The sequence below is a fragment of the Cololabis saira genome, chromosome 21 (genome assembly GCF_033807715.1).
Source record: "Cololabis saira isolate AMF1-May2022 chromosome 21, fColSai1.1, whole genome shotgun sequence".
In the NCBI taxonomy this organism is placed as follows: Eukaryota; Metazoa; Chordata; class Actinopteri; order Beloniformes; family Belonidae; genus Cololabis; species Cololabis saira.
In genome coordinates, this window is record NC_084607.1 from 34,690,556 (window position 1) to 34,929,332 (window position 238,777).

General features: G+C 42.8%; 4 protein-coding genes across 4 annotated transcripts; all 4 read right to left on the reverse strand.

Moving 5' to 3' along the window:
- Positions 1 to 24,580: 24,580 nt before the first annotated feature.
- Positions 24,581 to 38,984, reverse strand: scaf1 (SR-related CTD-associated factor 1). The gene is made up of 6 exons (XM_061711426.1): positions 38,814 to 38,984; positions 31,390 to 34,825; positions 29,089 to 29,171; positions 27,004 to 27,288; positions 26,784 to 26,912; positions 24,581 to 25,490 (listed from the first exon to the last, which is right to left on the reverse strand). The coding sequence occupies exons 2-6, from the start codon at positions 34,757 to 34,759 to the stop codon at positions 25,353 to 25,355; spliced, it is 4,005 nt and encodes a 1,334-aa protein (XP_061567410.1). The 5' UTR covers positions 34,760 to 34,825; positions 38,814 to 38,984; the 3' UTR covers positions 24,581 to 25,352.
- Positions 38,985 to 42,894: 3,910 nt separating this feature from the next.
- On the reverse strand, positions 42,895 to 103,384 carry abcc1 (ATP binding cassette subfamily C member 1 (ABCC1 blood group)). Its single transcript, XM_061712493.1, has 31 exons — positions 103,266 to 103,384; positions 96,054 to 96,230; positions 94,758 to 94,886; positions 92,966 to 93,103; positions 92,737 to 92,862; positions 91,474 to 91,535; positions 86,376 to 86,507; positions 83,407 to 83,634; positions 80,978 to 81,155; positions 79,506 to 79,667; positions 76,664 to 76,756; positions 76,372 to 76,575; positions 75,217 to 75,363; positions 71,069 to 71,156; positions 70,912 to 70,981; positions 67,103 to 67,229; positions 65,892 to 66,068; positions 64,490 to 64,657; positions 63,449 to 63,623; positions 62,285 to 62,345; positions 61,458 to 61,584; positions 61,141 to 61,348; positions 58,583 to 58,893; positions 57,604 to 57,803; positions 57,347 to 57,473; positions 53,015 to 53,116; positions 49,988 to 50,134; positions 49,737 to 49,895; positions 48,342 to 48,508; positions 47,464 to 47,658; positions 42,895 to 45,410 (listed from the first exon to the last, which is right to left on the reverse strand). The coding sequence occupies exons 1-31, from the start codon at positions 103,311 to 103,313 to the stop codon at positions 45,302 to 45,304; spliced, it is 4,542 nt and encodes a 1,513-aa protein (XP_061568477.1). The 5' UTR covers positions 103,314 to 103,384; the 3' UTR covers positions 42,895 to 45,301.
- Positions 103,385 to 111,363: 7,979 nt separating this feature from the next.
- On the reverse strand, positions 111,364 to 125,740 carry LOC133422807 (clumping factor A). The gene is made up of 6 exons (XM_061712909.1): positions 124,753 to 125,740; positions 117,385 to 117,446; positions 117,192 to 117,260; positions 112,822 to 112,873; positions 111,778 to 111,814; positions 111,364 to 111,698 (listed from the first exon to the last, which is right to left on the reverse strand). Exons 1-6 carry the CDS (start codon positions 125,291 to 125,293, stop codon positions 111,662 to 111,664), a joined length of 798 nt encoding a protein of 265 aa, XP_061568893.1. The 5' UTR covers positions 125,294 to 125,740; the 3' UTR covers positions 111,364 to 111,661.
- Positions 125,741 to 134,567: 8,827 nt separating this feature from the next.
- On the reverse strand, positions 134,568 to 200,605 carry trpm4a (transient receptor potential cation channel, subfamily M, member 4a). Its single transcript, XM_061712867.1, has 28 exons — positions 200,440 to 200,605; positions 184,390 to 184,451; positions 179,644 to 179,821; positions 178,211 to 178,391; positions 173,851 to 174,020; positions 173,584 to 173,761; positions 170,174 to 170,238; positions 169,010 to 169,249; positions 162,038 to 162,140; positions 161,251 to 161,369; positions 159,704 to 160,006; positions 157,590 to 157,691; positions 154,399 to 154,527; positions 150,252 to 150,381; positions 149,122 to 149,267; positions 146,753 to 146,865; positions 145,618 to 145,725; positions 145,485 to 145,531; positions 145,157 to 145,389; positions 143,223 to 143,338; positions 142,935 to 143,067; positions 142,467 to 142,641; positions 142,177 to 142,342; positions 141,143 to 141,324; positions 139,883 to 140,015; positions 137,113 to 137,185; positions 135,831 to 135,924; positions 134,568 to 135,706 (listed from the first exon to the last, which is right to left on the reverse strand). Exons 1-28 carry the CDS (start codon positions 200,506 to 200,508, stop codon positions 135,681 to 135,683), a joined length of 3,774 nt encoding a protein of 1,257 aa, XP_061568851.1. The 5' UTR covers positions 200,509 to 200,605; the 3' UTR covers positions 134,568 to 135,680.
- Positions 200,606 to 238,777: the final 38,172 nt, after the last annotated feature.

Sequence of the window (238,777 nt, forward strand, 5' to 3'; positions counted from 1 at the left end):
AAATCTACTCAAGTAAAAGTAAAAAGTATAGTGACTCAAAACTACTCCTAAAAGTACAACATTTCCCAAAACTGTGTGATTATGTTGCATATTGAAATAGAAAAATGTTTATTTAGCATGTAACTTGTTTTCAGCGGTCGTTTGCAGGATGGATAGTGAAGAGGTAATGTATCTATTTTTGGCTAAACAATATAATATGACGATGTTGAAAATCACTAATTTCCACTTGGTTTTATTAGTGAAGTCACCCCCGCCCCCTGTCCTGTTTCAGCCAGATAATGCGTCCCAAACTACAAACGCTCTGGTTTTGTTCTACTGCACCTTTTTCCTGTCACGTTTTTTAGAGGGACTTTAAAGGGACTTAGCTCTCTAGTTATATTTCTATTATTCACTCTCAATTTTCAGCTTTGATCAGGACTCTTGAGCAGACATTATCAATGTACGACTTCATTAGCGTCCTCTGTTACTTTGCCATCTAATTTGATTCTTAAATCAAATTCCAGAGCAACTACCACCTACGTTCCAACGAATTTATTTACTAAATGTGCCTAAAGTTAACTCAGAACTTGGTAAGCACTGCTTTAAGTACGCTGCACCTGTTGCCTGGAATGCACTGCAAAAAACTCTAAAGCTAAAGGAGCTCATCAATGTTGGAGCTCTGAAAACTTGTGTTAGAGAAATTGGAGCAGCTTCATATCGTACTAGTTTCTGTTTTGAATGTGAATCCAGAGCCTTAGCCCTGTTGCTTCCTCCTTGAAATGTATTTTATCCGTGTGTTGTGATTTCTATGCCTTGTAATTGTTGTTTTGTTGTGTGACTTGTGTGTCTGCAATTGTAATTTCTTTTATGCTGCTGTCTTGGCCAGGCTTCCCTTGAAAAAGAGGTCATTGTGTCTGAACGGGACCGACCTGGTTAAATAAAGGCAAAATAAAAATAAAAAAACTCTCACTCAGTCATTTATTGTGCTCAAGCTTGTCTCACAGCTCTTTACAGTGCTTGTTTCTTTTTTTCTTTTTTACAGGTGTTTCAAGTTACAAGCCTGTGCATATAACTGTCTCCATAGTTTAGAAGAAAACTGACATTATAGATTGATATGATTTGCCAGTTGTAAAAACCCTAAGTGTGCAAGTGAGGGTAGGAGGTCATAAAGACCAGATGTTCTTGTACAAACAAATAAAACAGCTGATCAGTTATAGTCGGGGTGCACCAGATTCTAATGAAGGTTTATAATCAGCATCTCATCAAGGTCTGGAATAGTCCATTAATGACACAGCCATATCTATCAGGGTGTATTGAAGCAGGGAAACATGTCAAACCTGCAGGAAACTGGCCCCCGAGGACCCACTATATGCAGCCCTGGTTATGGTTCATGATTTGTGGTTTATATCTTGATCAACACTGCCCTCTTTTGTTTCAAAACTGATTTCAAAGATATCTGTATCTTCATCTGTAATATGTACATAATACTAATCTCATTTTTGAGTAGAATTATTCAGCTTTCCCACCTTTTTCTGCACCTAATTTCACATTATGTTTTATATAGTGTCATGGAAGTGGGTTGCACAAAACTGCCATTTTAAAACATGCACACTCCACAGATTAGCAGGATGCTGTTGTCAATTACATGGCAAACCAGCTGCTTGGACAAGGGTTTAAAATGGATTGAGCTGTTAAATATGAAGCTGTAGTACTTTACCAATGTGGTATTGTAATGAAGACATCTCACGGCAGTCATTTTATTAAAACCAGAACATTGTGAAAGTTTTTTTTCATTTTTCAAAGAATAGAATATATCTCATTTAAAGTCCTTGTGAAATAACAGGTGCTGCAATTTGTATTTCTTTCAGTGCAATCCTATACAAAAAGTACATTTTAAACCACACATATATAGATTTGGACTTCTCAAACTTTCTCTGACGATTGTAGTTACCTTAACGGACCACTAGGTGGTGATATAATAGAAGTTATGTTTTACACTTATGTTTACCTATTTGTGGACTTTACAACTCTCACCCTATTATGGCATGAAGCACAAATACTGAGTTTTATATGTATTTACTTATCGTGTTCCTCTAATGTTCCATATATTTCATTTGTTTTTGGCACCCATAGTTGTTGCAATTCAGTGTTTTTGTAAAAACCTTTTTCTCAGACCATAAACACGTTTTTCAAATGTGGATGATCTTAACATATGAAATAATTGACATTTACTCATTTACACTCATTCAGTATAGTAAATAATGGACAATAGATTAGAGCACAAACAAAAACATCAAAGGACATAAAACACAAATATATAGAAATAAAATCAACTAGACAGCAAAGTATAAAACCATTAGTAAAAGCACAATTAATCATAAACAGAAGGCCAGTTTATTCTTGTTTAAAAGCTATTACATGTATTGAAAGTTCCATCCATCCATCCATCCATCCATTGTCCACCGCATTATCCGAGTCCGGGTCGCGGGGGCAGCAGTCGGAGCAGGGATCCCCAGACTTCCCTCTCCCCGGACACTTCCTCCAGCTCTTCCGGGGGGACTCCAAGGCGTTCCCAGGCCAGCCGAGTGACGTAGTCACTCCAGCGTGTCCTGGGTCTTCCTCGGGGCCTCCTCCCGGTGGGACATGCCCGGAACACCTCACGAGGGAGGCGTCCAGGGGGCATCCTATACAGGTGCCCGAGCCACCTCAGCTGGCTCCTCTCGATGTGGAGGAGCAGCGGCTCTACTCCGAGCTCCTCCCGGGTGACAGAGCTCCTCACCCTATCTCTAAGGGAGCGCCCCGCCACCCTGCGGAGGAAACTCATTTCGGCCGCTTGTATCTGGGATCCCGTTCTTTCGGTCATGACCCAGAGTTCATGACCATAGGTGAGGGTGGGAACGTAGATCGACCGGTAAATCGAGAGCTTTGCCTTTCGGCTCAGCTCCTTCTTCACCACGACGGACCGATACAATGACCGCATTACTGCAGCCGCCGCACCGATCCGCCTGTCGATCTCGCGCTCCGTTCTCCCCTCACTCGTGAACAAGACCCCAAGATACTTAAACTCCTCCACCTGAGGCAGGAACTCTCCCCCGACCTGGAGGGTGCAAGCCACCTTTTTCCGGTCGAGAACCATGGCCTCAGACTTAGAGGTGCTGATTCTCATCCCAGCTGCTTCACACTCGGCTGCAAACCGCCCCAGTGCATGCTGAAGGTCCTGGCTCGAGGGAGCCAACAAGACCACATCATCTGCAAAAAGCAGAGATGAAATCAAGTGGCTCCCGAACCGTACCCCCTCCGGCACTTGGCTGCGCCTAGAAATTCTGTCCATAAAAATAATGAACAGAACCGGTGACAAAGGGGCAGCCCTGCCGGAGTCCAACACGCACCGGGAACAGGTCTGACTTACTGCCGGCAATGCGAACCAGACTCCTGCTCCGGTCATACAGGGACCGTACAGCCCTCAGCAGAGGGCCTCCGACCCCATACTCTCGGAGCACCCCCCACAGGATGCCACGTGGGACACGGTCGAAAGCCTTCTCCAAGTCCACAAAACACATGTGGACTGGTTGGGCAAACTCCCATGCGCCCTCGAGCACCCTGCGGAGGGTGTAGAGCTGGTCCAGCGTTCCACGGCCAGGGCGAAAACCGCATTGTTCCTGTATTGAAAGTTATACTTTAAAATTCCCCATCAGGGTACTTGAACAGGTATCTAATCCATCACAGGGAAAAAGAAACCACGAATGCTCACTCATAAAGACAGTTTAGAATGATCAATCAATGTTTTGGAGGTTGGGAGGAAGCCGGAGCACCCGGAGAGAACCCAAGCAGACACGGTGAGACCACCGCACATATGTGCTGCCCTGACTTTTTTACACCTCATTTTGTGGAGCATGCATGTGTTCCATCCATCCATCCATCGTCCGCCGCTTATCCGTTCCCGGGTCGCGGGGGCAGCAGCCTCAGCAGGGATGCCCAGACTTCCTTCACCCCAGACACTTCCTCCAGCTCTTCCTCCAGACACTTCCTTCAGCTCTTCCGAGGGGAGTCCGAGGCGTTCCCAGGCCAGCCAAGAGACATAGTCTCTCCAGCGTGTCCTGGGTCTGCCCCGGGGCCTCCTCCCGGTGGGACAGGCCTGGAACACCTCCCTAGGGAGGCGTCCAGGAGGATCCGGTACAGATGCCCAAGCCACCTCAGCTGACTCCTCTCAATGTGAAGGAGCAGCGGCTCGACTCCGAGCTCCTCCCGGGTGACCGAACTCCTCACCCTATCTCTAAGGGAGCGTCCAGCCACCCTGCGGAGGAAACTCATCTCGGCCGCTTGTATCCGCGATCTCGTCCTTTCGGTCACTACCCAAAGTTCATGACCATAGGTGAGGGTAGGAGCGTAGATTGACCGGTAAATCGAGAGCTTCGCCTTTCGACTCAGCTCCCTCTTCACCACGACGGTCCGGTACATCGACCGCATAACTGCGGACGCTGCACCGATCCGTCTGTCAATCTCCCGCTCCATCGTTCCCTCACTCGTGAACAAGACCCCGAGATACTTGAACTCCTCCACCTGAGGCAGGACTTCTCCACCCACCCGGAGAAGGTATGCCACCCTTTCCCGGTGGAGAACCATGGCCTCGGATTTGGAGGTGCTGATTCTCATCCCTGCCGCGTCGCACTTGGCCGCAAACCGCCCCAGCACATGCTGAAGGTCCCGGTCTGATGAAGCCAACAGGACAACATCATCTGCGAAAAGCAGAGACGAAATCCTGAGGTTCCCAAACCGGAACCCCTCCGGCCCCTGGGTGCGCCTAGAAATTCTGTCCATAAAAATGATGAACAGGACCGGTGACAAAGGGCAGCCCTGCCGGAGTCCAACATGCACCGGGAACAAGTCTGATCTACTGCCGGCAATGCGAACCAGACTCCTGCTCCAATCATACAGAGACCGGACAGCCCTTAATAGAGGGCCCCGGACTCCATACTCACCGAGCACCCCCCACAGAATGGCACGAGGGACACGGTCAAATGCCTTCTCCAGATCCACAAAGCACATGTAGACTGGTTGGGCAAATTCCCATTCCCAAGGCATGTCAGTCGGGTTGAGGAGATCCTCGAAGTATTCCTTCCACCGTCCGACGATGTCCCCAGTCGAGGTCAACAGCTCCCCACCCACACCGTAAATGGTGCCGGCAGAGTACTGCTTCCCCGTTCTGAGGCGCCGAACGGTCCTCCAGAATTTCTTCGAGGCCGACCGAAAGTCTTCCTCCATGGCCTCCCCGAACTCCTCCCAGACCCGGGTTTTTGCCTCCAGGACTGCCCGAGCCGCGTCTCGCTTGGCCTGCCGATACCTATCTACTGCGTCAGGAGTCCCACCGGTCAACATAGCCCGGTAGGACTCCTTCTTCAGTCTGACGGCATCCTGTACTTCCGGTGTCCACCACCGGGTTCTAGGATTGCCGCCACGACAGGCACCGGAGACCTTGCGACCACAACTTCGAGCCGCCGCGTCGACAATGGAGGCAGAGAACATGGTCCACTCGGACTCGATGTTCCCCCGCCCCCCCCGGGATCCGAGAGAAGCTCTCCCAGAGGTGGGAGTTGAAGCATGCATGTGTTGCTTCTGGAAAAATATTAAAGCAACTCATCCTTGTGGCAACTGTTGCTCACGGAGTTGAAACTCTTCATTGAAGGTTGTTTCTCCTGCTGGATGGGGCTTGAAGCCTTTAACTTTACCAAGAGTTGATTTCCCAGTGAGCTGATTTGCAAGTTCCCCCTGTTGATCTTCTGTCACAAGTCTCAGTTTTGATGGTCTTTCTTCATATCTGTCCGTGAAAGCAACTTTGTTATGTTTTTTGGTCTCTTTTCACAGATCTTATTGGACTCAGATGCTTTGTTTTTGACCACAAATATTTGATACTTGTTCTCACTTTTTCCAGGAGTCCAGGAGTTTCCGTTTCATTAATGGGGTTGACTTTACATTTTCTGTTTTTGAAAGAAAATGTTTTTGAGCTTCCATGCTGGTCTTTTGTCAGACCTTTTGATACAGATGTGACTTCCTCTTTCTTCAAGCTGGTTTCATCTGTTTCATTTTCCACCGTCAATGTTCCGGAGGCAGCCCGTTGCTCTTTGAATGTTTTTGGTGCTGATTTTAATTCCTTTTTTCTGACTCTGTATTTAGATGTTTTGTTTGCAGGAGCCGGTTTTTCAGACATATCAGGAGCTCTGATGTTGTTGTCTTTCCTCTGATCTTTTCGTCTGACACTCGTGTCATTGTGGTCTTTTGTCAGACCTTTTGATACAGATGTGACTTCCTCTTTCCTCAAGCTGGTTTCATCTGTTTCATTTTCCACCGTCAATGTTCCGGAGGCAGCCCGTTGTTCTTTGAACGTTTTTGGTGCTGATTTTAATTCCTTTTTTCTGACTCTGTATTTAGATGTTTTGTTTGCAGGGACCTGTTTTTCAGACATATCATTGTGGTCATTGTGGTCTTTTGTCAGACCTTTTGATACAGATGTGACTTCCTCTTTTTTCAAGCCGGTTTCATCTGTTTCATTTTCCACCGTCAATGTTCCGGAGGCAGCCCGTTGCTCTTTGAAAGTTTTTGGTGCATATTTTAATTCCTTTTTTCTGACTCTGGTTTCAGATGTTTTGTTTGCAGGAGCCTGTTTTTCAGACATATCAGGAGCTCTGATGTTGTTTTCTTTCCTCTGATCTTTTCGTCTGACACTCTTGTCATTGCTGGCTTTTCTGTTCAAGCTGGCTGCTGCTGCTTGTTCGGAGTTACTGCCTCCAGAAGTTCCCGTGTTCTTCACATTCTCCACCTCTTCACGTTTAGCAATCCATTTTTGCTCGTCAGGGGGGCACACCGTCATTAATGTTTTTGACGAGATGACATAATCCCCATAAGTGGGAAGGTGATTCATGGTTATAAAATCGTTATTGAGAGCCTCACTTGGGGTAATCCGTTTATTGGGTTCCACTGTTAACATCTGCTTAAGCAGGTTAATAAATGCTCCAGTGTCCTCATAATCAGCAGGGTTTGTTACTGTTGGATTCATCAGCAGCAGACCATCCAGAGAACAAAACTGAGATGAAACGCCACAATGTTGCTTAACCTCCAGTCCATTTTCCCATGAGTATAGGTCTGGGGGTTTCAGCCACCACACATGACGGGGAGACATCCGGACCAGGTCAAAAAAGCAATCCGTATTGAATGCAGCATCCAGGAAATCATTATCAGGTTTACCAATCAGCTGCATCATCATCCTTACGGCCTCATATTCACTGTGCATAGGAATCAAGTTATCTCCGAGGAACAAGAATGCCAGGACACAGCCGAGGGTCCACATATCCACGGCTTCATCCAGGGTGGGATAGTGAAAAAGGACTTCTGGGGCTCGGTAAGACAAATTCTGGATAATGCCACTTTTCCACAAATTGGGGGCCTCGGTGGCAAGACCAAAATCTATTAGTTTTACCTTAAAGGGCTGTGAACCATGGCTTACCAGCATTATGTTATCTGGTTTGATATCTGCATGAACCATGTTGATGCTTTTCAACGCTTTCAAAGCCGTCAGCATCTGCTGAGCAATTGGTCGTATTTCACTAATGTGAAGAGGTGAAAAATGTCTTTGGCGCATAAATTCAAACAAACTTACATCCAACATCTCGAAGACCAGACAAAAGTGGTTCTTGTACATGAAATGTTCATTAAACTTCACTAAATTGTTCCTGTCAGGGTCCAGCCTTCTGACTTTTTCCAATGCCTCTGCTTCTTGTCTGCCCGATTCGATATACCGGTAATCATTTCTCACCACTTTTAAAGCTACAAGCTGGTTTGTAGTTTGGTTTCTGGCCTTTGCCACTCTTCCATAAGTCCCCTTACCCAGGAAAGCTTCCATGGTGTAACTGCAAGAGCGACCAGGAAGAATTTCATTGAGGTGGACGTTAAAACGAGCATCTGCTGAAGAATTCTCGTTGTTCGACATTGTTGAGTAAACTTTCACGATCAACAAACACAAACTATCTCGGAGATGTCCCACAGTCAACAGTTAAGAGCTTTGTGACTGACGGTTACACTCAGAGACGGTTTATATACGATATCAGCACACGTCACAAATGCGTAGTCTGCCTTTGAGCGCGACGTCATAGGGTTGCTATGGCAACTACCCGGAATTCTGTCCGTTTATGTCGATAATTTTTTAAATAAAAATATAAACTAATGAATAAAAAGTAAAAAATTAAGGAAAAGAACATTTTGTGTTCGTGCACATTCATTTTCAACCACTTTGCCACGGACTTAAAAATAAGTAACTAACTAATGAAATCACGTGACTCCGCAGCGCTCCTTAAGTCACGTGACGTGACGTAATGCGAACGAGTCGAACGAGTAAGCAAAGCAAATTAAATGCATCAATCTATTCAAGTAAAAGTAAAAAGTATAGTGATTCAAAACTACTCCTAAAAGTACAACATTTCCCAAAACTTACTCCAGTAAATGTAACGGAGTAAATGTAACTCCCCACCATTTTACTCATAGACACACATATATACATATATACATATATATACATATACATATACATATACATATATATATATATATATATATATATATATATATATATATATATATATATACATATATACACATATATATATATATATATATATATATATATATATACACATATATACACATATATACATATATACATATATATATATATATATATATATATATATATATATATATATATATATATATATATATATATATATATATATATATATATATATAATGATTTAATGAGGTTTAATGAATTCAACACCATAAAACTTGTGATACATACCACTGATTTTGGTCATATTGCTTGTGATGTGTTCATGGTCATCTAGACTATATATGACAAGACAGTAATTATTATAAAAATCATATTATGGGCTGATTTAATGAGGTTTAATGAAAACAATCGGTGTTATGTATCACAAGTTTTATGGGTGTTGAATTCATTAAACCTCATTAAATCAGCCCATATATATGATTTTTTAATAATTACTGTTTTGTGATATATAGTCTAGATGACCATGAACACATCACAAGTGGTTTGACCAAAATCAGTGGTATGTATCACAAGTTTTATGGGTGTTGAATTCATAATATCCAATATCAAACCAATTCAACCGCGGTGTACCATTTAATCCTGTGTGGTCCAGTCTGAGTCTTGTTATGACTATTTCCTCCCTTCTGTTCCTTTCTGTGTAATTCTTTGTTATGATAGACTTTTGTATTTTGTGTTATCCCTGTCCTTTCTGATCTTCCTCCCACCTTTTCTGGCATATTTCCATTCCTTTCTTCTTTATTACTGCTTTACCTTCTCCTTTTCCTAGTGGAACTGGTAATGTTATTTTCTTTTGCAGTGCCATTTTTGCTAATTTATCAGCACCCTCCTTACCTGTTACTCCCTCATGTGCTGGTACCCAACAGAACTGTACGTCTATGCCACATCTGTGTAATCTTAATAAACTATGATAAATATCAAGGAGTAAGTCTTCTCTGAAAGTTGTTGTTGATTGTATGCTTTCTAATACAGCTATTGAGTCTGTGCATACCAGCACCTTATCAGCACCTCTTCCATCCACTGTAACCCAATAAAGACGGCCACCATTTCTGCTGTACACAGGACTGTCTCTGAAAATTAGAATATTGTGATAAAGTTCTTTATTTTCTGTAATGCAATTAAAAAAACTAAAATGTCATACATTCTGGATTCATTACAAATCAACTGAAATATTGCAAGCCTTTTATTATTTTAATATTGCTGATTATGGCTTACAGTTTAAGATTAAGATTCCCAGAATATTCTAATTTTTTGAGATAGGATATTTGAGTTTTCTTAAGCTGTAAGCCATGATCAGCAATATTAAAATAATAAAAGGCTTGCAATATTTCAGTTGATTTGTAATGAATCCAGAATGAATGACATTTTTGTTTTTGTAATTGCATTACAGAAAATCACAATATTCTAATTTTCTGAGACAGTCCTGTATACGGATAGTTGATTAGATCATCTTTTGGAGATATTAACATCAAACTCAGGGATATACACACCTGTTCCCACATCATCCTTTTGATTTTTTGACCCATCTGTGTATATTTTCAGGTAGTTGTGATAACTATTTTTCAAGTATACGTAGCCGTAAACCCAAACCACGTGGTGTCTACATTTACGGACAACAAACACGACGTGGTTGTCATGACTGCCGTCTACTGGGATGGGCTGTGGTCCAGGGTAGAGATGGGTCCAGAGTACAGATGCTAAATGAAGAAATGCATAGAAAAGAACATGTACGCCGTCAACCAGTTTGGTTCCTCCAAGACAGTTTTATGGTTTATATAGTGAGGTAGCATTCCCCTCCTGAAAGGGGAGTGCTTTGCTTGTTTCAAAAGCACTAGCAACTCATACTCTGACAACCGAACCCTGCAACTTTATATCACGGTGGCATGCCTTAAAATGTCTAATTTAGTAAATCTTTCAGATTTACAGGGTTCTGCAGGGACATGCAGAGACCTTTGGAGGGACAGGTGCTGAAATTTAAAAAGGGACACACGGAACACAACTTTAACACTTTGTTACATTTGTTACTTTGTTACATTACAATACAAAACTCTGTTGTGTTTTGTATTGTAATACCTGCTCTGAACTTCTTAAACCTTACCTACGACAAATACCCAGCATTATAATAACAAACTGAAACTAATACTGAAACTAATGGAAAAATACAAAACTAGAATAAGTCTGGAAACCCACTAATCAAAACTAGAGAAACTACAACATACATATACATACACCATGAATAACTGGTACATGTGCTTTGTTATCCAGCTGGTGATGATCCCGTCTTTAGCACCTCACTCTGCTCCTCTTCCCTCTCTCTCCACCTCCTCTCCATACGAGGCATGTCTGCACAATTAAATATCCTGATAAATAAAATATAAATCCGATGCACATGAAACATGCGCCGGCGTTTTGTTTTGTATTGTAACATTAAATTCTATTATCAGCCTAGTGTCTTTTAAGCAGAGGTGGGTAGAGGAGCCAAAAATTGTACTCAATTAAAAGTACTGTTACTTCAGAATAATATGACTCAAGTAAAAGTAAAAAGTAGTCATCCAAATAACGACTTGAGTAAAAGTAAAAAAGTACTTGGTGAAAAAACTACTCAAGTACTGAGTAAGTGTTGAGAAACGTCTGATTTATTTTTTTAACACAACCATTCAAACAGACAAAAGTACAAAAATAATCATCTTCAGGCAAATTAAATCAATAAAATAATAAAATTAAAATAAAAAATAAAAGTACTTTAATAAATAATAAGATAAATAAAACAGAATAAAAAAATAAATTAAGCACAAGTAGCACAAAATTTCCAGCCTTTGTACTTTTCTTTTTTAACCAGGCAGAACTAGAACAAACATGAACTCATAGAAACTCTGTGTGTGTTTGAGTCTGTGTAAATGTGACAAAACATGCAAAAACAAACATTTTTCCCAAAGAATCACTCAGTGATGTCATGAGATTGACGAGTACGTGGATAAAAGGGATAAAAGAAAAGTAACAGCTCAACGTAGCCTAATGTAGCGGAGTAAGAGGAACAGTTTCTTCTTCACAAATCTACTCAAGTAAAAGTACAAAGTATAGTGATTCAAAACTACTCCTAAAAGTACAACATTTCCCAAAACTGTGTGATTATGTTGCATATTGAAATAGAAAATGTTTTATTTAGCATGTAACTTGTTTTCAGCGGTCGTTTGCAGGATGGATAGTGAAGAGGTAATGTATCTATTTTTGGCTAAACAATATAATATGACGATGTTGAAAATCACTCATTTCCACTTGGTTTTATTAGTGAAGTCACCCCCGCCCCCCGTCCTGTTTCAGCCAGATAATGCCCCCAAACTACAAACGCTCTGGTTTTGTTCTACTGCACCTTTTTCCTGTCACGTTTTTTAGAGGGACTTTAAAGGGACTTAGCTCTCTAGTTATATTTCTATTATTCACTCTCAATTTTCAGCTTTGATCAGGACTCTTGAGCAGACATTAAAGCAGACTAAAGCTAAAGGAGCTCATCAATGTTGGAGCTCTAAAAACTTGTGTTAGAGAAATTGGAGCAGCTTCATATTGTACTAGTTTCTGTTTTTAATGTGAATCCAGAGCCTTATCCCTGTTGCCTCCTCCTTGAAATGTATTTTATCTGTGTGTTGTGATTTCTATGCCTTGTAATTGTTGTTTTTGTTGTGTGACTTGTGTGTCTGCAATTGTAATTTCTTTTATGCTGCTGTCTTGGCCAGGCTTCCCTTGAAAAAGAGGTCATTGTGTCTCAACGGGACCGACCTGGTTAAATAAAGGCAAAATAAAAATAAAAAAACTCTCACTCAGTCATTTATTGTGCTCAAGCTTGTCTCACAGCTCTTTACAGTGCTTGTTTCTTTTTTTTTTTTTTTTTACAGATGTTTCAAGTTACAAGCCTGCGCATATAACTGCCTCCACAGTTTAGAAGAAAACTGACATTATAGATTGATATGATTTGCCAGTTGTAAAAACCCTAAGTGTGCAACTGAGGGTAGGAGGTCATAAAGACCAGATGTTCTTGTACAAACAGATAAAACAGCTGATCAGTTATAGTCGGGGTGCACCAGATTCTAATGAAGGTTTATAATCAGCATCTCATCAAGGTCTGGAATAGTCCGTTAATGACACAGCCATATCTATCAGGGTGTATTGAAGCAGGGAAACATGTCAAACCTGCAGGAAACTGGCCCCCGAGGACCCACTATATGCAGCCCTGGTTATGGTTCATGATTTGTGGTTTATATCTGATCAACACTGCCCTCTTTTGTTTCAAAACTGATTTCAAAGATATCTGTATCTTCATCTGTAATATGTACATAATACTAATCTCATTTTTGAGTAGAATTATTCAGCTTTCCCACCTTTTTCTCCACCTAATTTTACATTATGTTTTATATAGTGTCATGGAAGTGGGTTGCACAAAACTGCCATTTTAAAACATGCACACTCCACAGATTAGCAGGATGCTGTTGTCAATGAAATGGTAAACCAGCTGCTTGGACAAGGGTTTAAAAATGGATTGAGGTGTTAAATATGAAGCTGTAGTACTTTACCAATGTGGTATTGTAATGGAGACATCTCACGGCAGTCATTTTATTAAAACCAGAACATTGTGAAAGTTTTTTTTCATTTTTCAAAGAATAGAATATATCTCATTTAAAGTCCTTGTGAAATAACAGGTGCTGCAATTTGTATTTCTTTCAGTGCAATCCTATACAAAAAGTACATTTTATACCACACATATATAGATTTGGACTTCTCAAACGCGCTCTGACGATTGTAGTTACCTTAACGGACCACTAGGTGGTGATATAATAGAAGTTATGTTTTACACTTATGTTTACCTATTTGTGGACTTTACAACTCTCACCCTGATATGGCATGAAGCACAAATACTTAGTTTTATATGTATTTACTTATCGTGTTCCTCTAATGTTCCATATATTTCCTTTGTTTTGGCACCCATAGTTGTTGCAATTCAGTGTTTTTGTAAAAACCTTTTTCTCAGACCATAAACACGTTTTTCAAATGTGGATGATCTTAACATATGAAATAATTGACATTTACTCATTTACACTCATTCAGTATAGTAAATAATGGACAATAGATTAGAGCACAAACAAAACAATCAAAGGACATAAAACACAAATATTTAGAAATAAAATCAACTAGACAGCAAAGTATAAAACCATTAGTAAAAGCACAATTAATCATAAACAGAAGGCCAGTTTATTCTTGTTTAAAAGCTATTACATGTATTGAAAGTTCCATCCATCCATCCATCCATCCATTGTCCACCGCATTATCCGAGTCCGGGTCGCGGGGGCAGCAGTCGGAGCAGGGATCCCCAGACTTCCCTCTCCCCAGACACTTCCTCCAGCTCTTCCGGGGGGACTCCAAGGCGTTCCCAGGCCAGCCGAGTGACGTAGTCACTCCAGCGTGTCCTGGGTCTTCCTCGGGGCCTCCTCCCGGTGGGACATGCCCGGAACACCTCACGAGGGAGGCGTCCAGGGGGCATCCTATACAGGTGCCCGAGCCACCTCAGCTGGCTCCTCTCGATGTGGAGGAGCAGCGGCTCTACTCCGAGCTCCTCCCAGGTGACCGAACTCCTCACCCTATCTCTAAGGGAGCGCCCCGCCACCCTGCGGAGGAAACTCATTTCGGCCGCTTGTATCTGGGATCCCGTTCTTTCGGTCATGACCCAGAGTTCATGACCATAGGTGAGGGTGGGAACGTAGATCGACCGGTAAATCGAGAGCTTTGCCTTTCGGCTCAGCTCCTTCTTCACCACGACGGACCGATACAATGACCGCATTACTGCGGCCGCCGCACCGATCCGCCTGTCGATCTCGCGCTCCGTTCTCCCCTCACTCGTGAACAAGACCCCAAGATACTTAAACTCCTCCACCTGAGGCAGGAACTCTCCCCCGACCTGGAGGGTGCAAGCCACCTTTTTCCGGTCGAGAACCATGGCCTCAGACTTAGAGGTGCTGATTCTCATCCCAGCTGCTTCACACTCGGCTGCAAACCGCCCCAGTGCTTGCTGAAGGTCCTGGCTCGAGGGAGCCAACAAGACCACATCATCTGCAAAAAGCAGAGATGAAATCAAGTGGCTCCCGAACCGTACCCCCTCCGGCACTTGGCTGCGCCTAGAAATTCTGTCCATAAAAATAATGAACAGGGGCCTCATTTAAAATGGACTGCGTAGGAGTCATACTAAAAGTGCACGTACGCTCAAAAGCCGAAAATGCCGGGCGCAAAAAAAAATCCGGATCAATAAAACCATGTGCACGCAGACTTCCACGCAGTCCAGCTGGAAGGTTGCGTAGCTGAATCCGCTTCATATCCCGCCCCTTTACACGCCCAGAAATGCATATGGATGAGCCTGCTGAGCATGCGCAGTGGCTTTCTGCAGCCTGTTTGGCGCAGATCCATGGTTTGGCGTCATAATGAATGAGAAGTAGCAGCCACCGTGACACTGACTTTCACGGAGACCTAGATGTTGTAGATGATGTGGAGGACAGGAAAACCACATTATTTGGTGGTCACAGTAAAAGTTAGAATAAGTATATAAATAGTATACAATAAAATAAAGCGAGTGAGTGGCAGCACGCCGTTGCTGCGCTAAACGCCGTGAGTTCCCCGGCGCAACAGGGGGACACACGTCCCCCCGTCTTTTCAAAATCATGTTTTTTTTCCCCTTACTTTTTAAAGTTTAAAAACTAACGGTAGGCTCAGCCTTAAATTGCAAATTAAAAAAAACGGCCCCGCAGCCCCGCTCCCCCTCCTCCTCCCTCCCCCCAGAGCTGCTCAGGGCTGATTTATGGTTCTGCGTTCCTTTAACGCAGAGCCTACGGCGTAGGTGCGCGTCGCCGCGTACCCTACGCCGTAGGCTCTGCGTCGTTTTAACGCGGGACCCTAATTTAGGCACCATACACCTGCACATAAAGGTTTCACGCGCGCGTAAAACTCATATATATGAAAAAAAATCTGAGTGAGGGACACGATCAGCGCTATATTATTTTATTTTATTATTTTATTATTTTAAGCCTGACATATGTTGTGATGTGTGATGACATTATTAAGAGTATGACATGAATCTGGCTTCATTTCACCACCTCAAACCTTGCCTCGCCAGGTCCCCGTGTCTTAAGTAAATTCTTACGGGAGGGTGAGGGTTGCCGTAAAGATAAGCAGATTTTTCGGTTAGTTTTTTCTTTTTAGATCCGAGGATTTGCGTAGAAGGTGGCTTCCGCAACTTTCAGGCGCTTTTTCTGCGCAAGCAAGCTTTATAGATGAGGCCCCAGAACCGGTGACAAAGGGCAGCCCTGCCGGAGTCCAACACGCACCGGGAACAGGTCTGACTTACTGCCGGCAATGCCAACCAGACTCCTGCTCCGGTCATACAGGGACCGTACAGCCCTCAGCAGAGGGCCTCCGACCCCATACTCTCGGAGCACCCCCCCAAAGTATGCCACGTGGGACACGGTCGAAAGCCTTCTCCAAGTCCACAAAACACATGTGGACTGGTTGGGCAAACTCCCATGCGCCCTCGAGCACCCTGCGGAGGGTGTAGAGCTGGTCCAGCGTTCCACGGCCAGGGCGAAAACCGCATTGTTCCTGTATTGAAAGTTATACTTTAAAATTCCCCATCAGGGTACTTGAACAGGTATCTAATCCATCACAGGAAAAAAGAAACCACGAATGCTCACTCATAAAGACAGTTTAGAATGATCAATCAATGTTTTGGAGGTTGGGAGGAAGCCGGAGCACCCGGAGAGAACCCAAGCAGACACGGTGAGACCACCGCATCAATGTGCTGCCCTGACTTTTTTACACCTCATTTTGTGGAGCATGCACGTGTTCCATCCATCCATCCATCGTCCGCCGCTTATCCGTTCCCGGGTCGCGGGGGCAGCAGCCTCAGCAGGGATGCCCAGACTTCCTTCACCCCAGACACTTCCTCCAGCTCTTCCTCCAGCTCTTCCTCCATCTCTTCCTCTAGACACTTCCTCCAGCTCTTCCGAGGGGAGTCCGAGGCGTTCCCAGGCCAGCCGAGAGACATAGTCTCTCCAAGGTGTCCTGGGTCTGCCCCGGGGTCTCCTCCCGGTGGGACAGGCCTGGAACACCTCCCTAGGGAGGCGTCCAGGAGGATCCGGTACAGATGCCCAAGCCACCTCAGCTGACTCCTCTCAATGTGAAGGAGCAGCGGCTCGACTCCGAGCTCCTCCCGGGTGACCGAACTCCTCACCCTATCTCTAAGGGAGCGTCCAGCCACCCTGCGGAGGAAACTCATCTCGGCCGCTTGTATCCGCGATCTCGTCCTTTCGGTCACTACCCAAAGTTCATGACCATAGGTGAGGGTAGGTGCGTAGATTGACCGGTAAATCGAGAGCTTCGCCTTTCGACTCAGCTCCCTCTTCACCACGACGGTCCGGTACATCGACCGCATAACTGCGGACGCTGCACCGATCCGTCTGTCAATCTCCCGCTCCATCGTTCCCTCACTCGTGAACAAGACCCCGAGATACTTGAACTCCTCCACCTGAGGCAGGACTTCTCCACCCACCCGGAGAAGGTATGCCACCCTTTCCCGGTGGAGAACCATGGCCTCAGATTTGGAGGTGCTGATTCTCATCCCTGCCGCGTCGCACTTGGCCGCAAACCGCCCCAGCACATGCTGAAGGTCCCGGTCTGATGAAGCCAACAGGACAACATCATCTGCGAAAAGCAGAGACGAAATCCTGAGGTTCCCAAACCGGAACCCCTCTGGCCCCTGGCTGCGCCTAGAAATTCTGTCCATAAAAATTATGAACAGGACCGGTGACAAAGGGCAGCCCTGCCGGAGTCCAACATGCACCGGGAACAAGTCTGATCTACTGCCGGCAATGCGAACCAGACTCCTGCTCCGATCATACAGAGACCGGACAGCCCTTAATAGAGGGCCCCGGACTCCATACTCACCGAGCACCCCCCACAGAATGGCACGAGGGACACGGTCAAATGCCTTCTCCAGATCCACAAAGCACATGTAGACTGGTTGGGCAAATTCCCATTCCCAAGGCATGTCAGTCGGGTTGAGGAGATCCTCGAAGTATTCCTTCCACCGTCCGACGATGTCCCCAGTCGAGGTCAACAGCTCCCCACCCACACCGTAAATGGTGCCGGCAGAGTACTGCTTCCCCCTTCTGAGGCGCCGAACGGTCCTCCAGAATTTCTTCGAGGCCGACCGAAAGTCTTCCTCCATGGCCTCCCCGAACTCCTCCCAGACCCGGGTTTTTGCCTCCAGGACCGCCCGAGCCGCGGCTCGCTTGGCCTGCCGGTACCTATCTACTGCGTCAGGAGTCCCACCGGTCAACATAGCCCGGTAGGACTCCTTCTTCAGTCTGACGGCATCCTGTACTTCCGGTGTCCACCACCGGGTTCTAGGATTGCCGCCACGACAGGCACCGGAGACCTTGCGACCACAACTTCGAGCCGCCGCGTTGACAATGGAGGCAGAGAACATGGTCCACTCGGACTCGATGTCCCCCGCCTCCCCCGGGATCTGAGAGAAGCTCTCCCGGAGGTGGGAGTTGAAGCATGCATGTGTTGCTTCTGGAAAAATATTAAAGCAACTCATCCTTGTGGCAACTGTTGCTCACGGAGTTGAAACTCTTCATTGAAGGTTGTTTCTCCTGCTGGATGGGGCTTGAAGCCTTTAACTTACCAAGAGTTGATTTCCCAGTGAGCTGATTTGAGAGTTCCCCCTGTTGATCTTCTGTCACAAGTCTCAGTTTTGATGGTCTTTCTTCATATCTGTCCGTGAAAGCAACTTTGTTATGTTTTTTGGTCTCTTTTCACAGATCTTATTGGACTCAAATGCTTTGTTTTTGACCACAAATATTTGAGACTTGTTCTCACTTTTTCCAGGAGTCCAGGTGTTTCCGTTTCATTAATGGGGTTGACTTTACATTTTCTGTTTCTGAAAGAAAATGTTTTTGAGCTTCCATGCTGGTCTTTTGTCAGACCTTTTGATACAGATGTGACTTCCTCTTTCTTCAAGCTGGTTTCATCTGTTTCATTTTCCACCGTCAATGTTCCGGAGGTAGCCCGTTGCTCTTTGAAAGTTTTTGGTGCTGATTTTAATTCCTTTTTTCTGACTCTGTATTTAGATGTTTTGTTTGCAGGAGCCGGTTTTTCAGACATATCAGGAGCTCTGATGTTGTTGTCTTTCCTCTGATCTTTTCGTCTGACACTCGTGTCATTGTGGTCTTTTGTCAGACCTTTTGATACAGATGTGACTTCCTCTTTCCTCAAGCCGGTTTCATCTGTTTCATTTTCCACCGTCAATGTTCCGGAGACAGCCCGTTGTTCTTTGAACGTTTTTGGTGCATATTTTAATTCCTTTTTTCTGACTCTGGTTTCAGATGTTTTGTTTGCAGGGACCTGTTTTTCAGACATATCATTGTGGTCATTGTGGTCTTTTGTCAGACCTTTTGATACAGATGTGACTTCCTCTTTCCTCAAGCCGGTTTCATCTGTTTCATTTTCCACCGTCAATGTTCCGGAGACAGCCCGTTGCTCTTTGAAAGTTTTTGGTGCATATTTTAATTCCTTTTTTCTGACTCTGTATTTAGATGTTTTGTTTGCAGGGGCCTGTTTTTCAGACATATCAGGAGGTCTGATGTTGTTGTCTTTCCTCTGATCTTTTCGTCTGACACTTGTGTCATTGCTGGCTTTTCTGTTCAAGCTGGCTGCTGCTGCTTGTTCGGAGTTACTGCCTCCAGAAGTTCCCGTGTTCTTCACATTCTGCACCTCTTCACGTTTAGCAATCCATTTTTGCTCGTCAGGGGGGCACACCGTCATTAATGTTTTTGACGAGATCACATAACCCCCATGAGTGGGAAGGTGATTCATGGTTACAAAATCGTGATTGAGAGCCTCGCGTGGGGTAATCCGTTTATTGGGTTCCACTGTTAACATCTGCTTAAGCAGGTTAATAAATGCTCCAGTGTCCATATAATCAGCAGGGTTTGTTATTGTTGGATTCATCAGCAGCAGACCATCCAGAGAACAAAACTGAGATGAAACGCCACAATGTTGCTTAACCTCCACTCCATTTTCCCATGAGTATAGGTCTGGGGGTTTCAGCCACCACACATGACGGGGAGACATCCGGACCAGGTCAAAAAAGCAATCCGTATTGAATGCAGCATCCAGGAAATCATTATCAGGTTTACCAATCAGCTGCATCATCATCCTTACGGCCTCATATTCACTGTGCATAGGAATCAAGTTATCTCCGAGGAACAAGAATGCCAGGACACAGCCGAGGGTCCACATATCCACGGCTTCATCCAGGGTGGGATAGTGAAAAAGGACTTCTGGGGCTCTGTAAGACAAATTCTGGATAATGCCACTTTTCCACAAATTGGGGGCCTCGGTGGCAAGACCAAAATCTATTAGTTTTACCTTAAAGGGCTGTGAACCATGGCTTACCAGCATTATGTTATCTGGTTTGATATCTGCATGAACCATGTTGATGCTTTTTAGAGCTTTCAAAGCCGTCAGCATCTGCTGAGCAATTGGTCGTATTTCACTAATGTGAAGAGGTGAGAAATGTCTTTGGCGCATAAATTCAAACAAACTTACATCCAACATCTCGAAGACCAGACAAAAGTGGTTCTTGTACATGAAATGTTCATTAAACTTCACTAAATTGTTCCTGTCAGGGTCCAGCCTTCTGACTTTTTCCAATGCCTCTGCTTCTTGTCTGCCCGATTGGATATACCGGTAATCATTTCTCACCACTTTTAAAGCTACAAGCTTGTTTGTAGTTTGGTTTCTGGCCATTGCCACTCTTCCATAAGTCCCCTTACCCAGGAAAGCTTCCATGGTGTAACTGCAAGAGCGACCAGGAAGAATTTCATCGAGGTGGACGTTAAAACGAGCATCTGCTGAAGAATTCTCGTTGTTCATCATTGCTGAGTAAACTTTCACGATCAACAAACACAAACTATCTCGGAGATGTCCCACAGTCAACAGTTAAGAGCTTTGTGACTGACGGTTACACTCAGAGACGGTTTATATACAATATCAGCACACGTCACAAATGCGTAGTCTGCCTTTGAGCGCGACGTCATAGGGTTGCTATGGCAACTACCCGGAATTCTGTCCGTTTATGTCGATAATTTTTTTAATAAAAATATAAACTAATGAATAAAAAGTTAAAAATGAAGGAAAAGAACATTTTTTCATTTTCAACCACTATGCCACGGACTTGCTTAAAAATAACTAAGTAACTAACTAATGAAATCACGTGACTCCGCAGCGCTCCTTAAGTCACGTGACGTGACGTAATGCGAACGAGTCGAACGAGTACGCAAAGCAAATTAAATGCATCAATCTATTCAAGTAAAAGTAAAAAGTATAGTGATTCAAAACTACTCCTAAAAGTACAACATTTCCCAAAACTTACTTTAGTAAATGTAACGGCGTAAATGTAACTCCCCACCTCTGCTTTTAAGAAATGAGCCTTTCTGGTGGTTTCACCCCCCTCTTTCTCCCTCTGTTCCCGGGATCCCCCTCAAGTTACACTCACGTCCTGCCTCTCACACTTTTTCCTGTAGCCTTTCTCTTTCTATTTCATATCTGTTACAATACATTAGAATATGTTCACTGTTTTCCTTTACTCCACAGTTCTCACACTTATCACTGTCCCTTTTTCCCATTACATGCAAAGTGCCATTTACCGCGGTTGAATTGGTTTGATATTGGATATTGGATATTATGAATTCAACACCCATAAAACTTGTGATACATAACACTGATTTTGGTCAAACCACTTGTGATGTGTGATGTGTGATGTGTTCATGGTCATCTAGACTACATATCACAAAACAGTAATTATCCAAAAATCATATATATGGGCTGATTTAAAAATCATATATATGGGCTGATTTAATGTGGTTTAATGAATTCAACAACCATAAAACTTGTGATACATACCACTGATTTTGGTCATATTGCTTGTGATGTGTTCATGGTCATCTAGACTATATATGACAAGACAGTAATTATTATAAAATCATATTATGGGCTGATTTAATGAGGTTTAATGAAAACAATCGGTGTTATGTATCACAAGTTTTATGGGTGTTGAATTCATTAAACCTCATTAAATCAGCCCATAATATGATTTTATAATAATTACTGTCTTGTCATATATAGTCTAGATGACCATGAACACATCACAAGCAATATGACCAAAATCAGTGGTATGTATCACAAGTTTTATGGGTGTTGAATTCATAATATCCAATATCAAACCAATTCAACCGCGGTGTACCATTTAATCCTGTGTGGTCCAGTCTGAGTCTTGTTATGACTATTTCCTCCCTTCTGTTCCTTTCTGTGTAATTCTTTGTTATGATAGACTTTTGTATTTTGTGACATCCCTGTCCTTTCTGATCTTCCTCCCACCTTTTCTGCCATATTTCCATTCCTTTCTTCTTTATTACTGCTTTACCTTCTCCTTTTCCTAGTGGAACTGGTAATGTTATTTTCTTTTGCAGTGCCATTTTTGCTAATTTATCAGCACCCTCCTTACCTGTTACTCCCTCATGTGCTGGTACCAAACAGAACTGTACGTCTATGCCACATCTGTGTAATCTTAATAAACTATGATAAATATCAAGGAGTAAGTCTTCTCTGAAAGTTGTTGTTGATTGTATGCTTTCTAATACCGCTATTGAGTCTGTGCATACCAGCACCTTATCAGGAATAACCTCTTCCACCCACTGTAACCCAATAAAGACTGACACCATTTCTGCTGTGTACAGGACTGTCTCTGAAAATTAGAATATTGTGATAAAGTTCTTTATTTTCTGTAATGCAATTAAAAAAACAAAAATGTCATACATTCTGGATTCATTACAAATCAACTGAAATATTGCAAGCCTTTTATTATTTTAATATTGCTGATTATGGTTTACAGCTTAAGATTAAGATTCCCAGAATATTCAAATTTTTTGAGATAGGATATTTGAGTTTTCTTAAGCTGTAAGCCATGATCAGAAATATTAAAATAATAAAAGGCTTGCAATATTTCAGTTGATTTGTAATGAATCCAGAATGTATGACATTTTTGTTTTTGTAATTGCATTACAGAAAATCACAATATTCTAATTTTCTGAGACAGTCCTGTATACGGATAGTTGATTAGATCATCTTTTGGAGATATTAACATCAAACTCAGGGATATACACACCTGTTCCCACATCATCCTTTTGATTTTTTGACCCATATGTGTATATTTTCAGGTAGTTGTGATAACTATTTTTCAAGTATACGTAGCCGTAAACCCAAACCACGTGGTGTTCTACATTTACGGACAACAAACACGACGTGGTTGTCATGACTGCCGTCTACTGGGATGGGCTGTGGTCCAGGGTAGAGATGGGTCCACAGTACAGGTGCTAAATGAAGAAATGCATAGAAAAGAACATGTACGCCGTCAACCAGTTTGGTTCCTCCAAGACAGTTTTATGGTTTATATAGTGAGGTAGCATTCCCCTCCTGAAAGGGGAGTGCTTTGCTTGTTTCAAAAGCACTAGCAACTCATACTCTGACAACCGAACCCTGCAACTTTATATCACGGTGGCATGCCTTAAAATGTCTAATTTAGTAAATGTTTCAGATTTACAGGGTTCTGCAGGGACATGCAGAGACCTTTGGAGGGACAGGTGCTGAAATTTAAAAAGGGACACACGGAACACGACTTTAACACTTTGTTACATTTGTTACTTTGTTACATTACAATACAAAACTCTGTTGTGTTTTGTATTGTAATACCTGCTCTGAACTTCTTAAACCTTACCTACGACAAATACCCAGCATTATAATAACAAACTGAAACTAATACTGAAACTAATGGAAAAATACAAAACTAGAATAAGTCTGGAAACCCACTAATCAAAACTAGAGAAACTACAACATACATATACATACAACATGAATAACTGGTACATGTGCTTTGTTATCCAGCTGGTGATGGATCCACTGTCTTTAGCACCTCACTCTGCTCCTCTTCCCTCTCTCTCCACCTCCTCTCCATACGAGGCATGTCTGCACAATTAAATATCCTGATAAATAAAATATAAATCCGATGCACATGAAACATGCGCCGGCGTTTTGTTTTGTATTGTAACAAAGTAACAAATTTATTGTCAGAAAGTGTTAAAGTCGTGTTCCATGTGTCCTTTTAAATTTCAGCACCTGTCCCTCCAAAGGTCTCTGCACGTCCCTGCTAATTACTAACAGCAACATACAGCACATGTCGTGCAGTTGCAAAGCATTGTTGTTGTTGTAGTAAGGCAAAGTGAAATTGGTCAAGTGCCTTTCAACAACAACAACAACAACACACACACACCCACACACACACATGTGATGTGCACATAATTCTACTGCTGCAAACCAGACCGGTGAGTGAAAATATCTCCTCAGTTGAAGTGTCAATCTCCTGCAGAGCTGCAAAGTGCAGGGCAGGTCACGTGATGAGGGAGGTGCATGTTCATCATATCATTTTATTTAGCTGAATTAGTATTAATTGTTAGATGATATTGGAATGAATGGCACGATAGGTCCACACTTGAAAATGGAAATATTATTTTTAAAGGCCTTTGACAGAATGGCACTTTCGGCATCTGAGCATGGGGTTCTGTGACAAAAATCCACTAAACTTCACATTATGCGGAATTTGCTACAATCTCGAAATTAGGGTAAAAGTTTTTTGACTCCAATTTCAAGATGCACGCCCCGCAGAGGAGAGGGGTTACAAGTCTGGTCACGTTGCTGTGAACAGAGCTGGAATGATGGAAAGCTCCTTTGTACTGCATTTCTGTGGCATTTTCTCTACATTTCATTACAACTGTTAGAATTTGTGGCATGCCTTCTTTAACAGAGTGGAAAGTCTCACATTTACTTAAGAGTGCAATTAACTAAAAAAAGCCAAAATCAGGTCTTGCGTCCCTCGGTTCTCCTTTGCTGCTCAGTGTCAGGAAGGTACGTCATCAAAAACATGCAATGAAACAGAGACCAGACTCAATAAAAGAAGAGCACCGTTGTCTCCAGTGACTTTCAAGCAACATTTATATTTTGAGGTTCATTTATAAAGAGATCTGGTAACTTTCCCATCCTCAGAGACACATGCACAGAATACACAGACAGAATAAGAAAACCCAAGAGGATAAAATGTAGTTGAACCGTGATTCAGATGTCCCGGTCCGACAGCTCCAGCTCCAGACCTGGTAGTGTGTGTTGTCCTTCAGCATTGTCCTGCACATTTCTGTGTGCTTGATTTGGAGTCAGATGTCCCGTCAGCTGAGAGCTGACGTAGGAGGAGTGGAACCCGCAAACGCGTCCAGACCAATGCGTTTGAGGCCGGGGTTAGCACCACCGTTGTGAGACATTTAGAGGACATGATCAACAAAAACTAAAAACTAAAACTCCACAACGGTGGTGTTTATTGCAGGGGTTGTATGTGGGACTGACGTCTGCTCCACTCTCAACGCTGGACTCACGACTAGGTTTCTAGGAGAGATGTATTTACAGTTTACAGACAGAGGAAACACTTCTCACTGGCAACACCTACAGACCAAGTGGACGCTTGTTTCCGTGGAACACTTCCTGTTTCAGAGGAGGGCCGGGGTGTGGAGCCCCGTCGGGCCGCAGGGGGGCGGGGGGGTAGGAAAAAGTCCCCTCAGGTTTAGGAGTACAGCGGTCCCGGCTCCTCTTCATCCATTTTGCGGCCGTGCTTCCGGAAGTACTTGTAGCGTTGAACGTAGAGCTTGACCAGGTTGCTGACCTTGACGGGGTTGATCTCTCCGGTGCGGCTGTGGCAGATCTGAGGCAGAGAGGGAGGGGTTAGTGCTCCACCGCGGGGGTTTAACATCTTTATTATACCGTAGTCTAATTTACCCATATCTTTCTTACTGTAATATACAGGACTGTTTCAGAAAATTAGAATATTGTGATAAAGTTCTTTATTTTCTGTAATGCAATTAAAAAAACAAAAATGTCATACATTCTGGATTCATTACAAATCAACTGAAATATTGCAAGCCTTTTATTATTTTAATATTGCTGATTATGGCTTACAGTTTAAGATTAAGATTCCCAGAATATTCTAATTTTTTGAGATAGGATATTTGAGTTTTCTTAAGCTGTAAGCCATGATCAGCAATATTAAAATAATAAAAGGCTTGCAATATTTCAGTTGATTTGTAATGAATCCAGAATGTATGACATTTTTGTTTTTGTAATTGCATTACAGAAAATCACAATATTCTAATTTTCTGAGACGGTCCTGTATAGTCTGGGCCAGTACTTTTCCCACAACATTACATAAAATGTTGGTTTGTCAGAAACGTTTTGTCAGGATAGAAACTTGTTCAGATTCATACAGACCTTTGTTTCAGAAACTGTATATTCTCAACATTTATAACATACATATTTATCAGACATGTTTTTATTTATAAGGTCTTAAAAGGAGGAAAGAATTCCTGCTCACCTCAAAGACTATTTCACTACAAACTCTCAGGTCCAGACTTATGCAACCCGTCGAGCGTTAGATCTGCATCCTCCAACATGTGTTAACACCAGGGCTAAATATGCAATACGGTACCGGGGGGTCAAACTATGGAATAAATGTTCCCATTTAGCAAAAAAATGCTTCTCTGTACAAGGTTTTAAAGGATGTCTGAAACACCACTTAACTTTTGTTTTGTAAATGAAACTGCTCTGGCATAAGTAATGGATGTGCTGACACATTTTATCGTCTTGTGTAATCTCCTTGAAATTATTTTTTGTTTGTGTTCATTTGGTTTGTTATTTAGTCGTTTATTTCTTAATTATTAAATTGTACTCTTTATAGTTATTCATATATCAGATCATTTTTCTTTTGTGTAAATTCTTTGTAATTTTCATTTATTTCTATCTATAGATTTCTAATTGCTCATTTTTATATTTAGTATGATAGTAAATTTTATGTTAACTATAGGTAGAGGCACCTGATAAGCTCTTTGAGTTTTCGCCTCTTCCTGCACTTTAATTTGTAAAGTTGTTACTTTTATTTGTGTAATTTTTAACTGTGCAAATAAATAAATCTAAAAGTCTTAATCAAGCGCCGTGCACTGACCTTGTGAACGGCTTTCCTGAGGATGTCTTTGTACTCGTCCTTGTTGATGTCCTTCCGCTGATAGTAGGGTTTGATGGCGAGCTTCACTTCCTCCACCGCTCGCTCCTGCGTGTGCAGCTTCTTCAGATACTGAACACATCAGGGAAACGTTAAAACCACAACCAGAACTGTTACATTGGTAGGAATAAACAGCACATGGCAGTACTGGCTGGTTTCCTACTTTGTCGGAGTCCTTGTTGTCGTTGTCCCATCCAAAGTCCCCGGAGCTCCCGGACAGCGGGCCGGCGTGAGGCGGGGTCTGGGCACAGCCCAGGGAGGGGTGCAGGTGTGACGGGGGAGTCTTTGTGCAGCCCACCATCGGGAGAGAGCTGTGCAGGATGAACTGGGCGGGGCTGAGGCCGGGGGGTGGAGGCAGAGAGGGAGGGGGAGGGATCTGTGAGGAAGAGGAGGAGGAGGAGGGAGGGCCGTGCTGCTGGGACTGGCTCTGGTTGGCCTGGGACAGGATCTGGGGACAGACAGGACGCAGGGGGTGACAGGTTAGTCTGGTCTGGGGGTTTAGTTTAACGCTGTCGTTAGGGCTGCAGCTAGCGAATATTTTAGTAATCCAGTATTCTACTGAAAATTCCATTGATTAAACGGATAAAACATATTTTTGTCTATTTTATTTTATTTAAATATCTTTTTATTTCACAAAAGAAAGGCAATCAGATACATCCTTAATGACGGTAGGTCTTACAATTTTCTTTTGTGCACGCATGCCTACTCCCTACTCCCGCCTACCCCCCCCAAAAAAAGCACAAAAACATACACAAGAAATAAATAAAAATAAACTGGGGAAAAAAAAGAAGAAAAAAAAGAGTAAATAAAAATATGGAAAATGACATCAGTAAGTAACAATAGGGGCATCAAAACTCAAATACCTACAGATACATAAAGTAAATGACAGCAATAAAACAGCAATCAGCGTACAATGATGTTCTCTAAACCAGAGAGTAATGGGAACCAAAATTCTTGAAAAAGATGGCCACGATTTTTCCAAGGTTAGTTTTTCTAATGGTAGAAATGCTGTGAGTTGATCTACAAAAGTCTTTTTTTTTTTTTTTTTTACCTTGTCTGCACACATATTAATGATTGATACCATGACGGTAGAAACCAAAAGTATATATATGTGCATTATTACTATATTTAATATATATACATATATATACGCATCTACAAAAGTCTTAAAAGATGGCGGGGAACCGTTCTTCCAAAATAAAAGTATACATTTCTTTGCAAAGTAAGTGATCAAAATTAATATCCTGCATTTTTTGTTATCTAGTTGTAAATTATATGTGTCATTTAATAAATATAAACTACTGCTTAAATTTTATTTTGTTTAGTTAAAGAGCAATTATAAATATACATAAATGTTAGATGTTAATTGACATTACTAAGACTAAATTATATACTACAGTAGGTTCATGGCTGTGCATTTAAAAACCCTGAACTTACACCAGTCGGCCAAATTCACTGATTCACTCAAAAAACTAAGGATCTTACAGAGAAATGTTCTTATTTCCAACCTAAAAATGCCATTACACTTAACTTAAAAGGTTAGGTGTTTTTCCCACGTGTTTCAATTGAACTTTCATTTGTGTCAAGCACATTTTAAGTTCTAGTTAAGTTTTAAGTTAGTCTTTATAAGATTTTGAGTTTTGGCAGTGTTCAAAATAAAATTATGAGCACATTTTCTTTTAGTTAAAACTGTAGTGGGAACAGATGTTTAGAGGAACCTATGTATGTACCGGGTTAGAGGGGGAACATATAGGAGAACGGACGAAGAATATAGAGTGGATTACAAATAAAAGTTAAGCACTGAGCTACATGTGTCTCCTGCCTGAGCATGATGTTACAAAAACCAAACATATCCGCCTCTTTCTTCTTCTTTTACGTGCGGCGTCAGCGCGTTGTGCAGCATTAAACGTAGTCCGGGTAAATATCTGCTTTGAGCTGCAAAATGAAACGATTCCTCGAGGCAGAGAAAATTTCTCCATCATTTTTTGTAATCGAATTACTCAAATTATTCGAGGAATGGTTTCGGCCCTAGTTGTCGTGTTGCTCTGCAGCTCAGCGGAGGAAAACCTCCGACCACAGAATCTGCTGCTCGGACGGGCTCGGCCGGGCTCAGTGAGACTCGGCCGGGCTCGGCCGGGCTCTGCGGGGCTCGGCGGGGCTCAGTGAGACTCGGCCGGGCTCGGCCGGGCTCTGCGGGGCTCGGCGGGGCTCGGCCAGGCTCGGCGGGGCTCGGCCGGGCGGGACTCACCTGGCTCGTTGCCTGGATGAACTCCTGGGCCTTGGCTCTGCTGGCGATGTTGGCCTCCTCCATTTTGAAAAGCAGAGCCGTCACTGAGAGGAGGAAGGAGTGAGAGCAGGAGGTCAGAGGGCACCTGGGCAGGTGTGAGCGTTCATGGACTGACTGCAGGGTTGTGCACGACTCCTGTACGCGTGTCCAGTTCCACCTGATGGATGGTGATATCTGAAGCGAGTGTGTGACTCTGCCCCCTATAAACCAGCTGCTCTGAACGGATCTGTAAAGACGTGGCTGGAAACGGCGCCATTGTACTGTAACTGTGGGATTTTGACCAAAGAATGACTCAGGCATTCAACTACTACCACAGGAAACTGGGCGTCACGTTTCCTCTAAGAGTACGTTCAGGAAAAGAATCCAGCCACGTTGTTCACACTTGCTTTTTTTTTTTTTTAATACATCAAAAGCCACAGAATGACTTTACTTACGTTTGCCTTCTCTTTGAACTACTGACAAAACAGTTTGTCCTTTTTTCCTGCACACATAAATACAGGACTGTCTCAGAAAATTAGAATATTGTGATTTTCTGTAATGCAATTACAAAAACAAAAATGTCATACATTCTGGATTCATTACAAATCAACTGAAATATTGCAAGCCTTTTATTATTTTAATATTGCTGATCATGGCTTACAGCTTAAGAAAACTCAAATATCCTATCTCAAAAAATTAGAATATTCTGGGAATCTTAATCTTAAACTGTAAGCCATGATCAGCAATATTAAAATAATAAAAGGCTTGCAATATTTCAGTTGATTTGTAATGAATCCAGAATGTATGACATTTTTGTTTTTGTAATTGCATTACAGAAAATCACAATATTCTAATTTTCTGAGACAGTCCTGTATACTGATAGTTGATTAGATAATCTTTTAGAGATATTAACATCAAACTCAGGGATATACACACCTGTTCCCACATAATCCTTTTGATTTTTTGACCCATCTGTGTATATTTTCAGGTAGTTGTGATAACTATTTTTCAAGTATACGTAGCCGTAAACCCAAACCACGTGGTCTTCTGCATTTACGGACAACAAACACGATGTGGTTGTCATGACTACCGTCTACTGGGATGGGCTGTGGTCCAGGGTCCAATTAGAATATTCTGGGAATCTTAATCTTAAACTGTAAGCCATAATCAGCTATATTAAAATAATAAAAGGCTTGCAATATTTCAGTTGATTTGTAATGAATCCAGAATGTATGACATTTTTTTTTTTTTAAATTGCATTACAGAAAATAAAAGGACTTTATCACAATATTCTAATTTTCTGAGACAGTCCTGTAAATAAGGTCTAATGTCAGGAATCGTCCGGCTCAAATTGGGAGAGTTGAGGAGATTCAGGGATCTGTCTGGGTTTAGGACGTCCCACAATCAACCCCTCTGGGTGGAAACAGATATTAGAACATTTCTTGCCTGCAAATAATCAAAGCTAAAGGTGGTCCGACAGTTTGTCAGAGTGTCACTTTTCTGATGGTCAGTGTGGACGCAGCTCATTTAACCCGACACTAACGGGGATGACTCCATTCCCCCCGAAATAATGAAGATTAGCAGGAACAAGTAAAAGGATTTTGAGGGACATGTTGCCAAATCAAGTGTGACTGCTGAACGGACACTAACCAGACTCTAATAAACACATCTGCTGCTGTAATCCACGGTGGCCGAGACCCGCCATTGCTGAAAATAAAAGTAACGCTGCAAACAGAAACAAACGCAGCTGCAAATTAAAGAAACAACGGAAATAAAAAAGCCACAACGGAAGTGAATTATCGGGGACTATTTTTGCTGATGCACCGGTGTTTTTATGTGAGAGGAGAAGAAGAAGACGAAGAGAACGTAAGTGAAAAGGAAGAAATAAGAAGAGCGAGGAATAAGAAGAACAACGAACGAGAAAATAAGTGAAAAGGTTAGTGTTCAACGTCGCTACGTGTAATTTTTTTTTCGTCTTCTTCTCCTCTCACGTAAAAAACACAGATGCATCGGCAAAAATAGTCCCCGGTAATTCACTTCCGTGTGGCTTTTTTATTTGCGTTGTTTTTTTATTTTATTTGCAGCTGCGTTTCTTTTAATTGCAGCGGCATTTCTTTTTATTTGCAGCTGCGTTTCTTTTTATTTGCAGCATTACTTTTATTTTCAGCAATGGCGGGTATTGGCCACCGTAGTAATCCCTTTAGTTGCGTCAAATCTGTAAATAAAGTGCAGGGAAGTGAATGTTTCTGAGGATGGTGAGCGGCAGTGGAGAGAGGGACTTACGAGCGAGAACACCTCCAGTAGTGCAGTCCACTCCGGTCTGCAGACTCCAGGGGAGGGCGGACACAGCTGGGGGGGGAGGAGGGGGAGGGAGGGGCTTGCTAACGGATGAAGAGGACACAGAGGAGGAGGAGGGGTCAGACAGAGACAGAGGGAGAGACAGGGAGGCGAGGCCGCAGCCAGCCGACGAGGACGGAGACGGAGGCGAGGCCGCCGACTTGGGGGCGTCGTCCGGAGACGGGTGCTTGGCGGTGGGCGTAGACGAGGCGTTGCCCACGCCCGCTCCCTGCGGGGTGGAGAGGCTGGAGGGGCTGGAGCCCGGGGGGGTGGGGCTGCTCGGGGCCGGACCCTCCTCTGCTAGGAAGGACGGGTCCGGGGTCTTACAGCTGCTGTCCACCGTCTGGGAGTCCGGCGAGGAGTCCCGGGTGTCCCGGAAGGGCGGGTTGGGGGGTGGAGGCGTGTGAGGGGGGGAGGAGGAGGGGGGAGGCACGCTGGTGGAGGAGGAGCTGGAGGAGGAGGAGGAGGGGGCAGGACCAGCCTGGCCGGTGTGGGGACTCCCGGACTTGTTTCCCTCCCCGGCAGCGCCCGGGACGCTGAAGGAGTCCCCGCCCCAAATTTCGGGCGTGGCCTGTGATTGGCTGCCGTCTCCCGCCGTCAATCCGGCGGGCCCGCCCTTCTCCTTCGTCTTCTTGGCCAGGCGGCGGCGGCGCTTGGTGGCCAGGGACGACGTGGGGGAGGAGGCGGAGGAGGAGGTGGAGGTGATGGAGCTGGGTTTGGTTTTCTTGGACTTGTGTGTGGGGGGGGCGGCCAGGGCCGGCTGGGGGGCGGCCAGGCCGCTGCGCTTGCCCACGCCGCCCAGCGACAGCGGCTCCGAGCAGGGCTTCAGGAAGGGGGACCTGCTCTCGTTGTCTCTGCAGAAGACCACGGCGATGGAGCCGCCCACCACCGGGCCCCCGCCGCCCCCTCCGGAACCCCCCGGGCCCAGGAGGTCCATGCCCAGTTTCCCCGAGCCCACGGCGGCTCCGGTGGTGCTGCTCACGCCGTCACGCACCAGCACCGACACCTTGGACTGGAGCTTGCCCTTCCGCCCGCCGCCGCCGCCGTCCTTCTTGGACTTTCCGGAGCGGCCCGGGTCCTTCCTGCCGCCCTTGTCCCGGTCCTTGTCCTTGCCCACCTTCCGGGCCCGCTTCCCCGACGGCAGACCGGGGGAGACGCAGGCGGAGCCGGAGCTGACGGTCAGCGAGGACAGGCACTTGCTGGGCGTCCGGCCGGAGGAGGACTCGGACTTCTTGAGCGTGCGGGACTTCTTCTTGGAGTGGGGTTTCCCCGTCTTGGGGCTGGTCTTGGCTTTGGGGCTGCCGGCCGTCGGTTCCGGAGCCAGAGCTTTAGGGGGCGTGTCTTCCAGAGAGGGGTAGTCCGAGTCCAGGGCTTCCCCGTCCAGAGACAGCATGTCCAGGTCCAGCTTGTCGGAGTAGCGGTCCGAGCCGTAGCCGTGGTACCGGGGCGGCGAGGGCGACTGCGAGCGGCTGGGGCAGCTGGCCCGGTCCTCCGCGTCTCCGATCGAACGCCATTTTCTCTTCTTCCTCTTGTGGGCGTCGTCGCTGAGCTGGGCGGTGCGGCAGGGCGAGGAGGGGTTGTGTCTGGGGGAGCCGGGGACGGTGGTGGTGGTGGTGGTGGTCGTGACCGTGATGGTGCGCTTGATGGCGAAGAGGTCCGAGCCGTTCAGGTCCTGGATGGACGGGGGCACGACGGGACGCCCGTCCCGCCGGCGCTCCCTGGCGCCGTGCCGCTCCCTGGTGCCGTCCCTCTTCTCCCGGCTCCTCTTGGACCTCTTGGAGGTGCCGCCCTCCCTGCTGCTGGAGCTCTGCTTGCCCTTGCCCTCCCTCTCCCTCTCCCGCTCCCTCTCCCTCTTCCTGGAGCTGGAGTCTCTCCCCCTCTCCTCTCTTCTGTGACTGCTGCTGTGTTTGGGCTCTCGTTCGCTGTCCCGGCCTTTATCCCGGTCCCTGCCTCTCTCCCTGTCCCTGTCCCTGTCCCGGTCCCGGTCTCTGTGTCGGTCCTCTGACAGGCTGGAGAACGAGCGCCGAGAGTGCCCTCCTTTCCTGGCCGAGGGGCCGCTCTGCGAGGCCTCGGGGCTGCTGTGCAGCTTCTTCTTCCTCTTCCGACTGCTGCTCCTGCTGCTCCGTCTGGCCTTGACCTCCTTCCCAGCTTTGTGTCCTCGCTCCTTGTCTTTGCTCCTCTCTTGATCCCCCTCTTTGCCCTTTCTCCTCTTTTTTCTCCTCGCCTCCTTCTCCCCGGCCTTCCCTTCCTTGCTTTTCTGTCCATCGCGGTCCACGGAGCACAAGTGGTTCTTGCCGGCGGGCTCTGCCGGAGGGGTACGAGGGGAGGACGAGGGGGAGGCTTGCAGAAGGGAGGGCCGGAGCTGTGGCTGAGGAGACAGGGAGGAAGGAGGAGGAAAAGAGAGGTATTTCTCCTTCCTTTTGCTGACCAGCTTCCGCCTCAGATCCTCCACCCCGACCACCGGTTCGTCCTCCAGCTCCCTGTCGTCCTCCCAGGTTCCCTCCGTGCACACGGACACGAAGCCGTCCCCGTCCAGCACCCGCAGGATCCGCTCCGGCTTGGAGCTGAAGAAGGAGATGTTGGGAGAGCCGAGGGGCTGGACCTCCTCGGGAGGAGGTCTCTTACTGCCCCCGTCTCTGTCGGCAGCTCCCACGATCTCCCCCTCCTCGATCTCAGAGTTGTCAGAGTCCATCCTCTCAGCTTTGCTGCCCTCCACTCTCCTCCTGAGAGGGAGTTTCACCGGCAGACTGGTCAGCAGCTCCGTTGAATCGGGAGGCTCTTCTTCTTTCTCTTCGTCATCGTCCACCTCTGCGTTTCTCTTCCCCGGACTCCCTTTGTCGGTCCCTTCGTCCACGTCCGACGCCGGGGAACCGGTCGGATCAAAAGGATCATATTTCTCCCCGTCCTCGTCCTCCCCGCCAACCCTGCGGTCCCTGTCTCCGTCAGTGGGACTGAATGGATCGTACATCTCCCTCATCCTGTCATCTTCGTCACAATCACCACTGGACTGCATGGAGGCGTGAGGGTAGACGTCCAAGTAGGGGTTATGGGATGCGGGTGAGGTGAGAGACTGTGTTGCTACGGAAGCAGAAGTGGAGGACACCTGGGCCACCTCCCTCCGGCCTGTTACATGGTTTTGGTGAGCGGCGGAGTTGCAGAGAGAGGAGGACGTGGAGCGGGGAGAAGACGGAGCCGAGGACGAGGAGGACAGACAGGGGGAGCGCTGAGGCGGGCTCCTGGCGGGCTCGTCAAATCCACTGGGGGAAGAGGAGGCGGCCGGCCTCCGTTTGAAGCCTGATGCTGTCGTCAAGTCCATGAGCTAGGAACCGTGCTGGGGCAGAGGAGGTTGGGGGGCCACACAGGAAGAAGACCAGGGACCAATCTGGCAGGAAACAAACACACACACACACACCTCAAACCTTTGTAGCATTCACAACACATATTTCATGTGGTGTGAGACTTTGGAACAGTCTGGATATCCAACACAAGCAATGCCAAAATATAACACTATGTTAAATCAACTTCGGTCTTGAAATGTTTGTGTAATTGTTGTTCCTCATTTAGTAAGTAATGTATGTATTGTCCATTACCTTCTGGTACTGTAGTACTACCATCACTGACGTGTATGTATGTACTATATGTAGGCCTGTGTTGAAAAAAATCGATTCTCCGATTTTAAATCGATTCTCATATTAATTCCTAAAAATCGATTCATATGTCTAAAGATCGATTTAAAAAAAAGAAAAAACATTTTTTTTTTTTTCATCATTACATTACAACTTTTGGTACTTTTTTGTTTATGCCCAAAAAAGGAATATTTTGTTGGACACGAGAATAACTGGTGCCATGTTTTTGCCTTTAAATATGTTTAAAGATATGAAAACATTACAGTTTTCAGTTATAATTGCATACATTGTCTGTATTTCTTTGCTTTATATACTGTCTTGGGGTTACATTTGCATAAATGTTAAAAACCAAATTCTCATAAATGGGGAAAAAATAAAAGCGATTTCTTTCGTCCTCTGTTTCCTCCCTGGATGTGTTTGATAATTCTGACCCACGATGTTTCTGTTTCAGTTCTATCAGCATTCTGGGAGCTGATTGGTCCTTACAGCATCATTAGCTGCCAATACTTGCTGTTGAATCTCAATATAATACTAGTATTAATATGTTGCAGAACTAGACAGTCATATAATTCATGCAACAGCTGAAAAAACAGTTTTATTAACAGTAACCCAAATCAATATCGGATCGAATCGGATCGTGATAATCGATTCTGAATCTTAAGAATCGGAATCGAATCGATTCTTGATATTTGAATCAATCCCCAGCCCTAACTATATGTCCATGTCCATTATGTCCATTACCTTCTGATATTGTTGTCTTTACCATTGCTGGTATTTATTATGAATATAAGTTAACGGTGTATTATAAATATAAGTTAACGGTTAACTGTCACCCGTGGTGACAATATATATTGTTCCTGGATTTTCACACATTGTGGTTGTAAAATACATCTACATTTCATGGCCACAATGTGTGTAAATTTAGGTGAGGTGAACTGTAGAATAATTTTATTATAATTTGATATAGGTCTTTTGTTCATTGTTTTGGTTTAAATGTTCAGACAGGAGGAAGACTTAAAAACAATCTTTCAAGTTGTTAATGAGAAACGGGTGGGATTACATACGTTTTCTTCTTCCCACTCCCTTTTGAGTGTTAACAAGTTAATTTGTATTTTTAACCTGCACCTGATAAACCTGATAAAGGTATTTGTTTAATTTTCTGTTGCACGCAGGTCACTTATGTTATGTTGTATTGCTTGAAATAAATATGAATTGAATGTACATATATTGATGTTTTTAAGCTAACTTAATGAGAGTCTATGAACAGGTTTTACAAGGTTTGTGTAGTGATTAGAAATCTATTGGCTAGTTGTGGCATGACGGAGGCACGTCAGCACCAGCGCTCGCCGAGCGCTATCGTTGGGATACGGGCAACGAGAGGCTCGAAACGTACGAATCGCTGAGAAATGCACTGATCACAAGCATCAGCACTAGGAGTGTAACGATACACTAATCTCACGATACTGACGATACACGATATTGAGGTCACGATAACGATAGGATATTATAGCAGTATTTTTTTAACAACTTTGAATGAGGAACATATGACTGGAAAAAATTGTCTTTTATTTGAAAGAAACAAAATACAAAACAATACTGTACGTTTGCCCTATTGTTACAGTTTGTAATGCTTTATAACTGTTTAAGTTTTAAAGAGAAAGCCAGGCCAACCATTTTCCACAAACTGAACTAAAAGTAAATGTCAGGTTTGCATTATGATCTTCAGTTTCATACAAGTACAAATATTTTGACACAAACTGAACAGTTTCTCTCATGTATGATTTGACTTTTTTCTTTTCCAGAAATTTAACAACTAAAATTAAATAAGTAAATAAATGAATAAATACATACAATTTTACATCATAAAAAAGATTGATTCATGCTCACATTATAAGTGTAAGAGGAGATTTATTTTTGTTAAGAAGGTTATTTTGGTAATTGAGGGTTCATTATTTTATAAATCTATTCTTTATATTGTGATGTAAATCAGGGACTATAATGACACTAGTCAGTTTATCTGTAGTGATTAGTCTGTTTTAGATTGGGCGGAGTGATACGCCACAGTACGGCACTAGGTGCTGTGTTGATGTTCTAAAATCCTACACTGTTGAGGGACATTAAAGTACACTGGAACTCAGCAGAAGTTGTCCCCGTGTTTATCCTACTCACGACCCATCCTGCATCCATGACAACCGCGTGGCTTTGTAAAGGGAAGGGCCACGAGGCTGACGGTGCGCATCTACAGTCCAGACCAGGGGTGTGCAATCCTGGTCCTCAAGGGCCGGTGTCCCTGCAGGTTTTAGAGGTTTCCCTGCTTCATTGCACCGTGATACAAGTGACTGTGTCGTAAACAGAATTGTGCAGCCCTGGATGACAAGCTGATGATGATGATTAAGTAGAATCAGGTGTGTTAAAGCAGGGAAACATCTAAAACATGCAGGACACCGGCCCTCGAGGACCAGGACTGCCCACCCCAATAAGCTCATACTGTGCAATATTCTTCACTCATTTATGTACAATATTCTTTCACTCATTCATGTGCATTATTCTCTCATTCATTCATTTTCATAGTGTACCATTAAATATATTTATGTTTCCTGTTTCTTATTTTGTTTTTTTACACAGTCTTTGTTAACATAGTCTTTGCATGTGTGCACTTTTACGGAGCTACTGCCTAATCTCATTGTACCAGTATAATCGTAATAAAGGCTTTCTATTCTATTTCTGTGTAAATGAAAATCAATAAAAAGAACTATGAAAGAAAGAAAGGAGAAGAAATGTAATCACGAGTGGCAGTGTCAGCTTTACGTTCCTAGTCATTCTGCTTTGTTATATATATATATGTAAAACGGTCCAAATCATCCCCCCTGTAAAACTGCCATCCCCCCTTTCCATCCCTTATGTCATTTCATCAATGAATGTGGTTTTACTGCTATTTCAACATTTAGAGTCATCACCAGAAAAATAACTTATTTGACAATTTCCACCTGTTTCAAGTAAATTTTCACTTGAAATAAGTAGAAAAAATCTGCCATTGGGACAAGATTTATCTTCTCATTACAAGCAAAAAAATCTTGTTCCACTGGCAGATTTTTCTACTTATTTCAAATGAAAATCTACTTGAAACAGGTAAAAATTGTTGTTTTTTTCCAGTGATGAGTCTTGTTTTAAGTGTAATGAGATTTTTTTACTAAAATTAGACATTTTAACTAGAAATAAGACAAATATTCTTGTTAAGATGTTGAGTTTTTGCAGTGATCCATTTTACTTATCCTGTGAAGGACAGAGTCATATTGATAAGTTCAGAAAAATGTTTTTTATTGTTGTGTTTTGATGTATTTGATGTAAGCCCAGTGGATATTTAAAGCTTACAGAAGGCTGCATTTAACTGCTGCTATGTCATTCCTGCTGTATTTCTGCAGATGTTTTGGTCACTGCTATTATTTGTAATATATTATATTATTTGTAATCAGCACAAATTATCTGTTCCCATATGATAAAATCCACCATCCCCCCTGATTCTTTTTTACAACTCGAGTACTGTGTATATATATATACACAGATATATATATGTATTGCGCTGTTCCGTCCCCTAAACAGCCGTCTCCGGCTCAGGTAAGGTGTTATTTAGGTGTTATTTAAGTGTTATTTAAGTGACACATTTCCATCAAAGGTTTGTCAGGTATTGAGCTAACCTAGCCGCCTAGCTCCGGCAGTCAGGAGAGCTGTGTGAAAATTATTTACCTTCAGCGCGGCAATCCTCGGTCCGAGATCACACCCTCGGGCCTGCATTTACTTGTTTATATGTTTTAAATTCCAAACCCAATCATTTAAACGAAGCATCAGTTGCTTTTTGTCGTTTTAAAAGCGCAGCAACAGTCCTATCCCATTAATCGCCGCCATCTTCCTTCCCCTGGAACCGGACGACAGAGAATCATGGGAAATGTAGTTTTGTGTGCAGCTCAGCGAGTCCTGCAGGTCCTGCACACATGACTGAGGAAATGATGCACCGACAACCTCCAATTTCCATATCCAATAATCTAGGCACTCTCTCTCATAAAATCACATGTATTCGGTGTGTTTTTTACACGACACATCCTGTTTAATTGGGTAAATAAACTACGGAAGAGTATTAGGGCCATGCAGGAGAAAAAACATTTAAGAGGGGAAGATTTTTCATTATTATGCACTTCGACAAAAAAGTCGAAATGTCGAGAATAATTTGAAATACAATTTCAAGAATTTTTTCTCAACATCTCAACTTTATTCACGAAATTTTGACTTTTTTCTCAACATTTCGACTTTTTTCTTGAAATGTATTTATTTATTTATTTTTATTTAGCAATATAAGACAAATTGAACAATAAATGAAAAAACATTGAAATAACATGCAAGGAAAGGAAGAAGCCTGGTGGCTTATATAGAATCCTTTTCCATTAGTTTTTTTTTAATATCAAGATTTTATTAGCTTTCAACATCATCATAAACCAAGACACACACACACACACACACACACACACACACACACACACACACACACACACACACACACACACACACACACACACACACACACACACACACACACACAATTAGGGGGGGAAAGCATTAACACAAATAATAAAAAAAAAAGAAAGAAACAGGAACAGAAAGAAAAGTAAATATATAAATGAATACAAAAAAGGGAGGGGGTACAGTACAGTGATGTAATACGCGTTCTTTGATTGTACATGGCATTTAAGATGCTTCTATTACACAACACAGCAGGAGCAAGGTAGGAGAGGTTGTCAAGTTTACGAGATCAAATTGGTGTAATGCTTGTTTTTGTCCATAAATGTCCACACAACGTCCCAATGTCCTCGAATGCCTTTGTCAAAGTCTAAGAGCAGATTGGTGGCACGTTCCATGCTTAAAATATCCAAGTAGTCTTTAAGCCATTCAGATAGATGAGGGTCTGTGCAGCCTCCAGTTCACGAGGATGATTCTCTTTGCAGAGAGAACCGAGGTTCATAAGATAATGTGTAGAATTAGATTGAATATGTTTAGGTATCTGTCCAAGAAGGCATACCATAGGACAGATAGGTTCCTGAACCTCAAGCATGTCAGTTAGGACCTTTATTATGCCAGAATGCCTTGACAGCAGGGCAGTCCCATAGGAGATGGAACAAGGATCCATGCCCCCCACAGTTATGCCAACATTGATTTGACAGCTCTTTATTTATCTTGGATGGATTGGAGGATGGGGTCATATAGGCTCTGTATAATATCTTGAATTGTATGATCCTGTATGGGACACACCTGCATGAGACAATGCCGTTCCTCCATATATTACAGCTCCCCCCGGGTTTGACCTGTTTGACCTGCTGCCTTCAGGAAGACGCTACAGAGTCATCAGGTCAAAAACAGCTTTTTCCCTAAAGCCATAACCGCCCTGAAATTAATGTGAATGTCTTCATGTGCAATTACTGTTTTTACCGTGCAATACTTGTTCCCGGCCTATCTGTGCAATATTCCACCACATGTAATTATCTGTAGATATGATCTCAGATCTTGATTTGACTATTTAAACATGCACCTTAACCTTTTTAACCTTTTTATATTATTTTATATATAATATATTGATTCAACACTGTTTGCACTGGAAAGGTGATGCTGCTTTTAATCTCACTGTACCCATGCATAGTGACAATAAACTATTCTATTCTATTCCATGACTCCACTGTTGTAGAGGCAGTGATGCACCAGGATCATTCTCCCATGCCTGTTGGGTGGGTATAAATGGATTAGGTGAGGAGAGGAGCAAAAGTTTATAAATGCTTAAAGGAGCAGGAGGCAGGATTTATGAAAAAAATGCATATACGTTTTAAGTTTTCTAGTAATAATGTCAGATGAAGCGTTCCAAACCAAAAAGAATGAGCCCTCTAGTGTATCTCTCCGTTGCCTTGAACAGGCTGTTGCTGCAAAATGTGCTACAATTCCAGACCGGAATTTCCCGCGCTGTCCTGTGGATGTGACGTCACATGACGCTGCATGAGCGTTCTCGGCGGCGCACGAGTAAACATTGGATACGCGCTTGAGTCATGGAGGCAGCTTCAACTTGAATTGGGACTGAAAACAGATGCTGACATGGCTCATTTCCTACTGACCAGGTAAGATAACATTGTAAGTCATATTTAGAGCTTGATTTGAAAATCACATGAGATTACACACGCGCTCCCGTGCCGGCTTCGCTGTTGGCTGCAGGAACCCCGACGGTCGTCGTGGCGCTAATGAGTCTCATTTCTTATTCTTGCCTCATGCTCCTTTAAAGTTGTGCCTATTTTTGTAATGGCTGACATTAAATTGTTATCTAGTTTTGTTTTGTATGCAGGGGTAGAGTTACCAATAATTGATTTGATGATAAGCCAGGAATTATGTTTCTGGTAGACCAAATTCCACTTTCACGTCAGAGAAGGAGCGGATACCTGCAATAGGAGGGAGTTTACAGGCGACACCAACAGATCATCAGGTTCAACACCGTAGGTGAGAACGAGATCCAGGGTGTGATTAAAACAGTGCGTCGGTTTGTCCACTTTTTGTGAGATATCCATCGATTCTAGGAGAGAATTGAAAGCTAATTTAAGATTATCACTTTCAACATCCATATGAATATTAAAATCACCCACTATGATGAATTTATCTGTACTGATCAATAATCCAGAAAGGAAATTTGAAAATTCAGACAGAAACTCTAGATAAGTACCAGCAGGGGGCCGGTACACTACCACTAACAAAACTGGTACCAGCATGGGGCCGGTACACTACCACTAACAAAACTGGTACCAGCAGGGGGCCGGTACACTACCACTAACACAACTGGCTTCTCTGATTTCCAGCTCGGGAGTTTCAGACTAAGCGTGAGGCTTTCGAACATATTATAATTGCATTTAGGTTTAGATTTTTCATTATAAATGGTTCCTGACAAGTCTCTTATTACTCTGTAATAGTGATTCCCCGGACAGCAGCACTCATGTCCAGCGTGTGATGGTTCATCCCCGATGCTGCAGAGTCCAGAGACGTCCCCGCTTCCTCTCCAGGGTATCATTTGTGAACGGAGCTCTTTATTGCAGTGCTTGACAAAAGCTTCCACAATTGTGTGCAAAGAGATAAAAGTAAAAGTAAATGTAAGAATAATAAATGCCTTTCTTATTTTCATCGGTGGACTGCAAAAACTCAAAATCTTACCAGGAATATTTGTCTTATTTCTAGTTAAAATGTCTCATTTTTAGTCAAAGAAATCTCATTACGCTTAAAACATAATTCGTCAAATAACTTATTTGACAATTTTCACCTGTTTGAAGTAAATTTTCACTTGAAATAAGTAGAAAAAAAATCTGCCAGTGGAACAAGATTTATCTTCTCATTAGAAGCAAAAAAATACTTGTTCCACTGGCAGATTTTTCTACTTATTTTAAGTGAAATCTACTTGAAACAAGTGAAAATTGTCAAATAACAAGTTATTTTTCTGGTATTGACACTTGTTTTAAGTGTAATGAGATTTGTTTGACTAAAAATGAGACATTTTAACTAGAAGTAAGACCAATATTCTTGTTAAGATTTGGAGTTTTTGCCACCGGTTCACTCCCAGACGGCACGGACCGTCTGCTGCGGAAACATTTAAAAGCAAAAACCAAAAGGGAAAACGTCCCAGACTCAGCTGGAAGACCAAACGTGTCAGCTGGTTTCTGCCGTTTAATAAAAGCTGACATCTCCATGACTTATGCCACCTGAAACGTGAAATAAAACCATTCTTCAATTGAGTCAAACTTTATATTTAAACATAAATTCTTTTTATTTCAAAACTTTTAACACAAATAACTGCATATACATATAAAGCATCAAGTATTCACGTCGTACTTTCAATTATGCATAACTACCATGCCTTTTGCATGACTTTTTTTTTTGCATGCCTTGTGCATGAGTTTTCAAAGCGGTGAAACAACGTTTTTCACACCAAACTGTAACAGAACTGTGAAAGCTTGTAGTTCTGAAGATGAAGAACAGCAGCTTCCGTCAGCTTTCCTACGTGGCCTAAATGTCCTAAAGCTCTGGCTCCAGACGTCCTGCAGCCCCGTCCCAACACCGGAGCCTCTCTGCCCGCTGGACACACATCACGGTTACATGGAAAGCCTTTTTTTCCTTTTCAAGAAAATAGTAAATCCACTCCATGTAGCGGCATCACGCCTGACCCAGTGGTGGGGTTTACTATGCTGGCAAAAGGAAACCTTCATTTTCTTGTGAGATCATTCGGCCCCGCTGGCGGTGAACTTCCTCCCCCAGCGGGCGAGGCCGTAACGTTCTGGGGGGACTTTAAACTTTAAAGGTAAAAAGCATTTTTTTGCCTTTTCTCCTGTAAATCATCTCCTGCTGCATTAATAAAAGAGCGCCGTACCCACCGTCCTGACCGCGGGGGAAACCCCTCCACCGTAACATTCAGATATTGCACAAGTGTTGGAATAAGACGGATTTGTTGCACTTCAAACGAATGAACTAAAATGCCTCCAGAGCTCCTGAGATTTTGAACAGAAAACATTGCATTTCCAACGATGAATAACTGTAGGTGCACTAAAACCTTTGGGCCACGCTTTAAGCTATCTTTAAGGAGTTTTTTTTGTGCACAACCCAATAAAGATGTTAAAACTATATTTGGTTTTCAACAGAAAAGGTTTTGAAAACATATTTTCTAGTTTTTTTCCTGTACAAAAGCTTTCCAATTAGCACTCGACTGTTCCCCGCACTTCAGAATTCGGGTGAAAAAACAAACAAAAGAGAAGTCTGGATTGATTTCCTGAGCTGTAACTCAGGAAACGTCCGTCCCCTCAAACGTACTGGAGTACCAGAGTCAGACCCCACATGGAGTACAACGACAAAGAACAGAATCAAAGTAACTTACTACCGTCAGTTTGTAACTTGTTGTCATGTGAGCAGCCATTTGGGAGGCAAATCATTCAGATACAAAAACACACATTAAAAAGAAGATCAGAACCTCCAAACAACCATTTTCTTATAAAAGTGGAGAGCGCTCCCTCACAGAAGCAGACGTATCAGAACAGTGTTGTCTCAAATCCTTAAAACACCCGCCGCAAACTAAAGTATGACCTTACAGAAACACGTGGACTCAAAGCTGCTGCCCAAAGAACAAAGAGAATAAAATAAGAACAAAAACAGTGCTGAGTAAAGAGAGAGGAGGGAAATCTGCCATGGAGATTCACCCACAGGATTGTGCGTTTGCAGTTTGGTTGAGATCTGTGTGTGTTTGGTTGTGTTTGGTTGTTAGTTGTGTGTTTGATTGTGTGTGGTGTGATGTGTGTGTGTTGGTTGTGATGCGTGTGAGGTGTGTGTTGGTTGTGTGGTGTGTGTGTGTGTGTGTTGGTTGTGTGGTGTGTGTGTGTGTGAGGTGTGTGTTGCTCATCAGCTGAGCCTGCCGTCTCCCTCTCCTCCTGATTCCTCAGAGTGGTAACGTAGTGACAGAACACGAGCCTCCTCTTCCTGCTGGAGTTGACATTCAGGCCGGAGCTTCCTCCTGCTCACCCTCTCAGGCCGACCTCTGACCTCTGACTGACCTCTGACCTCTGCTTTAACACAAGCATACGGACTTTGACATTCTTTCATGAAGAGACAAACACACTAGACATCAGTGTGATATCAGCCGCCTGCAGGCTGCAGACTGGACTGATGCTGCTAGTGAGGACAGAAACAGCAGTCAACAGCATGTATAGCTGTAAACTCTCAGCTGCAGCTGCGTGGCAGTAGATGAGTGATGTTCCTTGCTGAGGACACCAACAGCACAGATCTAGTGCAGTCTAGAGATGGATGCAGACGTCTCCTGAAGTCACGGCTGATGCTCTAAAACAGCATTTGAAAGCGTATGAAGGCAGCATTTGGCACAAGTGATTATGTAGTTTCCAGTGTGGATCTCTGCAGCAGCTGCAGGTCTTAGTCTGAACACGCTGCTCCACGTCAGGGGCAGCAGGGGAAAGATCTGGGGACAGGAGGACGGAGGACGGAGGACGGAGGAGGCTGGTGGAGCAGCTCAAACTAACCCCTCTGCTCCCGCTGCTGCGTTTAAACACCTGAATCCTAACAAGCTTGTCTCCTCTCCCTCCTGCTGGTGAAGCCAGAGCCTCCGGCAGCAGCCAGGAGGGCTGGGAGGCTCAGAGGAACGGCTGGAACACCCGGAGACGCCTCCTGCTTCAGACCAGCCCGGCGTCCCTGGCCATCCTGTAGAAGGCTCCTCTCTTGGCGACGAGGGCCGAGGGAGAATCGAACTCCGCCATCTCCCCTTTGTCCAACACCAGAACCCTGAAAGGAGACACAGCACTGGTTGGTTTTCTGGAAGTTTCACAGTTGCCTCAGCAAGACCTGGAAAGCACCGCAGTGATCACTGGTTCCTTGTTCCTTCCTCCAATAATCGCCACAGTTACATGATGTTTTTTAATTCGGAATTAATTACCGTATTTTCTGGACTATAAGCCGCTACTTTTTTCATAGGTTTTCAACCATGCAGCTTATACAAAGGTTTCTATTCTGTGGATTTTTCTTCCACTGCTCGTGGCGCTCTAACCGGAATTAGAATCAAAACTAAGACAAAATAAATCCAGCAAAGTTGCTGCCGTGTTAAAAGACACTGTTAAGAAAGATCTATTTAGGTACAAAAGGAAATATCTAATCTAACAACATAAATATCCGTGGCTTGCCTATCTTTTTTTTTTTTTTTTTTTTTAAATAGAGCGCATTCGGCTTGTATATCTTTTTTTAATTATTTCTTTAAAAATAGAGCAGGTGGGGCTTATAGTCCAGAAAATACGGTATTCCGAATTAAATAATTCAGAATTAAACTGTTTTCCTTCAAGTTTACATGGAAATAGCAATTCTGAATTGAGGTTTACATGGAAATAGGGTTGCAAAATTCCGGGAATTTTCAAAGTTGGAAACTTTCCATGGGAATTAACGGGAATATATAGGAATTAACGGGAATTAACAGGAATAAATAAGAAATTTACAGAATTGAAGGTTGGCCCTTAACAGGGAACTTGTAGTTGGGGGAAATATATTGTAGCATAGTCTTGGCTAAAACAACCAGATTTAATGCAAGTACACTCCTCAATCACATGCACACAGCACATTGCTTACTGCAGGGCTATTGAGGCCACGCCCCCTACAGGCACTGTGCATTCCTCCGTCACATGCACACAGTTTACTGCAGGGCTATTGAGGCCACACCCCCTACATGCACTGTGCATTCCTCCATCACATGCACACAGCTTACTGCAGGGCTATTGAGGCCACACCCCCTACATCAGGGGTAGGCAATTCCGGTCCTCGAGGGCCGGTGTCCTGCATGTTTTAGATGTTTCCCTGCTTTAACACACCTGATTCTAATTAATCATCGTCATCAGCTTGTCATCCAGGGCTGCACAATTCTGTTAATGACACAGGTACTTTTATCACGGTGTGCTGAAGCAGGGTAACATCTAAGACATGCAGGACACCGGCCCTCGAGGACCGGAATTGCCTACCCCTGCCCTACATGCACTGTGCATTCCTCCATCACATGCACACAGCTTACTGCAGGGCTATTGAGGCCACACCCCCTACATGCACTGTGCATTCCTCCATCACATGCACAGGTGATTTCTTGAAGCCTGGAGGCCACACATTTGAGCTCAAAGCACAAGACTATTGAAGCCACACATTTGAGCCCACGGACTATATAAAGTCAAGTAAGTTTTGATAATATTATGGGGTAAATATATTTGATCTATAATGGTATTAATGTTTAACTTGCATTACTTTTTGATTGCGTGGGGGAGTGGGGTGAGTTAGTATTTACTCAACATTTATGTTTTTGTTCATTAAAATAATTGTTCATACAAGAATAAAAACTAAAGTTCTACTCAAATAAATCTGTTGAAATGTCATGTTTTTGTATTATCTTGCATGGATATCTGCTTATGACAAAATAAATATTTACATTTATGTTTGGATATGATACAGTTTGTTTAAATTACCCCCAATTTCCAGTTAATTCCCATAAATTCCCAATAATTCCCATAAATTCCCATAATTCCCATGGAAAGTTTCCAATTTGGAATATTTCCAAAATTCCCCAGCTTAACTTCCCATGGAAAGTTTCCGGAAATTTACCGGAAATTTTCCACCCCTTTGCAACCCTACATGGAAAACACGTTTGCTCGGCTTTATCCAATTCCTCTCCTGGGGGGTCTGGTCTGGGGCTTTTCCTGGTGCTCCAGATTCAGAAGGCTGGACTACTGTCATTGAGCAGAAGCTTTTATCCAAGGTGACTAACATATGAGAGAACACAAGCACAACACCACACAGGAGGGTCCAGTACCTGGTGTAGTCCATGATGGTGTTCAGCCGGTGGGCGATGGTCAGCACCGTGCAGTCCTCAAACTGGGAGCGGATGGTGGACTGGATCAGGTTGTCCGTCTCCATGTCCACGGCAGCCGTGGCCTCGTCCAGGACCAGGACCTTGGTCTTCCTCAGGAGAGCTCTGGCCAGACACAGCAGCTGGCGCTGACCCACGCTGGGGGCAGAACACACATCAGAACACACATCAGAACACACATCAGTACCGGAGAGGACGGGGGGGAAAGTAGGCACTATCAAATATGGACCAACCAGATGAAGGGGGGGCGCGCTTTTTGGCGTCTATCGTCACCACGGAAACGCTTTTGACTGAGAAAAGTAATGTGCGTCGTCGCAGGATGGAGACGCACATTTTGATGTATAACACACCTGGGTGCACGTTACGGTTCGGGCCGTATTAACTGCCAAAGGAAAGGCATAAATTGTGCCAAAATTACACGATTAATTCAAAATGGCCGACTTCCTGTTCGGTTTCGGCTATGGAGCCAAGAGACTTTTCTTTAAGTTGCGACATGATACAGGTGTGTACTGATTTTCGTGCATGTACGTCAAACCGTATCGTGGGGCTTGAGGCGCAAAGTTTTCCGGGGGGCGCTGTTGAGCCGTTAGGCCACGCCCATTAATGCAAACCATGAAATATAACATTTTTCGCCAGGCCTGGCTTGGTGAAAAATTTTGTGTTTTTAGGGGCACGTTTATGGGGAAAAAAGGCCCTCATTTCGTCGGAAAAATCAAAACGAGAATTCCTACAGATACAATAGGGCCTTCGAGCCCTAATAATCCCATTGGTAAAGTGCAGTCTCAGTAAAGTGAAATGGTTGTTGGTGTTTTGCGTGGTACCTGAGGTTCTCTCCTCCTTCACTGCACTCGTGGCTGAGTTTGTGGGGCAGGCCGGACACGAAGCTCTTGAGATGGGAGAACTCCAGAGCCTTCCACACTTCCTCATCCGAGTAGGACTCAAACGGATCCAGGTTCATCCTCAGAGAGCCCGAGAACAGCACCGGGTCCTGGGGGACGGGGAGAGAGCGGTGTCAGTGTGGGACAAACACGTGAAATCTTTGAAGCCTGTATCTCTGACCATCCTGCCATATTAGTGTCTGTTATGACTCCATGTTCTCATGTCAAACCATGTGCTCCAGTGCAGCACGCTGGCCAGCTCGCACCACCCCTCTCAGTACTCTGGAAGGAATCTAATGGTGCTTTTCCACTAATTCCTACTCAGCTCGACTCCACTCTCCTCGGTTTGGTTCTTTCCCACCAGGGGTCTATCGTGCCGAGTAGATACTTTTCTGTAACTATTCTGCCGAGGTTCTAAGCGGCTGAGTCGGCTGTATCTGACATCATCACACTACAGGCCACCGATTGGTCGGGGGGTTGGAGTCAGACGTCTGAGTCAGGAGGAGGAAATCAGAGAAAGAGCGACTCACGGTTTCTTAATTTTATTCGACCAGCAATAATAATAATAATAATAATGACTTGGATTTATATAGCTCCCTTCTAGGCACCCAGAGCGCTTTACAGAAATCATTATTCATTCATACACATCCTCTCTGCTGGTGGTAGCTACATTTGTAGCCACAGCTGGGGCAGACTGATGGAAGCGTGGCTGCCATATCGCACCAAACGGCCCCTCCGACACCACCAAACAATGAAGGAATGTTTTGTTGGACACGAGAATAACTAGTGCCATGTTTTTGTCTTTAAATATGTTTAAAGGTATGAAAACATTAAAGTTTTCAGTTATAATTGCATACATTGTCTATATTTCATTATTTAATATACTGTCTTGGGGTTACATTTGAATAAAATGCTAAAAACCAAATTCTCAAAAATTAAAAACCAAAATAGACCGAAAATGGAAAAAATAAAAACGGAATGTGGGAAAAAAAAAAAACGATTTCCTCCGTCTCTGTTTCCTCCCTGGATCTGTTTGATAATTCTACACGATGTTTCTGAAAGCAGTTCTATCAGCATTCTGGGAGCTGATTGGTCCTTACAGCATCATTAGCTGCAATACTTGCTGTTGAATCTCAATATAACACTAGTATTCATATGTTGCAGAACTACAGTCATATTATTCATGCAACAGCTCAAAAAATTGTTTTAATAACATTAACCCAAATCAATATCGGAATCGATTCGGATCAAATCATGATAATCGATTCCGATTCTTAAGAATCGGAATCAAATCGATTCTTGACATTTGAAAGGATCCCAGCCCTGGTGTGCACTGACCTGTGGTATGATGGTGATTCTGGAGCGCAGCTCATGCAGGCCCAGCTTAGCGATGTCCACGCCGTCGATGAAGATGTTTCCCTCGGCCGCCTCGATGATCCGGAACAGTCCCAGCGTTAGGGACGACTTCCCGGCCCCGGTGCGGCCCACGATCCCCACCTGGAAGGAAGCAGAGGGACGTGCACGGTTACAAACCCCCGCCGGAGCTGCTCTCCCTCCCCGGCGGTGCCCGCGGGGCTCGGCCAGCACACCTTCTCTCCCCCGCTGATGCGGATGTTGATGTTCCGGATGGCCAGGTCCAGGTCGTGACGGTAGCGCAGGCCGAAGTTCTGGATGTGTATGCAGCCCTCGGTGGGCCAGCCGGGGGGGACGCTGGCGGGCTCCAGGGTCCACTCTGCCTGCAGGGGAGAGGAGACCAGTCAACGCCCCGCTAGAGGGCTACATGGGGATCAGGACCCAACACAGATCTGGTGGGAGCGGGGGGTTAGAACTTTGCTGCCGGCGGCTAAAAAAAAACACTGCGTGATCGGGAAGTATTCTAGCCTCAAGATGGAAAACAATGATGTGGAAAAGAACCTCAAACAAGGTCTTTACAAAACAAAGACAAAGCAAGTCAGATATTTGGAGAAACTGCGTTTAGTGTCTGTGGAGCATCTTGGAAGAGACGAGCGATTGGAACTTCAGTCGGTCAGCAACATTCTCTTCCTCCACAGCAATGTAATGGCCAAGTGATTCATTTGTTAAATTAATTTGTTAACTTTGTTTATTTTATGTTATTTATTAGTATTATTTGAGCCACTCACAGCTACTCTCGTTGCTATAACCTCAATCACATAATTGATGCGGCGCAAAAGGTGAAATAGCTTGTGCAATGATGAACATGATGGATCTGCATCTAATTTTCGGTAACACTGCAAAAACTCAAAATCTTAAGAATATTTGTCTTATTTCTAGTTAAAATGTCTCATTTTTAGTAAAAATAAATCTCATTACACTTAAAACAAGACTCATCACTGGAAAACAACAACAACAACAATTTTCACCTGTTTCAAGTACATTTTGACTTAAAATAAGTAGAAAAATCTGATGAAGATTTTTTTGTTTGTAATGAGAAGATAAATCTTGTCCCACTGGCAGATTTTTCTACTTATTTCAAGTGAAAATTTACTTGAAACAGGTGAAATAAGTTATTTATCTGGTAATGACTCTTGTTTTAAGTGTAATGAGATTTTTTGACTAAAAACGAGACATTTTAACTAGAAATAAGACAAATATTCCTGGTAAGATTTTGAGTTTTTGCAGTGCAGGTGACCTATGAACTGTCAATCATCCATCAAGCTCTACAATGATCATGTTAACATTGAATCAGATGGATTTGTCCAGGACATTTCTCTTGCAGGACGGGAGAAGACACTTAATCAATGTATCTCTACTATTGTGCTGCATGAATTCTCAGAGTTTTGCGGGAGCGGGCGGGAGTGGAACACACACGTTGCAAGTGGTAATGGTCAGAAATTCAGCAAGAGGGGGATGAAGAGAACAGTCCTGCTATAGCAGGGCTCTACGCCCCACCACCCCAGCAGTGCTCACACTATTATTCTATCCTCGTCATGAGACACAGTTACGGCAGGAAGTCCCTTCAAACTTTATGCTGACAGATTGACGTTTCTACACCGTTTGAACTAAGAAGGTGGTATTGCTTTAGTAAAAGATCAGAACATGGAGTTTAAAAAGGTGCAGCATTCAGCATGTCCACCTGGTGTCATGTTCCCCTCACTGGCACCAGGAAGTGGTGGTTGTTTAATCCACACAGCCGTGCTTTTTACAGCATTTTCTTTTCAACCACAAAGTCTTCATTCATTTATACGTTTACACCATTGGCCTTCATAAATGTCCAACTGTGGCTCATGTTCTCTGTTTTTCTCTTATTTTTGACTTCTTACAAGCTTCTGCTGGACCACTTGCCCTGAAACTCATCTCCTCTTTATTTATTCTCCTACAAGAGCTGCAGCTCTTGCTTTCCTTGAAAGCTCCTGTTTAGAGATGGCGGTTGCTGGTGTGGCTGCTGTGGTGCTTGAGGGGTTTCTGGTTCTTCACACACGAAGGGACGTTTGCTGAGTGACAAGCCTTTACAAGCGGGGGAACCGGACCGAGCATTAGAGAGCACATCTAGAACGAGGAGACGAGCTGCAGTTGGACAGCAGAAGGAAAGCTGAGAGCCCGGAAGACGAGAGTTAAACCATGTCTTCCCTCGACCATGTCATGGAAGATCACTGGTAAAGGACATGGATGAATCTGGAATGCTGACAAGGACACGGCAGGAATCTCAGGAATGCAGCGCTACGTTTCCCTGGAACATGGATGCAGGAGTGTATTCCTGCTTCCAGCTCCTCTCAACCAGGACTAGTTATATGTGGCTCCGCAGGTTAGAAACATGCAGTGTGACTTCTCCATGCAAGGAGAATGATTGCACTACATTGGAAAAACGTTGAGCCACCATCACTTGGACTATGGAAGAAGGAGCTGATGACGGGTCTTGGACTGGAGAGGTTGACTTATATAGTCAAGGGTAAACAGAAAGAATTTAGAGATGTTTGGGACTCATTTATGTCTTTCTTGACCAACGAAATGGATAACACTGATAACAGAACAAAACTTACACTGGCGATTTGAATCTACGATCCTGCCTTTTTAATTTTACAGCACTTTATTAGTTTGATGTCTGTAGTTTGTGTGATTGTTTGAGGGGATATATATATATATGTACAGGACTGCCTCAGAAAATTAGAATATTGTGATAAAGTTCTTTATTTTCTGTAATGCAATTAAAAAAACAAAAATGTCATACATTCTGGATTCATTACAAATCAACTGAAATATTGCAAGCCTTTTATTATTTTAATATTGCTGATTATGTTTTACAGTTTAAGATTCCCAAAATATTCTAATTTTTAGAGATATGATATTTGAGTTTTCTTAAGCTGTAAACCATGATCAGCAATATTAAAATAATAAAAGGCTTTCAATATTTCAGTTGATTTGTAATGAATCCAGAATGTATGACATTTTTGTTTTTGTAATTGCATTACAGAAAATCACAATGTTCTAATTTTCTGAGACAGTCCTGTATATATATGTGGAAAATGTTTGTAAATTTGACATAAGTTTTGATATGCTTGTTGAACTTCAATAAAAACATTGTTAAAAAAAAAAAAAACTAGATTAGATTATACATGAACTATTATGTGACTTTGTTGTACAACAGTGTTTGTGCATACCTCTTTCTCCACGTCGGCGTACTCCTTCACCTTCTCCACGGCCACTATGTTGGTCTCCACATCGGAGGACATCCTCACCAGCCACGTCAGCGAGGCGGTGAGCTGGACGCGGGGAAGGGAGGTTCAGATCAAACACGGCAAACACACCCAGCCCTCCTAAAACACTGGATTAATACGGTCTGGCTCTCCCTTCAGACCAAAACCCTGGAGTGAAAGGAATCCACATGAGACTGCAACACCAACACTAGTCAAAACCAGTAAAGGATCTTTTGATGCTGGTTGGAGACATGTTTAGTTTTGTGTGTGTTGACTACGGAAAATAAAACTATGGAAAGTAAAAGCTAAATGACGGAGAACGAGCAGAATGAGCATTTTAAAGTATTAAATGCAGCAGGACCAGCAGGGTGGAGCAGTTCCTAACCCATACTAGACTAATGGAGCTTTTCCACTAGTACCCACTCCACTCGCACCCACTCGGTTTGGCGCTTTTCCACTAGGGGTTTAACGTGCCAAGTAGATACTTTTCTGTAACTAGTGGGGCTGTATCTGATGTCATCACACTACAGGACACTGATTGGTCGGTCACAGCAACCCGCCTACCTCTGATCTAGGTATTGAAAAGAAAACGAGGGCGAGGTGAGTGGAGTCGGGCTGAGTAGGTACTAGTGGAAAAGCTCCACAGGTAAACAGAGTGTGGCCTCCGGCAGAAGGGCCCCCCTTATGATCCAGGTCCTGGTCCAGGTTTCTTCCCTCCTGTCTGTGTACAACGGTTTTTCTCAATACATGAATCAAAATATCATTTGCGTGATGTTTGTAAATTTGTTGTAGAAAAAGTTACAAAAGAGACTAAGGGCCAATCCCAATTCTTCTTCACTCGCACTTCTTTTCTTCCCTAACCCCTAAAAAAGAAGGGGGAGATTTTAGGGCACTTGAGATCTAGGGCACTTGGCCCAGGTGCCTGTCCCAATTCCCCCCCTACCCCTCGTTTTCATCCCTAACCTGATCAGGAAGCTGAGAGCCAAAAGCTGTTTTAATTTCAGCTGTAGCGCTGTTAATATGCCACTTTATTAAGTTTTAATATTTTTTCAGGTATAAAGGTAACCTTAAGATCCGCAACCGGGGCTCAGTTTATCCAAATAACTCCTGTTAAGAAATTTGACCCGATGTTTTCGGAGATGAGAAGAGCCGCCGCCCCCGGGGAGCAACCTCAGCTCACAGCCCGAGAAGAGACGTGTCCGCCGGGTCAAGCTGCTCCGTCAGCCCCGGGAGAGAAACTCTCTCTGGGACGCTGCTCTGTTGAGAATTACGCTGGCTGAAATAAATCATTTAGGAAGATGTTGGTTTAATAGATGAAATCTAACAGTTGTAGCTACGCCTGTTAAGAAATTTGCTCCGAAATTTAGAGATTTCTGTCTGCCGGCTCCGGAGTTTGGCTCCGCGTTAAATAGACGCAGAGCCTACGGCGTAGGGTACGGCGTACGGTGCGCGTCGCCGCGTACATCGACGCAGACCTTACGGCGTAGGTTACGTAACCTCCGCCGTAGGCTCTGCGTTGGTGTAACGCGGACCATAAATCCCTTTATTCTGGCGTGATGATCGGCAACTTTATCTGAAAGTGTGTAAATTACCCAGATAACAGCTGGACTACTTTGTGGTTTCTGAAGACTATTATATCAGAAACATCCAAAACAAATCTGACGAGTCACAGGATTATTTCTCTCTATTTCTCTGAGACGAGTCTGCCTGTTTGCCTTCGGTCGGCGAGTCAAATCGACGCAGAGCCTACGGCAAAAGCATTCTGGGAAAATTTTCATACCCCCTCACTCGCCAAGTGAGCATCTGAAATCCCTCGATTTGAAGGGGCTATTCTCAGCCCCTAGCCCTCGTTATGCCCCCTCCCCCTTGGTGAAAAGAGGAATTGGGACACCACTACCTTCACGGGAACGCGCAAAAGTTAGGGTTAGGGAAGAAAAGGAGGGCGAGGGGGAGTATTGGGACGCAGCCTAAAAGGAGATTTATATCTGTTGTGGGAGTTAAATTATGGAATGACGCTAACCTAGATTTACAAATGTGCAGCTCATTTTCAGTTTACAAAAAAAAGATTTGTAGAGCGATCTTTGAAAGCTACAAATGTTAATGTTTATTTGTTTTTGTTTGTTGCTGTTCTCTGATATTTATATATATCTAAAAAAAATGTCTTTACTATTATATATGTAGACCTTATTGGTCCTTCTTTTCTGGTTTAGTTTTGCTATTGTTTGTTTGTATGTAGGACAGGCATTAATATAAGCACTTTGCTTCTGCCTGTGCCTTTTCACTCACTATTTTTCGATAATGTTTGTGTTTAATGTTTGTAGTGTGATGTGACTGAATAAAGAATTTCAATCAATCAATCAATCCTCAAGCCTGATTTAAGGTTCTGCGTTAAACCAAGGCAGAGCCTACTCCGTTGCCGTGACGCCGTCATGAACCCTTCGGACTTCTCCGTCACTCCATTTCTCCGTGGTGCAAACCCCCCCCAGAGCGCTAGTTGATACTTTGTTTAGCTTCTGGCTTTTCTGGTCACAGTGAATCAAAGAGATAAGGACAACTATTGTGCAAAAAACTAAAACAACACAAAAAAAAAAAATCACACACACAGGAAGAAAAGAGCACTGAAAGTTCACTACTGCTTCACGAACCAGAACCGGAAATGCGTTGCTACCAAGCAAACCAATCACAGCCCTCTCGGTCTGCGTTGGGTCTGCGTCGTCTCGACGCGTAGTTACATTTTTTGGGAGGTGCAGGTCAGTGACGGCGTAGGCTACGGAGAGACTCCAGAATTCAGCCTTAAAGGAGAGTTTTCCTTGCCACTGTTTGGCTTAAGGTTTTTCTCCCACTAGGGGAGTTTTTACCTGCCATTGTTTATGTTATATTTATGTAATAATTGCTGGGGGGTCATGTTCTGGTCTCTGGAAACATCCTGGATACAACGTCTGTTGTAATAGACGCTATAGAAATACAATTGAATTGAACCAGACAGCAGAAGGCTTCACAGGTACCCCTTTTACACCAAGCTGGTTCCAGGGCTGGTGCTAGTGCTGGTGCTAGAGCTGGTTCGCGGTTGGTTCTAAGTAAGAACCGTTTGCTTTTACACAGCTGGTGCTGGCCAGGAGCTGGCCAGAGAGCCACGTCATCACGTCACCACTCCCCCTCGTTTTCATCCTCACCCTGATCAGGAAGCTGAGAGCCAAAAGCTGTTTTAATTTCATCTGTAGCACTGTTAATATGGCACTTTATTAAGTTTTAATATTTTTTCAGGTAAAGTAACCCTTTAAGATCCCCAACCTGGGCTCAGTTTATCCAAATAACGCCTGTTAAGAAATTTGCTCTGAAAATTTCGGAATTTCTGGCTGACTGCGGTCTCCGGAGCTGATTTATGGTTCCGCGTTAAATCGACGCAGAGCCTACGGCGTAGGGTACGGCGTACGGCGCCCGTCGCCGCGTAACCTACGCCGTAGGCTCTGCGTCGATCGTCACACCATATGAGGAAGCCGACAGTTAAAAGCTGTTTTAATTCCTGCTGTAGCGCTGTTAATATGGCACTTTATTAAGTTTTAATATTTTTTTCAGGTAAAGTAACCCTTTAAGATCCCCAACCTGGGCTCAGTTTATCCAAATAAGGCCTGTTAACAAATTTGACTCGAAAGCCAGCAGCCCCGGGGGACAGCAGCTCCTCTCCTCAGGAGCTCCGCCGTAGGCTCTGCGTTGGTGTAACGCGGCGGAACCAGAACGGCGGGCTGGGAGGCGTCCCCGCGGGCCGGGAATTTTTATGAAATAAATGGTTGGAGCTGCCGCTGCATCGGAGGGCTCCGCAGCCTCGCGTCCAAGCGTCCCGGGGCTGGAACGCTCCCCCGCGGGCTCGGACGCGAGGCTGCGCCGCTGCATCGGCGGCACGGAGCCCGCAGACGTTACTGTTGGTGGATTGTACCGTAGACCACTGCTGCTTCTGTTTTACATCCATTATTAAATAAATGGATGTAATAATAAAAGAGTCTACTAACTTAACCACCGTCTTCAACGCTACGTTGTTTAAAAACGGCGCTCTTCCGGGTTTACTCTGCTCTGGTTGTTCAGTAACACCGTCCCCAGCCCCGCCCCCAGCCCCCAGCCCCCAGCGTAACTGGTTCTTTGAGCTGGCCCAGCAGCTCAAAGGGGCTGGCGTAGCACCCGTTTTGAGAGCCAGGAGCCGGCGCTTAGGCTGTGTAAAACCAAAGAACTGGTGCTAACTCTGGCTCTAGCCCAGAACCAGCCCTGGAACCAGCTTGGTGTAAAAGGGGTAAGGGAGTTTACCTGCAGGGCGTAGGAGATGGCCAGCCCCATGATGCCGGGGCTCAGGCTATCTCTCGCTATGACAGCAAACAAAGCAGCACTGGACACAATGCAGTTCCCTACAAACTCCAGGCGGATCGCCAACCACCTGCACAGACATTCATGGGGACAATCAGGACCAAAAGTGAGAGACATGTTGATCTAAAGAGAAAGCAGAGAAAGGGGATGCTGGATGTTGAGGAAGACAGAGTCAGACTGGCCGGCAGGGCCTCCCTGACCTGTTGGCCACGATGCTGGGGTAGTAGGCCTTCTGGTTGTGGTCCACCCTCTGGTCACTCTCTCGGATGAAGCGCTCCTGCTCCCCGAACGCTCGGATGACCGACGTGCCCAGCAGCGTCTCACTGAAGTGGGTGTAGATGGGAGAGCGGCTAACGGACTCCAGACGCTTCAGCTGGCGGGAAGATGCCACGTAAAACCTCTGGACAGACAAAAGAAGAACGAGAACCAGTCAGGAGTTAAACCAGCCAAACGCAGCAGGCGAGGCACGGGGAAATGCTCCCTCTCCATCTATGACGGGGGTCGGCAACCCGCGGCTCTAGAGCAGCATGCTGCTCTTTAGCGCCGCCCTGGTGGCTCCTGGAGCTTTTTCAAAAATGTTTGACCTTTTTTTTTTCTTCCTTTTTTTCTTCTTTTTTTCCCCTTTTTTCTATTTTTTTCTTCCTTTTTTCTTATTTTTTTCCTTTTTTTATCTTTTTCTTCCTTTTTCCTTTCCTTTTTATTCTCGATATTTCAACTTTTTTCTCAAAATTTTGACTTTTTCCTCGACATTTCGACTTTTTCTCAACATTTCGACTTTTTCTCAACATTTCGACTTTTTCTTCGAGATTGTACTTCAACATTAATCTCGACATTTCAACTTTTTTCCTCTTTTCTCGACATTTCGACTTTTTTAATCAACATTTCAACTTTCTTCTCGACATTTCGACTTTTTCCTCGAGATTGTACTTCAACATTAATCTCGACATTTCACCTCTTTTCTCGACATTTCGACTTTTTTCTCAAAGTGCATAATGAAAATCTTCTTCCCCCAGTTATAACTAATATAGAAACATGCAGCATGTGTTATACAAGACTTTTAATTTTTTGCGGCTCCGGACATATTTGTTGTTTGTGTTTTTGGTCCAATATGGCTCTTTCAACATTTTGGGTTGCCTACTCCTGATCTATGACAACAATGTTCCCCCCGTTTTGACTTACCTGCACAAAGAAGTACAGCAGGCCGAGGAAGGGGATGATGATGGCCACCAGCGGTGTAGCGATCAGGATGATGACACACGAGCCCACCACGTTGAACATGGATCCCAGGAACATCTTAATGATGCTGGGGATCATCGTATCGATGGTGTCCAACTCCTTGGCGAAGCGGTTGACCAGATTGCCGCTGGGCGTTCGCTCGAAGAAGGACATGGGCGAGCGGAGGATGTCAAACAGCAGGGACTGGTGCAGGTAGCGGGAGGCCAGGATCCCCCCGATGGACATGGACAGGGAGTAGCAGAACACCGCCACACCTAAAGAGCAGCAGCGCAGGTTAGGAGGGTTTGTATCTAACTTCCTGTCAGGTGACCTATGAACTGTCAATCATCCATCAAACTCTACAATGATCATGTTAACATTAAATCAGATAGATTTGTCCAGGACATTTCTCTTGCGGGACGGGAGAAGACACAAAAGCAATGCATCTCTATTATTGTGCAGCATGAATTCTCAGAGTGTTGCAGATGCAAGTGGGAGTGGAACACTGCAAAAACTCAAAATCTTACCAGGAATATTTGTCTTATTTCTAGTTAAAAATGTCTCAATTTTAGTCAAAAAATCTCATTACACTTAAAACAAGAGTCATTACCAGAAAAATAACTTATTTGACAATTTTCACTTGTTTCAAGTACATTTTCACTTGAAATAATTAGAAAAATCTGCCAGTGGGACAAGATTTATCTTCTCATTACAAGCAAAAAAATTATTTTTGTTTAGGTATAGAGGTGTCAAAATCTGGAATAGTTGGTACCAGATTGCAAACAATTGTAGGTCCCTATCCATCTTCAAAAGTCGCTCAAGAGAAGATTTAATTCAACAGTGTAGCCAAGAAAGCTCTTGCTTTTCCCACTGTTAATGTTTCTTTTGTACTTCATATTCTGTGTTGCCACTTGTTCAGCATAATATTCATATTTTAAATAAATTAGGAAAATCCTCTCGCAGAGTGATGCAGAAAAACTAGTTCATGCGTTTGTATCTTCTAGACTAGATTACTGTAATGTGTTATTAGCAGGATGTCCAAGTAATTTGCTGAATAGGCTCCAGCTGATCCAGAATGCAGCAGCATGAGTGCTGACAGGAATTAGCAGGAGAGACCACGTCTCTCCAGTGTTAGCGTCGCTCCATTGGCTACCCGTAAAATTCAGAATTCAATTTAAAATTTTATTACTTGCATATAAAGCCCAAAACGGCTTAGCTCCGCATTAATTACAATATTTGATAGTGCCTTATGTTCCTGGCAGAGCTCTCCGCTCCCAGGGTGCAGGTTTACTCGTAGTTCCTAGAGTATCTAAATGTAGATTTGGAGGGCGGGCGTTCTGCTATCAGGCACCATTACTTTGGAACCAACTTCCAATCTGGGTTAAGGATGGCTGACACCACCTCCACCTTTAAAACTAAACTTAAAACCTTTCTGTTTAGTAAAGCCTATAGTTAGTGTTTAGTAAACCTCTAGCTGGTGTTGGCAAATCTCTAGGTAGTGTAAACTCTAGTGTGTTAGAGTCAGTAGTCATAGTTGCAGCTATAGAACAAGACTATAATAGTTAGTCTCAAATATAGCTTCGCGGTAGATATGCTGCTATAGGCCTATGCTGCAGGGGGGCATCGACATGATCCACTGGGCGGTGACTCTCACCCTTCTTCTCCTCTCCTCTTCCCTTCCTCTCTTCTCCATTACCATTTTTATTTATTATAAATATCTCATAGCTATCATTTTTGTCCATCATTCCTGTAGTTTCTTGTGCTGGCCCCCTTTTTTCTCTTTTGTGTATGTTTGCAGGCCGGAGCCTCAGGAGCTGCGTTCTGGCCTGTGTTCCCGGCCCTCCCCCCCATCCCCGGTCATCCCGTTGCTGCTTCCACCTGCCTACGTGGATGTCTGCTGTTGCTGCTTCCGCCTGCCTGCACCCCGCCCCCCCCCCCCCTCTGGTCATCCCGCTGCTGCTTCCACCTGCCTGCTGTGCTGTTGCCGTCCCTGACTCCACCAGTCTGGCCCTTGGCAGGAGGGTCCCCCCTTATGATCCTGGTCCTGCTCAAGGTTTCTTCCCTCCTAAAGGGGAGTTTTTCTTGCCACTGTTTGGCTTAAGGCTTTTCTCCCACTAGGGGAGTTTTTACCTGCCATTGTTTATATAATAATTGCTCGGGGGTTTATGTTTATGTTCATGTTCATGTTCTGGATCTCTGGAAAGCGTCTAGAGACAACATCTGTTGTATTAGACGCTATATAAATAAAATTGAATTGAATTGAATATTTTCATTATCATGTCTTTATAGGTCAACAGTCATTTTTTATTTTCATTCATGTTCTGCATGCAATTTTTATGATGAATTATTTTTTTTATTTTATGATTTTGTATCCTCATAACTATATTGTTAAATGTTATTAGGTGGGGGCTCCTCATAAGCCTACTGGCTTGCTCGCTCCTCCCTGCAGTTTCTTTAAACTGCACTTATTTGTGTTATTTTTATTGTATGTGCTAAATAAAAGTAAACTAAGTGTTCCTCACCTTGGGACAGGCCCAGCCCCCCGTACACACCCAGCCTCATCAGCCGGTTGGGCTGAGTGCCGTTGACCACGGGGTCGTCGGTCCACAGGCTCAGCCAGTAGTTGGAGTACAGGGACAGCAGGTGGTGCAACAGGAACAGCAGCAGGCTGATGCAGGACAGAGTCACCCCGATGGCCTTCAGGTACGTGAAGAACACGGACAGCTTGACCTGAGGGAGTAGAGGGACACGGCTGGAGTTAAACTCTGGGGAGGAGAATCAGCACTGGTCGCGTGACCGTGAGATCCCCCGGGGCTCGGCGTGTCCGACACCCACGTACCCGTCCTGTTTTGGCCTTGTCAGCTTCAGTCAGCTTCCCAGCCTGAGGGCCCTTGGACTTCTTGCTCTGCTCCTTGCCGTCGTTGCCCAGCGGGGGCGGTGTGGAGACGCTGTTGACACCCTGACCGCTGCACAAAGAGGGACAAACACACCTGGAAACGTCAGTCAACGATAACGGGACAAAATCCTCTCTGATGTGTAGATTTGGTGGAAAATCTGATTTATTCCACATGTGTTTCAGTGTCTCATCATGTGACACATGACCCCCCTGCTGTTTCTGTGAGGAGCCGGAGGAGGGAGACGCCTGCTCTCCGGAGGACAAATAACCAAATACCAGGTGGACTTAAACAGGCTTCAGGTGGATTTAAATAAAGGCAGACCAGGCCACCCCTACTCATCAGCATGGCATGGTGTCAGTGTGCCACACCCCCATGTGGCCTGAAGCGGTACTGCTACAGTGTCATAAAATAACTTTCAATCATATATTCTAACTAGTGCTGATTAATCTAATTAATTAATTGCATTTTAATCTCCTATCTGGTAAAGGTCCCCAAATAAAGAATTAGAATTCTAGGACATTGCAAAATTGCAGTGCACGACTAATCAATTGAATACACTAAGAAGAGAAGATTTGAAATCCACATTTTTATTGGTGAAGTGCGTTTCATAAATGAAATTCAGTTCAGTTGGTCGTGCATCTGTGCACGTTGGCCTGGGGGAGTGGTTTTAATACGGTTTGGTTATGACACCATTCCTCCTTGATCGTCTTCCATGATTGAAATTGGCCTGTAATCAGCAGCAACCCACTTTGCCGTAGTCCTTACTCACCCAGCTAGCGCAGGAATGGCTCCGTTCTCTACCGCCTTGGTTCCGCTCTGGGGAGGAGACTCTGAAAGCAAACAGGAGGAAACAGTTAGGTTCCATTATGATCCAACATTACCTGATACAAAATGGGAACCGCAAATCCACGTTTCGGTGCCTGGAATCTAGTAGTTTCTGTGAGTTGCAGCGATCCATTTGTCTCTCTTAAGCTTATTTTTCAGCAGTCTGTAAAACGATAACTCTGATTTCTTGCTAAATCTATGAGTACAGTCGATCGCACAACAGCTGTTCCCCATTTTAGATGTTTTCAAGTTGCTAAAACTGAAGTTTACGCTGACACTCAGTCTTACTGACACTCAGTCTTTCTGTCACTCAGTTATGGAGGTAATTATTCAATCAAAAAGATATTGCTTCAATCAAAAAATATATTTTTAATTAAAAAGAAATTCACTTCAATCAAAGAAAATGATTTCAATCAAAGAAAAAAAGTGTTTGAATGTAAAGAAATATTTGAGATGCATTTGAACACTGTTTTTCTTTGATTGGAAATGTTTTCTTTGATAGAAGTGAAGTTTTTGTTGTTTGAAGCAACTTTTTTGATTGAAGTAGTGTTTTTTTGTGTTTGGGCCATATTATTATGGGTAGGACACTTGTGTGTCTTTATCATTTCCTCAAAAAAGAGGTTGCTTCAAAAAGAAAAAAACATTTTCAATGAAAAAAAAAAATCACTTCAATAAAAAAAAACTTTTTTAATCAAAGAAAAAAGTGTTTGAATTGCAAAAAAATATTTGAGACCCAAAACATTGCAGTGTTTTTTTTTTTTTGATTGAAGTGAAAAAAGTTTTGAAGTCTTTTTTTTGATTGAATCATTTTGACACAAACATCCCGCAGTGGGCGGAGCTTCCCCATTGGTCAGACATGTTTGAGTGAAGTGAATTTTTTTTTTTTTATTGAAAATATATCTTTTGACTGAAGCAATCTTTTTTTTGATTGAATAATTAAGACACAAAACTACCTCCATACTCAGTGGGCGTAACCCGCTGTGGAGTTGCATCTGTGACGTCATGCACATCCCCTCTATTTATCTTCCTACTGGTGAGCATCTTCCTTGAACATGTTTCAGGTTCCACCTGAGCAGCAACAGTGAGCAGGATGAAAGGCGTTTCTCACCGCTGGACTCGCTCTGCTCCACGGCGGCGTAGGTTCGCAGGAACTCGGCGAAGGCTCCCTCTCTGGCCATGAGCTGCTGGTAGGATCCCACCTCCGTCACCTCTCCCTCCACCAGGACCAGCACCAGGTCCACGTGGGGCAGGTAGCTCAGCCCGTGGGTCACCAGCACACGGGTCTGTAACATCAACACACCATGAACACGACAAGATCCATGGACCGGCTTCGGAATTATGAAAATGGAGCTGCAGATCACACATTAGTTTAAGGTTTTTCCAAAAGCTGATCTATTTTACTCAGAAGTACTAAAACCATAAAGTGAAGCAGATTAACTAATGTCGCTTTTCCACTAGTACCTACTCAGCCCGACTCGCCTCAGTTAAGTTCTTTCCCACTCTTTTCTACTTTTTCTGTAACTATTCTGCAGAGGTTCTAAGCTGCTGAGTCGGCTGTATCTGACATCATCACACTACAGACCACCGATTGGTCGCAGGGTTGGAGTCAGACGTCTGAGTCAGGAGGAGGAAATCAGAGAAAGAGACTCTGACGGTGATTCAACTCTGAGGTGCAGATGTTCATAAACCTGGTGGCTGAAAAGAGAATTAAAAAGTGACATTGCAAAAATTCAAAATCTTAAGAAGAATATTTGTCTTATTTCTAGTTAAAATGACTAATTTTTAGTAAAAAAAAATGTCATCACACTTGAAACAAGACTCATTACTGGAAAAAACAACAATTTTCACCTGTTTCAAGTAGATTTTCACTTAAAATAAGTAGAAAATCTGCCAGTGCAACAAGATTTTTTTGCTTGTAATGAGAAGATAAAACTTTTTTGCTTTTGCTTATTTTTCTGGTAATGACTCTTGTTTTAAGTGTAATGAGATTTTTTGACTAAAAATGAGACATTTTAACTAGAAATAAGACAAATATTCTTGTTAAGATTTTTGCAGTGTGGTCCCTCTGGTCTCCTGCTGTATGGTGACGGCGGGTTCTCCCCACATCCCCCCCTGTGTGGTGCTGGTTGGAGCTGCAGACGTCCCTCACCTTGTCCTTCAGCAGTCCCTGGGGGCCGATGACGTGGTCGAAGATGTGCTTCCCCACGTGAGCGTCCACGGCGGACAGCGGGTCGTCCAGCAGGTACACGGACCGGTCGCAGTACACGGCTCTGGCCAGGCTCACCCTCTGCTTCTGCCCTCCGGACAGATTCACTCCCTGCACAGAGGACGGCGCGGAGCAGACGCCGTTTAACGTCCTACAGTCTGACTGAAGCAGCAGAGCTCACACAGCTGCCATATCTCCCAGCATCTCAACCCCCTTCTTGCATTTCCAAGGACAACATCCCATGATGACCCATGATTACATGATTACAAGGTTTTCTCAACTAAAGCCAATTTACAGTTTGCATTGATGTCACTTCCCCAGTGGACCAGCCCCCTTACTCACACTGTGTGGTAAAAACAGCTGCAGCTAGTGGAGAAGACGGGATAACAGCTGATTATCAGCTTAAATTAAAGGCAGTTGGACTTGACAGTGACCCGTACAGTTACCAAGAACCAGTGGTCCATGGACATTAATATTTGGTACAGTTACCAAGAACCAGTGGTCCATGGACATTAATATTTGGTACAGTTACCAAGAACCAGTGGTCCATGGACATTAATATTTGGCCACAAATCCAGTTTCCTGATATTTATATGTACTTAATTTCTACGCCGGGGAAATACACGAAGCAAAGCTTGAAGGCTTACAAAAGTCTTGACGCTTGGTCCGACTTCAAGGCAGGATTTGTTGTAGAAATTAAAGTGATGAGGACAATGAACTTTATGATTTGACCGTTTAACGTTAGCTACCTAAAAATCCAACATTATACAAAATGGGAATCGCAAATCCACATTTCGGTGTCTGGAATCCAGTTGTTTCTGAATTGCAGTGATCCATTTGTCTCTCTTGAACTTATTTTTCGTCAGTCTGTAAAACAATAACTCTGATTCCTTGCACAACAGCTCTTTCCCATTTTAGATGTTTTCCAGTTGCTCAAACTGAAAGTTTACTCTGACACTCAGTCTTTTCTGACACTCGGTCTTTTCTGACACTCAGTCTTTTCTGACACTCGGTCTTTTCTGACACTCGGTCTTTTCTGACACTCGGTCTTTTCTGACACTCGGTCTTTTCTGACACTCGGTCTTTTCTGACACTCGGTCTTTTCTGACACTCAGTGTGTGTAACCTGCTGTGAAGTCATTTCATGCACATTCCCTCTCTAACATTTCTGAAGATCAAGACTTCCCCTACACTTCTCTTCTGTACGTCACCCCGCGTATGTCACTACAGCTTCTACAGCTTCTACAGCTTCTACAGCTTCTACAGCTTCTACAGCTTCTACAGCTTCTACAGCTTCTACAGCTTCCCCTCCACTGATGAAAACAGTGAGCGGCTGTCGGGGATACCTTCTCTCCGATCTCGGTCTCGTCCCCGGCAGGAAGGATCTCCAGGTCGGGCTGCAGGGCACACGCCTCCACCACCTGCTGGTACCACGCCTCGTTCCTCTGCTGGCCAAACATGATGTTGTTCTTCAGAGTGGAGTTCTGGATCCAGGCCTGCTGGGGGACGTAGGCCACCGAACCCTGAAACCAAGAAGATGGCATGTTACTGACACCTGCACCAGTATCACAGAGCAGCCTCTGCCACAATACCCACACCCAACATCTTTAACTTCTCCTGCCTCGCCTCATGTTCTTTTGTTTGGTGCCAGAAGGAGCATCTTACGTCAGTGGATTTCTGACAAACCTCGTAAACTTTCACAACGGCAACAAAGTATAATGGAGCTCATCCCTCTGGAAGCCACGACCTACTGGCTTAAGGACAAACTTAAATGTTTTATAACATTTGGGACCCATTCTCAAACTACATTGGAACAGAGAGGCCTCTATGGATTTATCTGGACATGTATTCCTAGAGAAACCAAGTGGAATATTGTAACACTCACTGCATGGATATTTGGTCATGTACCCAACTGTTCAACCCTTGTGCTGTCTTTGGGTCAAAATGACCCAATTCTACTATCATCCTTTCCTCCTGCCATGCCCTCTCCTTCCTTTTTTACCCTCCTTTACTCCTTTTTCTTCCTAACTCCCTTTCGTCATTCGTTCCTTTATTACCTTCTTTGCTTTTCCTTCTTTCTTTCCTTATTTTCTCATTCCTTCCTTCTTCCCTCCCTTCTTTCCTTCCTTCCTTTCTCCCTTCCGCCATCTTTTCTCCCTTCCTTACTCCCTTTCCTCCTTTCTTCCTCACTTCCTTCTTTCCTTCCTTCCATCTTTTCTCCCTTCCTTACTCCTTTTCCTACTTCCTTCCTTCCATCTTTTCTCCCTTCCTTCATTCCTTCTTTTCTCCCTTCACCCTCCCTTGACCCAAAGACAGCACAAGGGTTAACAGTCTTCTCCCCCCCCCCTGTATATATATTTACTCATTTTGCTTCATCATCGTGTGTGAATTCCTGCTCAGTGTGTTCTGTGTAGAATATGGTGTTCTTATATTTCCGTATGTCATGTTTGTTTACTTTAAAACCAAAATGAATAAAAAAATAAATAAAAATGAAAACGTCTCGTGCTTCAGCTCTGGAATGTGAGTGAAACACTTGGGAGGGAAGAGATTCACCCACCTTCACAGCTACACTTCCTTCCAGCTTGTCCATCTCTCCCAGGAGAGCTGAGAGCAGCGAGGACTTTCCTGAGCCAACGTGCCCCACCACCGCCACCAGAGAGCCTTCTGGGAAACACACATTCAGCCTATGGGAAAAAAGGGAATACTACTTTATTTTTCAATTTTCAGACATAATAGAAAAACAAAAAAAACAGGTATACAACAATACAAGAAAACCAGGGGGGGAGACACTACTGTCTTATGTAATAATGCTATTTTGTCCATCTTGCTAAGTACATCTCTGTTTAAAGTCGTAGGCTGTGGCTAATTTGTTCCAATGACTGCGTTTCCATGCATCAATAACCCTTTTCTCAGAATCAGAATCAGAAAAGGGTTTATTGCCAAGTTTTCACACGAGGAATTTGTTTTGGGGATTGGTGCAACACAATACAAATATAAAAACAAATATATAAGAGATAAAATAAAAATTAAATGTATAAACAATAAAAAGTATAAACAGTAGAATAGAATGTAGACCGGAAATGTACAAAATTAGGTTTTAAAGTGCCGGGTGAGTCTGTACAAAAACTTCTAACCGGAATATTAGCAATAACCCGGTTTTGCACGGCCATGTAAACACCAATAACCCCTTTGAATAACCAGAATTTGCTCATATTCCGGTTTTTAAAAACCTGAATATGATCCCTGGGTTACTCTTTTTAAAACCTGAATATTGGGTCATGTAAACGCCAAACAGAATATCCCCATCAAACAGAACATGAATTTGTTTTCTGCACATGTTCTTTTCGCAAGGAATCCTGGGGCCTCATGTACTAAGAGTGCGTGGATTTCAACGTGAATCCGTGCGTGGAATTAACAAAACCGCAAAAATTCATATGTACAAAGCTGTGCGTACGCCCAAATCCACGCAGGTTTCTCTGTACATCCCAATCAGGGTGGATTTGAGCGCACATGCGGGAGCACAACACTCCGCCCCGTCTCCTCCCTCAAATATATGTTTGAATATGATATGAAGATAATTATCCATTAAAAACCGCTCATCCTAACAAGAAATGTGCAAAAACAGAAACAAATAAAAAAAAAACATCGGCTCTGAGCTGGAATAAATCATTCATTTTGGAGCATTTCTTCCGATTTCAGCTGGTGTGGGACTCCAGTCCTCGAGGGCCGGTGTCCCTGCAGGTTTTAGATGTTTCCCTGCTTCATTGCACCATACAAGTGACTGTGTCATCAACAGAACTATCCAGACTTTGATGACAAGCTGGTGATGATCATAGAATCAGGTGTGTTAAAGCAGTGAAACATCTAAAACATGCAGGACACCGGCCCTCCTGGGATTCAGTTTGACACCTACATTATGGTGTTCTTTGCTTTGCGTTGCGTTCCGTGAAGAGTTTTGGTTTTATTATGATTGTACGGGTTTGTGAATGTTTATGGGCAGCGTTAGTGCATCATTACACTCTGCTTTTCTTGTTTGTATTTTAAGAACCGACACCAGAATTTTTGGTGGATGAAAAACGGCTCCTCGTTCTGCTTTATTGTCATGCATATTATATACTGACGGATTAAGACCAATGTAGCCTACATGTTTATTGAGTCTTACACATTATGGATGTCCGCGATCACCTCTCTCATAAGTATAACAATGTGAACAAAATACATTTATATTTAAAACATGAAGCATTACGATCTGATTCCTCCGCTGCAGAAATAAAGACAATTTGTGCCGACGGGATTATCGAGGTGCAAACGTGAGAAATAAAGAGCAAAGTTGCTGTAACTCGGAGGGTTTCATCCGCAGGAGGAGAGACAGGTGTCGTGCCAAAAAGTGATTGCCTCCCAGAATCTGATTTCTCCCCTGAAAATGGGTCTTTTTACCTGCCAAAAATTTATTGAAGGCCAAATACAGTTAATGAAAGGTTGTTTCTGCCTAAATATGACTTGATCTCATTCTTGAGCTTCATAATCTGAAACTGAAACGTTGTAGCGCTCTCGCTCAACGGGCTGCTGTGCGCGCTCCCGCGGCCACAAATCAGAAGAAATCAGATTCTGGCAGACAATCACTTTTTGGCACAACACCGGTTTTTGCTTCAAAATTAATTTTAATGTATTTCTGTCCAGACACAGTTATGGGATGTTTTAGGATCTGGCTTTAATCTCCAGCAGTCCTCCCATACGGTCGTCATGACGACAGACAGATGTCCGACCTGCAGCTCCAACTGAAGCATCATGTTGGTCTGAACCGGAGCAGCTGGTCCAGTTCAGGACAGAGATCCAGAAGATCCTCTTGGTACCTGAACCAGCTGATGGTCCAGTCTTAGTCCTGGACCAGCAGATCATTCTGGTCCCTGAAGACTCGCTCCTGATCCTGCATCAGCAGGTTCCTCTAACGGAGCCAAAGCTCCATCAGGATTTGCAGGTTCCATCGTTGAGCTCCTTTAGTTGTTTGTTCAGATCATGTGGTTGATTGTGAGATTGTTGCAGCTCCACTCTTGTTTAATTTATCTGGTGATGTGGGGACTGTCATGTTCACGTGGTCGTAAACTTATTGTTGACGTTAAGTTTCCTCATATTCTGCACTTCACTGCATCACCAGTGAGAGTCGCCAACGGACAAAACCTCAGAAAAGTGCGTACAAAAGCCTTAATGTGTGAGTGACGGACCGCAGCTTTCTACGTTCACGTCATTCTTTGTACATCCGACCGTGAGCGTTGAAAGTGGCGTACGCACGTTTTTTGTGCGCCGCACTCTTAGTACATAAGGCCCCTGGTCTTTTGAGTCCAGGAAGTTCTTATAAACACGGAGAAACAAGACCAGGAGGAGACTAATCACTTCATAAATGTAATGAAGGATATGAACATTTCTGCATTTGTAGACGCTAGAAAGTACCGGGATAGAAGATTTACAAGAAGGTGAGAGAAAAGTTGCGCAAAGCAGGATTTGTAGGAACACCAGACCAGATCAAGCTCCGCTGGAAGACGCTGGAAAAGACGTACTACAGGGACAAGAAACAAAAAGACTTCTACTGGGCTGTTTATTATCCACCGTGCTGCTGTTATTGTTGTTGTTTTGCATTTGGATACAGGAAGAAGAAGCAGAAATGACGGGAATTGCGTCATCACGTTCTCACGTTCGTGCGTCGCTGGTTTGATCCAGATATCCTGAATGATTAAGTACCATGTAAACAGGGATAACCCTGTTTGCTCACGCATGGAAACACATTATTCCCAATGTTTCAGTAACCGGAATATTGACCTTAACCTGAATTTTGACTTCATGTAAACGTAGTCAACCTCCTTTGCCAGTTTCTTCAGTTTCTTTAAGTCTCTGGTTGTGATGCTGCTCCCTCAATGACAGGCCTATAGAGATATTCAGGATCCAGCTGCAGGTTCTGAAGGACCTCAGCTTCCTGAAGACCTAAAGTCTGCTCCGTCCTTCCTTCTTCCCTCCTAAAGGGAAGTTTTCCTTGCATCTGTTTGGTTTTAGGTTTTCTCCCACTAGGGGATTTTTACCTGCCATTGTTTATGTAACAGTTGTTCGGGGGTTCATGTTCTGGTTTCTGGAAAGCACCTTAAGGTAACTTGTATTGTCATAGACGCTGTATAAATAAAATTGAATTGAATATCTGTCCATTTTTGTTGCAAGTCTCAGACGTTCACAGAAACTGTGTTTGCACCAAATCATGGTTACAATCACCTGAGACAGTTTCAGTCCCAGCTGGTTTTGTTATGTGCAACAGACCAGACCAGCAAAAACGGATACATAACCTCAAATGAAATGAAGCTTCATAAGACGGAGGGCACACACCTCTTCAGAGTTGGAGATTCAGACTTGGACCAGCTGAAGACGCCGTCCACGATGGAGATGCTGTGTGTTGCTAGAAACAGAGAAGGGGAAGACATGAGATCCCAGTGTGATGAACGCGTCCATCAAGGCGACAGGAAGCAGAGATGGGAGAACTGACAGCCTGCTACTGCTTTATGGTCCACGCTGTCCTCCTGCAGCTCCTCGTGGGACAGGAAGACCCGCAGCCTCTTCATGGAAACACTGGCCTGGAGGAGAGGAGGAGGAGAGGAGATCAGGACAGGAGGAGATCAGGAGAGGAGGACTGACGCTACTGGAGTCGCTTTCACTTGGATTGGCTATTTTAACAAATTAAATGAAGCCGACTAGGGAAAAAAACTAGAAATACCTGGAAATACCTTGATCTATTTCTCTACAATGCTTTAATAAAGGTATAGACACAAATGAGCTTAAATTCAATGAACTGGTGGACTTCAAAACTGCACAGATTATGTTCAAAATCAACAAGAACATGCTGCCAGACTGTATCCAAAACATGTTTCATTTAAGACAAAGCCATTCCAACCTCAGAGGGGACAGAGATACAGGAAATCAACAATCAGAACCAACACCAAACTGAGATGCTACAGTGGTGGATGTTTGGAATAAGTTGGAGAGGGATTTGAAATTATGTAGAACCTTAACCTTATTTAAAAAAAACATTGAAAAGAAGGATGATTTCTCTATATCAAATTAATGAGTGGTGATGCTGCTATGTTGATTTGGTTATTCATTTAATTGGTGATTTGATTTAATTATTTGAGGATGAAGGAAACATGGAGACTGCACCTTTTATTTCTCTTTCTTATTTCTTGAGGAATCTTTGTTATCCCCATGGAGGAAATGTTTTTACTGGCAGTCTTATCTCTTACTTCTTGCTTTTATTTCATTACTTTAAATAATATTTTTGAGGGTAGGAAATGAATAAGCTTTGCTTTAGCCTACACCTTCTTCGGTCTAGATGTTATTTGTGTATTGGAAACTTTTTTGTAATGTTTTCTTTGAACAGTGAATTTGTTTCCTTGTTGTCATTTTTATCCTTTTTTTTTTTGTGATGTCACGACCGAAATAAACTAAAAAATAAAGCTTTTAATAAAAAGACCTGCAACTACACTAACAGAGAAAAACATCCACAACATTTCTCCTGCTGTCCTGATGGATGCACTAGCCTTTAAATAAAAGTTGTTGTCAACTGAGAGCGAGGACAACCTGAACGAGATGCGTCTTCAAACTGGACCTAAACTGCAGGAATGTTTAGGAGGAGCTCTGTTTCAGAGCAGAGTCTGAAGCAGGCCCGTACTTCCAGCTCTCCGTCTCATTAGTGCTGATCTTTGCTGGAAATCTTGATTCATTCTAGGCACCAGCTTACTCAGGAACTAAAGTAGGTTACCGGAGCAACGGATTACAGTCTTGTTTGACCTTCATTCTCTGCCTGGCTCTAAAATACGTCCTTGTTTTTCTCCACGGCTCAAAATATCCTCAAGCCGTTCACAGAGTTCCTGGTGGACGATGAACATTCTTTATGAGTGAGCTGAAGAATCTGCCATTGATCAACCCTGGACTCGTTCATACAGGACAGATGAACCCTGAAGACTGCTGTCAGTCTGCAGGCCACGGGGTGTCACGCTGGACTAGGGCTGAACCTTTCAGAAATAGAAATAAGGAACGCCCTGATTTCAGCAGCGCAGACGCCAAAAAAAGGGACATCCCCAAAACGTCTAAACTGCATAGTGTTTATCTTATATGAAAAGACAAAATGCTTTGATTCAAAGTTGAAAGTGCTTTAATAGCATTGAACTTGCATGACTGTACAGACAGCCAGCCATACCAGCAACTGAAATATCCTCCTATGTCCACATCAGCCAAGATGTAGAATAAGCTACAGGCAAAGGTCGGAACGTTAGAATATGGTGTAAAAGTTAATTTATTTCAATAATTCAACTTAAAAAGGTGAAACAAATATATTATTTCTCACTACATTCCAAATGAGATATTTCAAGCCTTTATTTGTTATAATTTTGATGATTGAATTGTTTATTGATTTCATTTTTTGGAGATTTTTTATTTTGGGTTTTTTATAAAATGTGAGTCATAATCATCAAAATTATAACAAATAAAGGCTTGAAATATCTCATTTGGAATGTAGTGAGAAATAATATATTTGTTTCACCTTAAGTTGAATTTACTGAAACAAATGAAGTTTTGCAATATATTCAAATTTTCCAACCTTCACCTGTATATTATTACATCAATAAATAAGAGCATTATATGTGTCTGTATTGGTTCAATACGGAACGCAACTTTTAAATTCCCAATTACGTAACATGTCCGTATTTCAAGGGACGGGTGCCAACCTTACGCTGGAGCTACATTTCAATACCTAGCTGCAGGGGTGTAGCACCAAATTCTGGGCCCTGTACACTCTCAATGTCAGTGGGCCCCTATCCATGCCCGCGAGGCGCGTGAGAGAAAAAAAAGGGGAGGGGGTGTATTTATACAATCTACTACAATCAACTACAATCAGATCAGATTATATTGATGAGTGGTTCTGAATTGATGCATTTGGCCTACTTGTGCTCAAATACCTAAAACATTAGGGTACATCTGGCTGCAATAAGTTGCAGAGGCAAAAATGTTTTAAGCCATTTTTCAGCCAGATTGAGAAGAATAGCTAATTGTTTTTCTATGTTCTCACCACCCAGACCTATCTCTTTCTCTCTCTATTTATCTATCTGTGGCAAAAATCAGAATCACAATCATTTTTGATTGATAGTGAGATCACAGTTATTTAACATGATTATTCATTGGCTTTGGTAATATCATGAATTTATTGAACATTGACAAGCTTTTAAGCACAGCACTGCACGGCAATGCTAAGGCTTTTTACCAGACAAAAATAATAAATTGCGTTATTGCTCAATTAATATATTACTAGTGTGCACTTGAGCCTACAGTGATATTGGTATGTTATTTACATGTTGATATATGCAGCAGCAATATTGCTAGATGGATCATTCATTAAATCTCAGCACAGAGTTTCATTTTATTTTCTGTAATGCAAAAATGTCATACATTCTGGATTCATTACAAATCAACTGAAATATTGCAAGCCTTTTATTATTTTAATATTGCTGATCATGGCTTACAGCTTAAGAAAACTCAAATATCCTATCTCAAAAAATTAGAATATTCTGGGAATCTTAATCTTAAACTGTACGCCATAATCAGCAATATTAAAATAATAAAAGGCTTGCAATATTTCAGTTGATTTGTAATGAATCCAGAATGTATGACATTTTTGTTTTTTTAAATTGCATTACAGAAAATAAAGGACTTTATCACAATATTCAAATTTTCTGAGACAGTCTTGTAAACTTGCTGGCGTGGTTGTGTTTGAACCACTTCTGAATATCCATCGTTACTTTGTGTTAATGGAGCAGCAGAGCAGCGTCTTGCAGATCAGTGACGTCCGGCTGATTTATGGTTCCGCGTTGCACCAACGCAGATCTTACGGCGTAGGATACGCGGCGACGCGAACGTACGTTGCGCGTCACCGCCGTCGATTTAACGCGGAACCATAAATGAGCCTTAACGCGCACGCATTTCTCAGTTTTCTTTTCGTCTTTATAACTGAGCATGCAAACACATAAACTGAGGGTGCAAAGCTTATGCACCCTCGTAGAACCGGGCCTGTATAAGCAGCAGCTGTCTGGAGTGGACTATGTTAACTTTAATTGGACTTTGCATGACAAGCTAACTTGGTTCACCTTTGGGAAAGAAAGCAGTCAGCAGCTGCCTCCCCTCGTTCTGCCATCTTTCTTTTTGTTTCCTCTATTTCTTTTTCTGATAGCCCGATTTATGTTTTTTGGGCAGCATGATGTCCTGCACACAGGTCTCTGATCTGGGCGCACTGTCTGACCCATACCTGTTGCCGGTCGCTGTTGGGCGGACTAAACCATTTTGCATAGGGGGGGCCCAGAATGTCTAATATGTTGGGAGAACTGTGACATTAAGTTCATTCTCTCATTTGATGTTATCAATATATTTGAAATAAATTATGACACCAATTAATTGGAGGGCCCAATTCATTCGAAATAAAAACATCACAAAAAAAAAAAAAAAAAATCCGGATTTTCATGGGCCCCTCTCTCTACTCGGGCCCTGGGTAGTCAGGTCCACTTTTCCCCCCACTACCACGCCCATGCCTAGCTGGAGGTTTCCCAGAGCATCTGAACCAGACCTGTAGCAGAGAAGTGAACGGACACCCACCTGCACCATGCTGCTGATGACCATGGGCAGCATGTTGAGAGGAAAGCGCAGGATGTTGAAGAGTGCCAGGGACACGAAGGCCTTCTGGGCGTCCAGCACGTTGTGCTCGTCAATCAGCACGTAGACGGAGAAGGTCGACAGAGCCACCTGGACAGGGATTGGACAGATTCATTACCCAGATATACCTGGTGGACCGGTAGCTCATAAACGCTGCTGATGGTTCTGGTCTGGTCCTGCAGATTCCAGAAGCACAACAGAGCCCCACCAATCCAACTGGTTACGTTCTAACTGGCGTCAGAACCCAGAGCAGTGTTCTGAAACTGCTCTCTGCTTTTTATCACCACACCTCCACCACACTGCAAAAACTCTAAATCTTACCAGCAATATTTGTCTTATTTCTAGTTAAAATGTCTCATTTTTAGTCAAAAAAAATCTCATTACACTTAAAACAAGACTCATCACTGGAAAAAACAACAATTTTCACCCGTTTCAAGTAGATTTTCACTTGAAATAAGTAGAAAAATCTGCCCGTGGAACAAGATTTTTTTACTTGTAATGAGAAGATAAATGTTGTCCCACTGGCAGATTTTTCTACTTATTTCAAGTGAAAATTTACTTGAAACAGGTGAAAATTGTCTGTTTTAAGTGTAATGAGATTTTTTGACAAAAAATGAGACATTTTAACTAGAAATAAGACGAATATTCCTGGTAAGATTTTGGGTTTTTGGAGTGCATAACCAGAGATGTTTCCTATCACTTTAACGGGATTCCAAGGTTACGACTGAGAAAGGGCTTGGTGCTCTGGAGCGGGTATGACAACTGGAAAGCCGTATGAGCAGGGGTCTTCAAACAGAGAGTAGATGCCGGGGTAGACAGCGGCCAGACCTTCTCCTGCACTTAAACACAACACGCTTTCCACAGCAGACGAGGCGCCGCGCCGGCGGACAGATGACATGTTAATATTAAATCAGATAGATTTGTCTGGGACATTTCTCTTGCAGGACGGGAGAAGACACAAAATCAATGCATCACTATTATTGTGCTGCATGAATTCTCGTTGCGGGTGGTAATGGTCAGAAATGCAGCGGCAGCTGGATGAAGAAGCAGCAGGAATGTACTACAGACCCAACGAGGCGATGGCGTCTCTCGACTCACCAGGAAGGGGGCGCAGACCCAGGTGAAGGTGGACATGGCCCCCAGGTAGGCAGCCTTCTTCAGCACCTGCAGCTCGCTCTCTCGGATCTCAGACACCTTGTTCTTGAAGGCCAGCTCCCAGGCGTACAGCTTCAGAACCTTGATGCCATTCAGCATCTCGTTCATCAGCTTTATGCGACTGTCCTTACTCTTCATCTGCGCCACCTGTTTCCAGAAACACGACAGAGTTGTGTGTTAACGTGGGCTGGAGAGAGGAAGCTGGGGATCTGTGTGTTGGAGGGTGGAGTGGCACCTGGTAGGTTTTGGTTTTCATGGCGATGACGGCGTTGACGGGGACCAGCAGGATCATGACAGCCACTCCAGCCAGCACGGACGGACCCAGGTTCTGCAGAAACACACACAGCCCTCCCAGTTTAGCTCTGCCAGTGATGGAGGCAACGCCTGAAGAAGTGACTGGGGAAATCCATTTTCCCCATTCTAAATCGATTCTCATATTAATTATGTCTAAAGATCGATTTTGTTTCATCATTACATTACAACTTTTGGTATTTTTTTTGTTTATGCCCAAAAAAAGGAATGTTTTGTTGGACACAAGAATAACTACTGCCATGTTTTTGCCTTTAAATATGTTTAAAGGTATGAAAACATTAAAGTTGACGTTTAACTATGATCCCCCAGCCTCAATTAAAACCCAAATATAATTGGAAATGGGACACTGAGTCCATTAAATACTTGGGTGTTTCGTTACCTAGAGATTTAACAAGATTATATAGCATCAACTACGACATACTTAATTCAAAAATGAAAACCGATTTACAAAGATGGAATGTTATTCCCTTTTTAAGTTTAAGCTCCCGGATAGAATCAATCAGGATGAACATTCTACCAAGGATGTTGTACCTTTTTCAGTGTCTGCCAGTTAAAATACCAGCTAAGCAGTTTCTAGAATGGGACAGACTAATAGCGAAATATCTGTGGCAAGGGAAAAGGGCCAGAATCAAATTTAAAACGCTGCAATTAAGAAAAGAAAAGGGGGGAATGGGTCTTCCCTGCTTGCAGGATTACTATCATGCAGCCCAACTTAGACCTTTAATCTGTCTTTGCTCACCAACATACACGGCAGCCTGGAAGGAAATAGAAGGAACGATGATAAAGGGAATCCCAATAACAGCTTTACTAAGTGACAACAAACTCTGAAGAGAGCTGGACATTCCAGAAGACTCTTTAACAAGCACCATCCTCATGTCCTGGAAGGAAATAGTTCAAATCTGCAGATCACAAAACACATCTAAAATAATGAGGTGGTGTGCCTATGATACAGACTTTGCGCCAAATAAAACCAACAGTAGATTTAAAACATGGATTACAAAAGACCTAACTACCTATTATTCATTTGTCCATAAGGGGGCATTTCAAAGTGTTAAACCCTTCAAAAGGATCACGGTCTGGGAAGAGAGGATTTCTTTAGATACCTACAAGTGAGACACTACTTTGACAAGAACATTAAAGAGGGGTTAGGAATCGACGAATCAGGGTTCGTGGGGGTCTTTTTATCATTAACTAAGTCTGAATCAAGTAATAAAATTATCTCCAAATTATATAAGACCATACAACTTTCCAAACAAGATGATACAGATTATATAAAAAGCAAATGGGAAAAGGAAATAGGGGTAATAATCACACAGGAAAGCTGGGAAAGAATATGCCAACTACAATGGATCTCAACTGGGTCAAATACTTGGAGGGAGTTCTGTTGGAAAAGTATTACCAGATTTTTTATCACACCCATTCAAAAACGATATCAGGGCAGCGGGGATGCCTGTTGGAGACTATGTGGGTCTCAGGGAGCTAACCACTTCCATATTTTTTGGGACTGCCAAGTTATAAGACCTTTTTGGAAGGAGATACAGATGCATGTGGAAAATATATTTAATGTGACCATGCCTTTGAATTGTGAAACGTTATTTTTGGGAGACATAATGTTCGAAACGTGGAATGGAAAAGACAAAAAACTGCTGACTATACTGTTGGCAGCCAGTAAGAAATGGTTAAAAGTAGAACCCCCCACTATCGACGACTGGATTGGGATCATCTACGAGATCTATGTTATGGAGAAGATCTCTTCCTCCCTCAAGGTTGAGAAAGAAAACTTTTATAGGATCTGGTCCAAATGGACTGAGTATGTGAAACCAATCACATCTGACTTCATGTGAACTATTTTTTTTATGTGATGTAATGATTGTAAACATGGGTGCGCTCCCTGGTTTTTTCTTATTTTTTATCTTTCTGTTAGTGTTTCCAATTACTGTTCATAAAAAATGCCTGGAGGACAGTAGGGACAGAATCATTTAAGTTTAAAGATTGAATGCGTGTAAGATGGAATACTGCTGTTCTAAATAAAAAGAGAATTAAAAAAAAAAAGAAAACATTAAAGTTTTCAGTTATAATTGCATAAACTGTCTATATTTCATTATTTTATATACTGTTTTGGGGTTACATTTGCATAAAATGCTAAAAACCAAATTCTCAAAAAAAAAAACCCGAAATAGACCAAAAATGGTAAAAATAAAAACGGAATGTGTGAAAAAATAAAACTGATTTTATCCGTCTCTGTTTTCTCCCTGGATCTGTTTGGTAATTCTGACCCATGATGTTTCTGAAAGCAGTTCTATCAGCATTCTGGGAGCTGATTGGTCCTTACAGCATCATTAGCTGCAATACTTGCTGTTGAATCTCAATATAATACTAGTATTAATATGTTGCAGAACTACAGTCATATAATTCATGCAACAGCTCAAAAAACTGTTTTAATAACACTAACCCAAATCAATATTGAATCGAATCAAATCCTGATAATCGATTCTGAATCTTAAGAATTGGTAGGAATCGATCCCTACTGTTCACATTCATTCCTAGAATATCCATTAACCCCAGCAGATACCTTTCTGTGGCCCCTTAGAGGCTGTAACAAGGAAAATGGGGGTTTTAATTGTAGCTTCTCCAAAATTCTCCAACTGAACTTCCTACGGAGGCTTTTACCAAGTTTCCAGAACATTTTCCACCTTTCTGCAAGTCTAATACTTTCTGAATGTGATCAGTTTGAGATTGCGTGGAGCAGCTTCCTGTGGGCCTACCTGCCACAGGAAGTAGAGGGCCAGGACCACCTGCAGGGGGGCCGACCAGACCATGTTGATGTAGGTGATGAGGTCCATGAAGCGCTGGGCGTCCACGGACATCAGGTTGACGATCTCGCCCACTGTGGACGTGCGGCGCGCTTCACTGCTTATGACCAACGCCTGAGAAAACCCGGGAGAGAAGTACAGTCACACCAGACCGCATAAATAACACTCTGACATTAAATCAGCAATCTGTCAGAATCAGAATCATGTTTATTTGGCCAAGTCAGGTCAAACAAGACATGGAATTTGACTCGGTTATTTTCGCTCACTCTACAGTAAATAGGCAATAGAGGGTTTGCATTGACGTCACTGACGGCACCTTACTGGGACTGAGTGGCAAAAATCGCTGCAACTAGTGGAGAAGACGGGATAACAGCTGATTATGGGCTTAAATTAAAGGCAGTTGGACTTTACAGTGACCCGTACAGTTACCCCAAGAACCAGTGGTCCATGGACATTAATATTTGGTACAGTTACCAAGAACCAGTGGTCCATGGACATTAATATTTGGTACAGTTACCAAGAACCAGTGGTCCATGGACATTAATATTTGGTACAGTTACCAAGAACCAGTGGTCCATGGACATTAATATTTGGTACAGTTACCAAGAACCAGTGGTCCATGGAGATTAATATTTGGTACAGTTACCAAGAACCAGTGGTCCATGGACATTAATATTTGGCCACCAATCCAGTTTCCTGATATTTATATGTACTTAATTTCTACGCCGGGGAAATACACGAAGCAAAGCTTGAAGGCTTACATAAGTCTTGACGCTTGGTCCGACTTCAAGGCAGGATTTGTTGTAGAAATTAAAGTGATGAGGACACCGAACTTTATGATTTGACCGTTTAACGTTAGCTACCCAAAAGTCCAACATTACCTGATACAAAATGGGAACCACAAATCCACATTTCGGTGCCTGGAATCCAGTTGTTTCTGTGAATTGCAGCGATCCATTTGTCTCTCTTAAGCTTATTTTCCAGCCGTCTGTCAAACGATAACTCTGATTTCTTGCTAAATCTATGAGTACAGTCGATCGCATAACAGCTCTTTCCCATTTTAGATGTTTTTGAGTTGCTCAAACTGAAAGTTTATGCTGACACTCAGTCTTTCTGACACTCAGTCTTTCTGCCACTAACTCTTACTGACACTCAGTGGGCGTAACCCGCTGTGAAGTCGCATTTGTGACGTCATGCACATTCCCTAGACAAATAACAGCTCTTATTAACATATATACAATTTTTTGTGAAAAGTGAAAGGTGCAGCAGTATGAGGTAGACGTGATTATTGAATCATGTCCACTTCTTCCAGAGTGAAAACCAAAGAAAGAGGAAATATAAACTAATGTCTGCTTGCTCAGTTCTCACTCTGCGGTTTTCCGTCTTTACTTTGTTTGGATAACTGAAGTGGAGAAGACCCGTACCTTCCTGTAGACGGCTCCAATGATGGCGGTGCGCAGACGCATGCCCGACACGAAGCACACGTGGAAGTACCTCTGCAGGATCAGCGACTGCACGCAGTTGCACAGGAAGAGCAGGGTGGTGTAGAAGAAGCCCTGCCAGAAGGGGGCGCCGGTGTCGTTGACGAAGCGGATGAGCAGTCTGCAGGGAGTCAAACACACAGTTTACCTTCCTGCTTCCACACATAGACATATAAACGTAGACGCCCCATCGAGCGATGAGCCGTACGTCAACGTCGCTGCCATATTGGATGTTCAAGACTGCGCTGTAAACTAATACAAGTGAATGGACTTATTTTAATAAAGCGCCTTTCTACAAAGAAATGTACGTTTTACGTCTCATTTATTCATTCACACGCGCACTAATATACTTGGGAAACGTTAGGCACCAAATATAATATGTTTAATTTTCTCAAGTGACAAAAATAAGAACTTTATTGATCCCACATAGGAGTAATTCATGTTATATCAGCTATAGAGAACAAGGTAGTGCTGAAAAACAATATATATCCCCCTCACAAAAATAAGGAAAATAGAGAAACATATTTTCTCATCAACAAAGCATATTTTACATAAACATATTTAAAAATGTTCAAGTAACAAAAAAACATATTTGAACCATTTTTCAGATTTTTTTCAGTTATTTTATTGTATGAAAAATGGTTCAAATGTTATTTAATTGTCTGAAAAATGGTTCAATTATGTTATTTTGTTATTTGAAAAATTTTAAATTTGTTTTGTTGATGAAAAAATGTCTCTATTTTTCTTATTTTTGTGAGGGGGGATATATATTGTTTTTCGGCACTAACTTGTTATACTTGTATAGCTGATATAACATGAATTACTCCTATGTGGCATCAATAAAGTTCTTATTTTTGCTATCTGAGAAAATTAAATATATTATATTTGGTGCCTAACTGTTTCCCAAGTATATTAGTGCGTGTGTGAATGAATAAATGAGACGTAAAACGTACATTTCTTTGTAGAAAGTCACTTTATGACAATAAGTCCATTTACTTGTATTAGTTTACAGCGCAGTCTTGCCACATCCAATATGGCGGCGACGTTGACGTATCGCAGCAGCGGGCAAAACCATTCGATGGGGCGTCTACGTATATAATGTCTATGCTTCCACAGGGGGCTTGGACAAGAATTATGTTCTGTTCTCCGTCACGTCACAAAGAAACGGCTGACAAGGAGCGGCTGCCGTCCTCCAGCTTTGATTGACACATTAGCCAGTAGGGATGGGAATCCAGAACCGGTTCTTGTTCAGAACCGGTTCCCAGTGTTTCAATCCCTTAGAATCGTTTGGAAATTTTGCAAACGATTCCCTTTTCGATTCCAGTGGGAACAAACGACGTCATTACGCACGTTGCATAAGCCAACAGTCAATAGTAAACACAGCACCGAAGTGATCAAACGCTCGACAGTCTGGTAATATTTCAGTAAAAAAGACGACAACAAGACAACTTGCAATACTTGCCAGGTGAATAGTCCATCAAAGGGAAGAAATACTACCAACATGCAAAAACATTAGTGCACACAATATGCAATAACAATCAATGAATGTCGTGTTTTCGATCCGCTTTTTTTTTTATAAATAAGAAAGCCAAGTCTAATGGCGCTTTTCCACTAGCACCTACTCAGCCCGACTCGCCTCAGGACGGCTCGTCGCAGCTCCACCCGCTTTGTCCTCATTTGTTTTTCCACAGCCAGGTGAGAAGTGGGCGGGTTGGGGTGAAGCTGCTGTGACGTACTCGATTGCGCATTTGTTCATGTCGGCGCTGATGAGAAGTCAGCTGGAGCCGCGAGCGGCTGAGAGTAAAACAGAGCTCCTGGTAGATCTGGTCGTTCCTTATCGCCCGTCTACCTCCCTTTTTTAATTCTCTCGTCAGCCCCCAGGCTTATGAACATCTGCACCTCAGAGTTGGATCACCAAACAGACGTTTGGTGATCCAACGTTATAATAAAATCGCCGCGAGCTAGCAGTCATTCTAGCGCTGACTCCCGTTTCCTGATTCAAACGTCTGACGGCCCCGCCCCCCGACCAATCAGTGGCGTGGAGGGTGATGACGTCAGAAATAGTGCCGGCTCAGCCCGGTTAGAGCCTCGGCAGAATGGTTACAGAAAAAGTATCTGCTTGGCACGGCTCCACCCGCCTCAGCCCGTACATACTACATACCTGTCTTCCAATTCATTGCATTTTTAGCCTAGTTATTTTTGTGGTACAAGTATCGTATCGGTACTCGGTATCGGCAAGTACACAAATTAAAATACTCATACTCGGTGTGAAGAAAAAAAAAACGGTATCTGGGCATTCCTAGTTTCAAACCATTCAGCTACAATTCTTCAGATGGGGTTCATATAAAAAAAAAAAAAAAGACTTTATTTACCGCAGGATCTCGGGCCCAACAAACATGAGGATGTCCTGGATCATCTTGTAGAGACAGGAGGCCAGGAAGTATGGCCCGAAGGTCAGGCACAGCGCCCACAGCAGCGACGCCTCTCGGCTCTTCTTTGGGTTTTTTACGATCAGGATTTCAGACTCGTCCACTGGCCGGGTCTCTTTGGCGTCACCGTGGTGGGCCCGTTTGGGGGAGTACATGGTTTTCTGTTCTGTGCTGGGAAGAGAAAAGGGGAAAGAAACAGAATAGTTTGATGAAATATTTTAGCTAGATAGTGGGGTGGTGGTCCGGTTTTGTGCCTCACATCACCGCCTAGTGGTCAGAGGTGGCATTGCTTCCTGGAGTGACATTTGCAGAAACTAAACTCAAAACAAACGTCCATTTGGAAAGTCCTCCTAAACATTCCTCGTCCCAAAACTGGAACTTAACCCAGCTTCTTTTTTCCCCTTTGACATTCCTTTTTTTTGTTTTAATATTTTTATTAGGGGGTAAGGCACAGTAGAACAGGAATAAAAAAAAAGATATACAGTCTACCTCCCAGGATGTTTTTTTTTTCAGAACAGAACATTAGATAATTCAACGAAAATAATGATAAATAAATGAAAATTATTTTAAGTAATATTTAAGTATTAAAGCTACACAGTATAAATTAAAAAATAGATGAATAAAAAGGCGAAAAAGTAAACCGAAAAAAAAAAAAAACCCCAAAGCAAAAAAAAAAAAAACCTAAAAAAGGAAAAATAAATAGATAAAAAGGAGGAAGAAAGAGATAAAAAAGGGGGAAGAATTTCTTGACATTCCTGCCTGAAAATGAAAACAGCAGCTACAAAGTGAATTTAAACTAAAGATAACACATGTCAGATTAGAGTAAAAGCTAAGTATAAATATTACCAGGCCATAACAAATGAAGGCAGAATGCCACCAAAATAAAGAAAAAGGACTTCATTTTTTCCTCACTCTGACAAAAGCTTCCACCTTTAGAGGTCATGAAATTCTGAAATTCCTCAGATCATTTCTGTTTAGATTTAGTTATGTTTTAATTGTAAGGATTGTATTTTATTGTTTTATGTGTGCCATGTTGGACCCCAGGAAGAATAGTCTTCACTGCAGTGAGGACTAATGGGGATCCGGAATAAATAAATAAATGAAATCCCAGAAATGCCTTTTATAAACCATTTGCCATTAATTGGACCCTGATTTGGTTTCCCTTGTGAGCAACAGAGTTTTTAGAGACGTTTTAAGGAGGCCCTTTTACCCAGACTGTAACAGAAATGTGGTGCGTGTGTATCAGCCTGCAGCACACAGCCCTCTTCATTATCTGATCCCGACCTAAAGACCGTTAGGATACTAGGAGGCGGCCAGCTTTACGTACATCTTTAAGTACAGTGCCTTGCAAAAGTATTTGGCCCCCTTGAACTTTGTGACCTTTTGCCACATTTCAGGCTTCAAAACATAAAGATATAAAACTGTAATTTTTTGTGAAGAATCAACAAGTGGGACACAATCATGAAGTGGAAGGACATTTATTGGATATTTCAAACTCTGTCCAGAAGTTCAGTGAGGATCTCTGAATGATCCTGAAATGTGGCAAAAGGTCACAAAGTTCAAGGGGGCCAAATACTTTCGCAAGGCCCTGTAACTTGTTTTTCGTAACGGCAGCCGCACCCAGCCATGTGTGTCTTTCCTTCACTCGGTTCATGCTGCGTGTTCTCCATCATGGTTTGTAGGATTTAAAAAACATTGTGTAGAAAGTCATTTTGTTATCATTAATTAAGTTAATTATTAATGATACAGTACTGCTGTAACCAAAGAGGCGTCCTGAAGAAAAAACAGAACATCTGTAGGGTTATTTTACACTTCTTTTAGTTATTTTAGGTGGATTTTTGAAAAATTGATGATAAAGAATCACGCATCAATTTTAGGCCTGCGTTGAGAAAAAAATAAATAAATAAATACATTTTCCGATTCTAAATGGATTCTCATATTAATTCCTAAAAATCGATTCGTATGTTTAAAGATTTTTTTTCATCATTACGTTTTCGCCCGGTGAACTCTAATCCCAGTAGTATCCCACGTCATTTAATTCACACATGTGCTGTTGCAATTTCTTTCTTTTTTTGCACTTTAAATGGATATTGAAAGGTCTGTTTGAGTTATTTATTTCTTAGTTATTTATTTCATACAAATAACTTTTATATTTTTTTGTTTTTGCCCAAAAAAGGAATGTTTTGTTGGACACAAGCATAACTAGTGCCATGTTTTTGCCTTTAAATATGTTTAAAAGGATGAAAACATTAAAGTTTTCAGTTATAATTGCATAAATTCTTTATATCATTGCTTTATATACTGTCTAGGGGTTAAATTTGCATAAAATGCTGAAAAAACAAATTCTCAAAAATTAAAAACCAAAACACACAGAAAATGGAAAAAATAAAATCTGAATGTGGGAAAAAATAAAAACGATTTCATCCGTCTCCGTTTCCTCCCTGGATCTGTTTGGTAATTCTGACCCACGATGTTTCTGAAAGCAGTTCTATCAGCATTCTGGGAGCTAATTGGTCCTTACAGCATCATTAGCTGCCAATACTTGCTGAATCTCAATATAATACTAGTATTAATATGTTGCAGAACTACAGTCATATCATTCATGCAACAGCTCAAAAAACTGTTTTAATAACACTAACCCAAATCAATATCGGATTGAATCAAATCTTGATAATCGATTCTGAATCTTAAGAATCGAAATCGAATCGATTTGTGACATTAGAATCGATCCCAAGCCCTAATCAATTTACTCTCGATAATCATACTGATTCTACTTATTACTGTGCTTTATGGCTAGTATTTTACACGTCAGTGTTGCAGTGATGATTCTCTCCGCTGGTTTACACGGACCTAACGACCCCCGTCCCAACATGAACCCAGCAGCAGCAGCGTCTCCTCCTGCGTCTACTGACCTCTTGACCTTGTGGCACTCGGAGCTCCAGCGGCGCACCAGCTGGGGGACCACTCTGTGGGAGCAGTCCTCGGCGTTCAGGGACCACAGGTCCGTCTCCTCCAGGGGACGCTTGTACCCCGTCACCATCATCCTGGGAGAGATGAGGATTCAGAGGGATCTGAGACACGAGCGACACGGCCGGTAATTCAGAGCTCTCTGCTCACGTTAGATATGGTTCCCCTCAAACTAGCACAGGACCGACAAGTAGAAAAAAATAAAGAAACCTCATAACCCCCATAATACTGGATTCTCGTCAGTTGTGTGAAGTAAGACCTGGAAAGAGGCATTGTGGCATAGAATTGTCAAATTGGTTTAATTCACCATACGAATTGTTACAGATTACTTTTGTAATACTGTATTTGACCTGGTCTTCGTACGTTTTGACCGTATAGAAACGTAATTCTTGCCATTGTAAGAATGAAACGTGTACCCGCTGTACTCTACTGCCCTTACTTTTTAACAACTTTTTTTGCTTTTTATTATTAGGGCCGGAGCACTTACAGTGCGAAGGCCCTATTGTATCTGTAGGAATTCTTTTCCTTGTTTTTGACGAAATGAGGGCCTTTTAGCCCCCCTAAACGTGCCACAAAAGTCACCAAATTTTGCACGCAAGCCTGGTGAAAAATGTGATATTTCATGGTTTGCATTAATGGGCGTGGCAAAATGGCTCAACAGCGCCCCCTAGAAAACTTTGTGCCTCAAGCCCCACAATACGGTTTGACGTACATCCAAGAAAATCAGTACACACCTGTATCATGTCACAACTTAAAGAAAAGTCTCTTGGCGCCATGGCCGAAACCCAACAGGAAGTCGGCCATTTTGAATTAATCGTGTAGTTTTGGCGCAATTTATGCCATTTCTTCGGCCGATTCTTCGCCCGAACCGAAATGTGCAGCCAGGTGTGTTATACATCAAAATGTGCGTCTCCATCCTGCGACGACGCACATTACTTTTCCAGTCAAAAGCGTTACCGTGGCGACGCTAGACGCCAAAAAGCGCGACCCCCCTTCACCTGATTGGTCCATATTTGATAGTTCCTACTTTCTGCCATAACTTTTGAATGCTTTGACATAAAGACTCGTGGGTGGTGTCATCGGACTCAGTTTTGAGTCTTTGACCATAATTGGTGCAAATTAACCCCGCCCCTTCTTCTAATTGGTCAATACTTGGTAGTCCCTTTTCTCTGTCATAACTTTTTTTTTTTTTTTTTTTTTTTTTTTTTTTTATAGGAAACAACATACAATGAAAACATGGAAATCTGTAGTCAAACACACGCATTATACATTGTCTCCTTTTTTTTTTTTTTTTTAAAACACACAAAACCTAACTAAGGAACAGAGTCTCTGTAGCGTTAAATAATAAATAAATAAACAGATGAGCAAGAAATGATCAAAGGAGGAAAGTAATGTATGAGCAAAAATGCATACAAAAAACAAATGCAGTGGTGAATGTAGATGCCCATAAGTGATATCCCATTAACTGGAAATAAATAAAACATAAAAAAAACAAATTAAGGAGATGAAAAGAAAATTAAGGGAGGGGGGGGTCAGTCGGTGGGTAGAGTCTTCAACGCGGTAAAGTGGTCTATGAAAGATGGCCATTTGCGAACGAATTTAGCTGCGTTGCCTTTTAAAGAGTATCTCACCTTCTCGAATTTAAGAAAAAACATAACATCACTAAGCCAAATAGAAATAGACAGGGACTTGGGGGATTTCCATAGAAGTAAGATACGACGTCTTGCTAAAAGGGATGTGAAAGCCAATACTTCTGACTGTGTGGGGCTGATATGTGAGGAGTCAACAGTGAGTCCGAATATTGCTAAGAGAGGGGCCATAACAACTTTTTTACCTAGAACTTTAGACATGATCACAGAATAATCACTCCAAAATTTCTGTAACCTAGGACAGGAGAAAAACATATGACTTAAATTGCATGGAGAACCCTGGCATCTGTCGCATAGGTCTGCAACATTCGGATATATTTCCGATAATCGGGATTTTGATAGGTGGGCTCTATGCAGCACCTTGAATTGAATAAGTTCAAATCTAGCGCAAGGCGTGCTAGATCGTATGCTACGGATAGCTTTATCCCACAGCTCCCCTGTGAAGTCAAGGCCCAACTCTCGTCCCCAACCCTCCCGAGCTTTATCTACAGAATGATCATCAAATGTCATACACAGTGCATATATCTTAGATATCAGAGATTTTTGACTGAGTTTCATTGTTAGAAGATCATCCCACGGTTGGTTAGCAGGAAGGGAAGGGAAGCATGGAAACAGAGCAGAGGCGCAGTGTCGAAGCTGGAAGTAGCGAAACAAATGGGAGGCAGGCAAATTGAACTTTGACCTCAGATCTGAAAATGTGGAAAAGATACCATCCTTATATAGATCCCTGAAGTGCTTAATGCCCCGGTTGTACCAAATCATAAAAGTGGTGTCTATTAGTGATGGAGGGAACAGATGATTCTTAGTAACAGGTGTATAGATGGATGGAGAAGCAAATTTAAAGTGGCGCCTAAACTGTGACCAAATCTTAAGGGAGGAAAGCACCACAGGGCTATTTGTAAACTTAGAGGGATTCAATGGTAAAGAGGAGGAGAGTAGGGCCGTTACAGAGGATGAAGAGAGTGACTGAGCCTCCAATCTGCACCATAATAACTCAGGAGACTGAAGCCAATAAATTAGTTTGTGAATATGCGCTGACCAATAGTAAAGCATAAAGTTTGGTAGTGCTAGACCCCCATTAAATTTAAATTTTTGGAGAAGCGAATACCTCACTCTGGGTGTCTTACCGGCCCATAAAAAGTTGGAAACAATTTGGTCAAGTGATTTAAAAAAAGATTTTGGTAGAAATAAAGGAGTGCATTGGAACAAAAAAAGAAATTTAGGCAATACAGTCATTTTCACTGTGTTAATTCTTCCTATCAGCGACAGTGGTAGGGAGTTCCACCTCTGTAAGTCCGCCTTCACTTGAGTTACCAGTGAGGAAAAATTAGCGGTGAAAAGAGAGGGCAGAGTGCGGGTCACATTAATCCCTAAGTATCTAAAGCCCGACGGGCTGAGTTTAAAGGGGATATCATATTGTTTGAGTTGTAAAGCAGAGGAGTTTATGGGGAAGCATTCACACTTGTGAAGATTGACCTTATAGCCGGAGAAGGATCCATAATTCTTCAACAGAGATAATATTGGTGCGATGCTGGTTAAAGGGTCAGATACATATAAAAGGAGGTCGTCTGCATAAAGTGACAATTTAAGTTCCACATTGGACCTAGAGACTCCGCGAGTTCTTAAAGCAATTGAAAGTGGTTCGACGGATAGAGCGAATAGCAAAGGGGAGAGAGGGCAGCCCTGTCTCGTGCCACGTGATAATGTAAAATAAGTGGAGTAGTTGTCATTGGTGTGAATGCTGGCCTGAGGGGAAGTGTAAAGAAGTCTAATCCACGATATAAACCTGTGTCCAAATCCGAATTTATGAAGTGTTGCAAAAAGATAGTTAAATTCGACATGATCAAAAGCTTTCTCAGCATCAATTGCGATAACAACTTCAGGGAGTGGAGAAGAATCTTTAGAGAGAATCACATTAAGAAGTGTACGAACATTATAGAAGAGCTGGCGTCCCTTGATGAAACCATTCTGCTCCTCAGATATGATGCTAGGAAGGATCTTATCAAGACGAATTGCTAGTGCTTTGGCTAAAATTTTGACATCTACATTCAGTAAGGACAAGGGCCTATAAGAAGTGCATGATTCAGGGTCCTTGTCCTTCTTCAAAAGGAGGGCAATAGACGCCTGCATTAAAGAGGGAGGCAATGAGCCATGATCAAGGGACTCATTGTACATTGAAAGTAAAAGGGGGGCTAATTTGTCTTTGAATTTTTTGAAAAACTCAGCTCCGAACCCATCGGGACCAGGGGCCTTGTTGCTTTGCGTAGCTTCAATGGCGGCGGCAATTTCTTGCAAGCTGAAAGGAGCATCGAGGCCATTAGCCACATCCAAATTAATAGTAGGGACAGTGATATTATCAAGAAAGGAGGTCATTTCTGCTGTGTCAAGTGGAGATTCTGACTCATAGAGAGAGGAGTAATATGATTTAAAAATTGTGTTGATGGCGATTGGATCGGTGGTAAGTGTGCCATTAGAATCTCTAATGCTGGGAATCAGTCTCGACGTTGCTTGCCTTTTTAATTGGTGAGCCAATAACCTGCTTGGTTTATCGCCGTGTTCATAATAGTTGGCATGAGCGCGTAATAGGAGCCGTTCAGAATCAGCTGTCGCTATAAGATCGAATTTTGACTGCAAATCAAGCCGTTGTTTCAGTAAACTCGGACTCGGGTTAACTGAGTTTAGTCTGTCTGTGTCCTGAATTTTAGATGTGAGCTCCTGTAATTTAGCCCTGCGGATTTTACTGGCGTATGCTGAATAAGAGATAATCTGTCCTCGCAAATATGCTTTGAGTGATTCCCATACTAGCGATTCTCTGTCATAACTTTTGAACGGGTTGTGATAAAGACATGTGGGTGGTGTCATCAGACTCGGTATTGAGTACTTGACCGTCATTGGCCTGAACGGGACCCATGAGGGCCCGTTCATCGCTGCTTGCAGCTTTAATTTTACCCTCTTTTCTTATCATTTTATTTCATTCTATTTTAATTACTGTTTAATTGTGTCTTGCCACTTTTAATGTTGATGTAAAGCACTTTGAATTATCTTGTGTTGATTTGTGCTCTACAAATAAACTTCCCTTGCCATTAAATTCAAACCCGGATGCGGTGGGCGCTGCAGGAAAGGGGGAACCCCACCATGATTATACTCAGGTCCCCGTAGGGAAGCATTCACATAGGACAGAAGGTGTCTTTGGTCCAGTTTTTGGTTTTTAAGTGTCACTTGTTTTGAGTTAAGAAAATCAAATGGGGGACCAGTCCAGTGGTCGGACGTTAAAACACAACCTCAGCAAAAAATACTAAGGGAGGATTACCAGCGTCTTGATTTGGAAACCACTCCTAGCTTTCATGACATTGTTGATGACACAATGTTTGCAGATGGGACAGTGAGGACTCACCTGGTGACCCACCAGAAGGTGATCCTGGAGAGGAAGGAGACTCCGGGCTCGGGACAGGGGTTCTGCACACAAACACCCCAGTTAGGGCTCAGAGATGACCTGCTGCACGGCTGAGGCCCACAGCCAGCAGCAATGAGCCAGACAACACACACAAACAGGAAACGGTTGCCGCTGTAGCTTCTAACCGCCAGATAAAAGAGGATCTGGAGTTTACGGTCACGATAACGGCGGGCTAGCTGGAGCTGCCGCGGCAAGAGCGTCACGCCGCACAAGTGACCAGCTACCAGGGATGATTGAACGCCTCCACTTCTGATTGGACATTAATGGCACTTTTCCACTAGTACCAGCTCGGCTCTACTCATCTCAACTCGGCCGAGTTTCTTTTCCATTACAATTCAGCATCTGGAGCAGAAGTAGGAGGTTGGAGAAGCTGCTGTGACGTATTTGATTGTGTATCTAAAGGAAGAAGACAACAACACTAAAGATGTAGAACCTGGAAGAGATGATAGATCTGCTGCTGGATCTGTGGCTTGTGTTTGATATCAAGTTAAAAAATGAGACTAAGAGAAGCTTCAAGTGCCAACGCTTTTTTTTTGTTTTGCTGCTGAAAAGTCAGCTGGAGCCGTGAGCAGCTATGAAGAGACGGAGCTCCTGGTAGATCTGGTCATTCCTTATCACCGTCTAGATCCTTTTTAATTCTCTCCTCAGCACCAGGTTTATGAACATCTGCAACATCTTTACAACTTTAAAGACCGAATCTGAAACTGCTGTTCTGAAAATATTATTTTCATCCTTTGTTTTACAGCCATCAGAGTCTCTTTCTCTGATTTCCTCCTCCTGACTCAGACGTCTGACTCCAACCCCCCGACCAATCGGTGGTCTGTAGTGTGATGATGTCAGGTACAGCCGACTCAGCAGCTTAGAACCTCTGCAGAATAGTTACAGAAAAGTATCTACTCGGCACGTTAGACCCCTGGTGGAGAAGAACCAAACCGAGGCGAGTCGGGCTGAGTAGGTACTAGTGGAAAAGCGCCATAACTTGGCCAAGATTCATCACGGTTTTAGGTTTTTGAAGGGCGGTTGTGTCGCCATGGTGACCAGCTGCCAGGCTTTAAAAGCCTCGTCTCATGGATAGTTGAAAAGAAGTTAAACTCCCTCTCTTTTTCTACTCTGGTCCTGAGAGGGAGAGCAGACTGGTCTGGCTGCAGCGCCGTCTCCTGGCTCGGCTTTGGTTTTACAGCCGATCGTCACCGTGAGTCTTACCGAGTCTTTGACGGCCTGAGAGAAGAGCGGCGGCTGGTCGCTGAGGCAGGACAGGAACAGAGCCACCAGCAGCAGAGCGTAGTACACGTAGAAGGTGCTGTACCTCCACACAGACACCGTCTCCGGCTGCAACACAGAGAAGAAGAAGGAGGGGGAGGGATTTTAAAAGGTCATAAATGGGTTGGATTTTGCACATTGTCCTGGCTCCGTGTGTCCAGCCTGGTCTGACCTGGTCCAGGGCCTGGAGGATCTTGGATCTGAAGGTGACGGAGGCGCACACAAGCGCCAGCAGCCAGTGGATCAGCATGACCCCGGACGACTGGACGCCCTTCATCCGCTCGTACTGGATCATCATGGTGGCCAGCAGCTGCAGCAGAGGGAGCAGAGGGTACATCAGAACCCAGCCGCTCACTCAGCTGCTCCTCCAGTACACTTTTAAATCCCATCACAACCAACCAAAAACTGGATCCATTTCTAATAATAATAATTAAATCTGCAAGCAGAGATGAACGGGCCCTCACACCCTTGTGCACGTTCAGGCTGCAGTGGAAGCTTGTATGACTTGATGTAGATTCTTCAGGCCTGGACATTTAGCAGATGAAACCACCCACGACTCTTTATATCAAACCATTCAAGAGTTATGGCAGAAAGTAGGAACTATCAGATATTGACCAGTCAGAAGAAGGGGCGGGGCTAATTTGCAACAATTTTGTTCAAGGATTCAAAACTGAATCCGATGACACCACCCACGTGTCTTTATGTCAAACCATTCAAAAGTTATGGCAGAAAGTAGGAACTATAAATATGGACCAATCAGATGAAGGGGCGGCACGCATTTTGGCGTCAATCGTCGCCACGGTAACGCTTTTGACTGAGAAAAGTAATGCGCGTCGTTGCAGGATGCACATTTTGATGTATAACACACACTGGGGTGCATGTTACGGTTCGGGCGAAGAAGCGGCATAGATTAATTCAAAATGGCCGACTTCCTGTTAGGTTACGGTCATGGTGCCAAGAGACTTTTCTTTAAGTTGCGACATGATACAGGTGTGTACCGATTTTCGTGCATGTACGTCAAACCGTATTGTGGGCTTGAGGCACAAAGTTTTCTAGGGGGCGCTGTTGAGCCGTTAGGCCACGCCCATTAATGCAAACCATTAAATATCACATGTTTCACCAGGCCTGGCTTGGTGCAAAATTTGGTGACTTTTGAAAAAAGGCCCCCATTTCGTCTGAAGAAAAACGAAAATAAAAACATCTCCTACAGATACAACAGGGCCTTTGCACTGTAAGTGATCGGGCCCTAATAATCAATTTTATTTATAGAGCGCTTTTAAAAGATCTCAAAGGCACTTCACAGACAAAGATAAAATGTCGAGATCAAGAAAATTAAAAACCACAGGATGAAAAAGATGAGATAAAAGATAAGATAAAGAATTAAAAAAAAAAAAAAAAAAATCACACATTAAAAGCTGTTGTGAAGAGGTGAGTTTTGAGATGCGATTTGAAGGTGGGTAAGTCTGTGCAGTTGTGGATGTGAGTGGGGAGAGAGTTCCAGAGGGGGGGGGCAGCCATTTCTTTTTTTTCTCCCTCATTGCCTGCATATATATTCATGGTTAATACCATGTTGGTAAGAACCTAAGGCGCATATATATATATATATATATATATATATATATATATATATATATATATATATATATATATGTATACATACATACATATACACATATATATACATATATGGGGTGAGATCCGCTTCTAGTCCAAGACGCTAAAAACCCAAGGAAACGCACAACAAGCACACGGGCCCTGGAAATCTGCAAGAGAAAAAACAAACAGGAGAACAGGCAGAGACACAAGCAGCAACCATCCCGGGTCCCGGGACCCAATCCCGGCTAAGCTACCGCGACTATCTGACCCCCCAAACCTGCGGAGCGAGCATGCAGGTGAGGGGCAGCTATTTGTAACAGCTGCAGGCGTGCAGCTGGAGGCCTGAGCAGAAGGAGAGCTCTCCTCACCATGGTGAGGCCCAGCAGCGTCGGGCTGACCAGGTGGACGGGAGCCGTGGAGCCGCCGGCACCACTCCGTTCCCAGAAGGTGTAGAACACATCCAGCCAGCAGACGACCCACAGCAGAGCACCGACGGCCTGGAGAGAGAAGGAGAGAGTCCTAGAGCTTTTACAGACAACTTGCAAGAGGAAGGACATGAGATAAGAGCTTGAGCGGACTTTTGGAAGACTATGTTTGGGACGGTTTACGTTTCTGACACGGCCAAGTCCTATTGTAGGCAAGGCAAGTTTATTTGGGCCCAATTCAACACAAGGTAATTCAAAGTGCTTTACATCAACATTAAAAGCAGTAAGAAACAATTTAACAGTAAATAACAAATAAAATGAAATAAAATGATAAGAAAAGGGGTAAAATCATAAAAAAACACAAGTTGTTAAAAAGTAAGGGTAGTAGAGTACAGCAGGTAAGTATTTAATTTAGGAGTACGCTTCAGTAAACAGCAATGTTTTTAGGCCTGATGTAGCAGGGCGAGTGCTACGGGGGCCCGACCGACAGGATAGAGAGGACAAGGAGTTTTGTGCAGAACCCTTTATTTAATCCACACACCGCCACTCGTGCACAAGCACCACGACCAGCAGCAGCAGCTTCCCAGCAGCAGCTCCTCCGCCTCAGCAGCCTCTCTGTCTCTCCCTTATAAGGCTGGCATGGTGGAGAGGCTGACGGGCCACACCTGTGTCCCGTCAGCCTGAGTAGCTGCAGCTCCTCCACCTGCCACACCTGATTTAAAAGGAGCTGACAGTTGCGGTTGCTACTACTACTTTGATTAGTTTTATGAAAGTGTATGATAATGTTTTTTGTTTTGGTCTTTTTGAATTTTTCTTTCTTCTTGCAAAGTTAGAAAATATAAAGTTGGAATTTCTGATTTTTGTTGAACAAAATCTGTACATTTACATAATAAGTCATTTATCACTAATGTGAACACTTATAAAGTCGGGGTTTTTCCTTACAAATTCAGAATTCTTGAAGTTGGAATTTCAATTTTTTTTTCTTGCTAATTTTGCAAGTTTATAAATTATAAGTTTTGTAAATTCTGACCTTATAAAAAGGTCAAAAGTTTGTCTTTTATGTGAATTTTAAAGCTTAAAAAGTGCAAATTTTACAATTTTTTCCCTCACCAATCTCATGGAACCGTCTACAGAGTTGAAAAGCTGATGTAAATATTCACATTTTTGACTTCACTATTCACTTTTCTCCAGTCAAATCAGAGAAACGGTGACAGAAAAAACCAAAACATTGAAACTCACGGTTTTGGCTTTGTTGAGGTGGCTCATGCAGATGTAGCCGCGGTCGTGGCGGCGGAGGTAGATGAGGTAGACGGGGGCACAGATCCAGAGGTAGAGGCACGGCACCCACACCAGCACCGTGTTTTGGAAACAGGGGGTGAGGTCCGGATTATAAGTGTGCCACGTACGGTTCCAGTCCTGACACGAGAAGGGAAGCAAGAGCAGATCAGACTGGACGAATAAAAGCTCTGATGGATCCGGAAATCAAGAAATATTCAATATTTAGCATCACAAATATCAGCATCCTTCATGAAATCAATCAAAGCAGCTAACTTTTTCAGGGAAACAACTGCAATGATGGCGTTTATAGTTAAATCTGGTTCATAAAGAACAAATATCCTTCACGTCACGTTCCAGACTGTTTCAGAGCATTTACCTGGACCTTGAGCTTCCTTCAGGACTGAGATCTGGACTAGGTCTGGGGATCAATTTAAATGTCAAGAATCGATTTGATTCCGATTCTTAAGATACAGAATGTATTATCAGGATTTGAGTCGATCTGATTTGATCTGATATTGATTTGAGTTAGTGTTATTAAAACTGTTTTTTGAGCTGTTGCATGAATTATATGACTGCAGTTATGCAACACATTAATACTAGTATTATATTGATATTCAACAGCAAGTATTGCAGCTAATGATGCTGTAAGGACCAATCAGCTCCCAGAATGCTGATAGAACTACTTTCAGAAACATCATGGGGCAGAATTACCAAACAGATCCAGGGCGTTAAACAGAGGCTGTATGAAATCGGTTTAATTTTTTCACACATTCAGTTTTTAGTTTTTCCATTTTCTTGTTTTTTTTCGGGTTTTTAATTTTTGAGAATTTGGTTTTTAGCATTTTATGCTAATTTAACCCCAAGACAGTATATAAAGCAATGAAATATAGAGAATTTCTGCAATTATAACTGAAAACTTTAATGTTTTCATACTTTTAAACATATATAAAAGGCAAAAAGATGGCACCAGTTATTCTCGTGTCCAACAAAACATTTCGTTTTTGGGCAAAAACTAAAAAATACCAAAAGTTAGTTATATGAAATAAATAACTCAAATATGCCTTTCAAGATCCATTTAAAGTGCAAAAAAAGAAAGAAATTGCAACAGCTCAACAGCGCATGCGTGAATTAAATGATGTGACTACTGGGATTAAAGTTCACCAGGGTCAAATGTAATAATGAAAAAAAAAAAAAAAAAAAGAAAAAAAAAATCGATTTTTAGACATACAAATCAATTTTTAGGAATTAATATGAGAATCGATTTAGAATCGGAAAATCGGGCATGGTGGCGCAGCAGGTAGTGCAGCCGTCTCACAGCAAGAAGGTCCTGGGTTCGATTCCCGCCGGGGACGCTGTGGGTGCTGAAGTGCGTGTTAGTTCCCCCATGACTTCAGTGCCCACACCATGGGTGGGGTTGGAGAAAGGATCTTTCTGTGTGGAGTTTGTATGTTCTCCCCGTGTTCTCCAGGGTAGCTAATGGGAGCTACCCTCACAAAAACATGCACACAGTCCTGGGCTACACATGCCCCCTCTGGCCAACCGGGGCGCCAGATGGGGTGGGGAGGATCCGGCCGGAATAACGTGATCCTTCCACACGCTACGTCCGGCCGGAGAAACCCCACCCTGTCTGGCCTGCTCACTCCTCAGGTTAAGGAGGAGACCTGAGCTCAGTGCCAACCCCTCCCGGGGTTGGTAGAGGATGGCAATGCACAGGACTGTTAGGTAGGAGCACTGGGTGATAAAAAAAAGGGAAAAAACCGGGATTAAATAAAAATATTAAAAAAAAAAAAAAAAAAGAATCGGAAAATCGATTTTTTCAACCCAGGCCTAATCTGGACAGAGATGTTCACTCCGGGACTTAGGTTTGGGGGTTTAGGGTGACCTCAGATTTAGGTCGTGGACTTGTTGGACGACCCGCCAGCTACCGGGAACTAGACTGGCAGCAGCATTTTTAAGAGATGTTCCAGTACCAGTTTTTTCTTTCCAAAACCTGGGCTTTGCCTACGGCCGGATCCCAGCGTTATTTCTGTTTTTCTAAATAGCAAATTAAACTTTTTTTTAAGAACCAACATTAGATTCAAATGATGTCTATTCCATAAAGAGCAGTCAAAAGTTGCATCCTGAGAAACTACCACGGTCCCGATGTTCAACTACGCAGTGAAATCCAACATTTCCGATGAGCAGCCAGGGCTGATCCTGCAGGACCCAGAGTTCTGCAGGTTGCTCATCGTTGGGTTCAGTATGGAAACTGCAGCCTTGACAAAGGAGCACATGACCTTCTCTGGGAGGATTTTCCAGCCTACGATGAAACGGTAGATACTAATCACCTGAGAATAAACGCTCAAGTGCTGCTGCTCCAGGAGGCTGAAAACCAGAACTTCCAGGTTCGTATAGGGGTCAATGACGTGACGCCTATATTTTCTGAAAAATCACTCTAAATGTATTTAAATCAATCTTCTGCCCCATCTAGCATGATTTCCCAAGTGTCTTGTAGTGTGTAAGATTGCAACACATTTGTCTTTATATTTCCATCATAATATACAAACAAAGTTTGACTGATGTCCATTTTATGAAATATCATGTGGCACGACCATTAAAAAAACAACCATTTTTGTATAATACTGAAAACAAAAAAAAGATGTCAAGATGTTAAGGAAATTAATTTTAATATGAATCACGGTTGCACCACATTACTTTTTTTTTAAGGCTAGTGCTTATTCATCTTAACAAAAAAACTCTGAAATCACTTAATTTAAAATTTTAACATTAATTTATGTGTACACAACATTCTTAATGTTTGAACTACTGCAATTATAGATATTCTTTTTTTTATTATTTTAAAATTGACCTGTTGAAAATCCTTATTCGTCATTGACCCATAGACAAACTTCCTGTTCCAGCTTTTAGAGCAACAAAGAAATGGAATTCTGTTTGAAAAATGACACGATAGACGTAAATACTCAACGATACAGAAACCCTTATTTTTGACAGTATCTTCAAGTATTCACTATACTGGCATCAGAACATCCCTAAAAATGTTTTTTTTTTTTAATATTGCTCTGAATTACAACATAATCTTAGGATGCTTTCACACCTGACCTGTTTGGAGCAGTTGTTCCCAAACAGGGAGATCGGTTCGTTTGGTATATGTGAACACAGCAATCGCGCTCGGATGCGGGACAAAACAAGTGAGCCGAGATCCTAGGAGAGGTGGTCTCGGCTCGCTTCCATTCCAGACCTGGGGCGGTTCGTTTGCAGTGAGAACAGAATCCACACAGCAACCGACACAACTCACTCATAACTGTTATGTTGTCTTTGTTTTTCCCGGGGTACGGAAAAGGAAACTCCTTCCGCGTTCATTTCTGACAAATCAGAGAGCAACTGGTTCGTGCATGGCATTTGTTAACAGCTTTGAACCGCTACAGACGGTGGCGTTGTGAACATAAACGAAACAACTGTATCGATTTAGCCCCTGAATCGGAACAAAACAAACGGACCACAAGTCTACAAGCACCCTTAATTTCAATTATCTCTTTCAGCTCAACAAGGCGCTTTGTTCTTGAAGCTGAAATAAGCCCCACATCCTCACCACCACCACATCATCATCATCATCATCATCATCATCATCACCACCACAGGGAACTGTGCTCTTTGAGGTTGGAGGTTGTGACCAAAGAGCTCAAGTTTGGAACAGACTTCCAAAATTCATCCCCATGTTTCAAGTTGAGCCAAAAATTAAGGAATGTTTTTCTGTGTAAGGTTTTATAAGTAATACAATCACTGGTCAATAATTTGGGGAAGGTTGCATTGATCCTTGGAGCTAATAAGCTGGACCCAAACTGTACTTTCAGTACGACACAGCTCCCTCTCCGAGCAGACCGGGCCAGTAGAGTAAACCTGCAATGGCGTCGTTTGGCCGCTAGGGGGAGAAGACACAACAGACAATTATGCAAGGATTCATGATTAGGTTTGTTTGGAACGTGGTTCTGTTATGAAACTACGAGGCTGAGCTCGTTAAACCTCTCTCATAACAGAACAGTCGTCTGCTGAAGACCAACCGCAGCAGCTCAGATAAATGTGGACCCCCACACCTGCTCGGGTACCAGAGACCCCCCCCCCCACGCCTGCTCAGGTACCAGAGACCCCCACACCCGCTCGGGTACCAGGGACCCCCACACCCGCTCGGGTACCAGAGACCCCCCCCCCCCCACGCCCGCTGGGGTACCAGGGACCCCCACACCTGCTCAGGTACTGAGACCCCCACACCTGCTCGGGTACCAGGGACCCCCACGCCCGCTGGGGTACCAGGGACCCCCACGCCCGCTGGGGTACCAGGGACCCCCACGCCCGCTGGGGTACCAGGGACCCCCACGCCCGCTCGGGTACCAGAGACCCCCACACCCGCTCGGGTACCAGAGACCCCCACACCCGCTCGGGTACCAGAGACCCCCACACCCGCTCGGGTACCAGAGACCCCCACACCCGCTCGGGTACCAGAGACCCCCACACCCGCTCGGGTACCAGAGACCCCCACACCTGCTCAGGTACCAGAGACCCCCACACCCGCTCGGGTACCAGAGACCCCCACACCTGCTCAGGTACCAGAGACCCCCACACCCGCTCAGGTACCAGAGACCCCCACACCTGCTCAGGTACCAGGGACCCCCACACCTGCTCAGGTACCAGAGACCCCCACACCTGCTCAGGTACTGAGACCCCCACACCTGCTCAGGTACTGAGACCCCCACACCTGCTCAGGTACCAGGGACCCCCACACCTGCTCAGGTACCAGGGACCCCCACACCCGCTGGGGTACCAGAGACCCCCACACCTGCTCAGGTACCAGAGACCCCCACACCCGCTCAGGTACCAGGGACCCCCACACCTGCTCAGGTACCAGGGACCCCCACACCCGCTGGGGTACCAGAGACCCCCACACCTGCTCAGGTACCAGAGACCCCCACACCTGCTCAGGTACCAGAGACCCCCACACCCGCTCAGGTACCAGAGACCCCCACACCTGCTCAGGTACCAGAGACCCCCACACCCGCTCGGGTACCAGAGACCCCCACACCTGCTCAGGTACCAGAGACCCCCACACCCGCTCAGGTACCAGAGACCCCCACACCCGCTCGGGTACCAGAGACCCCCACACCTGCTCAGGTACCAGAGACCCCCACACCTGCTCAGGTACTGAGACCCCCACACCTGCTCAGGTACCAGGGACCCCCACACCTGCTCAGGTACCAGGGACCCCCACACCCGCTGGGGTACCAGAGACCCCCACACCTGCTCAGGTACCAGGGACCCCCACACCCGCTGGGGTACCAGAGACCCCCACACCTGCTCAGGTACCAGAGACCCCCACACCCGCTCAGGTACCAGGGACCCCCACACCCGCTCAGGTACCAGAGACCCCCACACCCGCTGGGGTACCAGAGACCCCCACACCTGCTCAGGTACCAGGGACCCCCACACCCGCTCGGGTACCTGAGACCCCCACACCCGCTGGGGTACCAGAGACCCCCACACCCGCTCAGGTACCAGAGACCCCCACACCTGCTGGGGTACCAGAGACCCCCACACCCGCTCAGGTACCAGAGACCCCCACACCCGCTCAGGTACCAGAGACCCCCACACCTGCTCAGGTACCAGAGACCCCCACACCTGCTCAGGTACCAGGGAGCAGTACTGGAGATGAGGGGGGGTGAGGGTGGATGGCATCCACCCCCCTGAAATAAAAATGGTCCAAATCATCCCCCCTGTAAAACTGCCATCCCTCCTTTCCATCCCTTATGTCATTTCATCAATGAATGTGGTTTTACTGCTATTTCAACATTTAGAGTCATCACCAGAAAAATAACTTATTTGACAATTTTCACCTGTTTCAAGTAAATTTTCACTTGAAATAAGTAGAAAAATCTGCCAGTGGAACAAGATTTATCTTCTCATTACAAGCAATAAAATCTTGTTCCACTGGCAGATTTTTCTACTTATTTTAAGTGAAAATCTACTTGAAACAGGTGGAAATTGTTGTTTTTTCCAGTGATGAGTCTTGTTTTAAGTGTAATGAGATTTTTTTACTAAAATGAGGCATTTTAACTAGAAATAAGACAAATATTCTTGTTAAGATTGTGAGTTTTTGCAGTGATCCATTTTACTTATCCTGTGAAGGACAGAGTCATATTGATAAGTTCAGAAAAGTGTTTTTTATTGTTGTGTTTTGATGTATTTGATGTAAGCCCAGTGGATATTTAAAGCTTACAGAAGGCTGCATTTAACTGCTGCTATGTCATTCCTGCAGTATTTCTGCAGGTGTTTTGGTCACTGCTATTATTTGTAATATATTATATTATTTGTAATCAGCACAAATTATTTTTCCCCATTTGATAAAATCCATCATCCCCCCTGATTTTTTTTTTTTACAACTCGAGTACTGCTTATAGGCAACTAGTCATCATATCTCCTGCTCTCTGAAACACATGTTAATGCTCAATAGTACACATATATGCTTCTTTAATACATTTGCATTATACTAAGATGCATTCATTTCAATGGCTTTTGTCCTTAATGGCTTTTTTCCCCTCTTACATTACTTTTACTTTTATACTTTAAGTAGTTTTGAAACCAGTACTTTTATACTTTTACTTGAGTAAAAAACTGAGTTGATACCTGAGTAATGAATGTGAATACTTTTGACACCTCTGCAAAAGACTGAATGTGGTGATAGATTTATAGTTACAAAGGTGGAGTTGAATTGGTATTTTTTCTATCGTCATTTTTATCGTTATCGGGATAAATGCCAGAAATTATCGTGATTTTTTAGTCCATACCGCCCATCCCTACCCGGCCCCCCCACACCTGTCCAGGTGAGCCTCTCCTCCTCCAGTACCAGTGTTGTTGTTAACAGCATCACATGTTCTCCAGAACACTTGTATAACTCCTGCTCGAGTCAACAACGTTCTGCTCTGTCAGTTAAACTAAACACACTCTAACTGAGCGGTACCGGCAGAACCCCCGGACCGGTTCCACACCACCTCCCTGCTCTGGACCGGTCTGGTACCGCCCTGGTACCGGATTACAGCCCGGGACCGGCCGGTACCGGCGCTCAGAGGTGCCGGTACCGGCTTCTAACAGCACTTTTAACGTCCAGGAAACAGCGACCCGACTCACCCAGAACGGGTCGGAACCGTCCGGACTGCAGAACTTGTCCAGCTCCATTCCCGCCCGGAACCCCCCAGGTCTCGGTTCGGAGCTTTACAGCTTTGTGATGTTTGGTAACACAAGGTTGGGGTTCTTCTTCTACGGAGGAGGAGCGGGGCGGGGAGCCGGCAGAGAGGAGGAAGGACGCCCCCTGCCGGACGGATATATATATACATTTATACTGGACTGTCTCAGAATATTAGAATGTTGTGATAAAGTTCTTTATTTTCTGTATTGCAATTAAAAACACTAAAATGTCATAAATTCTGGATTCATTACAAATCAACCGAAATATTGCAAGCCTTTTATTATTTTAATATTGCTGATTATGGTTTACAGTTTAATATTAAGATTCCCAGAATATTCAATTTTTTTTAGATAGGATATTATATAATATATATATATATATATATATATATATATATATATATATATATATATATATATATATATGAGAGAGAGAGAGAGATATATATTTTTCTTTCTTTCTTTCTTTCTTTCTTTCTTTCTTTCTTTCTTTCTTTCTTTCTTTCTTTCTTTCTTTCTTTCTGTCTTTTATTGAAATAAACACAAAGTCTGCAGAATCAAATTCCTCTTTTGTTTGCACAAACCTGGCAAATACATTTTATTCAGACTGTGATTCAGATTATTTTCTAAAAGATTTGGTCTTTACCTGATTTTGCAAAACACCAACATTGACCTCAAATGCAATATTCCCATAAATAATAGTGTAAATTATTTGAGCAACGTAATAAATAAAGATAAAACTCAGAGCGAACCTCGGAGATGTAGCAAAAATTTATATTTTAATCTCAGTTTTAGAAAAAGCAAAGACAATAATTCAACTTTTAGCTCTTGTGAGACTCTTGTGAGACTGCTTTCAAATGAACTATCAACACATGCTGCTTTTTTTAAACAAGTGCAGATCAAAGCATGTGCAAAACTACTGACAAAATCCTGTGGTTTCCAGAAGGATCCCACACGCTCATCTTGGTGAAGGTGGCCTCTGTATTCTGGATTTCACCACTTTAAGTAACACTTTCAAGTCAGCTGGATTAGGGATTACCTCAAATGTCTGACCTGATTACGGGACATTATTCCCCGTCACGTCCTCCCCGCTGCAGGTGACCTACAGAGGAGAAGACGCGGCTGGAGTAATGTTGTGCAGATATAATACTGAAAAACATACCCCTTCATAGCTTCCACAAACAAACAGCTCTTCTGTTGTCTTATGTGTTAAATAAAACAACGAACAAAGCTAAATTAACTAACAATAAACCCAACAAGCAAAATTCAGCAATAATAATCCAGCAATGATATAATTCTCACAAGTCAATTATTTAATAGTTTCAACTATATTCATCATGAATTCAAGAATCTTGAATTTTATTCTCATTTAAGGTATTTTCTTGTTTATAACAACATAAACGCAGAAGCACATTTATAAATGAATAGATAATAATGCAGGAACCACACAGGTCCAGCACTGCAAAAACTCAAAATCTTACCAGGAATATTTGTTTTATTTCTAGTTAAAATGTCTCATTTTTAGTCAAAAAATCTCATTACACTTAAAACAAGAGTCATTACCAGAAAAATAACTTGTTATTTGACAATTTTCAACTGTTTCAAGTTAATTCTCACTTGAAATAAGTAGAAAAATCTGCCAGTGGAACAAGATTTATCTTCTCATTACAAGCAAAAAAATCTGGCAGATTTTTCTACTCATTTTAAGTGAAAATCTACTTGAAACAGGTGAAAATTGTTCTTTTTTCCAGTGATGAGTCTTGTTTTAAGTGTAATGGGATTTAGTTTTGACTAAAAATGAGACATTCTAACTAGAAATAATAAAAATATTCTTGTTAAGATTTTGAGTTTTTGCAGTGAGGGAACTCAAATAAGTCAAGCGTTCTCCACTGAAAACGTGTCAGAGGTCGACGTCCTCGTCGGAGAGCCAGCAGCGACTTCCCCTCAGCTGACACTGGGACTTTTGAAACATTTTCCATGCTGTTCTGACTGGAGGATGTCTGTTTTTGATGTTTGCACTTCTTTCTTCTTTTTTAAAATAGGTCATGATCAGAAAAATATTTCCAGACCAGATGAATTGAAAGGAGGGGTGGGGGGTGTAGTAAGTTTCCTCTGTGGGGGGGCTAGTCCCACTATCGGAGCAGAAGCTCAGCCATTCATCAGACTTGGAGCAGTGCTGCTTCTCCACATCCACAGGAGCCAGTTGAGGGGGTTTGGGTATTGTCGCGACCAGGCTTATACACAGGACGCAGATGCAGGGTATCAGAGTCTTTAAAGGGGACCTATTATGAAAAACTGGTTTTTTCTTGCTTTAACATATATAAAGTGGTCTCCCCTTTTCCCAGGGTCTTTCCCTGACCCTGCACCCCAACCTGGGACTTGATAATTGGGCCGGAGCTTCGGGAGCTGCATGCTGGCCTGCGGTCCCCACCCCTGGTCATCCCGCTGCTGCTTCCACCTGCCTGCTGTGCTGCTGCCGTCCCTGACCCACCAGTCTGGCCCTCGGCAGGAGGGTCCCCCCTTATGAGCCTGGACCTGCTCAAGGATTCTTCAGTTTTTACCTGCCATTGTTTATGTAATAACTGCTCGGGGGTCATGTTCTGGGTATGGGTCTCTGGAAAGCGTCTAGAGACAACTTTTGTTGTATTAGACGCTATATAAATAAAATTGAATTGAATTGAATTGAATCCCCTCAGCCTGCCAACTCAGAGAAAGAGGAAAGCAACCAAATTCTGCAGTGTCTGTACAGCCGCCCGGATGAACCGTCCAGTGTGATGTGGATCTACGAGCTGTTCAGATTTGTGCATTTTCGTTACGTAACCAAAATGCAAACCACGCCCACAACTATAAAACCGTGTAATTGCATGCGAGCGTCCGACTATCGTAGCACTGCGTGACATCGGACGCTCTCTGTCCATCTCCCTCCAGCAGCTGCTACTTTATTAAGGTTTTTGTAGTGAAATGAGGAGGAATCATAGAGATAACTTCTCGTTTCAACTAACTGGATCAGCCGTTCCTCATCCGTGACCGTTTCCTACAGCGCTTTCAACCGGCTTTCAACGCGAGCGGCAGGAAACGGCCAGCTCAAAACGTCGCACTGCGTCGCTGCGGCCAGTTAGGACACTCCAATAGAAAATAAAGCAATGGAATTGATTTTGTCGCTGGCGCTCGCTCGCATCGCATGCAGTTAGGACACGGTGTTAGGACACGGTAACTCCGCCGGCCGGAGCTTCCACCATTTTTTCGTAGCGGTGTATCGCGTCATTGTGTCAGGCAGCCAATCAGCACAGAAACTCATTATCATAGCCCCGCCCACTCAGAATCCTGCATAGAGAATGAGGTTGGAGAATGGGAAGATAAAGACATGGCTCAGAGGCTGAATTTCTAATTTATTTAGCAAAAACAATCAAAAGCTTGTTTTTGTTTGTTTTACATTCAAGGCCTGTTTAAAATAGGGATTAGATGCCATGATAGGTCCCCTTTAATAGAAATTCTGGTTTAATCCCAAGGCTGAGAAAAAAGCAGGCTATGAAATATTATCTATGACGTGCTTCTTCACATGCTTCAAGAAGCAGGGTTAATAAATACCAAAACTCAAAATCAATCCACATGGAGGAAACAAAAGGCTATGCAAAAATGAACTAGAAAAACTGTGAAGACGGCTGGGGTGAAGCACATGAACCAAGACGAACACACTGGCACAAGCCCAGGGGAGATGCAGACTATTTGAACACATGAGGGTGATGAGGAGCAGATGAACACAATCGGGAATCAGGGAAGACAATCAGACCGGTGACACATGAGGAAGGGCAAGTGACCTGAAACGAGAAGAGGGTTATTTCTTTCAAAATAAAACAGGAAATGACAAGACAAAAAAGGCCCAGGACAATTCAATTCAATTTTATGTGTATAGCGTTTAATACAACAGATGTTATCTCTAGACGCTTTCCAGAGACCCAGAACATGAACATGAACATAAACATAAACCCCCGAGCAATTATTACATAAACAATGGCAGGTAAAAACTCCCCTAGTGGGAGAAAAACCTTAAGCCAAACAGTGGCAAGGAAAAACTCCCCTTTAGGAGGGAAGAAACCTGGACCAGGACCAGGATCATAAGGGGGGACCCTCCTGCCGAAGGCCAGACTGGGGGGTCGGGGACATCAGCAGCACAGCAGGCATGTGGAAGCAGCAGCGGGATGACCAGAGGGGGGACCCCAGGCAGGTGGAAGCAGCAACGAGATGACCAGGGGTGGGGGGGGACCGCAGGCAGGTGGAAGCAGCAGCGGGATGACCGGGGGTGGTGGGGGTGACCGCAGGCCAGCACGCAGCTCCCGAAGCTCCGGCCTGCAAACATGCACAAAAGAGAAAAAAGGGGGCCTGCAGAAGAAACTACAGGAACGATGGACAAAAATGATGGCTATGAGATACTTATATATATAATAAATGCAAAAATGGAAGAGGAGAGGAGAAGAAGGGTGAGAGGCACCGCCCAGTGGATCATGCCGGTGCCCCCCTGCAGCAAAGGCCTATAGCAGCATATCTACCGCGAAGCTATATTTGAGACTAACTATTATAGTTTTGTTCTATAGCTGCAACTATGACTACTGACTCTAACACACTAGAGTTTACACTAACTAGAGATTTACCAACACCAGCTAGAGGTCTACTAAACACTAACTAGAGGTTTTACTAAACAGAAAGGTTTTAAGTTTAGTTTTAAAGGTGGAGGTGGTGTCAGCCTCCTTAACCCAGATTGGAAGTTGGTTGACAAGACAACCCCATGACATCTCCTGGACTCCGGGAAGCGATTTGGGCATCTCCAACCTGACAGACCCAGGACAATCTGGAGATGTCGTCTCTAGCCCGGCCGGGAATGGCTCTATATCTGCTGCAAGAGCTAACAGGGCAGGCTGGGGAGGTGGATGTATGCTCCTGAACTCAGGAAGATCATGGATGGATGGGATTTATCTCATAGGTGTATTGGGGTAAAAGTGGAAAGTATCAAAACACTGTGAATAGATAAATACAAGTAGTAGGTGTATGAGTAGGTTAATTTGATTACATACCTTCCAAAAACTTGGGATCATTTTACATCTTTCGTGCAGCTGATGACTTACAGGTCAGCCTCGTGACAGAAAGTCACTAATAGAGGCGTTTATGTGTGTTAGGGTTCCACCCAAAGCAGAATACCTCGTCTGATCTTCTGAGGATTTCTTTCTCATTTTGTAGTCATGCGTGTGCCCTCAAACGGATTTTGCCTGAAGTCATTTTTGGCTGAAATTCCTTTACAGTCTACTGGCTTGATAAGATGTGGGGGTGGGGGTGGGGGCGACCTCTTTGCCTTCAAAAAGCACTTCAAAGCTCACTGTTTGAGATACCTGTTGGGCATTCAACCTCCTCTGTGCGTCAGATACAAGGGAGGCCGTTGGTGGTTCTTCTTCTTTAACTCTCTGTCATTAGCCCCTTTCACACAGCCAGTTCGAGGCGGGAACGTTGCGCCTTTAAGCCGCCTCGCTGTTCTGTGTGAAAGTCACGGAGGCGGAATGGGGGGGCCAAGTGGCCCCACCAATAAGCCGGCAGCGGAGCTAGTCACAGAGCCGAAACGGGGTCTGTGTGAATGACACAGCCGGCATGCCGGCATGCCACTAGACGCTGACGCTGTCGTCACGCCTCTGATTGCGGAACGCCGGCATGCTGTGTGAATTTACAGACGGGAGCGGCGTTATGCCGGCGTTGTATGGTTCTGTGTGAACCAACAAAGGCGGCGTATTGGCAGGACTTCTTTACACCAATATTGCGGAATCTCTGTGTGAAAGGGGCTACTGAAACCTTAGAAGATATTGATTTGATTACCGCAGACATCAGCTCATCAAACAGACTGAACACAGACCCTAGAGTCCATGACTTCATGGCTATAGAAACAAAAAATGTTTGCATGTTTGAGATTAGAACGTGAACACTTATTTAAAGTCACTCTGCGTAGTATTACCACCTCTGACCACTAGGGGGTGCACAGATCTGCTGGGTGGACAAAAGAGCCACTGTAGCACTCTATAATGTAATAATTTCTTGAAAATGTAATTACACCTGAAAATGTAATCAAATTTGCACTTAACTCAATCGAAAATGTAATAAAATCCAATAATGTATTAACTTCACCAATAATGTAATAAAATATCATGACGGATATTGTACTAACATTTTTTACCAATAATGTAATACCTTATTACATTATTGGGAATTTATTACCTTTTCAGGTGGGTCTTTTTTTTTTCTTCCAAAACTGATAATGTAATACTTGACAAATAATGTAATATATATGTTCATTTTCAGTCCAGAGTTCTACATTTTGTGTTTTAAGTATCTAAGAATGTTATATACACTGGATTTGAAACACCAGAATGACTATTGGGTTAAATTGCAGACTTTGAGTTCCATGTAATAAATTCCCAATAATGTAATAAGGTATTACATTATTGGTAAAAATGTTATTACAATATCAGTCAGGATATTTTATTACATTATTAGTGAAGTTATTACATTACAGGGTGCTACAGGCACTGATAATACAGTGCTAATGAGCGGGGACGATGTGGCACATCCTGTAATACCGTTCATCCCACTAGAGGGGCACTTGCTGCGTCCGTGTGTCAGAGGTGGGACTGCTCCGTAGACTGGCTGTGAGGTTTTAGTAAAGATCACATTTATTTATCACATCATATCTGACTCTTGGGTATTTTTTCTCCCGTTTCTCCCGTGTCACAGCTCGGCTGGATTACTGTGGTTTCCTTCATACTTAGGTTCTTGGTTTCTCCGCTGTTCGCCTTCAAATCGTTTGTACATCTTTGCTGGCTCCAAAACAATGAATTATTTGCTGTTGCATGTTAGACCGGCTTCTTCTGTGCAGGCTTTTAAATGATTTATTCAAATGCTTCCCTTCTCCTCGGGTTTTGACACTTTATGAGTGTTTGGAGTTTTGCTTTATTTTTTGTTTTATTTCATTTTTGTTGCATCTAATTTAATATATAGATAGATATATGTTTACTGTCCCCGTGGGGAGATTTGTTTGCAGCAAAAGACACACATGGCAATTTGACAAGCATAGCATAAAAACAGGGACACAGAACAGTAACAGACACGGTGCTTCCACATGTACATGGTATTGCCCAGCCAGCTGGGGTGCTATTTCCTAGAAATATTTAAAAGTTTAATGGCTTGGGGTATAAAGGACTTGTTTGACCTGTTTTTAGTGAACAAGGCCTTTTCCTTATTTGTTACCCGGTCTCTGTATCTGCTTTGGAGGCTGGGTAGGGTGGTTGTTGTTACTGTCCTCCTAACAGACCTCTGTTGTGCCTCAGAGGCATTCCCAAACCAGCAGATGATGCAGAAAGTTTCAATAAAAAGCATAACATGTGGACCATTTTGCCATTAACATTAAAAGACAACAGTTTCTTCAAAAAGTAGTCTTTGTTGGGCCTTAGTGCACAGGCAGTCAGACCAATTGTCCCATTTAAGTTTGTGATCAAACCCAAGGTACTTGTATTCGGTCACAGACTGGATCACCTCTCCGTTGATAAAAGTGGGCTGAAATGAATTTTGCTTCCTGAAATCGATGGTCATTTCCTTTGTCTTTAAGGTGTTGAGGACAAGGTTTGCCCTCTCACACCATTTAAGAAAATGGTGAAGAACTGGCCCATGCTCCTCCTCTCCATCATGCAGAAGGCTCACTAATGCAGTATCATCCGCGTATTTAATAAAGTGCCTGTTGGAAAAAGTGCTTGTGCAGAGTTTGTGTACAGAATAAATAACATTGGGGATAAAACACAACCTTGAGGGGAACCTGTAGAAATGGTCATTTCTGAAGTCTGAAGTCTTTCTTTATTAAATGAAAAAGGTCCATGTGAAGTCACAAAGTCACACTTGAGTTAAACACCTGTTAGGATTGGGTTTTCTACTTGTGACTTAGAAACCAGGTCATGTGATTGGACGGTCCATCTGACTGTATGTGAACTATACTGGATCCAACCTGCAGAGAGTATTTATCTTAAATAAAATGTTTTATTCAAGTTTTTGAGCATTTGAAACCAAGGACACAGATGACTGAAAATGCCCCTTCCTTTTTTTTTTTATTTAACACGATCCGGTAGATAACTTTCATTATATTTTCCTTTAAACGTAACACGTGTACACAAATATATTAAAGTTTATCTTAACAATTTCTATTCAGCCATTGTTGAGCAAATGTGAAAGCTTCTCAAGGAAAACGACAAAGAAAAAGGACAACTCAGAAGGTGAAATATGCGAGACGGCCACATGGTGGCGACATTTGCTTTTCTTCAGTTGGCCTCGTCGTCGAACACGTCGGCCACAGTCCTGCAGATGGAGAGATGGAACACTCAGGCCAAAGTTCACAAGCCTTCAGCAGAACACAGAGGAGAGAAGGAACACTTACTTGTAGATTGATCCGGTTACCTCATCAACGAATCCTCCTGCAGACACATGAAAGAGAGGAAGCCGAGTGAGTGACACCTCAGTCACCAGAGGAGAACCCATCACCTAATATCCACTGGGCTTACATCAAATACATCAAAACACAACAATAAAAAACACTTTTCTGAACTTATCAATATGACTCTGTCCTTCACAGGATAAGTAAAATGGATCACTGCAAAAACTCAAAATCTTAACAAGAATATTTGTCTTATTTCTAGTAAAAATGTCTCATTTTATTAAAAAAAAACACATAACATTACACTTAAAACAAGACTCGTCACTGGAAAAAACAACAATTTTCACCTGTTTCAAGTAGATTTTCACTTATAATAAGTAGAAAAATCTGCCAGTGGAACAAGATTTTTTTGCTTAATAAGAAGATAAATCTTGTCTCACTGGCAGATTTTTCTACTTATTTCAAGTTAAAATTTACTTGAAACAGGTGAAAATTGTCGAATAAGTTATTTTTCTGGTGATGACTCTAAATGTTGAAATAGCAGTAAAACCACATTCATTGATGAAATGACATAAGGGATGGAAAGGAGGAATGGCAGTTTTACAGGGGGGTGATTTGGACCGTTTTTATTTCAGGAGGGATGCCATCCCCCCCTCATCCCCCCTCAACTCTAGTACTGAGTCAAATCAAAGTTTGATTCTGTCTGTGAAGGTTCTCAGGACTTCGGGTCATGTTAGCGTCCAAAAACCCTCTTCTTCAAGGCAACCGGACAGTGGAATAAACAATCCTGCAGTCCAGTTGCCTTGATGAAGAGGGTTTTTGGACGTTGATTGAATCCTGCTTTTTTCAGTCGCAGCATTGCAAGATGATGATTATATTGACGAGTTTGGTCCGGGAGAGGAGATTCTCCAGTCAGGTTCACAAACATTTCTATGTTTCTATATTGCCTTCCGTTTGAAGCAGATTTATTTTAATAGAGTTAAGATGACTTCCCTCGATGCTGTCGAGGCGCGTTTTTCCGCCGTGGGCAGCTCTACGTTTACTTACCAGGCTTGCAAATAGTTTCACAAAGAGGACACACATGGCAGAACGTGCACATCTGTGAACAAAAAAGACAAAAGTGAATGTGTGCCTTTCATCAAGGTCGTAAGAGATGTAGAAAAAAACACAAATGAGCCGATCAGACACCTCCACATATATGTTAATCCATCCTGCATCTAGGTTGTGAAGATTAGACAGTTTTTCCTCCCACTTCATGATTCTGTGCCTCCCCACACTGGAATTTCGTGTCATGGATAAATTATGTTCAGAGTATGTTCAAATACTGTAGACGGATGTTTGTTTTTCCAGCGGGTCCAGTTCATTTGCGTGTGCCGTGAACCCATCAATCCCACTCAAACTCGGCCCAAAGAAACTGACAGTAATAGTGGCGAGCATCGAAAGTTCCTCTCCAGGAATTCAAATATGTGGAATGGGATTTAAAGAATTTAAAGAATAGCAAGGACAACAAGCAGTCTGTGCTCATTTTTCACGTAACAGTACCCTGGTGTATTAACGTGTGTGACACGGCTGCATGCGCTGCGATTGAACACAATAGCCTACTGTCTGAAATGTAACAGTCCGAGTTTATCGTGGAACTGTGGTCAAAGTTGTCATTTCAGTGTCAGAACGAGCTCAGGCTCAGGTGATTAGTATCCTGCACACTGCAAACCAGAACTGACTGGACTAGATGCTGCGCTGCACAAAGCGCCAACCAACTCCTCTGGAACTAAAGCCTGATTTAAGGTTCTAAGGTTCTCAACCCAGAATGCCGTGACACCGTCGGACTTCTCCGTCACTCCATTTCTCCGCGGTGCAGTACCCCCCCAGAGCGCTAGTTGATACTTTGTTTAGATTCCGGCTTTTCCGGTCACAGTGAATCAAAGAGATAAGGACAACTATTGTGCTAAAAACCAAAACAACCCAAAAAAAAAAATCACACACACAGGAAGAAAAGAGTGCTGAAAGTTCACTACTGCTTCACGAACCGGAACTGGAAATGCGTTGCTACCAAGCAAACCAATCACAGCCCTCTCGGTCTGCGTTGGGTCTGCGTTGGGTCTGCGTCACCTCGACGCGTGGTTCCATTTTTTGGGAGGTGCACGTCAGGCTACGGCGTAGGCTACGGAGAGACTCCCGCGTAGCCGCGTACCCTACGGCGTAGGCTCTACGTAGGTTTAACACAGAACCATATTTCAGCCTTAAGAGTGGTTGCAGTTCCTCGACTGGCCGCTGGAGGCTTCAGAAGTGGCTCACACTCCACTGACCTCCAGGTTCAAATATTCAACTTTAGAGCAGAAATAAACGTTATTACAGCCAGGATCAAAGAAATTTGTCTCAATCGTTTGATTTCCCACCCATGACAACCACGCCAGGAGAGTTTACATAAAGCATTACTTTTATTTCTAATATGATGTATTGACAGTGGGCTAAGCCAATGGCTAGCCGCTATCACTTCCTCATCCGTAATCAGCATGCTGCCGTCATGCTGCCGCGCTTAGCGAAGCAACCAGCCGTTCGTATTAATCCAGCGTCGGCTAAACTCATTTCACTATGGAGAACACGTCAGGCGGTATAATCTGCTTTAAATGTCCGCCGGTACCTTTGGCGATATTTCGGTGGGGATCCATTGAAGGATCTGGCACCCAAAGCTAACACTGATTGATGACGCAGTTGTCATGTGCCTGTCAGCTTCCTGAGCAACATGACTACACCCCGTAACAAGGAAAATGGATTTAAAAACCATTTTTCTGAAACCAATGAGTCATGTGACCCAGCCATTGTTTTATACAGTTTATTGATAGCAACAGCAGTCCGGACCTCTAGCTAAGCTGGACTTTACTTTATTTGATGCTTTTATTCTTTATTTGAGACTTTTATCCCATTTTATTGCTTTGATTGTTTGGATGTTGGTTTCACCCATGTTTTATATCTATTAACTTATTTTATTCAACATTTTATGTCTTTTTGAGCTGTTTTGTCTTTTATCAATGATATTTTTATTTATTCTTCTGTACAGCACTTTGGTCTGCTGTGGTTGTTTCAAAAGTGCTTAACAAATAAGATTGGTTGGAGTGACGCTCCTCTTCCTTGTATAACTTCTTATACCTTTTACATCTGGCCCGTACATGGGGAGGGGGCTCTTTTGCGGTTTAAAAGGGTTCAAGGTTATTGTCTTTGTGATAAAAGACTACAAAAAAACGTATCTTATCTTATCTTATCTTATCTTATCTTATCTTATCTTATCTTATCTTATCTTATCTTATCTCACCAGCTTGCCTCTCCTGATTGCCTTTTCATGTGTTAGGAGACGTTTCAATGACCACCCCTCAGCCCCTCAGCTGTTACTTCAAGACCATTCAGTTCAAACCTTAAGACAAAACCTTACACATTGGGCCCGATTTACTAAAGGTTTGCGTGCGTAAAAACCTGTGCAAACTTGACAGCACCCGCAAACCAATGTGCGAGCTGATCTACTAACAGCGTGCAAAGACGACTGCGTCTCTGAAATGCGCAAAATTGCACACGCAATTCAGTTAGTACTTTTGCCCTGATGAATAATCAATATGGGGCGTACCCGGCAGAAATCCTAAATACTGGGAGGGGAAGATGCAAATATGTCCATTTACCACGCGCAATGAGATTTACCAAGCCTGGAAGTAGTTGCGCGTATTGTGATTGCGTCTGTATTTAATACGTTTGAAAGGAAGGTGCTAATCTGCTGCTGCTGTTATTGTGGCAAGGAGGCGACATCCAAAATCAAAGAATACGCAGAGAGAGAGTCTTTATTCTGCTGCATGCTATTTTAAAAATGGTTGCACAAGTTTTATTAAAGGCCACTTTTTCTTTAGTTCTCCGCCTTATATCTTGCCACCTTCTTTTAATGTGCCCCCCTCCACTCGCCCACAAGCAGGCCAAGCCTTTGTGCCAAAACTTTGTATTTTATTGATTACTTATCTTATTGAACGTGAAATCATCCTTCGTAAATTACATTTAATTAAAACCCGTGCTTATTAATCACGAAACACTGGTTAAACATCATGACCAAATCCGCTCCGACCCGCTGTGTCAGGATCAGCACAGAGACTGCAGCTTCGCCTGAATTATGCTTCTGCGTTAAATCGACGGCCATATGATGGTCCCGTCTGTCACACATTTACTGTCAGTGTTTGCTATATAATATATAATATTTGCAATATACTGTGGACATCTGAATAAAAACTTAACTCATAAATAGATTGAATCAAAGCGCTCTCCAGCTCTGTGTCTGATTGTCTTTTTCTCCTCAGATCATGCCGAGCACCGCCGGGTCACGCAAACCCGACCAATTCAATATTAAAATCAAATTCAGTCCTGTGGCCCGTTTTTCTATTTCGTATTTTTGATCTGTGCCTAAAATTGAAATATGAAAAACCAGACGTTTTTCCGTTTTTTGTGTTACCAACTGCATTTATTATCGCAGGTTTTCTCCGATATTGCGTTTCTTTTGGTAATGTTTAAATTTCTTTGCTGTAGTTCATGAATGTGTTTATTTGGCTCTTCCACTAATATCTCTAACTCCAACTCGTCAAATTTCATTTTGCGCTTGTGACTTGTGACTTGTGACTTGTGACTGTGCATTCCATCCAGACTCTCCATGGCGCAGATCTGCGCTCGCAAACCTTAAGACGCGCAACACCTCATTTAAATACTGCTGTTTGCACCTGTTATCAATTGCGCACGCAATCTTAGTTGATCACCCGCAAACCACACGCAAACAGCACGCGCAAACTTTTTCAGTGCAGACGCAATTTAGTACTCTTTATTTAGGATCTTAGTAAATCGGGCCCATTGACCGTTTGGGACAGCCGGGTTGGGCGGAGTCTCCTTCTGCCAACCCTCCTTGGTGTAGACGTCCCCAAAACAGCTACAAAAGACTCTTCAGAGACGGTGACATCATTATCTATTAACTTAGTTAGTGCAGTTGTCTTTATTCCGTCAGTGGATGCAGGTCATCTCTAGCACCTGAATTTAAAAGGCCGAGTGCCAGTGGGAGCAGACATGTTGAGGAGCTGGGGCTGACTGAAACGAGCTACTCGCAACATTTCCAATTCATTCAAACGTATTTATAAGATATTTTGGCCTGCTGACAGTGTTACATAAAAGGTCTGAACAACACAAGAGTTATTAAAGTTCAGCCCGAAGGGACGTCTACAGCGTTGTTTTCCTCGAATTTTCAGGCAATCCACCTGACAATTGTGCAAATATTTCAGTCTGAAGTGAAAAGGCTGGAGACTCAGAGGAACAGCTGTTGTCACCACAGTAAACATTCAGATCCTCCTTGGCTGTGACGTTTGAGGGCAGCGCGGACTTAGCACAGCTGACGGGCGTTTCCTCACCTTGCAGTCGTCGCAGTGTTTGGACTTGTCTCCCTCCTCACAAGGACACTTGTCGCAGCTGTCGCAGTGCTGCAACAAAACACACACATCATGATGCTGACATTATTTTGCCTTTCTTACATGATTTTTTAAGGAAGTAAACTTTCCAACGCTTTGACAATATTTAATTTCACAAATCAGGTTTTAGACGTACCTCACAGAATTCACAGAAAGCGCACAGAGAGCCTTGGTGGTAAGCAGCTTCATCATGGTGATCTTCATAAAACAGAAGTAAATGTTTGACTCCAAACTAAAACACATAAATACTGATCTAAACGTGCAGCAAAATGTTAATTGCAGCATTCAGATCACGTCAGCATGAAGTGTTAGTTGCTATTAGCTACAGCTATTATTAAATGAAGTGGGCCAATGAGACAAAATAAAAAAAAGGAGGACATGGTGAGTCCCAGCAGTACAGCGCTGGAATTAGCCACATTGCTGGAGTTTTTGGGGTCCTGTCCGGGACTCCGCTTTTCTCACACAGCCCAGAAACGTGGAGGGTAACTGGTTAGATTGTCTGGAGGACTGACGATGGATGGTTGATTTCTTTGAAAGGGATGAAGTCAAATAGACCTGATGGGGATTAGTATTCAGAACTTAAAGTAGGTTTAAACAGGGAAAGGTTTAGGATGCTAAGGTTTAGTACTTGTGGCTGTGTTTACTGTGCATGATGGGCCCAGAGGAGGAACTTTGATTGTTCTGAGCTTCTACACCACCATCTCAACCTTCTACAAAGCCTCTACACTGCCCAACGCTTGCAGTTGTCTCAGATGATTTAGATTTGGATGAGCTAAGTCCCGGACACGACGTCAAGAACGGTATGTGGAAATGGTACGATGTTCTTGAGTTGTAGGCTACAGCCCGATGAGGGTGGATGCAGGAATGTGTCATTAACATGCGCTGAGGGTAAACAGATAAACTGTGAAAAAAGTTAAAAGTTCTCAAGTAATTGTACTGGGTCACATTAATACAGACAGAGTCGTAGGATGTGTGACGGTCATCAAACCACTCTTCTTTGGACGTATGATGACATTTATTACTACGATTCTGTCACAACATCCATCCTATGTCTGCGACCCATTCACACACATGCATTCACTGGATCCAGTATGTGGTACTTTGTCTCTACAAACCTGCTGGGGGGCTATGCCAGCGCTGGACTAAGAAAGCTTCAAAACATTAGCAGGGCTGGGGGTTAAACCAACAACCCCCCGGTTGAAGGTCACTTTCCAAGAGTTTGCAGCTGACTCTGGCTTTGGGCTGATGGGTAGAGGTTGGACTGCTGGGCAACACGTAACCCAGTTAAGAATAAATCATCTTACACGCACCTAGTAGCGTATTAACGTTAGCCGGGCTCTGCAATGTGTTTCTCATAGACACCACAGCACTTCTATCATGAAAGCATAAATGCACCCTGTCACACCGGGGTGAGGTTGTCTTGTCTTGGGTTGGTTTTGTCCTGTCATTTCCTGTTTTATTTTGAAAAGTAATTCTCCTCTCGTTTCAGGTCTCTTGCCCTTCCTCATGTGGCTCAGTCTGGTTGTCCTAAGCATAGACATATATAAAGGCTAGATGACTCGTCCGCGCTGCTGCCAATGGAGAGCGACGTCGTTACACGGCGGCCATCTTGCCACAGGAGAGCTCGCTCAGAATAACATTGTGTTCAATGGAGCATGTACTGCTTAAACAACCTTAACTTGCTCAATTCTCAACAGATTTTCAAACAGTTTGGTTTGTCATGAACGTCAGAGATGTAGTTATGACACTGCATACTTGTGAATAATTATAAACATTGAAAAACGTACTTTTATATGAAAATAACCAGAAACAGATAGCCATGACATGGTTTTCATAAATTTTAATCAATATTTCTATAGTATTCTTAGTAATATTTATAATTACATTATAACATATATATATTATTACCATATAACATATATGTATATATATATATATATATATATATATATATATATATATATATATATATATATATATATATATATATACATATTATTACCATATAACATGTATTCATATGACATAACATATTAATATATTATTACATTATGATGTATTTATTGGATATAATATCATACACCATCATACGTCATGACATTACATATGTATATATATATATATATATATATATATATATATATATATATATATATATATACACCTCTATCTATTAAGTGTAATGAGATTTTTTTACTAAAATGAGACATTTTAACTAGAAATAAGACAAATATTCTTGTTAAGATTGTGAGTTTTTGCAGTGATCCATTGTACTTATCCTGTGAAGGACAGAGTCATATTGATAAGTTCAGAAAAGTGTTTTTTATTGTTGTGTTTTGATGTATTTGATGTAAGCCCAGTGGATATTTAAAGCTTACAGAAGGCTGCATTTAACTGCTGCTATGTCATTCCTGCAGTATTTCTGCAGCTGTTTTGGTCAGTGCTATTATTTGTAATTTATTATATTATTTGTAATCAGCACAAATTATCTGTCCCCATATGATAAAATCCACCATCCCCCCTGATTTTATTTTTTACAACTTGAGTACTGGTGGTCACCCTTGATAACTTGGGCAGGCAACGTTAGTTAGTGGTGATACACAACTATTGTATATGCTGCATAATTAGGTCGTTTTTCGCAACGAAGAGATACAATTTCAACATGTCCAAGCATCCCGAATCATACCCACGTTAATGACGTTTATGATGAACCAATCCGTTTGTAAATCCGTCAAGATTTCAGCAAGTTATGAGTATTTTTGTCTGTACAGACCACTCACCCTCCAACAGCAACTATAGCGCACGCATGCGCACCAGAGAGTCTCCTGTGGCAAGATGGCCGCGGGTGAACAACGCTGGAGACTCCGCCGTGAGTCATCTAGCCTTTATATATGTCTATGGTCCTAAGTGTTTCCACCTGTCTCCTATTTCCCTCCATGAGTTTAAATAGTCTGTGTTCCCCTTGTCTTGTGCCAGAGTGTCTTCGTCCTTGTCCTGCACCAGAGCCTTGGTCCATGTCCACAGCCGTAGTAATCGCCATAGTAAGCGCCATAGTAATCGCTATAGTAAGCGCCATAGTAATCGCTATAGTAAGCGCCATAGTAATCGCTATAGTAAGCGCCATAGTAATCGCTATAGTAAGCGCCATAGTAAGCGCCATAGTAAGCCGTTTGTTCCTTGTGACAAGTGATTTTTTTGGTTTGTAAATTTTCTACCATAGCTTAGACTCATAGCCCTTTATTTCCTTGTCAAAGACTGATTTTTTTCATTAAAACATTTTTTTTTTTTTTTGTTAATTCTTATCATAGCTTAGATTCATAGCCCTCTGTTTATTCCTTGTTAAAGAATGATACACTGCAAAAACTCAAAAATCTTAACAAGAATATTTGTCTTATTTCTAGTTAAAATGTCTCAGTTTTAGTAAAAAAAAATCTCATTACACTTAAAACAAGACTCATCACTGGAAAAAAACAACAATGTTCAATTCAATTCAATTCAATTCAATTTTATTTATATAGCGTCTAATACAACAGAGTTGTCTCTAGACGCTTTAGATCTTTCATCAAGATTTTTTTGTTTGTAATGAGAAGATAAATCTTGTCCCACTGGCAGATTTTTTTCTACTTATTTCAAGTGAAAATTTACTTGAAACAGGTGAAAATTGTCAAATAACAAGTTATTTTTCTGGTAATGACTCTTGTTTTAAGTGTAATGAGATTTTTTGACTAAAATGAGACATTTTAACTAGAAATAAGACAAATATTCCTGGTAATATTTTGAGTTTTTGCAGTGTATATTTTTTTATTTAACTTATATCCTAGCTTAGATTCATAGTTCTTGTTTTTTTCCTCTTTAAGAGTGATTAGTGTTTGTAGCCAAATTATTTTATATAGGCAGGTTTTTTCCTCCATATGGAGCGTTTTGTTTCTTTAGTTATTTTTCCCTCCTCTTGGAGTGTTTTTTGTTCTCTCTATAGTCAGAGTATAGTGTCTGGTTTTGTTTATAGCCATTTGTTTGTCACTGGGTCCGAGGTCTCCGGTGAATCCGGTGAATCCGGTGAACCACTGCTGTGCTCTGAGTCGCCTTCGTTCCAGCCGGAGCACCATCGTGCACACGGCCAGTCCAGGGTTTCAACACACTTTCCCATTCATTTTATTGGGAAAGGGCATTGAAACTTTTGACTGGTAGTGTATGTGTATGCCAGGTGTAGCTGATGACTGTTTCTATATACGTAGGTGGAGATATATTCCTATACACAAGCTACACCTGCTTCATAGTCTGGGAGGCTGCCGGACTCTGTCCCAGATTCTGGACAGATCTCCAGCTCACACACACACTAACAACCACACACACTCATCACTGATTAGCTTGACATGCATGTTTTTTTGGCTTATGGGAGGAAACTTTAGGGCCTTGAGAAACCCATGCACATACGGACAGAAAATGGAAACTCAGAAAGACTCAAACCACTGGGATTTATGGTGACAATCCCAAATAAATCTGCTATGGGATACAGACTGGAATCTGGAGCGCTTATATGTGTGTGCACCATACGGTCTGCTTGTTGTTTTTTTTTTTTCATTTTGTGGCTCTAATAGTGTTTATTGAAATGATCTTGACTGGAACTTTGGGGCGGAGAGAGCCCTGACCAAAGCCCTGACCAAAGCCCTGACCAAAGCCCTGACCAAAGCCCTGACCAAAGCCCTGACCTGAAGGAAATCAGAGGATCTTTGTGCGTTTTTTTACCTACAGTAGGTTGTTGCAGGAAACCTGCGTTCGTGGTAATGAAAGCAAACAAATATGCTCTAGGGCAAGAAAATAAACTGTGATTATGTAATTTAACGTTTGTTCTCTCTGCCTTCTTTTCTTTTATATACCTGTGTATTATGTCCATGTATGCAGAGCCGTCTGGGAGATTTGCGAGGCCCTGTGTGAAATGGCCGGGGGGGGCCCTCGAAATTTTTGGGTTTTTCGAAAAACCCAAAAACCCAACATTTTTTGGGGGTTTTTCGGGTCGGATCGGGTGTCTATATGCGCAATTTTAACTCTCCAATTAGCAAAATACTGGATACCTTCCCCTGCCTCATCATTTGGCTTGCCTCGACGCGGGGCCCCACGGCTGCTTGAGACCCGGTCGGATTGGTGATTTTTCTAACAAATTTATCAAACGAGCCTTTCAGAGAGGCATTAAACTCTTCCATTTTCTTTAGTTTTTTTTCTTTTTTCATCCCCTGATGGAAATTTCCTGAATCTGTCTCGTTCTCTCGACATTGACAGTTTGTTCCAACTCCACCCGTCTGGATCAGAGCAGCTTGTGTCTGCGCTTGGTCTGATCAGTTGTATTGAACAACAGACACGCGCATCATTGCACATATATTTATTGATATGCACAGACTAGTACACATTTAGGTCTGTAATGGAACGTGACTGTTTATATTTATAAGGGAAAAAAGGAAAAAAAAAACGAAAAAAAAAAAAAATCTTTTTTTTTTTTCAAAAACGGCCCCTATCTATCTATCTATCTATATATATATATATATATATATATATATATATTGGTAAAGTAACAGGAAAAGTAGCGTTAAAGGGGTAAATACACATTTACCTCATAATTTGAGAAGTTTTACGTTAGTGCATTCAATTACTTAATTCAATTAATGATAATATCTTCACCGTCTCATCATCGCCAATATACTTTACCAAAACAACAAATAACTGACAAAATAAGATGTAAGCTTCTTATTTTAGAGAAAATAAACGAGTTTCAATAGTTTCACTGGTATTTTCACAAGTCGACTTAGTTCTTTATATAAATTCTTTCTATATATGGCTGTTTTTAAAGGCTAACATTTACATTGCATTAATCAAGACTCTTGAATAAAACGGATACTCACTGGTCCAGGCGTCCGGCGTCTGCAGCCCGGGTCCTCACACAGGTCACATGACCAAGCACATGTGCACATGGCTCAGCTCATGCTCTGCATGCAGTCCTAACTCAACGCCTCTGCCGGCCGTAACAGATTTGCATTTAAGCAGTTTGTGATCATTTGATTTATTTAATGAATGAAAGTAAGGTTAAAGATACATGGACAGTCATAGTTTCCACACGATTGTTCACAAATCCCAGTTTTGTCAGACAAGAGAAAAAGCAGACAACCATCTCATCTCTTGACAGGTTGATTAAAAAAAAAAAAGAGACATTTCTCTCTTTTCCCAAACACTCTTTCCCTGAAGCGTTGAAAAATCATCAGCAAATCCACTGAGGTAACATTTCATAACAAATAAGATAAAACTGAGTTTAACAAAGAAGCTAAATATATGTAATAATTTAAATCAGTGTCAAATAAACACTGAATGGCAAGGGGTTCAAGCAAATAGTTCAGAAAAAATGTTCCTTATGAATTAAAGTTACAGAAATGTCATTAACAGCCATTATAATCTAATATTTAAGAACATCAGCCTTTTAGAAAATGAAATGAGGTATGATAATACAGCGTTTATAGATACATGGTTAAGAGCTAGCGTGTTGGGTGTTGAGCAGTCTTACAAGTACACACACCACAGCTGAAAAATCACTTCAGTACGTTACACGCCCCCTCAGCAGTCAGGGGCAGAAATGCCCCACAGAGAAAGAAAGAGATCGAGAGATATGGAGAAAGAGAGAAACCTCAAATCTGATGGTAATTAAAGCTTTTCAAATGAGTGAATTTCGGCGGTGGCCCTCCTGCACCTCCCCTCACGCTCTAGACTCCCTCTGTCTGTTTCTCCACCTCCCTCCCATCCCCCAATTCACTCCCAATATCACTGTCTCTCTTTCTTTCTCTGCGGGTTCACATGAAGACACAAATTCATGTCAGTCTGATCCAGAACAAATAAGAAAGGCAGATCCTAGTGGAGGAACTGTATTTTCAAACGAAACACAAATCAAAAGATCTCAGACTAGTGTGACCCCAGTGACTGAATTCCAAGTCAGGCTTGGCTTGCGTGAGATTGGTTTTTGGTTCTTTCTCTCTCTCAAATCAATGCTTCTGCAGTCCCCAAGTTCATATTTAGTGCACTGTACGAAGGACTTCGGACAGTTGGACTTCAGATGGGCCAGTTCAATTTCCCCAGAGTGCTCATAACTCTAGTTAAGCAGGGAGAAGAGCAGAGTGTCAGAGACAGACAGGGAAACAGACAGCTGAAAGGAGTGGAGGAGGGACTGTGACTACCAATGGGCTCTGAGACATCGATAAAGAGATGACAAGGTTGTAGGAATGCTAATGAAAGGGGGGGTGGCTAACAGTAGGATTAGCTCCTCCCCTTTGGCACACTGCCCTGCCATCTATCTGATCAGCCATGACTGACCCTTGAACTCCTGAAGAGTGTGAGGAGCCGAATAAAGAGCCAAAAAACTGTGGATGGTCATGGAAACTCAAAGGTCAGTGATGGCTGATGTGCTGCAGATGCATAAGCACGTAGGGCCGATTATGGGATGTGAGCAAGAGCATCTAAAGTGACTGACCTTCGTGATCATCATCGTCGTCGTCATCATCGTCGTCATCATCATCATCGTCATCATCGTCGTCGTCATCATCATCATCTTCATCACTATCATCATCATCATCGTCGTCATCATCATCGTCATGGTCATCATCTTCATCACTATCATCATCATCGTCGTCATCGTCATCATCATCATCGTCATCATCATCGTCATCATCATCATCGTCGTCATCGTCATCATCTTCATCACTATCATCATCATCATCGTCGTCATCATCATCGTCGTCGTCGTCGTCGTCATCATCATCATCATCATCTTCATCACTATCATCATCATCATCGTCGTCATCATCATCGTCATGGTCATCATCTTCATCACTATCATCATCATCGTCGTCGTCGTCATCATCATCGTCATGGTCATGGTGGTGATCGGCCATCAGGCCGTCCTCGTGGCGGAAGGGCAGGTCCTGGGCCTTGGCGGCGGGCGCCAGCGGGGTGTGGAAGGAGCACAGCAGAGCCAGCAGCACTGCCAGGATCAAACTTCTCAACGACGCCATGTTTGCAGCCTAAACTCAGCCAACTGATCAGGGAAAATCACCTGGAATCACTGCAGGAGTCCAGAACGGCAGCTCTCAGCTGCTATACCCCCAATGCACTCGCACACCTCAACAATGCGGAACCCACTCAGAGGAACGAGGTGCTCAGACAGACCACTACGAGGGAACGGCCAGCATCCGATAGTCAAGTCCTGTGTTGCAGGAGATATTCCAAGATGAGATCTAGATACTTGCTCCCCAAGTCCTTGAAAGAATTATCCTCAGAGAAGCTGCTTGTCCCGTGGCCTTGAGTCTCGGGCCACTTCAAGACGGGGCGTCTAATAGTCCAGAGCAGCACTTTTTACGATCAGGGAAGGCTGTGGTAACAAGCTGAGAGGCGAGTTGGTAGTAACCAGTCAATGCTGAAAGCACAGACAGGACTAATGTGAGAGCGACGGAAAAAGAGTGGCACCGACCTATGGGGTAAGCTGAGAAGGAGGGGGGCAATTGGGCTGACTGACAGGGGCAAATGCTGGTGGGAAGGCGTGCACTATCCATAAGTTAGGTTACCAGGAGAAAAGGGGCATAGTTGGAGGGGGTATAAGGAGCATGTTAAGGAAAGTCACTTTCCCTTTGTCATCAAATGTTAAAGTTTTACTTTAAGGAGCCGTGCTGCAGGGCAGGCAAAGATAAGCAGAATATGAGGGAGAGCATGGTTAGTTCCCGTCAGGCCCAGCAGCATAAAGGAAATGTTGCGTTATACCGTAAAGACAAAAATTTGGTATGATAATAGATATTATAATTGAAAAGTACTATTATAATCACCTTATTCAGGTGAAGGAAGTGTGGATGGATGAATATATTTGTTTTCTTTTACCTCCATTTCCACTGATTGGTTAAGAGTGCTCCATTTTGGGACATCAACAGTTTGGTCTTTCTGGAGGTAAAACATCATTGTACTTGATGACATCACAGATCAGCCAGCAGGATAACACATGTTCAAAAGCCTCCACAGTTTTTATTGAACATAGAATAAAGACTGAGCTTCAATATGATTCAGAAGAAACCATGCATGCCCCTGACAAAGCTGTTACTTCATATGACGTGTTTTTTTAAGGGTTTTGTGCTCTTCTATTTGAGCTGTTGTGTAACCCCCCCCCCCAAAAAAAACTTTTCATACAGCTCTATCTTCATAGTTTGACTGCAAGATTGAAGGTAAATTAGCTATATTTTTGTATTTTGTATAAAAACAAATATGAAATGTACATTCCGTTGCATAAGTAGAAAGTTAGACGTAATTTTTTTAACTCTTTTCTCCTTCTTCATTACTTCTGCTTGATGCCAAATGCATCCTGGGATAATCAGGTCTCAGGTTTACAAAAGTCTCTTCTGAATGCATCCTTGAAAAGATGGGCATCGGAACAATACGGGGATTTTGACCAAACTGGTCTAGATGTAGACTGTTGCTTGGAACAGAACTTTGGCTGCGACTGATGACGTTTCATGAGGACACAAGAACACGAAGTACAGACGTCACGTGTTTATTACGTCATTCCTCCTTGGCTCCTACACGAATGAGTCTTGGGCTGCGGTTTGAGGCTGTAGGTAAAGAATTTAGAGGGTCTCAGAACAGATGACGCATGAGGAGAGGTTTGCTTGGTCTTACTGGGTTGCTTACTTGCTTGACCATTTGAAAAACTGCGTGGGACTTCAATTCAATTCAATTCAATTTTATTTATATAGCGTCCAATACAACAGATGTTGTCTCTAGATGCTTTCCAGAGACCCAGAACTTGAACATAAACCCCCGGGCAATTATTACATTAGGCTTTACTAAACAGAAAGGTTTTAAGTTTAGGTTTAAAGGTGGAGGTGGTGTCAGCCTCCTTACCCCAGATTGGAAGTTGGTTCCATAGTAACGGTTCCTGATAGCAGAACGCCCGCCCTCCAAATCTACATTTGGATACTCTAGGAACTACGAGTAAACCTGCACTCCGAGAACGGAGAGCTCTGCCAGGAACATAAGGCACTATCAGGTCCTGCAAATAATGCAGAGCAAAGCCGTTTTGGGCTTTATATGCAAGTAATAACATTTTAAATTGGATTCTGAATTTTACAGGTAGCCAATGGAGCGACGCTAACACTGGAGAGACGTGGTCTCTCCTGCTGACTTTGTGGTCCTATTTAAAAAACAGGGACTATTTTGTGTCTTTAGGTAACTACAAATCAGAGCTAACAAAAAATAACATGTGGAGTTCTTCAGGATCAGTTCTGTTGTTCCCATTCGCTCAAATTATGAAAAAAGTTAAAGAAAATGTTACCATAACTATGCAGATGACACACAAATCTATACAACCATCTCACCAGGAGACTATAATCCAGTTCAAACGCTGATCAAATGCATTGATCAAATGAATGAGTGGATGCACCAAATGCCTCCAGGTCTTAGATCTTTAAACCAGCTTCCTGTCTGTCCCAGAACTCGAACCAAAACACATCTCTGATCTGGTCCATGATGAACCAATCAGAACCCTCGGTTCGTCAGGGCCACGCCTACTTTCTGCACTCAGAGTTAAATCCAAAACGGTAAGGCAGCTTTCAGCTTTTATGCTTCTCACCTGTGGAAAAAACTACCAGAATGCATTTTTATTTACTGCTGTATTTCAGTAATCTCCCACAATGCACTGTAATTTTGATTTCTTGTATTTCCTCTTCTTTTTTAACTTGTCCATCTATCTTTATGTTTTTGTTCTGCTTCTCCATTCTTGCTTTTCCATGCACTTATTATTGTTTTATGTAAAGCACTTTGAATTTTCTTGTACATGCATGTGCTGTAAAAATAAAGGTGCCTTGCCTAGTTACTAAAAGACACATTTTATTTGACAACATTAATCTGTTATATATGTATTTAAGCAGAAAGGTACAGAAGCGTACACCATCACGATGAAACGTGAAAATATATTGTATAAACAATATCTTTTTCAAGTTTGTTCAATATGTTATCACATAATTACAATACTGTTTTTCATTTCTGAACAATATGATATCAGGTTATTACAGTATATATGTTTATCAAGTCATAACGACAACCTTTTCACGTTCTTACAATGTAAATATAATATTGTAAGAATGTATTCTTTTTTGGTGTAACGTGGTAAATATGTAAATTGTCATAACGTAAGGATATATTATTCAAATATGAAAGATATATTGTAATAAAGTGATAACATATTATACAAATATAAAAAAATATATTGTGAGAACATTAACATTTCACATTATAACGTTATATGGCTTTAATTTTCTCTTAAAGATGGTGGCAGTTCTACGCTTCCGTGAAAAGGGGAGACGGTGGCATGAAGAAAAAGGTCTGTAAACCGTGCAGCTTACTCCTTATTTCTCACATGATCTCTTGGTTTTGGGTAAACTCCTAAAGTGCTTCTAAAACTAAACTGTAAACTCTAGCTGTGAATGTTCTGTCCATTCTTTGAGGATTTTTCCTGGAAAGTCTTTGCAGGAAGCATCCAAAGTTAACGGTTGATTTGGCCATTTTAATCACTTTTGTATGCAAATATGTGCAAAATGTGTGGGGTTGCAATTGTGCAGCAGTGTCGCTAAACCACGCTGTCAACATGTGCTGCCATAAAGACCACATCTTGACAATAGAGACAATGAAAAACCACATCCTGTCGATGTTGTAAAGATAAATCCTGGCTTCTTGGCTGTCCTAATGTGTCGTCATGTGTCCTTTACAACCATGTAGCGTTGCACAGATGTGTTTGAATGTGAACGGCGCAAAACACAAAACAACCAAAACTCTTCACGGGTTGGTTCCTAGACCAACTCTGACGTTACTGTTTACAACATGCAGCCCTCATTACCCATCAACAGTGTTGGGACTAACGCGTTATTTAGTCAGGTGTTACAGTAACGCCGTTAGTTTTGGCGGTAACTAATACTCTAACGCATTAATTTTTAAATTCAGTAACGCACACACACGCGGAGACCGGAGGAAACGTAATGGGCGAGTGTGTGTGCATTCAGAAACATGACCGCTCATGGCGAACCAAGAGAACAAGGAGAGTTTCGCAACGTGGAGATATTGTTATTATTTCAGTTTTGTCGAGCAGCACAATGACAAAAACATTTCTGTGGAGTTTAACCGAGGGACGTCTGTAAGCAGGTCCAACTGGACAAAACAATTGCACGGTGTGTGGTAGAAAACATGCTGCCTATTTCTACAGTGGAGTCACCCGCTTTCAGGCAGCTAGATAGCATGATAGCATGCTAATTAGCATGATAGCATGCCCAGGCGGCAAATGGGACGGAAAACCTTTTCGAAATACAAAGATGGAAAATGAGCTAAAGAAGACATGTATTGGACTACATGTCGACCACCGACATGTAGTCCAGTACTTTCGCACTTTTATTCTGAATAATAGCCTATATTCAGCTTGTTAACAGTTTTGTGTTATTTATTTCAGAGGTCATTTATAAAGAAAAAAAGGCTTTTGTTAGGCTATGATGTTTTAGAAAATCCTGCGTTTGTTGGCTGACTTACTGTAAATAAATTGCCATTTAAAAATAGCTTTGTGTTTTGTGTCAGATTTGTTCGTACAGACCATAATGCTTAGCAGATTTCAGTGATGTGAATGCAAATGAATTGAAACTGTCAAGTTGATCAACAGTTTGTATTATTCTCCATACTGTACCATGCTGAAATGAAGGTTAGAGGGGCATTAATGGGAGCATTTAACATTTTTTTTAAAAGTTACTTTTCATAGTAACTCATTACTTTTTGGTCTAAGTAACTGAGTTACTAACTGAGTTACTTTTTAATGAAGTAACGGTAACTAGTTACTATTTTTCAGTAACTAGCACAACACTGCCCATCACCCTACAGTCAGCTTCGCTGTTGTTCCTGAACATCCGAGCGTGATTTTGTTTTAATATTTTTATTAGGGGGGTAAGGCACAGTAGAACAGGAATAAAGAAAAGATATACAGTCTACCTCCTAGGATGTTTTTTTTTTGATTCAAGAACAGAACATTAGACAATTCACAATTCATGAAAATAATGACAAATAAATGAAAATTATTTTAAGTAATATTTAAGTATTAAAGCTACACAGTATAAATTTAAAAAAAGATGGAGAAAAAGGGGAGATAAAAAACTGAAAAAAAAACCCCCAAAGCAAAAAAAACAAAGGAAAAGTAAATAAATAGATAAAAAGGAGGAAGAAAGAGAATCCGAGAGTGATTTGCACAAAAGTTCAAATGCAGCCTGATTCCTCGAGCCCCAGGCCTGACGCACTCTATGATCTGATGGGATTCCTGCCATCTCCACATCCATGGGCCCAAGGGATGAATCTATCTGGCTTTAACGACACCAGGACCTTTTGCTGCCCTCAGGACAAACATTTTAGTGCTACAAATAGCTAAATCGTAATTTTGTTGTGTATTAGGTCATAAGAGTTAACGCACATTTCGACATATAAACCTGGGAAACGTAGCTCATCATTTATCCCAATAAGCTGGGCATTTTTTATGCATTTCTAAACGTATTGACTGAGGTTTGCATGCATGCAGGATGTTAATTGTGCTGAATGAGCCAAAGCATATATGTTACCAGTCTTGTGGGCCAAGCATAGACACTGATCCGTCGCCCAGCTACTTATCTTTCCCTCCCCCTGCATGCTATCCCCAAAATAGAGGGATTTGTTCAGGGAGGAGTTGAAAACTGCTCTATTTAAAACCACACACTGTCAGAGTCAGTGTAATGTGAGCCTCCCTGGCTCCGACTGCTGGGCCGGGGCCGTATCCCCCACCCTCACTTAATTCTCACCTCCTCATGGCGACAGGACATCCGAAGCGGCTGCTCGACCAAACTCAAATTAATAAATATTATCTGGGTATTATCTAATTATTATCTATACTTTTCTGCATTGTTGCGATACCTGCGACATCTTCCACTGGCCCTTTAACTTGCAAACTTGTAAAAGAAGACAAATAATTGCCTCTTAAATCATTTGCACGCAGAAATGAATAAATATAATAATAAAAAAAACTAGCTTTAAAAAAAAAAGAAATAAAGAAAAAAAAAGTGGCTGCAGTTATTGATTTTACATTTTTGTTTCCAAAGTTACGCGTGTAAATAGGCCGCCGATTTGGTCCTATCCTTGTTTGCAGAAGGCCGTCCATGTTGAATGATTCATGATAAAAAGACAGGATTTGAATACATGAATATGTATGGTGCAATTATGGCATCGCATGCATCAGTCATGATTTACGGCTTTATTTAGCGCTGGATCTGAGCTTCAACAGTACAGGGCCCAGAACACGTTTGCGCTGGAGTTTCTGACGGTGACACACCAGCAGCAATTAGAAACAGCTGAGTTGGAGCGAGCAAAGGACAAAATGAGAGAGGAGATCAGATCGAGAGGAAGACTGCAAAGTGGTTGAAAGTGGAGAAGAGCTCAGACATGCCAACGACATTTCTTCTCTCAGTTTGGACCATGAGCCTGCACACATTGACCCATGAGACTTGTTTAGTTGACAACCTCTTCTGTCTGAAGGCTGTTGGAGAGAAAACGTGTCACTTTTCATCAGTTTGGCCTCACGACTCACGAGCATCTGCAAACCCTGTTTCCTGTCTTAAACTGGATGCTTAGAGCAAGAAACGATGGAGATCCATGTAGCACCCTATAATGTAATCATTTCCTGAAAATGTAATAAAATTTGCACTTAACTCCATCGAAAATGTAATAAAACCCAATAATGTAATAACTTCACCAATAATGTAATAAAATATCCTGACTGATATTGTAATAACATTTTTACAGATAATCTAATACCTTATTATATTATTGGGAATTTATTACATTTATAGGTGGGTCTTTTTTTTCTTCAAAACTGATAATGTAATACTTGACAGATAATGTAATGTTTTCTGGAATAATATATGTTCATTTTCAGTGCAGAGTTCTACATTTTGTGTTTTAAGAATCTAAGAATGTTAAATACGCTGGATTTGAAACACCAGAATGACTATTGGGTTAAATTGCAGACTTTGAGTACCATGTAATAAATTCCCAATAATGTAATAAGGTATTAGATTATTGGTAACAATGTTATTACAATATCAGTCAGGATATTTTATTACATTATTGGTGAAATTATTATATTATTGGATTTTATTACATTTTCGATTGAGTTAAGTGCAAATTTTATTACATTTTCAGGAAATTATTACATTATAGGAAATGATTACATTATAGGGTGCTACAATCCCTGCAGACAAAAGTCAATGATCTGGGTGAGAAGAAAACAGGAAAAATAGAAGAGATGTTGGAAAGGGGGTTGTTAGGTAAAGGGACGAAAGCAAGTGCACTCGGTCGGCCCATTCATCACGCACATCTGAAACTCTCCTGCAGGATTCATTTTCCTCTCGGAGTTGATTGCAGTTGCCAAATTCATCCCAAGCTGCTTCCATGTAAGGGCCGTCTAAAGTGGGAAATCACTTTCCAAGATACAGTTACCCAAGGCCACTGGGGTGTGTGTGTGTGTGCTTTTCCTAATACACATGTGTGTGTGGACTCGGATGTGTGTGTGTGTGTGTGTGTGTGTGTGTGTGTGTGTGTGTGGGATTAATTCAAAGCGTTAATTAATGAACACAAATGATGGTTTGAACTGAACGTGCACGACAACATGGCCACAAGCAAAAACCAGTCTCCCCGAGTGCAGGAGGGGAAACGTTGGTGGTCTTTTCCAGCTGCAGGTCCTGCACTGCAAAAACTCAAAGTCTTACCAGGAATATTTGTCTTATTTCTAGTTAAAATGTCTCATTTTTAGTCAAAAAATCTCATTACACTTAAAACAAGAGTCATCACCAAAAAAATTGACTTGTTATTTGACAATTTTTACCTGTTTCAAGTAAATTTTCACTTGAAATAAGTAGAAAAATCTGCCAGTGGGACAAGATTTATCTTCTCATTACAAGCAAAAAAATCTTGTTCTACTGGCAGATTTTTCTACTTATTTCAAGTGAAAATCTACTTGAAACAGGTGAAAAATTGTTGTTTTTTTTTCAGTGATGAGTCTTGTTTTAAGTGTAATAAGATTTTTTTGACTAAAAATGAGACATTTTAACTAGAAATAAGAGAAATATTCTTGTTAAGATTTTGAGTTTTTGCAGTGTGTACAGCAGCTCTCACTGCTGAACCCATTCAGAACCTGGCGGTTCTAGCACGCTGAAGTCCAGAACCTCGCCGCAGCTTCTGTGAATGGACTTGTGCTTTCACGGACTCTCCACGTCTGCATGAGAGTCTGAAACAAACCGACTGTCTCCTGAACTGTGTCTCTGTCCGGCCTGCAGGCTGCCAGTCTCTCGCTCTGGAGTTTTTTCTTCTGCTTAAAATTGAGAAGAGCTGAATAAACATTTCTGACTAAAAGATTGACCTCTTGCACTCAGATGAATATATTTTGTAATTTACTTTATGTGCAAAGTTTTCTCAATTTGAAATGGGTCTGAGTCAGGACTTCAACCAGGTCCTTCCAAGTCTTGATTATTTTATTTTTCAATTACTGTGATGTTATTTGCTGCAGATTTGTATCGTACCATCTTAGATCCTTTAATGAATAAGAGTGTACAAAAATCATCAGCCCTTAATGACCCGATCATCCGCAGACGTGCAGACCTTCACACAAGCAGGTTTGTGGCAGTTTGTTAGTCTGCAGCATTCAGGTGTGTGTTAACACAATACCAGTAGGTAAAGACATACAGGACTGTCTCAGGAAATTAGAATATTGTGATAAAGTTCTTTATTTTCTGTAATGTAATAAAAAAAACAAAAATGTCATACATTCTGGATTAATTACAAATCAACTGAAATATTGCAAGCCTTTATTTATTTTTTAATATTGCTGATTATGGTTTAGTTTAAGATTAAGATTCCCAGAATATTGTAATTTTTTGAGATAGGATATTTGAGTTTTCTTAAGCTGTAAGCCATGATCAGCAATATTAAAATAATAAAAGGCTTGCAATATTTCAGTTGATTTGTAATGAATCCAGAATGTATGACATTTTTGTTTTTGTAATTGCATTACAGAAAATAAAGAACTTTATCACAATATTCTAATTTTCTGAGACAGTCCTGTAAGCAATGGATGTAGAAAAATAATTTGTTGGCACACATGGATCTGGAAAAATGTTAAAAAACCATTTCTAAACAATGTGGAGTTCAATTTTCTACAGGGAGAAAGATTATTGACAAGTTTAAAACATTCATGACATTTATTAATCTTTAAAAGGAGTCCCTGAAAAGCTACTCCAAGCACCGGCCGTCTGTGGACTGTTTAGATAATACAAAAAAAAAGAGCTAATAATTTCTTTCTATCAAAAAACAGGGTCACTCATAGGGGGTACTTAGGATTGTCCACATGTTTTTTTTTAAACATTTGATTTGAATGTTTCTTAAATAAATGAATGATACATGCAAACGTCCTGAGTCCTGAGTAATTTCTGTTGCCCTGCAGGAGATAGAATGTCATTTCCAATGAGCTTGCTTTCATACCAATTAAACGGCGGGTGTACTAATGTCGCTGACGTGTGGCTCGCCGTTTGTTTCAGCTCTGCTGCGTGTGGAAATCAGCACCTTAACCACTGAAGCAGCTTGAGGTGATTAAAGGTGTAGTCGTCATCTGGGGTCAAGTAGGAGGTTGCAGGTTGTAGATCCATTTCCATCAGTCTGTCCACACCCTCAAACCTGAAATAGCCGCACCGCTATAGACGCAGGCGGTGACCCCCAAACTGGGAGAGAGTGGCTCCAAGCAGATTCCCAGTAAAGCATCTGTTACTTCAGCTGTGCACAGACATTGATTAGTGAAGCCCTAAAGGATGCAGCCTGCACGCTGGAGACGGCAACATCATTTTATTTTATTACAGCAGAGAAGTTACCGCGGCTCGTCGAGCAACATTGACGGGTTACACTTCTGTCTGATGCTCAACTTCCTCTGGTGGAGGTTAACAATAAAAAAAGGCTTAAAAAAAAGCACTAAAAGGGAAAGAAGTAGATGCTGGCCTTACTGAAACAGAGATAAAAATATAATTCTTTTCATATTTGACATAAAAGTAAAACAAATGAAATGTCAGAACAGCAGACAAAGTGCTTTGTTGCTCGGTCGCCCTGAGTGAAGTGTGTTTGTGTGCAGTTTTAACTCATTATCTCAATATATCAAGACACGTTGTGTTCAGTCCAGAACCCTGGCTTGTTATTGATCACATTTACAGGTGCAGACCCGGGTTAGATGATGTTCTGGGTCCAGGTGGGGTTGCAGGATCTCAGTGCCCTGAAATAACAGAAAACATGTTCTGTTTGTGCTTTTTCCAGGTTGATCCTGGACTTGAATCAGGTTGGAGACAGGGGAGAAAGATCTGGAAGAAAAGAAAAAAAAAGATCATTATGATCTCCAAAATAGAGAGTGATTTGAGATGCTGCAGCCGTCCCATCCCAGTTATCAGTGATCGGGCCTGGACGTGGTCGTGGAGCGACCGGTACCTTTGATGAGCGGAGCGGGCCGGACGGTCTTGATGGCGTCACTCTGAGACAGAGCCTCCGTCAGCCAGGAGAGGGCGCTGCAGCAATACTCCAGCTGGGGGGGAGACGGGGGAGACGGGTGAGTGGACAGATGCAGACAGCTGCAGGGAAACCACACACACACACACACACACACACACACACACACACACACACACACACACACACACACACACACACACACACACACACACACACACACACACACACACACACACACACACAGGGAAAATACCTTTCCCCACTTACAATCGTGTACATAAATTTGTACCACCCATTAATCCTGCAGGTCATTTTCTTTTATTTATCTCCTGGACTGAATTTAATTCACCTACTCGCCATCTGTTTGTCCACTATGGTATTCTTCAACTTAAATAATATAATTACTTCTATAATGCTTGTACAATATATCAGGTTGGTCTAAGGTTTGAATCCCAGATTAACTCAACTCATCCCAATCTATCAAACTAGACATAATCACCTTATTATAGGGAAAAAACGTAAACTTGTGGGAACAAGTTTGAGTGTTGTGTGTCGGGGAAACAGATCTGGAACGAGTTGAATGATGAGCCTTAAAAAGTCACAGTCCATATCCATATTTAAACGCCAGTTAATTAAACAATTGTTAAGCTCATATATATAAATGTACACTTTGGGATCACAATATGTTTCATGTTAAGTGTTTGTAATGTGATATGTTGTATGTAAGTGGTAGTCTAGTACAATGTGCATGTTGTATTGTTTTGTGTGTATTAAAGGAGCTTGAGGCAGGATTGAGGCAGGATTTATGAAAAAAAATTGTATACGTTTTAAGTTTTCTAGTAATAATGTCAGATGAAGCGTTCCAAACCAAAAAGAATGAGTCCTCTAGTGTATCTCTCCTTTGCCTTGAACAGGCTGTTGCTGCAAAATGTGCTACAATTCTGGGCCCGAATTTCCGGCGCTGGGCTGTGGATGTGACGTCACATGACGCTGCATGCACGTTCTCCCCGTTCTCCCGTGCCGGCTTCACTGTTGGCTGCAGTACCCCCAACGGCCGTCATGGTGAAGGGTGGCGCTAGAGAGTCTCATTTCTTAAAAGGAGCCTCAAGCTCGTTTAAGTACAAGTGCATGTATGTATTCCTGTCTACTGTATTTATGTTCATTGGCTCCTACCATAAGCTTTTGATTCTCCAGGAGAACAATTCACATGTGTGAGTGTGAATAAATCAAATAAAAAAATGGCCACATGTAGGACTCTGACCTGCGTCTCCAGCAGCTGCAGGCGTCGGTCGTGGTCTCGGATCTCCCCCATCTGCTTCAGAACGCTGTCCACCCTGCAGGAGGAAACGCCGGTACCGTCTCAGTCTCAGAGCTTCCATGTCACACAGAACCATCATGTTCACAGACACAGCCACCGGGCCTCCGGGGGTTCAAGTCGCTGTTCCCTTTCCACGTCTGTATTTCTGTCCAGAGCTGTCCTAGGAGCAGCAGTTCTGGTTCTGGTTGGTTCTGGATCCTCTACTGAAGCTACTGACTGACCCTTTCCGTCTGAATCCTGGGGAGACTGTTTGAGTTTTGGTGCTGCAGTGGGATTTCCCACTGACCCGACAACAGCCATCAGCAGAGACAGCAGCGCCACAGTGCACGTTACACTGCAAAAACTCAAAATCTTACCAGGAATATTGGTCTTGTTTCTAGTTAAAATGTCTCATTTTTTTGTCAAAAAATCTCATTACACTTAAAACAAGACTCATTACCAGAAAAATAACTTGTTATTTGACAATTTTCACCTGTTTCAAGTAGATTTTCACTTGAAATAAGTAGAAAAATCTGCCAGTGGGACAAGATTTATCTTCTCATTACAAACAAAAAAATCTTGTTCCACTGGCAGATTTTTCTACTTATTTTAAGTGAAAATCTACTTGAAACCGGTGAAAATTGTCAGATAACAAATTATTTTTCTGGTAATGACTCTTGTTTTAAGTGTAATGAGATTTGTTGAGACATGAGACATTTTAACTAGAAATAAGACTATTCTCTGCTCTGTTTCGAGGGTTTTCCCCTGGGTGATTGTCTTCTCACCGACTGGGCCGGGGTTCTACCCGGTTCTGCTCCTTCACACCCGCTACATTTCAAACCAGCATATTTACTTGACAACTTTGGGACAGTAAACAATGGCAAGGAAACCTGCTCCGTGGTGGCCCACACGGCTCTGGGCCCGGTGGCCCACGCGGCTCCGGGCCCGGTGGCCCACACGGCTCTGGACCCGGTGGCCAACAGCCACATCCAGAGCGGGCTTGACGGGGCGATGTGTCCCGGGCCGCCCTACCATGAAGGCCCCACCCACAGTCAGTACGTTTACATGCAGCACTTCAATCGGTTTTCTGATCGTATAAGCAGTACTGGAGTTGAGGAGGTATGAGGGGGGATGGCATCCCCCCCCTGAAATAAAAATGGTCCAAATCATCCCCCTGTAAAACTTCCATCCCCCCTTTCCATCCCTTATGTCATTTCATCAATGAATGTGGTTTTACTGCTATTTCAACATTTAGAGTCATCACCAGAAAAATAACACCAGAAAAATAACTTATTTGACAATTTTCACCTGTTTCAAGTAAATTTTCACTTGAAATAAGTAGAAAAATCTGCCAGTGGAACAAGATGTATCTTCTTATTACAAGCAAACATCGGATATTGTAGTCTGAGCAGCTGGAGAATTTCCTCTGGGGCATTCACCCGGAGGTGAAAGGAGACGGCGCGTGTTAAATAGTTGTTTAAACACCTTTAAAAAGATTGCGAAAGAGATGGCAGAATCTTCATCAGGAACCGGAGCAGATCAAAATAAAGCGGGAAAATATATTGAAGGCGTAACATTGGCGCCAAACAAAACAACCGTCAACCGGAAGTGGCTCTTTGTTGAAATGGTTAGCATGGTTACCATGGTTACAGCGCCACATAGCGTCACGGAGTCAGCCATGCTCTGGACATTTATCTGATTCTCTGAACAGCATGTAAACTCAGACAAGTGATTGGGTCTCCTGGATGTTTATCTGATACCATCAGAAATCCTATTTCTTTGCTGCGTGTAAACTGATTGAGGTGGTACTGAACCGGACTGAGACCGGGGCCAGTCAAAAATTGTGACTGTGTTTCCATGCATCAATAACCCTTTTAAAACCCGAATATTGGCAATAACCCAAATTTGCACGGCCATGTAAACACCAATAACCCCTTTGAATAACCCGAATTTGCTCATATTCAGGTTTTTAAAAACCCAAATATGAGCCCTGGGTTACTCTTTTTAAAACCTGAATATTGGGTCATGTAAACGCCAAACGGAATATCCCCATCAAACGGAACAGGAATTTGTTTTCTGCGCATGTTCTGTTCACAAGGAATCCTGGTCTTTTGAGTCCAGGAAGTTCTTATAAACACGGAGAAACACAAGACCAGGAGGAGACTAATCACTTCATAAATGTAATGAAGGATATGAACATTTCTGCATTTGTAGACGGTAGAAAGTACCGGGATAGAAGATTTACAAGAAGGTGAGAGAAAAGTTGCACGAAGCAGCATTTGTTTTGAATTTGGATACAGGAAGAAGAAGCAGAAATGACGGTAATTGCGTCATGACGTTCTCCACACGTCGCTGGTTTGATCCAGATATCACAAATGATTAATTACCATGTAAACGGAATATTTTGAATGTTTCAGTAACCGGAATATTAGCAATAACCTGAATTTTGACTGCATGTAAATGTAGTCTGTGTAATGGAAAAGTGTTGTGTTGAAGTGAGACTCTCTGCCCGCGTAACCACCTCCATATGGCCTCGGCACTGTTGCCAGGCGCCAGACGCAACATCCCTGATGATTTATGATGACTTCTCTCTGCCACACCTTCCACTTCCAGCAGCTTTTGAGTCGTTGTTTATTTCAGTTCAGCAACGACAGAATGAGTGTTAAGTTCTCTGTTTTCCAGCCGGTGGGGCTGACAGATCATAGACCTTTTCAGAAAAGCAGAGGCAACTTACTTCACAGATGTACGTTTGAGTCGCTCACTGTCGCTTTCCCTCTGCCGTTTGTTCTGAGCTGAGAGCAGGTTTTCCTTCTGGATGGCCTCCCACGTGTTGAGCCGGCTGGCCTTCCTGCCGCGCAGCTCCAGAGCTGCAGACAGAACATGGTAAATGATGCCACATCACTGGAGAGGCTCTACAGCAGGGGTATCAACTAGATTAGGCAGGGGGCCGCACTGCGTTCCCTCACAAAGCACGCAGGTGGAAAATTTGGGGGTTTCCAAAATGTATTTTGCACTCAAAGACGAAGATTTTTGTATATATACAGGACTGTCTCAGAAAATTTGAATATTGTGATTTTCTGTAATGCAATTACAAAAACAAAAAATGTCATACATTCTGGATTCATTACAAATTAACTGAAATATTGCAAGCCTTTTATTATTTTAATATTGCTGATCATGGCTTACAGCTTAAGAAAACTCAAATATCCTATCTCAAAAAATTAGAATATTCTGGAAATCTTAATCTTAAACTGTAAACCATAATCAGCAATATTAAAATAATAAAAGGCTTGCAATATTTCAGTTGATTTGTAATGAATCCAGAATGTATAACATTTTTGTTTTTTTAATTGCATTACAGAAAATAAAGAACTTTATCACAATATTCTAATTTTCTGAGACAGTCCTGTAATACATTTGTGCACAGGAATGAGCAGGAGAATATATCTGTCTAGTTTATGTATGAATTATGTATTAATCGTCTCCATATTTAGTCATTGTGAATGTTAAATATAATATTCAGATAAAGAAATATTATTTTAAATGCAAGTTCATTTTGAAACCATGCATTGTTTCCTAGAAGCCTAATGAAGTAAACAAGTCCTCTATAAACGGAGGTTAATAACAAATAATGTGACAAACATTATCACTGGCAAAAAATCTGAATTAGTAAAAAACATCTGTAACAGAGATTAACATGTACAAACACTGAATGAATCATTAACCAACTGAAAAAGCTACCAAGCATCTGAAACTTTTATTAATTAACAAAATGCGATATGTAAACCATGTTAGTTTCGCTTACTTCCACTGCCGCTGGCCGGAAGTGACATGAAATGCGACGATATATAAAACAATTTAATATATATTAAAAACATTAATAACTAGGTATGAAATATGACCAGGGGCCATAAAAGCTCCTGGCGGGCCGCAAGTGGCCCGCGGGCCGCCAGTTGAATATCCCTGCTCTACAAGGGCTTTACAGGAGACTCACCGAAGTGCTGGCTCTTCACAGAGGGAATGCGACGGATGTATCTCTTGATGAAGAGGTTGAGGTGTGAGATGATGATGAAGGGCGGCGCCAGGCAGGGCCTGGAGTGGTACTCCACGATCAGGTTGTACCGCTGGAACTTCCAGTACGTGTCACTGTGCTCCTGGACTTTAGAGAAGGTGTAGCTGCAGAGGAAACAACACAACAGGGTAAAAGTCCTTCCACGACCGAGACCTGGGGTGCAGGCAGTACTGGAGTTGTAAAAAAGAATCAGGGGGGATGGTGGATTTTATCATATGGGGACAGATAATTTGTGCTGATTACAAATAATATAATATATTACAAATAATAGCAGTGACCAAAACACCTGCAGAAATACTGCAGGAATGACATAGCAGCAGTTAAATGCAGCCTTCTGTAAGCTTTAAATATCCACTGGGCTTACATCAAATACATCAAAACACAACAATAAAAAACACTTTTCTGAACTTATCAATATGACTCTGTCCTTCACAGGATAAGTAAAATGGATCACTGCAAAAACTCACAATCTTAACAAGAATATTTGTCTTATTTCTAGTTAAAATGTCTCATTTTAGTAAAAAAATCTCATTACACTTAAAACAAGACTCATCACTGGAAAAAACAACAATTTTCACCTGTTTCAAGTAGATTTTCACTTAAAATAAGTAGAAAAATCTGCCAGTGGAACAAGATTTTTTTGCTTGTATTAAGAAGATAAATCTTGTTCCACTGGCAGATTTTTCTACTTATTTCAAGTGAAAATTTACTTGAAACAGGTGAAAATTGTCAAATAAGTTATTTTTCTGGTGTTATTTTTCTGGTGATGACTCTAAATGTTGAAATAGCAGTAAAACCACATTCATTGATGAAATGACATAAGGGATGGAAAGGGGGGGTGGCAGTTTTACAGGGGGGATGATTTGGACCATTTTTATTTTGGGGGGGGATGCCATACCCCCTTATCCCCCCTCAACTTGAGTATTGGGTGCAGGTAAGGGTGAAGAGCAGCGCACCTGAACATGGCGATGAGCAGGTTGACCAGTACGATGTTGGTGAACAGCAGGTAGATCACCAGCAGGATGACGACCAGCCAGTTAGCGTAGGAGTTCAGACACGGTTCCGCCCCGGCCTCTATCTCCGTAGTGTTGTACGTGCAGTTGATGTTCTCCATTTTATCAACTAGAGGGACCACATTGAAGACATGTTCAAACAACCTGATATCAGGGTCCAGTTGTCTGAGTTACTGATTAAAGCTGACCTGACTGTACACTGGTTTTGGAGAGGTGGGGGGGGGGATACTCACCGTCCATCTCATGAATGGGGATTTGCCCAAAAATGTGCAGGTACGGTCTGTAGAAGACTCTGCGGAAGATCCAGTTAGGACGGGAGTCGTAGGAGTAGAGCAGCGCCTGGTTGGCCACTCCGTAGGCCATGAGCCAGACGGCCAGGAAGAAGAGGAAGAAGAAGACGTCCTTCACCTGAGGGCAGGAACCACGGATGAGCGACGGATGATGCTGGAGGTTTGACCATGTTTGGGGCTTGCATTTGGGGTTAACTCCCACATGTAACCACAAGGGGGCTCCACTTTCCTGGAGGATCAGCTTAGCGCAGCTCTCTTTTGTAGTTAAAATTTGTCAAATGCGCAAATGCATCAACTCTGATGTGAGGCAAAAATGATTATGTTCTGACATTCTTAAGTGACTGACGCTTCTGTGTCACACTGCATTTCATTTTCTTGCATCTGCTTGTCTTGTGAGCTCTGTGTCTTTACCATTTTGCCGACAATGATGATCTTGGGCCCAAGTTGTTTGTGGACAGCAAAGATGTGGATCAGACGGAGAGTAAAGACCATAAAATCGATGGCCATCACAGCTCGACCAAAGTTATACGATGAGGGAAACATTCTGGAGAAGAAAAGCAGACAGTGTTGAGCCGATGTTCCCATGTCATACCGGGTGTGTACTGCTCATATAGGGTGTGTACTGCTCATATATATATGTATATATATATATATATATATATATATAAATATATATATATATATATGGTGTGTACTCACCTGCAGCACAGAGCCAAAATGAAGAGGAGAATGGCCGTGAGGTCACACTTGTTCCAGATATCCTGGATGTAGTTTTTCATCCTCTGGAGCAAAAATAAACTGCCCACAAAGAAGGTCTGTGAACACAGGGAGGGTGGAAGGAGATCGCAAAGAAACATGACTCTCAGGTTATTTGTTAAAAGACACCATCTCTTCACAATAATGTGATACCAGAAGGATGTAAAAGCTTACATAGACATAAAGGCCCACCACATGTTCCAAAAATGAAGATGCTAGGTGAATTTATAGCTTGTAAGTAAGTGAATGAAAAAAATAATGATGTTATTTCAAACAGATGATTTCAACAGGACATTGTTATGATCAATTGGTTTCAAATCAGTAGCCCTGAAAAAGTCTTTAAGGAGCCATGGTGGAGAGAAGATCTCCACTTCCCAAAACCAAAGTTACTCAGAGAAATATTGGTAGGGATTTTCACATTTGTCTACTGAGCAGAATGTCATTAAACATTTCCGGGAATCTGGAAGAAATTCAGTTGGTAAAGAACAAGGAGGCAGATCTTAGATGATCTCTGATCCCTCAGAACTATCATTTATGAACAATTGATATAATCACATGGACAATGGTTACCATGGAAACGTGTGTCATCACTACAATACAGACGTATATTCACTAATCACTTTACTGAGAAAAAAGTTAAAAAAAATCACATTGTCCAAAGGAGGCATCTCTGAATTCTGAGGCATCTGGGATGGCCCATCACCATGGAAACATGGACTGTACTAACTGAGGAGTACCACAAGGCTCTGTATGGGAGCTTCTGCTTCTTCAATTCCTAATGCTCCCATTCAGGGTCATCTTTTGTTAATTAAAGCAAAGTAAGTCTACATGCAGTGGGATAGATGTTTCCAGTCCACATTGCAGATGTTTTGATGGTTTATGTTCTGGGGTTGTATCAGTGTCCTAAGCTCATTTCCACTTCCGTCATGGCAGCATTAACGTAGAAAAACACAGTGAGACTTCAGAGAAGCATCCGCTGCCTTTAAGACCTCATCTGGTCCTACAGATGTCCATGCTTCATTCAGCAAGACAATGCCAAACTACGTTCTGGCCACATTACAAAGACATGAAGAGCAACAAAGTCCAGAAAAAAAGCCCCGTCAGATCACGCTTCCACATAGATAAATGTTGATGTGTATGTGGAAGCGTGATCTGACGGGGTATTTTCATCTGTCAAATCATCCTACCTGCATTTATCTACAGTATGTTGAAGCGTGATTTGACAGGTTTTTTTCTTCCGCCGAAGCGTCGTACACATAGATCTATGTGGAAACACATTCTGACTTCCTGCTGTTAATTCGTCTATTTGCATGAAAAAGCCTTTGAAAAAAAAGAAACGAAGATAAAAGAAACAGGGATCGTATGGTAGTATTTTCTGCTGAGGTAGGACAACTCGGCAGAACACCGGCTCGACACGTTTCATTCATCCTGACGCACAGCAGAAACAGGCTGCAGGAAGCCGCTGCACATGCTCAGCAGGCTCATTTATATGTAAGTACAGTCATAAAGTAGTTTCCATTGCCCATTCTTGGTAAAAAGTGGGCGTGTAGAGGGCGGGGTATGAGGCAAATTCACCTGCACAACCTCCCAGCTGGACTGTGATTTATAAAGAGAACATTGCGTGCAGATGTGCGTGCACACGGTTTTATAAATCAGGATTTTTTTTGGCGCACACCATTTTCGGCTTTTGGGCACACGTGCACTTTTAGTATGAATCCTACGCACTCTTTTAGAAATGAGGCCCCAGGTCTGGGACCAGTCTGCTGGCAGTCTTGGCTTGTTCAGTAGAGAAGGTTGGAAAACAAATATATGCATCATAGGTTTTAGGAAACGGTTGTTTCAGTCAGTAAACCACGTGTGCACGAGCAACAACCAACCTGCCGAATCTCCTCAAGGACTAAGGTGAAAACCCAAAAGTACAGCACAAACTCCAGAGAGGTGGGGCCGTCGGGGGGCGGGGGCTTGAAGTCCACCAGCAGAACATAGGCAAACAGGCACAGGAAGAGGAAGTACATCAGCACATTGCCCAGGAAGGAGGTGACGGGGGCAAACCAGAATTGTCGCCACCGTGACACGATAAACGGTCTCTTGGAGTTGGGCTGCGAAGAGCCTGGATTAGAACAGAGAGAAAGAAGGGAATGAGTCAACCATGATTTTTCTGGTCTATGCTGAAGGCTTAAAATGTAAACGTTGTTCTGAACAAACCTTCAATGCTTTCCTTCAGAGCCCTCAGCTCCTCTGCGTCCTCCTCACTCCAATCACAAACACAGAATCACAATGTTTTGTTAAAAGTAAGAAGAGAAAAAACTAAATCTGACTGATGTATGCATGCTTTTACTTTTGGACAATGTCAGCGAGGGAGAAGACCGTGGCATCATTCCCGTCCATGCTGTCACTGTCTCTGCCTTGGAAGACGGACAAAGTATTGACCTCCTCCTCTGTGTCCCTGTAACATCCACAGCATGACAGGCTCTCGTTTAGCAAACCAATTCAATTCAACTTTATTTATATAGCATCTATTACAACAAAAGTTGTCTCTAGGATCTTTCCAGAGATCCAGAACATGAACCCCGAGCAATTATTACATAAACATAACATAAACAATGGCAGGTAAAAACTCCCCTAGTGGGAAAAAAACCTTAACGGGGACCTATTATGGCATCTATTACCTATTTTAAACAGGCCTTGAATGTCTTAAAAACAAGCTTTTGATTGTTTTTGCTAAATAAATGAGAAATCCAGCCTCTAAACCATGTCTTTATCTTCCCATTCTCTAACCCACAGGTGTCAAAGTGAATCCCAGAAGGGTCAGTGTCCTGCATGTTTTAGATGTTTCTCTGCTTTAACACACCTGATTCTAATGAATCATCGTCACCAGCTTGTCATCAAAGTCTGGATAGTTCTGTTGATGACACAGTCACTTGTATCATGGTGCAATGAAGCAGGAAAATATCTAAAACCTGCAGGGACACCAGCCCTCGAGGACTGGAGTCTGAGGCTCTGTGCTGATTGGCTGCCTGAATGACGCGATACACCGCTACGAAAAAATGGAGGAAGCTCCGGCCGGCGGAGTTAGTTGTGGGCGATGTAAATCGCTCCTGTCGTGACGTAACGACGGGAGCAGAATCTTATTGTCTATTGGAAATAGACAATAAGATCTTATTCTCTATTGGAAAAAGTCAGAATTTCGTGAAAAAAGTCAAAATATCGAGAAAAAAGTCAAAATGTCGAGATTAAAAAGGAAAGGAAAAAGGAAGAAAAAAGGAGAAAAAAGTTAAAAAAGACAAAAAAGAAAAAAAGGAAAAAAGGAAAAAAGAAGAGAAAAAAAGGAAAAGAAGAAAAAAAGAAAAAAAAAAGGTCAAACATTTTTTAAAAAGCTCCAGGGAGCCACTAGGGCAGCGCTAAAGAGCCGCACACGGGCGGGTTGCCGAGCCCTGGTTTAGTTGCTCCCGGTACCTGGGCAAAACACTGACCTGAAGCTGATGAGGTGTGTGTAGAGAAGAGGAGGCAGGAAGAAGGTGAGAGCCAGCTTCCAGACCTTGGTGCTCCTCTCCATGTCCCCCCACCAGATCTGAGACAGCAGAGCCTGCAGGGAGCAGCATAGACGTTACAGGACATCATGCATCATCCGCATCAATATCAGCTGCTAGTGGCAATCCTGCTCAAACTTCAGACAATTGTTGTTCAGGACTAGGAGTGTAACGATACACTAATCTCACCATACGATACGATACACGATATTGAGGTCACGATAACGATACGATATTATAGCAGTATTTTTTTATCAACCTTGAATGAGGAACATATGACTGGAAAAATGGTCTTTTATTTAAGAGACACAAAATACAAAACAATGCTGTGCGTTTGCCCTATTGTTACAGTTTGAAATGCTTTATAACTGTTTAAGTTTTAAAGAGAAAGCCAGGACAACCATTTTCCTCAAACTGAACTAAAAGTAAATGTCAGGTTTGCATTATGCATCTTCAGTTTCATACAAGTACAAATATTTAGCCACAAACTGAATAGTTTCTCTCATGTATGATTTGACTTTTTTCTTTTCCAGAAATTTAACAATTAAAAATTAAGTAAATAAATAAATAAATAAATAAATAAAAGTAAATAAATACATACAATTTTACATCATAAAACAGATTGATTCATGCTCACCTTATAAGTGTAAGAGATTTATTTTTGTTAAGAAGTTTATTTTGGTAATTCAGGGTTCATTATTTTATAAATATATTCTTTATATTCTGATGTAAATCAGGGACTATAATGACACTAGTCAGTTTATCTGTAGTGATTAGTCTGTTTTAGATTGGGCGGAGTGATACGCCACAGTACGGCACTAGGTGCTGTGTTGATGTTCTAAAATCCTACACTGTTGAGGGACATTAAACTACACTGGAACTCAGCAGAAGTTTCCCCGTGTTTATTCTACTCACCACCCCAAAAAGGTTTAATTTAATAAGGTAAGGCTTAACTCTACACCAGCCTTACATCAGTAAAAGTTCAGAGCTCAAAACCCTGCAAGAGTCCCGTGATCGGGACCAAAACGGTACTAGTTTCTTCTGAGCGGAGGAAAATTTTGGTCCGCGGGTTGAGGCGCGGTCGTCACCAATACGCTGCGCGTTACTAGTCAACACAATATATTAATATTAATAATCCAATATCACGATACAGTTTGTCACCTCCACGACACGTATCGTGACGTTTTTGTATCGCAAAATTTCGTGGTACAATATATTGTTATACCCCTATTCACCTCGGTTACCAATCCAGGGCCCACTGCCCTGCATGTTTTAGATTAATACTAGTCCATGCATTTATTACTTCCAGATGTACTGTAATACCTTATCAATGGTACGTCCCAGAAATGCGTAGCCCTGCGATGCGTAGTATAAGGGTCAATGACGAATAAGGATTTTCAACAGGTCAATTTTAAAATAATAAAAAAAAAGAATATCTATTGCAGTAGTTCAAACATTAAGATTGTTGTGTACACATAAATTCATATTAAAATTTTAAATTAAGTGATTTCAGAGTTTTTTGTCAAGATGAATTGGCACTAGCCTTAAAAAAAGTCACATGGTACAACCATGATTCATATTAAAATAAATGAATTTCCTTAACATCTTAACATCTTTTTTTTTTACAAGTTTTCAGTATTATACAAAAATGGTTGTTTTTTTAATGGTCGCGCCACATGATATTTCATAAAATGATCATCAGTCAAACTTTGTTTGTATATTATGATGGAAATATAAATACAAATGTGTTGCATTCTTACACACTACAAGACACTTCTGAAATCATGCCAGATAGGGCAGAAGATTCATTTAAATACATTTACCCTTTAATTGCCCTTCAAGGGATTAATAAAGTTGTCTTGAATCTTGAATTTAGAGTGATTCCAAAAAAAGTTTTCAAAACAAGAGTCCTGGTGGGACGGTCGCACCACATGACATTTTGACGTTTAAAACAACAACAAAATCCCAAATTTCTAGTATTTTTTGTAAAATTCAAGTGAGTCCATATGTGGGACAGGTAGGTCATATATCTGGTATTTTTTTTATCCATTTAAACCTTTTTTGAATTGAAAAAAAATCAGTTTTTCAGGAAATATAGGTGTCACGTCATTGACCCACATTCACAGAGAACCACTCGGGAGACTGCAGTGTTTGTCAAGGATGTAATCCGGACATGTTACTGTGAAGGAGCATCTCTGCATCACTGTGAGCTCCCATCAACATCCTAACGATGAGCGTTAACGTCTTACCGCCACCGTTCATGGCTGTCTCTGCACATTTCTGTCCCAACATTTGTTCAAAGCAGCATTTACCTGAACGCCGTCGTGGCTGAAGAAGAGGCGGGCGTCGGCCGCCGTGGCCATCTGCATACACGTGGCTCCTCCCCACACGGGAGACTTCCTGATGAGCAGCGTGAAGGAGCGGCTCTCGCTGTTCTGGTAACACTCCCCGAACACATCTGGACCAGCAGGACAGGACACACGGTGGAACACTCATTCACCTTCATTAGTCAACCGTATTCATCTGTAACACTGTATTTGAGCCGGTCTTTGTACGTTTTGACCATATAGAAAGGTAATCCTTGCCATTGTAAGAATGAGATGTACATGCTGTACTCTACTGCCCTTACTTTTTAACAACTTGTGCTTTTTATTATTTTATTTAGTTATTTTATTTCACTTTATTTGTTATTTACTGTTTAATTGTGTCTTGCCACTTTTAATGTTGATGTAAAGCACTTTGAATTACCTTGTGTTGAATTGTGTTATACCAGAGGTCGGCAACCCAAAATGTTTTAGAGCCATATTGGACCAAAAACACAAACAACAAATATGTCTGGAGCCGCAAAAAATGAAAAGTCTTGTATCAGCCTTAGAATTAAGACAACACATGCTGCATGAATTTATATTAGTTATAACTGGGGGAAGATTTCTTTTTCATTATGCACTTCGAGAAAAAAGTCGAAATGTTCATAAAAAAGTCGGAAGGTTGAGAAAAGTCGAAATGTCGAGATTAATGTTGAAGTACAATCTTGAAAAAAAAGTCGAAATGTTGAGAAAAAAGTCGTAATGTTGAGAAAATAGTCAAAATTTCGAGAAAAAAGTTGAAAAAAAAGTCGAAATGTCGAGATTAAACAGGAAAGGAAAAAGGAAGAAAAAAGATTAAAAAAAGGGAAAAAAGAGAAAAGATATAAAAAGGAAAAAAAGAAGAAAAGAGGAAAAAAAGAAAAAAAAGGTCAAACATGTTTGAAAAAGCTCCAGGAGCCACTAGGGCGGCGCTAAAGAGCTGCATGCGGCTCTAGAGCCGCGGGTTGCCGACCCCCGTGCTATACAAATAAACTTGCTTTGCCTTGCCTTAATGCAGTCCTGACTGTTTCTCTGTTAATGGAACCAGACCTTCCCCCTCATACCCAGGCGCCCCCCCAGCTTGCGGTGGAACTCACCTTGTGCCAGGTTCTCAAACTTCTGCGCTAGTTCTTTCATGGCCAGTTTGCTCTCCGTCTCACTTTCCAGCTTTGAGAGCTCTCTCAGAATCTTACATCCTCCCAGCGCGCTCAGCACCGACTCTCCTGCCTGGGGGGAAACACCGGCCATTACACTCCTCACAAATGAAAGCATTTCTACTGGCGCATCAGTTAAGTGTAAGCTTTATAATCAGTGTGGTTTGCTGATAGTGCCGATGGAAAAAACTCAAAATCTTAACAAGAATATTTGTCTTATTTCTAGTTAAAATGACTAATTTTTAGTCAAAAAAGTCTCAGTACACCTAAAACAAGACTCATCACTGGAAAAAACAACAATTTTAACCTGTAGTAAATTTTCACTTGAAATAAGTAGAAAAATCTGCCAGTGGAACAATATTTTTTTGCTTGTAATGAGAAGATAAATCTTTTCCCACTGGCAGATTTTTCTACTTATTTCAAGTGAAAATTTACTTGAAACAGGTGAAAATTGTCAAATAACAAGTTATTTTGAGTGTAATCAGATTTTTTGACTAAAAATGAGACATTTTAACTAGAAATAAGACAAAATAGATCCCAGATATTTCACTCATTATTTTTCGTTAATTTTGACCCATTTTGGCATTTCAGGTCTGCTTATTCCCTCATTTAACAAGGGTTGTGACGGCGGACCACTGGGGTCTGTTTATTCTATCCTGTTCTATTCTATTCTATCCTGTTATAATCTATTCTATCCTATTTTATCCTATTCTATCCTATCCTATTCTACTCTATTCTATCCTATTTTATCATATTCTATCCTATCCTATCCTATTCTATTCTATTCTATCCTATTCTATTCTATTCTATCCTATCCTATTCTATTCTATCCTATTCTATTCTATTCTATCCTATCCTATCCTATTCTATTCTATTCTATTCTATTCTATTCTATTCTATTCTATCCTATCCTATTCTATTCTATCCTATTCTATTCTATTCTATCCTATCCTATTCTATTCTATTCTATTCTATTCTATTCTATTCTATCCTATCCTATTCTATTCTATTCTATTCTATTCTATCCTATTTTATTCTATTCTATTCTATTCTATCCTATTCTATTCTATTCTATTCTATTCTATTCTATCCTATCCTATTCTATTCGTTTTGCGCTTTCGCACTAGGGCTGAGACGGGTAGAGCCGCTCCAAGTCGATACTTTTTTCTGTAACCATTTCAGTGAGGTTCTGAAAGCGGGCTGAGCAGGGACTATTTCTGAGGTCACCACCCTCCGTGCCTCTGATTGGTCGGGGGGCGGGCCATCAGACGTTTGAATCAGGAAGCCGGAGTCAGCGCGAGGGGACCGTTTTATAATAGATCCATGGAGGCGACTCGCGGCTCGCGGCGATTTTATTATAAAGCGCAAAACCTCTGTTTGGTGATCCAACTCTGAGGTGCAGATGTTCATAAACCTGGTGGCTGTCGATAAAAAATTAAAAAAGGGATGTAGACGGGCTGTTTTACTCTCAGCCGCTCCCGGCTCCAGCTGATTTCTGATCAGCGCCGACATGAACAAAGCGGTTGCGCAATCGAGTACGTCACAGCAGCTTCACCCCAACCCGCCCACTTCTCCCTTGGCAGTGCGAAAACACACGTGTGGAACCGTGCCGTGCCGCGCCGAGCAGAGCCGGGCTGATCCGATACTAGTGCAAAAGTGCCATAATTCTACATGACAAAGGTAACCACTGAAACCTTTGTCAAGACTGCAGCACGGATCACTTTCCCGTGAAGAAAGCAGCGCTACCCTGACCCTACCCTGACCCTGTCCGGAGTCGTGTCAGTGTTTCAGCTCCAGGGATCTGGGATGATCCATCACGCAGCGGAAAAGTGTGTTGCGGTCAGATCAGTATCGCAGGTCTTTCTGAAGAAATAGGCATTGTGTGCTTGAGGCGGAAGGAAAAAGATCATTCAGATCGTTATCAGCAACAAGTCCAGAGTCCCGGCTCTGGTCTGTGTTGTATTAAACTTCCATGTATGTGGGGGAAACAAATGGATCAGCTCCTTCCCATTCTGTTGATGCAGAACATTTACAGTACTGGGCTGACCCGTCTGCACACTGCAAAAACTCAAAATCTTAACAAGAATATTGGCCTAATTTTAGTTAAAAAGTCTCATTTTAGTAAAAAAATCTCATTACACTTAAAGCGACACTACGTAACTTTTCCACCTTAATATCATATTTCCAGAGTCATTGTGATGGTACATCAACTTCCAACAGGTTTAATGACACCTCTGTCATGGTCTGAGGGAGTCTGTATCACCTTCACTGGCACTATGTAACTTTGAGGAGCATGGTAGGAACCCTGCCACACTAAAAAACTACAAATCGTTACGACTTTGACTGCTTTACGGCATACGTCACTTCCCCCTCCTTCCCGATTCGCAGTCGAGACGAAAATGGGCGGGGCTTGGAGCTCAGAGCTCCGCAGAACCTGTTGCTGCGTTGCGGCTGCAGCAGCTCCACACAACAGACGTGGGGAAAAGACCCTAATGGTTTAACTTTTCAACGGTTTCCTGCTCGGAGGCAGAACCACGCAGGCCAAGTATCTGATATAACAAAGTAAAAGAGTGAAAGAGCCGTCGGCTCGCTTTGGATCGCGGCTGTAACGACCAAACACACAGTAAAGCATGATTTATGGTTCTGCGTTAAATCGACGCAGACCCACGGCGTAGGGTACGTGGCGACGCGCAACGTACGGTGCGTGTCGCCGCGTACCCTACGCCGTAGGCTCTGCGTCGATTTAACGCAGAACCATAAACAGCCTTAAACCACAAACACTCACACAGACGGGCGTCGGATCAAAACACGGGTTTTATTCCCCACTTCTCCAGCTAAACGCAGTTGCTGGCCAGCTCTCTGCGGAGCAATTAACCCCAATCTTCAGATAAAACTAGTTTGTTGAGGAAAAAATATTAACTCTATTTGTAGCTGCAGAGGAAAAAAATAATCTCACGAGGAAAACAAAAATATTGCTCACGCCTCTTCAACATAATATAGCAGTCAAAAAAAAAGAAAAAAAAAGTAAGAGGGATACAAAACATGTACTGTATGTTTTACTATTATACAAATTTATTGAAACACATGGCTCTTCAGGGATTCAGGGATCTCTTAGGGATTTCATATGGATCCAGACCGTTAATAATCATTATTTTCTCTATATACTGCTCCCTGGCTTCCTTGTTTAAGGTATCCCGGTAAATTCCAGTTCCTTTCCAGCAGTTTAACATCTTTTTTTTTGCGTTCCTTCTGTTCACTTGGTGAAACAGAAAAGCGGCCCGTCTTCTCTCATCAAAACAAATGCAGCGACGGGACAGGAGTTTTCCGGCAGTACGCGCTGGTGCTCATGGGAAACGTAGTGTTCTTTCTGGTAAAACACTACCGATTTTGTCCACAAGATGCCGCCAAACTCAGAAAAGCTGAAAGTTACGTTGTGCTGCTTTAAAACAATCACTGGAAAAAACAAATTTTCACCTGTTTCAGGTAGATTTTCACTTAAAATAAGTAGAAAAATCTGCCAGTGGAACAAAATATTTTTGCTTGTAATAAGAAGATAAATCTTGTTCCACATGCAGATTTTTCTACTTATTTCAAGTGAAAATTTACTTGAAACAGGTGAAAATTGTCAAATAAGTTATTTTTCTGGTAAGAAGAAAGCCAGAACTCTTTACTCTTGTTTTAAGTGTAATGAGATTTTTTTTACTAAAAATGAGACATTTTAACTAGAAATAAGACAAATTTTCCTGGTAAGATTTTGAGTTTTTGCAGTTCAGTCCAGATCCTCCACAACCGAGAACGCTAAAGATGTTTTTAAAGGAAAAAAACAACATTTGACCTGTTTTGAGAAGGAATGGTAACATTACAGGGTAGGAAACGCTTTACTGTAACGACGTCTTGGAATATGTTGCAGGTCTGAAATGCAGAAATGGATGTTTATTAAAAGATGAAACGAAAAGGCCAAGAAAACAAACCCTGAAGTGTCTTGGGCTCGTCTGGGTTTTCGATATCAGCCGAGCTTATTTGGGGTTTAACGACACCAAAAAAGATCTGGTTCTCATTAGTGATGTAGAAAGCGTCCCCCGGGCCTCACCATCTCCCAGAAGTAAACAGCCATCTCAGTGCGGTTCTGCAGGACGGCCCAGATGAAGAGCGACGCCCAGGGCGACAGGCAGCGCTGGTTCCGGTATTTACACTCCCCCAACAGCAACCTATTCACTTGCTTTGGTTAAGAAAAGAAGAAGAAAGAAGAAACATCAGCGGATCAGACAATTTTCACATCTCTCAGTGCCAACAGCCCTTCTCCTTTTTACAGTACATCATGTACGTTCTGAAGGGAAAAAATAATTCTATAATATGTTTTATATATGTTCTTTTGGGCTTTTTCTTCTACTCAACAAAGAAATGAGTAAAGTGTTCTGGCATCTTTGGATTAAGAACTTTGTTAGCATTTTAAAAACATTCCCTTTGGGGTTGACTGTACAAACATCCTGTTGTTGCATGGTTCCCCTCACGAGCGTTGCTCTGATAGATCTGTGGTGGACTGGAGCTGGGGTCCTCCACCGTAGCCTGAGATCTGTGCTCTTCTGGAGAGAGATCTGGTGCAGCTACTTACTCCTGCCATCATTGGCACCACTGTGGCCTCCACCTTCCACATCATTTATTTTCCCTTTCTTTCCTTCAAACATTCCCAGATTCTCATGTTCCTTCTTGATGTTGCTGTTTCTGGGGATTTCTACGTCTACCACGACTGCTCTCTCTGGAGTTTGTGGAAAACCACTATGTCTGTTGGTCAGCCATCATGTCCCATCCTCCCTATGGAGGAGGGACATGCCTGGAACTCCTCCCTATGGAGGAGGGACATGCCTGGAACTCCTCCCTATGGAGGGGGGACATGCCTGGAACTCCTCCCTATGGAGGAGGGACATGCCTGGAACTTCTCCCTAGGGAGGAGGGACATGCCTGGAACACCTCCCTAGGGAGGAGGGACATGCCTGGAACTTCTCCCTAGGGAGGAGGGACATGCCTGGAACTTCTCCCTAGGGAGGAGGGACATGCCTGGAACACCTCCCTAGGGAGGAGGGACATGCCTGGAACACCTCCCTAGGGAGGATCCAGGAGGATCCGGTACAGATGTCCAAGCCACCTCAGCGGACTCCTCTCAATGTGAAGGAGCAGCGGCTCGACTCCGAGCTCCTCCCGGGTGACTGAACTCCTCACCCTATCTCTAAGGGAGCGTCCAGCCACCCTGCGGAGGAAACTCATCTCTAAGGGAGCGTCCAGCCACCCTGCGGAGGAAACTCATCTCTAAGGGAGCGTCCAGCCACCCTGCGGAGGAAACTCATCTCTAAGGGAGCGTCCAGCCACCCTGCAGAGGAAACTCATCTCGGCCGCTTGTATCCGCGATCTTGTGCTTTCGGTCACTACCCAAAGTTCATGACCATAGGTGAGGGTAGGTGCGTAGATTGACCGGTAAAGCGAGAGCTTTTCCTTTCGACTCAGCTCCTTCTTCACCACGACGGTCCGGTACACCGATGTCATAACTGCGGACGCTGCACCGATCCGTCTGTCAATCTCACGCTCCATCGTTCCCTCACTCGTTAACAAGACCCCGAGATACCGATAGTTGAACCTCGGATTCAGGAGGAACAATGTGGTTTTCGTCCCGGTCGTGGAACACTGGACCAGCTCTACACCCTCCGCAGGGTGCTCGAGGGTTCATGGGAATTTGCCCAACCAGTCTACATGTGCTTTGTGGATCTGGAGAAGGCATTTGACCGTGTCCCTCGTGCCATTCTGTGGGGGGTCAGTGAGTATGGAGTCCAGGGCCCTCTATTAAGGGCTGTCCGGTCTCTGTATGATCGGAGCAGGAGTCTGGTTCTCATTGCCGGCAGTAAGTCAGACTTGTTCCCAGTGCATGTTGGACTCCGGCAGGGCTGCCCTTTGTCACCGGTCCTGTTCATAATTTTTATGGACAGGATCTCTAGGTGTAGCCAGGGGCCGGAGGGGATCCGGTTTGGGAACCTCAGGATTTCATCTCTGCTTTTTGTGGATGTTGTCCTGTTGGCTTCATCGGACCGGGACCTTCAGCATGTGCTGGGGCGGTTTGAGGCCGAGTGCGACGCGGCAGGGATGAGAATCAGCACCTCCAAATCCGAGGCCATGGTTCTCCACCGGGAAAGGGTGGCGTGCCTTCTGGGTGGAGAAGTCCTGCCCCAGGTGGAGGAGTTCAAGTATCTCGGGTATCTTCCATCTTGACATTGGGAATTCTGTCCCGTGCTCAATACAGAGGTTCCTGGTCACTCTGTAGCATGGGTGTAACTTCGGTTTGAAAAGTGTGTGGAGGTTCATCTGTCTCACAAACATCTTTGAATGAATAAACTTGATAAAGTTGCAAGAAGAAGAAGAAATCCAGAAATTCTGATAATGAACATGCAAATGTGCTGGACTCAAAAATTCTGACTTATATAAATATATATATGTATATTTAAATATATATATATATATATATATATATATATATATATATATATATATATATATATATATATATATATATATATATATATATATATATATATATATATATATATATATATATATATATAAACAAATATAACGAAAAGAAAACCCAAAAAACAGAGAAACTTTGACTTATAATCTCCTGAAAAAGATTTCGTAATTCTATTATAAAAAGTTTTAAAACTCGCCAGACAAACTGAAATCTGTACAAACTCACATATTTGTAAGAAAAAAAGAAAAAATATTTGCAAAACTTACATTATCACATCTGAAATAAGAACTTCACGATTTTTAAAATTTGATGAAAAAACTCTGTTTCTCACTTTGATAACTTGCAACTTTGCGAGGTTAAAAAAACCTGACTTTATAAAGTTGTGAAGTTTTGTCTAATCAGGTTTGTTTCACCACACAGATGTTGTATATCTGAGTAAAGTACCTGGACTCAGGGACCGGATCTTTGCAGTTTTATTTAGCCACAAGGGAGAACTGTAAATACTTTGAGGAGACACTGCCGTAGATGATGCAGCCATCTTTTAAACACTTTTATTTGTGTCTATGCACGACTGCCGTGTGCTCAGAGCTGCTGAAGTCTTAACATACTGTGGCGGGAAAACTGTGCCGTTACCATTTTTTCTCCACCTGAAAAAGTCTGATCGTCTTCTTTTCATAACATAACGTTTTCCAACTACAGAAGCTACAACAACGGTTGAAACAGCTCTAGCCAGGGACCTGCAAACAGACAGATGTGTGCACTTCTCTGACCTTCAGCGCTCTTCTGGTGCCGGTTTTGTGGCTGAGGCCCAGAGGTCCGTAGTAGAACGGTTTGCACACATCACCTAAGAGATCCCACAGCAGTCGGGATACCTGCAGGATAATGATAAAGACATTTTATTTGAAGAACATGGGAAGAAAGTCATGTTCTACAAATGTAAATAAATGACAAGTTAATGCATCATGATTTTATTAAGGGAGCTAGATGATCGGGTCCAATAAGGTCTCTACAAAACATTTGCCATAGATAAAGAAATAAGTCCCTTGAATCCTTCAACTAAGCATTTAAAGTAAAGCGGAATAACTGAATTCATTCATAAATAATAATGTGAGACGTTACAAAAGTGAAAGCTTCGGCTGGTTTGCAAAGCTTTACTGTTTTCTAAAGTAAAAACCCAAGTACAACCCCTGAACCAATCAAATATTTCCCTTCACACTCTGCAATTACGACTTTATTCTTGTAATATTACGACTTTATTCTCGTAATATTACGACTTTATTCTCATAATATTATGACTTTATTCTCATAATTTCCAATCTGGGAAGATGAATTCAGTAATTTCTCTTAGTTTTGCCCTGTAGCACCCGATAATGTAATAACCCCTGAAAATGTAATAAAATTTGCACTTACAGTAACTCAATCGAAAATGTAATAAAAGCCAATAATGTAATAACTTCACCAATAATGTAATAAAATATCCTGACTGATATTGTAATAAAATTTTTATTGATAATGTAATATCTTATTACATTATTGGGAATTTATTGCATGGTACTTAAAGTCTGCAATTTAACCCAATAGTCATTCTGGTGTTTCAAATCCAGCGTATATAACTTTCTTAGATACTTAAAACACAAAATGTAGAACTCTGGACTGAAAATGAACATATATATTAAATTATTTGTCAAGTATTACATTATCAGTTTTGGAAAAAAAAAAAAAAAAAAAAGACCCACCTGAAAATGTAATACATTTCCAATAATGTATGGTATAATAAGGTATTACATTATCGGTAAAGATGTTCTTACAATATCAGTCAGGATATTTTATTACATTACATTTTCAGGAAATAATTACATTATAGGGTGCTACAATCCCTAATACTCTGTCGTAGCAATCCCATTAAACTCTACAAAGACCTTGGCCGATGTTGCGGGCAGGTGCCTGTGGGTAGTACTCGAGTTGTGAAAAAACAATCAGGGGGATGGTGGATTTTATCATATGGGGACAGATAATTTGTGCTGATTACAAATAATATAATATATTACAAATAATAGCAGTGACCAAAACAGCTGCAGAAATACTGCAGGAATGACATAGCAGCAGTTAAATGCAGCCTTCTGTAAGCTTTAAATATCCACTGGGCTTACATCAAATACATCAAAACACAACAATAAAAAACACTTTTCTGAACTTATCAATATGACTCTGTCCTTCACAGGATAAGTAACATGGATCACTGCAAAAACTCACAATCTTAACAAGAATATTTGTCTTATTTCTAGTTAAAATGTCTCATTTTAGTAAAAAAATCTCATTACACTTAAAACAAGACTCATCACTGGAAAAAACAACAATTTTCACCTGTTTCAAGTAGATTTTCACTTAAAATAAGTAGAAAAATCTGCCAGTAGAACAAGATTTTTTTGATTTTAATAAGAAGATAAATCCCACTGGCAGATTTTTCTACTTATTTCAAGTGAAAATTTACTTGAAACAGGTGAAAATTGTCAAATAAGTTATTTTTCTGTTGTTATTTTTCTGGTGATGACTCTAAATGTTGAAATAGCAGTAAAACCACATTCGATGAAATGACATAAGGGATGGAAAGGGGGGATGGCAGTTTTACAGGGGGGATGATTTGGACCGTTTTTATTTCAGGGGGGGTGATTTGGACCGTTTTTATTTCAGGGGGGATGCCATCCCCCCTCATCCCCCCTCATCCCCCCTCATCCCCCACTCATCCCCTCTCATCCCCCCTCATCCCCCCTCATCCCCCCTCAACTCCAGTACTGGCTGTGGGTTAGTGTTGGGTCCAGCTCAGCTCATCACCTCCACCCCCACAGCTCTGCTCTCTAACGGCAGGTTAGAGCAGGCCCCTCACCTCGTACAGGCTCAGCTCCTTGGCTGACACCGGCGTGGCCATGGCCTCCTGCATGAGCTTGGGAGACGCTGGCCCTGCTCCCTCCAGGCCGGGCTGGGACCCGGCCAGGTCCTGCCGCTCACTCAGAAGCCTCTGCAGGAGCACGTAGGCCAGCTCGCTGTCCGACAGCGAGCGGTACAAGCCTTCCAAGCGGCTGTACGTCAGATAGTCGAGGACGTTGAGGCCGTTCTCGCAGAAGAGTCGCACAAACTGGGGCTTGTCATTGATCAAGGCGTCTGTCATGGAGTCCTCCAGGTCTTCAAACTGGAATGGAAATCACTTGGTCAGGACTGCGTTGCTGCTGTACAAGCTGCAGAGGTGGGTAGTAACCAGTTACATTTACTCCATTTACTTGAGTAAGTTTTGGGAAATGTACTTTTAGGAGTAGTTTTGAATCAATATACTTTTTACTTTTACTTGAGTAGATTTGTGAAGAAGAAACTGTTCCTCTTACTCCGCTACATTAGGCTACGTTGAGCTGTTACTTTGCTTTTATCCCTTTTATCCACGTACGCGTCAATCTCATGACATCACTGGGTGATTCTTTGGGAAAAATGTTTGTTTTTGCATGTTTTGTCACATTTACACAGACTCAAACACACACAGAGTTTCTATGAGTTCATGTTTGTTCTAGTTCTGCTGGTTAAAAAAGAAAAGTACAAAGGTTTGAAATTTTGTGCTACTTGTGCTTAATTTATTTTTTTATTCTGTTATTATTTTATTTATTTTATTATTTATTAAAGTACTTGCATTTACTTTAAGATTATTTTAATTTAAAGGAGCTTGAGGCTCCTTTTAAGAAATGAGACTCTAGCGCCACCCTTCGCCACGACGGCCGTTGGGGGTACTGCAGCCAACAGTGAAGCCGGCACGGGAGAACGGGGAGAACGTGCATGCAGCGTCATGTGACGTCACATCCACAGGACAGCGCGGGAAATTTGGTCCTGAATTGCAGCACATTTTGCAGCACACAGCCTGTTCAAGGCAAAGGAGAGATACACTAGAGGAATCATTCTTTTGGGTTTGGAACGCTTCATCTGACATTATTACTAGAAAACTTAAAATGTATACAAATTTTTTTCATAAATTCTCTCTCAATCTGGCCTCAAGCTCCTTTTAAGCTATTTTTCATTTTTTATTCATTTCAATGAATTTTATTATTTTATTGATTTAATTTGCCTGAAGATGATTATTTTGTACATTTGTCTGTTTGAATGGTTGTGTTAAAAAAATAAATCAGACGTTACTCAACAGTTACTCAGAGTCGTTTTTTCACCAAATACTTTTTTACTTTTACATAAGTAATTATTTGGATGACTACTTTTTACTTGTACTTGAGTCATATTATTCTGAAGTAACAGTACTTTTACTTGAGTACATTTTTTGGCTACTCTACCCAGCTCTGACCAGCTGCTTTTACATGATGTTGCCATTGTGACAAATACATTTGATGATGAGGATGAAGAAGATAAGTACATGAAGATTCAGTCTTTAGACCATTAACGTACCCTCCACTGTATGTCTCCGTTGAAGAGCTCACTCTTAGCGATGTCCACTCGGTTCCAGGCCACGGCCAGTTTCAGCTCTTCAGTGTACTCACTGGCTTTACTGGAAATACGTTTACTCGCTTCAGACACACAAACACATTTCATCAACATACGTGTATGAAACAATGACAATATACGATTGAATGCCCTATGTTGGTTTATATGTGAAAGAAACTGATGCCACAGAAAAGAATTCTGCACACAATGACAAATGAAAGCTGGGTGGGGGGTAAAATTACAGCCAAAAGCTCTGAGTTTATAGATTTGAAGCTACTTTATGCACTTTTCACCACACGGGAGCCTACAGATCTTCACAGAGCAGCTTGAAACTCACAGGTTTGTAAGAACCAAACTCTCAAATTCTCAATTCACAAACCTGCGAATTTGCTGGCAAAAAAATGGAAAATCTGATTATATAAATTCACAAAAAACAACAAAACTGCTCTCTACAACAAAAGGTATTTGTGAAAATTGACTCAGAAATTTAAACTTTCTTAATGTGTAAATTTGCAAAAAGAGATTTGATTCTAAAATAAAATGTGTGAGAATGAATAAACTCCAAAAAATGTGCTAATTTGGAAAAAAAAAAACCGAACAAAGTCTGACCATAACCATCCAAATTAGCTGGACTCTATGAAGATATTATGACTTCACAGACACTACATTTTGCGAAAAAAAAAAGAGAGAAATTTTGACTTTATATCACTGATCTGAACGGCGGGAAAAGACCAACAAACGTTTTTCTGACCTCTAACAAGTGCTTTGAGCAGAACTGTGTCAAAGTCATCGGAGCCCTCGTGCTCCTCGTGGAAAACAGTGATGAGGTCTCTGTTCTGATAAATACTCAGAGCCTGGAAGAGAAAAGAAAAGAGAGGACCAACGTTAGTACACCGTCTTCAAAGCTTATACTTTTTTGTGTAAAAACACAGCTATAATCCTCTGACTGTAGTGGACCCTGGTATCAGGCAACTACAGACCCCGTCCACACGTAGCCGGGTATTTTTAAAACCGAATATTTCCCCCCTCCGTTTATAAAATAATTTGCATCCACATTACATCGTTTTAAAAAAAAAAACCTTCCACACATAACCGAAGATCTGCGTTTTCGACCACATTCATAAGCATTCTAACCTGTAGATCATCTGCGGCTCCCGGGGAAGCTGCGCCTCCGCGGCGGGTCTCCTACGCCGTAGGGTACGCCGTAGGGTACGGCGTACGGTGCGCGTCGCCGCGTACCCTACGGCGTAGGCTCTGCGTCGGTGTAACGCAGTAAACGGTGGTCAAGAGCAGAGACCATTTATTTAATAAATAGCTTGGAGAACAGGTGCTGGATCATCTGTATTTCTGTAGTAAACAAAGGTTGCACGTCAAAGTTGATTTGTTGTTGTTTTGGCGCATAATGTGACGTTTCGAAAACGCAAAACTCCGGTTGTCTCTGTCTACACGCATCTACATAAACGGACTTTTCAAAAATCTTCACTTTGCCCGGAGTTTTTTTAAACATTCGTTTATTTGCGTTTTCGTGTGGATGACAGCTCCAAACCTAGGAAAATATCTTCGGTTTAGCAGATACCCGGCAACGTGTGTACGGGGTCACAGACTCAGATGAACAACATGTAACTCTTTTTCCCATCCATCCATCCATCCATCCATCCATCCATCCATCCATCCATCCATCCATCCATCCATCCATCCATCCATCCATCCATCCATTATCTATACCCGCTTTATCCTTTGCAGGGTCATGGGGGTCTGCTGGAGCCTATCCCAGCTCATTTCAGGGGAGAGGCAGGGATTACACCCTGGACAGGTCACCAGTCCATCACAGGGCACTTTTTTTTCCCACTTAGCCATTATTTGTTTAGCAAGCATCACTGAAGGAATTCACGTGGGCAGTACTAACTCCCCCTCATGATTACATTACCATAACAGAGGTAGCGTCTTCTTGTCTGACTTCATCAGAGTCTCGTCTGCCTCTGCTGAAATGCTGTTCTGGACTTTAAGACCAAACATCTCCACCTCGGTCTCATCCGTCCAGAGGACGTTGTGAGACATGCAGATGCAACTTTGCAAAGCTAAGCCATCCTGCAATGTCAGATCTACTTGAAACAGGTGAAAATTGTTGTTTTTTCCAGTGCTGAGTCTTGTTTTAAGGGAAACTATTTTTGACTAAGAATGAGACATTTTAACTAGAAATAAGACCAATATTCTTGTTAAGATTTTGAGTTTTTGCAGTGAATGGGAATAATTCAATTCAATTCAATTCAATTTTATTTATATAGCGTCTAATACAACAGAGTTGTCTCTAGACGCTTTACAGAGACCCATACCCAGAACTTGACCCCCGAGCAGTTATTACATAAACAATGGCAGGTAAAAACTCCCCTAGTGGGAGAAAAACCTTAAGCCAAACAGTGGCAAGGAAAAACTCCCCTTTAGGAGGGAAGAAACCTTGAGCAGGACCAGGCTCATCAGGGGGGACCCTCCTGCCGAGGGCCAGACTGGTGGGTCAGGGACGGCAACAGCACAGCAGGCAGGTGGAAGCAGCAACGGGATGACCGGGGGTGGGGACCGCAGGCCAGCACACAGCTCCCGAAGCTCCGGCCCAATCAGCAAGTCCCAGGTTGGGGTGCAGGGTCAGGAAAAGACTTGTGCTCCGTAATGCAAGCTACAAGCCACCCATGGCCACCTGCAGGACAAAAGAGAGAAAAGGGAGGAGAAGGGAGGGGCAGCAACGGGATGACCAGGGGTGGGGACCGCAGGCCAGCACGCAGCTCCCGAAGCTCCGGCCCAATCAGCAAGTCCCAGGTTGGGGTGCAGGGTCGGGGAAAGACTTGTGCTCCGTAATGCAAGCTACAAGCCACCCACGACCACCTGCAGGTTCCGGTGTCCAGCAAAGGATGCTGCAACATGGACAAAAGAGAGAAAAGGGAGGAGAAGGGGGGGGCCAGCACAAGAAACCACAGGAGCGACTCTGACACACTAAAGTTTACACTACCTAGAGATTTACCAACACCAGCTAGAGGTTTACTAAACACTAACTATAGGCTTTACTAAACAGAAATGTTTTAAGTTTAGTTTTAAAGGTGGAGGTGGTGTCAGCCCCCTTAACCCAGATTGGAAGTTGGTTCCATAGTAGTGGCGCCTGATAGCAGAACGCCCGCCCTCCAAATCTACATTTAGATACTCTAGGAACTACAAGTAAACCTGCACTCTGAGAACGGAGAGCTCTGACAGGAACATAAGGCACTATCAGGTCTTGCAAATAATGCGGAGCTAAGCCGTTTTGGGCTTTATACGCAAGTAATACAATTTTAAATTGGATTCTGAATTTTACGGGTAACCAATGGAGCGACGCTAACACTGGAGAGACGTGGTCTCTCCTGCTAATTCCTGTCAGTACTCGTGCTGCTGCATTTTGGATCAGCTGGAGCCTATTCAGCAAATTACTTGGACATCCTGCTAACAACACATTACAGTAATCTAGTCTAGAAGATACAAACGCATGAACTAGTTTTTCTGCATCACTCTGTGAGAGGATTTTCCTAATCTTTGCAATATTACGGAGATGGAAAAAGGCTATTTTACAAACCTGATTGACATATGGTTTAAACGACAAATCCTGATCGAAAATAACACCAAGATTTCTCACAGTTGCACTGGAAGCCATCGCAACACCATCTAATCCCTTCCTAAGATGCTCTGGACCAAGAATGATAACCTCTGTTTTATCTGAATTTAGAAGCAGGAAATTTCTGGACATCCAGTCCTTGATGTCCCTAAGACATGCCTGAAGTTTAACTAACGGTTCTGTTTCATCCGGCTTCATAGACAAATAGAGCTGCGTATCATCAGCATAACAATGAAAGTGTATGCCGTGATTCTGGATTATACTTCCCAACGGCTGCATGTATAAACTGAACAAGATTGGCCCTAGCACTGAACCCTGCGGAACACCATAACAGACCCTTGACTGTTCTGAAGAAACCTCATGTACATGAACAAACTGGAACCTGTCAGATAGGTATGATTTAAACCAACGTAGAGCTGTCCCTTTAATCCCAACAACATGCTCTAACCTGTGCAGTAAAATGCCATGATCTATAGTGTCAAAAGCAGCACTGAGGTCCAGTAAAACCAATATGGACACTAATCCCTTATCTGAGGCCATAAGGAGGTCATTCGTGACTCGAACCAGTGCTGTCTCTGTGCTATGATGCATTCTGAACCCTGACTGAAAGACTTCAAACAGATCATTTCTATACAAATAGTCACATAACTGGCTTGAAACCGCCTTTTCCAGAATTTTAGACACAAATGGAAGGTTGGAAATTGGTCTATAATTAGCTAAGGTGTCTGGGTCAAGAGAAGGTTTTTTAAGTAAAGGTTTAATTACTGCGACTTTGAAAACCTGTGGTACATATCCTAAATTTAGGGATAAGTTAATTTGGTCCAGTATTGTCGTACCAATAAGAGAAAAAATATGTTTGAATAGACGAGTCGGGATGGGGTCTAACATACATGTGGTTGACTTAGCTCTATTAACGAGTGAAGTCAGCTCAGGGAGGTCTATAGGATCAAAACAGTCTAGAGACAAGTCAGAGCCTAGGGAAGTCGCTAAAGCTGAAGAAACACCTACAACCGGCTGGTTGATTTCTTCTCTAATTCTCGCGATTTTACTGTTGAAGAAGCCCATAAAGTCCTCACTACTGAGAGCTGCAGGAATGCACGGCTCAACAGAGTTGTGACTCTTTGTCAGCCTGGCTACAGTGCTGAACAGAAAACGTGGGTTACTTTTGTTATCCTCTATCAACGTTGAATAATAAGCTGTTCTGGCTTTGCGAATGGCTTTTTTATATACTATTAGAATATCTTTCCATTCACGATGAGAGTCTACAGACCTACAAGAGTACCACTTCCTTTCCATTTTACGCACGTTTTGTTTCAACATGCGAATATCTGAATTGTACCAGGGAGTTAAGCTCCTGTGGCTAGAAACCCTCCTTTTCAAAGGAGCAACTTCATCTAAAGCTGAATGCAACAAATCAGCAGTGTTACTAGCAAGGAAATCAACATCTGCAGAGGTAGAACCCAGGTCACTGGCCTCGACTACATCACTATTTCGCACTGTCGTAAGATAAGCAATGGCCTCCCTAAATTTAACAATAACTTCATCAGACAAACATCTGCTAAAATAATACCTCCTATTTTGCACTTCAACATCAACAAAATTAAATTCAAACGTTATTAAGTAATGGTCGGATAAAAGGGAGTTTACAGGTGACACCAGCAGACCATCAGTTTCAACACCGTAGGTGAGAACGAGATCGAGAGTATGATTAAAACAGTGCGTCGGTTTATTCACTTTTTGTGAGATACCCATTGATTCTAGAAGAGAATCGAAGGCTAATTTAATCTTCCTCACTGTCGGATGCTGACTTCCAAATAGTTTGGAGATACCGTTCCAGATCGATGTGCAGCAACAGAGACTTCTCTAAGAGCTTTTATTGGGTTTTAATCACCTGCTGATGATTAGCAGCAGGAAGGGGTACTTTGGATTGCTCATATGTTTTGGCTTCATTTTTGCTCAAATAAAAAACTGAACAACAATGACTGCGTTTACATGCAGTCAATAAACCTTTTAAAACCCAAATATTGGCAATAACCCTAATTTGCATGAGCAAATTCCGGTTATTCAAAGGGGTTATTGGTGTTTACATACCAATAACCCCTTTGAATAACCCGAATTTGCTCATATTAGAGTTTTTAAAAACCCCAATATGAGCCCTGGGTTACTCCTTTTAAAATCCGAATATTCCGTCATGTAAACGCCAAACGGAATATCCCCATCAAACGGAACAGGAATTTGTTTTCTGTTTTACAGGATATAGTGAGTATATAGCGGTCTTGTTTGGTTTATTTGTTTGTTCGTTTAGAGTTTTTTCTCTTTTCATTATTATTATTATATTAGATCATTTAAAGGTATTCTATGCAACAAATCCCTGATTTTGGAAAGCTAGCAAGATTTGAAAGAGGCACCTCTAAGCCCCGCCCATTCAGTCCGAATGAAACGGATTGGTCCAGGACCAGAGGCTTGGCAGGAAGGGAAAGAACCAATCAGATGCCTTCATTTTATACCACGCCCCCCCGCCCTGTCCCATGCGCGCACTCGCTTCCAGCCCCCCGTGTCCACTTCCCACGGGTCCTCCTGGGCTCACAGTGTCCCAGTGTAACCCCCTCCCTCCCCTCTGCCACGGACCCCAGTATGTAGTTATTATGTAGTTATTTACAGAGCGGCTCGGTCCCGCTGTGTGGATGAGAGCGGGGAGCAGAGCCGTCGGTCCGGGCTGCTGCTGCAGGACTCTCTGCCCAGCAGCAGCAGCAGCCCGCGGGGACACGAAGAGCCGCAGCAGCCGTGAAGAGCCGCAGCAGCTCCGGCTCGGAAGCAGTATGGGGGTCCGTGGGGATGGAGGCGTCTCCATCCCGGCGAGAGCGGAGAGCGCCGGTGCAGCTGGCGGAGCGCTGCGGTGCCGTGCAGGCTCTGTTGCCACAGCCACCCCGTAGGGTAAACCGTAGCCTACGCCGTAGGCTATGGCGTAGCCGTGGCTCTAGAGCCTGCAGCGCACCGCAGCGCTCCGCCAGCCGCACCGGCGCTCTCCACTCTCGCCGGGATGGAGACGCCGGTGGGCAGGATGCACGTTTGGGTGGGCACAGCCCACCCCTTGCCCCCCCTAAAACCGGCCTCGCTTACAGGTGAATGAGACATGGGGTAGTTTTGTTGAAAATGTGCTGTCCAAAATGTCCAGGAAACCTCGACTCCTGCAAATGCACGTTCCCCAAAGTTTGTGGGGGCGTGGCTTTGGACGGAGCGCTGACGGGAGGGGGAGGAGGGGCGGGGCTTAGAGGAGGGGGCGGGGCTTAGAGGAGGTGCCACTTTCAAAATTTCTAAATTCTTGCTAGCTCTCCCAAATCAGGGATTTGTTGCATAGAATACCTTTAATGTAAAGCTATAGACAATTAGATCCTGTCCTACATACTCCGGTTCAGTAGGTGGCGGTATGCACCTTACAGTTGGTATTGCAATCCGCCAAAAAAACGCAAAGAAGAAGAAGAAGAATTTGTTTTGTTTTTGGTCTTTAGAGTCCAGGACGTTCTTATAAACACGGAGAAACACAAGACCAGGAGGAGACTAATCACTTCATAAATGTAATGAAGGATATGAACATTTCTGCATTTGTAGACGGTAGAAAGTACCGGGATAGAAGATTTACAAGAAGGTGAGCGAAAAGTTGCGCAAAGCAGCATTTGTTTTGAATTTGGATACAGGAAGAAGAAGCGGAAATGACGGGAATTGCGTCATGATGTTCTCCGCGCGTCGCTGGTTTGATCCAGATATCCCATATGATTAATTACCATGTAAACGGAATATTCTGAATGTTTCAGTAACCGGAATATTAGCAATAACCCGAATTTTGACTGCATGTAAACGTAGTCATTGTTGTTTAGCTGGGTCGTCACGCAGTTCGACTCCTGCTGTTGGTGTCAGTTTTCCAGATGTGAAAGTGCAGTAACTAACTCGGTGTGATGAGACCAGAAAACACCCAAAAAGGAACTCGCTTTATTGCCCCAATCTTCTCCGTCTTATCTCCGTCTTGCATAAGTGGATAATAACTGCTGTTTTCCAGAGAAATACACAGATTGATGGGACTGGGCGACTCACGCTCTCCACCAGCTTCTCCGGGTCCGGCTCAGCGGGGAAGTGTCTCCGGACCGTGTCGCGGAGCCGCTCGCAGAACTCGGCGCAGAGCCCCTCGGGAGAGTCCCCCTCCGGGGTCGGGGAGGTGGGACTGAGCAGAACCGGGCTGCGGCTGCTCAGCAGCTCCGTGATAAGATCTGCTGCTGGACCAGAGCCGGCCAGGACCAGCCAGGGTGTGGCTTTCTTCAGAGACGCGTCTAATCTCTAAACACAGAGGACAAGTGTACACAAAACACAGACACGTTTATCCGTCTTAGATTGAATCAGAGTTAAACAGAGATTTAGTCTCTTGATTGACAGATGATGAGCTCTTGTTTAAGAACTAAACCAAATTGAACCAAACATAGCCTCGTGGTAGATATGCTGCTCTGCTGAAGGGGGGCACCGGCATGATACACTGGGCGGTGAACATCACCCTTCATCGCCCTCACCTCTCATCACCCTCACCCTCCTCTTCTCTTCCCTTCCTCTCTTCTCCATTTCCATTTTTATTTATTATAAGTATCTCATAGCCATCATTTTTGTCCATCGTTCCTGTAGTTTCTTGTGCTGGCCCCCCTTTTTTCTCTTTTGTGCATGTTTGCAGGCTGGAGCCTCGTGAGCTGCGTGCTGGCCTGCGCCCCCACTATATGCTATATATATATATTTATACAAATTAGTGTATAGTAAAAAAATAAATACAGACATGTAATTTATGTTTAGTTGTGGAAAGAGGGTGGGATTAAATACGTTTATTCTTCCTCCCACTCTTTTTTGAACATGTAACTTGAAATATGCCACCCATAGGTAGTTTTTTCCTCACCTGTATGAGCGTGAGTGTGTGTGTATGTGTGGGGGGTGGGGGGTCGGGGGGTCGTATGGGATGTTTTAAATTGTGTTTTCTGATTGTCATTTTATCCTGCATGTAAAGCACCATGTGTTGCAATTTTTAAATGTATGATATGGTGCTATATAAATAAATAAAGTTTAAAGTTTAAAGTATGTGTTTTGATGTTGGCTCCAGGTCAACTGAAGTGTCACCAGTGTTTCTGAAGAATCCATTCAGATGTTAGGGTAAACCCAACCATGTTACCATTGTTAGGAGTGGATCGTCTAGTTTGAGAGTGGTGCGGGTGTCTGTGAGCTCACCTCCAGCATGCTGGCGTCTCCTGAGATCAGCATGCACAGCACTGGGATCTCAATGCTGCCACTACCTGTTGTAAGATCAGAAGATGGCAGAAAAATGCATTGAAAAAAGAGAGAAAGAAAAATAACAAGAAACACCATTCAAACATCTTATCAATCTTATTTGGAAGGTTATTATTATCAGATGGCTGATGTGCTTCATAACTGCTGCTACACTACTTATGTGACGGTCCTTCTCTCACAGCAGTGTTATGTAGACGCCTCTGATACCAGAGATCCTGATTGTGCCTCTGGAGAAGGTCAACATAGGACTGAATGGCAACATAAATCAAACTGTCATCTGGATATAATCTGACATGTGTTTTAATTAAAATCCGATGATACTGAATGGAACATATAGAATTAAAGGGGACCTATTATGGCATTTAATGTATATTTTAAACAGACCTTGAATGTCTTAAAAACAAGCTTTTGATTGTTTTTTCTACATAAATTAGAAATCCAGCCTCTGGGCCATGTCTTTATCTTTACCGTTTCTAACCTCATTATCTATGCAGGATTCTGAGTGGGCGGGGCTATGATAATGAGGCTCTGTGCTGATTGGCTGCCTGATGCGATGATGCGAATTACGCTATACACCGCTATGAAAAAATGGTGGAAGCTCCGGCCGGCGGAGTTAAGGCTGATTTATGGTTCCGCGTTACACCAACGCAGAGCTTACGGCGTAGGGTACGCAGCGATGCGCACCGTAGGCTACGGCGTACCCTACGCCGTAGGCTCTGCATCGATTTAACGCAGAACCATAATTCAGGCTTTATGCGATGCGATTCCATCCATCCATTTACTTTATTTTCTATTGGACTGTCCTAACTGTTGGTAGTGACGCAGCGCTGTGCAGCGCGAAGCACCGTTTTGAGCTGAACATTTGTCGGACGCCCTGCTTCTATTTTCTTCCTGTCGCTCACGTTGAAAGCCGGTTGAAAGCGCTGTAGGAAACAGTCACGGATGAGGAACGGCTGATCCAGTTAGTTGAAATGAGAAGTTATCTCCATGATTCCTCCTCATTTCACTACAAAAACCTCAATAAAGTGGCAGCTGCTGGAGGGAGATGGACAGAGAGACGATGTCACGCAGTGCTACGATAGTCGGACGCTCTCATGCAGTTACACGGTTTTATAGTTGGCCGTGGTTTGCATTTTGGTTACGTAACGAAAATGCACCGAATCTGAACGGCTCGTAGATCCACATCACACTGGACGGCTCATCCGGGCGGCTGTACAGACACTGCAGAATTTGGTTGCTTTCCTCCTTCTCTGAGTTGGCAGGCTGAGGGGAGACCACTTTATATATGTTAAAGCAAGAGAAAACCTGGTTTTCATAATAGGTCCTCTTTAAAGAAGCAGAGGTCCTCATACAGAGCCTTGTGGCACGCCTCAGTCAGTACAATCCATGTTTCCATGGTGATGATCCAAGCCAGATGCCTCAGAGTTGAGATGTCTCCTCTGGACAAGGTTAACATGAAATGTTGTTTTCCACAATAAAGTTTTGTGTGATTAGTGAATGTATCCTGGCGTATACACAGGTTTTCTTTTAGCTGCTGATGTACGATTGTTCTTGTGGCAGTGGTGCCAGGGGGATTGGAGGTCACATGTGTCCAGTTTACACTTCTTCAATCAAATTCCTCCAGATGCTTCGAACGGTTAAATGATAATCTGCTGTGTACAAAGAGAAATGTGCAAATCCCTTCCATTCTTTCTTCGAGGAACATTGTTTTACACATTTCATGATTTTCTCAGAGATTTGCTGACAAAGTGGAGATCCTCTGTCCAGCTTTGCTTTCACAATGGATGCCCATTTTGTATGAAATAACCTGTGTGAAATTACAATACTACTTTTTTTTTCTTTTACTTCCTTGCTAGCATTAAATTGCTTATTTTGAAATGTTTTATTGGTCTTAAAACCAAAAAATGAAGTAACTGTTTATTAACTATTAAAATTCATGAAAAAAGAGGAATACTTTGGTTCATATGTAATTAAGTAAAAGAAAATGAAAGAAATGTTATTTTAAGGGTAGTGAGCGGTAGAAATAAGCAGAGCTGGGTAGTAACGAGTTACATTTACTCCCTTACATTTACTTGAGTAAGTTTTGGGAAATGTTGTACTTTTAGGAGTAGTTTTGAATCATATACTTTTTACTTTTACTTGAGTAGATTTGTGAAGAAGAAACTGTTCCTCTTCCTCCGCTACATTAGGCTACGTTGAGCTGTTACTTTTCTTTTATCCCTTTTATCCGCATACGTGTCAATCTCATGACATCACTGAGTGATTCTTTGGGAAAAATGTTTGTTTTTGGTGGGGCACGGTGGCGCAGCTGGTAGTGCAGCGGTCTCACAGCAAGAAGGTCCTGGGTTCGTGGGTGCTGAAGTGCGTGTTAGTTCCCCCCTTGAAGTTCCCCCATGACTTCAGTGCCCACACCATGGGGTTGGGTGGGGTTGGCGAAAGGATCTTTCTGTGTGGAGTTTGTATGTTCTCCCCGTGTTCCCCTGGGTAGCTAGTGTGAGCTACCCTCACAAAAACATGCACACAGTCCTGGGCTATACATGCCCCCTCTGGCCAACCGGGGCGCCAGATGGGGTGGGGAGGATCCGGCCGGAATAACGTGATCCTTCCACGCGCTACGTTCGGCTGGAGAAACCCCACCCTGTCTGGTGAAAAGATGCGGCCTGCTCACTCCTCAGGTTAAGGAGGAGACCTGAGCTCAGTGCAGGGCCCTCCCGGGGTTGGTAGAGGATGGCAATGCCCAGGACTGTCAGTAGGTAGGAGCACGGGGTGGTAAAAATGGGAAAAAAACCGGGATAAAAATAAAAAAAAAAAAAAAAGAAAAATGTTTGTTTTTGCATGTTTTGTCACATTTACACAGACTCAAACACACACAGAGTTTCTATGAGTTCATGTTTGTTCTAGTTCTGCCTGGTTAAAAAAGAAAAGTACAAAGGCTGGAAATTATGTGCTACTTTTGCTTAATTTATTTTTTTATTCTGTTATTTTATTTATTTTATTATTTATTAAAGTACTTAAATTTACTTTAAGATTATTTTAATTTAAGCTATTTTTTATTCATTTTAATTTATTTTATTATTTTATTGATTTAATTTTCCTGAAGATGATTATTTTGTACTTTTGTCTGTTTGAATGGTTGTGTTAAAAAAAAATCAGACGTTACTCAACACTTACTCAGTACTTGAGTAATTTTTTCACCAAGTACTTTTTTACTTTTACTCAAGTAATTATTTGGATGACTACTTTTTACTTCTACTTGAGTCATATTATTTTGAAGTAACAGTACTTTTACTTGAGTACAATTTTTGGCTCCTCTACCCACCTCTGGAAATAATCACCAAATACCAACTCACCCCAGATTCCTGTGCGCTGGTGGGAGATGTAGTCTTCCAGATTAGCATGGAAGGCTGTTTCTCCCCCCCTCCGGCCCACACTCCCGTCATCCACCAGCAGGAAAGCTTGACAGTTGTTGTCCAGGCAGTTGGAGTCCCGTGTTGTGTTCTGGACATAGTAGCGAGCAGGGAAGCTGCCCTGCGAACAGACAACACGGGTGTGAACAGGTCACCACCGCTGTCAATCACCATGCTTCTGTTTCAGTCAGCCCAGTCAAAACGTTGTACCTGAGCGTTGACAAGCTGCTGCCGGTTGTGCACGAGGCCCCAGGGGGCCAGTCCCACAGCGATGACCTTCTTCTGACACAGAGCTGGAGCTGCAGCGGAGTGGTCCCTCACCGCCTCCCCCACACAGCGGGACACGCCCTCTCTGAGACCCCCCATCAGGATCCAGGCCCCTGGAGCAGAAACAACATCACACATCATTGCATGACTCTGCAGAGGCCGGAGGAGTACACCGAGTCATGCTGAGTATTAAAGTGTAAACGCAATAATAGGGATGCCCCGATAGCGATACTGGTATCGGTATCGGGCCGATACTGCTCTCATATACTCGTACTCAGTACTGGAGTTGAGGGAGGATGAGGGTGGATGAAGGGGGATGAGGGGGGATGGCTTCCCCCCCTGAAATAAAAACGGTCCAAATCACCCCCCCTGTAAAACTGCCATCCCCCCTTTCCATCCCTTATGTCATTTCATCAATGAATGTGGTTTTACTGCTATTTCAACATTTAGAGTCATCACCAGAAAAATAACTTATTTGACAATTTTCAACTGTTTCAAGTAAATTTTCACTTGAAATAAGTAGGAAAATCTGCCAGTGGGACAAGATTTATCTTCTTATTACAAGCAAAAAATCTTGTTCCACTGGCAGATTTTTCTACTTATTTCAAGTGAAAATCTACTTGAAACAGATGAAAATTGTTGTTTTTTCCAGTGATGAGTCTTGTTTTAAGTGTAATAAGGTTTCTTTACTAAAATGAGATATTTTAACTAGAAATAAGACAAATATTCTTGTTAAGATTTTGAGTTTTTGCAGTGATCCATTTTACTTATCCTGTGAAGGACAGAGTCATATTGATAAGTTCAGAAAAGTGTTTTTTATTGTTGTGTTTTGATGTATTTGATGTAAGTCCAGTGGATATTTAAAGCTTACAGAAGGCTGCATTTAACTGCTGCTATGTCATTCCTGCAGTATTTCTGCAGCTGTTTTGGTCACTGCTATTATTTGTAATATATTATATTATTTGTAATCAGCACAAATTATCTGTCCCCATATGATAAAATCCACCATCCCCCCTGATTTTTTTTTACAACTCGAGTACTGCTGATTAGTGACTCTAGGGGAGATGTTCCCTGGGGGAGTGTGCAAAGTCTTTTTTCAAACTTGAGTCTTGAAAAAGAGAAATTTTTTATGTGAAGACAGTGCCAGTGTGGAGACTTTATTTACACAGAAAGATTATTTTTTGTTTAAAACAGTTATTCTACTCATTTTATTTATTCTTATTGAATTTATCTGTTGCAAATAAAACCTGTCTTCCAATTCATTGCATTTTTAGCCTAGTTATTTTTTGTGGTAGAAGTATCGTATCGGTACTCGGTATCGGCAAGTACACAAATTAAAATACTCGTACTCGAACTCGGTGTGAAAAAAATGGTATTGGGGCATCCCTACTTAATAAAATCATAGAAGTATGAAGATGTTACCTATCAGGACATTAACATGATCTGATTCTTTAACAGGTGTGAAAATGAGGTGAACGCAAGCGCAGGTGAATAATAGCATATTAATAGCATCATTATTTATGTTAACATGAATGACTCAATGCCTTCTAGCATCTTAAATGTTCATATTCCGCAAAGCACAAGGTAAAAATTGAAAGGAAAAATTTCTCAGTCACGCAGACAAAGATCTTTGTAATTTTGCTCCGCTGGCAAAGTAGTCCAAGGAGGCTGGACCTGCTTTGATTCACAGCTGCGTGTTTGAAAGCAGACTTAAAACCTGACACTTGTGCTCTGCTTGACTCACTAGGGCAGGGGTCGGCAACTCGCTCTTTAGCGCCGCCCTAGTCGTTCCCTGGGGCTTTTTCAAACATGTTTGACCTTTTTTTTCCTTTTTTTCTTCTTTTTTCCTTTCTTCTCTTTTTTTCTTCTTTTTTTCTTTTTATTAATCTCGACATTTCGACTTTTTTCTCGAAAATTTGACTTTTTTGTCGACATTTTGACTTTTTTCTCAACATTTCGACTTTTTTCTCGAAATTTTTACTTTTTTCTCAACATTTTGACTTTTTTCTCAATATTTCAACTTTTTTCTCAAGATTGTACTTCAATAATAATCTCGACATTTCGACTTTTTTCTCAACATTTCGACTTTTTTCTCAAGATTTTACTTCAACATTAATCTTGACATTTCGACTTTTTTCGAAGTGCATAATGAAAAAAAATATCTTCCCCCATTTATAACTAATATCGATACATGCAGCATGTGTTGCCTTCATTCTAAAGCTGATACAAGACTTTTAATTTTTTGCGGCTCCAGACATATTTGTTTTTTGTGTTTTTGGTCCAATACGGCTCTTTCAACATGTTGGGTTGCAGACCCCTGCACTAGAGTTTCTTCAAAAAAATAAAAAACCTAATCATGTAGTCGTTCTCCCTCCTGCTTCTGAAGTTTCTCTGAATGGAGCAGCTTTGGCAACGGCTGTCGACTTGATGTGTGTTTGAGCTGTTTCTGTGCTCCTGAGCTTTCTGAACAACACCAAAACAGCTTCATCTCAATCACCACTGTGTCTCTTAGACCCTCCCCCAGCCAGAGGGTTCAGGAAGATTCTTCCAATAAGTTTTGTATTGACATGCCATGTGCCTAAAGCGTTTAAGACTTTAGGCAGCCTTAGACAGCCTTGTCGTGACCAGGATGTGTCCATTAACTCCCTCAGAAACCGGTTTCCAGAACTGTCATCTTCCACCCAGAAAGAACTTCCAATATTAGGACCATTCTGTCCAAGAGCACAAAAAGTCGAAATGTCGAGATTAATGTTGAAATACAATTTCAAGAATAAAGTCAAAATTTCGTGAAATAAAGTTGAAATGTTGAGAAAAAAGGCAAAATTTCGACTTTATTCACGAAATTTCGACGTGTGTTTCCATTAGCTGGAACGCCCTGTAAAACAGTACAGGTAGAGTACTGTAGTACTGTACAGGTAGAAACATTCCTGTAGTAACAGAGGAACTCAAGTTGGTCACCAGAAATTACCTGAGGGGGGGGGGGGGGGGGGGGGGGTATAAATCATGTGAGCACAACTCATTTAAACCATTTGGATCAAAAATCATTGGTCCGGCGGGGATTTTTCTTTCAATCTCAAACGCTACCACTGCATAAGAAGGGCAGTAGCATTCCTTGGTTCTTCTTCTCTTGCGCTGCATTGTTCTTTCTTGTCTCCTTTAAGGCTGACACGACCCCCACCTTTAAAACCAAACTTAAAACCTTTCTGTTTAGTAAACCTCTGGTTAGTGTTCATTAAAGCCTCTAGTTAGTGTAAACTCTAGTGTGTTAGAGTCAGTAGTCATAGCTGCAGCTATAGAACAAGACTATAATAGTTACTCTCAAACAGGGCCGCCGCAAGGGGTGTGCGAACCGTGCAACCGCACAGGGCCTCGCGCACCAAGGGGCCTCGCGCTATGGGCCGTTTTTTTTTTTTTTTCCCCTTATAAATATCAACAGTCACGTTCCATTACAGACCTAAATGTGTACTAGTCTATGCATATCAATAAATATATGTGCAATGATGACACGTGTCTGTTGTTCAATACAACTGACCAGAGCAAGCGCAGACACAAGCTGCTCTGATCCAGACGGTGGAGTTGGAACAAACTGTCACACAATGTCGAGAGAACGAGACAGAATCAGGAAATTTCGATCAGGGGATGAAAAAAGAAAAAAACTAAAGAAAATGGAAGAGTTTAATGCCTCTCTGAAAGGCTCGTGTGATATATTTGTTACTAAAATCACCGATCCGACCGGGTCTCAAGCAGCCGTGGGGCCCCGCGTCGAGGCAAGAGATGATGATGAGGCAGGGGAAGGTATGCAGTATTTTGCTAATTGGAGAGTTAAAATTGTGTATATAGACACCCGATCCGACCCGAAAAACCCCAAAAATTTTGCGGGCCCCCCCAGCCATTTCGCACAGGGCCTCGCAAATCTCCCAGGCGGCTCTGGTCTCAAACATAGCTTGGTGGTAGATATGCTGCTATAGGCCTCTGCTGCAGGGGGACCGACATGATCCACTGGGCGGGAACCTCACCCTTCTTCTCTTCTCCTCTTCCATTTTTTATCTCTTATAAGTATCTCATAGCCATCATTGATCTCCATTGTTCTTGTAGTTTCTTGTGCTGGCCTGACCCCCCTTTTTTCTCTTTTGTGCATGTTTGCAGGCCGGAGCTTCAGGAGCTGCATGCTGACCTGCAGCCCCCCCTCTGATCATCCCACTGCTGCTTCCACCTGTCTGTGTGGATGTCTGCTATATGCTTGCTGACATCCTGGAAACTTTCATATTAACAAGGGCCTTCCCGTATGTAATGAACTTCTTACCTGTGCTCTGCGCAGCTCTGACCAGCCCACTTCTCAGGACATCCCTCACCCAGGGTTTGAGCTTCTCGTGGCCGTCACCCCCCACCACCGACACCACCAGGTTGGGCGAAGGCAGGCCCCAGTGGGCCGTCATCAGGGTGAACACGATCTGCGGTGGCGTGTCACACGAAAGCCGCAGAAACTAGACAGGTTGAAAGAAAATTATCACTATTGACAAATAGACCCGAGATTGTTGACGTTGGCAACAGCAGCTCATCTCTCTCTGTGACTGTGGAGCTAATATGCTATAAACAGCGCTGTCAAATTCACAGATGATGCAATAGTGATAGGACCTTTTACAAACAATTATGAGACGGCTTACGGTGATTAAACATGGAACTTGTCATCTTGGTGTCATAAAAACAATCTGACCCTCAATGTGGACAAAACGAAGGAGCATTCGACCAACCAAACTCTGCATTAATAACTCTTCCACTTAAATTGTTGCGTGAAAAAGTTATTAGAAGCAGGTCAACTTTTTATATTTAGAGAAAATTAAATACGGTATTAGGGGTTGCTCTGATAAGTTTTCTCATATTTGGGAACCTATTCTTTCTCTTGTTAATTCTTTGGCGTCCTTGGAAGATTAATTGAATTTGATTTCATTTAATTATAGGGAAGTATGATATTGCTATTTATTGCTACCGGTATTTCTATTTTATTTTTATATAGGGTTCCTCTTGTGTCACATGTCTGTTTATTTTATTTTTTCATTTATTATTTCATTTCATTTTATTTTATTATTATTTTTGTTGTTGTTTTGTGTGTCCTGTATTTTATTTTATTACTTTATTTTTCCTATTATTGTCTTTAGTCAGAGTTTTATTGGTAATTGGTACTTACTTTGGGACCTGTTTATAATTATGTATTTTATAGTGTGTGTGTTTTGGGGGGTTTGTTATGTTAAGTTTTGTCTTTATTTATTTACTTTTTTTTGGTGTGTGTGTGTGTGTGTGTGCGTGCGTGCGTGCGTGCGTGCGTGCGTGCGTGCGTGCGTGCGTGCGTGCGTGCGTGCGTGCGTGCGTGCGTGTGGTAAAATATAAAAGGGGGTAATTTGTCAAATCCTTTTAAAAATGTTTATTGTGTAATATGCATTACATCGATTACCCAATAAAGAAACATAAGAAGAAGCAGGTCAAGTTCTTGTATTTCATTGCATTTTATTTCAGATGGTAAAAAATGAACCTGAACCTGAACTTGATGAAATGACTAGATGAGATATACTGTGGGATGAAACGTATTCAAAAGGCCACTTTACTTCCACGTTTGTCTGATGTTCTCTTGACTGGACGAGTGAAGTTGGATGGTTCATCAAAAGGTGTTTCTTCATAAATGTATCTATACATCTATTTTTTGTGTCTCGGTGTGTTCAAGTAATTGATAGTGCTGCTCACGTGGCTGTGTCTGCGTCCAGCGCCAGCAAACTCCAGCTCTCCAAAAGCATCGGTGGGGTATTCGGACGAGTGCTGCCGACTGTCCCACTGCGTAACCATGGCTGCGCTGAAGAAGTCCCCTGTTGCCACGGAGTCATGATTATCCCGTACTCCTCCACACTGACACAACCTTCCATTGCTGAAACATCAACAAGCACATTCAGGCCACGTTTACACATAGGTTAGGGTATTTACAAAAACAGATATTTACCCATCTACGTTTTGAAAAATACCATCATTTACACGAACCCGCATAAATACGCTGTTAAGGTGTAACAAGAAGCATAAATCATGCTAGCCAATCAGAATCCTGGAAAAAAACATCAACAAATGACACGAGTAACTTCCAGTTACTTCCAAGATGATCAAGAGTCTTTCGTTTGGAGTGACAGAGAAGTGGAGTTACTTTTAAGTGTGACTTTAGAATATAAAACAGGTAAAATACAAGAAAATATTGACGGTGGCCAAACAAATTGTAAACACAGGTCGCACTCATGACGCTGCACTGCAAAAACTCAAAATCTTACCAGGAATATTTGTCTTATTTCTAATTAAAATGTCTCATTTTTAGTCAAAAAATCTCTCACTCATCTCACTCACTCATCTTCTCCCGCTTATCCGTTCCCGGGTCGCGGGGGCAGCAGCCTCAGCAGGGATGCCCAGACTTCCCTCACCCCAGACACCTCCTCCAGCTCTTCCGGGGGGAGTCCGAGGCGTTCCCAGGCCAGCCGAGAGACATAGTCTCTCCAGCGTGTCCTGGGTCTTCCCCGGGGTCTCCTCCCGGTGGGACATGCCTGGAACACCTCCCTAGGGAGGCGTCCAGGAGGCATCCGGTACAGATGCCCAAGCCACCTCAGCTGACTCCTCTCAATGTGGAGGAGTAGCGGCTCGACTCCGAGCTCCTCCCGGGTGACCGAACTCCTCACCCTATCTCTAAGGGAGCGTCCAGCCACCCTGCGGAGGAAACTCATCTCGGCCGCTTGTATCCGCGATCTTGTCCTTTCGGTCACTACCCAAAGTTCATGACCATAGGTGAGGGTAGGGGCGTAGATTGACCGGTAAATCGAGAGCTTCGCCTTTCGACTCAGCTCCCTCTTTACCACGACGGTCCAGTACATCGACCGCATTACTGCGGACGCTGCACCGATCCGCCTGTCAATCTCACGCTCCATTGTTCCCTCACTCGTGAACAAGATCCCGAGATACTTAAACTCCTCCACCTGAGGCAGGACTTCTCCACCCACCCGGAGAAGGCATGCCACCCTTTTCCGGTCGAGAACCATGGCCTCGGTCTTGGAGGTGCTGATTCTCATCCCTGCCGCGTCGCACTCGGCCGCAAACCGCCCCAGCACATGCTGGAGGTCCCGGTCTGATGAAGCCAACAGGACAACATCATCTGCAAAAAGCAGAGATGAAATCCTGAGGTTCCCAAACCGGATCCCCTCCGGCCCCTGGCTGCGCCTAGAAATCCTGTCCATAAAAATTATGAACAGGACCGGTGACAAAGGGCAGCCCTGCCGGAGTCCAACATGCACCGGGAACAAGTCTGACTTACTGCCGGCAATGCGAACCAGACTCCTGCTTCGATCATACAGAGACCGGACAGCCCTTAGTAGAGGGCCCCGGACTCCATACTCACTCAGCACCCCCCACAGAATGGCACGAGGGACACGGTCAAATGCCTTCTCCAGATCCACAAAACACATGTAGACTGGTTGGGCAAATTCCCATGAACCCTCGAGCACCCTGCGGAGGGTATAGAGCTGGTCCAGTGTTCCACGACCGGGACGAAAACCGCATTGTTCCTCCTGAATCCGAGGTTCGACTATCGGCCGTAATCTCCTCTCCAGTACCCTGGCGTAGACTTTCCCCGGGAGGCTGAGAAGTGTGATCCCCCTGTAGTTGGAACACACTCTCCGGTCCCCCTTTTTAAACAGAGGGACCACCACCCCGGTTTGCCACCCCAGCGGTACTGTCCCCTTCCTCCATGCGATGTCGCAGAGGCGTGTCAACCAAGACAGCCCTACGACATCAAGAGACTTGAGGTACTCAGGGCGAATCTCATCCACCCCCGGTGCCCGGCCACCGAGGAGCTTACGAACCACCTCGGTGACCTCGGCTTGGGTGATGGATGAGCACGCCTCCGAGCCCCAACCCTCTGCTTCCTCAGTGGAAGGCATGTCAGTCGGGTTAAGGAGATCCTCAAAGTATTCCTTCCACCGTCCGACAATGTCCCCAGTCGAGGTCAACAGCTCCCCACCAGCACCATAAATGGTGCCGGCAGAGTACTGCTTCCCCCTTCTGAGGCGCCGAACGGTCCTCCAGAATTTCCTCGAGGCCGACCGAAAGTCTTCCTCCATGGCCTCCCCGAACTCCTCCCAGACCCGAGTTTTTGCCTCCAAGACTGCCCGAGCCGCGGCCCGCTTGGCCTGCCGGTACCTATCTACTGCGTCAGGAGTCCCACCGGCCAACATAGCCCGGTAGGACTCCTTCTTCAGTCTGACGGCATCCTGTACTTCCGGTGTCCACCACCGGGTTCTAGGATTGCCGCCACGACAGGCACCGGAGACCTTGCGTCCACAGCTTCGAGCCGCCGCGTTGACAATGGAGGCAGAGAACATGGTCCACTCGGACTCGATGTCCCCCGCCTCCCCCGGGATCCGAGAGAAGCTCTCCCGGAGGTGGGAGTTGAAGATGTCCCTGACAGAGGGCTCGGCCAGACGTTCCCAACAGACCCTCACAATCCGTTTGGGTCTGCCCGGTCTGTCCAACCTCCTCCTCCGCCAGCGCATCCAACTCACCACCAGGTGGTGATCAGTTGACAGCTCAGCCCCTCTCTTCACCCGAGTGTCCAGGACATGCGGCCGAAGGTCAGATGAAACGACAACAAAGTCGATCATTGACCTAAAAAAATCTCATTACACTTAAAACAAGAGTCATCACCAGATAAATAACTTATTTGACCATTTTCACCTGTTTCAAGTAAATTTTCACTTTTTTCCAGTGATGAGTCTTGTTTTAAGTGTAATGACATTTTTTTGACTAAAAATGAAACATTTTAACTAGAAATAAGACAAATATTTTTGTTAAGATTTTGAGTTTTTGCAGTGTGGTGACGTTTCTGTCTCATAATGTGACGTTCTGAAGCCTAAATGTCCGTTTCTCTCCGTTTACAAGCAAACGTGAAGACAGAGTTTTTGCAAATCTTCACTTTGGCCAGAGTTTTCAGAAATTATGGTTTTTGGAGACTTTGAGCTTCGTTTTCGTGTAAACGAACGGCCAAAACGCATGAAAACACCACCGTTTTTGCTCCGTGTAAACGGGGCCTCAGATTGCTCAAACTATTATTTTCTGACATATCGGGATACAATGCAACATTTCTGGTAAATGCCCAGAAACTTTCCATGAGAATTAAACTTAGGAATTTTGGAAATATGCCAACTTGGAATGAAATCAGTCAAAACTTTGTTGTACAGAAGACCCTAAATGTACTGCCTAAGCATGATCAGGCCGGAAATCTGCAGCATACAAGAACTACCTGCATGGTTTGATACTTCCAAGAAACTTTGTCCAGACAGGCTAATACTTTTGTAAAAATGCAAAGTGGAGTTTATATATTTGGTATACATTTGAAAAGGGTGTTGTGTCATCTGCTCTATCTCCTGACCAATCTGCATGGTTCTTTCAGTTCCAAGGACCAGAGCTCAGACTATGTTGAACCTAAACTCAGGAAACCTCAGACTTTTCTGTTTCCCAAAGCGAGGTGACTTAACCCCGAGAAAGAGGGTTCGATTAAGCCTGTTTAGGAAACTGAAGTCACTCATTCTGGGAATATGTTACCGTGGTAACGGTCTCTGAAGTAAGCCTGGTTGAGGACAGATTTACTTCCACATACCCCCAAGTTACTTTCTGCCTCCTCTTCATGAAGCTGAAATGGTTTCAATTTGATCAGACAACTGATCACATAACATGCATTTTGGAGACGTCTCCTGTTTGTGTTGGGAAGATAATCAGAATAGTTACTGCGGTCAAACTTGTCATTCTTTCTATTTCAGTTCAATTCAGCTTTATTTAAATAGCACCAATTCACGACAAACGTCATCTCCACACAGTTCAAGTTCTAAAATCTGCCGTCATTAAGCCACTTTTTAAGAAGAATCAGTCATGGTACATGGTATAAGCCATGGTACTTGTATGTTCTTTTCAGGTCGTCCTGCCACAGCTGTCTTTTATAGCTTCTCACACCAATTATTCAAAATGTCTGCTAAATTACTAATTGAGAATTTTTATTAATTAGAGGAAACGGGGAACATGTGTGAAGTCTGAGATCGCTGAACACTGTGACTCTTTTAATGGGTTCTATTTGTAGTTTCACTGTTCTACCACTAGATTTTGTGTGTACGCATGGTCGGAGTTGTGCTTGAATTTACACGCGTTCCTACGCACAAGTACAAGTTGATAAATTCCATACTTTGCGTGGGAATGTTCTTACGCACACATTACGCACAGATCTGTGCGTACACACGGTTGATAAATGAGGCCCCAGAGACCCAAGATTACAACTGTGACATTGATAGGGTTCTGCAGAAGAAGATAAACACATCTATGTACACAAAACTGATGCATGTAATTAGGACGGTTCCAGAGAAAAACATCAGCAGCGCTTCAAAAAACGTATTCATCTCTTAATTTAGGGAAGAGGATTACCTGAAAGAGTCCTCAACAAAGGTGGTGCATATTCGTTTCTTGATGATCTTGGGAATCCAGCTCTGCGAAAACAGACATGTTGTTAGAACGGCAGATAACTATACTGTTTTACTTCTATGGTATTATTTTATGTGTTTTATAGACAGACTCCAGGGGGAAATGAAGAACTGTATGGACTGCGGGAGGAAGCTGGAGCACCCAGAGAAAACCCCCACAATCAGTAAAAGTACTTGGGAACTATCTTTGACAACATGCTCAGGTTTTCCAACAACACAGAGGAAATTCTGAAGAAGTGCCATCAGAGACAGTTCCTACTCAGAAAGCTCAAATCCTTTGGAGTCAACAAAGACATTATGACAACATTTTATTATGCTTTTATTGAAAATGTGGTAACCTTTTCTTTTACATGTTGGTTTTATTTGATTACACCGCAGTACAGAAACGGCCTGTTGGGCACAGTGAAGGTCTGCTCTGAAATCACCGGGCAGCCTGTAAGAACTCTCACTGCCCTGTGTGACCAACAGATAATAACACAGCAGGATCTTACAGGATCCTCCCACATTCTGTGTCCTGAGTTTGAGTGTCTTCCCTCAGTACTACTGGTACTGGTACTGGTACTACTGGTACTCCCTCAGGACCAGACTCCTGCCCAGGTACTGGTACTACTGGTACTCCCTCAGGACCAGACTCCTGTCCAGGCAGCAGGACGCAGAGGAGGAAGTCACCCTTTGTCCCTAGAGCTGTCCAACTCCCAAACTCAGCATCTTCATCTATTTTATCATCAATCTATTTATTGTTTCTTTTTTACTCATCTTAACCATTTTTAGACCCCAGAAAGCTAAGTGCACTTTAAGGCCACGTTTACACATAGCCAGGTATTTACACAAACTGATATTTCCCCCTCTACGTTTTGAAATATACCATCATTTACAATAACCTGCATAGATAGCTGTTAAGGTGCTATGAGCAGCCAAACCTACAGGGGGCAGTGTAACGAGAAGATAAAGTCATGCTAGCCAATCAGAATCCTGGAAAAAAACATCAACAAATGACACAAGTAACTTCCAGTTACTTCCAAGATGAACCAGAGTCTTTGGTTTGGAGTGACAGAGAAGTGGAGTTACTTTTAAGTGTGACTTTAGAATATAAAACAAGTAAAATACAAGAAAATATTGACGGTTACAAACTAATTGTAAACACAGGTCGCACACATGACGCTGGTGACGTTTCTGTTGCATAATGTGACGTTCTGAAGCCTAAATGTCTGTTTCCCTCTTTTTTGCAAATCTCCACTTTGGCCGGAGTTTTCAGAAATGATGGTTTTTGGTGACTTTGAGCTTCGTTTTCGTGTAAACGAACGGCCAAAACGCATGAAAACACCACCGTTTTTGCTACGTGTAAACGGGGCCTAAAACACACGTAGTTTAAATGTTGAATATCTGTTATGTGCAATTGTGTTTTGTTTGAATGTCCTTAAGCTGCTGTCATGCCTTTTAAATTGCCTCTAGGGGACAAATAAAGTGATTTGAATTGAATTGAATTGAATATATACGTATATATATATATATATATATAAATATACAGAATATTTACAAAAGGTATTGAAGGTATTGATTATGGTGATTCAGCGACATATAGAGGCATATTCAGCATTAGTGAGTGAGTAATGGTTTTCTCCATGACTTCATCGGTGCTGCTCATGGTTGTGCAGAATGCAGGATCCATTCTTCTCTGCAACATTGCTCAGCTCATTGAGGTTTGTGGATATTCTCTTCTACACAACTCTCTGATTATTGCATGTTTCAACATTCGGATGTGGATGTGCTGCTGTGTTTGGGATCAGTTCTTGTCACATGACCCAGTTTAAGTATCTTCATCTGTCAGACAGATGTCCTCACATTCTCAGAGTATGAGTGGTTTTCTGCTGAAGTGCTGTTTGCTGTTTGTTTCCTCCAAACATGGTTCTGGACATTAAGACCCAACATCTCCACTGTGGTCTCATCTGTCCAGAGGACGTTGGTCCAGGAAATCTGTACGTTCAGACACAACTCTGCAAACCTAAACCACGCTGCCATGTCCTTTTCTGCTGGAAACTCTTCCAAACAAACCGCACTGGTTCAGTCTTCCTCTAACTGCCATAAACTTTAAAATACAGTGCATGCTGAGACACGCAGGGTCTGACATTTAGCTTGGGTTTTTGGGTTCTTCGGAGCATCACACGGTCTAAACTTGGGTTAAATTTGGAACGTCCACTCCTGGGAAAACCAACAGCTGTTTTGAATGTTTCTTAGTTGTGAACAAATCTTTCTCCCTGTAAAAAAAAGCATGGCCAGTCCAGATTGATTAGCAGCAAAAAAAACTTTTTTTTCTATTTGGAATCAGATTTAACTCTGAATGTAATACTTGCATGGCTCATCATATGCAGGCTACAGTAGGTTTGCTGCTGGGAAAAACACCCTCAAATATTCTAAACTGCAAAAACAAAGAAACTGAGCGATAAAAGCCTTGATTAAGACTCAGCTGAACTAAATAAACACACTGTTAATTACAGAATGCTTTGCCACCAGTCAAATTTAGAAGAATTTAAAGGGAAGAAAGTATAGAGACGAGGAACAGTTGCAGTATCTGGTTTCGGGTTTGATGAATGAGCTGTATGCAGTGAGTTTTGAATAAAGACATGGTTGAATGACATTAAGATATTACATTTGTTATCAGGCTCATCTCTGTCTCCTCAGGATATGATCAGAAGCCCTGTGGGGGAATGTGTGGCTGCTGTTTATGTGTAATTATCATAACGACATTACTTCATTCACAGAAAAAGGACAATAACCTATGCATAATACAAATAACAGAAAGTGCTGCAGCAGCAAACAAAGCATGCAGAGAATGATAATCATGTTTTGAACCAGCAGACAGGGATTCGGGTTGAGGCATGACTGTCACGCTGCAAAAAAATGCAGAACACACACGCATGGGTACACGATGTGCGCTTGCATGCAGAAAAAAAATTCTTGGCAGATTACACGACACGTTTGAGTTTTATAGCACCTTAGAGAGTTATTTACTGCTTTAGATGTTGAATTTGTTGCAACAAGTTAATCTGCCATCTTAAATGTGATTGAAACTGGCTCAACTTGTTTGTTCAAAGCTGTTAAAACAAGGACAAGGAAAACAAGTGCTTGTTTGTAATCACACTTTCCCTCTCCATTACACCCACGTTTTCCAAACGCTGGCCTGCATGTTTTAGATGTTGCCATGCTTCAACACCTGATTCTAATTTATCGGCATCATCAGGAAACACTGTGTTACTTCATCACAGCACTGCAGGACTACCATTCTACAACTGTAACACGGACACATCTGGACAGCCTGCCGGTCCATCACAGAACCACAACGAAGCAGATAACTGTACAAACAAAGACGTAAGATGAATTCAGAACCATCAATCTCCCCAACATGCATATTATACTGCTTTAGTTTTTGACCAAACTGTCAGGATTGGTGTTGCTGACGAGAACCCACATGCAGGAAAAAGCAGAAGCTTCATTCAAAGTCCACTCATAAAACAAAAAGTGCTGCGTAGCAGGAATTCAAATTATGCTAAAGACCTCCATTACCAAAAAACAAGAGGAATGTAGTCCAAAAAAACAGATCCAGAAACAAAAAAACAGATCCAGAAACAAAAAAGCAGACAGATGAACCAGCAGAGAGGAAGGGAAAGCCAAGATGCTGGCCGTTATTCAATTTCATGTGAGGGACCGGGCAGGCTGGCAAAAAGGAATCAGGCAAACGTTTTCTTTTTTCAAAAGAAAGGGGTTTATTTACCAAGACCCAGGCAAAACCATTTTATAAAAATCAGGAAACTGGGCCCATAAAAGAGGTCACCTAAATCAAACTGAACGTAGGAATTTAACATACTGTACAGTAGCAACAAACGTCTAACTGAACAGATCAACAAATTGACCTTGAATTGGACATACTGTAAGAGGGAGTTTTATTGGTTTTTACAACCAATACCTCCCTGTGTTTAAAATAGACTTTGCTCTTTTGTATGTTAACTGATTATAAAAGTTATATATTAAAAGTTTGATGGAAGTGAAAATGCAGTGGGCAGTGGAAAGGTACCACCATTCGGCGGCTCAGGAGGGGTAAGCGGACTTTCCTTCCTATGAGGAAGCAGAGCCCTTGAACTTGGAGGTGGGCTTTGCTGTCATTGGGCCTGAGGTCACTGAGGTGGTTAAGAGGCCCCTGGGTGTCAAGGCACCAGGGATGGATGACGTCCACCCTGAGTTTCTTAGGGCTCTGGATGTTGTGGGGCTGTCCTGGTTGACATGCCTGTGCAACATCAGGTGGAAATTTGACAGTGCCTCTGGATTGGCAGACCCGGGTGGTGGTCCCTCTCTTCAGGTTTTGGACAGAAGGGTGTGCTCCAATTATAAAGGGATCACACTCCTCAGCCTCCCTGGTAAGGTCTATTCAGAGGTACTGGAGAGGAGGGTCTGCCGGATCGTCCAATCTCAGATTGAAGAGGAGCCGTGTGATTTTCGTCCTGGCCATAGAACAGTGGACCATCTCTTCACCCTCAGCAGTGTCCTGGACGGGTCATGGGAGTTTGCCCAACAAGTCCACATGCGTTTTGTGGACTTGAAGAAGGCATTCGACCGTGTGCCTCAGGGACTCGTGGAATCCCTGGAATTTGGTGGCCTCAGAATTGGGTCTCTGCTTTTTGCAGATGATGAGTTCTGTTTTGCCTTTATCGTGCCTTCAACCTTCAACTTTCGCTGGAGTGTGAAGCGGCTCGAATGAGAATCAGCACCTCTAAATCCGAGACCATGGTCCTCAGTGGAAAAAGGGTGGAGTGCTCTCTCTGGGTTGGGAATCAGATCTTGCCCCGAGTGGAGGAGTTTCAAGTATCTTAGGGTCTTCACGAGTTAGGGAAGAATGGAGCAGGAGATTTATAGGGAGATCGGTGCAGCGTCAGCAGTAATGTGGGCTCTGCAATGATCTGTCATGGTGACGAAGGAGCTGAGCTGAAAGGCAAAGCTCTCGATTTACCACTCAGTCTACGTTCCTACCCTCACCTATGGGCACGAGCAGTGAGTGGTGACCGAAAGAACGAGATTGCAGATCCAAGCCGCTGAAATGAGCTGCCTCTTCCCACCTCTTCCTTCCTTGGTGTGTGGGCTTTCCTTTAGAGAGAGGTTGAGAACCTTGGTTATCTGAGAAGCTCAGAGTAGAGCCACTGCCCCTCCACATCGAGAGGAGCCAGATAAGGTGGCTTGAACCTCTGGAGAGGATGCCTCGTGGAAGCGTTCCTGGTGAGGTTTTCTGGGCATGTCCCACTGGGAAGAGACCCAGGGAAGACCCAGGACATGCTGGAGGGACTATGTCTCTCGGCAGGCCTTGGAATGCCTTGGGATCGCCCCGGATGAGCTGGATGAAGTGGTTGGGGAGAGGGAAGTCTGGGCTCCCCTGCTCAGGGTACTGCCCCTGCAACCCGACCTTAGATAAGCGGAAGAAAATGGATGGACAGTGTGAAGCCCAGGGCTGCTGCATGTTTTTGTGAGGGTAGTTCACATTAGCTACCCAAGGGAACACAGGGAGAACATGCAAACTCCACACAGAAAGGCCCTTTCACCAACCCCACCCAGGGTGCTGAAGTCATGGGGGAACTTAACACTCACTCAGCACCCACAGCGCCCCGCCGGGTTTGAACCCAGGACCTTCTTGCTGTGAGACGGCTGCACTACCAGCTGCGCCACCGTGCCCTCTGTTTTTATTTATCAAAAAATGCGGCTTTATTCCAAAACGGAAAAATAATTTTTGCTAATCCATTTTAATTTGAATTATAGTACAGAATTGCTTCCATAGGATATAAATCCAGCCAAGAAGAACGGGTCTGTAAGTATAAGTTTAATTTTGCTGTGGGTCAAGGGCGACTGACGCAGTTTTGGAGCCAGCCCCTAGTGGTCACACGGAGAACTGCATTTCTACACTGCTTTCAAAAGGAAAATGAATTGAATTCACATTTACAAATGCTTCTTCAAACATGCCTTTTAATGTGTCATCTAGGTAAAACATGAAAAGTAAGAGATTTTGGGCTCTAGTGGCCCTTTATTCAAGTTGCAGACAGGGAGAGGTCAGAGAGAGAGAATGGGGACGACATGCAGCAAAGGTGCGCAGGCCGGGATTGGAACCTGCAACCAGTGCAGGAGGACTGTAGCCTCAGTATATGAGCTGCTTGCACTGCACCACCGAGCAGCCCTTATTTTCTTTCAATATAAAACTATTCGGAAAAATATTAGGAATCCAAAGTTTTGCCAGGTTACGGTATCAAACACACTTAAGAAGCTGGGATTAAGAAACACGTGCAGATTGAAGCTACAACGTGACACCAGAACTTGATTTTCTAATGAAAGAGTTATGCCTTTTTCTTCCCAGAGGCAGCACTGTCATTAACCACCGCCCGGGGCGCGGGGCGGGACTTATCACCTGGGTAACCAAGTAGGCCGGTCTGGCAGACACGCTGTTTCCTGTACCTGGTCCAGTCAGTGTTGTACCAGCAGATGTGTCTGCGTTGGAATATAAAGACTAGGGATGGGAATCGAGAACCGGTTCTTGTTGAGAACTGGTTCCCAGTGTTTCAATTCCTTGGAATTCCCTAATCGATTCCAGTGGGCACGAATGACGTCACCAAGCACGTTGCGCAACGTGCGCATTCGCGCCCAGCAGGAAAACACGGGGACAAAGCAGCATAAATGCTCGAAAGTTTGGTTACATTTTACCAAAAAGGATGACAACAGGGCAATACTTGCAATGTGGACATTTTAACAAATGGGGGAAACTGTTAGGACTCGGCCGGCTGGTGCGCTGGGAGCGCGGAGTCAGCCGGCGTGTGGTAGAAGAGCTGTGCGCTCTCGACACGAGGACGTGCCAGGCGCTCCGTCGGACAGCGGAGCTCCTGACACAGCTGCAGCATCAGCTCATCTATGGAGAAGTTAAAGAGCAGTCACCGCTAGCTTCTCCTTTCATCAAGGCAGGGAAGAGCATCAGGCCAGAATAGATGAATGTTACCAGCATTGAAGTTTGTGGTGTTGAACATGTTACTGGACATTCTTGTGCAGTGCTTTACGTGGGCCGGTACGCACCAGTACGGAGTACCCACACTTCTCAATATTAGCCTCTAGCGTACCGGGACATTTTACGGCGTACCAGGACTTCTCATGACCTCATCGTACTCTGTTCTCTCCTTGCGATTTGGCTATACAGTGGCGTCGCCATGACAACGCGACTGCCCCTCGCGAGACGAGAATGACGTCACCAAGCACGTTGCGCAACGTGCGCATTCGCGCCCAGCAGGAAAACACAGGGACAAAGCGGCATAAACGCTCGAAAGTTTGGTTACATTTTACCAAAAAGGATGACAACAGGGGGACAATACTTGCAATGTGGACATTTCAACAAAGGAAGGAAACTGTTAGGACTCGGCCGGCTGATGCGCTGGGAGCGCGGAGTCAGCCGGCGTGTGCGCTCGGACACGCGGACCAAGATATAAAACAAAGTTGATACTAAAATTGTTTGTTCTTCTTTTTTCCAAATGAGAATCGATAAGAGAATCGATAAAGAATCGAATTGTTAAGCAGAATCGAAAATGGAATCGGAATCGTAAAAATCTTATCAATTCCCATCCCTACTAAAGACGTCATGGTGGTTGTACGTGAGACTGAAGCAGAGCCCTGGACTGTTAAAGTCCTTCATCTGCCTCAACCCGGTTCCTCTGCGACTACATGCCACTCATAAATCTGTGACAGAGATGACGGTTCAGGCTGAATAATCAGGATTACAGGTGCTCTGACTCTTTGTTCAGATGTCTTAGCTTCTTAAAGGTTTCCCCCAAGGTTTCACATCAGGCTTGCAAGACAGCCATCCCAGGAGGGCTGAAACATGCAGTTCCTTGATCAACTACCCGGGCTTTGACCTCCACACTTACTACAGAGATAAAAACATTAACAGCCTGGTACAAAAAACTGTTTGTTCTCCATAGCTAGAGTTTATATCACTGAATTTATATGTACCAAATCAAGACAAATTTTATAAAGTCACAAATTTATATGTAATTAGTGGCTTTTTGTTTCCTTTGAGGGACGACTACATCACTGTCTGATGTTTCAGAGAGATGATGACTCTTGTTTCACAGATAGGATGGCCTATAGGTATGGAGCTAGAACAGTCTCATAATTCACAAATGCACACGCCGATCCACAAATGCACAGGACAAGATTCACAAATGCACAGATCGATTCACATGTCCGTAGGACAAGATACACAAATGTATTTGATGCACACACAAATATAACCTGATTTACAAACATTTTTTTGTCTGTGAGCTGCGCTGGATTTGCGTGTGACCTTTGAGACTCCCCTGACGTGACTCGATCCACAAATATGTTTTTTTAACATGGAAGGATCTGAAAACAATCAGATATCTTCCTTTGTTTCAGCCAATCTCAAAAGTCACACGCAAATCCAGCGCATCTCACTGAAGTAAAAACGTTTGTAAATCAGGTTATATTTGTGTGTGCATCAAAAATACATTTGTGTATATTGTCCTACGCACGTGAATTGTTCTGTGCATTTGTGAATTGGTCTGTGCATTTGCGAATTTTGTCCTGAACATTTGTGGATCGGCGTGTGCATTTGTGAATAATGAGACTGTTCTAGCCCCATATATAGGTGGCTGGCCTGGTGGCAGCAGTGCTACCTGACTGGCTGCCATCAGTGCCCAGATGCCCCAGTTCTGACCGAGAGGAGCCAGCTGAAGGGGTGAAGGACCACTTCAGCTGTCACTATTTAGAAAACTATTCTTGATGTCACAGAGGATTTGTCCAGTTGTTGTTATACTGAGAAAAAAGCAGCTGGATCAGAGGAAGAACATCTCTAAGAGGAGAATCACTGGTATCCTCAAACTCCTGGAGAAAACCCTTGTTGCACCTTACTGATACCCTAGTTGAGTCCCAGCCGTCCGTCACCAGCCCAAACAGACTGGTCCAGTGTTGCGTCACTGTGTACAGGATCAGCTGAGTGACAACAGCGTGATCAGCACGTTTGGCCACGCCTGCTCATCCCTGTGATGCAGTGTTGTGCATGAGAACGTTAAACTGAACGCAACATGTTTGCACATAAAGAACTTGAACGTGAACTTGTTCATTCTGCAGATCACAAACTGGAACTTGAACTGTTCAGATTATGTGAGTTTCAGCTTCACTGTTTAGGTCCAATTATTACGGAATACATTTCACCACATTTAAAATACTCAACGAGATGACGACTTCACACTACATTACCCACAATGCAGTAGAGATGCACCGATTGATCGGCCACTGATCGGTATCGGGCCGATAATGCCCCAATCGGTTTTGATCGGAGATCGGAAAATTATAGTTCAGAGCGGCCGATCACATGACGTTTACAACAACAAACCCCCGCCCGCGCGGGTGTTCCCGCATCTCATACCGAGGTTTCCCAAGGGGGCGTCGGCCTCGCTGGTATGGGAGTTTTACAATGTCTGAAAAGGACAACAAATTTTCAGTTTGCAAAGTGTGTCCAAAGTAGATACCATGAGGAGGAATGTTACAAAAGAATTTCAACACAACAAAGCTGATAAGACATTTTAAAGTTTTTCACACAAAGGAGTATATTGAGTTTCCAAAGTTGGCTGCAGCTAAGGCAGGGAAAGAAAAGGAGGTGCAGCAACGCCGCTAACTCAGCTGTAACAGAGACCTATAAACGACAGCAAGAAAAATAAAGAACTACATCATAAGGTAATGAATTCATGTGCTTTGCTCTTCAGCCGTTTTCTGTTGTAGAAGACATCGGGTTTAAACACGTTGCAGCTTGGATCCGCGGTACGCGCTGCCGCGTCGTAAATATTTACCTGATGAAATCCTGTCAGAGTTTTACCAAACTATATACAGTCCAAAGCCTCACGCAGGACGACAGTCGTGTCAGTCGCTTCACGAGTGACATTTGGGGTTCTAGTGTGAAGAGTTTTGCTTCACTCACAAGAGTTTCCTCACACGCGGCTAATGCTACCGCTAAAGCTTTCACATAGCTTAATAATTCATAATTAATTGTTATTTTAAGATTTAATTCCTCTTTCCACAAGAAAACTAAGGTTTATAGTTTACAACTTGTATCAACTCTAAGAGAGTGACATGTCTGCTGTTGGTGCACATGTTGTACATAATTATTACCACAGGAATGTTTAAGCTAATAAGCTACACTTACTCTTTGTAAGCTGAGTCTAAGTCGTCTCTAAAAGTCTCTAGAGGGTGAAAGATTTCTCATTGCTCAGCCTGCAATAAAACAGTCAATTCATGATACTTTCTCATCTCCTAATTTTTATACCTAATAATACAATGTCATTGTTGTACATGAGACAACACTATTGACGAATTTATGGATTTCTCGATGTGATCGGTGATCGGCAAAATCGGGATCGGCAGATACTGGTTTTCGAGATCCGTGATCGGTGATCGGCCCTCAAAATCCTGATTGGTGCATCTGTAGAATGCAGTTCACACACCAGCATAGCAACGGGCACCATCTCCATGGCAACGGGGGCCCGAGCCCGGTGCTATCTTTACATGACCAGTGAAGAGAGAGACGTTGCAGACGCAGCGTCAGCATGACGTCAGATGATGATCCTTATCATTATTTGCGGGAATTTTACACATCGTCTCTCAAAGAGTCTGACGGTAAAAATCTAACCTTTCTGTGCTAATTATGTCCACCTGCGCTGAGAAAACAAGTCTGAGCGTCTGCCTCGTCAACTTCACATTAGAAACGTCATGTGGAGTTAAAGCATCCGTCCAGTGTGAGGAAATATCTGCAAGTCCTTGACAACCAAACAAAGTGATCAGGAAAGACCAAGAAGACCCAATAGACCCAAACGACCCCAGTCACTGCTGCTCCTTCAGGGGGAGGATTTACCTGCAACAGGTAGAAACACTGATAATGAAGATGATAACTGTTGGAGATTTACAGCCTCTGAGTAAAGTTGAAAGGCCACTAGGACAATACATGATTGTATATAGTGAACAGTTTTAAGATAGGGAGGCGTTTCATTCGTACGTCTCACCTGAACTAGTTCAAAGTGAAAATGGTGAACTATGAACATGAAGTGTTCATATTGAAACTAAATGAACTGAACTTTGAACTAGTTCATGAGAAGTATGAACTTGCACAACACTGCTGTGATGTTGCATTAACACAATCCTGACGGCTGCATACCATAAAAACACCTGCCTTAAAAGAGAAACCTGCTGATGGTCAGCTCATCCATTATCTGGCTGCAGCTCAGCCTCTCACATCCTGGGAAAGTATTAATGGGAGACTTAGTTTTGACCACATGATTATGTTTTCTCCTTGGCTTCTTTATTTATCTATTTTTTGTGTTGGAGAAATTTTGTTTCTGCACTCCAACTATGCAGCAGCAAGAAAGAGACACAAGACAGAGAGAGGTTAAATTCAACAATCTTACTTGTACAAGGAGTAGTCAGGCAGCTTAACATAAGTGTCAGCTTCCTCCTGGCTACTGAAGTTAAAACAGACGTATACTCCATAGTTACAAATCAATCATATTGAAAGCATTCAGTCCAAGGTTTATCTGATTCAATCACGACTGCTACTATGACAGTCAATCACAGTCTTGTTACATCCATTAGGGAAATAGTGCCTCTTCCAACACTCTTCTAGTTTGATAATTAGGTCAAAAGTTGCTTCTAACACTCATCTTGTCACAGTATATTTCCACTTGTAATTCTGTGAGTATAATGATAGTTACAAACATTATAAAACATAGATCATTACACATTACACATACATTTTCATAACATGTTATTAGATAAATAATGTTTTGCATGTATTAAGATGAGGCGGTTTCTCTTTTAACACGTAGACCCACTACCATCAGAGACGGGCGATGGGGACTGTTTTGCACTGCTGTAGTTATTTTAATGCATAGCGTGAACAAACTTTAGTTACAGTTACAGTTAGGTGACACTTTTCACACAGAATCTGGCAAAAACGATCAAAGAGGAAGCCGTTCGGACAAATACGGCTGCTGTTTGTAGAGAAGTGAGCTTGAAGCAGCGCAAAAGTGTCAGTTTAACCTGCTACAGCAGACCTTTCTGAACAAGAGCATTCCAGAGAAAGGTAAGGCCCTTCCCTGTTCCTATTGTTATTGTTAGACCAAAGGAAATTTAAAGGAGAGACCAGCTGGAAATAATAACCCCAGCACGCAACAAACACCAACAGGAGGGGGCTGAAGGGCAATTCCAGAGAAATCCAGCTCCCCAGCCAATAATCAGAGACCGCCGGCATTCATCTGCACTTCTACGGTGATGTCGGCACATTACATCATTTTGCTCCACAGAAGTTTCTCAAGTATTCCAGACCAAAGTAAAAGTTTTGTGTCAGGAAATGTTTTTTTCTCATGTCATGTAACAATGATGTTACTCGTCCATTAAAGAGAGAAAAAACCACCTATGAAACTGGCCTGGACAGATGAGTTGGTTTCTCTAGAAAAGATGTAAAATAATGTTTCCATAGTAACGTGTTAAACTAAAGAGCGTGCTGTTATCACATCTCAGGTGTCTTCAGTCTTTAGTCAGTCAGTCTGACTATTTAAAGGGGTTAAAAGTCATCACTCTGCTGGTTTGGTATGGTGGTGTCCACCTCACTGAACATGGAGCAGAGAACGTGAAGGAGACAGTTTTCTGAGGAGGTTGGAGAGAACCTCCTAGACGATCATGCTGAAGGTGAAGACTAGGGCTCTATGTTTTCACATGTGCAGAAATGAAGCCTTCAAAGACAAGAAGAATGTATCTCCTGTGAAATTTGGAGTGAAACTTGGAGGAGACTCGGGTCTGTTCTGGGCCGTCTTGAATCTGTGCAGGTCCAATGAAACCTCAAGACCATCAAGACGTTCTGGGGACAAATGTTCTGCCCAGTGTCAGAAAGCTTGGTCCCGGGTCACAGGTCCTCCAACAGGACAATGACCCAAAACACACAACTAGAACCAGCCACGAACCACTCAGAACCAAACACTGTTCCAAACACTGTCCTTCTGAGTCCTGATCTAACACATCAGTGGAGACATCTGAAACCCTTCAGACCTGAGACTGCTGGAGCAGGTTGTTCATGAGGACCAGCACATCTGTCTACAGGTGGACAGGTTTCACTGAGTTAATCACTGGATCTAAGTCCATCCATTCATCCATCTTCCGCCGCTTATCCGTTCCCGGGTCGCGGGGGCAGCAGTCTCAACAGAGATGCCCAGACTTCCTTCACCCCAGACACTTCCTCCAGCTCTTCCTCCAGCTCCTCCGGGGGGAGTCCGAGGCGTTCCCAGGCCAGCAGAGAGACATAGTCTCTCCAGCGTGTCCTGGGTCTTCCCCGGGGTCTCCTCCCGGAGGGACATGCCTGGAACACCTCCCTAGGGAGGAGGGACATGCCTGGAACACCTCCCTAGGGAGGAGGGACATGCCTGGAACACCTCCCTAAGGAGGAGGGACATGCCTGGAACACCTCCCTAGGGAGGCGTCCAGGAGGATCCGGTACAGATGCCCAACCCACCTCAGCTGACTCCTCTCAATGTGAAGGAACAGCGGCTCGACTCCGAGCTCCTCCCGGGTGACCGAACTCCTCACACTATCTCTAAGGGAGCGTCCAGCCACCCTGCGGAGGAAACTCATCTCTAAGGGAGCGTCCAGCCACCCTGCGGAGGAAACTCTTCTCTAAGGGAGCGTCCAGCCACCCTGCGGAGGAAACTCATCTCTAAGGGAGCGTCCAGCCACCCTGCGGAGGAAACTCATCTCTAAGGGAGCGTCCAGCCACCCTGCGGAGGAAACTCATCTCTAAGGGAGCGTCCAGCCACCCTGCGGAGGAAACTCATCTCTAAGGGAGCGTCCAGCCACCCTGCGGAGGAAACTCATCTCTAAGGGAGCGTCCAGCCACCCTGCAGAGGAAACTCATCTCTAAGGGAGCGTCCAGCCACCCTGCAGAGGAAACTCATCTCTAAGGGAGCGTCCAGCCACCCTGCGGAGGAAACTCATCTCTAAGGGAGCGTCCAGCCACCCTGCGGAGGAAACTCATCTCTAAGGGAGCGTCCAGCCACCCTGCGGAGGAAACTCATCTCTAAGGGAGCGTCCAGCCACCCTGCGGAGGAAACTCATCTCTAAGGGAGCGTCCAGCCACCCTGCGGAGGAAACTCATCTCTAAGGGAGCGTCCAGCCACCCTGCGGAGGAAACTCATCTCTAAGGGAGCGTCCAGCCACCCTGCGGAGGAAACTCATCTCTAAGGGAGCGTCCAGCCACCCTGCGGAGGAAACTCATCTCTAAGGGAGCGTCCAGCCACCCTGCAGAGGAAACTCATCTCTAAGGGAGCGTCCAGCCACCCTGCAGAGGAAACTCATCTCTAAGGGAGCGTCCAGCCACCCTGCGGAGGAAACTCATCTCTAAGGGAGCGTCCAGCCACCCTGCGGAGGAAACTCATCTCTAAGGGAGCGTCCAGCCACCCTGCGGAGGAAACTCATCTCTAAGGGAGCGTCCAGCCACCCTGCAGAGGAAACTCATCTCTAAGGGAGCGTCCAGCCACCCTGCGGAGGAAACTCATCTCGGCCGCTTGTATCCGCGATCTTGTCCTTTCAGTCACTACCCAAAGTTCGTGACCATAGGTGAGGGTAGGTGCGTAGATTGACCGATAAATCGAGAGCTTCATCTTTCAACTCAGCTCCTTCTTCACCACGACGGTCCGGTACATCGACCGCATAACTGCGGACGCTGCACCGATCCGTCTGTCAATCTCCCGCTCCATTGTTCCCTCACTCGTGAACAAGACCCCGAGATACTTGAACTCCTCCACCTGAGGCAGGACTTCTCCACCCACCCGGAGAAGGCACGCCACCCTTTCCCGGTGGAGAACCATGGCCTCGGTTTTGGAGGTGCTGATTCTCATCCCTGCCGCGTCGCACTCGGCCTCAAACCCGATCCCCTCCGGCCCCTGGCTACGTCTAGAAATCCTGTCCATAAAAATGATGAACAGGACTGTTCATAGACTGTTCATCAGACTGGATCTACAGGACTGTCTCAGAAAATTAGAATATTGTGATAAAGTTCTTTTTCTTTTTCTATTTTCTGTAATGCAATTAAAAAAACAAAAATGTCATACATTCTGGATTCATTACAACTGAAATATTACAAGCCTTTTATTATTTTATTATTGCTGATTATGGCTTACAGTTTAAGATTAAGATTCCCAGAATATTCAAATTTTTTTAGATAGGATATTTGAGTTTTCTTAAGCTGTAAACCATAATCAGCAATATTAAAATAATAAAAGGCTTGTAATATTTAATTTGATTTGTATGGAATCCAGAATGTATGACATTTTTGTTTTTATAATTCCATTACAGAAAATCACTATTCTAATTTTCTGAGACAGTCCTGTATGTGAGTGACTCAAACGATTCCGAAACTAAACAATTAGAGTCCATTGTTTTTGTCCAGTCTAGTTTTATTCGTTTTTTCTTCTCTTTCTTGATTCTTTCAAACAGCAATTCAAAACAGGTGTCTGGTTTTCTTTAGTCAGCAACTTCTTATTTATTACTTTTGTTAGTTATTTCTGTTATTGTGGGTTTTCTATCTAAATGGAATAACATAAAAAAAATGTGTCACGTTTTTATTGTGACGTAAAGTAAAAATAACTTGGACATATTTTCTCCCTCAGACCTCACTCACTCACATTCCTGCGCACGTCGTTCCTGGGAGTCGAATCTGTCTAAGATGCAAACTTGATCTTGACGCATAAACAGACACGGACCTGCAGCACTGAGGCCAGCAGCACAACTGCTGATTTTACGTCTTATTTCAAGTGTGACCAGGTTGTGTCCTGATGCAGTTCCACTGTCTCATATCGCTTTAATCCCCCTCCGTCTCCCCCCACCCACCACGCAAGCGCTCTGGCAGGGCGCACTTTTACGCACATACCTGGTCTTTCTCCTTCTGGCTCCCCTGTTTTCCGCCTCCTGCCTCCTTGTCTGGGACCGGGTCCTTCATGGTGTCCAGATGCACCACAGTCTGATGGCCCAGCCCCGGCTCTGCCGGGTTGTTCCTGCAGCTCCTCCCCCGGCCCCGGCTCTGCCCGGCCCCCGCGCCGCCGCCGCCGGCTGGAGCTGCGCGTGAAAGCAGCAGGGAAGGAAGGAAACAGTTTGTCCAAAGACAAGTATGTTACAGAGATGTTTATAACATGTTATTCAATGGAGGAGTGGAATAATATCCCTTTGACATCTAGTAATTATAACCATCAGCTCATCAATTACAAAGTTATCCATAGATTTTATTTATCAAGAAAATGCTGTCAACTTAGAATAACCACAAGCCCAGTCTGTTCTTTATGTTCTTTGAATATAATTGGTACATATACCCATATGAAGTGGGAATGTCCAGGTGTTAACTCCTTTTGGCGCCAAGTTGTAGATAAGTTATCTGAGATTGACCTTCATACCTTGTCTTCCTAATATTATACTGTTAAACGATGACTCTTCTATCACTCTAAATAGAATTGAGAAGAAAATATTGTTTTGTGGACTAACAGCAGCTAAGAAAATTCTAGTCATGATATGGAAAACTCCAAATGTTTTGAATATATGTCACTGGTTTTCATTATTTTCTGCTATCAGGCGCCACTACTATGGAACCAACTTCCAATCTGGGTTAAGGGGGCTGACACCACCTCCACCTTTAAAACTAAACTTAAAACATTTCTGTAATATTTTTTTTTTTTATCCCCGATTTTTTACCCATTTCATCACCCAGTGCTCATACCTAGACAGTCCTGGGCATTGCTCCCCTCTGCCAACCCAGGGAGGGCCCTACACTGGGCTCAGGTCTCCTTCTTATCCTGAGGAGTGATGGACCGCTTCTTTTCACCAGACAGGGTGGGGTTTCTCCGGCCGGACGTAGCGCGTGGAAGGATCACGTTATTCCGGCCAGATCCTCCCCACCCCATCTGGCGCCCCGGTTGGCCAGAGGGGGCATGTATAGCCCAGGACTGTTGCATGTTTTTGTGACGGTAGCTCACATTAGCTACCAAGGGAACACGGGGAGAACATGCAAACTCCACACAGAAAGGTCCTTTCGCCAACCCCACCCAGGGTGTGGGCACTGAAGTCATGGGGGAACTAACACGCACTTCAGCGCCCACAGCTTCCCCGGCGGGAATCGAACCCAGGACCTTCTTGCTGTGAGACGGCTGCACTACCTGCTGCGCCACCTTGCCCCCTTAAAACATTTCTGTTTAGTAAAGCCTATAGTTAGTGTTTAGTAAACCTCTAGCTGGTGTTGGTAAATCTCTAGGTAGTGCAAACTTTAGTGTGTCAGAGTCGCTCCTGTGGTTTCTTGTGCTGGCCCCCCCCTTCTCCTCCCTTTTCTCTCTTTTGTCCATGTTGCAGCATCCTTTGCTGGACACCGGAACCTGCAGGTGGTCGTGGGTGGCTTGTAGCTTGCATTACGGAGCACAAGTCTTTCCCCGACCCTGCACCCCAACCTGGGACTTGCTGATTGGGCCGGAGCTTCGGGAGCTGCGTGCTGGCCTGCGGTCCCCACCCCCGGTCATCCCGTTGCTGCTTCCACCTGCCTGCTGTGCTGTTGCCGTCCCTGACCCACCAGTCTGGCCCTCGGCAGGAGGGTCCCCCCTGATGAGCCTGGTCCTGCTCAAGGTTTCTTCCCTCCTAAAGGGGAGTTTTTCCTTGCCACTGTTTGGCTTAAGGTTTTTCTCCCACTAGGGGAGTTTTTACCTGCCATTGTTTATGTAATAACTGCTCGGGGGTCATGTTCTGGGTATGGGTCTCTGTAAAGCGTCTAGAGACAACTCTGTTGTATTAGACGCTATATAAATAAAATTGAATTGAATTGAATTGAATTGAATATTTTTGGATGTACTGTCTTTGGAACTATCAATTGTGCGATTACACGGCACAGCAAAAGAAACTGTAGATTATCTAAGGCAGTGCACATTCTCTTTTGTAAAAAATGAATTAGATGTAATTGTAATGTGTATTTTTTTTGTATTTTTTTTTTTGTATTTTTTGTTGGTGCTTGTTTTGTTTTTTCATATGAGGATTGTGTTTCATGTAGTATTTAAGTTAAGTCTGATAACGCTTGAATGTATTTTGTCAAGACAAGAAAGGAGGAGGGGGGTGAGGCCGGGGAGATCAGTGCAGTCATTGGGAGGGGAGGGGGGCAGGGGGGGTGGATTCAGTGCACATTATAATTGCTGAGCATCCTCCTTTGATACATTTTATACTGTTACAAGTAAATGTTTGAAATGTTGATGCTCTTCTTGAATATTGTTTGAAATTTTTTTTTTCTTTTATTGTTATCCTACCTCGCATGGGCTAAAATTATTTTGAAAATCAATAAAAAGTTGGTCATAAAAAAAAAAACATGTTATTCAAGAGTAAGATACAAAAACGGGCTGTTCTAGTTTTATTCCAGAGAAGGAAAGAAGCCAAAGTCTCACTGACAGCTTAATCTTCATGCATCTTCAAGTGCAGACATGCAATTACCACCTGGAATCTTTATGGTTTTAGAGTCAACACTTAAGTGTTGACAGTAGACACTTGAGTAGGCGCTGCTGTGGGTCACAAGATCAGGAAGGAAAGATGGGGAAAAAAAGAATCATTATCTCAGAAAACTCGTGGCCTTTTTGATCATGCTATATTTGGAGGACAGAGACAGGGCTGGTGAAGGCAAAGCAAGGCAAGGTAAGTTTATTTATATAGCGCAATTCAACACAAGGTCATTCAAAGTGCTTTACTGTACATCGACATTAAAAGCAGCAAGACAAAATTGTACAGTAAATAGCAAATAAAATGAAATAAAATTATGAGAAAAGAAGGTAAAATAATAATAATAAAAGCACAGGTTGCTAATTTAGGAGTACGCTTAAATAACGAATAAATTAAATAAAATGATAAGAAAAGAAGTAAAATAAGTTAAAAATAAGGGCAGTAGAGAACAGCAGGTAAGTATTTAATTTAGGAGTACGCTCCAGTAAACAGTAATGTTTTCAGGCCTGATTTAAAGGAGTTGACAGTTGGTGAAGGGACCTCAAATAGCTGAAGCTGATCCAGTCAGGTGTGTTTGAGTTGGGAGATGTGTCATTTTTCTTTTAACAATTGTCTTCATATGAATTAGTGGTAAGAGTCATAATATGGAAAAGTAACATATACATGCATTTTGATCTGGCAGCAGATGTTAGTTGTTTGCTTCGTTTCTTTGTGTCCTTCACCAGCCCCCTTGATATTCTGATCTAACAGACTTTATTATTCCCCAAAACCCTGATTCTGCCAAAGAAGACTTAAATCACTGATAGAGAGACACAAAAGAACAGGACAGAAAAAAGGCAAGACAGTCATGGGTGCAGCGTGGTGACTGAGTGACCGCAGTGAAGTTAGTTTTACGTTGGATATTGGACAGACATTCGTTCTGGGTAAACCTCTCATGAGGGTCCAGGGCGGCTCTGAGCTGCTGCAACATTTCAAATGCACACGTATTACGGACTTTACAGTAAACACAGGCACACAGAAAAGGGCTGAAGGGTGTACTGACTTCATGTTTTCAAGATGAATGTGAGATATAAGCATAGATACTGTGTTTAAAGTTGATTAGGAGCTAACAAGCTATATATATTAAATATCAAAATCGCAAAAAAATTATGAACAGATTTTAGGGCGTATCTCATGCAGCCAGAGTGGTAGTATCATCCAACACTGATTTTGAGTCAATAGATCACATGACCTGGGAGCTATTGAGCTAAAATGCTAATATTGTATATTTCGGTCCACAGGACCTTTCTCAAGCAGAGATTTAAAAAATCTCTGCTTGAGAAAGGTCCTGTGGACCGAAACGTTGCTTTTTTGTTTACCCTATTAAAGTTTTTTGCACTTGACCTACAGTGTGCGGGAGACCCCTTTTTTTTCCATGTAAAAATTTATAAAAATTATGAAAAGATTCAGACAATTATGAAAAGGGGAAAGCAGCAGCACTGGAAAAATATGAAATCACAGCTGACAATTTCGGGCCTTCGATGTCCTCTTAGGAGAGACAAAAACCCATACATACAAACCCAAACCCAAAAACAGCAGAAGAAGCAGCACGGCTGGCAGACGTCTTTTTGGCAGCTACACAAGGATCGAGGAAAATGGCTCTGGGCCGTGGAGATCACTTTACCCAAAAGACTAAGTCCTTTGGGGGTGATCAGGGTTTTGTTCAGGATGAGTGTAGGGGTTGGCATTCTAGTAAACATTTTACAGTTAGCAATTCCAATGAGCAAATCCCTACAAAGAATATGTTTCATTCATGTAAGATGCTAATTGTGTAATGCATTAGGTCTTTTGTATTGTCCCTAGGCCACTTCCCAAGCATGCCATTCACGATAACGTTAGACCGAATCAGTTGTACTCAGTGGTCAGCAGGTTACAGCATTGTGAGATACAGGGGGGTTTCAGTCGGTGGTTTTATTAACCTTAGTGTCTAGAGAGGAATGGAGTGAGGATAAGGCTGGTACAAGTTGCATTCATGGGGATGAGCATGTATATCCAACAGCTAAAGTGTATCCAACAGTGGGGAGGTCAGACCTTTTTTATGCCAGTGGCTTTAAACCCACAGTTACCATATGCACTTATTCTTGGCAATGATGTCCCCTTCATCCTGGATCTGGTACAACCAGAAGAATACATACAGTATAGCCATACCTTAATCACGGAAGCTACTGACAGGCAGGCCACAGTTCAACTGAGAGTTGCATCATGTGATTTAGAGGTTGGTTTGAAGAGGTGACAGAGGTTTTAATGATCAAGTAGGGCAGCTCAGGTTGTCTGGAAGAAGCTAAAGGGGGGATTCTTTATTAATGCAAAGGAAGTGTGGCAGCAACTGGAGCAGTTCAGAGACAGAGTGATGGATGCACAATCCCCCGGGCAAGACACATGGTGGCGATTCGTTTGGCAAGGAATGTATCGTCAGATCTCCCAGTTCTGTAGTTGTTGTGGTCAATTTCAGTTTACTTAAGGTTGCAAAAGCAGAGCTACTGTACCGCCGTTGCCAGTTTTTGGAACACCTTTTGAGAGAGTAGGGAGGGATGTAGTGGGACCCTTGCAAAGAAGTTCTGCTGCTAACTGCTACATCTTGGTAAATTGTGATTATGCAACTCGATATTTAGAAGCCTTTCCTTTTGAGGTGTTTGGAAGCCAGAAATGTTGCCAACCGTCTGGTGCGATTATTTCCTAGAATGGGCATACCTAAGAAGGTTCTAACCTATTGTGGGACAAATGTTATGTCCAGGAAACATATGTTTCTTCCTCAGAGAGTGTCTGAGACTCTCTGAGGAAGGCGGGAGATCCGCCGAAACTGTGAGACGGAAGGTAAGAAGTCGGAACTTTGTCTGAAAAAAAGAAACCATAAGATATCAATCTGAATACATGATGAACAAAATACAACTAAGTTGCTGAAGTCTTACTTGCAGCACATGCATGATTTTGCGCTGCCCTGAACAATTTTCCAATGAAAAGGGGAGCAGACTTGCCCAGTGATGACTGGTGCTGGGGTTCAGAGATTGCTGCATGTGTGCTGGTTTCATGGCTTGGTTTGACAAAATCTCTTCACGTAAAAAACACAGAGGCTGCTGAGGGACCCAATCAGTCCCTGTAAATCCCAACATGATATACTGTATTCTTCTTTGTAAAGTCTCTTTTTGCCCTCTGATTTCTTTTTCTTTTCCGGAGGCTCAGAGTCTGCTACGTTCGTCTTTTTTTATAATACAAGCCATCATCATATACTTCTTTTTTTTAATTCTTCTTCTTTGTGTTACTGTGCTTATCCTGTTCGTCTTTGTTTTTTTTTTAAGATTATTGCAATTTTGAGTGATAACTTGAATTTTGCAAGTTAATGAGTGTTCCCCCAACAGCTTCCTGCAAATATTTCATAATAAAAGCATTTTTAAGAACTGAAGGGTGTATGCCCACTGAAACTAGGGGCTCATCATTTGAAAAGAATGCAGATCATATTACGTTTGTATTAACAGTGTCATGCAGTAACTTCAACAATGCAAAGGGGTGCAAGATTTCCTATTAAAATACAACGAATTACACTTGTACAAAGTAAAATAATCTGACCCTCTGTAGTTTAGGTAGATAAAGGTGTCTGTCACATTTGAGTAAAATAATAATCTATTTCTATAAATGTCAGAGGATCTTTTTAAAAATATATATATTTTATTATCACGGACCCACGGACCCCTTGCAATTACCCCACGGGCCACTAGGGGTCCACGGACCCCCGGTTGAGAATCACTGTCCTAGAAGACCACTGGGAAATCCTGGAATCAGCAGGGCAGAATGTCGTGGCATATGTGGTCAGTTTTTGACAAAAGCTGGAGGAGATGACGGCACTGGCCGAGGAGACCATGAGGACAGCCCAACAGTCCCAAAAGAAATGGTAGGACCAGGAAGCTAGAGAGAGACTTGAAATCAGATCAGCTGGTTAAGTTGTTGTTTCCAACTTCAGATAGTTATGCCAGATGAGGTGAAAAAACATCAGACCTTTAACATAAACTTAGGAAATGTGGTAGTTCCTGGAGTATCCAAATGTAGATCTGGAGGATGAGTCTTCTATCAGGAACTGTTACTATGGAACCAACTTCCAATCTGGGTTAAGGAGGCTGACACCACCTCCACCTTTAAAACCAAACCTATAACCTTTCTCTTTAGTAAATGTTTGTGCAGGGTCAGTGCTGCACACACCTAATTGTGGGAAACTGTTTGGAGTCTGGAGTCTGTAGTTGGTCTAGGAGGGGTTTGTTGCAGGAGGTGGATGGAGAGGGGAAGCCAGTCATGTTTTTAAGCCATAAGCTTATAAGAACAGAATGCATTCAGATTTAAAATAATGTCCAAACATTAACCAGTTTAAAAACAAATATAAAAACATGATTTTCACGAGGTACAATGAGGAAGGGGTTTAGAGGCCTTTAAGGGCCTGATATAACACTATTGGGTGAATGGGTAGATTTTTTTATATTTATGTACAGAAATGGGCAGCTATGTATGTGTGTATGTATGCATGTGTATATATGTGTATGTATATGTAAATATATGTGTATAATAATAATCTTTATTACGGACTCAGAAGGCCCACACACATCCAACATACACAAATACACAACCATTACATACTTAAAAAAAAAAAAAAACATTTCATCACTGTACAGAAAAAAGGTGCCAACTATCATGCCAGTGCTTTGGAAGCCTGGGTGTGAACCGATAGCCCATCATAGGGCTGGTTAAGGCCATAGTGATGCTATTTTCTGTCAAATCCAGTCGACACATAAAATTAAACATTAGCTTTCGTAACAGTGCCTGACATGTTGGTACATTAGAGGACACAAATAAGTGGCTGGCACTGTGCCACCTAGGAACCCGGAGCAGCAACCTCATGGCATCATTATATGCCACTCTAAGCTTCTGCATACTTTTCACTCTGTAAGAAGACCAGAGATGGTCTGTATATAACGGGGTGATACAAGCCCCAAACAGAGCACATTTAACATTTGTAGAACACATAAAAAATGTCCTCAACAAAGTATTGGCCTGTGCATATATTTTACAGTATTCACGGCGGATTTCACTGTCATCCATAAGATCATCTGAGAAGACATGTCCAAGATATTTCAATTCCTTAGTCATATCTAAAGAACCATCTGAGAGGTGGAAGGCAGGAAAAAACGACTTCTTGTATAGATCTCAATCTCAATGTATGTATGTATGTATGTATGTATGTATGTATGTATGTTATATTAATGTAGAGATAGTATGGTGTAAATAAGTATATTTATATAAATATTTATATGGGCATGTGTGTACAAATATATAGAAATACTCAACTATGTGTATGTATGTATGGGTAAGTGTGTGAGTATAATTATAGTATAATTAGTTATTATAAATACTTGTTAATAAATGATTAGTGAATGTGGATAGGATTAAGTAAGTTTACACTTCTTCCTACTCCTTTTTGCACATGTAAATTAAGATATTAAGTGTTAAAGGAAGAAGTTCTCTGTTTTGTTTAGTTTTTGTTTGTTTTGTTTAGTTTTCTTATCTTCTCTTTTAATTGTTGTCTTTCACATGAACAAAATCAAATCAAATCAATCAAAAAAAAAGCTTCAGGTCTGAGAGAGCCGATATTTGACTGTTGAAGGAGTGTTTAGCGATGAGGTGGGCCATAGACCCATTTACTGTCGGTTAACCCTTTTCCCTCGAAACTTATCACAGGGCTCTCGAGTGGTTACACAGGATGAAGGACGCCAGTGGTACGACTGCTGGATGGTATCTGGCCGGACAGCTCCGGAGTCCACTATAGCGGGGGGAAGACTAACATTCAATTCAATTCAATTCAATTCAATTCAATTCAATTCAATTCAATTCAATTTATATAGCGTCTAATACAACAGATGTTATCTCTAGACGCTTTCCAGAGACCCAGAACATGAACATAAACATAAACATAAACCCCCGAGCAATTATTACAGAAACAATGGCAGGTAAAAACTCCCATAGTGGGAGAAAAACCTTAAGCCAAACAGTGGCAAGAAAAACTCCCCTTTAGGAGGGAAGAAACCTGGACCAGGACCAGGCTCATAAGGGGGGACCCTCCTGCCGAAGGCCAGACTGGGGGAGTCAGGGACGTCAGCAGCACAGCAGGCAGGTGGAAGCAGCAGCGGGATGACCAGAGGGGAGTCGGGGACGTCAGCAGCACACAACAGACATCCACGTAGGCAGGTGGAAGCAGCAAAGGGATGACCGGGGATTGGACCGGGAACGCAGGCCAGAATGCAGCTCCTGAGGCTCCAGCCTGCAAACATGCACAAAAGAGAAAAAAGGGGGGCCAGCACAAGAGACTACAGGAGCGATGGACAAAACGATAGCTATGAGACATTTATAAAAATGGAAATGGAGAAGAGAGGAAGGGAAGAGGAGAGGAGAAGAAGGGTGAGAGGCACCACCCAGTGGATCATGTCGGTGCCCCCTGCAGCATAGGCCTATAGCAGCATATCTACCACCAAGCTATATTTGAGACTAACTATTATAGTTTTGTTCTATAGCTGCAACTATGACTACTGACTCTAACACACTAGAGTTTACACTAACTAGAGATTTACCAACACCAGCTAGAGGTTTACTAAACACTAACTATAGGCTTTACTAAACAGAAAGGTTTTAAGTTTAGTTTTAAAGGTGGAGGTGGTGTCAGCCTCCTTAACCCAGATTGGAAGTTGGTTCCATAGTAATGGTGCCTGATAGCAGAACGCCCACATGCGCAACATGGTTGCACACTCTCAGATCCCTGAAAACTGACTTACCGGGGTCTTTAAGAGAGGTAAGGTAAGGTAAGGTAGACTTTATTCATCCCTGAGGGGAAATTAATTTGCCACAGCAGCACGACACAGAACAGAAATAAACAGGACAGACGAATAATAAATAAATTACATAAAAGACATAGAAAGACTGTACTCTGGTTGCTGGATAAAAAAACAGGGGGGAGGAAATTTAATGAAGTCCTGTAAAAGACGCACATGCTGAGGACTGAGATTGTTTTAATGATTGAAGTTAAGTTATTTGCTAATGGGTTCCTAACACGGATACATTTGAATGTTATTATGCTGAATTCTTTTAGTAGTATTTCATTAATATTAAAAATTGTTGATTGAAATATGCTGGTTGAATATATGTGTATTCTTATAATCTTGATATGTTGTGTATCAATTTGCCGTTTTGTGTGGTGTGGCTGGGGGGGTGACATCATGGTAGGTCATAAAAGTGCTGTTAGTTAACATCAGGGAGAGCTGCTGTTAACTCCTCTGGAAATGGAAAGATGATTTTTGTGGGGGACGAATAGGGGTGTAACAATATATCGTGCCACGAAATTTCAAAATACAAAAACGTCACTATACGTGTCATGGAGGTGACAAACTGTAGCGTGATATTGGATTATTAATATTAATATATTATATTCTCATATTTTTCAAGAATTTTGTTTCCCATTATTTTCAAAACTGGATAATTTTTCCAAAGGGGACCAATGAGTATCTTTATTTTCGAACTTGTGCCTTATATGTATGTATGTTTGTATGTATGTATGGATATATATATATATATATATATATATATATATATATATATATATATATATATATATATATATAGTTTGATATCACTGTTGCTGCCATTATATATTTTTTTTATTTATGTATTTATTTTTTTTAATATTTATTTAATTTTGTTCTCCCTTAATGTATGTTTTTTTTTCCCCTAGGGTAATTATGGGGAGGGTAGGAATGTGGGTATAATAGAAATCATGCATGTGAAAATGTGAATTGTGAAAATTATTGTGAAATAAAAAGATATTTAAAAAAAAAATATATATATATATTGTTTACTAGTAACATCCTGCTGGTGCAGCGGGATCACGTGACGACCTCGCCTCGACCCGCGGACCAAAATCTGACTCCGCTCAGAAGAAACTAGTACTGTTTTCCCCGATCACAGGACTTTTGCAGGGTTTTGAGCTCTGAACTTTTACTTATAAGGTGAGCATGAATCAATCTTTTTTATGATGTAAAGATTGTGTCGTCCCCAAAGGTGGGAGGATGAAACGATACCGGGGTTAACCTTACGACCTCAGGCTGGAGCAGGTGAAGCTCTGAGCTCTGGCAGAAGATCAATAACATTCATGTTGCATTTGGAGTTTGGGACTTTTCATAGTTTATTTATTTACTTTTATTTATTTATTTAATTTTAGTTGTTAAATTTCTGGAAAAGAAAAAAGTCAAATCATACAAGAGAGAAACTATTCAGTTTGTGTCTAAATATTTGTACTTGTATGAAACTGAAGATGCATAATGCAAACCTGACATTTACTTTTAGTTCAGTTTGTGGAAAATGGTTGGCCTGGCTTTCTCTTTAAAACTTAAACAGTTATAAAGCATTACAAACTGTAACAATAGGGCAAATGCACAGCATTGTTTTGTATTTTGTGTCTTTCAAATAAAAGACCATTTTTTCCAGTCATATGTTCCTCATTCAAGGTTGTTAAAAAAATACTGCTATAATATCGTATCGTTATCGTGACCTCAATATCGTGTATCGTACCGTATCGTGAGATTAGTGTATCGTTACACCCCTAGGGACAAATAAACACCTGGTTTGTCTGCATCTACCTTCGCCTCAAGCCTCCTTGTTCATACACCGGCTGACGGCCATCCTCACACACACATATACTAATATATATAAATATGTACATACATACAAATATACATACATACACATGCATACACGACACCTTTGAATAAACATGCACACGTATGTACGTGGGCACAGAAACCCTTCTAACAGTATTGTGACAATAAAGACAAATACAGCAGCAACAACAAAAACATGGTACCTCCAAGAATATTATCAACAGTGATAAAACTCAAACAACACTGACTACATTTACATGCAGTCAATAACACTTTTCTAACCAGAATATTAGCAATATTTGTCCGGCCATGTAAAAACCAATAACCCGTTTGAATAACCACAATTTGCTCATGTTCCGGTTTTTAAAAATCCGAATATGACCCCTGGGTTACTCCTTTTAAAACCTGAATATTGGGTCATGTAAACGCCTAACGGAATATCCCCATCAAACGGAACATGAATTTGTTTTCTGCACATGCTCTGTTCACAAGGAATCCTGGTCTTTTGAGTCCAGGAAGTTCTTCTAAACACGGAGAAACCAAGACCAGGAGGAGACTAATCACTTCATAAATGTAATGAAGGATATGAACATTTCTGCATTTGTAGACGGTAGAAAGTACCGGGATAGAAGATTTACAAGAAGGTGAGAGAAAAGTTGTGCGAAGCAGGATTTGTAGGAACGCCAGACCAGATCAAGCTCCGCTGGAAGACGCTGGAAAAGGAGAAATACAGGGACAAGAAACAAAACGGTACCAGGATTTGGATACAGGAAGAAGAAGCTGAAATGATGGGAATTGCGTCATGACGTTCTCCGTGCGTCGCTGGTTTGATCCAGATATCCCAAATGATTACAATTACCATGTATACAGGGATAACCTTGCTTGTTCACGCATGGAAACAGATTATGGACCCAGACCTGTAATCAATAAATTACTGAGGGATTCTACATTTTGACGGGGCACTTCTTTATTACTATTCTTTACGGCATTTGTTTAGCAGACCTTACAGACCAATTGCATACGAGTTAAGCCATCCCACATGTAGCTGCTCAGCCAATCAAATCTGTGTAATTAGCTTGACTCTATATACAGAGATGAGAGGCGTGTAACAGGTGGAAAGGGAAGTTAGCGATAGAGGGAGATGACACGGAGAGAGGAGTGAGCCGGAGACAAGAAGAAAGACAGAGAGACAAGTGAGTGGAAGACAGGGAGACAAGTAATGGCGCTCTCTAAAGGCTGATTTATGGTTCCCCGTTACACCAACGCACGGCGCGCGTCGACGCGTACCCTACGCCGTAGGCACGGCTGTTGACTTTTAAATTCATCTGGATTTGTGGTCTCATTCTAGGAATTGCTCAGACTTTGAAACTACAGTGTTCTTGCTGTCATGGTTACTCATCGTGGTTGAGCTGATGCCCACAGAAGCCCACAGCATCCAAACCAGCACAAAGGCTTTCAAAACACTCATGGTCTGAGGAAGCAGGCTGAGGAGAAAATGCCAAGTCAATGTGGACAGAGATGCTGCAACAGGCTGGAACTAAAGCGGCACCATTCCCAGACAGGTCTTCTATAAACTCTGGACTTTTTCTGCAGAACTACTGAATGTTTGGCCAACATTTTACTGGCGTTAGGAAGTATTTTTTTTCTGTAAAAGTAGCTTGCGTTGGTGTGTTCATGCACTGAAACAATCACTGTACAATGTAAACATAGTTCCCTGCATGCTGGGAATATCCTGCCCTGAACTGAGGAGTTGTCTGAACATCAATCCCAGCAGGCAGAAAGAACACAAGAGGTTCACACCAGCAGTTTATCTTTTTTTTTAAATATCTTTTTATTATTTTATAATAGGAGCCCCGACCAGCGCTGACAAAACAAAACAAGAAAAAAGAAAAAAAAAAACAACAAACAAAAAAACCAAAAAAAAAACCATCCAAACACAGAAAAAAAAAATAGACGCAGACAATGGTTAATAAATACAGTGAATACATGAGATAGCAGCAACATTTTTGACAAATGGTCAACTCAATTAGTGAGTCATGTCAGTCCATATTTCCTCCCCCTAATTGTTTTAGGAGTGGAGACCACAGTTCCTGGAACATTTGTTCTCGGCCGTGTCCTTTGAGAGTTAGCCTCTCCAATGGGAGGAATTGTATTATTTGTTCTTTGAACATTTCAAAGGTGGGCAGCTGTTCTCCTTTCCAAAGTCAAAGAATACATTTTTTTGCGTAATATGTTATCGTAATTAGCAGTCTGTATTTCTTTGAGTCCATTCATATTTCTGGCAGTTCATTTAATAAATAGGCACATGGGGATAAATCAAATTGTGTCATCAATGCAGCTTTTGTAAATGAGTGGATAGAGTTCCAAAAACCATTTAATTTTTCACAATACCAGAACATATGCACGAAGGTACCTTTATTGGTTTTACATCTGGGACAGTTTGGTGAATTGTCATTTGAAATTTTATTCATTTTTACTGGTGTTAAATAAAATTTATGAATGAATGTTTTCATCAAATTTAATTGCTAAGTCAGTTTCCCAGATCTCCAATAAAGGTAAAAAAGATGAATGACATTATTTTGATAGTATGTCATATACAGTACTTCGCTTATTTTGCCCTTAATAGTGGTTGATGTTATTAGTAATTCTTCTATTTCATACAACTCTAATCTTAATTTATTTTGTTTTCTCAGTGATTGTATAATGTTTCTCATTTGTAAATATTTTAAAATATCTGTGTTTAGGATACTGTATTCTGTTTTTAGCTCCATAAATGATTTTAGCTGCATGTTTGTTTGAAGCAGGTCTTTAAATTGATTTATTCCCAACTGTGCCCAGTTTCGTATATTAACTACGGCTAAATGTTTATTTCACACCAGCAGTTTAAAAAAAACCCAAACCTATCAAAGGTGTATACCGGTATGCTTCTCTGGCACTTACTGGGGTCATGTGCTATCGTCAGAGAAACCAGACATCGCTGAAAGTCTGCCAAATAGATGCACTCATTACTGACAACCCAAATCAGATCTGAGACTCAGAATGACTGTAAAAGGGTTACTTATCCAGTTCAGGGAAGGAAGTGATGTGTGAGTTCCTAGGGCAGTTGTCTGATGAAGGCTGTGGGGGTCAATGAGGGGCGGCTGAAGCCCAAACGAAGCAGAGATGAGGGCGGGATGATGTTGAGAAAACGAGTGCAGGAATTAGAAAAAGTCTCCCAGTCTGCTTTAGGAAGCTCTGGGAACCTCAAGCCAACCTGCAGAGCAAAGTACTACTTGTACTACGTGGGGTAAAATCGAACTATGAGTTCTTTAAAATATAACTAGGTTTGGTTCTTAAGGTTCCTATTCGTAAGAATAATTTTGAATTCTATCCTAGATAGGGAAACCGGTGAGGATATTAGGAGTCTTCCAGGTCTTCAAGACATGTTTGTGGTCCAGCTAGTTCTCTGGTCTCATCCGGCCTCATGGAACAGGATCATAAATGGGCTTACGTCTATCTCTTTTCATGAACAGGTCCATCACAGCCTAAGGGATGGAGGGTGTGTGGTTTAGTGGTGTCAGGGTCTCATCTCTGCCTCTTGCGGATGACGTGGTTCTGTTGGCTTCATGGTGTTCATGTCTAGGGTCTAGTTCTTGCTTGACTCCCTTGCTTGACCTTCCCTGACTGATTGAATCTCTTTTGTTTTCTGTTGGAGCCCTTCTTGTGTTAATGTTTGGATTCCTGCCGAAGTAGTGCTTTTTGTTAATAAAGGACTTTTTTTGGCATGTCCTGCCACCTGGAGATCTACTCCATTTGGGTCCTCACGTCACAATTCTTAATCAGATGGAACTTGAGTTTGGTTTGCAGCACAGTGTGAAGTGTTAGGGGGAGATTGAGCCCCTCCAAATCTGAGACAATGACTGCGTCTCCATGCATCAATAACCCTTTTAAAACCCGAATATTGGCAATAACCCGAATTTGCACGGTCATGTAAACACCAATAACCCCTTTGAATAACCCAAATTTGCTCATATTCGGGTTTTTAAAAACCCCAATATGAGCCCTGGGTTACTTAAAACCCGAATATTGGGTCATGTAAACACCAAACGGAATATCCCCATCAAACGGAACAGGAATTTGTTTTCTGCACATGCTCTGTTCACAAGGAATCCTGGTCTTTTGAGTCCAGGAAGTTCTTCTAAACACGGAGAAACCAAGACCAGGAGGAGACTAATCACTTCATAAATGTAATGAAGGATATGAACATTTCTGCATTTGTAGACGGTAGAAAGTACCGGGATAGAAGATTTACAAGAAGGTGAAAGAAAAGTTGCGCAAAGCAGCATTTGTTTTGAATTTGGATACAGGAAGAAGAAGCAGAAATGACGGGAATTGCGTCATGATGTTCTCCGTGCGTCGCTGGTTTGATCCAGATATCCCGAATGATTAATTACCATGTAAACTGAATATTCCCAATGTTTCAGTACCGGAATATTAGCAATAACCCCAATTTTGACTGCATGTAAACGTAGTCACTGACTCTCAAGAGGGTGGATCATCCTCTCGTGTTTGGAAATGAGGTGCTGCCTTGGGGTCTTGAGGTCTTTCATACATTTCTCCATGATGAGGGCTGGGTTGGTCCAGCTCAGGTCCTCTACCAGAGGCCTGGGAGCTTGAGGGTTCTACACAGTATTTCTGATGGTCCTAGGACCTCATACTTCTGGACCCCGATCTCTGATGTTGTTCCAGGGATCTGCTGGAACCACTCTCCCAGCTTGCAGGGCACAGCTCCAAGGCCCCAACCACTTGCACTACCGCCGCCCTCACCTTCCACATCTTCTTTATCTCTCTCTTCTGTGCTCACATTCTCCACCACTTGTGGAGATATCGCCAACCTCTGACTTTGAATGTTTTGTACACTATTCCAGCAACTACTGAGCTATTCTCTCAATTTCAAATGTCATATTGACCATCTTGTAAACAAACTGTCCAAGTATGTTGGCTTGTTCTACAAGATCAGACACTTCCTTCCTCTGTCTGCCCTTCTTACGTTGTACAAAACTCTCTTTGAACCTCATCTCAACTACTGTAATGTGATATGGTGCAACACCTTCACAAGCCATCTAGTATCTTTGCAAAAGAAAGTCATACGGGCCCTCTCTTGGTCAGAGATAAATTCCCCCACCCACCCTCTATTTCACCACTTTGAGTTACTAAGACTGGCTGAGCTAAACGATTATCATAATGCTTGTCTTATGTTTCAAATGGTCAACAGGCTCAACTCTAGACTTAGTAGTCTTGTTCCAATCTCCAGTCCTCAGCACACATACCAGTACTAGTACACACGAGTACACGGCCTGATAAGGTACTAGTACACATACCAAACAAGAATCAAACCACTCATATTAGGGAAATGTGGCCGACATGTGCGCGCCAGTATGAGTGTTGTTTGCAGGGGGCCGCAGGTTTGGAATAGGATTGATGATGGTGTTGCCTTCTATCTCCAAGTTTAAAAGACAACTAAAAAATAATCTTTTACTAACCTATATATAATATAAAAATGCTTCTTCATGGACTGCTGGGATGTGTATGATTGTATGTGTATGTAATGTTAAGTATGTATGTTAAGTGTTTTGGTGTACTTTGTATGCATTTATCCATCACCATCTCTTTACAGATGGTAACTGCTTATACCATTAACTGTACCACTACCCTTATATGAACTATGGGCCCCCACCTATAAGCTTTCCTAGCTTTCTTGGGGGACCCATTCACTCTACCCACTTAATTCGACTGTATTATTGTAACTATTATTATGGTATTGTGAATAAATTCAAACTTCAAACTTCAAACTTCAAATCCCATTGTGTCGTTCCACGTAAGCTCTTACCTGCATCCTGTTATTATGAGCTGAGTTAAGAGCTGAGTCACAATCTGGAGTCTTTTGTTTTTTCTAGTGCGATATGGAACAAGCCCAGTTTTATAGCAGGATCAGTAATGTCCTCAGGAGACAATAGTTAGAGATCATTAAAGTGGAAAGTCCAGACTAGAATGAGGATTCTGTGGGCACATTTCTTTACCTGGGAGGGTGTTTTGCATCTCTAATATTCTGGAGGTGCATTAGTGTGTATGGGATGCCCAGGAACATCAAGGCTGAAAGGTTTGTATTAGTTTTACAGCAACATCTCCTCCCAAATGTCCTCTTCAGGGTAGGTCTCGCATCTTTCAGCAAGACAATGCCAAACCACATCCTGCATCACAAATTCATAGCTTTCTAGCAGAAGAGTCCATTCAATTCAATTCAATTCAATTTTATTTGTATAGCGTCTAATCCAACAGATGTTTTCTCTAGACGCTTTCCAGAGACCAGAACATGAACATAAACCCCCGAGCAATTATTACATAAACAATGGTAGGTAAAAACTCCCCTAGTGGGAGAAAAACCTTAAACCAAACAGTGGCAAGGGAAAACTCCCCTTTAGGAGGGAAGAAACCTTGAGCAGGACCAGGCTCATAAGGGGGGACCCTCCTGCCGAAGGCCAGACTGGGGGAGTCGGGGACGTCATCAGCACACAGCAGTCATGTGGAAGCAGCAGCGGACCAGAGGGGGGGGCACAGGCCAGCACACAGCTCCCGAAGCTCCGGCCTGCAAACATGCACAAATGAGAAAAAGGGGGGGCAGCACAAGAAACTACAGGAACGATGGACAAAAACGATAGCTATGAGATCCATCCATCCATCCATTATCTATACCCGCTTTATCCTTTGCAGGGTCACGGGGGTCTGCTGGAGCCTATCCCAGCTATTTTCAGGTGAGAGGCAGGGGTTACACCCTGGACAGGTCACCAGTCCATCGCAGATAGCTATGAGATACTTATAATAAATAAAAATGGAAAAGGAGAAGGAGAAGAGAGGAAGGGAAGAGGAGAGGAGAAGAAGGGTGAGGTTCCCGCCCAGTGGATCATGTCGGTGCCCCCCTGCAGCATAGGCCTATAGCAGCATATCTACCGCGAAGCTATATTTGAGACTAATTATTATAGTCTTGTTCTATAGCTGCAACTATGACTACTGACTCTAACACCGTGATTCCCAACCCCCGGTCCCCGGACCGGTACCGGGCCGTAGAGCCGTTACTACTGGGCCGTGAAATGGCTTGTGTTCCGATCATAATTAGGGCTGCAACGATTCGCCGACGTTGTCGACAAAAAGCGATAATCAAATTGTCGGCAATTGTCACCAGACGTTTTTTTCCCAATGGAGTGAGGCATCTCACTTCACTTCACCTCATACAATCTCTGCCCAGAGCCGCGCTGCACGGCAGGGTCTCAGCGCAGCTTTTTTTTTTTTTTTTTTTTTTTTTTTTTTTTTGCGTCTCAACCCGTCTCGGGTAACAAAACTTGGCACTGGCGGTTCTAGGATTTTTTCTGAAACAGGGGCAATTATGGGGCCAAATTTAACATTCAGGGGCCAACAGCCCCTTTCACATAGAGGGCGCAAAGCGGCGAACGCCGCCGGCTTTCCCATTCATCGTGTATGTGCTACCGCAGCGCAAGAGTGGACCGCTCAGCTGGCGAGCTTGGCGGCGCGCGAGAGGCCACCTACCTGCCACGGGCGTTTCACCTGCCTGCGTCTGAATTGTACATTTTTTAATTTCATCGCGCTGTGAGGGCATCTCGGTGCGACCAATAGGAGAGAAGATGGTTGTCATCCTGCTGAGGACCCACTCCCCAACAGGCTGTCAAACTGCTCCCTGTTCAATCTGAAGTAGACCTGGTCATCATGGAGCTGTAGCTCCAACGAGCCTGGATTCCCCCAAATCCTGTCTTCTCATGAGGATTTCATGGACCCTCCTTGCTGCTGCTGCTCGTCTCCTCAGAAGAAGAACTAAAGCCAGGGCTTTTCTTTGAAGCAGGGACAGATACATTTTGCAAATTGAGCTGTATGTCCAAACCAGTGGGAAAAGGGCGCCAGATCGGAAAAACTTTTTTCGGTCGCCTAGCAACAAACAGTACTGGAGTTGAGGGGGGATGGCATCCCCCCTGAAATAAAAACGGTCCAAATCATCCCCCCTGAAATAAAAACGGTCCAAATCATCCCCCCTGAAATAAAAACGGTCCAAATCATCCCCCCTGAAATAAAAACAGTCCAAATCATCCCCCCTGTAAAACTGCCATCCCCCCTTTGCATCCCTTAGGTTATTTCATCAATGAATGTGGTTTTACTGCTATTTCAACATTTTGAGTCATCACCAGAAAAATAACACCAGAAAAATAACTCATTTGACAATTTTCACCTGTTTCAAGTCAATTTTCACTTGAAATAAGTAGGAAAATCTGCCAGTGGAACAAGATTTATCTTCTCATTACAAGCAAAAAAATCTTGTTCCACTGGTAGATTTTTCTACTTATTTCAAGTGAAAATCTACTTGAAACAGGTGAAAATTGTTGTTTTTTATTTACCTTTTGTATGAACAGCAGCAAAGTTGAATAAAATATCTATTTTTCATTGAAGTACCCATCTTTCTCGTGTTTATTATCATTTGCCACATAATTAAAGCAACCTCATACTAAATTTAAGAAAACAATTTTTGTATTTTTTTGTCATATAATTTCATCCAAAACTTGTATAAATCGAAATGTGTTTCTTTGAGTGGCAGCCCTGTCATGGCTTGGCGGACAATAAGTTCTGGTACCCGACTGGACTGAACAGCGCCATGCACAGGTGCTGTATGCAGGTTAGGTACAGTCAGCTGCAGAGATGAGCGGACCTCAGCAAACCTCCATGAGTCGTTTCTTTACTGGTTGTTCGAGTAAAAGAAATAGTGATGAACAAGTGGAAAATCCTACCAAAAAGAAAAGCAAAAGCTTTAATCGCAAGTACGACATTATGTATATAAAATACGGATTTGTTGCAACGGGCGATTTGGAGGCGCCAAACCCACTATGTATTTTATGTGGAGAAACGCTCGCCAACGAAACAATGAAGCCATCCAAGCTCCAAAGACACTTAAATACAAAACATCCTTCTCTCAAAGACAAACCAGTGGATTTTTTCTAAAGGAAAAAACGTGAGTTAGATTTACAGAAGCAAGTTTTAAAGGCCACAACATCAGCTAACGTCGCTGATGATAGCTTGCATTTTAAAATGCATTGTTTTTTTCTAAAATGTTTATTAAAATTGACATAAATTGTCAACCGGTCCCTGAGCTTTTTGTTTATACTTCTGCTGGTCCTTGGCACAAAAAAGGTTGGGAACCCCTGCTCTAACACACTAGAGTTTACACTAGATAAACTAGATTTACCAGCACCAGCTAGATGTTTACTAAACACTAACTATAGGCTTTACTAAACAGAAAGGTTTTAAGTTTAGTTTTAAAGGTGGAGGTGGTGTCAGCCTCCTTAACCCAGATTTGAAGTTGGTTCCATAGTAACGGTGCCTGATAGCAGAACGCCCGCCCTCCAAAATTTGGATACTCTAGGAACTACGAGTAAACCTGCACTCCGAGAACGGAGAGCTCTGCCAGGAACATAAGGCACTATCAGGTCTTGTAAATAATGCGGAGCTAAGCCGTTTCGGGCTTTATACGCAAGTAATACAATTTTAAATTGGATTCTGAATTTTACGGGTAGCCAATGGAGCGACGCTAACACTGGAGAGACGTGTTCAGGTCCTGAACAGTCCAGACCCTTTCACCAAGTAAAAACACTTGGAGCCTCATGAAAGGAATAATATGGCTAAGAAGGTCCAGGACTGTTTCAGTCCTATATCAGACCAGAAGGGGAGACCATTCCTCTCACAGAACTTGTTCCCGATGTTCGGGGACTGCCAGAAGAAGAGGACATATTTCAGAAGTTGGCAGTTGGTCATACAGATCTCACTCATCATCCATTAGGTGGAACGTGTTCATATATGTTCTCCAGGAGGGAGTGTAAGACTACAGGAGAGACAACCCGCCCGTTACCAGACGCTGGTGTCCTTCCTCGAGTGTCTGGAGCTGCTCACCCATTGTTTGCTGCTCACTTCATGATGACGTTGTGTGAGAAATTCGGCTTCAGCACAAACTTCAACAGAACATCATTCTTGTTAAAGCTCATTGAAACAAATGCAGAATTGTGATTCGGTTCCACATAAACAACACTCAAGTAGAAAGGAGAGATGTGGCCGTCTGCTCTGCTGGAAGATACTCTGGGCAATTCAGAGGAGATAATAAACATGTTTACAACGTCCCTGAAGAGGGTGTGTGTGTGTGTGTGTGGCCTTGGAGGCACGGATGCTAGATTACACGACAACACAGGAAACCGTATCTGGATGACTCAGGAAACATGCTTCCTGCCGTTTCTGCCTGAAATAACTGAAATGACCAGAGAAGTTAAAGTTCATGTGACAACACGGCATCAAAATATGATTTTTAGTCATAGAGAAAAAGTGGGAATCTATTAAAACATATGAGTTTTAGATAACACATGATGGTTGTGATGACATGAATGACTCCATAACTCCATCTAAAACAGGTGTCATACACCCAAATAACAAACTCTGCGTGACTCTAACTGTAACGCTGAGAACCTGTAACCTGTAACTGGAGCTGTAATCTCCAAAGGGAGAGTCGCTTTATGTTTAAAAAGGTAAAAATGAGGAAGGCAGCTGGTCCTGACGGCATCTGTGGACGCTATTTGAGTCGCTGTGCAGACCAGCTCGGTGAGGCGTTCACTGTCATATGTGAGCAGAGACTGGTTACTTGGCCCAGATGTGCATAACATCCACAATTGTTCCTGCTCCAGAGACGTCCTCCAAGAGATCTCAGTGACTTCAGACCTGTTGCACTGACATCCTTAACTGATGGCTACGGTGGCTGACAAGGGCCAAACGCACTGCAACGGCCTACTGCGTCTCAGTTAAGGAAAACAGCTTCAAGTACAGAAACGATTCAAATTCACAAACTCAAAACGAGGTACAAAACGGAACGTGGTGCAAATGAAAAAACGTGCTGCAAAAAACAAAGACAAATGCAGCATCATGAAACGCGCTGCAAATAGTAAACGATACAAAGCACAAAATGATATAAAACAAGAAACCATCTTCAAAAGAAAAACGCTTCATAACCGGTCACTACAACCGGAAGTGCTCCAAACCTGCAGGGGGCGCTCTCAATGGACATAACAGCTGGACGTAACAGCTCAATGGACAGACACAGACACACACACACATCAATGGTTTAAACATACAGCGGGAACGGTAATGTGATTTTTATCTGACTATATTTATATACGATGTTTATATCACTGTACAACGCTGCACATTATGAGACGTTTCTTTATTATATTTTAACGTTACACCAGACGATACAAGGCTGCATACATACCGTGTGTCTGTCCATGTGCATCGTTTCTCTATTTGCAGCGTTTGATGATGCTGCATTTGTCTTTGTTTTTTGCAGCACATTTTTTCATTTGCACCACGTTCCTCTTTTTGTACCTCGTTTTGAGTTTGTGAATTTGAATCGTTTCTGTACTTGAAGCCGTTTTCCTTAACTGAGACGCATTAGGCCGTTGCAGTGCGTTTGGCCCTTGTCGGCCACCGTAGAGGACTGACTAGATCCACTGTGATTTGCTTATCAAGCGTGTGCAGGTGTTGATGATGCAGAACTCTCTATTTAGACGGAGCTCTAAAGCACAAATCTCACATGAGACTTTTATTTGCTGATTTTTCTTCCGCTTTTAATAAGCCCCACATTTTAATCAAGCCTCTTATTCCGGTCTTACTCCCAGGTCAGATCTTATTGTTACTTATAAACATTTTAACTGACTTTGTCACTGGCCGTTTGTGTACTGTCGTTTCGAGCACTGGTGCCCCTCAGGTCTGTGTTCTTTCACCACTTTTTTTTATCGTGTACAAGGACAGCTGTAGAACTTCACAAGAGGGCAGTTACACCGTCCTGCTGGACCTGCTGGACCTGCAGGACCTGCTTTATCTTTTATCTGTTGGTTCTGTAGTGGCTATTTGTCCTCCAGATGAATTATTTAAAATAAATAAATAAAACTCAAAAGTATCAAACTATAATAAACTGAGTCAAATCTGAGACACTGAGACACCTAGGGAGTGAATTTACACACGATATAACAAAGTCCATTGTCCAGGCAAAAAATAGAGTTTCCTGATATTTTATTCCATTGGCAAATGATCAAACAAAGAACAATGGCCCTTTACCACCTCTCTTGCCCTGGTAAAAAACCATCTGCCCTCACCTGTATCTGCCAACCCCTGATGTAATCTCACCCGGTGATCCAGCTACCCGATACTTTCAAAATAAAAGCATGGTTAAGTACAAAAATAAACTTAATTAATACTAAATATCATAAACAAACTAAAGGTGTGTTCCCCAAACTAAACCACAAAAACTAACTAAATAATAAATGATGAAATAATGCAAAAATGACAAATAGCTCCAACAGGTTCAATGGTCTCGGTGAATGATAAAAACAGTCTGGACCAGATAGTGACTGGAGTCCATGAAGCAGGAGAACCATGTCATGTACAGCAGTTACCTGCGCTGCTACAGGTACGTACAGTACTGGAGTTGTAAAAACAAATCAGGGGGGATGGTGGATTTTATCATATGGGGACAGATAATTTGTGCTGATTACAAATAATATAATATATTACAAATAATAGCAGTGATCAAAACACCTGCAGAAATACTGCAGGAATGACATAGCAGCAGTTAAATGCAGCCTTCTGTAAGCTTTAAATATCCACTGGGTTTACATCAAATACATCAAAACACAACAATAAAAAACACTTTTCTGAACTTATCAATATGACTCTGTTCTTCACAGGATAAGTAAAATGGATCACTGCAAAAACTCACAATCTTAACAAGAATATTTGTCTTATTTCTAGTTAAAATGTCTCATTTTAGTAAAAAAAATCTTATTACACTTAAAACAAGACTCATCACTGGAAAAAACAACAATTTTCATCTGTTTCAAGTAGATTTTCACTTGAATAAGTAGAAAATCTGCCAGTGGAACAAGAGTTTTTTTTTTCTAATGAGAAGATAAATCTTGTCCCACTGGCAGATTTTTATACTTATTTCAGTTGAAAATTTACTTGAAACAGGTGAAAATTGTCAAGTAAGTTATTTTTCTGGTGTTATTTTTCTGGTGATGACTCTAAATGTTCATTATTTTGTAGGAGTGCGGTGGATGTAGGCAGAGAAACGACGGAGATTAATTCCTCTTTGGAGAGCACTCCATTTAATTCAATTAACACAGTGAATAATCAAAAACCACTAAACAGCAAACTCTCGCGCAGGTAAAGACGTGAACACCTCCGAGGTGTGTCTCTACTCTTAAAGTAGCACGTATAATTACAGGGAAGAATATCCCTTGTAAAAGGAACAACAAGGCATTGTAACATGGGCGAGGTCGCCGTGAATTATAACTCTGAGAATTAACAATTGTCCTGTGTGTGTATATCCACCACACACGTCCCCCCAGAATTCACAAGAACAGGCCCAGTGAAACGACCAGGGACCCGTATGACCCTCCCAAAGCTATTCCGAAGCTCCTGAGCAGGCAGAGGGGGTCGAGGCGGGGGGGTGGCGGCAGCAGGCTGCTGACGGCGAGCAGGTGCTGGGTGGCAGTGTGGGGAGGCCAAAGGGGGCGGGACCAGCTCCAAGGGAGGCTTACCCGGGGGGCGGCCGCGCCGTGGTGCCTGAGCCACTTCCACCGGGCGGCCCAAATCGAGGTGGGCCGGTTTCAGACGGTCCACTGAGACGCAATCCATCCTGCCCCCGACGTCGATGACAAAAGTCTTATCACCAGCCTCCACAACCCGATATGGTCCATCGTAAGGCAGTTGCAGGGGTCCCCGATGGGCATCGTGGCGGACGAAAACATACTCCGCAGCACGCAGGTCGGGGGGAATGTGCACCCGAGGCAGGCAGTGGTGTGAGGTTGGAACGGGCCGGAACGCTTGAGCCGAGTCCAACAAAGTACGGCGTTGGTCAGATGCAGACCAGGGGACCGTGGGGTGGGGGACAAAATCACCTGGGACCCTGAGGGTTTGGCCATAAACCAACTCCGCCGAGGAAGAGAGGAGGTCCTCTTTAGGCGCAGTTCTAATCCCCAGCATCACCCAAGGCAGTCTATCCACCCAGCCGTCGTCCGTGAGAGAAGCCTTGAGGGCGGCCTTCATGTCCCTGTGAAAGCGTTCACACATGCCGTTGGCCTGCGGGTGGTATGCCGTAGTGCGGTGGAGAATGACACCCAACTGACGAGCAACAGAAGTCCAGAGGTCGGAGGTGAACTGAGGGCCACGATCTGAAGAGAGGTCAGAGGGGACCCCGAACCGGGCGACCCAGGAACCAATAAAGGCCCTGGCTACATCAGCTGAAGTCGTCGCAGACAGCGGGACAACTTCTGGCCAACGGGTGGTCCTGTCCACCATTGTTAGCAGGTGAGTAAATCCCCTGGAGGGAGGAAGGGGTCCCACCAAGTCAACATTGACATGATCAAACCGCCTTTCAGGAACCGCAAAATGCTCCACTGGGGCCTTAACATGGCGATGGATCTTAGCGCGCTGGCATGCCACACAGGTCCTGACCCAGTCGCGAATGTCCTTTTTCAGGCCGTGCCAGACAAACTTCGCAGCTACAAGACGTTGAGACGGCTTACTGCCTGGGTGCGAGAGGCCATGTATGGCGTCGAAAACTTGTCGTCTCCAAATATGTGGCACCACAGGACGGGGGAGGGCCAGAGAGATGTCACAGAGCAGCGTTGCATCCTCACCGAACGGGACGTCCGCCAGCCGGAGGCCAGTGACTGCTGTCCTGTACGACTGAACGTCGGGGTCGGAAGCCTGGTCCACAGCCATGCGGGCATAGTCTATTCCCAGGTGGACAGCGCCAATGAGCACCCGGGAGAGGCAGTCGGCCACAACATTGTCCTTGCCTGACACGTGTTGGATGTCCGTGGTGAATTCTGAGATGAAAGCCAGGTGGCGCTGCTGCCTGGCAGACCATGGTTCCGACACCTTGGCCATGGCAAAAATCAAAGGCTTGTGGTCCACAAAGGCAGTGAACGGGCGAGCCTCCAGCAGGAAACGGAAATGCCTGATGGCCAGATAAAGCGCGAGGAGTTCTCTGTCAAAAGTGCTGTAATTCTGCTCGCTGGAACGCAGTTGGCGGCTGAAAAAAGCAAGTGGTTGCCAAACACCATGAACAGACTGCTGGAGAACCGCACCGACAGCATAATCCGAGGCGTCCGTGGTCAGGGCAACTGGAGCGCCAGGCACGGGATGAGCCAGCATGGGCGCACCAGCGAGGGCATCCTTTGTGGCAGAGAAAGCCTCCAACATTTCCGTCGACGAAATGTCATGCTTTGCCGATTTTTTCCCTTTTAGAGCGCTGTACAGGGGGCGCATGAGGTTGGCAGCCCGAGGCACGAAACGGTGGTAAAAATTGACCATGCCACAGAACTCTTGCAGAGCCTGGACAGTGGGAGGCCGCGGGAGCTTCAGGACTGCTTCCACCTTCGACGCCAGTGGAATCGCCCCAGCGATGGTGATGTGGTGGCCCAGGAAATCCAGTGATGACAGTCCAAACTGGCAATTCGCTGGGTTGATGATCAGGCCGTGCTGCTGAAGGCGATTGAAGAGTAGACGCAGGTGTGACAAATGTTCAGCCTTGGACCTGCTGGCTACGAGGATGTCGTCCAGGTAGACAAAAACGAATGACAAGTCACGCAACACAGTGTCCATCAAACGCTGAAAGGTCTGAGCAGCATTTTTCAGGCCAAACGGCATCCTCAGAAACTCAAAAAGCCCGAATGGGGTGATATATCCACCACAATTTATTCATTTTTATTATTATTATTATCATTTTTCTTTATCCTATCCTGGTTATTATTTATTGACATATTGCACATGATTGGGGCTTCTGCTGCTGGGAAACCATCAGCCAATGATTCTCTGATAGTCCAGTGTGTGTTTGTTGTGTTTGTAGCACTGGGAGCCCGTATGGGACAAATAAAGTTTTCTGAATCTGAAGCTGAAACATGGAAGCAATGTTAAAAAATATTAATTCAGAGCTCCAAGACGATGTTTATGACAAAAAAATCTATTCTTCATGTTTTCTTTGTGCTCTTTTGTTTCTCTGGAGAGCATCTACATACAACTTGTGTTCTAATAGACACTGTATAAATAAGATCTAATTTAAAATGTAAAATTTAAACTACAATGAATAGTTTTTGCAAACATTTAAAGATACTGCACTTTCAAAAGTTTGCTTATTTTTATGCACTATAATCTTTGGCAAACAAGTAGATTTATTTCTGGATATTTTCTTAGTAAGGAGCAGAGCCTGAACTTGCTCCAACTTTAACAGCCTCGCTGGGTTAACTTGGACATCAGTCTCACACGTTTTCATGTCTGATACCTTCACGACTCTATGGTGCGGTTCCATAAATCCATCAACATCCTCAAGCTCCTCCTGCACAGTCTGCCCCGCCGCTCGCCCTGCGGGTGCAAGCTAAAGAAACAGGAAACATCCATCCCATCCATCTCCAGCTTAACCCGGTCAGGGTCACGGGGGCCTGAAGGAGATTAGGTCAGCACGCTATGGGCAAAAGGCCGGCCTCACTGCAAAAACTCAAAATCTTAACAAGAATATTTGTCTTATTTCTAGTTAAAATATCTCATTTTTAGTAAAAAAAAAAATTTTTTAAAACACTTAAAACAAGACTCATCACTGGAAAAAACAACAATTTTCACCTGTTTCAAGTAGATTTTCACTTGAAATAAGTAGAAAAATCTACCAGTGGAACAACATTTTTTTGCTTGTAATAAGAAGATAAATCTTGTCTTCTGGCAGATTTTTCTACTTATTTCAAGTGAAAAGTTACTCGAAACAGGTGAAAATTGTCAAATAACAAGTTATTTTTCTGGTAATGACTCTTGTAATGAGATTTTTTGACTAAAAATGAGACATTTTAACTAGAAATAAGACAAATATTCCTGGTAAGATTTTGAGTTTTTGCAGTGTACATTTGTAGAACATGACTTTGTTTCCATGTTCTTCAAATAAAATGTCTTTATCATTATCCTGCAGGTGTCCCGACTGCTGTGGGATCTCTTAGGTGATGTGTGCAAACCGTTCTACTACGGACCTCTGGGCCTCAGCCACAAAACCGGCTGAGGCCGGTTTTGTTTTAAGTGTAATGAGATTTCTGACTAAAAATGAGACATTTCAACTAGAAATAAGAAAAATATTCTTGTTAAGATTTTGAGTTTTTGCAGTGTCCACCCTGGACACGTCACCGGTGCAAATACAAACAAATAAGAGTCTGCGTCTCTTAAAGTTGATATATCTTCATCCTTTTTTCTCACACGTATTTAGTTCGGGCCTTGCACCTGTTCTGCCGGCCACACCTTCTCCTTTATTTCTTGAATTTTTTTCTGCGCTGAGATTCCTGTCACCTGCTGCTGATTTGCACAAAGCAAAGAGGGAAAGACATCAGCAATGTTCTTAGAAAAGCAATTGCTGCCGCACATCAATCCAGAATCAGAATCAGAATCGTTTTTATTGGCCAGGTTCGAACATTGTCCAACAAGGAATTTGACTCCGGTTATTTCGCTCTTTAGATTTAAAGAATATTAAACAGTAAATAAACAAATGTGGCACTTATTGACATATATACAATTAAAGAACTGAAGGTGCAGCAGTATGAGGTAGAAAAAATGACGGCTCTGAGTAAAACAACATATATACAATTATACAAAAAAGTGAGAGGTGCAGCAGAATGAGGCAGACATGATTATTGCCGGAAGGTGCTTGTTACAGCATGTAACTGCTATTATTGTTATTGCACGTGATTGGTTTCTCTGAGACTCTATTAATCAAACCCATCTCAGAGTCTACAGGCCTCACTGATCACGCTCAACGTTAAAGTCAGTGACATCACCGTTAGGGAAGACTAAACAAGTACGGCTTGTTTGCAAGGATTCAGGGCCTGTCTTAGAACAGAACAGGAAACCTGCACCTGAACAAGCCAGCAGACTTCTGGAGCCATGTCCTGTTGACAGATGAGACCAAGGTGGAGATGTTTGGTGTAAATGAGACCGTTGGGGAGCTTCAAGCCGTTTGCTCATGGAGGGAATTAGGATCGCTCACACATTGTGTATTTGTTGGAAACAAAGCCCCACCTCTGTAAAATGCATTTGTTTTTACATGCAAATAAAAATGAAATATAAAAACAAACCAAGAGACTACCTTCAGCACCACCTGTGATACCCAGTACTGGAGTTGAGGGGGGTTGAGGGGGGATGAGGGGGGATGGCATCCCCCCTGAAATAAAAACGGTCCAAATCATCCCCCCTGTAAAACTGCCATCCCTCCTTTCCATCCCTTATGTCATTTCATCAATGAATGTGGTTTTACTGCTATTTCAACATTTAGAGTCATCACCAGAAAAATAACACCAGAAAAACAACTTATTTGACAATTTCCACCTGTTTCAAGTACATTTTCACTTGAAATAAGTAGGAAAATCTGCCAGTGGAACAAGATTTTTCTTCTCATTACAAGCAAAAAAATCTTGTTCCACTGGCAGATTTTCTACTTATTTCAAGTGAAAATCTACTTGAAACAGGTGAAAATTGTAGTTTTTTCCAGTGATGAGTCTTGTTTTAAGTGTAATGAGATTTTTTACTAAAATGAGACATTTTAACTAGAAATAAGACAAATATTCTTGTTAAGATTTTGAGTTTTTACAGTGATCCATTTTACTTATCCTGTGAAGGACAGAGTCATATTGATAAGTTCAGAAAAGTGTTTTTTATTGTTGTGTTTTGATGTATTTGATGTAAGCCCAGTGGATATTTAAAGCTTACAGAAGGCTGCATTTAACTGCTGCTATGTCATTCCTGCAGTATTTCTGCAGGTGTTTTGGTCACTGCTATTATTTGTAATATATTATATTATTTGTAATCAGCACAAATTATCTGTCCCCATATGATCAAATCCTTATTCTTTTTTACAACTCGAGTACTGGTGATAACCATCTACACTCTGTGAGATTGAAATGCTGCACAGGTCCTGCAGAGTTTTGGAAGAAATGATCTCAGTAAATTTTAAAGCGTTTACTTCGGGTGGAGCTTTACTGCACACAGAAGTTCAAGCAGCTTTCTTTTTCTTACATCAGTGTTCAGATCTATATGAAAGGGGATCAGGTAAGTTCTCCTCGGGTGAACATGAAAACACAGGGTGTGGGTCAGAAAGTGTTTCCTTGTCAACAAAGATGAAGCATCAGTCTGTACTACGGAAATCCAAGTTACATCTGGCAGGTTAATGGGGCTCCAACCAAAGCCTGCAGCTTAAGAGACGTAGGAACAGTGGGTATCAGTCACATGTATCAGGTATCAGGGACTGGCTTTATCTGGGACACAACAATGAGGGGATGTGGTGTCCGTGTCCTGCTGGAGACGAGGAAACCATCACTGCAGACCCGTACAGAATCGCTCAAGGCCTAAAACAAGTGATAACTCATGTGGGGGTGTTTCCAGGAGAAGTTTACTCAACATATTATCAAGAACTATAAGATACTGAGCCAAATGAGGAAATGACTTGTAGAAATGTTGGCTCATCCGGCAGAACCAGTGGGTCCAAAACTGCACATCCATGTTGGCTTTCCCTGTAATGTTTAACAAACACGGAAACAGCTGAATTAAGATGGACACCTGACTTTCTTTTCAATACCCAGATCAGAAGTAGGAGGTTGGAGAGAAGCTGCTGTGACATATTTGATTGTGTATCTAAACCAAGAAGACACCAACACTAAAGATGTAGAACCTGGAGGAGATGATAGATGTGCTGCTGGATCTGTGGCTTGTGTTTGATATCAAGTTAAACAATGAGAGTGAGAGAAACTTCAAGCGGCAACGCTTTTTTTTTTGTTAGTTTGTCTCTGTGCTGCTGAATAGTCAGCTGGAGCCGTGAGCAGCTATGAAGAGACAGAGCTCCTGGTAGATCTGATCATTCCTTATTACCGTCTAGATCCTTTTTAATTCTCTCCTCAGCACCAGGTTTATGAACATCTGACCCTCAGAGTTGGATCAGAAACAGACTTTTGCTGCCGTTGCTGGTTGAATAAAATGAACAAGAATCCGTCAGAGTCTCTTTCTCTGATTTCCTCCTCCTGACTCAGACGTCTGACTCCAACCCCCCGACCAATCGGTGGCCTGTAGTGTGATGATGTCAGCCGCTTAGAACCTCGGCAGAATAGTTACAGAAAAAGTATCTACTCAGCACGCCTCCACCTGCATCGACCCCTGGTGGAGAAGTGCAAAACCGAGTGGAGGTGAGTCGAGTCGGCTTAGTAGGTGCTAGAGGCAAAGCGCCATAGACTTCTGTGCTAGTCACAGTTTCTCCATAAACAACACCATGTTCAAGTATAAGGGTTTCCATCAGTGCACGTGGCACCAGGACACCCTCGGCCGGAGGTCAATGATCCACTTTGGATGAGTCTGGCCAGAGGACGCGGTCGCTCAGCTCAAAATGGATTGGGTTGTAACCCAGCTAGAGCAGGGTGCAAGGGTGGGCTCACCACTCACGTCCGGGTCCTGCCCACTGAATCAAACGTTGCTTTTCATCTCCTGTTTCTGATTGGATGGAGAGATTACAGCCAGCCTTCTGACTCAACTGTTCTTTAAGATTCTGACAGGTCTGGTCGTTTGGGGTGAACTCCACGAGCACAATCTGCTTCACTAGTTCACAGTGGCGGCTTGTCAATAGGGGGCGCTAGGGCACCACCCCCATTAAAATTACAGGAAAAAATAGTACACACAGTATACATAAATTACGTAATAAAAAGTAATTATCACATCTGTGCGCTCATAAAATGTGTCTGACTTTTAATTTTTCAAGCCTTCCCATCCCATACTGGGTTTATTCAGAGTTGTTTTTTGTGCAGACAGAAATACAAAGGTTTCAATGGCCAAATGAGTGTGTGTGTGTATTGTATGTTCTTAAACTTTTCCTCCACGTGACTTCATGCTGGTCTCTAATTGGTTACTCAAAGATTCTCCTCCGTGGCCAATCAGCGTGTTTTCTGTCATTCTTCATCCAATCTGATTGATTCATGAGCTGTCAATCAAAGTCACACCCCTGACAGTGTAGACGTGCGACTGTATCTGTCACTGGCTACAAACGGAGTCACAACGACAAGGCAGGAGACAATGGCAGCAGAAAAAGTAAACTCGGTTGTTTCATTATAAAATAATAATTTCACGATGCGTTCGCCGGAGGAAAAGAAGTTGATGAAGGAGCTTGGACCAACCAGACCTAAAAATCCAGCAGCAGGCAAGTGACGGTGGACGGAGTTACACCAGGGGCTTTTCCCGCCTATGCTATGCCAAACACAGTTGGCTAGCTGGATGTGAAGTTAGCAATGGTCTTTATTGCTTTCCCTGCTTGCTTTTTCAAAGTGTTGGCACTGAACGGTATGTTCAAGTAGAGTTTATAGTTGTGTTGTAATGCCCACTCGCCAGTGCGCCCCCCCAAAATGTTTTATCCCCAGCCACCACTGTCAGTTCATTCTATCCAGCTAAAACTGAGACCACCCTGTTCTGGCAGTAATCCACATGTAATTAATATCGATAATATAACATATTTGTGGTTCCTTTAACCTTTCCCCCTCTCTGGTCATCCAAGTCCAGCAGTAATCAGCTGCTCAAACAGCTCCACCCGTGAGTGTTGTGAGGGTCTGGAATGCAGCGCTCATGGACTCCACTTCTGTATTTAATGCTGCTGTATCTTTCCAGTGAAACCAGATTTAAATAAGAACAGATGTTAATTACAGCTGAGTTCTTGGCTTCCTAACCGACTGCAGACTGATCCTCTGGATCATTCTGTCTGAGCGTATAAGCAGCTCTGATTTCTTCTGTAATTACCCTTTTTACCACTAGATGGCAAGTTTGCTTCCTCCCTGCCCTGAAGACTTGCCGGACCACCCGTCTCCCAAACATCAGGATCCATCATCCCCAGTGACATACTCCCCTCAAATAGAAGAGAGATCTGCTCTGAAATTGTTGATTTTGATCCTTTAGAAGACAACTCTCCTAATTATTCTCCCAACCATCAGAATCATTTAAGTGTAACAAATAACAAACACACTGATTAAAATAATTTATATTTCACCCAGATTCTTTTTGGCCCAAACAGATAAAAGTAGGTTATCACAACTATGTGGTAAATACAGTCAAACTAAAAGCCGTGTCTTTCCAAGTCCTACTGGACATTAGACTTCACCTCAAATGTGTGAAGGATTTATTCAGGATAGTAGTGTGATAGTTTCAAATAGTTTGTCTCAAACATAGCTTTGTTGTAGATATGCTGCTATAAAGCTACGCTGCTGGGGGACACCAATATGATCCACTGCCCATCACCCCTCCTTCTCTTTCCTTTTCAGTTATTAATTATAAGTATCTCATCACCATCATTGTTCTCCATTGTTCTTGTAGTCTGTTGTGCTGGTCTTTCACCAAAATGATCCTTCTACGGATCAGCCTGCTCCTCAAATACCACGGTCCTCTTTCCAATCATCTCCAGATCATCATGTCTGCTCACATCTGACAACCAGGTTCTTTGTGAAGATATATGCAATATATTACCCACAAAGCCTTCAGACTAACCTCTCCTCTCCAAACCAGCAACTCCAGAGAGTGCTTGCATCCTTCTTAAAGGACCTACAAATTAGAATTTTATAAACCTTTTAACTATCAATGGTGCAATTTCACAACAATCGTGATTAACTGATGGAAGTTTTATAAACCCCATCCGTTTATACACGACTCACCACTTTATGAAGTGTACCAGTTACCTGATTCATTCTAATTAAATTCAAACGTACTTTATTAATCCCCAAAAGGAAATTAATTGTGACAAGAATCATTATTTCAGTTCAATTTCAATTTTAGAAGATTATTGTTGTGGTCTGGAGGATCTCCTGTAGAGGTCTGAAGGATCTCCTGTAGAGGTCTAAAGGATCTCCTGTAGAGGTCTGAAGGATCTACCGTAGAGGTCTGAAGGATCTCCTGTAGAGGTCTGAAGGATCTACCGTAGAGGTCTGAAGGATCTCCTGTAGAGGTCTGAAGGATCTACCGTAGAGGTCTGAAGGATCTCCTGTAGAGGTCTGAAGGATCTCCTGTAGAGGTCTGAAGGATCTACCGTAGAGGTCTGAAGGATCTCCTGTAGAGGTCTGAAGGATCTCCTGTAGAGGTCTGAAGGATCTACCGTAGAGGTCTGAAGGATCTCCTGTAGAGGTCTGAAGGATCTCCTGTAGAGGTCTGAAGGATCTACCGTAGAGGTCTGAAGGATCTCCTGTAGAGGTCTGAAGGATCTCCTGTAGAGGTCTGAAGGATCTACCGTAGAGGTCTGAAGGATCTCCCGTAGAGGTCTGAAGGATCTACCGTAGAGGTCTGAAGGATCTCCTGTAGAGGTCTGAAGGATCTACCGTAGAGGTCTGAAGGATCTACCGTAGAGGTCTGAAGGATCTCTACCGTAGAGGTCTGAAGGATCTCTACCGTAGAGGTCTGAAGGATCTACCGTAGAGGTCTGAAGGATCTCTACCGTAGAGGTTTGAAGGATCTCTACCGTAGAGGTCTGAAGGATGTGAGTGTATAAACGGCCACAAATGTACATAATTAAGTATTTTTGTTTTTGGATTCTTTGGTGTTAATGGTTGTAAAAACTTTAGCTGCTTAAGATTTAACATTTGTGCTGAACTTGACATCTGCTATAAACTAAGAGCTAAGACAACATAATCCCTCTTATTTTGACAATGATTGCCTCTCATTTCCCTATTTTTGGATTGCCTATAACCATAGGTCATAGGGAACAGTCATCTCCTTGAAGATGGAACACTCCATGGGCCTGAAATCTGGGCTTCTGAACCACTCTTAGCTGACATCACTTTATTCTTGAACTGGATAAACCCTGTGTGTGTGTGTGTGTGTGTGTGTGTGTGTGTGTGTGTGTGTGTGTGTGTGTGTGTGTGTGTGTGTGTGTGTGTGTGTGTGTGTGTGTGTGTGTGTGTGTGTGTGTGTGTGTGTGTGTGTGTGTGTGTGTGTGTGTGTGTGTGCGTGCATGTGTGAATACAATGCAATGAAAATTCATTACATTAAACATCTTGGACAGTAGGACACATAGAAGACAGGGAAATCTCTAGATATGATCAACGATGCATTGTTCTGTTTGTTGCCTGGCAACAGCTGTGTTGAAGATCTTTAATGCAGCATCAGCAACACACGGGACAGTCAGCATTTCAGCATCTGTGGTGCAGAGATGCTCCTTCTCAGTAACCTGTCCAAGATTACACCATCTGTTGTTTACAAGTGTAAGTGTTTCCATGTGTACAGATACTGCAATCCCTCCTCCTCCACTTGTCTGGCTGTATCATGCACAAATCTGCGTCGAAGTGTTTTCGAGTCCAGAATATCCTCCTCGAGCAACATCTCAAACACCTCCACACAACTGCTGTCTCAGCATTACAAGCTCGTCTATTTTATGTCCCGGAGATCTCATGTCTCCCATGATGAATGAGGTGAAACATTCTGTAAAGACTATTTTCATCTTAATAAACTAATAAACTAAGCAAACTAAGCAAAACAAACAAAAAAGATTCCAACATCATGTTACTAAGTGCAATAAGAACAGATTGTATAATAAAGACCTCCGTGTAGTCACACATATGTCTCTGAAGAGTGCTTTTGAAGGCTTATTTCCCTCATACGGGGTGTGATGCAATGTTGGGAATGATCAGATAAACAGATCTGGAAGCTGGAACACGCTAACCTTACTTTAATTCCTGCAAATGAGCTATTTTAGCTGGGTGTCTTAGCCTATGTATCTCCTTTCCAAGCCTTGTGGTCCATAGAGCCAGTGTTTATCTCCGGTTTCTGTAGTGCAAACGAACAGGTGGTAACCATGGTAACCACCCCCAGGATAGGACGCTAGTCTATCGCTGGATACTTCCCCTAGCAAAGCTAGGTACCCATTCATACACCTGGGGGAAGTGAGGAAAGCCGAGAGTAAAGCATCTTTCCCAAGGATGCACAAAGTTCGAACCCACGACCTTCGGATCCTGAGCCCGAAGTCCCAACCACTAGGCCACTCCGCTCCGCCTTAGCCTATGCTAACCTATAATTCTGGTGAATATTACTTTAACATTCAGCCTATCAAATCTGTCCAAACATCCTGATTTAAAATATTTTTGTAAGGAAACAACATCTGAAACGAGTTTCTGCAAGAGTGTTGGCTCTTGATCAACTTGATCAGCAGATTCCTGACATGATCTGAGGTGAAAGTCACTCGACCAGAAGATCCATCTGCAGCAGGAGGGAAGATCAGGGGAGGCAGAGGCAGTCCAGCGGGTTTCTTCTGGTTAGTCCAGGCCAGCACAACACAGGCGGGGGCTGCTTCCAGCTGCTTGGCTAAACGTCACCAACAAATCCTTCCAGAACAACCAGCATTTATCGCAGAGGACATATTATCTACAGTGGGGCAAAAAAGTATTTAGTCAGCCACCAATTTCCCACTTAAAAAGATGAGAGAGGCCTGTAATTTTCATCATAGGTACATTTCAACCATGAGAGACATAATGGGGGGAAAGAATCCAGGAAATCACATTGTAGGATTTTTACTGAGTTAATTGGTAAATTCCTGTGTAAAATAAGTATTTGGTCACCTACAAACAAGTAAGATTTGTGGCTTTCACGGACCAGTAACTTCTTCTTTAAGAGGCTCCTCTGTCTGTCGTTACCTGTATTAATGGCACCTGTTTTCACTGGTTATCAGTATAGAAGACACCTGTCCACAACCTCAAACAGTCACACTCCAAACTCCACTATGGCCAAGACCAAAGAGCTGTCAAAGGACGTGAGAAACAGAATTGTAGACCTGCACCAGGCTGGGAAGAATTAATCTGCAATAGTTAAGCAGCTTGGTGTGAAGAAATCAACTGTGGGAGAAATGATCACTGATAATCTCCCTCCATCTGGGTCTCCACACAAGATCTCACCCCGGGGGGTAAGAATGATCACAAGAACGCTGAGTAAATATCCCAGAACCACACGGGGACCTAGTGAAGGACCTGCAGAGAGCTGTGACCAGAGTAACAAAGGAACCCTCTGTAACACACTACGATCAGGGACTCAGATCCTGCAGGGCCAGACGTTCCCCCTGCTGAAGACAGGACATGTCCAGGTCTGAAGTTTACTAGAGAGCATTTGGATGATGCAGAAGAGGATTGGGAGAATGTTAGATGGTCAAATGAAACTAAAATAGAACTTTTTGGTAGAAACACAACTTGTTTGGAAGAGAATGAAATCTGAGTTGCATCCAAAGAACACCAAACCTACTGTGAAGCATGGGGGTGGAAACATCATGGTTTGGGGATGTTTTTCTGCAAAGGGACCAGGACGACTGACCCGTGTAAGGAAAAGAATGAATGGGGCCAAGTATGGTGAGATTTTGAATGAAAACCTCCTTCCATCAGCAGGGGAAGATGAAACGTGGCTGGTCTTTCAGCAGGACAATGATCCCAAACACGTCACCCGGGCAACGAAGGAGTGGCTTCCTAAGAAACATTTCAAGGTCCTGGAGTGGCCTAGCCAGTCTCCAGATCTCAACCCCATAGAAAATCTGTTCTAGAGATCTGCATGGAGGAACGGACCAAAATACCAGCAACAGTGTGTGGAAACCTGGTGAAGACTTACAGAAAACATTTGACCTCTGTCATTGCCAACAAAGGGTATATAACAAAGTATTGAGATTAACTTTTTTTATTGACCAAATACTTATTTTCCACTATAATTTGCAAATGAATTCTTTAAAAATCAGACAATGTGATTTTTCTGAATTGTTTTTTTTTTTCATTTTGTCTCTCATCATTTAAATGTACCTGTGATGAAAATTACAGGCCTCTCTTATCTTTTTAAGTGGGAGAACTTGTACAACTGGTGTCTGACTAAATACTTGTTTGCCCCACTGTATAAAGT

What these genes read in the sequence shown, in the direction of transcription:
- scaf1 (XM_061711426.1), bottom strand. Translation starts at nt 34,759, where the DNA reads ATGGACTTGACGACAGCATCAGGCTTCAAACGGAGGCCGGCCGCCTCC. An exon ending in ACAACAAGGACTCCGACAAA is followed by an intron (nt 26,913 to 27,003) that starts GTAGGAAACCAG and finishes TGATGTGTTCAG; the next exon opens with TATCTGAAGAAGCTGCACAC. An exon ending in TCAGGAAAGCCGTTCACAAG is followed by an intron (nt 25,491 to 26,783) that starts GTCAGTGCACGG and finishes TCTCTGCCTCAG; the next exon opens with ATCTGCCACAGCCGCACCGG.
- LOC133422807 (XM_061712909.1), bottom strand. Translation starts at nt 125,293, where the DNA reads ATGGCGTCGTTGAGAAGTTTGATCCTGGCAGTGCTGCTGGCTCTGCTG. An exon ending in CGACGATGATGATCACGAAG is followed by an intron (nt 117,447 to 124,752) that starts GTCAGTCACTTT and finishes TGTTTTATGAAG; the next exon opens with ATCACCATGATGAAGCTGCT. An exon ending in CTTTCTGTGAATTCTGTGAG is followed by an intron (nt 117,261 to 117,384) that starts GTACGTCTAAAA and finishes GTTTTGTTGCAG; the next exon opens with CACTGCGACAGCTGCGACAA.
- trpm4a (XM_061712867.1), bottom strand. Translation starts at nt 200,508, where the DNA reads ATGAAGGACCCGGTCCCAGACAAGGAGGCAGGAGGCGGAAAACAGGGG. An exon ending in CTGGACGCAGACACAGCCAC is followed by an intron (nt 178,392 to 179,643) that starts GTGAGCAGCACT and finishes CAACCTGTCTAG; the next exon opens with TTTCTGCGGCTTTCGTGTGA. An exon ending in CGGAGAAGCTGGTGGAGAGC is followed by an intron (nt 162,141 to 169,009) that starts GTGAGTCGCCCA and finishes TTTCTCTTCCAG; the next exon opens with GCTCTGAGTATTTATCAGAA.
- abcc1 (XM_061712493.1), bottom strand. Translation starts at nt 103,313, where the DNA reads ATGGAGCTGGACAAGTTCTGCAGTCCGGACGGTTCCGACCCGTTCTGG. An exon ending in CCATAAAGCAGTAGCAGGCT is followed by an intron (nt 70,982 to 71,068) that starts GTCAGTTCTCCC and finishes CTCTGTTTCTAG; the next exon opens with CAACACACAGCATCTCCATC. An exon ending in AGGGACTGCTGAAGGACAAG is followed by an intron (nt 63,624 to 64,489) that starts GTGAGGGACGTC and finishes TTGATGTTACAG; the next exon opens with ACCCGTGTGCTGGTGACCCA.